The sequence below is a fragment of the Plectropomus leopardus genome, chromosome 14 (genome assembly GCF_026936395.1).
Source record: "Plectropomus leopardus strain MGB_pleo_1.0 chromosome 14, ASM2693639v1, whole genome shotgun sequence".
In the NCBI taxonomy this organism is placed as follows: Eukaryota; Metazoa; Chordata; class Actinopteri; order Perciformes; family Serranidae; genus Plectropomus; species Plectropomus leopardus.
In genome coordinates this window covers 12,560,626-12,840,529 of record NC_142189.1, presented here as the reverse complement: position 1 = coordinate 12,840,529, position 279,904 = coordinate 12,560,626, and the positions used below count along the sequence as shown (strand labels likewise).

Sequence of the window (279,904 nt, the reverse complement as noted above, 5' to 3'; positions counted from 1 at the left end):
ATGTGTGTATTACCAAATTGTACATATCGTGTTGTAATAATTTAATAAAATGTTGTCACTACATATTTCTGCAAACCATGGATATGTTACATTTGTACATTTTACACGTATGATTTAATTCATGTTACATGCATATGAGCTGAGTTTCTCATCAGGAGAAGAACGGGATGGTGGACTGTGTGACACGTGATGGCTGACAGCAGCAGACCACAGAAGAGTTTTTTTTGTTGATTTTTTTAACAAGAGTTCGTGTCCAGTAGTGCAGCAGTACAGCAGTGTTTCTAGCAACAAATCCGGGTGCTTTTTAAAAAATATATATCATGTCCAGCTATGTTTGAGGCGAGGCAAACAGTTGTATTTTGATGAGAGTTCAGGACATGTCCAGTCATGTTTGTAGCGACAACAGCAGGTGTTGTAACAAGATTTTGGGACATGTCCAGCCATGTCTGAAGTGACAAAAGTGTGTGGGGTTTTTATAATCTTAATTTGGGACATGTTTTTTGGGATATGTCCAGTCGTGTTAGTAGCGACAAAAGTGTTTTTTAACAAGAGTTCAGGACACATTCAACAATGTTTGTAACAACAAATGTGAATATTTTTAACAGTAGTTTGGGACGGGGTGCCCGGTGGCTCAGTTGGTAGAGCAGGCGCCCCATGTACAGTAGGACATGTCCAGTAGTGTTTTTAGTGACAAAAAGAAGTGCCTTTTGTGCCAAAACCTAACCACACATTAACCAAAGCACTGTCATAACATAAAAATTGAATCCTAAAAAAGTTTCAACATATGAGCTACAAAGAAAATGTACAGATGTAACATATACGTGGTTTGCAGGAACATACACTGCCAACATTTATTCTGGCGATTGGGTTTGATATTAAAGTGGTTGGCTGCCCATCTAGAAGAGAAAAAGCAGTGATTGTAGCCCAAGTTTGGACCAATAACTAGCTGTCAAAACTATCCACTTTTTTCAACCTCTTACGTCCTCCCCCTTCTCTTCCTTTCTTTTCTAGGAGAGGAACTGAGAGATGGGACCGCAAGTCCCCTCAGAGGCTTGGTCCTCCATCAGTATCCTTAATGGATGTCAGATGTGTGTGAGAGGAGGCCGTAGCGTGAGTGTGTTTCATGTTAGTTCTCAGCGTGATGAGCAGGGAAGCAGCTGGAGATGAACAGAAACCGCCCCGGCCTCCTTTACAATACCTCCATTTTTTATTCTGTCCTTCCAAGTAATGCTCTGCTGCTTTTCCCAGTGTAATATATTGGTATTAATAAAGGGAAACAAAGGCAAACATTCTGTAATGGGAGAGGAGAGGATATTTTGGTTTCCTGGAGAACCAGACAGCAGCCTCTTTACTTCTTCTCACTATAAATCTCGTGGCAGTTTGAATGGTTGGATGGCCATGCTCTGTGTTAACGTTTTCCTGAGTTGATTACAAAGGAGTTCAAGGAAAAGTGCTCTGTTATTGCTTACAGCCATGGTACCTAATAGTATGCTACAGTGGAGCACTTCAATAGCATGCGCTGTCATACAATATCAATTTGGACCTCTGGAGGAATTTGTTATTCACCAAAGCAGTTGCTGCATAGAGATGGTTCTTTACTGTTAGTGGCTTCTGAGTGAACACAACTGAAGGCCTATCCCCTTCTGGCAACGCAACTCACATCCCAATTGCTTAATAGGAATTCAAGTTTCCCACAAACGTCTTTGTTGGAACAGCATCCTTTTACCACAAGCATTTAACACTGCAGCTCACATTTCTTCTGCTCCTTCTCAGGAACATTTTATTTGCATCACTTGAGGGTTTTTTCTTGGCAATATTGCTCCTCAGGGAGGGCTGGGGATGAGGACAGTGCTGGATTGCTAAGCCTAATGAGTGAATAATGCAGCACGATGGCGTACAGTAAGATGTTGACTGCTTTTTATAGGGTGACGGGAAATAAATAACTCCAGGTGTTTTGTGAAAGAGAACCGATCTAATGCGGTGAGTCAAAATGAGTATTTCCCATTCGTCAACAAACAGACTTGCTCGCAGTGAGTAAGACTCGGGTGGCTGATGTGTGGGGCAGGCCGCTAAGTGGAGCAAGGGGAGTTGTGAAGGGTTTGTATTTGTCTGCACTGAGCAAGTAAGTATTTTGGCTAGTTAAAGCTATGTCAATGTGACGAGTTAAAGAACTGCATTCTGATGTATTTCATCTTGAGGTTAGTTAGTTCAAGGGACCTCTTTGAAAATGGGCCATACCAGTTGTTTCCTCACCAAAATTTAGCCTGATTTTGGAGTGTCTTTTAGCCCCTTTCCTGATGTGCATAATTTCTCTGTGCTATGATTGTAAAACCATATGACAAAATAAAATCAATGTCATTTACTCAAGCATACTGTATATACATTTAGAACTAGCAGGGCATTTTTGTGTCCGCCCTGTAATTCAGATCTGCTACAAAATGTTATGGGTTCTTACTCTGCTTAGGCTACACCCTTCTACCAAGTTTCCTGAAAATCGGGCCATTATTTTTTTATTATGGTGACAAACAAACCAACATGATGGAGGAGGTGATAAGTAATCAGAGAGGGTCAGAGGCAGCTAACACGATGCACAATAATGTACACAAGAGTGGTGTTGTGTCAAGTTTGTTTTACTCATCGATTTGTGTTTCCCTCTTCCTTAACCTCAACCCAGATTTATCCCTAAACCCAACCACTCATTTTCTATGATGAACCAAGAAAAGCAGCAATGGGGCATTTTTATATTATACATTGTGGAGACTGTTTTTGAAAAGCTTATGTTGATAGTGTGCCAGAAAAGAGAGAAAAAGATGTGTTTTCAAATGTACGCATATTTTGAAAACACATAGTTCAATGTACCCAAGTCGCCAGAAATATGTTAAAAAACAAACAAACCTTGAGGCATAGAGACAAAATATAACAGAGTATCAAAGAAGGTTCATTTGTTAGGGAGCTGAGGGCAACTGGGTTGAAGCAGGTTGGCTGTTGGTTGGGGAATTTGAGCGGGCAGCCAGTTGGTAGGCTTCCCTTTGCTCTGCAGGACGGGGGCGGAGGGCCTCATTATATCTCTCTCCATGTCGGGCCCTTAAGTCCGTCTCCTCAGCGCCCGTTCTGTTTGTTTAGAGAGCCACAGCCTTTTTAAGCTACGTTTGGCCTAATGAGCCCATTATCTGTCAATGATCCACAAAGAGGCCCTCCTCTCTCTCGCTCCCTCTCCCCTCTACCTCCCTGCGTAGTAGCTCGCCCTGCTCCCCTTCCCCTCCCCTCACCCTATTTTTCTGCCACTTCTCCCCCCTTTTTCTCTTGTGCACAACTCACAGTCCGCCTTCTTCTCCATCCACCTTGTTTAGCTCATTTTCTCCTCCCTACCTCCCTGCTCCTAAACAAAACCTGTCACATATTGTGCTCATTTCTCTCCCCCAGGACAACAGCATTACATCCTCCCCTTAAAAAACACCCATCTCCTTTGAGGCTGTACATTTTATGTCGTTGTTGGGAACTACGTTGGTCTGGTTTTAACGGCCTCACACCTGCAGACAATGTTGCCTCTCTTAATCACAGCCAACAGTCTGAGCTGACAGTAGCAACAGAGGGCAATTATCTTCAGGAGCATGATGACGAAATTTTGCGAGGACCTCGTTAGATGCATGATGCCTACAGGATGCTGACCTTCACTTTGGGAATAACTTAACGTAAACGTCAAATAAATCTTTCCCAAAGATGGCTTCTATCAGATAAGGTCGTTCTTATCATGCTGATGTCAATTTAAGTGGTTGTTTTTAGGATCATTTTGGTTTTAATTAGTTATTTGAGGCTATAAAAAGGGGATTTGACGAAATGATAAACAGCTATGTGTGCCAATCGGAGTGCTAGCTTTGCTTGTGATTGGTCAGATGGCTGTATAGGCTGGAGGCTGATACCCTGAAAATTGTACTCTGGCTCCAAATTTGCTAGCTACCTTGTTAATTCCACCATGCTTTTGTTCAAATGTTACAGTGGTTATGAAAATTAGCCAAACAAAGTTGTCACACGTGATGATAGCAGACAGACTTTTGCGTTGGCTCGCCAAAAACTGGCTGCACTTTCATATGGTCTAGCATGTGCCCACCCATTTAGGCTCATACGTCTTTGAGTCTTACTGCAGGTGTAACAGGTGTGCATTTGGGAGTACATTCACAGACGCCCCTTTCCCCCTGTACTCAGCATGTGGTACCCCCTCCTCATTTCTAGCAGTAGCCACAGGAAGCTGGTGCGGATCAGCCCTCTGTCCGGGCCTGGTCGCCCCGTTAACACTGAAGACTTAATTACGGTGATCTGGTAATAGCAGAGAAAATGGAAGGAATGCTGTCCTCATTGCCATACTCACAGCAGGATTAACTGCACGAGCTGCACTCTACAACCTCCACAAGCTCGACGGCCCCTCTCACAGCTGCTTTTGTCTTGTGCTCCGAAAAAGGAGGGTGTGAGGAGGAGGAGGGAGGAGAGGAAGAAAAGAGAAGAAAAAAGACAAAGAAAATTAATCTGCTGGGTGCAGGATCTTAATTCGATTTAATGAAGGGAGCTTTAAGTCTGAGAGGCTTTGCGCTCGCACACCTCCACAGGCACGTACACATGCACACACACTCTGCGCTCAACTCATGTAGGTCCTATTGATCTGTTGGAACAAACCTTATTATGGGCAATTATGTTATTCACCAGCCATGGCAAATCCATTTCTTTGCTTTCATTACTCACTAATACACGGAAAGGAAATCTATTAAGCTTGAACGTGACGCTTCCTGTTCGCATTGAGGGTGAGATCGGAAATCTTTGTTTCCGTCTCGCCGTAATGCTTTTGTCTCTCATCACTTTGAACCTAATTCTTAAGGGGAAAAAAGACTTCAAAAGAAACAAAATGGCACATTTGTTCTTGTTTTTCTCATCTATAATTGACCCACGAAGGATTTGACTCTAAATCTGAATTTGTACACTTTAACCCTTTGAAAACGCTGCAAATTGGCGTAATTTCCTTTAAAAATCCTTTAAATAATTGAGCAATTGAAGAAAAAAAATTACCCAGAAATAAGCAAGAAATTAGTAACAATGAACTACATGAAATTTAGCAAAAGAAAGGAGAAAGAAAAGTTAAAAAAAACAAAAACAAACAAGGAAATGACCCAAAAAAGTGCTTAAAATAATAATAATAATTCTGTAACATAATTTTAAATATGTAATTATGATAATTTTAAATAAAGTTTTTCCTATTTATTTTAAAATAGAAGTTGCTTATTGCCTTTTATACCATGTTTTCAATCAAACAATTTTGTTCAGGGTTTAAAGGTTTAAATGCCTGTCAAAGGCATCTGAACGCAGAACAAGAAAAGTGATGTTGATCCAAGTTTCAAAGGGTAAACAACCAATATTCAAACTTTTATCTCCATTTTTTTTAAGTATTTGTAGTAGCTAGAGCTGAAGAGCTGGAAATCATGCAGTGCATCAGCCCTTGCCGTAAAGCAAAACAATCACAAAAGGCCTCTCTTTGCACCCCCTTATTGCCCCCTTTCCCTCCCTTAAAAAAGAGAACAAGCAAAACCAGTCTCTCCATCTCTCCACCAGTGCAGGAGAAGCCCATTACTATGTTCATCTTCTCAACGTTTGACAGGTGGAAGTAGAACTTTGGGGTTTATGTTTTAATTATAAAGAATTCCAGATGTGGAGGGGGGCTCATAAATTAGAAGCAGAGCTACTCAAATGTCTTTTTTCAAAGGGACCAAGCGGGTCAGCATCTGCTTCTCATTGTAGCCAATGTTATTAAGGGCCCTGACTACAGAAAGGCCCAAGTCCCCCGTCTGGCCCCACAATAATTGACACTATTAAATGTGCCTAAACAGATTTAGAGCGTCCAGAAAAGTTACATTTGTCTTGCAGAATGACTCTAATCATCTATTTTAGATTGAAGGGACCCAAAGAGGAGGAACCAACCACCTAATCTGGTGCATGATAGAGAGGGAGCGAGAAAAGAAAGCAGGCAAAGCAGAAAGCCGGAGGAAAAAAAAATGCACAAATACAAACAAATTAGGGCAGAACGGCTCTGTGTAGGAATGTCAGGGAGGGCGGGAGAGAACGACGGAGAGGAGGAGAGAGGTCTGAACTGTATTACCACACTCCAGACCGCGCTGCTCATGCTGGAGCGGGTTGAGCTGAATGCACATGGATGGCTTTACAAAAGCACCAGTCATGAAAGACCATCTGCTCCACTCCTCTGGTGATCTTTTAAACCCACATTAATGCAGATTCTTCTCTTCCTGGAATGATGTGATACTTTGAGTGATTTTCTCTTTTCTCTAGGGCTCGATTCAGCCTGTTGGCCAGTGTTTGAGGGTGGATGTATTTAACAAGGTATGAGTTTGATTTCTGACACATTATTCTGGACAGGCATGTTTGGAGGCCTTCCGCTGCTGCAGGATCAGGAGCGGAGGCAGAGGGAGGTCCTGCAAGCTGATTGGCTGCGGAGCTGGTGTTTGTAGTCGGTTTGGGCCGGCGGGTGAAATGGGGGTGCAACAGGGGGGATGAGATGCAAGGGGAAGGGCGTAGAGGGTCATAAGGTTGCTCTCGGGTTGGTTTGAGGGTGCAATGTTTCTCTACGGTGGAGGAAAAAAAAGAATTAAAAAAAAACTCCATCCAAAAAGTGGAGCCAGATCGGCAGAAGTAAAGTGGGGCAGGAACTCTCAGGGGTGTGATTGAAAGGGTGAGAAGTTAATTTGGCAGCTTTTCCTCCTCGCTTTGCTAATGTTTCCTCTCAGGACTAAACACCCTCTGCACCCCCTCCACCACCTCACCTCTCCAAACTCTCTAACCCCCAGACACCCTGCTACCCCACCACCCACCCACCCACTCACCCAACTTCCATTTCCAGCCCCTTCAAACACACACACACACTCCTGCCACCCTACCTATGCCATGGTTCGCTTCTTCAAACATCCACATGCCTTGTTTCGATTTCTCACCACCCCTCCTCTTCTCCCTCCATCCTCTCACCATAAGCTGACCGCCCCCTCCCCTCCCACACCCTCGTGAAAAAGCACCCTCCATCACAGCAGTGCACGCTGACCCGAGACGAAACCTTTTCTCCCCAGGAAACATCCTGCTCTGAAACACTTTGGCTCAAGTGTGTTTTCTCCTGGGACGGTGAGAGGAGGGCGGGTGGGGGTTTCTGAGGTGATGGCGGTGTGGTACTTGAGCTAAATGGAGACTATGTTGGTGTATCTTCACGGCCTGTCAATCAGAAGCCCGCTGATGTGTAGGGGCGCTCTGCTACAGCTCAGGAGAGCATGAAGGGTCATGTGGGGCAGTTGCGGAGGTGGTGGTGGTGGTGTGTAATGGGGCCGGTGTGTACATAATTGTGTGTACGTGCATTTGGTGTGTGTGTTACACAGGAGAGAACCACATGGTGTCCTTGCTCTCCTCACTCACCACATGCAGGATCACTCCCATCAACAGGAGAGTGTTGGAGAGGAGGGGAGTGTTGCTGCAGAGAGGAAGGGGTGAGGTGAGGGGGGTGGGGGGAGTTGAAATGCATCTTTTTCCTCTCCATTTAGAATTTCAAAATTAATGTTTTTAAAAACACAGTCTGCACTGCATATGTTAACTCAAGTTATTCTTCATTGACAAGGGTGAATTCTTCATTCAATAAGAAATGTCAAGACTCCCACATTCTGTCACCTGCAACTCTTTCTGTAACTATACTCTAAATAACATCGATATGACTTAAACTATATGACAATACAAGTTGGTTTGTGCATATATAGGTAGGTTTGTAGGTTATTTTTTTCCATGTTATACATAAAAACTAAAGGGGAAACCAGAAACTGGAGAAATGGTGCTGACATTTTGCAAAAAAAAATTGCCATACTACAAAAGAGAAGATGCAGTAATAGCTAAAGGAAACAGATATCAAATACATATTGGTGCTGTTTTTGCTTCATATGTTAAAAAAGCATTTATCTCATATTATATGCCTCCCCTCCACTGGAGAAAAAAGTAAATACAGAGCATGGTGTGGGGGGTGCTTGTAACTGCAGTGCTCCAGATGGGGACATTTGTTGCATATGCCCCCCTCTCTACAGTAACGGCTTATATAAACACCAAAATGGACCTAAGACAAATTCAAAAGACAAAAATGCAATTTTTATGGAAAATTATGAAATGCGACACAAAATTGTATAACACACTGATTCACATCTTGATTTGCAAAAATGTTCTGAAAATTTCCTCAAACTTTTTATGGAAACTACCAATGACATCCTGACATCTGTTGATGCACTCAGATAAAGGTACGAGTATAATGTTGTAATTACATAGAGGGAATTCATTCACCAGTAAATTAATAAAGGGTAACCTTGGTTACAACAATAGGCATTATTAATGACCTCCCACATGTTTTCATTCCCACTTCATCAAATACTAACACTTAAGTGGGCCTATGTTTCAAACTATAACGCTCCAGGTATCCCTCTAGCATCAGTTTTGGACGTGTGAGTTTCTGCTCATTACATACATACACTGCCCTTTAAAAATAAATGTTCATGTTCACTGGAAATGTACACTTTCTGCTTGTTACATGAAAACAGTGTTTTTTTAAAAACAGACTTTTAGGCTTAGGCAACAAAACTGCTTGGTTAGGTTAGGAAAACATAATGGTTTGGGCATTTACTTTTGGTTTCACACAGGACACAAACAGCTGCCTCCTGGGTGAAAGTCCTGTGTTTGTTTGACACATCTTTCTCCCTACATGGACTTTCTCACTCTTTATACTACATCAGTTGTTGTGAGCATCAAATACTGCCATGGATGGCTTTATATTGGAGTTTTACACAGACGCTAAAGGGTGCCTTGTGCATCAGTATCAGATGCCGAAAGACACGACAAAGTGTTTGTATTTGACCATTCATGAGGGAGAATGGGCTGTACAATCAGAAGTTTAGCTATATTGTCATCTATACATAGGCCTTATCAAATGAAGGTGGCAATACAAATTTATATTTGCCTGCATTCCCAAATGGGGAAGAACACAAGATTTAATGTGCAGTAATTTTTAGATTTTTGTGGTCAGAACTCTGCTTGACATTCAAGTTTCTCATTTCACTGCTGTAAAAATGGTCTTTTCATAAAACTAGGCTGTCTATGAAGTTAAAAGATGAAAATTGCTGCTATATGACCAGAGAAAACAGAGAATAGGGCTGTGGTATTTGCTGTTGCTCAACAGGCAGAAAATCTCTAACCCACATTATCACAATACAAAGCTAGCTGAAATTTGGCATTTGGCAAGTATCCCTTTAAGTGAAAAGTAACAAGAAACAGAAAAGAAAAGACAGTCCTAAGCAGACTGGTACATCCTCTGCTGGTCCAGGCCACACACAGATGCGAACATGCGGCAGATTACCGCCAGCTTAGGCCAAACAGCTTTAGTCCTTAGACTGTAGAAAAAAAAGGAGGGCTATTGAGTGCGAAGATAAACGGCAATATATTAAAGTAATAAATGTTCCATGTTATGAACATGCTTTTGACCTCTATGAGTCATACAAAACATAAAACTTTACATTTGGAAATGTTACAGTACACCCTAAAGTTATCCAAAATTATCTCTAAAACAATTTGATAAAGCCTCAGAAAGATAAGAGTCAAGGTCAGCAGCATGCAAATCATTACTCGGTCATGGAAATTAAATTTGACTGAAATATTTGATATATATGTGAAATACTTAAACATCTGACAGCACTAGTGTAGTTTGTAGTGGCCCCCTAGTATAAGGGCTCTGAGCCTAAAGCATGGAGGGTGGGGTGCTACTATTGTGTTCCAATAGGACTGACATCACCTTGTAGCTGTAACTCATTTTGCTACAGCGGACCCTGCTGCATGTAGTGCAACACTAATCAAACATACTTGCTGGCTGAGCCTAGTCGCTTGCACATAACGCCCATGATCTCAGACATGTACCTATAGGCACACATGTGCACACTTACATACAATCTCAAACACCACAAAGCATGATCTCACACATGCACAGACACACATGCTCATAGGCTACAACGTCCCGTAAATTTCTAGTCGCCTCCATGCCCCGTAAGTACCACTGGGGTCCCCATTGCGTGAGCAGCCCTTTTTAGCTGTATTATTTCCCGACATTCCCAGACAATGTCTTCGGAGGGATCGCAGGAATCTCAGCATGATGTAATCAGATGTGACACGCTAGCTGCAAGCGTGAAAAGTGTTGTTATCCTTGTCTGATGCTAAAGCTAATATCAGAGAGATGAAGTGAAGATGTATGGAGTATGTTTGCACTGCTATTGTTTGTTTTTCTATATTTCCATTCTCTGTATACCTGCATGAGTGCCTATATGTATGTGTTGAACTTGCAAAATGTCGCTTGTTAGCATCTACACCAGTGTATGTGAGATTATACAACGGCTCGCTTGTCTACAGCTCTGTGTACTGTCCATGTGTGTTTACGTGCACATGCATTCTCCCCAAAGCAAGCCAGCCGTGGGTGCTGGATAGGAGCACACGCAGCTAACACACTGCAGGTTGCAGTGTGAGACAGGCCAGGTCGGCTGGTGACAGTGTGCAGCCCCTCTCCTGCCTCATTTATCTGCTATGGCAGCGGACAGAATGCAATTTCCTGCGAGGGGGAGGCCAGGGGATGGAGCGGCGCGGGGGCCGGGGGATGCAAAGAACATCAAAGGCCCCTGAAAGCTATCAGGAACTTGAGTACTGCCAGCGCTGCGTGCCAACTCGCCAGCCCTCGCTCACCCTGTGGTGCACCCGAACGTCAGCTATGGCTATACTGTGTTTGTGTGTGTGTGTGAGGGAGTAGGATAAAAATACCCGTCCATTTAGAGGCTCAGACACCTTGAGCTGGAGCACTCAGGGCAGCCATTAGGCATGTTGCAGTATGAGGAGAAGGTCACAGTTTATCACCCCCTGCCACCCTGCCTCTCCAACACAAACAGCCGCTTGCTCTCCTCTCCGTCGCTCCCTCCCTCCAGTTGCTATCAGTGAGGTGAGCGGACAGGGCAGAGCGGGGAGGTTCGATTAGGACCATTTGGTGGTGTGCATGCTCTGTAGTGGAACCTCTAAATGAGAAGCAGCTTTCCTCAGTATGCTGCAGCTGTGTGTTTGTGTGTTTAAGCGTACATGTGTTTAGCTTCTGTGCCCATGCTGCCTCTCATCTCACTGTGTGTTAGATTTAATACCATCCTCTGTAGCCTCAGAGCTGATAAGAAAGCTTGAGAAGTTCTTGCTTTCAGCCTGTTGTATTGGCTATTTGTATGCAGTTACTGATTTAAGTCTTTTTAATGCACATTTCTTTATTTGAATGTGTTCCTGTCATATCATCTGTGAGGGAGAAGGGATGATAGGTTATATGACAGGAAGTAATAAGGCTGCCCCTGCTGGATTTCATCTGTACCTTCCCTTTTTGGCCTCCCTCTAACTTCTTTTTTATGTGGCGTTTAACAGGCCTACTCTACAGAGCAGAGGAAACGGTCCATCTATATGTTGGGTTCATATGACGGCACCTGTACCACATATATATAGATCTTTCAAAAGCTTGTACCATTGAGATTCTAGGTGCTATCATAGGCAACTGGACTTGTTAGAGTGAGTCTTGAGGATGTTTCACCTTTCATCCAAGCGGCTTCTGGTTAACATTACACTGTTATTGGTAATTTGTACATGGCAGTCCCACATTTTGACATATGTCCATATTGTATTCCCCCTCTCTGATGGCATGCCCAAAATTTAATGGACGTCCAGCAGCAAAGTTACTGCACTTGTTTCCACTCCTCTAATATCACTAATCAGGTAAGAGCACAGGCTACTAATGTTAGTGGTTAGTGGTGTTCTTTTTTATTTGATGACTTGACTGATCGATCGCATGAAACTTAAATTGTGAACAAATCGGGAGCGTCCTGACAACCGCAAATGAATGCCGACAGCCCACACAAGAAATCACCAAAGCAGAAAACCATATATTCACAATGTCTGGCACCCATCACATCTGTTTATGTAAACTCCAGCATCGACAGCTACCAATGATGGGGTCTCAAGGGATTGTCCCATTTCATTAGGGAAGATTTAAATCACTATATCTCTGGTAACTCAGATCTGTGCAGGATGGCACTAGAAAACAGATGTAGGGCTAAAGTCTTAACAGTTTCTGTGTAATTATCTTGAGAAGGATGGGTGACCTCCTTTCATTCATGTAAAACAAATCACAGATGCATTAATGCCTCGTCATGCTTTTACTGTTTCCATTCCTGCTGTATACATGTTGATCATACAGTATGATAGCAGCTGGCAGCTGGTTAAACAGTCAACAGCACTGACCTCTGAACATCCCAAATGTTTGCATCCATATGACCGTGGCTGGGCCTCAGACAAACACAACATTCTCTGCATACAGCAGCCAGCTGCATGGAGTAGAGTCCTATATGGACCCTATCTAGAGCCTATCACTAACAGGACGGCTGGCATTGCCTATGGAATGCTTTTGTGTCGGTCTGTGCATTACTGCGTGTGGGGGGTCATATAAATGACCTCCATTCGTTGCCTTCCGCTTTCACTCAGTCTGCGACATTTGTGCATTTCAGCAAGAGACCACCTTACTTTGTCTTTCAGTACCAGCTCTTGGAAGGATGGTTAACCTGGTTACTTGAAAGGCCGGAGCTGGTGGTCTGGTCGGTGCAAGAGGGGCTGGACGGCGGGGCGGGATATCTTATCACGGCCATCAGAAATGCCTTGTCGGCAGCCATTCATTGGGCTTCAGGAAAATAAACCAAACTGCCTCCCCCCATCTCTCCCCCAGATGACTGAGTTAGACAGATAACAGCAGACCAAGGGGGTCCCCTCTCTCCTTTCCCCACCCGTCTTTCACTCTTGCTCCCCTGTCTCTCTCTCTCTCCCGCTCTCTGCCGGGTTTTATGGAGAGGAAACAGAAAACAGAAAGCCTCAGTGTGGGAAGCCACTTGTTATCTGAGAGTCTTGGGAATCGAGGCCTCGGCAGAGGCTTCACTCAGCGCACTAATGAAAGCGGGACGATTTGGCCGCTTTCGTTCCCAACATAGTTAGACCTCCCGTCCCCATCTCAGTGCAGGTACTTCCATTTGCCTACCAAACCCAGCTTCCTTCTTCCTCCTCAGCAGCTCAACACCATGACCTCTGGTTTCCTTTTGGGGCAGAGCAACCCAGTAATCCTGCTAATTGCTTTTGTGGGGCAAATCTTTTGGAATTGCCCACCTGTTGCTGAAATACCACTACAACTTCTCCATGAAGGCAGTGACACACTGAGCCGATGGTCAGCCATCCGCCGACACTGGGCTGATGGCGAGCGACCACAGCCCTTGTCACTGTGGTGTGTCCTGCACCGATAGCCCTCTTTGACCCTTGTTGGCTTTTCTTTCGCTGATTAAGCATGCTGAATCGGCAGCAGTGGCAATGGAGCCCATCTGTGAATGAAATCACTCTGATTGGCAGTCCAGCTTAGCTCACGAGAAGAGAAATGGAAGTGAGCAATGTAAACAAAAAGCTAAAGACACGATGGAGTTAGGTCGAAACGAACTTGTTATAAAAGATAAGATTGCTTTTCTTTAGCCATTGAGCTCTTTAGCAGGACATTCCGATGTTTTGTGTTGTTGTTAACTGCTGCGTGGTAAATATGTTTTTTTCTCTGAACATTACATTGTGCTGTTAATGTGCTTACTGACTAACTAGCGTCACGGCAATTTTCTGGTTTCACAACTGTCTGTTACAGACAGTTGTTTTCTGCTGGTATGGAGGGGTATTTCCTCACATGCAGGCACAGAATGTACGTGCTGGTTTGCTGACGGTTTGGTGTGTACATGTGCAACTTTTTGGCCAAGACACGACAGCATGAGGGGGGCTTTCGTTGCCACTAGTTCTGTGATGTCAGTTTGGTGTGCTTACATGTAGCCTTCAATAATTTGAATTTAATGATAAACGAGATAAGCAGGACATTCACTTTTGCAATTTTTATGTGATAAAAACTTGCTTACTGTTGATTCGTGAGATAACAGGCCAGATAATGTACTAAGAATGCACTTTTGGTGCAGCTGCTGAAAATTTAATTTTACTGTCCCAGAACAGATCCTCGGATGTATTGTGCACAGCCTGTTTGTCAGGCCTGCGCCTATAGAAAGCATGATGGACAGGTTTTTCAAAGTCACACATGGCCCCTTGAACCATAGAAAATCCTCTCCATTCAACAGTTCATTAAGGCTAGAAGATTTAAGTTTCCCCAACTAAACAATGCAGCAGAGATCCACTAAGTTCACCTTTGTTTGCCACATAGCTGAGGTTTACCATCCCCAGGTGAGCGACTGAGAGCTCCTCTCTGTTCTGATTCCCTCCATGCCGTGGCTCTCCCTGCGGAGCCGGGGCAGGGAGGCAGCAAGGCCATGTGAATGCTGTGTAGTAAGGTAAGACTTGGCCGGCGGGCATCCGGAGAGAGGGCTCAGCTCCCTTTGTGGTGGATCCCTGACAGGTTGGGGCGAAGCACAGACCAACCCCTCCCATCCACTTTCACCTGTGATATTGTCCCAGGTGGAGGGGTGGAGGAGGAGACAGAGGGTTAGGTGGAGGGGTTGCAGAGGAGGCACTGAAATGTCCCCATAGGGCATGGCTTCTGTGTAGCACGATATCCCAGTGGGCTTTACCGGCCTCCAGAGAGAGGTTAAATGAAGCCAGGGCTGTCTGACGGACAAAGGCCGCAGGTCAGCACCAAGCCCTTTGATCCATTCCTGCCCTCTTCAGACCACAGAGCCAGACCTTTTTGTTTCACCTTGCTTTTCTATCCCTAGGGCTAGCCCCCTTTTTTCCTCTCAATCTGCCCCTGACAATGGAGTCACTTACAAAGCTCTGAGCGCTGTATGGTCTGCCAGTCACCAGAGGGGAGAGGTTTCAAAGGGAAGGTAGTGGGGCTCAGTGTCTCCCAGGTCCCCAGTGAGGAGATAGATACTGACTCTTTCAGTCCGCAGCACTGGGCCACAACCCCACAGCTGCACCCAGCACTTTAGAGGCCTTATCCAACAAAGGCGCAGAGAGGGAAGTTCATTTATGGGGGTAAACAGTGGAAAATGGAGCAGGGAAATTCATTGACACATGCTTGACTCCACCTCAGCACCTTACTGTGAGAGGATCTGTAATTTTTCACTTTTTTAAAACTTCTCTTGGAAATGTAATGACAAGCAGACCCAGGGCAAATACACAAAAGTATTTAGAGGGTTGTAACTTAGCAATTTTAGTGCCAAAAAACAGCTCGCTGAAATATGACTTTCAGTTTTGTGTTTTTTTTCTTCATTTCTCTCTAATGGTCAAAAGGGGGAGGAAAGGATTTATCTTGGAGCTGCACATGCTCTTCAGCAGATGTAGAAAGACAGAGTAGAGCTAACATGTTTTGAGTTTGTCTCCAGCCTGTTCTCTGGCCAAAACACTCAGGTGGAGCCCTGCTCGGAGACCACAGTCGTATAAAAGCCCAGAAGTAGCTGACACTTCCCCCCTCCTCTGCCTGTCCCAATGTGCCTGAAGACCTTGAAGTGTCAGGACATCAACGCCTCATCGAAACTTTCATGTTGGCCGGGTCCCACCAAAAACAAATCGAGATTTCCTTCTGAATGGTAGCTTTCATAGCACCAATATTACTTAAGAAAATAAAAGTTACTGCACCACATATTTATATTTTGTCAACAATATTTGTCCATATTCTAGTTAAAGCAGATTGACCTTTTTCATCAAATAATAATGACTTAAAGGATCAGACACACCAAATCAACACTGAGGAACTAATGGCAGTGAAAGATTACTGTCGCATTGCTCACTTTGTCTGTGTCTCAGCCAAAAAGTTGCACTGAACACATCGCAAAAACGCACTAACTAGCATGAATGTTCCCTGCAGCGGGAGAGAAAACTCCTCTAGCAGGTGGCAGTTGTCCGTATTTGTCATTCACAGAGGAAAACTGAAAGAACAACAGGACGGATTCAAAATGCTAGTTAGCCGGTGAACACATTAACAATGCATAACAAAGGATAAAATAAACAATAACACTAACAACTACTAACTTTTTCTGCTAAAGACCTTAATGGCAAAAAAATCTTACCAAATATAACTAGTTTATTTCAGTCTCTTGACACAGGTCATTTGTAGGGCTGCCTCTTGAAAGTCGGAGACTAAATTATCAGTCAGAAAACCACTCAGTTGACTGAGACTGCTTAAAGTTTAGCAGTCATTTTTTTCCTGTGCAGTGTACTTCTGGGGATGTTTTGGTCCCCAGATTTTGCTCTGCAGTTGCGGACATGCTGCAGAGGCACAAAGGGAGGGAGAGACCAAACTGGAAGGTGAAGAAGTGGTGAATTTACAGCTCACAGCAAGTTTATACGACACAGTCTCTGGCTTTTGCGTGTGTATATATACTGTATATGTAGTGTTGGAAAAAATGTTTTCCATTTGTGATCAATCATTAGCAGCATCATTATGTTACATGAATTCCGCTGTCACGCTGGACGTCCCGCGCAGCCTGCTAAGACTTTATATGGAAAATAAAATGAATCGTGCAATATGTGTAGTGAACAGCCAAATTCAATTTGACTGGCATAATTCTGAGTCAGGTACAGCCCGAGTAGTTTGTTTGCTTTCCCCACTTATATTTCTCTTCTCATGCACTGCATTGAACTGCCAGCCAGAGTGATTTCTCTCACAGACTGGCACAGCTGTCTCTGGCACAGAATCACCATGCTGAATCAGCTAAAAAAGCTGAGAAGGGCCAACAAGGGCCAACAAGGGCCAACAAGTGCAAACGGTGCAGGATACACCACAAAAAACTAGGGCGACAGCCGCTCATCATCAATCCTGACATTGACCAACAGCTGACCTTTGGCTTGGTTAGTCAGGGCCTGTCTGCATCAATTTATGGCATAAATGTCTATTTTTTTCAAAGTAAAAGTTCCCCTTTATTTTAATGTTGTTATAAGGGGGCATAAATACACATATTCTTAACATTGACAGGGATTTCCCCTATGTACCCCCCTAAATCTATGCCTATGTTAAACTGAGATTAACAGGATAAAAACATTGACTGGATTTTTATACAGTAGCTCACCTTGAAGCAAATTGGTAAAATTAGGATATTCCCTTACAGGTAAATAAGGCTATGGGCATTGTTTTGACATTTCTGCCATTATTCATGATTGTGATAGAACAAAAGTGTTTAGCCCCCCCCCCCATCAATATAGATATAAGTGTGTGTGCAACAGTGTGTTTGTGTGTGGCGGGGCCCCGAGTGAGGGCCACAGGGGCAGGAATGTAAAGGCTGCCCTGGGGGCCTCTGTGGTGCTAATGGATTAACAGGCCAGCTTGGCATGCTAATGGAGATTGTCTGTGATGTAATGAGCTTCTAATTAGGTCACCTCTGAGCTTGACCCTCTTGTAATGAGGAGGGCAGAAGGGAGAGGAGGGGCCGGGGCTGGTGATAGCACCCTGACCTGCAGGTGTGAACCGGCCCGGGCTGTAAACAGGGCTGGACATTCCTGGCATTCTCAGCTCAGCATCCCCTCCCGAAACTCCCCTCCTCCTGCCTGCCAATAACCCTTCTGTAGTGCTATGGGTGGATACACACACAGAGAAACAATTGGAGCCACATTTCACGCTCCAAGGTGCTTCACGATTTGGCCGAAAGAAAAAAAAGTTCTCTTGAATTCTATTCTTTGATTGTTGGACACTATTTTCTTTATGATATCCCTTTCGCAGGGGTGTCGCAGCATTACGCTGTGACCTGGATTCAAATGCTAAAAAGATCTGCAGGAGGGGAACTATCTAATTAAATGTGTAAGATTCTAATCATACTGTCTTATTGTGTCGTCTCATCCCTTCCTGACTGCGGTCTCCTCGCACTGCTGTCATTAATCATTCACTCCTCTAAACCTTTTCTTCCTCAAACTGCCTCACTTGCTCACAATTCCTTTTTCTCTGCTTTGGCACAAAGTGGCGCACTGATACCACCCCAAAGGCTTTTCCTGACAGAACAAAATGCCTCTTTATTTCCAAGGGGGAGAATAACACCCAGTGTGCCACCAAGCAAGTGAAGAGGTAAAGAGACCAGTCCATCTGCAGTCATTAGAAATGCCCTATGAAAGGACTCCAGGATGACTGCCAGCACTTTTATTGCACCCTTTATGGGCATTGCATTATTATAAGTATTGCATGATTAGTCTAACTGGGATTTTACAATGCGGTCTCGGGGTTGGTGTTGGGTAAAGTGTAAATGAGGAAGGCTTTATGATATTTTTCTCTCCTTTTCTTCTTGTTGAATGAATTATTCTCTAAATATCCAGAAACATTTGGTTCTAATTAAGATTATAGCAGTATGTGGTTTGTGAATGTTTGTGCTTCTTAAAACTCGTGCACACTTACCACTGGTGGAAATGTATGCACGTGCACATGCATGTGTGTTTAGGTGACTGGTGTCAAGATGTAGCGCTTGTTGTTTTCAGAGGGACAGATAGGATGAGTGTGGTTTATCAGTCAGGGAGGGCGGTGACCAGGATGCACGGAGCTTGAGGGGGAGTGGTGTGACGGACGACCTATAGGAGCTCATCGCCCTGTTTGGACAGTGGGACTTATCAGATGCTGAGGGTCCATCCAGTCACTTGTTTGGAGTTTAATTTTTGCCTCTGAGGCAAAAAGGTGTGGGTTGTTGTGCAGGCCGTTTGGGAAATCAATTAATCAATTAATCAAAAATCATCATAAGTTGCAGAACTTGCTGTAACTTAAAGGTATACCATGCAGGAACTGTAGGTTACTGTTTGTAAAGGCAACATTCAAACTTGGACCCTCCTCCTTACACTGCTTCTTGGTATGCTGCAAGCCACTGTGTTATTGCAAAAATATGACATTTGTTGTAATAGAAAAGCTTATACCTTGGTTAGCTAACTACAATAACTGCTTGCACCTATGTGTCCAACAAAAAGAGGGATAACTATGTGTGTCTCTTCTTCCTCTCCTTCAGTGCCTGCCATCAAAAGTGAAAGTGAAAGCCAACCTCACACTCTGGTTTTAATAATAATAATAATAATAAACTTTATTTATAGAGAACTTTTCATACAAGGAATGCAGCTCAAAGTGCTTCACAATAAAAATAAATGCAACGGACGTGGATGTGGTGAGAACAAAATAATAAAAGTCAAAATAAAAAGTAAAGAGACCAGTTAAAATGGTGCAAATAGCAGAATTGATATAAAATAATAAATACAAGGGTTCAATTAATTATAAGCTGGACTAAATAAATAGGTTTTCAGCTGTCATTTAAAAATGTTCACAGAGCCTGCTGCTCTTATGGGTTTTGGAAGGGTGTTCCATAGTTTTGGAGCATAGTTAACAAAAGCTGCTCTGCCTATTTCTTTGTGCATATGATTGTGTGTATTTAAAAACCCAGCAGTAGAGGATCTAAGAGTTCGTGAGGGATTATAAAATGATAGAGTCTGCAATATAGGCCGGTCCCAAACCATTAAGAGCTTTAAAAACAATTAAAACAATCTTAAAATCTATTCTAAAAGATACTGGGAGCCAGTGGAGTGAAGCTTAAGTCAGGGTAATGTGCTCAATCTTCCTTGTTTTTGTTGAAAGTCTAGCTGTGCAATTTTATATAAGCTGGAGTTTCTCTATTGACTGTTTTGGGAGGCCAGTTAAAAGAGCATTACAGTAGTTTTACAGTAGTGGTTTTGGAACTAGCTTTGTCCGCTTGGGGTTTTGCCTCACTATATTTGCGCTTTTGCTGCACTTTGTCCATTATTCAATGCTCCCAACTCTTTTCCAATAAAAGTCTCTATTACTTGCTCCAAAAGAGACTAAAAGTCGCCAGATGACATTTGACACTCATCTGCATATTGGTGACATCAATGCATTTACGGAAGTGTTAAAATATTGCTGGATTAGATGCAATAGAAAAAATCCTCTACAAAATATTTGAATGGCATAAGAGCTAAAGTACATATATATAGTGCATCCCTTTTTTGCACTTTTAAATCCAGAGAGCAAGAGCGTCAACATAACCATAAAAAACGCTCTATAACGGAACACCCATGGTGAGCAGAGTCTCCTCTACTCCTGCCTGTCCCTGCACGGCACAAAAGACGAGAGGGGGAGAAACCCTGTGCTGATGCGATTACTCTTAGCAGCATGCACTGGGATGAATTCCAATGCTGCTATGATTTTCATAGCTTCCTCTTGGTTTATGCTGCTGCTGCCTTGTTGCTACCTTTTCATAAAGTCCCAGCCTCATCCGCAAGAGGTCATTGGCTGGGGGCCACCAACCATAAAAGTCCCAAACACAGCTAAATAAATAGAAAATTGACAAACACGGGCAAAGGGCAGATTCTGCAGATAAGTCAGCCCTTTCTCATACCAAAATCGTCAAATACTGCCGCTTTGTCAGTGCTTTTGGAGTAAGATCCTAATTCCAAAAGCCACCTGATACGCAGCTGGATGGTATAAACTGAGGACAGAAGTAGCCACATTGTAATGTTATGTTGGCTGGACAGCACCTACCGCAGCAGCCTGATACGTGGACAGGCAGTGTCACATGAAAACGTGCCAGGACGGAACCTGTTGCTTCTGCATAACACAACCGGACAGCATCGGGTTAAAATGCTGCCGACAACAACAAAACACAAGGAGCACAGAGGGCAAGAAGGAGGGGCGGTTGATGGGTCCAACTAACCCCAAACGGTGCGTTTGTTGATGTTCTGGCATTGGCTGCCATGTGCTGTTGTTGCCTAACCATGAGCAGTAGACGCAGAGGAATACCTAGAGTGTGATGCGTAGACGCCACTGTAGTCCACTGCAATATGTGACACTGGGGATGAGAATGTTTTGGATAAATGCACCCCCACATACTTCTAGTGGGTCATAAGTAATGACAGAGAGGGAATACTGCTGCATGTGTCTATACTTTGTTTTCTAGGAATCCTGCATAGTATACCTTTAAGACTGCAATCAGTGGTCTGGATGAACATTTGTGATCAGAGACCAGTGTTACCTAAGTAGCACATTTATCCTGCTCCTTAATCGTATTAAAGGTCATGGGGAGGTTTCAGTACATTCCAACATACATCAAGGTAAAACGGAAACACTCTGGACACACTCACACACACACACACACACACACACACACACACACACACACACACACACACACAACATTATTTCATAATCAGATAATGTTTGTTTCTTTGAAAGAAAGGACTTACAGGATGAGTAAACTCCACACAGAGGAGACCCTTAATAAAAACCAGAATTGTCATATTTTGCAGCATCAGAGCTAACTGAGGTAGACAAAGATTTCAGGATAAATAAGTAGATTTGACTGTAATTTCTGAAACTGGACGATGCTCTGATTGGATTTGTCTCCTTGGCTGTGTGATTTTTACCTACAGAGGTGACTGTTTTTTTTTTGAGTAGACCTCTGAGGGCAGGGAGGTGCAGAGACAGGAACCCCAAAGTAGTAAGTGGACACTCTCTTTATCAGTCCCTCGTTCCCTCTCTTCTTTTAGTGGCCTAGACTCATTAAGCCGTCCATAAATGGTCCAGTCTTAATGAGGAGGCTTTTATAGGGCTCTCCCTGGGCCTCCAGGGGATAATCAGACTCCAGTAGGAAGTCGTCTGTCTTGATAGCCTGCCCCTTTTCTCAGCGGTGGTCCGGCCAGGCCTAACCCCAATCCAGCGTACAGTCACACCACCCATTTAATTCCATCTCCATTTCTTTCTTTTTCCATCTCTCTCAGTCTTTGTCATTGCCCTGCATGTAGTTATTTCATGACACGATAAAAGTCAGCTGGTGCGCAGCACTCAGGCCACTTGCAGGTCTTTTAATTGCCTCTTTCCTCCCCCTCGGCCCAGCCGGCTGCGGCTCTTTTACGAGGCCCAGGCCCCGGACCCACCGGCTGCTGCTCACCCCTTCAAGGGTCTTCCTTCTCTCCTGAGGGATGTCCTTCTGTCTCTGGAGCCACTGACACTCCAATTGTCTCCATTTTCAGATGATATCTAAAGAACTGTACAAATATGTGAGCTGTATTTGGTAGTTAGACTGGGGATAGATAAGCTGCGTTTCCACCAGCAGGTTGGTTGATTAGTCCATTTTGGTATGCTTTTTTTTGAGTTTACATTGTAAAAAATTGTGGATGGTAACTTTGGTGCCTTTGGAAACATCCTCATTTTTTGTCACCCGCTGCTGGAGTACCCAGCAGACAGATCCAGTACTAAAAGGTGAGCTAGAAACACTGCAGTCATTTGATTGGTCAGTAACAAATCAAGTTCTTCATACATTAGTAAACTATTATTATTAAAGCAGCTGTAGACTGAGAAAAAAAACATGGGCCAACAGCTGGCAACTACTTCTAACACTGCATGAGTTGACTGCACCTGAAATGTTAATATGGCAACTTTGACCAATCCATGTGTTTCATTGTCTCTCTTTAATGACATACACTTTCATTAAGTGAGTGGATTGTCAAGAATTGTATAAAATTTATAATAACTTTGACCGGATTATGTGCCCTGCATATATTCTAATCCTCACTTAGCAAAAAAAGCTTGTCGGAGCATCATTTGTGTGCATTTGGGCATCACTAAACTCCTTCTCTTGCCTGACAAGGAGTCAATGAACAACCCATTATTTATGGATATCCCATTGAGAGAGGCTCTCACTCCAGCCTGTTCTTTTTTGGTCTGAAAATGTTGCCATGCTGCCAAATTCTGGGAACCATAAACGGTGCAGATTTCACTCTGTATGGTCGGTGCACAAGGAAATACAGGGAGTGCTGCAGGATGCAACAGCAAGTGACAATAACTCCACCTACATCTAAGCGTACTGTCCACAGTAGAAACGCTTAACAGATCTACTTCTTCAAAGGTGTTACTTTTGGATCCAAAGGTACTATACTAAAAGCTTTTGATGGAAATGTGGCTATAGAGGGAGGAATTAGAGTCCTGAAATAAAGCTTGACACCCCTCACCCCAAAGTGATTTGATATCCAAGACTCATATTTTTAAAAACTTTGTGTAAACTCTAATGGATTAGAGACTTCACAACAAACTAATCACAAGCTTGAAATCCCCGTTTTGTTTGTGTCAATAAAGCTTGCTTGTACAGCTTTACTTGCGGCTCTGGTGCTCACAAGACAGCAGTGTTTACTTTGTTGCTTAAGTAGATAATGAAGATTCATTTTATGTGTTGCTTTTGGTGATTAAAAGCGTATTCATCAATGTCATGTCAGGCGGTGCTCGAATGCGGGTGAAAGCCTATCCCCGATACAGCCACAGATGTTTACCACAAAGGTCAGAGAGCACGCTGTGTTTACATCAGCGGGTTTAGGACGGACATGTTTAGAATTGGAAATGCTGCTGTAGGCAACGACTTTAATCAAATTACCTTTTTCCTTTCCTCATCCTCTCCCCTTCAGTCTATCGTCGCTCTTAAGAACTTTCTTTTTGTCTTACAAGATTCAAAACAACTGCTGCCTAGCGTCATTGAGTGTATGTCACTTCCTGCCTTAGGGTGAGTGCGGCCTCTCCACTTCCTCCCTTATTCATTCCAGAGGAGGGCTCTGCAACGCTGCTCCATCCCAGCGAGCAGAGGGCCTTGTTTCAGGCCTTGGGGCTCTCTAAAAGGCATGCAGTTTGTGATTTGGAATAAGATATGTAAATCTGGAATGGCCTTTAGTATGTTTCTGAGAGGAAAGTTACTCAGCAGCTGCTTTTTGTAACTGTGTCTAAAGTCATTCCTTTTAATTCTTGGCAGGAGATACAAAGAGGGGCTGAGAGGAGAGAAGGGAGAGGCATGGCTTATGGGAAATGGAATGATAGCTCAGACCAAAACAAATTGTTTCTGGTTTCACTTGGGCCCGACCCTATTATCAGGCTGAGTGTCAGATCAGACAACTGCTGGAGCGGAGACAGTCCAGATGGAAGCGAGAGAGAGAGAGAGAGAGAGAAAAAATACCACTTGGAGACAGTTTGCATTTGTGTAAGTGGTAATGCTGTTTTAAAATTTAAATTCAAGTTTGGAGTGTGTGTGTTTGTGTGTGTGTACTGTGGAGGGCCAGTAGGTTGAAGGTCAGGTCTAAGGCCACAGTCCTTGGTGGGGGAGGTGGCCACCATTCCCTCTGAGTTGTGGACATGAGGGAAAAGTGAAATCCACTCTCAGATCCTAATGATGTTTTCTTTCAGAGTGAAAAATCTAAACATGTCCATTGCTCAGTAATATGACCCGATGTGGGGTCGCAGTCTGGTCACTGCAGGAAGGGCTTGTGTTTCAATTACTGGAGCTTGAAATAACACATTTGCTGGGTGAAACTAAAAAGAGCATACATGCATATGCAGTGTTCGGCAGTTACATTTGCTTAGGGTGTTGGTTTGATTTCAACATTTCGGGAAACAAGGGGTTTGGGGGTCCACTACCAGAAAATTTTAAGCTTCAAACACTTCATTTCTTGCACTCTGGTCATTTTTTATGCACCAATTTGTGTCATTGTTGCGTTGATTCATAATGTAAATGTTTTTCATTTTTTCAAAGTAAAAGTCCTCTGCTACTTTCATGTTTTTAATGGAGGGCCTAAGACACATGTTATACTTACTGAGGTGGCTGTGTCCCCTGATGTGTCCCCTAAAAATGGCTTATATTTTTTCCATTTCTTTTTCTGAAAGGGAAATTCAAAGACCAAAAAATACACTGACCTCCATGCAAGATGGTTTTATATTTAAATTACAAAATAAGGGTATTTGTGATCTATTAATGTTACTGAGAAAAAAGTAATTAAAATACATATACTAATCAAACTGTGGGTGATTACAAAGGGATTATGTTGGAATACATTAATCTTGATAAAAAACATTTTTATTGGATTTACAGACTAACTACTAACCTGTAAACTACTCCAGAGGCCAACTCATTGTTTTGCAAATCTTAAGTCGGTTTCAAGTCTTTTTTGGCATTGCCAATTCAATTCACATCCTAATTTAAGTCCCAAGTCCTGAACTTTGAGATAAGAATGTGCACTTCACCAAATGCCATTTTAACGTCACAGTTACAATATAATACATTTTCAAAATTAGTAGTTGATTTTTAAAAGTTGTATTTATTTGTGACAAGTTTGTTGACAGAATACAACTGAACTTTATCATTAAAGAAGTAGTGCTGACATTGCACTTTCACAGCATATAGCACTTCTAACCACAGACTGAATTTTGCATGTTTTTGTCCTGTCTTATTGAATTTAACTCATCTCATACTGGAAAAACATCTGTAACTTTCATCCCGAACTGGCAGGTCCAAGTGAAGTCACGAGTCATGGGTGTGTTTGCCAAATCAAACTGCAAGTCCTTCTGATTTTGTTCAGTCGAGTGTAAAGTCGTCACATTCGTGACGTGAGTCTGACTCAAGTTCAAGTCATGTGACTGGAGTCCACACTGCTGACTATTACATTTCAAAAGTAACCTTCCCCACCATGTGCACGTGTATGTTGGCAAAGATGCAAGCAAGATTAAGGGAGTAAATGGAGGCTACCTAAAAATGACTAGATCAGAGGTTATGGAGATACAGTGAAAAATAAATAAATAAATAAATTGGGTACTGCAGATCGAAGTTCAGTGTCTGACATTCAGTTTCAGTGTGACTTGTGTGGGTGCAAAGAGTAACTGTGTTTATGGGGATGAGTGGGGCATACAAGCGATAAGTCATGTCAGACACCAGCCAATGATGATAATTTATAGCGTTTTAATTGGGGGGTGAGCTGGTGTGTGGGATCCCTCTCCAAAAAAACCCCTGTGGTCGTAAGTGATACTTAAGCGAGAAAAGGAACCACTTGAGATTTTTTTCTTTCTGTTCCTCCCCTCTCCTGTTTTACTCCTGTAATTGCATCATCACACCATGTCTTCACTTCCTTCTCCTCAGTCCTCTAGTGACACCTCTGCCTGACTCACAGTGATACCTACGTGGTGTTATTATGGCTACCGAGCAGAGCATTTGGGTGAGGCCCACTCTTTGTTGTTGACAGGATAGCGGTGATTAACGTGCCTTCTCCTGACCCCAGCTGCCGCCTGCTCCCTCAGCCCTCCCTCCTCGGTCCCCGCTGCTCCCGATGCCTGAACCCGCGGCCCTAGAGACAGCCTCCGCCGTGTGTGTTTGTGCACATGTGAACTGCTTTGTATGTTTGGGGAGGCAGTAATGATGTGTGAGAACAGTGGGGGGTTTCTTTAGGTTGCTTAATTATCAGCTAATCGCTTCCTATAACTTTATAGTGTTTCCACTGTTTTATAGAGAATAGCTTGAGCCGTTGCTTTTTTCTTTCATATGGAATTTGCCTAAATGGTGTGATGTCACCCTTCCCCACCCCCATCCAATCCGCCTCGGGGCACCGTAGACAAGGAAAATTAGAGGGGAACTTTCACATAAAAGACGAAGGCTTGGCTGGTTTCAAGTCAGGTGATGCGAAGGAAAACAGGTATTCACCAGGTTCACTTCTGCTGCTCAGTAGCGACAAATTCATTTTTAATTACAGAAAAAACATCCTGGAAGTCATTTCATTTTCCAGCCAGGCACTGTAATCAATTTCTCTTCAGTGCGGCTCGATGGAATGGTAGTTGACCACAAAGTCTGCAAGTTTAGTTAACCGCATTAAAGTTGCTCTGTTGAGAGATGCTGGATTAAAGAACAGGCCTGAGGGGAGCTCCCCATACTGGTCCTGAAACCACCCACTGTTCCTTGTGTGGTTCAACTGTACGTGGGCGGAGATGTGCATGCAAGGTGTGTGTGTTTGCATGGACGCAGACGTGTCTTGACATTCAGTGTGTGAGCGCCTGTGCAAAAAAAGAGAGTGAAACATCAAACTTGCTACAGCAGGCTGCTTTTCCATCACCCTCCTCTCCTCGCTGTTTGCCTGAACACAACCTGAGCTTTATTTCAAGGCAGAAAACAAATATTAAGTGCACAACTTTCTGACTTTACCTCTGCTACTGTGTATCTGCCTGGCTCTCGCTCGCTTCTGTTCCTTCACGTCCCAGATATAATTATAGCTGTCCAAGGGATGATTATATGTTTACTCTGGAAGCTGGCCGACTGCCTGTCCCCAGTCCCTGAGGAGCTGCCTCTCAAAGGGGTTCCTCTTGAAAAGCACCACAAAAGTGGCTTCAGCAGACACATAAGGGGAGCAGATACAACAGCTCAAGACAGACAGAAAGATACAGAGAGAGAAAGTGGCGGTGCCTTTATGTATGTAATTTCTCTCTTAAATGGGTCTATCCTGGAGCTGTGCGATAAAACGATAACGATAAGTATCTCAATATTATATAATAAATGTTCAATAAATCCTCCATTTAATTAAACCACCCATACATCCCTAGAGGGGGGTTGGTAATGCCTCTTAAACGCCAGTTACCACATGCCATTAACCAGAAGAAGAAGACGGCAAGGCTGCAGGACAGCAACCACAAATTTGTCCACAAATGCATAAAGCAGCGTTTTAATGTTACAACATTTAACCAAGCCCCTAGGAAGTGCGGCAGGCTTTGAAGCAAATTTTACAGAGCGGCCAAAAGTGGAATTACACCGGCGGGTCCGTTATGTGTTGCCATGGAAACCAGAGAGACTTTTTTACTTTTGACCGACAGTGAAAGAAACATCTGTTAATCAGTGGATACATTTTTGTGAGCATTAAAACCTGTGTAAAAATGACTCATTTCACTGTCAGAATTTAATCCATCAGTTCAATAACATTTGGAAAGTCTAAAAAAAAAAAAAAAAAAGCAAGATTAAATCATTTAATTGACATTCAAACTAGCAGAGCAGTAAACCAGAAGTCAGCCACTCCTCCACCTTAAGTCATTAGTCATGCTCTATGGGTTCGGTTATTACGGAGGATCCTCATACTTTCATACTGCGGAAATACAGCATTTTTTTTGCTTCATTCACTACTGAGCAGCTCTCATGGGAATGAATAGGGCCTCTGTGGCTGTATCCATATTTTCTTAATAAATCTGTGCATTCACATGATGTTATCTGCAGTAGCCGTAAAGTTTCCTCATCTAATGCTAATGGTAAATAAGCAGGTTAACGTGACTGACTAACCAGCTATTATAATGATGTGACTTAAAGTGACTAAAGGTAATGTGAATAAAACTTTAACACATCTGTAAACATCTCTGCTTCAGTCACACTACTTCACGGCGCCATCAAATTCATCTTTTGTTATTGTTTTGACTGAGAGAAAAGACAGAAATTAACTGTGGTACAACTGTGGGTGTAAAACTTTACAGAAAGTACTAACCACAGCTGAGATTTTTGTTTTGTCTATTCTGTCTCCCTTGTCACTATATACTTACAAAATGACATGCTGCTGATCAGAATTAACATTTATTTACATGTTAATTACATTATTTATTAATATTATTGTGATTATAATAATAATAATAATAATAATTGTTTTCAATCTACCTCAGATTTGTAAAATGTTCTGACTTTAAATAAAAGTTTAAATGACAATTAACAGTATCAGTTCTTCAACTTTCACTCAGAAGCAAAAATCAGCCTTTAAACTTAAAAGAAATAATGATTTGGCTTTTTGAATGATAATTATCAATATTGACCATTATGAACATTTTATATCATGAAAACAGTTTTAGCCATATCACCCAGCCCAACTCGATCTACGACACGAGCTCCTGTGCTACTTCTCTCTCACTGGCTAACAAGCAGCAGGCAGAGGGGGGACTGGATGAAATGAATGCCTTTAGTTGACGACAATGCATTTATATTTATACAGGCATAAATTTGTCTGTGCTTGGGAGATATATGTTATTGCTGGTATGAGGCTGAGTGAGAGAACAATGTACAAAAGCTTTAATCACACTCCATTCCTTGTTTGCACAAATAGCTTCTGTTATCTCTGCATTGTTAAACATGTCACAGCTTCTTAGTTGGCAAATTAGCTACAAAGAAGCATACAAATTATCTTTCCCTGGATGGAGGCTCAGTTATTTTGGGTAGCATAGCAGTAACAAGAGTCATGTAGGTAATCAGTCGCTCCCAACTGGTCCAGCCACAGGGTCCAGATTTTGTCCTTAGTCATTCGTTCAAGGTTCATTCATAATAAATATTACAACATATTCAGTTTTGTTTTACAAAGTGTAAAGAAGACTTAGTAAATATATACTCCTGCAACTCCAAAGGTGCATATTATTGCTTCAAGATCAGTGTCATAAAAGTGCTGCGAAAACACAGCATGTTAATAACGCCAAATAACACCAAGAACAGGACAATAAAATAGTCGCTGAACAGCAGGAAATGGCACTTCAAAATAAAAGCCCTGTACCAGTAATTCAAAATAAAGTGTGTGTGTTTTTTTTTTACAAACTTCGGGAGCCACTTATGGTCTATCAGAATGAACCCGCGACCCACTTTTGGACCGAGGCCCACCAGTTGGGAACCACTGGTTTAAATCATCATCAGCTTTACAGTCCACATCTAAACACTGCATGTAGTTTTGATGTCAGCGCGGCCAAATGAAGTGTTTTTAATGACTTGAGACAGAATTTGCAGACGGCTCGTTCATGTTGCCTAGCAATACCTATTAATCTCTCCATGGCTGCTATGCATAAAGGTCTCTTTAGGCCAGTCAAAGGTCATCATTCCACACCTAATTAACGCTGCACACACACTGACACCTCATTTGCGCCAAATGTGTTTTCTTTAAATAAAGTCAGCTTGTTTGAAGGTACAGTATAGAATGCAGGTTTGCAGTAAAGGTGGACCAAAACATGTGCTTATGTCATGCTTTGACTTGTTTACAGTTTGGTATTTCTGCAGACAGGCAGCAGGGCTGACCTGTAACTGTTAGTTGGCTGGTAATCCTTGGGAATTTGCTACAGCTAATCACCTCGGCCCTCATAACATGCTCAGAACTGCGGGCCAGTTTGACAGGAATGAGAGCAAAAGTTGCACACAAAGAAGCAAAAGCAGGAAACTCGGTGTCCGCTATCAAATCTCTCCCAACCGTGTATAAACAAATGAATAGTTTGTTGCTGGGCACTGGGAGGACGGAAGGACAAGCCAATGGCTGACTTTGCAACATTATTTTTGTTGAGCTGTGATCATCAACATAATGTTTGCCCGAGGGGTCCACAGAGTACATGTTGGCCCCGGTAAGGTTAAAAGTTGGATGTGCACAGCTTGTATATTTGTGGATGTTTGGTTGTAAACTGCTTTTGGTTTCCAGTTACCTCATTTCCTGAATGAGAACAAATAAATAAATACACACTTGCATAAAGAGACTTTAGACGACTAAGCACACTCGGGTTTTATCGGCATAATTCCCTACCTCTTTTTTTCATACATTAGTTAGCGAACGAGCACACAGACACACAAACACACACACACACACACAGACACACACACACACACACAAGTGTGCACACAGATACTCCTTTTAGCTGCAGACATACCGAAGCCCACGCATCCAGGCTCGCCTCAGTGCTGTCCTTGTAATGGGCGGTATCAGCGCTCCCTTAGCCCGCGAAGGACGATAAAAGCCAGGATAGCTGGGTTTTATCTGCTCTGCTGAAAGTCAGCCATTGACACTATGCACTTTAGAGGAAGTATCACTCAGTAGGAGAGTCCATCTATCCTCTCATCTCCTCAGTGACAGTTAGTTCCCCCCACTGGAGCAAGGTCGGACATATAGACAGACCTATTGACAGCTACTGCTGTTAAAACTTTTACTATTGCCACAAAATTCAATATTCTGTGTCAAAGTGGATTATGGACGCTGTCCTGTTTCTGTCCATCAGATGTTAAAGGAAAATTATGGTTTCTTACAACCAAGGTCTTTTAAAAAAAAGTTGTCACTCCATTTGCCAACTAGAAAAGTGCGCTTATCGCAGATCTCCACCAGGTGGTTGACTGAGCTGATCATGACGCTGCATGCTTTCACACACTCTCACACACATGCTCACTCATACACACATACACACAACACTTTATTTTGGTTGACTTACATTGCTTACTATGTATTTGTTTATTGACTTTGTTAGCTATTTTGGATTACACCAAATTTGTATGTATTGTCGTTATTAAGGTACGTTTTTTTATGAGCCCCAAGCGGTTTCTTAATCTCATCTGCACGACCTTGTCTTAAAATCTTCAATCTCAGACAATTCTTGTACTTTTAGGACATTTAGCGGACATTTTGGGCCCCAGATTTTGCTGCAGAAAGAGTGCTCTTGACTTTCATGCCACTTTCTGTAGCTGTGGACATGCAGGCGGTAGCAAGAAGGGAAGAGAGACCAGAATGTAAGATGAAGAAGTTTTAAGTTAACAGGATACAGACTTTTGATGATATCTAGAATTGGCAAAAAATGTTGTTGCACATTTGTGATATGTGGTTAGCACCACTAGCTCATTTACTATATAACGTGAATGTCGCTGTCACACAGAACATCCTGCAGTTCAAACTTAAAAACAAACAAAACACCCTACAGGTCGTAATCAATGAACCCCACACAGCTGCTTTTTTAAGAGCAACTGTAAAAGGCAGGAATACAGGAAATACAGCAGGTTTGACAGGAAAGTGTGTGAAATCAGGATGCCCGGTCTTATCTCCTGCCTAGTACCTTGGCTCACAATGACTCAGTGTCTCCCATTTAGGCTCTTTATCCATCCAAACTGGTTGTGTTTTGTCAGCATTGTTGTGAATTTAATTCTTTCGCAATCACCCACTTCACCAACGGCAACCTCAACAAAACAGTCAATCACTGGCAGCGCCTATTTTTTACCAACAGACAAAAGGAACAAAACCGGAGTCGGTGGGTTTGTCCTCCATAATTTGATTGCTGACAAGTGAGGGGAAAAAGGTCTGTCAGCTTAGCGACGATACCCAACAAAGGGCAATCTCATTGTAAACGTTGTAGCACTCAATTGCTGGATGATGGGGCGCTGGACAATGGAACAGCAGGCAGTGCCGGGCATGGCGAGGGCCCTCCCTGCGGCTCTCCACTGCAGTAATGACAGCCTAAGTGCCAACAGCAGGTGTCTCCCATTCAAGGCCGGGCAGGTTAATAAAGTTTCTCCCTGAAAGTCAATAAACAAGAGCTTGTTCACACACTGGCTAATTGTACTAGTTCTTGTCCATGCTCTCTCTCTCTCAGTCTCTATCTGTGTGTCGTCCTCTCTCTAAACGTCAGCCGTTTGTGTGGAGAGGAAAGACATGATAGAAGATAACATTATAGAGAACTGAAGAGAAACCGGACTTTCCAAGTTCTGTCCCAGCACTGAAAAAACATTATGCAATGTGGTAATTTGTCTAGACAAGGGTGGTGATTCTTTAAAAGCTACGCAATAGTATTTATTTTTTCTGTGTTTTAGTGGACTCATTTCCCACAAGGCCAAGACTGTCACTGTTACTGCAGGTTTAACATCACCAACTTAGTCGTAAGCTACTCACTGCACTTTCTGTTTTCTTTGGATCTTTGCATCAGATATGGTTTGAAAGGGGGATATGAGTGTGCTGATGTCTGTATGCAAACAGTGATGATCAGTGATGTATTCACAGTTCCTGGTGTTAGATTCAGTCAATCTGCTGTTGAATCTACAAAGTAAACAGCTTTCTGAGGCCACTTACTGGAGTTTGCATCAGGTCACAGAGGTGATTACCAAAATCTTTCCCTAACCTTTTCAGTTGGCTAACCTTAACTTTAACTTGATCATAATTCATCTGCTGTAGCCACAATCTTTTCTTGACCATAACCATACTCTATGGTTGCCACGTGCAGGTGTTGTAGAGACACATATTATTTTTTAGATGTTGGCATAGGATGCTAAATAACTTTCACCCCTCTTACAACAAAATTAGCGTATACATAAAAGTTTAACTATAGTAGTATATCTTTCTGTTTGTAGAGACAGTACAGTAGAAAGCAACATGGAAGCCGGAGAAAATGTGTAGGAGGTGGTTACTTCTTTTTATCAGTTACATATTAAGTCTTTTAAACTCTGTATCGACTAATTTGGAATAATGGATAGATGGAGGTGGCCGAAATTTGATGACAAAGAGTCACAGAAGTTATCGACAGAGGAACCCAGAAAGGGGTTCTGCAAACACACTGCTTCCTGCATTGGCACTGAATGTCGGCAATAGATTTAAATCACGTGGTGTAGAATCGTCCTGTATAATTCCCATATACTAAGCAGTTCCTTCTTTTGTTGAAAAAAAAGGGATGATCTGTGCAAGTTCAATTAGTGTGAAGGATCAAAAATTGTAAACAACTGGGAAATTTCAAAATATGACTTTCTGAAAATCCCCAGATACTTCCTCTGATGTGGAACCTGTCAAATGTTGTTGTAATCCTCTTTAATGCATGCTGACCGTCCTCTGTGTTATGGATATCTGTCACATACGTGCTGTTGCCATTCTTTCTCAGCATCGCTCTAACTAACTCAGGCTTGTGTTCCATTTTTAACAAGAGCCAAGTAAACAACTCCTTATGTTAAAGTAGAAAAAAAAAATGGAGTGGAGCAGCCGGGAAAGTCAGCGGAAAAGCTTTCACAGAGAGAAAGAAAGAGAGAAAGGAGGGATGGAAAAAAAAAAACCTCCCACACCACAACCATGCAGCAAATTGGTTCAGTGCAGTGAACCTGTGTTCTGTGTTTGGGCAGGCAATAAGCAAAACGGGGGAACATGAAATGATATCTCAGCGCATTTATCTTGATAAGAGCAGAGGATGTTGAGGCGTAATAGGAACAACATGGCTGGTAATGAGAGGAACAAGGCATGATGGAGGAGTAGACATGGATTACCAGCATTCCTCTTGATGGGGTTTTATGGAGGAAAAAAAAAGAATAGAGCTCCCTCGTTTATTTGATTTTAGAGGTTGTGGTTGGGGAGGAAAAAAAGCTAGATAAATGCATGTTTCATCAGGGCTAAATATTTCCACCCTGTGAAAAAATGCCGGAAAGCAAACACAAGCCAGATTGTGGACTAGTGGTAGGACGATTGTGGGTATTTGTTTACATGTCGTTCTGTGTGTGTGTGTGTGTGTGTGCGTGCGTGCCTTCGCAAATAAATACCAAGCCTAACCGCTCTCCGTGGCATAGCAGGTGTTTCTAAAACAATGGTAGCTTAACATTACTGTTTACTAAAGCTGCTTTTACTGTGAAGTGTTTAACAAATAAAGGAGAAGAGGACGATTTATTAAAAGTGTTGAAGCATCAGCAAAAGGGTGGATTGTTTGGGCCTGAAGTGAACACAGTTGACGCCGACAGGTTTGCCGAAAGGCTTTCATCAAAGAGAAAGTCTTATTCACAGTGGTGGACAAAGTACACCACTCTATTACGTGAGTAAAAGAAACTTCAGACATGGACCTGAGGTATATCCATATGGAAGTGCATTGACTTCTCTGAATAAAAAAACATTTGACAACTTATATTGTAATTATGAGAAAAGATCTTGTAATTATGAAAAAAATATCTTCTCAGCAAAGATCTCATTATTATGAGAAAAGATCTTGTAATCATGGGAAAAGATTTTGTAATTATAGGAAAAGATTTCATAATTATGGGAATACATCTTGTTATTGTGATAAAATATCAACAGTACTAAGTTTCCCCCCAACAAAATACTCAAGTAAAGTAGATATACTCAAAAGCTGTACTTAAGTGCAGTACTTAAGTAAATGTACTTTGTTATTGTCCACCACTACTCGTCCCTCGCTCTTCAACGATAGGTAAGCTCCGTCTGTTCCGTTTTCATCTGCAGATTCTCAAAGTAATCTCTACTTTTTCTTTCACTTTCGGCGTCATCTTTGCATCACATATGCTTTGCAAAAGAAAATTTATGAGTGTGTGTCTCTGTGAGGTCAGAGAGACACATTAATGCAGCTCAGCGGCGTGTTCACAGTTCCTGGTGTTAGTCAATCTTGTATCCACAAAGCGAGCTGCTCCCTCGCATTTCTGGAATGACTCACATTTCTCCCCTCTCTGTTCTCTTTTTAATTATTGCTGATCTTCTTATGGGTTCCAAGCCAACACCCCCCCCCCTCCTCCTTTCTTCCTTTCCTCCCTCTTGACTTGTCTTTTCTGCAGTGTCACTGTCGGAAACTGAGGTGAGATCAAGAGAAAGCAAATCCACCGGGCTGCGGTGGAGGATACTCCCTTCTCGGTCATCTGGACTCCATTTTGTTTGCTTTAGATGTTATCTTTTTGTTATAGTGCTTTCCAATCAAAAAATAAAGTGGTAAGATTAAGAAAAAACACCCTGTTATGTTAGTGGATTAAAGTGTTTAAAATAAACAGGACTTGTAAAATGAGAACTGTTAATTTTCTCAACGCTACATCACCGGTGCCAAGTCTTTATTTCATAAACAAGATTAAATACCGCTTGATGTCATCGGTGAAACGTGTTTTTCCCATGCCCTCTGACAGCAACACTGGTATACAAAAACAGTTTCGTGTCCAGAGAGTGGAGGGATAAGATTTTATCCCACTGCTTGTCTGAGAACAGAGGCAGTGAGTTAATAGAGATGCAGAGGTTAGGAAAAAACAGGCAGACAAGAGGTGCTGAGGCAGAAATGCACAGGACCTCTTATTTGTTATTAGAGTTATAATTTAAGTTACATTAGTCAAAAATAATCATTTCTGTTTGCTGTTCATACAATATTTAAAGAGAATGTATATTTAAATGATTTCAGTGGATTTAGGGGATGTTAATTTAAATTCAAAGCTACAGAATTTACTTCATTGACAGAATAATTCTAGTTTATAATATAATTGCATCAAATCATCCATTTTTTTGTTGCTTGCCACCGAGACACAGACCTGGATAAATCTGCTCTTGCTATTTATTCAAATTCATTCCCAAACCAGAAAAATCCATTTTTCTTCCAGGCAGTTTTACATGTAAAGAAAAACACACAAAAAAAAGTCCATCTACAAACATGAATGCACTTCTACAGCTGATAATACGGATAATTGTGTTACTGTTTGCTACTGTTTTTTCTCTTCAAAATACATACGGCAAACCTGGAAGTTTGCATGTGTCCAGACTATTTTTTGCGGTATTGCCAGATTGATAGATCTCAGCATTTTTTGGTTTTTGCATCCAACAATTTTTATAATTTCCAGAAATCTGACTAATTTAAAGAGCATGCCAACTTTATATAAAGATTAGGCAAGTGTGCCCAGGTGAGAAGTATGCAGGTTCAAACTTTTCTCTCAATTTTTCTTCACATATCTTACTCTCCGTATGTAAAACTGAGTGAAACACGACAGACTTTGGCGAGCACCTGCCTGATAGTAGACGTGTTTGTGTAGAAACTGGTGCACTTGAAGAAACTTAACCTGTTAAGCTCAGAATTACAGAAACTTTGTACATCTACAGCTCCATGAACAAAGCCAATCCGCTGATGAGGACTGTGTGATACAAACCAAGCGAGTAATGGCTCATTTAAAGACACGGATGGAGCCTTCTGCTTGTACTCTAATTTCATCCGTATTTGGGCACGTTTTCTGAAAGCTCACGGATACCGCCAAAACTCAGCCATACCCAAAGAGATTGAGGGGGCAGTGTTGCATATTTCAAGCAAGATACAACCATAGAAGACTACAAAGACATTTTAAATATAGCAGACTGGAAGAAATCGGTAATATATTAAAAAGAATTCTCCATCCACGTCGGGACATATTTAATGGTCTCAAAGACCACTGCCGTGTACAACGCTGCCTCAGTTAAAAAAAATCAGCGATCTCCTCCTCCGTCACCATGTTGGTTGATGCCACAAAATGTATGTAAAGATGGACAACATGACAACTTCCATAAAGTGTAGCTTCTCAATCTTGATCACCTCCTGGTGTCTGGCTGCAGTATAGGTCATAAAGTTCGGCCCTTCATGTTAGTGAATAGGACAGAGGCCAAACTAAAAAAGTACATGCCAAATTAATTTCGCCCAAAAATGATTTCTGCCACTGAAGGAAGTTCTCAACACCCTGATGTTTGTCCAAGTGATCGTTTTTATGATATGTTCGGTTTTAATGAGCTGTTCGATTCTACAAAAAGGCAATTTTCCACCATGATTGACAGCTGTGACAGCCAATCCATGCACAGACTCCAGCTCTGAATGACATCACCAGCGCAAGATGGTAATCGCCGTATCCCAGATATTTTAACTTCACTTAAGCATAGCGGGGTTAAGTAGGGGCGCATTGTCCACCTTTATATAAAGTCTATGGTTGATGCCAAAACTTTTTACTCAAATTCTACAAGGTGCATAAGTCTCCTTCTTCTGTCATGTACAGTTGTTGCAATAACTTATATCACACTTCTGCTGTTGCCTATAAAATATCATTATTCATTATCAGCTCAGAATATCTCAGCTAATGGAGGAATGTAGGCTGCAGAGGCCGATTAGCTGGAATCTCACCTGCAGATTTATTTTCTGGGAGCTGAAAGTGCGGTGACAGAAGGAAACTCGATACTTTCACACATTATCCTTATCACCTCAGACTCCGTTAAATCACCACCGTAATGGCTGCCATGTTTTCCTAGCTCGCGCCATTAGTTATCCCTCTTTCTCTTCCTCCCCTGTGCAACGCCCCCTTCTCCCTCTGTCTCCCGGTCGTTGTTTTTTTCCCTCCTCTTTTTTCCTTGATTTTCTCCAATCTGCCCCACAGAGACTGAGCCAGAGCACCTGCAAGTGCTCACTTTGAAAGATGTTGCAGCCCCAAGAATGCGCGCAGTAAACACACGAGAGCTGTATTTATAATAAATCAGCTTTATGGCCCTCTGATGGAGGTGATATCAGTGAAATTTATGCTGAGAGACCTCGCCGTCCTTAGCAAAGCAGCTGCGAGATAGCACTACACCCCCTCGCCCCCACCAACACCACCACCTTCACCCCACCCCGGCGAATAGCCTGGTCTGACTGGGGTTAGAGAGCCCAACACAGTCCTCTCTATGTGGCGGGGCCTGCGGTCCCTGGAACGGTAAAGTCCAGACTGAAATAGAGTGTGGGCAGGGTGGCGGTAATGGGTAACAGTGTGTGTGTGTGTCTGTGGTTGTGTGTATGTGCAGTCATACGTGTATTTAATGTAGGCTGGGTTGCACAAATAGAATAAGCCTTGTGGAAGAGACCGGAAGAGTGTCAGAGAGTTTTAAGGTACCTCAGCGCTCCAGACTGATGTTATCTCAGTGTTTCTTCAACATTCACCTCAAAACATTCTCTCATGATCTTACACATCGTTTCCCTGCAAGCATATTAAAGCTTACAGTTAAACTTTCCCTCGAGACACATTTTTAAGTTCAAGTGTAAAATGACTTTGCTATGATTCATATTTTGTTTAACATGTTTTTTCCCATATAAAAAGTAAAAAAGAAAACTGAAAAGCAGCTGGAAGCAGATCTACTCTTTCCCTCATTGAGAAATTCTCTACACTGAGTCAGAATCAGTGGTGGAATGTAACTAAGTATATTTACTCAACTACTTTCAGTATATTCTATTCATGTCACCTTATGCTTTTACTCCACTACATTTGACAGGGAAATATGGTACTTTTTTAGTTACTTTACAAAGTATAATTTTTGCATAAAAAAATGCAGAAAGATAGTTTGGTTGGTGCTTCACAGTACCATTGGAGCACTGAAAAACGTTGAGGCCAGCTCAGCTTTTGAGTGTAACCCATCACGACCATCAGCAGCGACAAGTATCGGCCGTCTGTAGCTTTATATCACAGGCTACCATTGAAAATGATTTGTAGCCTGTTGCTGTGTCACTCATCGTGTGAACATAGTATTATATCATAAAAAAAAACCTGTGTCCTTGTCAAAGCGTTATCACATTTGAACCTTACACTTTAACCCAAAATAGAAGCATTCAGTAAGAATGGGCTTAACAAATTTACACAAACTGTCCTACATATGCTGTCACAAGCACAGATGCACACACACACACACACACACACACACACACACACACACACACACACACACACACACACACACACGCACACACACACACACACACTGCTTCTCCCTTGATCATCCAGCCTTCTCTAACAGATGTTTTTTGTCACTGCTAGCCAATGGACAGAAAACAAATTTAAAAGCAATGATGTCACAGCCATGTCTGCGTCGTATGGTTTCACCTTACAGAGCCCATTCCCATCATTCCATGATGAAAGGTGACCACCCGCCATTATTTGGTTTTCAACAGATGCAGGCAATAATAACAACGGCTGAGGCCCCGATGGTTAGAAGTGTTCTTAAAGCCTCTAAAACGCTGTGGAGTTACACATAATCAAGCCCCGAAATAAACCGCGTAAACAGTGAATTACTGTGTTTTCCTCTGATGTCATCTCCTGCTCGTCTTGCCAAGAAGGGTGCAGCAGCTTCTGTAAATGTTTGTTGTCCTTTTGTCAACAACCCCTCTTCAGGAGCCTTCATTCAAATGTGTTTGCCAATTTGGTATCACGCCGAAATGACACAAAGGTGGATGAGCAGAATCTGGGAGCAAGTCACATTAACTGTATTTAATACTGACGCATAGTGGTGAGAGCTATGAAACCTCACTGGAGAAAGAGAGACAAGTTGGTTGTTCCTTCATTTAGAGACCACTGCGAAAGTACTTTTGAGCATGGCACTAACTAAGAATTGCTAAGAGCTTAAGACCGCAGTCATACACAAAACCTCCAGGTGTGAATGCCTGTAAGCAGGTGATTACAGAAAAATGTCACATAAAGCTTTAAACTAAAACACATGAGTGTGAAGCTGAAGGTAGCGGTGAGAAAATCAAATATGATGAAAGAAATCTAGTTTGATTTATATATTCAAGTTGTAAGGTTTATCCACTGCCAAAATACCACACTGTGGCAGTGGTGGAGAGTAATAAAGTAAATGTTTACTGTCCTTAAAAGATCTGAATACTCCCTCCATCACTGCACAGCAGGGACAGGATTTAACTTCTCTGGAAACTGATAACTGTGACAGTTATTTCCATGTTGGCATAGCAGGATAATGTGATTCACATAACGGAGCCCTCTACCAGGCAGAGCTGTAGCTACAGTACCACTGAAGACCCTGAGGTCATCTGCTCTGTAATATTTCTGGGAAATCAAAGGTTACATCATACCAGTTACACACATATGACAGTATATGACAGATTGTTTATATCAGACTGATTCTGACATTTTTTTAGAGTAATTGTCATAGAAATAGGCCACATTTAGATGAGAATGGGCCAGCTAAAAATGGGAAAGTCTTTCCTTTGCGTTAAAAAAATGAGTGTTCATATGATAATACTGTGAAAACAATCCCTTTGTACAATGATACGTAAGAAACAACCACAAATGCTGTAGTATGCATGGCATAGAAGAAGAACAACCGTAGAAGAACAACAAGCGCACATGCAAAGTGCAGCTCTGATGTCACCGCTCTCACAGGATCCACGCATAGCCAGCGTATACGGTGACAGAAAGGGTTGCTTTTTTAAGAAGATTACACTCTAGAACCCGGTTTCCAAAGTTTGTGTTTTCAGGCCCCCAAAACGCCGTTGTTGTGTGAACAAAAGGCCAAACCTCGACAAAAGGTTAATGTTTCATGCAGGAACCATTGCCGTGTAATCTGCCCCTTAGACAGTTTTCGTGGCAAAAACATATGAATTAGGCCTAATAATAGTCATACTAATATAATAATTATATTACCTTGCGGTTCAGAGTGCTTGAAACAACTTTAGAAATGGGGGGCGCATATGAAACAGGGGGTTTGGGTTTGATCCTCCGCAAGAAAATGTGAAGCACCAAACACCTAATTTTCGTGCATTTTTTCATGATGTTTTTTATGCACCAATTTGTGCCGTTTCTGCATCAATTTATGCTGCAGATGCCTTAAATTTAGTCAAAATACATGTCCTCTGCTACTTGCATGTTTTAAAGGGGAGACAAATGCACATGTTCAAAATATTTAGGGGGACACTTCGCCCTCCCTGAAATCTACACCTATGCACGCAGCTGTCACTAGTACTCTTAAACGGTCTTATGTGTCATTTTGGGAGTCACTGTCAAACACAGCAAAACCATGACCCCCTGCTCTCCTCCCGTCACAGTTACCTTCTTGTGTTTTATATGTAATAAATAAATAACAGCCAGCTATAAGTTCTGTGACGGGGGACGAGAACAGGAAACCGCGGAGAACCACAGTGTGCTTTTACTCAAAGCAGCATGAGGAGGGATGGGGACTTTTAAGAAGTCACTGGGTTGCCCTCTTTTCCCTCTCCTCCTCTTCCTGTCCTCCCTCCCCTTCCTCCCCTCCCTCCCCACCCGGTGTTCTCACCTCCTCTCCCCTGCTGCGACCCAGCCTCCCAGTGGGTGGGGCAAAGTGCTAGAGGGGAAACCAGCGGAGTAACGCAACAAATTTGGCAGTTACCCCAACACCAACCACTGGCGTGTTTGAGCTGTTGCCGAGGTGACCAGCGGGCTCCCGTGGCAGGGGTCGGGCCTCCCGTTTTTCACACCTTCGGATCCAGAGGAGAGGAAGCAGCTTAGGATGGGAGGTGTTTGTTACAGGAATAGAGGATCAAGGCAGGATGGTTTACGCACATGCACTTTTCCTTTTTTTGTATTTTTAGTGTTCTGGTTAAGATCAAAATCAGAATAATATGTTTATACATATCTTTTTAGATCCTGCTCCCGGATTTCCCCACACATATAAATAAACAAAACATTTCAAATGAGGCCTCAGATATCATTTAAAGTGAGCCAAACCACTAAAGACAACAATAACTGGAATAACATGGACACATTCATCATTATCCTGGCTAATATTATTAAAACTGTGGTATTTTTATTTAACTTTTTCTCCCAATAAGCTTTCATTTCATAATCTTATTTAGGTTTTCGTGAAAAGTATACAATGTTTGCATGCGTCAACACAGAAATGGCATATTTGTATTTCCTGAATGATAAAGGGATATTGATGTGCGTATAAACACACAGACTTTATAAATTAGATTTTCCGACGGGGAAAGGGGCTTTGAGTGCATGACATTTTACTTAGTAGGAAAAGAAAATCCAAGCGCTTACTGTTAGGAGTATCATTCGGTGCTCTGACCTAGCAGGGCCCTCGAGGGCCTGGTCGCGTCTCCAAAGCCTGTGTGTGTGCGATCTCCAGCTGCAGCCCTCAAGTATGCTTCTGCAGTAAAGAAAAAAAAGCACAACCACTCTTAATGCTCCTGACTCATTTTGGAATCACAGACTCTTTGTTTATTTATTTATTTATTTTATTGTCGGCGGAAAATTTGTGTCATGTCAACGGGCCCCGGGGACCAGCGGTAAAGCACAAAGAGGAGAAAAATGTGGCTTCAGTTAGCTAGATCTCTTACCATGTCTCTGAAACTAAAGCGGATAAATCTGACTGCTTTCCCCGCTTTTGCTTTTTTGTGTTTAAAGTGTTCATTTTATTTTATTTATTTATTTTGAGATTGGAGTATCTTTTAACAGCACAACTTTACTAACTTTGGTATTCCATCGCACTGGCATTACATACTCTCTTCTCCGAAGCGGGCTTACAACAAGAGGACTGACTTGACGTGGAATTACAGGTAATATGACTAAGCATGCTTTTAAGAGCTTCCCAGCAGTCAACAACTCGAGTTACATCTGGCATCGTAACTATCTGATTTAAGATCTGCACTAGCCCACCAGAGGTGCAGACCATAACTTTAACGAGAGAGAATTAAAACAAGCCTGCAGATTAACTCACAATTCAGAATCAGCTAAACACCAATATAAAATAAAAGCTAAATTCTAATGATATTCTAGACTTTTTGTATTGTCAGCTAGTATCATGAAAAGACCAATGAATTGTGTCTTTGAGCCATAGACCTCCACTTTTTTGTTAAAACCATTAAAAACACATTAATGAGCCACATTGTTGCTGGGTGACAGTGCAATGAACATGAGCACTGTATGTATTTTGAGTCATCCTTAAATACGCCATCCTACCTTCCATTTGGAGTATTATCAGCCCATTAAATGACCAGTTATCACTACCATTATTCAGACAAGACAAACTGCAGCTTACAGTAGGCCAGAGGGTGAAGATCAACATTATGAAATGGTCAGTTTCTTAAAGGTTTCAGTTCCTTTATAGGGTTAAAAAAAACATGCTTGGTTAGGGATAGGTAAAGACCATGGTTTGGGTTCAAAAAGTATGTTTGTTACATAACTTAAGCTATGTACATAGGTGAACCTCACATCGTGCTACGCACTTAAGTACCAACATGTTCTTATACCAACTCGTCACGTTCTCACATTGTCAGTGGACTTCCACGATGTTTTCATTACGTGTTAGGTATCATACTACGTCTGCAGTTTACTGCAACCGTAAAGTAAAGAAATGCACATAGTGGGACGACGACGCACCTGGTTATGTTTAGACAACAGGAGCACATTTCAACCCATGTTGGACACCCAAATGAATGTTTGTTGTTGGCCCTATAAGTGTCCTCATGCTCCTTATTGTTACCGGCAGTGTTTAAACCTGCTGCTGAACTGCCGCATTTGATGCGGATGGATGGCAGGTTCCGTTCAGCCATGTTCTCAAGTTAAGTCGCCCGTGCAGCAGGTGCTGTCTGCTGACGTATAATAACAATGCGGCCGGGCCTGTGTAGCTACACTCTCACCTGGCACCGTCCAGCAGGGTTTTCCTACGCACACCAAAGGTGCCTTTTGGCGTTACGCATTTACTAGGGACATAAATACTGGTCTCCTGGGTGTGTTTCGCCTGTTCATCTGTCCCAACCTCGTACATGGACTTTGTCACTCTTTTATACTACACCATCACCAGACTTCTTCATTTGCCCCATCCATAATTATAGTCATTACTAATGATAAACATTAATATAGGAAGTAGAGTGGGGCCATACTTAAATCAATGCATCCCAAACAATTGATGATGGGCATTTAATGGGCTGATAACATTTGAACCACATGGTCCTGCTACTGTGAATACTTAGTAGTGCATCAAATCTGCAGTTGAAAATAGTCCCCACAAAATCTACTATTTACTTCTGTTTGTAGGAGTACAGTAGCCAATTGTTTTTGGAAATTATTAAGCCTTTTTTATGATTGTTGAACTGAATTTGTGACCTGTTTTGAAGATTCATGTCTTCAGTAGGAGCAAACAGGCTTGGGGCTGAAAGACAAGCTGGAAAAGTAGGAAAGTATGGAGTGACAAAATTACAAGTTGTTGGTATTTTCATAGGATCTGCTGACAATAAAGAAAATATAGAATAACTCCACCCTCATCTAACACGATGACCTCTCGTCCCACATGCATGTGTGCTGTACAGTATGTTGTGTCAGCGTGCCTGCGCAAATGTAAGTGGGGTAAACTGTATCCCACCCCTGAGCTTCAGCTCTCAAATCAAGGCCCTGAAAGTAAACAGTGCACTGCCAGAGGACCTTGTTTATCAAATCTGCAATTGCACTCATAGAGCAAAATGACCTACAATTACAAGCCCAGCTAGAAATTAAGTTTTCAGTCAGCCATCCAGAAAAAGATCATAGGATATCCTGCAAAAAGGAATTCTTCAGGAGTCCTCCCCTTCTCCCCTTCTACCTTTTTTCCTAAAACGCCATACCGCCATGGCTGCTGAAGGGACTTGCTTTTAAAATATGTTCCTCAGATTTTGTGAAAGGGTTTATGCAGTTACCATGCACACTAACACATAGTGGTTAAGAGTGTATATGTCACATCTTGGTCATATTTGTAGAATTTCCTCCCAAAACAACCACAACAGGCTCATTCTTCCAAGCACGAGAGCTTTGTTGCTACCGGCTTTGCCAAGATATTCCGACCACTCCTAAAACGTCAACCGTTCCAGCAAAAGCAATTACATGCCGCTGCCCTGAAAGCAAAGTGGAGAGGTTCTCTCTTTAAAGTGTGTAAAATTCCCTCCTAGTTTAATTATGTGGTGCTGGGTGGAACCTGGAGGCTACTCTCTCCTCACTGCTCCAACATAAGTGCATTTTCCATGGCACAAACATGCAACATATCGGTTCCCACTGAGAGAGCATGGTGGATCCCAAAACCTGGGTTACAGCATTCCTGGATCTCTGAGCAGAGTGGTGACCTAATCGCCTGACCACCTACTACTCTGTGCCAAATCCCAAGCAGCAGGCCAGACACCCCTGAGAGTAACATCCGACTGCGCCATGAAATATTACGTCAGGAGTGAGTCATTGGATACTGAGCCTCAGTTAGAACAGCTTTACATACTCACAAACACAGGAGCTTTACTCAGACTGGATTAAGCCAGTGAATAAACCGTATCACAGAAAGGAAACTTGTCATTTCTGGCAGCCATATCATTCAGATTACAATGTTACAGTACATTTAATGGACACTGTTGGAAACCAAAAAGTGACCATGGAGTTTTTTCTTCTCACATAAAGAAGTCTGGTTAGGAACTTTTGCAAATTTGTGTGGTTCTGTCAGTTCTATCAGCTATGTAATAGTTTCAAAAGTAATGTGCTATCATTTTGCACTGACAAAGTCTCTTCTCTATTCTGCATCCAGCTGTTGTACGTTTTTGACATCACAAACAAATTCACTTTGACAAATATCCAAGCTGGAGACCCCAAGTTTGATAAACAAATCAGCGTCTCCTAATAAATCAATTCATGTTGCTTTTATTAGTGTTTTGACATATCAGTCAAGCACGTAATCAGTCAGCATGTGTAGATTACTCACAAACCAAGCAAGACCAAGGGTATTGACCAGTATTCCCCACCGTCAAATATGTGCTATGTTTTAAATGTTTCACCAGAGTCATGCTTCTTGGTGTTGTAACCATTGAATTAACCCTTTAAAACCCAGATCCGCATCAGTTATCTTGTGCGGCATTCAGATGCCTTTCACAGGCATTAAAAGCTTTGAAACCTGAGCAAGGCAAATTGGTTTGATTTCTTCCGAAAACATGAAAAAAAGCGATAAGCAAGAAATTGGTTAAAGGAAACTTTAAAAGGAAAAAGGAAAAGGATTTTTTTTATAGGACTGAGAAAATTATTAAGAAATTATAAAAGACGAAAAAAAATTATAAATGTCAAGAAAATTCTATTAATGTTCTATGTTTTCAATTATGTTACTGAATGTATGTATAATATATAATGTATGTATATTATTATTTTCCACCATTTTTTGCAGGTCATTTCCTTGTTCATTGTTGTTTTTGGGTCAGGTTTTGTTGCCTCTTTTCCATGTTTTTGAGAGAAATCAAGCCAATTTGATCAGGTTTCAAAGGGTTAGGTGGTGGTAAAAGTGAATAAGTAATATAGAATAATTTAATACATGTTTCAATTTCAAGCCTGACCTGATTTCTGATTTTTTGCCATCTTCCTTATTTACTACAGTCGTGACCAAGCATTAACTTAATTTATTTATTAGATAACAATTATTTGTGAGGCTACAGGTTATGCTGAAAGTGAAAGCTTACTGCTTAAAAACAACTAAGAGTAGAGTGTTAAATCCATCCTGTTGTTCTTCTAGTTTCTCTTTTTAATGACAAATACAGACTGCTGCCCTCTGCTGGTATGGAGAGTTATTTCCTCGCACACAGGCCCAGAACGTACATGCTGGTTGGCCGTGGCTGCAGTCTTTGAAGCGTGCTCAATTGCAGCTTTTTAGCTGAGAGACAGGACATGTGGGGCAAGGCAACAATCGGCCGTCTTTGCAACCAGTTCTTTGATGTTGGTTTGATGTGTCTGGGTCTTTAAGTTTTACTTTAACTTTGGATTGGTTTAGGCACCAATGCTATATTGTTAGATTTAGATATTGGTTTGGCTTAAAATATGTATGTTTGTTACTACTAAAAACATAGTCATAAATTGACTTCACATAGGACATGAAACCCAGTCTCCTGGCTGAAAGTCCTGTGTTTGTTTTACCTACCCACCACCCTAACCACCTCTGTACATGGACTTTCTCGTTTTCTTATGTTAATTTTATATTACCTGACTTCTTCTGTCAATGCATTCCAATAAACAGCCATTTAAGGGGCAAATAACAGCAATCTGAACCTACAAGCAGGACCCTTATAACCAGCCCATTCTCATTCTCAACTCATAAAATAGCATGTAAGTGCGTGATGCTGAAAGGCACCTTTCACATGCGCATGGATTGCCGCTTGACAGCGTCAGGTAAAAATGTGCCTGTACAGAACCGGTCACAGTGTTATTATATGCAGGCGGGCAGTTGGATGACATCTACCCCCCTTATACATGCACTAGCAGCGTCACTTGAGAACAAGGCCCGACAGAACCTGTCACATGCACATGAAACACGGCAGGATGGCGTTAGGTTGAAATGATGAAATGTAAGGAAGGAGAGGGGCACCTATAGGGCAGGAGGGAGGGGTGGTGGCTACGTTCCACAAACAACGGACTATAATGTCAGGTGTTAACTTCTCGCTTGAATGCGATGTTTTTTCTACATCTTACCATGTGCATCCTTGCCCTAAACCTAACCATCCGTGCCAGCATGTGCAGTTGTTGACATCCCTGCGCTGGTTGCCATGATCTGTTGTTGCCTAAATATAAGCACGTGCAGCATCATCCCAAGCATTTGTTGACATCTTGGTTGCGGCATCCCGGAACGCAATATGTAGACGCCAAAGTCCACCGACAAAGCTATAACACGTGACAAGTTGGGATGAGAGCACGTTGTTCTAACCCATATCTATGAGGCTTATAACCATTAATAATGCTCCTTTAATTGACTGATAAAATTTTAACCAAGTGCCTTTTAGAAGCTTCTTGTTTAAAAGCCAAAGCAATGGTAACTAGGTGGGGTGGTGCTTAGCAAACCATCAATTCATTATGATGGGAAAAATCAGTATGATAGAACCCAGGTTCAGAATAATATCACCCAATTGAGCATTTGTTTGCCTTTGATTCTTATGTGTCAAGTGTTTTGTCCTTTTGTCTGTTTCAACACTCTCCCGTCTCTCCTGCTGCCCATGGTTCGCCCACACAGGGATGTTAGCATATTCCAACTGCTTGGAATTCCTTCCTGCCGTCTTGGGAGCACACACTGCGTTTTAAAACTTGTTGGACCCTTTCAAGTTTTATTTGAAAGTATGTAATTACATTCTTGAAGGAATAACGGGTCCCTGAAGTGATTTACATGCTGTATTAAATGTCACAGTTTGAAAAGACACTGAGAGCTTCTTCATGGCCTCAAACGATAAGACAGATTTGGTCAGTACAGATGAGAATATAATATAGAGTGGTGGAAGATTTGGAAATGAGGGCAGAGGCTTTGAATGGACTCCACCTCTGCAAAGTCTTGTTGATGTCTTACTTTGCAGTGGCTTGTTGGGATGGCTGTGGCCGGTCTCTGATTTATGAGGTTAAACCCTTTGCCACTGTAGAATACATGCAGTAACAGTAAATGGCAAAAGGACTTGCACTTGTATAGTCCTTCTCTCATCATTTTTGACCACTCAAATCGCTTTCACACTACTGAGTCACATTCACCCATGTGCACACACATTTATGCACTGGTGCCCAAGGCTACCATATTAGGTGCCCCATGATGCTCAAAAGTAGCTGATAGCAGATAGCGGATAGCGGCTAACTTAAAGAAGAACAAAAGCAGCCATAAATGTCCACAATGTCCAAGCTGAGGACAAGATCAGATGCTATCATCGGTAAATGTTTGCTACTGACATGTTTTGCTGTTTCTATTGTTTAAAAATTGCAGTTAACGCATATGTTATATATCAAACTAAAGGCAGACACTGCTGTGTTAAACGTATGCTTGTCATGTCCCTTGTTTCCGCAATGCTGGCATGCTATCTAAGATCACACACTGGAGTAGCATGATGCCGCTGTTGTTCAGGGTCATTTAAGGTACATGACTTTCTATGAATCAGATCAGCTGAATAGAAATTTGCAGTACCTTCATACCCTGATTTTAAAAATATAACAATTTGACTGGCATACAAAGACTTGCAGATATTTACTTTGAAGCTCTGGTCCCAGGACTTCTCAGGAAGACTGTAAAGTGAGTCTTTGCATTTGCTTTAATTATGTTCTATTCTGGTCAATTTCCATCCATTCAAGCCTAATCAGTTTTTCCCTCGAGCACCAGCACATGACACTTGCGAGGTTCTCTATCACAAAGCAGGGCCACCGCTGGAGAATTCATTTGGCTGCCTCTTAGCTCTGCCTCTTAGAGACTTCGGTGTGGGCAAAGTCAATTCCCCCTCTCAGATTAAAGGAGTATCTTCAAGTGCCAATCCAAATGGTGGTGATAAAAAAGCTTTTTAATCCATTGAGAAAGTTTCCCGGTGTTACCCCCCAGAGTCCCGGCATCAGGCGTTGCCCCACTCAGGCTGCGTCTGGACAGTGTTGAAGCCCAAGTGTGTCTCCTTGCACCCTGACAGAGCGAGAGAAAAGGCCTAAAAAAAGGCTCTCACTTGACCAGCTCCCTTTGATAACATCTGGCAGGGGCAGGTTTGCACCAGCGACAGCAGGAGATGGAGGGACATTAAAGTCCTGTCACTCACTTGGCAGGAAGGCAGTTGGTAACTCCACATCATTCGGCAGACTAAACCTCAAACGCTTGCGCTGGAGTGTCACTGATGATCACTCTTTCTAATGGGTCTGATGATATTCTCCGGTAGGAGTGTTATATGAGATGATGGCTGCTTTTTATTCTGAACTATAATCCCTTTATCTTATCATTAAAATAACTCAGACAGCTGATACCCTGTTAGCTATTCAGGCCAAATGTTCCCGTATTTTTGACCGCAGAACAAGGACAAAACCGCTGCGACATGAAACCTAAACATTCTTTCAAGAAGCAATTTCATAGTTTATGTAAACAGTGATGTCTGTTGAAGTAGATGGGCCGGAAAAGATCATCTTTGTTCTGGGTTAAGGGGAGGGGGTGCAAGCAGTTTAACCCCTTGAAACCTGGATCTACATCGGTTTTCTTTTGCTGCGTTCAGGTGCCTGTCACAATCTTTCTGCCTCTTTGAAACCTGAGCAAATTGTTTTTGTTTACGAAAAAATAGGGGAAAAAAATTAAAACGACCTAAAACTTTGTTTTAAAAAAGGGGGGGATTATATATAGATATATATAAAAAATACATTTTTTTCAGCATTTTTTAGGTAATTTTTTTGACTTTTTAAAAAAAAACTTTTTATGTTATTTTTACATATTTTTATGTGATGTTGTTTTTTTTTTTTACTAATTGTTTTGGTTTTTTGCACCATGTGCTTCTTTCCTTCTCCCCGTGTTTTTAAAAGAAATCAAACCAATATGCTTCGGTTTTAAAGGGTTAAATGTGAGTTTCAACACCGCTTCCCCGGAAAGGCTCAGACCAATTCAACATCCATCCCTCTCCATTTTCCTTCTGTTTACTTCTAGGTTCATGAGTTTACATGCCAATTCCATTACAGGGATTAAAAAAGTTTGTCTAATCCATCCTCAAACTCTGCTTCCCTTGTCCTTCTCCCTCCCTTAACCCCTCGCACCACTTACAGGCTTCCAGGTCCTAGGTCTGGTTTAGGGGATTACAGGACAAGCAGCACGAGCACCCAAAGAAACACAAGGCGGCCCTGCTGAAGAATGTTTCCAACGAGATGTCCGAGCATTAGTGAAAGCTAAGGTTTGATCAATGGCTGTGGCGCGTGTCTGCACTAGTGAGCACTTTACGGAGCGTCTGAAAGAGAAGAAAGAGAAAATGAAGGTGTGTTATGACATGGGGGCTCGGGGTCTAAGCGGCTGGGTCACCTTTGAGCTGGTGCTGATTAAGGGCTGGTGTTCACAGGTGAGCGGCTTCGAGCAGGATTTAGTGACACGGGCACAGAGGTGAAATCACCCCACTCTCTCGGCTAACGTCAAAGCAGCAAAGCACCGCTGACCTTTTCCCCCAAAATGGCCAAAAGGCAAATGTTAGAAGATAAGTGAGCTCTGTCACTGCGCTCAGCAAAGAAAAGTGATGACTGGTGAACTTTTCATGTTTTTAAAGTCAGTTTTCAAACAAATTAGGTACAGAAAAAATAAAAAAGGAAAAAAGATCTGCAAAAATGGTTAGGGGTATGAAATACTTTTGCAATTTTTCATCTACACTCACAGAGTGCAAGACTTTAGGGGCATAAATTCATATTGTATTTAGTAAAATATGTCAGTCGGTCGCTGCCTGTGGCTCTAAGCCACCCACAATCCGTAATCTCCTTCGAAACTGGAGGGACTCAAAGGGGCTAAGCCTGGTCAACACCTCGGAAGGGACATCCACAGTGTATCTTCAAGTGCTCCCAGCAGCCTGGCTGGTAAAACATGGCTGAGGTTTCATGTGTGGAAGAACTCAGCAAGGCTCTCAAGGCCATTATAGGCCCACTATAGGCACACTATAGAACGTATGACTGAAACTGTAACAAAATCACAGCGCATAACTGAATAGAAACATTTTGATTTCTCAAAAAATTCAGTAGAGAAAGAAAGTGAAAGAGGGTCAAGCGTTCTTTGAAAATATGAATAAAATTATTCAAAAGATGACACTGTAAACCTCTTAAGTCCTTAATCAGTCAGTACTTAGTTACTATTTTTCATTGTCACTAAAACCTTAATATTTAAAACCGAATTAAAAATGAAATATATGTATGCTCTCTTTAATGCCAGACTTCAATACCAAGGTTTTTTAGCGAAACTGCATGTTTGGGAAGTACTGAGCATAAGACTGGATTAACAACACTTGGATTCTACTGCGCAAGTTGTGGGAGTTTGTAAATGGATAATTTAACTCATGTTTAACCAGGAAATTCCTGTTGAGATCAAACCATCTCTTTTTCAAAAGAGACCTGGTCAAGACAGCTGCATAAGAAACGGCTACAAACAACAATATCAACAACAAAAAAGATACAAGATACACAGTAACACGTAGAAATATTAAAACACCTACACACAGTGACAAGTGCCAACAGATTCATTCACCCAGCCACCCTAATCTGAAGAAACCTCAAAGTATTCCTGCCAAATACTATCTGCCACATAATGAGATGCTGCTGCTGCCATCAGTGACACAGATCCGCCCAAAGAAACTGTGACATTAAAAGGTTTCTTTGTTTTTGCAAACATATCTTTCCCATCACAGGTACGTGTACAGTATAAGTTCATCTTTGTGCTATCTGTCCATCACAAATTGCTCCATAACGCTTTTGTTTGGTTTGTTTTTTTCTGTCTTTTTTTAAAGGCTTATCTGCTTTTTGCATCTTGTGGCCGAAGGTAATGCTGGTGTTTTGCCTTTGACACAACTACAGATTACGTACATCATATTGACGTAATGTTGCAATATCTCATACATCTCAATAACCCACAAAAACATCCTTTTGTAAAAAAAAAAAGTTATTGTTAGTTTATCCTTCACAGATGTGATATTATGATGTTTCTGTAACACTGCATTTATGTCCTGTTATACGCTTTATGCACAGTGACACAGTAACAACTTTGCAAATGTGTTAAATTAATTAAAAAAATGTCAGAGTACAACATGTCAATGATGTTAAGCTGCAGGAATGTTCAATTCAACGTATGTGATACATAATATTAACAATGTTACAATCAGTGATCAGACGATAAATGACCTGCACTGAACAACATAACCTTGAAAACAGTTCCGGTACTTTGTGATAATATTGTAAAGATATTGCAGAAAAATCATATTTTATCTATCTATCTAGTTTCCAGTATCTAGTGCCATTGAGCTGCAACACTTGTTGCTGTTTCAGGAGCCTTCAGCTGTATTCAATATGAAATCGTGTCTCCAATAAGCTAGTGATATCAAACCATGCAATGAGGCTGACAAAAAGGACTGTTTGATCCATTTTTTTTATACACTGGTGCAACATCAGGTCATCGTCAAGATCAGTTCCAGTCATTAGAACTTGAAAGTGAAAACATGAATTATGGATCCCACAAGAAAGGCTGTGAGTTTGACCAAAAATAAATTGTGCATGACAAGGTCCCCCATCAAAGAGACAAATGGTTTTGGTAATGAGACAATCACAGCTGGAGATCCAGCATCAAGAGTCATGCAGAAGGTATGCGCTGGAAGGTGAGGAATATTAAGTGGCCTGAGTCACAAAGAACATCCCAAATGCCACACACACGCAACACGACACTTATCTGCAGCTTTTGCTTAACTTTTTGCCCAGAGAGATGAATAAAGAACCAAAGTCTGTCAGGGTGACTGAGGAGATCAATAATGATTAACAAAATAAATGATTTGATTGAAAGGGGCCCTCAGTGCAAACAATGTAATGGACTAGAATCACAAAAGCAAATGAAACATGACAAACAATGTCAGATTATTTCCATCCAAAATCTCCACAGACGCTTGTTAATTCAACATGGCCTCTTAAAGCATAGGAGGGTTTTTCCTTAAAGCTCTCAAACAACCAGAACAATCCAGAGCATATTTAAAGCATGAAGGAATCACTGCAATTTATCTCATGTTTCAGCAAAAACTGTCAAACATAATCATTCTTTAGGACTATTTTGGTTTGTTAGAAATTAAACTTTTTCAACTCTTCAACTATTTCATCTAAAAACTTTACTTTCTTGTTACTCTCCCACTGGACATGAAATCAGTGAAAATGTTTCAACGAAAAGTAATCATTACCTACACTTAAGTCCACAGGCTTTGACAATGACACTTCTAAAATATGCAGTTTATCAGTTAGTTAATCCACTTCAGCAGCACTGGTCATTATGAGTGCGGAAATTCCCAAGAATCTGGTAGCTCAGCAAAGTTTGACCCGTAATGCAGCCAAAGACAATAAAAAGCTTCTTATTTCAAACAATAGCAGACCAGCTTTGGATAAACTATTGATAAGTGCAGTGTGAAAACATCAATGGGATTATATCAAACGATAATTAAAAAATGTATTACTCTTTTGCAACTCTGTACCAGTATAAATGTGATATTCCTATAGTTTAGTATTGCTTGTGATCACAGGATTTTAGAGATTAAATTGTTGTACTATAATGAGATGAATTACAGCATGGTGTGCCACAGGGCAGCTCCCTCGGTCTCCTGCTTCTTCTTTTTTTCAACGATTTGTAAAATATATATCTTTTGCTTTGGCTAGGTATCAGGTAATATTGGTATTTTTAGTTTTATCATAAACCAGACACTTATCGCCCAAAGACAATAAATGTTGTCATACTAGCTGAGCTGATGTCTGGAGAGATGCTACAGGGGAAGACATCCCTGCAAACAAAACACAACACAGAGCTGCAATTGTTATTTTGAAATAGTTCAGTGCTGTAATGCTTTTGGCTGTTGGATGGGTCAGACATAAATAGCAGCAGAGAGTAGTGGTTTCATTTCTCAGACATCTTAAGGGAAAACAGATTTCACTGTTTCTGTCAAACAATAATAGAATCAAACAGGCAGTTATCTGAGAAATGCTTTTGAAAAGTAAAAACACTATTTGAGATGCAGTATTAAAGATGCATGGATGTGATTTTTATGTGTTCAAACACTTACACTCACCTACATTTTTATAAATGGCAATATTACAAATCCATTGATTAAAGTATGGGTTTTAATTTTATTTTTATTTTCTGAGAGCTCTTGAGAGTCATCCCCTAAAGTTTCTAATGAAATCATTGTTTTATAGCTCCATATGTACAATATACATATACATTATACAATTCCATATACAATACCTATACTTCCCCCTACAATACCTATATATTGATAGCCATAGAGGTTGTTGAACTATGAAACACCCCATGGATGCCTATATAGAGAATTTTTTTTTTATATTTATTTAATATTTTGGTCAGTGTGTGATAAACTGGCAGCAGGTCAACAAAAAGGGAACATAATTGCTAAAATTTCCTCTAGTGTAAGTTTTTTATGTGATTTTTGACATTTTTATTTGATTTGCTTGCTTTGTGGCTAATAAATTGCAATAAGATGATCTTTAGACATGTCATTACATCTGTAGGTAGGCTACATTTTATTTAGAGTACCACGATGTTACCATGCGAGTTTACTGTCTGGATCCCAGCATTTAAATGCAGATTCAAAGCATTCAGCATCTGACCCGTCGGCTGTTATTCACAGGCAAACGACGAAGTTTCACATAATGAAAAAGAAAACAGTGCGCGCGATGAGTTCTCTTTATTTAAAGTGGAGGAGGAGAGAAGGGGGGTTATCCAAGGTGTTTGAGACAGATGAGTGAGGTGGGGGTCGGGGAGGGAGGAGGAGGCAGGGACGGTAAATTGGGCGGACACATAAAAACTGCAAGGGGGCCATAGATGCTGGATCATTTGGAAAGTCTGGCCGTCCTGCGCACCACCCGCCCTCACGAGCTGAACTGGAGACGGATTGGAAACCCCGCTGCAGACCCCGAGCGCCGGCCTTCACCCCGACCCCGTCTCCTCTTGTCCGTTTAGAGGTGTCGCTAAAGGATTAATGAGCCAAAAAGGCACCCAGCTTCTCCTTTAAGGCTCATTTCGGCTCGGCTTCGTTTTTCGGCTTTGCGCCTAGGACTGCCTAACACCTTCCCGTTCATATTCACTTCATTCGAGGATACCTGTACCTCTACTGATGGTAAGCGCTCTTCCTCTGACACATTTACACATAACAGACCCAGCAGCGCAGCTTCTAGAAGTGGAACAATACAGGAGACAGTTTGTGACTATTAGTTTTGGTCTTTGGTGTTTCGGCGCGTCAACCGACTTCACTGCGAGTTTGGACAGCTTTTGCGGTAGAAATATACAAGGATACACGCTCATAAAAAAACTACAGTCTACCTTATTGGCACAGAAAATAGATAAAGTGATACAAAAGTGAACTTTGGGGACGAATAGCGCAGCAACGCTGGTGGAGCTCGTAGCAGGTTAAAGCCTTTTGTGCCGGAGACTTGTGCAGTTTAAACCAAAATGGTGAGCTAATTTCCAAACAGAGTGTCTTGTTTCTTTACGCCTGTTTTTCTTCAACACGATTCGAATTTTTACATTATTCCGATTTGTAACTTTTTCTGAAGTTTGGCACCGATCTAGCCCGATTAAACACCTGTATCTGCGTCGTGTCTCCCCAGTGCGTAATTTGAAAGATGGAGTTGACACAGCTCAGAATGAAAGCCAGAATAATAATTTAAAAAAACATTGTAAAATACTTTTACTTATTTCTAATTCTAATACAGTTCAGCTTCACATAAATGTTCTCATGAATAAACCATGCGTAACTGGGCCATTTCTGTCAAGTTAGGACAAAGTCTGCAAAAAAAGTCAGTGCCAACACATAACAGTAGCACAACTGATGTTATTCCGGTTTGTAATTGCTCGTCATTGTAATGTAAGGACTCACATGTTTTCACATGTTTTGTAACAAATGATTATAAAGTGGAATTGCGTCATTTAATACTGTAAAGCTGCAGCACAGAAAACGTTTTGCGGCCTGCAGGCGCATGGCGTCTTTGGCACAGTCCTTCGCTTTTCAACTCAAGTTTCTCTGCTGTGCTGCAAGGAGACAGACTCGTCAAACTTTGGGTGCGAAAGTATTATATGTTGACGTAATTATATATTTTAAAAAAAATCACGCGCGTCTGGCAGAGAGAGGTTTAATTTCTTTTGGTCGTTTCGGGAAAATAAATTGGCCCATGTGTTCATTTTTTTCTGGTTTATAGTTATGTTATTTAACACGCTTTTGCCTGTTTTGCAAATCATCTGGGAGTATTTATTTCCAGCGTTTTGTTTTTTTTTTAAATTTGGTTTGAAAAGAGCGAAATCTGCATTAAAAAAAGTCATGCAACTCATCATTTCTATCAGAGTTGTTGCCTCTCAGAATGCACTACAGCTAACAAAACCATTAACCTGCTCTCAGTGATCTCACTGACTGTGAATGTTCTTGCTGTTGAACTGCTCACTGGGAGCAAATAAAATCCCAAATCTACACCATTCAACAACAAGAGTGACTACAGGTCTGTTTTATTTCTGTCATCACAAATGAGGATATTGCATTCTGTTGGGCACATTGACTCAAAGCGAAGCCAGTTTGTAAAAACCCATTTGTTGTCAGGAATGTAAACAAACCATTTTAAATCTTTTTGAAAAACTAGTGTTTAATTTTTGTAAGATTTTTTCTTTGCAACTATTGAGTCATTATTTGGAGTAGCCATCAAAAGCATTTTGAACTGTTTGTAATCTAAAGCTTATTAACAAAAACCCCAGAAGGACATTTATCATGAAATATGGCAGCAGAGCAGAGAAACACAACTCCAGTGACTAAAAACACGTTGGTGAACAGATTACTGGCATCGAAAAATGATTAAAAAAAAATAAAAAATCAGGCCAGAGATTTGTCTGTTCCATGGTAACCTGTTGCTCTCCCTCCCTCCTTCCTGTCTTCCCTCCCACCATCACTGTCAAATTCCTCAGGAAACACATCTGAAGAGCCATGTGCATAGTCTGATCACATTATCTCTGGTCAGAGAGAGAGGGGGGCCAAGGGGGATCGAGCAAAGCCAAGGGCAGTTGACTGCTCCGGCCTAATTGCACCCTGGTCTGCATTTGTTGTTGCAAAATGTGCCTCTGTCTGTCGCTCAGTTCAGTTCAGAGTATGAATCTTCTTAAAACATTTTGTAATCTGCTGTCGCTGTTTGATCAAGAGGAGTAAATATGAGTTTACAGTGTTGATAAATGTGAAAAATCATCAAAAAATGAACCGAGTTTGGTGTAACTTCAAATGTTTTGCTTTACTTTCTTTTTTTAAAACCACAAATGGTGAAAACACGCCAGCAAAGTGAACGCGATGACTTTTTCCGGAGTTGAAAGTTACTCCCCGTCTGCCTTACATCTTCTTTCATCATCATCGCACCACTTTGAGTGTCTGTCTGTTTTAGCCTGCAGCTTTGTCAGTGGCTGGTTACAGTTACAAGATGTTCTGTATGGTCAGTGTTTTTGAGTGCTATGAATCCCTGTAATCATGGGAGAGGCCCTCGCTGTACAATGAACGTTTGTTGTAAGAGATGTGCACACACACACTCGCGCACACACACACGTTATCCCCCCACCCCATGGGTAATAGAGCTGATCATGTTCTGAACCCTCCTCTCTCTCTTTGCCACAGTTCTCACGAACATGCAAGCGGTGGCACACACTCGTACAGGCCCATTTAGCTCATGCACACAAACATTGAGCACATCACCCTTTTCTTCACACACACACTGGATCTAGTGTCATGACCGAGAACGGGAGGGGTCAATCAGAGGTCAAAGTCTAATGCTGTTAGGAAAAAGATCCTTGATTGCATGTACCGTGAGCCATGCAGGGGCCAAGACAATCCTACAAACACACACACACACACACACACACACAATGTTCCTGTTAATGTGCATCCTTACCGTGTAGTAATGCTTGGATGCTTTCCAGTGGAACAGGCTCCAAATGATGACCAAAGATCTACGTTGCTCCGGAGTAGAAACGTCTGTTCAGTGGTGTTGTTGTTGTGGTCACTCTGTTAAAAAATCAGTAATTTTATTAGGATGATTCAACAACATTTAACACATTTAAATGACGCGTAAAAAGGAATTGAGTCATTAGAGCCAAGTTGCTGTGCTTGTTAAAACCCCAGCAGAGGAAAAAAAAGACTGCTAAGGCAGAATCTTGTGTAATTTTTCAGCGTTAAAGGTCTCTGTTTCCTGCAAAAACATTCACAAAAATGTCCTTCGTGTTGTGGTTATACACAAAATTCAGAGCCAAATATACCCTACAAAAAACACAGCAGCGCTGAAGTACGACTCGCCTACTGATGACAGTGATGTCAAAGAGCAGAAGGCCTGTCATCAGCGTCACTTCAACCTGTGTGATCCCTCAAGTGGGGAAGCGTTACTAAGAGATGAGGCCCTTTTGAGATATTCAGTTCCTTGTCTGAAAAAGGTGATCTCAGTCGCTTGGAGGGATGAAAGGTTGACTGAGTTCACTTGGTTTCTGTAAGCAAACAGCCCTCTTGTTTTGGATATAGATTTTTACCCCTCCTGATCAAAGTGGTGTTATCAGCTCTTTGGTCTTGTGTGTAAACATGAGAGGATAGTTTGACTTATCTTTTGCTCTTGGTTATATTTTTGCTTATGAAACAGGTTTCTTATCAATCCCTGGAAAAGATGCAATAGTGTAATGAGGTGTGTTTTCAGTCTTAGGTGAGTGTAAGCGATCTGCTGTCTGTGTTGTGGCACATACCTCCTTACATTCCTGTTACAGTAAATAGCTAGCTTTGCCCATGAGCCAAAATGATAAGCCTTAAAGAGACACTGGGTCTCTCTCTTACACACACACACACACACACACACACACACACACACAGAATACCTTCCACTGCTCTTAGTAAATAACAGCCTCAAGTAACTGCATTCAGTTTATAATTGTTTTTATCTTTGTCTTTTAGGAACAGGGTCACTCCAACGTTCTCCTGCAGCCGCCCAACACCACTTAACATTTCCTGGAAGAACGTGTCCATTGCCTGCTCCCAACAAACATGGACTGTTTTCCCATGCTTTATTTTCTGTCGGTAAGTAAGTGGACCATGCCATTTCAATTTGTGGCATGTGACACACTGCCGCGCATCTCCCATTCTCCCCCCTTTCCTCTCTGTCCACTGAGTCACTGATTCATGCTGCCAGACTTGAACTGAAAGTCCCTATGGGGTGCTGGGCACTGTATGAGGAAGAGTTTTTCCAGTTAAATGTGTGCCACATAGTCACTGCTTTGCCCCATGGCTTGTTACAGGAGACTCCTTATCGAGTTAAGAATTTGCTCTGACCCGAGGGCTGCCTCTTCTATTTGTCTAATCATAGTGGAGGAGGGAGAGGGGGTGAAGAGGAATGGCCCTCAGATTCCATTCAAAAAAGTTCTTGAACCAGCTGTTTACCTTTGGAGGATGTCGCCAAAGATAAACTGCGAGTGGACTATCTGATCGGGGACTGCTTTACTGTAAACAAGGCGGACTGGGCTATTTAAGCCAATTAGAGTCTGCCTTCAGTGGGAACAGTTAGAGATTACTGGAGCTGGTGAAGGCATGTAGAAAAGGGACAGACAGTTAAAAATGGAGAACCGTCGATGTCTTTTTTTGTTTTCCTTCCCATCTGCTCTGCCTTTCCTAATCTTCTGTCTCTGCCGCTCCTCTCAGAGACATCATGATTCCTGGTAATCGAATGCTGATGGTCATTTTAATATGCCAAGTCCTGCTGGGAGAGAGCAACCATGCTAGTCTGATACCTGAAGAAGGGAAAAAGAAAGTACCGGGCCTGCAGGGTCGTTCGGCCGCTCAGAGCCATGAACTGCTGCGGGACTTCGAGGCCACGCTGCTGCACATGTTTGGCCTCAAGAAGCGGCCGCGGCCCAGCCGCTCAGCCACCGTGCCTCGCTACCTGCTGGACCTCTATCGGCTACAGTCGGGGGAGGCTGAGGAGGCCGGGGCGCATGACATCGCTTTTGAGTACCCAGAGAGGTCAGCCAGCCGGGCCAACACTGTGAGAGGCTTCCACCATGAGGGTAAGCAAAAAGATGGAGGATGTCGGTGTAATATTTAGGAGTACAAAAACAAAGCTGAAAATGTTGTCCTTAGTTGGACAAGAGATGATGAATGTATCATGTCAGCACAGAAACATTACGCCATGCTCGCTCTCGCCAAGCATTCCAATGATTTTGGTAGTAATGTATTTCATTAGAAAGGGCGAGGGCTGCTAAGTATTCGATGTAAAAAAAACATGTCCTACATCCCTTGAAACATGATTGTAAGGCCACTCCACCCATCTCACCATAACCAAGGAATCTAAGGATGTGGTCACCAAACACTGTCTACAGAGGGGCAAAAAAAAAATCTGCTAGACAAGCTCTCAAGAGCCTCATTTGACAAAAGTCTGCATGTTTGGTTAGTAGCTGAAAGAAAAGCATACCATCATATTACTGACTTACACTTCTCACCCCACCCAGCAGAATACGGCTTAAAAAAGCCCGGTCTTGGCCTGGAATCGGAGTGTGCTCGTCTCTTATGTCTCCAGTTTATATGGAGGGCTCTTTTAGAAGGACCTTCCTCAACGTGCAATTATCTTTAATGCTACTCTGCAGCCTTCTAAATAAAGCCCCTACTGCCAACAATGTGGGTGCTGAGAGCAGACGCTGCAGCTCTCTGCAGAGATGGAAAAACAGTCTGGTGTGATAGAAGGACTGGAAAGTTAGAAGGGTTTCTGTTTATTGTGACTTGGATCTGCTTAGTTTTAGCGACAAACGCAGAGGTCTCAATTAAACTCGGAGGAACTCCAGGGTACCCGATCTGTTAAATGTACGTCGAGGTTGGAAAGCTCGACTGAAACACGTTGGGTAAATGCTTGAGAATGGTCTTTGGCAGAGAAAAAAGGGTGATGTGCCGGACTTAGCGAGCGAGGACCGATCTTGTAGGGTGGTGAACTGAGCAAAATCGTGGAGCTTTAGGGCTACAGAACATGTCCGCCCTTAGGGGGAGGAGTGAGGAAGGAGGGATGAGTCAGCCTTAATGGGGCTTGTCAAACACACTGCCAGTGGTAGCACACGGCAACGTACCAAGGCTAGAAAGGAAGAAAGAGCACCGCCACTGAAGGAGGAACTTCCGCCTGTGATGCAATGTGTGTGTGCATGCATGTGTGCATTAGTTCCTACTGCTCTCTATAGTCATTTACCCTCCTTCTCCTTTGCTAAACTATGTTAATAACACACTTTGAGGCCCTCTGTGTGGGAGTGCTCGCTTCCATGGAAGCACCATTGTGAGACAGTGCAATTCAGTTGACTGATCTGTCCAAAACACCTTGAGTTATGGACAGTTGGGTGTAGTGGTGGAAGAAGTTTTCAGTTGCTTTACTCAAACAGAAAGTACTAGAACCACACTGTGAAAATACTCTGTTACAAGTGAAAGTCCTGCGTTGAAAATTTTACTTATGTTACTAAGTCAGTAAGTATAATCAGCAAAGAGTACTTAAAGTAAAAGTACCCCGTGGAAAAAAATAATAACACAAAAACACACCAAGATCTGCCAAATTATTGAAAAAATAGAAAATGACTGAAAAAATGTTGTTTTTTTTTATCAGAATAGTTGCTAATTAATTTTCTGCCAATCAGCTAATTGATTAGTCAGCTACTCATTTCAGCTCTACTTTTGTAAAGTGTTTGGAAATTGAATTTATAACAAAACATGATATTTATAAACTCTAGTTTAGGTTTTTATGCTAAAATCTAAATTTATTAAGTAACTAAAGCTGTCAGATAAATGTAGTGAATTAACAAGTACAGTATTTCCATCTGAAATGTGATGGAGTAAAAGTATAAAGTGGCATGAATAGAAAATACTCAAGTAAAGTACACTTACCTCAAATTTGTACTTAAGCAAAGTACTTTAGTAAATGTACTTTGTTACATTCTACCACTGGTTGGGTGAGGGGACATGTTTACAGGACAGGTAACCATTCATCTTGAACCAAGCCAGAAAGATGTTCTTTTTATTGGCTGTGTGTACGACATTACTTTTCCCTTTATTTCAAGTATTTCAAAGTGTTTTTGTGAATTAAACCACAAAGTGCAGAGTACCTAAGTGTGCACTTTTCTCATTCTGAATAACCTTCGATTGAGGATTTGAACACACTGAATCCACTCACAAGACCTCCTTTCCCATGGGCTTCAGATAAATGAGATTCTACTGTATTGTCTGACTCCTTAATGATTATTCATGATGAAAATGATAAACGTCTTAAGTGAACAAACTGCGGAGCTAATCAAAAACACAGCAGGTTTTAATAATGAGAACCACCTGGGTAAGATTAGGGCCTGGGTGTGAAATAACAGGGGTGGATTGAGCAGGAAAATAGTAGACACAACATTCCTTTCCCCAACAATGGTGATCTTGCCAGAAATCTGCAGACTGAGCGTGGAACAGGGAGCCTCCACTGTGTTTATACTGTAGCTGTGGTACGTTAATCACCACCCTCCTTGTAATGCATGTTTCAGCAAAGTGCTCAGGGAAAGGCATTGAGAGAAGGACTGGATAATCCTTATAGATAGATAAGGAAGCGTGGACGATGTGTATTTATATGCCTGAATATCCCAGAGGCCTTGAAAAGTGTGCATGATGTGCATTCTTTTGTGTCAATTAAGCCACGTTAAAATATGAAGTACGTTTCATTTTATTATCTGTCGGTGCTGTTTGGAGGTCAAAGAATTAAATACGGGATGAAGGCTCTTCATGGAAACTTAAATGCTGAATATTTTTTAATTTGTAAGATGTAAATATGAAGTACAGTTGTGAGTTTACTTTCTACTAAGGTTGTCAAACAATAATTTTACTGAAAAATTGGGATAATCGTAGATTTACAATGGTTAATTGTGACTAAAAACATTTCTCAAATCAAGTTTTCAATTACATTATTACATTTTTGTTTTGAAGTCCACGCTGACAAGGAAGAGCATTTCTTATCAGACCGACTTGCAAAAAACTGCATGGGACTAGCATAAAGTTGGCATGTCTGTAACGGGGAGTCATGAGGACCTGCAGAACCCCATTTTCATTCAGATAACACGAGCTCATGCTGTTTTTCCATCGCCAAAATTTGGCCTAAATTTAGCTTAACTTAGGATTTTTATTCAGCCGACGTTCTAGCAGTCTAGCTTTAAAACAGCCCAGTGCAGCCTCTTAAAGACAGGAATGTTGATTAATTTTTAACATTTTTAAAATAAAATAAACGTGTTATGTACGTTAACGCTGACAGCGTATAATGCAGCAAATCAAACTTTTCTTATTTCTCATTTTCAGAGCACATGGAGAGGGTGCATGAACTGGATGATGGGGAAACTGCGCCCTTTCGCTTCCTGTTCAACCTCAGCAGCATTCCAGAGGATGAGCTGCTCTCTTCTGCCGAACTGAGGCTCTACCGTCATCAGATCGACGAGGCCATCGCCGACGCCTTCTCAGACAACCAGGGGCTTCACCGGATAAACGTGTACGAGGTGCTGAAGCCCCCACGGCCAGGGCAGCTAATCACGCAGCTCTTGGATACGCGGCTTGTGCGCCACAACACATCACGCTGGGAGAGCTTTGACGTGAGCCCAGCCGTGCTGCGTTGGACTCGCGAGGGCCTCCCAAATTACGGGCTGGCCGTGGAGGTGCTGCATCTAAACCAGACACCGCGCCACCAGGGCCGTCATGTCCGCGTCAGCCGCTCACTACACCAGGAGCCTGGCGAGGACTGGGAGCAGCTACGCCCCCTCCTGGTTACCTTTGGCCATGATGGGAAGGGTCACCCGCTGACCCGCCGGACCAAGCGCAGCCCCAAACAGCGGGGGCGTAAACGCAACCGTAACTGCCGGCGCCACGCACTGTATGTGGACTTTAGCGATGTGGGCTGGAATGACTGGATAGTGGCGCCCCCTGGTTACCAGGCCTATTACTGCCACGGGGAATGCCCCTTCCCTCTGGCGGATCATCTGAACTCAACCAACCACGCCATTGTTCAGACACTGGTGAACTCTGTGAACAACAACATTCCCAAGGCCTGCTGCGTGCCAACAGAGCTCAGCGCCATCTCCATGCTCTACCTGGATGAACATGACAAGGTGGTCCTAAAGAACTACCAGGAAATGGTAGTGGAGGGCTGCGGCTGCCGCTAAAACACAGACTGACAAAAACTTGGACATGAAAAAGCAACATGGACGCTAAAACAAACCAGAAGGTCTTTTACTCCCAAAAATGTTCACTTGGACCCTTATTTATAACTTTTATGTTGAGGTGTATGTTTGTCTCACTTTTTTTGTTTCCTTGACAATATGATCATATATTTTGACAAAATATATATATTTATATCTACATATTAAAAATAAATTGAGTCCTTATTTTAAACATAAAAAAGCTGTACAACTTTTCATAATGTACATTAGATTGTATAAGGTTTTTTTATTGAGAAAATAGTAAAAACAATCTAAAAAGTAAAGTTTATTTACTGGTAATATTTATTGCATTCATATGATATACATTTTTGAGAAAAAAAAATAAAAACATAAATTGCTTCCAATAACACATCCAAGCAGATCACAAGATGCACCCTTTGTCTGTTTGCGTAAATTAGAGCACTGCGTGTCACTACACTGATTTTTTTTAGGAATCAGAAATAATCAGAAATGTACATTGACCTTAATTAATGTCTTTGAATTAATATTAGGCTGATTTTAATAAGCCCCTTGAAGCAAATCCATTTGACCTTTTTGTAAAATAATTAATAATCTGTAATAACTAGCGACTTTAAGGAAGTTATAATAAAAATCAACAGTAATTATTTTTTACTGTTTTAACATGAACTTATACAAATTCTAAGCCTAGTGCTTCCTGGTGGCCTTTTAAATGTGTTCCAATTATTTTTTAGCTGAAGAAAAAGCAGAGAAATCTTTCTGATTTTACTCTGTCTTTCCCAAATAAAAAATGGTTTGGTTTATTATCTGGCCTCTCACCAACTTTGAATGATTCACACTTCATCAAAGAAAGACAAATAGTGGAAATGATTACCCTGCGGTTCAGCATATTCTCAATTTTCCCCGTATTTCCAACGACAGAAGCTGTTACAGAAATGGTATGCCATTTCAAAGCCAGCGGGCCTCTGGGTTAGAGCCTTATTGTTCTCAAATTTCACTTTTATGTCAATTAGGCTAACATGTGGTGGTTGGACACTCGCTAATCCAATTGCAGCCGGGGCGGGTTGTTGAGCCCGACTGTGAGAGAGTGATTCTATTGTTCTTGACGTCCCCACATTGGGGGCATGATTGTGGCCGATGCGTCCTACCCCTGACACAAGGCGGCTGAGTCCTCAGAAGAATCAAAGGTTAGACGCTCTGTCTCCTGCCTTTGTCTCCGGCGGCTCATGCCGGCAGAGCAAAGACGCCTGTCTCCAACCTGTGCCCCTTCACACAATAGGCTTCTACATCACTTATTTACAAGCTGACGGCTGGCCCAAATTATATGATAATGTTTAGAGAGAGCGACTCCTTTGAACTGTTGGGGGACGTTGGCTGTGCATTGTTTCGCGGAGAGTGCCCTGTACATCATCGTGTCTGATGTACAGGGGTGCACATTATTACAAAGCTGCGGTATAATCATTTAAAGGGATTTTTTAACACGTTAAAACTACATATTTAATCCTTTGAAACCTGAGCAAATTGGCTTGATTTCTTTCAAAAACATTGGAAAAAAAGCAATGAGCAGCAAAAGAAGAAATGACCCAAATATTAGCACAAAAAATAGTGATAAGTACAACAAAGATACCCCCCAAAATCTGTATAAAAAAAACAAGAAAAAGAAAGTTAAACAAAACAACAACATGACATGAAAAAGGTCAAAGTTTTGATCCTTATAAATACAGTTTTTCCCTCACTTTTTAAAAAATACATTTCTAAATCTACTTATTTCTCGCAATTTGTGGAATATTTCTTACCAAGTCGTTTTTTTCCCTGTGACTTTGAAAGAAATCGCACCAGTTTGCCTAAGCTTTAATGGTTTCATACTTATGAAAAGCGTCTAAAAACAGCACAAGAAAATGATAAAGCTCCAGGTTTCAAAGGATTGAAACTAACCCCTAACCCTATCCCAGCAGACTGGTGTCAGTTTTTGTTTGTTTTTTGAATATATATATATATATATATATATATATCTTGACTGGTATGATGTGCCACCTAAAATAGTTACAACTCTGGACGATGTATGGCAAGTCTGGATTGTTAGTTTCTTCTCTACTGGGGCATGCGCAGGCCCTCAGGCCCTCTAATGGCCGCTGGGCTTCTCTTTGATGCCTGCATATCAGCGTCAAAAAATGAGGGGGAATGCTAAAGGAGGAGAAGACGGAGAAGAATTTCATTTTGAAGTGGCTGAAGGCAGCAGAGAGGGGGCTGAAAGGGGGGCGGGTACATGTTTGTGTGTGTTCGGGAAGAACAGGGATAGGAGGGTGTCTTTTCAGCAGTTTGACACAGCAATTACAACATTTCAACTGATCTCCTCCTGAAGTTGAGATACCATCAGCCAGTTATGATAATTGTCTGGCCTGTTCATTATCCTACTACCCTACACAAAGACAGGATGCGTGTTTATTAAAAGGCTCAGAGAGGGACGTTTATATAAGCTCAGCACACCTGGTGAGCCTTACAGGGCTCCAACACATTTTAATGGTCAAAATTTCAAAACTTTTCAATGCCTTTTCAAGGACCCATAATAATAATTCTTGAAAAAGCTTGCCCTATACGCCTTGCATTTCTCAAACTTATTAGATTCAAACTGTATTCAAACATAATTTCATCTGTCTTGCATACATGAAGAAAGTGATGAAACGATGAAACAATGAAATGATACTACACGATACGATATGATACTATACGATACGGTAAGATACGATATGATACAACTTTAATTTCACTTTACACCTAAATTTATTTTGCATCCTCAAAAGGCGGGGAGAAAATGAAGAAACTTTCATGTTGTTGAACAAAAAGTCATACATCATCGACAGCTACAGAAGATAAATTTGCCGCTGTATAACATAATGTCTAATTCACGCAAGATGACTTCAACAGTTTCATTACTCAAAAATTCCATGACTTCTCCAAAACTTTTTTTTTTTACCAATGCCAAGACTTTTCCAGGCCTGAGAATCCTGTATTTAGTTCTCGAGTCGAAGTTTGTGTATGGCACAAAGTCCCAAAATACCTCACTGAGTGCCATCAGCCATGTGATTGTGAAGGGAAATAGAACGTGAGTGTGTGTGTGAGGGACAGTGGGCAGGGGGGTTGGGGTCTATTACAGAATGAGTCCTTAAAAACAGATTGAGGTCTTTGTCATGCCTATGTGACGTGCCATTCAGTCTCCTGTAAGTGCTCGTTCTCACGCAATTACAGGTGAGTCATTATGCAGCAGATCTATTGACACTGCTCGCCTAATTGACTGGGTGAAGTCTTCAAAAAGCTTTTTATTTGGACGTTCCACCGTAAAAGCCAAGTGTTTATAGACAGTAAACCTCCCCGCAGGAACAAAGGGAGATGATCCTCGCTCACATTGCCTCGTTTGAGTGGGTGCACTCCATACTTCCACTGCTGAAATCCAGCCGCCCCCCCCCTTAGTTACCAGATGTTAGGGATCTGAAATGAGTGTGTAAATCAGGCTTTCATTTAAGTCACGTGTCACAAAAGCACATCAGAAACATAATTGCTACCTATGAAAATTAGTTTTTTGTGTTTCAGTGAAGTTAAAGTGATAGTTCACTTTTTGACATAAGGTGACTGTAAATCCTGTTTTCAGAGTTAAAGCCGACAGCCACACGTTCTCTCTTAAACAGCTCATTGGAGGTAATGTCTGGGGGGGGAAAAGTAGTTTCAATTTACTCACAGACCTGACAGGAGAAAAAAAAGTCTTACAGTTCATTGTGTTGTAGTTTTAAATCTCCTATGTTTTCTATATGACGTCTCTTTGACCGACTGAAGGCTAAATCCACACTAATACATTTTCTGCAGAGTGTTTTAACACCATTTTAGAAATAATCTCCATTCATAGACACATGACTGAAAACACATATCACATGACAATTCACTGGGCATCGACGAGCTAGTGTCTGCTCTAGGCAGGGCTGACAAATCCACTGGACACGAGAGTTGTCACAAATAAGGTGGTAGCAACAATTATAAAACGGATTTAATTGCACAACAGCTGCTAGCAATGACAGCAAGGTCAGTAACACCTGTAGATAGTTATCCATGGTCAATTAACCACTGGTGGTAGAGGCTGATGTTGTTTGTTTTCTTCTGCAAAGGGTCACGTGATGCGTGGCACACCTGAGACAAGGTGGGTGTGTGATCATCTTCCAGAGTCTCCATCTTTGCAGACTAAAATGCAGTTCCTGAGTTTTCAAACTTGACAGGGTCAGCAGCGTTTTCATAGGTCTCTGCTGCAGTTCAGAAATAACGTGGATGCTAGGTGAAAACGTACACAAGTTTATATATTTTTTTTTTTACCAGAAAAGCATTAGGGCGGTTGTTTTTCTGTCATGTATAAAAAACACACTGTACCTTTTATGTTTTAACAAAATTATGTTCACTAGTGCAAAACAGCTTTTAGGTCAGTACTCCTTCGTGCTGTTTACACATTTATGTTTTGACAGTTTATCAGTGCATCCAGGAAGTTACAAATGTGCTTCCTTCCTATGCACAAATTGGCAGTTTTGTACTTTGACTTTAAGGCCACATCCACTCAGGCTGCAACTAACTATAGTTTTCATTGTCAATTTAATTGATTTAACTTATGACATGTAAAAAAAAACAAAAGAAAAAAAAACACAGCCAACTGCCCAACATTCAAAGATGTCCAGTCAAAAATTATGTAAAAGGAAAGAAAGCACAAAAGCTCATGTTTCAGATGCTAGAAAGAGCTAATGCATGGCTTTTTTTTCGTACTGAAAGTACTTCAGCAATTAATCGATAATCATCATTGCTGCCTATTCATTTCATGTCGATGTACAACATACTCGACTAACTGTTACAGGTGTAACATCCACAGATGCAGATAGGTTAGAAAACGTCTATTTTTCTCTTCAGTTTGGCATTGTCTCACACGAAACCATAATGTTTTTTACCCTTCGACGTGAACCTGGAAAACCCCTTTGTCACACTGTCGAAACTGGAAAATAGCTATCTCATGGTGTAGTGTGGATGAGTTTTTTGAATTTTAAAAAGCCTTTATTCTTTCACCCCCAACCCTTTTTGTGATATATTGTTTTGTACATCCAACAATGCAATAAAAGCAACATTTTTTTGTGTATCTTGTCAGATGACTTCATGAGCATGAAATAGTGATTTCACTGAGTCTGAATGTAGTGCCTCAATAAGTACTGTGAGCTTGTTTAACATGTAACATTTACAACCCACTATTACATCACTGTTCTGTTCGACAACAAAAACTAAAAACTATCACAATTACCAAACACCTGTTGTTTGCTCAGCTACATTAAAACCCTAATAACTGATCAGAGGAGACCGATTAAGTTAAACCTGCCAGGACTGAGCTGAGCAGATCCTTAGTGATGGTAATGCCCAATTTTGTTGGCTGCCAACATTTGAGATTTGAGACCCACAAAAGAAGATTCAAAGGAAACTGTCCAGAGCAAGGTCTGAGGCATTGTTTCTGAGATCTGCTCGCTTCCATCATATTAGGGTGGTGGCTTGGCACGGGCGGTGTCACGGTATTACAGTATACCAGGGTGTGATTTTAAATACCATCAAAAATACAGACTCCCATCTTTCGGTTAACTGCATACCGGAGAGACTGCATTCAGGATGTTTTCCATGCAGTGTGCATCATGTGTCCTGGTGGTTACGCCGGTGCTGCTGCAGAGCTGCTCACTCTTACTCTCTACTGTATTTCCACACTCAAAAGCACATACTCCACCCATTTACAAAGCCAGACATGCTACTACCTCATCAACAACAAGGTCCTGCAAATGTTTCACAGTAAAATGCCTTGTGTGAACAACTGAAGGCTTTTATTTTGAAAGAAATAGAGGAAAGGTTGAGTAAAACACATAAATTTGTATTTTGTCATGTCTGACAGATAAAGACTTTGGAACTGCAGTAAAAGGTGGTATAGAGTCAATATTATTATCAAAAGACCATTTCCACAGTCTATTTTTTGCTGAAAACAGCGCACGTCATGCGTTAAAAATCGGCAAAACTACATTTTTGTAGATGTGCTGCACCTGAGCAGTGCTTTTCACGCCGTAAGTGTGGCTGCTTTAACATAGTAACATAGGCACTGAAAAAAATGCAAAAAAAGGTTCTGTGACATGGAAGTCTTAATCTCGGTATCTTGTGTTTCTCTGTTTAATAAAGAAAATAGGTGTAAGAACCTAGTACTTTGGATGGTGTTTTCACCGCATACTGATTCCATCATATACCATATACCCCAGTAAGGTATGAAAGTATGAAAAAATAGATACCACCCAAGCCTGGTGACAACAGTTTTGAACGGCAGTGATCTAAAAACGTTTGCACTTGGTATAAAGAACAAAAGAACAGCTGTGAGTGATACTCTACTGTACAAGAACAAGCGTTTATAGACCATGTGAGGAGGACAGGATGCGTCACGCTGTACCGCGCTACAGTCCCAAACTGGAAAGAGTTAGTCGACGCTCTCTTGTTCCTGCTCTCTCTGTTTGGTAGATAATCAGGAGGGGCTATCGTGATGATAGCTCATGTCAGTGCCGCTCGAGGTCACGGCCTCTTGTTTCACTCTCCCACTCATACTTCCACACACATGCACGCACATACACACACATTCTTTCTTATAGCCTTTTTCAGGGTATATCATTTTTACACAAAGACCAGAGCACACATTCAACACACAGGTCTGAAACCTTAGACCCTCCCCGCTGTCCATCTGTAGGGGTTATCTGTGTGACACCTCCTCTCACCCCTGTCTGTGACTCATCTCCACTCATCACACACACCTCGGAGCTGGCACATGGCAGCCGGGACGCTCCACGGTGCATTTGAGGGGATAAGGCTGTCATCGATGGAATACTTTGACCTCGGGGTCACAGGCACAAAACGCGTACACACAGGCTCACAGTGCAGTGCGGTACAGTGCATGTTGTGATGGTAATAGTAGAGGAGAATGTTAGTCTTGAGGGTTCAGACACAGGTGAAGTCATAATGAAAGCAAGTGCACTGCTTTAGTAAACAAAAAAGGAGTATGCAATCATTGGCAAATTACACTCAAGGTTCAAGGTCTTTAGGGCAGGTAGTTTCCAACATCAGTTATGTGGTCAATCATAGGTATTTTTCTTTTTGCTGGAGTTGGGTTTTTTACTTTCTGCTTTTATGAAATTGCCTGATTTTATTTACCCAAGTACTTAAATGTTTTAAATTCTGGTCCAACAATGTAAAGCAATTTGGACCTTAGTTTGAAAAGTAATTTAGAAATAAAGTTTATCATTATTATTATTTTATATCACTTGAAAGCTGTGTTTCTAAATGCATAAACCATTTTAAGATCTCTATAGCCCTTATTTTACAGAGGTCGCACTACAGGGTCGCTAAAATACCCTTTTTTACACAGAACCAAACAACAGCACATCATCAGCTCCAGTGTGTTTTTTGGAAATGCAGTGCAAAAAAACAAAAAAAACAAAACAGAACTGCAAAATAAAATGTAAAAAAATAATGTCTTTGTGGATTTGGTTGAGTCACACCAAGACCTATTCTGATTTTTTTGATAGCAAATACTGATGATAGAAAAAATGTAAAAAAGACTATGACCATGACTGTAATCAAAAAGACTCAAAAACAAACAAAATATTAATAGGTACAGGTCATTTGGGGGTCTTGTGTAATTTCTCAAGCAAATTTGCAACAAATTTAAAAAAAAAAGAATGAACTGCTAAACTGACTATCTTTCATTTTGCGGCTGTAAGTCGGCCAATGTTAAGACGGCAAAATTAAGATTTTCTGACTTGCACAACCTACATGATTTTTTTAAAAATTAACTGTTAGTTGGAGCCCTACACTGCCTCTTTAGGTGATTTTGGTTACATTAACAGCAAAGAAAACACGGTTGCTAACGAAAAGAAAAAAACTGAAAACACTTATTCTGACTGACAGTTGTTAGGGTTTTAGTCATTCTCACTCTCTATGAGCTTTCTTTAACTGACAGTGTGTGTGTGTGTGTGTGTGTGTGTGTGTGTGTGTGTGCGTGCGTGCGTGCGTGCACGCTCTTGCCTTTACACGCACACTTAAGTACACGGTTATAAATGTGCAGTTGCTCACTCCGCTCAGGCTGTTAGCTCCCCTGGTGTCTGTCACTGGTGTTAGAAGAAAAACAATGAAGGCCTCTCAAAGAAAGCTTAATAACAGTAATTGCTGCCTGAGTGATTAGAAAGAGTATCAGATATTTCCATCTTGACAACTGTTCCCAAACAAAGCATACAGGAATGGAGGGTCTGGGCCATGGAGTGTACGAGTGATTGTGTGTGTAGAGGGGGTTACACACTAACTGTGTGATTAAACCCCCTCAACACTCGATTCTCTCACCGAACCTCCCCGACTGGGAAGGGATCGCAGTGGAAATTTCCACTTGTTGAAGAAACAATCCGTGGGTTTAAAATTTGGTGTCAAGTGCCAGTGTCGCTGTGCGGACGGAATGCTTCTTTTGTGGGCGAGTCTCTGGTGTAATTTCGGGCAGGGCAGGGTGTCCCTGCAGTAGGCCTTTCTTCCTCGGGCCCTGTGCAGTTTCATTAGATACGGCTAATGAAAAGATGGCTGCTGGACAGCCCGGCCCCCCGACGCTGCTCTGGCCTGTATTTAGAGCCCCCGCCTCGCCTCTCCCACTGAACAGGTGTGCTGGCTGGCCCTCCAGCACTACAGCAAGTCACTGAAAACACTTTTCATCCTCATCTTCTCTCTTACAGGCTGCAGAGCGTTATTCTCACCAGTTTATGTTACAGAATTACTCTCATTTAAAGCAACTTGTTTACTCCCATTAACCTTTAGAAACCTGGAGCAATGTAATTTTTCTTGTGCTGCTTTTGAATGCCTTTCACATGTTTTTAACACCTTGAACTGTGAGCCAATTTGTGTGATTTTTTTTAAAAACACGGACAAAAAAAAGCAACTAGCAACTTGAAATGTTCCATGAATTACAATAAATTAGTATCTGTAGAAAGTTATTGTAAAATAAAACAGGGGAAAATGTCAAGGAAAAAAAAATATATATGTAAAAACGCTATCATAATTACACATTAAATGTTGTTAAAGTATTATTATACAGTATATATTACACTTTTTCTATATTCCTTCCTTGTTATTTTTTGGTTTGCTTATTGTTTATTTTCAAGTAATTTACTTCTACTTTTTACAGTGTTTTTGCTAATGTTTTGGTCATTATTCCTTTCATAACTCATTGCTTTTTTCACATTTTTGAAAGAAATCACGCCAATTTGCTCAGGATTCAAGGGGTTAAAGGCCTTTATCTTTTCATGTTATAACTCTGTTTTTTATCAAATGAACAAGCATCGTTTTAAATTTATTTCGATTATTCAGTGTTGTGCAGTTCAGGCTTCACAAGAGCTATAACTAAAAGTTGAACTAAGTAAAAAATAAACTAGTTTACTTTAATTTCTTTATTGTTTGCTTTTAACAAAACAGGCTAAAATCTTGTGATCATCATTCACTCACAGATCAACCTAATTTGCAGAATGAATGTTGGTATTTTATATTCCTGCAAACCACAGATGTTATATTTGATCGTTATTATGTCATGTCATTGAAATTTTATGTTCCAATAGCTCTGTGTTGATGTGTTATTATGTTCAAGCACAAATACCACTTGGCTATGGATCACATTTTGGCATGAAACACCCACTGTTGGTGGTGCAATCCTGAAAAATGCAGCAATGTCTTGGTAAAATAACAACTGCTTTTGGTGGCGCCAACCTCAGTGAAAACACAGCAAGGTCTTGGTAAAAACACCCATGTTTGGTGCCTGAAAAAAAGAAGCCAGTGGAAACGCAGCAATGACTCACTAAAAAACAACTAGTTATGTTGTTTGTTGGTCTCAAACAGTGGACTGCAGCTTAGCAGGTGTCTCACCTCGGTGTCACGCCATCCACCATCCCCTCCACCTCCTGATGTCAAACCCGGCTCATATAATATGTCACTTTGGAAATGTTATGATACATATGAAACGTGAAAATGTAACATATGCATGGTTTGCATAAATGTACAATACCAACATTTTCTTCTGGTGACTGAGCTGCGCAGATATTTCCTAAGACTTAAGCTTCAACTCCATGGATCAATTTAAATTCCTTACTGCTGTGGCCGATGTTTGCTTGTTTTGTCAGACCCTGCAGGAAAAATTCACAGAAAAAAAAGAGATTTTATCTATTGGAAACCAATACAGACCAAACCAAAGTTCCTCAAATATTTACGTGATTTGGCTTAACAGTTTCAGTAGCTGCACTGTCTAAATTGCAATTTGCACTAGTCATGCAGGTATTGTGTCGAAGTCTTTTTAAATTGTGTTTCCCTCCTTTTAAAATGCGTAGTACCCCTCTCAGTGGTTATGTAAAGAAAGAGGCTCAGATTTAGGTAGAGAAAAAACATTTGAACAGGGAAACTGTCTTCACAAAAACGGCATGCTGGGTGCTGTTAATCCTTGGTGTAAAACGGCTGTATAACAAAGTGTGTGAGCGTCATTGACTGTCCTAACCCTTTCCCCTTATTTAAGTGCTGAAAATAAAAAGTATTTTGTTTTATATATTTTATCATATAAATATAAAATTATTGCAATTATAAACATAGCATAGGGATATTTTTCCCTGTGGATACATTTCTAATAATCCTCCCCTTTTTTAAAAAACAAAACAAAAAAAAAACAAAACTAATTTTCAAGTAATTTTTTGTCATATTTTTGTAATTTCTTGCAATTTTCGGGACATTTCTTGCCAAGTTGGTCATTGACTTTTTTCCGCCATGATTTTGAATGAAATCAAACCATTTTGCTACATTTTAAAGGGTACAATAGTTTGTGAATAGTGACCAAACGCAGCACAAACTAATAAACTAATGACAATCCAGGTTTCAAAGGGTTAAGATTTTGTATTCTTAACCTAACCTACCCAATTTACCAAAACATACAGTCCCCCATGTTTTTTTCTAAACCTCAGCTACGTAAATTTATGTTATGTGCATAATTTGTGGTAATCTGTTAGCTATTATATGATCATATGATGATACGTTTACAATCTATTTAAATGCACAAATTTGAGATAGAAATCGAAATATACGGAGGCTGCTATTTTATGAATATGTATTGCCCTAAAGACAGTCCAGTAAAAACAAGTGGCAACATAAAGTGTCACATATTCTTCTCACATCCTTGTCTTTATTTACACATGTGGCAGGAAATTACAGACAGCGAGTAAAGCGAGTATCCCTAAGTTCATTTAACAATCTCCACCGCTCTGAAGCCTTTGGCAAACTGAGACGCTGTAAAAAGCCTCCTGTAATTAGACAAAGCTGTTTATGCACAACTGCTCCATCTCATCCACCCCATCCCCTTCCCTATGAAACACTAATTTGCCTTTCAGCGTGATAATAGTTGATATACAGTACAGCGTCATCAGCTGACAGCTCATTGTTTCGCTCTGCTTACTTACAGAAGCCCGTTTCGACTACTGGCAGCTTCTCCCTTTCAGGTGCATAAATATCTGAGAAGAAAAGTGGTGTTTGGCTGGAGCGCAGCCCCAAAGTTAGATCTCAGTGTTTATTTGCTAACAGACTCCCTCTGTGTTCATACGCTGACCCTTTGTGTGGCTCTCTGAGAGGCAGGTGGATTGTGCCTCGGGCTTGCGGGCTACAGTTTGAAAGCAACAACGTGAAACCGGAGCTGTAACACGACCCCGAGGCAATTAGGTCCACAATGAGGACGTTTTTTTCGCATTCACTCCTTTTGTGTTGCTAAATACTATTTAAGAGCAAATAAAATGAGGAACTTGGGTGCTTTGGCAGAGAGGCCGAGGAAAATGTACAACCTGGTAGCAAATCAGCGACAGATTAAGTTTTTGTGCCTGAGCGATGGCAGCTTGTCGTACATAAGATGAGGGAGCATGTCTCTCCTTTGATGTCGCCCTACCTTGTTGTGCTGCGTTTTTAAGTATGTGTATACACAAGGAGGGGGGAATGGGTGGAGTGGACAGGATTGTAGGATGCAAGACTAATGGAGACCATTCTGGGGGGGAGGTTTAGCACCGCAGACCCTTCACCGTGTCTGCAGACATGCTGTGAAAGCGGGAAAGGTGCAAGGAGGGCTGGAAGAGAGCGAGAGAGACCCTACAGCTCCTTCCCTCCTTCTTCTTCTCTCCCTCCTCCCTTCCATTGCTATATAACCTTCCCTGAATGGAGTGTGTCTACCGGATCTGCCCAGGATGAAATGTCATATCTTAGACTGATCCTTATCTCTTAATCGCTTCCTTTGTCTCCCATGATTCCCCAGACCCTCCCTGACTTCCCTCCTCGGACACGGCCCTTTGATGTGTCAGCCACGGTTAGGGACGCTGGGGGTGGGATATTTGTGGTGTGTGCATGCATGTGTGTGTGTGTATGTGTTTTAAAGTGGCGGTCTGGTTCTGCTCTGAGCTAACAAGAGCCCCAGAGGTTATCAAGATTCGATGGTGGAGGAGACTGCTGGAAAGTGTTGCAAAGAGTGCAAAGAGATGGTTTGTGTTACTGCATGTGTGTATGTTGCTAAGAATGTGCACATGTACTGCAGGAGTAATATGGACAGTGATGTGTTCCCGTGTGTGTGTGTGTGTGTGTGTGTTTGTGCATCAATGACTCTACATCAGGGTTGGAAATTAGCACCAGCCACTGTCCAAAGGCTGGTAAAATATACACGTGGCTGCTAGAGTTGCTTTACTCACCAGCCAGAAATACAATGGTAACCTATTGAGTGGCTGGTAGATTTTTTATTCAACCAGACAACAAAGAAGTTAATTTCCAACTCTGCTCTGCATGGGGTGAAATCTGTAGGGCTAAAAGTCGATATTTGCATAGGTCACAGATAGTCAAATGTCAAACAAATCTAAAAAATATTTAAGGAAGAGTGTGCAAGATAAGAAAACAAGACCACAGAGTAAATTCAAAAAGCCCCTGAGTGTTAACAAAACACTTTCTCATCCCAAGACGTCACATATTGCAGCTTTGTTGGTGGACTTCTGCGAAAATATTAAGTTTTACACTCTGAGATGCCACTACCATGATGTCAGCAAAATCACATGGTGAGATGATGCTGCACACGGTTATGTTTAGGCAACAACAGCACATGGCAACCAATGCCTGGATGTCAACAAATGCACATGCTGGCAGGGATGGTCAGGGGACGGAGGCACGGTGAGATGTAGACAAAAAAAAATCACATTCACACTGGAAGCGAACACAGGACTCCTGCATGAAACGCCATCAGCGTTTTATGCACACGCGACAGGTTCTGTCCAGCTGCCTTCTCAAGTGACGTCTCATGTCACCGCGACTGGTTCTGTCCGGCCACGCTCTCAGCTGACGCCATGCACCAGCATTTCATGAGCAGGCAAAAGGTGCCTGTTGGCGTGGTGATCTTACGCCAAAAGCACTCACAGAGCGATGCTGTTTTATGAGTTTGAAATGAGAACGGGCTGGTACTTCTGGGCCACATGGCACAACGTGATGGACCCAGAGAGTGTAATTCCACTTTTGGCCACTATGTAAACTGGTGGTTTAGCAACAGTGTTGTTTGAACACTGTAAAATTTCCACAAGAAAATATTTCTAAAAGACCCTTTGGCAAGATAGAAAACTAAATTGTACAGAATTTGCCAAAAAGTTATCAAATAAGTTCATTTCAGCGGCTTTCAAGGTCCCTGAAAACACATCCAGACAGATTTGTTATTTTTGCCATTGCAAGCATTATTAGCCTCTTTGCTGTAATGTCAGTGGCGTTAGCTGCACCCATTAACTTCCAAATACTTCTTCTGTGTATATTTGTGTTGCTCAGTTTCATAAACTGATCTAACTGATACAGTAGGTTTAATAATTTTACCCTCCCTGCCCTCAGTTAGACGTGGACATATTGTATTCACTGCACTGATTAAGTTTCCATATCTATATGCAGGTTTAAATAATTCAACGAAAGAAAAGCTAGAGTGATCTGAGGTCTAATTGAACACACAGTAGATCTAATATTTTTGACCTCCCTACCTCCGGTTGACCCAATATTCACGGCTCTGATGAATTTTCCATGTTTATCTGCAGGTTCAAATAGTTCCAGACAAACAGCTCAGTGTTTCAGGCCTTGGCACAATTCTGTTAAATTATTATTGGAAGATTTAACATGACAACGCCAATGAAGCTGAATTTCTATCTCTGTATATCACATTATTTAATTCAATATTTTGAAATTGTGAGTGGTGTAGAAGTTTCAGTCTCATGTTGTTTTTATCACATTTGGTTTAAACCAAAGTGAAATAAAATACATTTAATACAATTCTAATCTACAAACAGTTAATGCAGCTGGATTATGAAACAATGGGCTCCTGGGCACAGATACACAAAGTGCCCCTTGACCTCTCTTATGGAGAAAGACACACAGACTTTGTGGTAGTTTTAAGTCTTTTTGCATTTCTTTGGGTCTCTTTCTGATAATTTTGTGTCTTGATGAAATTTTTTGTCTAGGGCAGTTTTCTATCTTTTTTGTGGTCGTTTTGAAGTCATTTATGTGTCTTTGACATTGTTTTGTGGGTCTTTATAGTCATTTTGTGTCTCCTTGTGATTGTTTTGTGTCTTTTTGTAGTTGTATGGGTTTCTGAGATAATTTGTGTCTCACTGAGGTCATTTTGTGTCTTACAGTGTTGCTTTGTTTACATTTATGTTTCCTTGTGGTGCTTTTGATTCTGGTCGTAGTCATTTTGTCTCTTAGTGGTTGTTTTGCCCATTTTTTTGTTATTTTGTGTATTTTTGTAGTCGTTTGGATCACATTTAAATAATTATGTGTATTACTGAGATCATTTTGTGTCTCTTTGAGGTAATTTTGGGTTTTTTGTTGTATGGTGTCACTTTGTAGTCATTTTGTGTCTTTTAATGGTTATTTTGTGTCTCTGTAGTCATTTTGTGTATCGTTGTTTGCCCGTTTTTGCACTTATTTTGCGACTCTCTGCAGTTTCTTAGCATCTTTTTATTGTGCCTCCTTGTAGTTTTTTGTGTCTTTTGCGGTCCTTGGGGTCTCTGAAATAATTTTTTGTCTTATTGAGCTGATTTTGTGTCTCTTAAGGGGTATTTAATCTCTTTCTTTGGGTGTTTTGTGCTACTTTGTAGTCATTTTGTACAGGTAAGTGTATCCAAATTATGTATAAAAATATAAGAGCAGTGTAATGAAATGGAAAAACTAGGCCAGGTGGGTACAGTCAGACCTTTTGGGTTTCATTTGGGGTGACCAGAGGACGGCTGCTTTAAGACTGCCATATAGGTGCTGCTTCTGCTTTCACAGATCTCCAGTGGGAAGGTGTGTAAGTATTGTGTGTGTGTGTGTGTGTGTGTGTGTGTGTGTGTGTGTGTGTGTAAGAGAGCAAGAAGGCAAAAGAGATGAACTGTGAGAAAAATGAAAAGACAAACGGAGCTTGTTTGAAAAGGCTCATATCTTCCAGCGCATCTTTGAGCAGATATATGCAGTGGTATATTGAAACACGCAACTGTGCATGACTGGAAAATATACGAGTGTATCCTATCACAGCTCATTGTACTCTGGTCTGCTCATTTTTCCGATCCAACATCCGGAGGCTCATTCTTTGGTCCCTAAAGGAATCTCGGGCTGAAGCCAGGGGTGATGGGGGCACATTGTCTGCACCCTCTGGTGGCAGGATGCAACAGCACAACTTGTCCTTTTGTGTGTGTATCTGTGTGTGTGTGTGTGTGTGTATCTGTGTGTCTACACGTTTATCTGGAGACAGTAAAAGAACGTGCCGCCTCAGGTGAGGACACAATACTGTATGTTTGTGCGGGGAGGCCACCCAGCATCAGCTGCATATCCTGACAAAGATAGGAGACCTGGTTTACAATTAGAGGGTTTTTTTAGCCCAGCCAAAAGCAACATTGTTCGTCTTAGTGAAAGAGCGGGGCCCTCGCTGGGTCCTGAGCCACCTGGAGATGAAGGTGGGCGGAGGCGAGTGGAAAGCAGAGAGAAGAATAACAGCATTAGAGTCAGAAAGAAAATGTCACCATAAGAAGAAATTCATCAACATGTAATGGTAGGGCTATTATTATCCTCTCGTATGCAGCCTGGCGTTTTCAAACCCTGGGTGGATTTTGAAATAACGGAGCAGCATTGTTTCAGCCACTGGTGCATCTGTGTGTATTTGCACATCCAAGCCAGTGTAGAGAGAAAATAAGCCAGCCACTTTCCCCCAGATTTAGGTCTGAGCTTGAATAAACCCTGACACTCCCTCCTTTGCGAGTGATTGTCAAGAGGCTGTTTGTTGCTCTTGGCATGGACATACACAACTGTATACATTTAGCTGTGGACGTCGGGGCATTCAAGAGTGAGATCATTAACATATGGGCCGAGCAGTTAAGGCCTGCAGCAGTGAGCCCTGGGGGACAGCCTGGCTGTGTAAGTGAATACTGATCATATACTTCAGATATTATTACCGCTCCCTCAGTGCGGAAAAAGCTGCTTCACTAAGTGCTTCAACCCCAAAACGGAGCAGGTGATAGACAAGCAAACAAATCAAGCAGTGTGCATTTGTTTTATTAGCAGAGGTGCAACAAGTCATTGTTTTTCAAATCACACGCTAGTTTTAAGTTTTAAGTCCCAAGTCTTAAACTTTGAGTTTCGAGTCCTAAACAAGTCCTAATGCACTCTTCGCCAAATGTTATGCCATATAACAGCAGTGTAATAATATATATCCTTTCTTTAACCACGTAAAAGTCTTACTGAGATTTAAAATCTTATGTCAAAAGCAACCTGGCCAAGAGGGCAGCAAACATCACAACAACAATAACAAAAAAAGATAAAAACAACTGTCACGCACTACAAATAAGCAAGCAAAGCATCAAGTGCCATGCAAAACCAGTTAAATACATAAAAATGTACAATATTCTAAAATGATTTCCTTAATAACTGGAGAAGCAATCCCAATTACAGAGTGCTATTTCCTCCATCTTTTAAAATTGACTTAAATTCGCCCAATAGCAATCGTCCTTCTGTAAATTCTTTCAAGAAGGAGCAGCATATTTAATAATACCTTAAATGTATATGTCATCATCATGTTTGCTTTTTAAATTTTGTAGTTAGTTGTTAAAACAAGTTTACTACAAACTTACTTAGCTATTAAGCTAACTTAAGCTCGCCAAAATATGAATATTGGCCTCAACCGACTATTCTTTGTGCACATTCAAAGAAATTAAGGCTCTATCCCAAAGATCTAACCCTTTCATTGTTGCTTGAATGATTTAATGTAATGGCCAGGATTTTTGCTTAAATGTTGGACTGAAACAGTTTTCCTATGTGTATTTGTCTTTGGTCATGAACTTATGACTTTTATCTTCACAATATCACAAACTTTCCAAGTAAAGTGATCTCAAAACTGCCCTTTTTTGTGTTTTGTTGCTACAACCCTGAACCAAAGACTCCAAAGGGAGGAAAAACTGTGAAAACGCACAATTAAACATTTCAGACAGCAATAAAAAAAGGAGTGGAAGAGTCACACCAAACAAACAGACCTGTTGCCTTGGTAACAGCAAAGGCCCCTGCTGCGGTGGTGTGTATGGGCCCTCCGGACTGTCAGGAGAAGGTATCAGAATGAGCTATATCTTTAAATGTGGAGGTCCACTAGAGGAACAAGCTGGAATCATTGAAAGATGTGAGATGTGGAAGAGAGACATTTTTTTTGTTATGTATCTTTTGTCCTGCAAGAACTGGAGGAAAAGGTAAAGAATAGCATCCAGATGAAGGCCAGGCTATCCTGGAAGATGGTGTGCTCTATTGGATACAGCATGTGCTTTCATTTGTCCTTTTCATTTGGGAGAAGATTATATACTGCGCATGTTAGCCTCTGCTGCTCTTTGACACGTACCTGCCATCAGAGATGTGTGATTATATATATATATATTATTATACAGATATAGAAGGGAAGGTGGTCCTTTGACACCCGTGCCTTTTCCAAGTATCTAATGCTTGAGCCCTGAGCAAAGTCGAGCAATTTTCTCTCTAAAACATGGGAAGAAAGGCAATGAGCAAGTTGGTAAGAAATGTTCCACAAATTTGCAAAAAAAAAGTGGATTAAAAATGATTTTAATAAAGCTAGTGAAAAACATCCAAGATAAAAAGAAGATAGCTAAGTTAAAACTATATTTCTAATTAATATAATTTCATATTTAACATTATGTTACAGACTTATTATACATTTTAAGCACTTTTTCCACATCATTTACTTGCTTGTTTTTACTTTCTTTTTCTCTTTTTAAATACATTTCAGGTAATATTCTTGCAATTTTTACCAATTTCTTACTAATTTTGGGGTCATTTATTCTTTTGTTGATCATTGCCCTTTTCCCATGTTTTTGACAGAAATCAAGCCAAGCTGTTCAGGCTTTTAAAGGCTTAAAAGAGCCAGGTAGAAGACATGGGGACAGTTCTGGTGCTGGATGGGACAAACACATGACTAAGGCACTCTGTTTGACTGGTCAACACGTGGTGTGTGTGTGTGTGTGCGCCTGTGTTTCTGTGTGTGTTTGTGTGAGGCTCGCGGCCACAGCCGTGCCCGGAAAGGCTTGGAGCACAACCAGTCATTAGGAAGTCAGGCCGTCTGGAGTGCATTATGGGCTGGGTACTGTAACTCTTACAAGCGCAGGCTGCTATCAAATCAGGGATAAGGGGGGAGAAAGAGAGAATGAGAGACATGAGTGAGAAAAAAAGAGGAGGAAATCATCATACCTGTGTCAGATAATAGATACAAATAGCTTCCTAAGCTTCCTTTAACTTATGTGGGTCGCGAGGGACATGAGAACAAATTTTACAGATAAACCGGAAAGCAGCTGAATGTTAGTTTGCTGGTCTTGTCCAGCTGCAGGTACTCAAAGCAGGATAAAAGACATTTTATGAGTCAAATTGTTGTTTGGCTCAGGTCTGGTTAAAATGCAGGTGACAGCTTGGAAAAACAGGAAAAGAATTGGATCGATGAGGGGAGAGGCGAGGAAAATGTGAGGAGAGGTTAAGAGCAGAATGGCCAACATTGTTAAAGCAATCAAAAAGAAGAGAGGAAGCACTGGATGGAGGGATGGAGATGGTAACGAGGCTGAATCATTGCTGCGATGTTAACCACAGCTGAAGTTTTGACTGCAGCTCTCAACAGTTTGACAGGTTTTGGTGCTTCATGTCAAATTAGTGCTTACATTGTTTCTGCTTAGGTGTCATCAAATGGACATGACTCACTCCAGACCATACAAAGAGAGCCAAACTAAAAAGAGAAGGAGAACAAGCATAAACAAAAATCGCAGGCTTTGTTGAATGATACCTGCAGGGTGTACCATGAAGCAAGTTCAACATGGCCAAGCTTTCTTTGCCCTGACTGGCTCGACAGAGCCAGATGGTTATGAACTTGCTTTGTTAACAGAGGCTTTTTCCATCAGGCTCTACGAGATCCCATTAAGGGGTGTTTGGTGCATCATTAGACTCTATTTTTGCACAAATCACAGTTTCTACAGTTTGAGGCAAGCCACACTATAGACTTTTTAAGATTTTTTTAATGCCACTCGGAATAATATTTAAGACCAATTTTACAATAACCAAAATTGAATAAAAAAGAAAACATGAACTAACATCATTATTGTGGATTAGAGACAATTTTCTAGAGTGAACATTACTTTTTTGGTGATGCAAGAGGAATTCTGCAAATTCTGTATATTAGAAAATAAATAAATAAATACAAATTATAAAATAAATCATGTTCCCAATTTGAAATTTTACAAAGCAATGTAAGAAAAATATATAATTATAATACTTTATAAAAGCCTATTTCCCATTGCTGAGCATTTTTAAGACTTTAGATTTTTCTTTTTGAGACATTTAAATGACAATTAAGGCCTTATTTTTTAAAAATAATTAATTCAATTTAAGACTTTTTAAGGATCTACGAAAACCCTGACAAATTAACCAATTCAGTGCCACCTACTTCTGCTTAAAAAAAAATATTACAGCAAAAAGCAACACTGTTGCTGTAAACAAGGCAAGAGGGGAATTCTGGAAGAAAAAATAACTCACTGTAAAAATTCCTAAGTTTAACCATATTTATTTTCAGCTCAAACTGTGCACCGTTTTACACCATTCAAACAGAGAGCTATGCCATCAGACTGACTCTAGCTGGCGTCGCATTCAGTTAGGAAACAGTGTTGGATAAAACTAAAACAAATAATGCAATCCCTTCAAGCTATCTATTTTAGAAGACAGTACCTGTATTCAGAATACCACCAATTTAAACTGATGCTATAACAGTATACAGCTCTCATGTTTAGTATTTGAAATATATAATGGTGTTTCTTGTATTATGTTACTCCCCAACCCTTATGAGTGATATACTGCCAGTTCCCTGTCCAAAAAAAACCCAGCAATGCTTTACATAAACTCTTTGCTTCATTTAGTTGCATTACCGATATAATATTACATCGTAACAGGTCTGCATTTATAACATATTCCATCAGGTGAGAATCTGCTCGCACACTGACTGATACTGATGATGTACAGAGAAAGATGCTTTTAAGCAAGTTTCAATCCCAAACTCTGAACGTCACCTGGTCTGGACCAGTTTAGGTCTGCAGCATAAATTCCTTGAAAACTCTGGCTTTAGGCTCAGCACACCAAGCTCACTAATCTCACTTTGTGGCACACCCCTACGGTGAGAACCTTATGATGAGTTTCATCAGAAGGTGTTTTCCTAACTCATCTGTTTTGCTTGGCTAATAAAGTGGTGTTGCTAATTACAGTACTACACTACTCAAGATGATCAGTAATGATCTGCACAGGTCTGCCAGGGCTGTGGGCAGACACGCTGTAATGTGTGATCATAGTGCAGGCTCATTAGTCTGCCATAGCTTACCACACTCGCACCAAATAGCTGTTTGGCAACACTTTCTAAATAATAGCCTGTCTTGTCTTCATCACAGTGAAGCATTATATACAGGAGATTGAGTTTTCCAGATTTAGGACAGAAAAATCCTCAAACTTGGTACAAATACAGTTGATTGCAGCATGAGCGTGGGGCAGAAAACCTGGTGGGTAGTTTTGGCCTGAAACAGCTATTCCCACGCAGACGTCCATCAAGCAGCATGTCCTGAACTGACTACCACTGCCAAACCAACACGTTCTCATTCCAACTCACATGTTGCAGCTTTTGTCAGTGGACTTCTGCATTAATATATGACGAGTTAGGTATCCCTCTGCATCTGCTGTTTATGCTCTGGGATGCCACTACTCTGATGTCCACAAATGCACATGTTGGGATGTTGTTGCACATGTTTAAGTTTAGGCAAGAACAGCTCTGATGGTTAGGTTAAGGCGACAAAGTCACAGATGACAGACAAGAAAGGGTAGGTAATTGTCATTTTTATATCTGACGAGCCCTTCCACTAAATTAGCGCAACTAGCAAGTTAAGGTGACAAAATCCAAAATGCTAAATTTGTACACAAACACGGTGGAGTTTTATGAATTATACTGATGCCAAACTGATCAGAAAACTGCTCAAATAAAAAGCTTTTTGTCATGTTTTTGTGGATAGGTGAGAAATTGTTAATATGTAATTTTTCTTTCTTTGGTGTAATATTTTCCAGCAGGAGCAGGATGGGAAATAATTTTAAAAAAGGATCTTGTTGTAGGCTTGTAAATATTGACCCTGTAAGATCGTTGTAAAAATTTCCAAATTCTTACAGTGTGTGACTACAAACGTACATTGTCTTTAGATGTGAGAGGGTGTCAGACTTTAGTCTTTTAATAGTATTTTCAAAGTCTTCTAGTGCATGGTAGGAATCATAGACCGCTGTCACCGAAGCAACCGCCACATCCTTCATGGGTGACATATTTTCTTATGTTATGTCCTTGTTCGGATGCATTAGCGTTTACACTACAAAAGACATGAGGTCAAATTCATCCCAAATGATTTCGGCAAGTGGTCTGAGTGATCAGATCACAAAGCATCTTGGTGGTTGTCACGCTTGTATTTAGCGCTGTCTACTTGTGATGTGATTGCCCCAAGATGCATTTTAAATCCAAGTGTACACAGCTGGGATGAAACCTCTGTACAGTCAGTCTGGGTTCATGTGGGAAGTCCCTCTTGGAAAACATGTCTACACCCACATCTCACCCACAACAGCCATGCTAAGTAAGACACACTGCAACAGTGGCACAGACACTGTAGATCAGGGATACTCGACTTGCTTTGCTTGGGGGCTACATTTGCAAAATGACAGTAGACTAGGATAGAGTCGCAGCAGCCCCATACATGTTTGTAGGATTTTAGTTCATTTCTAGGATTTTGGTTCTTTTTCAGGATTTTAGGACATTTCTAGGAATTCAGGATGTTTCTATGATTTTAGGACATTTCTCAGATTTCAGGACATTCTACGATTTTAGAATATTTTCAGGATTTTTGGACATTTATGGAATTTTAGGACGTTTATAGGATTTTAGGATATTAGCGGCTTAGCTACAACCTCTGTTGGGGAGTGTGGAGGATCCACCTCTGGCACTTTTTTGATAAACAAGCTCTATTTTGGTACTGTTTTATGCACTCTGACACCTTATGTATACTAAAAGTACAAAAACAATTTCCAGTGGGAATCATTATATTTTTATTCTACTTATATTATTTCATTAGATTATAAAATGATTGGGGGGGGGGGTGCGGCACCTTATGAAGATGAGTATCACTGCTACAGCCAAATGTAGTCTGTTTAATACAAAAATGAAAGATCACAATCCTTCTGTGGTGATTATTGTATGTGTGTAGATAAGTTGTACAAAAGCTATAAGCAGGCAATAGCTGAAAAGTTCTGTTTTCAGACTGTAGGAAACTCACATGGTTTCACACTACTGAAGACTTATCTCAGACTCCGGAGTGGATCCATATAAAAGCATGCAGACAAACACCACCACCAAACAGCACAGCTGGGGAGGTCACAGGTCACAATCATGGCAGTCCCACCAGACAAACCTTTTAAGGTCATTTGTGTCTTTATCTATTGCTCATTGTCCATATAGTGAAAATAAAGTTGCATTTTGGGACTGAAAAAAAGCATATGAGTCATCGCTGTTCATCATTTAACCACAAAAATACAAACAGATTTCGTTGCTCGGTGAGTTTGGTAAAGAGGCAGCGAGAGATTTACAGAGAAGCGAGCCTTCGCAGAGGAGCAGCAAATTGTGTTGTAGCTGTTCACTTCAAAGAGAATTCTGTTGATTTATCAGTTGAATTTTTGCATTTTTGCTCTGTACTTTAAACTTATGAGACAATCAGAGCAGGTGGCTGCCATTTAAGGCATCATCTTCGACATCTTGACTTCATCTTGGTGTTCTGCTTTTTGATTTAGCGGCAGGAGAGGAAAGGAATTGCCTGGCAAGCGTCTGGCCTTCATGTTACAGCGGTCGACATATTGAAACACCTGTTTAGATTTATTGTGTTTGGATAGTTGGCAGTGGATGGATTCCAGCACCCTGCTTCTTGCACATGCACTGCCAAGGAGACACACATTCACAACTGTCTTACACGCTTACACACGCGGAGAAATAAACATCAAGAGGACATATTTGTGCAGCCCAACACACACACAGACACGTCGTATTCCTTACAAGTTTTACAAATGGCTTGGTCGAGAGATCAATCATAAAAGCAGACACTCTGGAAGTCTGTGTTAATGCCTTTCGTTTCTGAACGTCCCCCCACTGAGCTCAGGCACACAGGAGAAGAAACAAGAGAGTGAGGCAGGAGGAAAACAGCAAAGTCCAGCAAAGAAAAAGACAGTGGAATAAGAGAGGACCATACATCAGTCTGCCCTGAGATCACCTTTGACATGATCCCACCTGTCAGCACACACCTGAATGAAGCCCCCTTTTTCTCTGAACCCATGTGCATAAAACCCAGAGAGCAAATTCACCGCGCAGCCTTTTCTGGTGCTGCGCCAAAGTGTCTCTCTCTGCCGGCCTGCATCTATCTATCTGGTGTACAGACTGGAGTTAAAGAGGAGCAAATAGATACGCCATCTGGCAGTTGTCTGGCCTTAGCTGTCTGTAGGACATATGATGGATTCTATCGGGAAAAGACGCCAAAACACAAAATGGCTGAGGTCAGTAAGTTTAGGAAATCCCAAAAGTGGGAGAGGGCTGCAGATCTTTGTTGTTTGAATGTTGGGGAATTTTTTCGCACTCTGGATTTGGATGCTAGTCACATGACTTGGAACAAGACTTGCAACTGGACTTGGACTTAAACACTAAAGACATTACTTGGATTTGAGCCTTCTGACTTGATCATACTTGATACTAGAGGTGTGGAGCTGAGTCACATGACTTTGACTTGTTTCAGATTCAAGCATTAGCACGCTGATGTGAGTGCTGTCAGCTAATTGTGCTTAATAATGCTATGCTATTAACATGGAAAGTTAGCACTACATTTTGATGATTATGCAAGTCGCACTTGTTAGAACAAATAAAAACACATTTTAAAAAGCTTTTAATAAATATATTATCACTCTTTAAATTGCATTACATTAGCTGAAGAGCGCATTATGACTTGTTAGGGACTCAAAATTCAGAGTTTAGAACTTGGGACTTGTCAGTTTTGACTTGGGACTTGCCTGTCTTGAGTTGAGACTTGCAGAAAATGACTTGGCCCCATATCTGGTTTTCACAGGTTTTTTTTATTAAAAGACTAATCAAAGAGTAAAATCTGAATGTCCCTATTTTTCGATTCTCTTCAGAGACCAGCTGGTATCAGCTCCGCCCGTTCTGGTGGTTCATGGTTGTCGTCACAATGACGCATGTATACGTGATCCTAATTAGATGTTTGGGGGACCCAGACGACCATTTGCGAAGGCCAGACGGGGTTCTTCCCTTTCCTGTGTGTCATAGTATGACATCACAGTCTGGGTGCCAGGGCACCCTATCATTGGTATGATCGGGCAGGACGTGATGTGTTTGGGGAGTGACTGGGCCAACCTCAGAGTCCTGTCAGAGTCCCAGTCCAAAACGCAGACCAGGTTTAGGAGGAAGTAGCCCATGTGCCAAGGAAGTGTGGGCTGTGCCACTTCAATCCAGGAATTCTTATCATGTTGACTTTTCAAAAGGGATGCACCACACTGCGGTTTAGTCTGCAGCTGGGACAACAAAGTGATGAATGGAGCGGCTAGTGAGGAAGGGATATGCCCACACACTCACCTCCTCCCTCTCCCTTTACGCCCTCAATCAATTCACACACACATACATACACACACCGGTCTCAAATCCTGTGGCAGCCATCCGGGTGGAGAAATTTGTGAGCTGTGGGGCTCCGCAGAGCTTCTCTCCAGGGCCGTGGCCATAAAACAAAAGCACTTGTAACATGAAAGAATTCCTGCAATTTACAAGAGGAAGTGGAACATCTGAGAGACGATGTTTGAATTCTCAGTTTGCTCTTCATGGGCGAAGTGTCAAAGCTGGGGCGGCTGCTGCTGGCTGATGTTCCCCCCTTCCACCACCATCGCCGCCACCATCCCACAAGCTCCCTCCATCCCACCACCCTTATGCACTCCTCTCAATTCTAAATGTACTTCCTGTTCCCCATTATACCGCCATGTCTCAGTGACCAGTGAGACCTCAGTAAAACATGTCCACCCTGAGTGCAGGCACCCACCGCGCACTGCTCAGGGGCCGTCAAGGGCTTCACTTTGAACCTGGCAGCTCCGGGGAACATTCCTGCCTTGAAAGGTTTATTTGGTTATCTCTCCAAATGCCCCGAGGTGAAATATACTGTTAAGTAAACTTAGCTGATACAAACCAGTTGTAGGCATGCAATAGTAAACAGATTGTAACCGCTCATGAAATGGTTGCTGCCTGCATCAGAGCAGTGTGCTGCACACTGTCTGCCTCCACCCTGCAACGTCAGAAATAGCAGGTTTTTCTCATAACGCGCAAGAACTTTGGATGGACGTTTGCCTTGAGGCAACTTGGGGTCTGAACTTTTCCAGGTTCTCTGGTTTGGTGTCTAATTATTGTCTCAGCCTATATTGCATGATTTCTACATTTTATAGAAAAAAGGGATATTTTTTTTGGACTTTTAAAAGATGTGCAAAGGTACAATTCTTTGCAAAACAGTGTGTAGTGAGTGTGTAACCTGCATGTGTTTGTGTGTGTTTGCAGTTTTCCAGAATTTGGTCTGCATTCATGTGGATAATTATAACTTTATGGAGATTTTTTTCCCTCCCTTCCTTACGACCACATCTGCAGCAGAGGCAAATAGTAGAGGAAGGGTGGAGGCCGAGCTTTCTCGTTCTCTCTCTTTCTCCTCTCTCTGTTTCTGTCTCTTTGCCGCCTGCCTCCTTTCTCTCTCTCTCTCTTTTTCTCTCTACCCCTCCTTCCTTCTGTCGCTCATCTTCCTCCGTGGCCCGGACCACCTACGTTTGGAGCCTTGGGTGGACCCAGAACCATTGCTATCAGCGCAAGTGTACTCAAACGTCCCATAATGACTTCCACTTAGAGCCAGTCCATAAACACTCTCAGATGCACAGAGACACACTCTCAGGGCTCGGGCAGGCCGGCTGCATGCTTTTCTCCTCCGCAGAGGCTGCAGTCACTTAGCTAGTTTCCTTAATTCCTTCCTTAATAGGAATCTGTTTGTTTGTTTGTGCATTGGTTCAGTGCTGCTTATTTGGCTGCCCATTTTATGAGATTTAGCAAAGCCCTCAGAGCCACCCTAGGAGCTGTGCTAACCTCATGTGTGTGTGGCAGCACTCACATATTAAACTTGAAGCTTTTTACAGTAACTCGTTGAGTTTTTCCGGCAGTGGTTAGACCTGCGGCGTGGCTACCTCCACGAAGATTTGCCCGTCGGAACGGCTTCATGACTTTGTACTTGTCCCCAAAGCTACAAGTCCCACGCCTGCGGACGATGATGTCACGCCATATTGTGTAATTATGTCTTGCGTTGTGTTAAATACCATAAAACTCATGGACACTGCAAGGGTGGAGCTGACATATTCCTTTTACTCATTGAATGACCTCAAGCTCATTTAAAGGCAGTAAAACGCTGTGATTGGTTTGTGCAACTCTGAGGAGGATGTTGTGTGATTAAAAATGTCAGTTTGTTCTGTGTTATTTGTTTGTGTTCTCACAGATGTCACTTCTAATCTATGCTAGTATTAAACTGAAAAATGAACTGTAAAATAATAAACACTTGTGCCATTATGTGATTAGCACTTAGAGATACAATGTGAAAGATATGGCCAAAATTTTGTGTTTAAACCATGACAAAGAGTAACTAACATTATCAACAGAGTGTGAAGTATCAGTTTTGACGTTATGACAAAGACATCTATGCTCTGGGTTTAACTAATGAATGAGCATGCTAACCCACTAGCTCTAGCTCATCCTGTCATGTAATACTGTTCTCATTCCAAACTCATAAAATAGCGCCGCTCTGTCAGTGTTTTTTTTAAGTGCGTGACACCAAAAGGCACCTTTCGCATGTGCATGAAACACGTCTGGACGGCGTCAGCTGAGAGCGCGCACAGAACCAGTCACATTATTATATATATGCCAGTGGATGACCTGATAGCACCTGCCGCGCCCACTTGATACACACGACACTTAACAACGTGGATGAACATGACTCTGCCATTCAAAACTAACAACATAATCCCAGCATGTTACAGGGGGCTGTGAAAAACACAGATCCTACTGTTCTGACTGCATTAAAAATGTAAACTTATAAAATTTCACACATATGGTGGAGTGGTTTTTATAATTTATTGAAATTAGATTTAAAAAACACCACAACATATTGCCCTGTCCACAGTATTGTAATATATCTCGCTACAATGAATTGTAACATGTGCCATGGTATGTATCGTATCACCATATTTTCACATTGTCTAACCTGGCCCCCATTAAAAAAAAAAGTGCACTCTCCTACTCTAGACCATGCTATTCATATTTTTGTGTTTGCCCATCTACAGCGAGCCGAACAGCACTGGATAAACACCGATTTTTAATCAGAAACTACTATATTCAATGTTTTAACCACTTTAAATCAAGTTAAAGAGACTTCTGCAGATGATTCAGCTCCCGGTAAAAACCTCCTGAACATAAACACTGAAGGAAATCTGACCAGGAGTCAATGTTTGGCACATGGGAGAAGTTTCAGCTGGTCGCAATCTGCAATACTCACTGCTAGATGCCTCTACTGACAATAAAAAGACTACAGAATATCACCAGACATATCCTTTCATGAAATGGTATATAGCAGTATAGCAGACTAAATCTCTCATGCAACCCTGACACCTGTACACACTTACTTGAACTTGATCGTGTCAGAGGAACGTGAGAGACGCCCAACGACAGTATCTCAATCACAACACCTGGAGTTTATCTACCAGCGAGATAAACACAAATATTCACACATCATTCTGCGCAAAACCTCCTAAACACATCACACACTCCCTGTTGTCAGAGATTAGGTGGACTATCTCCTGCCTGCTCTGACAGGATAGCAAAGATATGCCTTTTAGAAGTGACATTTTTGCCAGCAGACTGTAAAGACCGTTACGTGACAACACATCATCTCCCAAAGGTTCGGGAAAAAAAGGAGAGAAAAAGAGAAGATTGAGATCAGACTTTCAGCTGCTCTGCTCCCATCTTCTATCAATGTTGACATTTTAGTGTTTTATATCATGTCAGAATGTGGTTTTGAAAATGTGCCACTGACATTGCGGTTTTGAAGTCGAGCCGTGGAAAACAGATTCAAATGCGTCTCATGTTTTTTTTTTGGGGCTTTTTAGGATTTCCAAACCAAACATGAATAGACCCTGATATTCTATATAAATGACAAGCATGTGCTCATGTTCACACACAAATCCAGAAATGAATCAAAGACAGTCAGATAAAAACATCCAACAGCCTCTTTCATCTAAATTGTTTAGAATTTTTCCATCTCGTGTTTATCCCCCGAGCAAAACTATGCATCTTGTTTTGCAATCAGCTCGCCTTTAATCTTTTTGGGACATTGTCTCCCCTTCTATCAGTACACAGGTGAGTTATCGCTGCAGCTCTGCATCCTGCCAAGCGTGGGGTTTCACAGCTCAGGGGCCACTATCTGGACTCGTACTGAACAGCTATCTTCACATGTGGGCCACGGGGGCGGACATATTCCACAGCTTACAAGATCAGACACAGTGCTGAGCCCTGCCATGAGGTGATGTTGCAAAACTCAGGAGATTACAGATGAGCAGATTTAAGATATCAAACATGCAATGATGGGGCAGGTGGGTGTAAGGTTTCTTTCTGAGCAACTGAGACAAAATGCTTTTATTTAATGCTCTGTTTAAAACTCCAAAGCTGGAACTTAAAAAAATCTAATGGCGACCAAACATGAGCAGATAAAATCACTCAACTTGTGACATTTTAATCAGAGAAATGTACTCGGAAGCTAAGTGCAGCGTCAAACTGTCTGCATGAGCGTCATTGTAGACGAGTGTTTCAAGTAGTGATTCACTACACTGGCTTTCAGTGAATTTTAGAATTGATTAAAAATGTTTACTGCTTCTTTTAGGGCTTTACATGATCAGGCACCCCAATATCTCTGATTTGCTTGTGATGCAATGAGCCAGCTCAGCTCCTGAGGTCATCTCCAACAGGTTGCCTGGTGATTCCCCAGGACTTCACAAATACGGGTGAAAGCGCCTTTAGCTGTTAACCTCCAAGCAGCGTCCCAACAGCATCATCTTTTAAAGTTAAGTTGAAGACATTCCTTTTAAGCCGAGCATTTAGCCGAGTCTTGTTCAGCTATTTCATTTTATTTTATTTCTTTTATTGGTTTCTACTTGGATGTGTTTTTACTTTCAGTGCTTAATTGTTTTTATTCTATTTTTAGTTATTTTATTTAGTTTAATTCGTATGTATTTTCCTCTTCTATGGTCTGACTAACATGCCTTTGCATCTCTTATAGGTTTATTCTTCAGCTTAATTATTATTTTATGAGTGTTATTTTTTATTTTAATGGATTTGATTCGCTGTAATGGTCAGCTGACGGCTATATTGCGTGTCTGCACCTTGAATCTTGCACACGACATTTTCCACTTCCACTTTTGGTCCACTTACTTGTGTTTTACAGAGTTTCCGGCAGATCTTGTGTCCTTCCTCATTGAAGCGAGTTTACTGAAGATCGTTAGTTGTAATCAAGAGACCTAAGAACGGAAAAACAGTCACTTGTTTAGAATTTTATATGAAATACAAAGTGGCTGAAAGCTTCAGAAACAAACATTGATGATAAATTAATTTTTAAAATGAAGAAATCTTCATTGGCAAGTGTTTCTTGGCACTAATTTCTGAATTTATCAGCCATCTGTCTAGGAACAATGAGCCTCTAGGGCAGGCATGTCAAACTGGTCCACAGGGGGGCCGGTGTGGCTGCAGGTTTTTGTGCCAACCAACCAAGAGCACACAGTTTGACCAATCAACTGTCTGAAGACAGAGATCAGTTGATTAAATGAGTCAAGTCTGGTGTGCTGCTACTTGGTTGGAAAGAAAACCTGCAGCCACACCGGCCCCCCTGTGGACCGGTTTGACATGCCTGCTCTAGGGGCAACGGCCAATACCTCCAGGGTCCCCATGTAACCAACAAATACCTGGGCCAAGACCTGTCTTGCATGTGTTGGTCATTTCAGCAATTCTCAATATACATATAACCTCAGTAAAAACCTTTTTCTAAAACCCAAGGCAGCTTTATTTAAAAAGTACATTTCATACAACAAGGTAACTCAAACTGCTTCAAAGAGCAATAAAACACATTAGAGGACAGAGACTTGCAATAAAGGAATAAATAGAAAAGATATAAAAGGCCAAATTAATTACTAAATTATTTACAATTTCTTAAAAAAATCACCATTAAAAACAACAGATGCAAAGATAAAGAAATTATTTAAAAATATTCAAAATCAAGTTTTAAAATAAGTTTGCAGTCATTACCAGGTGGAGTATGCAGTGTAAAAAAGGAATGTTTTTTAGTTTTGTCTGCATGATAACAAAGCGCTGCTTCACCCCACAAACAGAAATCAAAACACCTCTGATACAAAAACTTGACCTCTTGCTCGAGCGACCTCTTGCTCACCTGGTAGGCTGAATCCTTTGCAGCGGCCTGGGTTCGATTCCAACCTGCGGCCCTGTGCTGCATGTCATCCCCATCTTCCCTGACAATCTTCAGCTGTCCAATCAAAAAGAATAAAAAATAATCTTAGAAAAATATTTTACCACTTCCCACAGAAATTACATATATGCAGATATCCATTTATAGAGATTAGCAGCCATACATCTTAGTTTAATACAGTTTACATTTAAAAGCTCATTTTCTCGTTGAGTTTGTTGACCTCTTGACCTCATGCACATACTGTACACCCACAAACAGATAAATGATACACAAAGGTTTTGTTTCATACATCATATGCATAGCTTATTATTGTTGGCAGCATATAAGGCCACATCCACACTACTAAATTTCATATTAAAAGCAGCATTTCAGTATGAAAAAGATCTTTGTATATGCCAGCATTTTCGCACTGTTTCTGTAAAAACCCGTGTTTTTCCCACTGTGACATGTCAATATGTCTGCTGTGAAAGAGGTCTAAAGTTAGGCGTTTTAACACAAAAACATATCGGTGTGGATGTGGCTTTAGTTTCTACTTGTTGGGGCACATTTAGTTAACTTCTGTGCAGTCACAAATTTAGTTTGTATGTAGTCAAGGTTTTCTAAAGTTATACTAACAATAACAAAACAACAACAAAAATATGAAGTGGCCAATCAGACTGTACCAAGTGCCCGTGACTTCATGGGGGGAGGCTGAGATTTCTACTTCAGAGATTTTTTTAATTACTTTGATATGATATTAATTTGTAGGCTTTTTGTTTCAGTTAGTGAGTAAAACGCTGATACTAATGGACTAATTGTTATTTTGTTTTAGTTTGTAGTTTAGGTGGTAGTGTTTGTTTTTATATTACCGCCTTTTGTTTTTTGTTTTTTTTTTTAAAAGATTTTTCTTTTTTGGGCTTTTTGCCTTTATTAGAGATAGGACAGCGTGACAGCGAAAAGAGTGGGGAGGACATGCAGCAAAGGACTGCAAAGGACCGGCTGCTGTCCTCACCGCAGACTGCTGCCATGAGGACAGCCCCTTTTTGTTTAAAAAATGGTCTTATCTAATGTTATATATGTTCCACTTAGTGTTCAGTTTGTTAGGTCAGTTTACTCTGTGCAGTTTTAAGTTGGTGTAGCCTGAGTTAAGTTCTGTTTAGGTGACCTTTGATGGGCCTAGAAGTTCACTGCTTATTTTGTTGAATTGTTTAATTTTGGGGTAAATAAAACCCTCCTACTGAAAGTCCACCTGTGTCTCTGGCTCAGACTCTCACATCCTTTTACACAATGACTATGTTTATCCTACAAACGTGTCATGGATCCGGTATGACTTTAACAGAAACCTGTCTTCATTTAAAAACACCTTGCTACTTAAAGACAAGTTACTACAATGGCATGTAGTGGTGGCTTCCCTCTTAGGGTCATGCAGAGTTCCTCAGAGGGTGAGTCAATTACACTTGCGGGTGAGTCAATTAGTGTTTGTGACTCATTTTGTGGGTCCATTTTCTCCATGAGTCACCTAGACGAGCCACTGTGTTTCCCGCAACACAAAGAGACTTTCTCAATGTTTTTTGTCTGTTTTAGGTACCCACTGTTTGGACAGAGTAGCTCCCTAAATTGACCTCACTTTGATGTTCCCAGTTAAAGGTTTTGTCTGTGTAATGTCACTCAGCAGGAAACAGCAACTAATGACAATCTCTCCCTCTCACTCCTGAATAGTGGGATTTTGGGGATTGCACGGTGTCCAGTGAAGTGTTTTACCCAATACAAGTGCTTCTTTAAATCTTGTGAAATCCTGAAGCCACAGCCACAAAATACCAACATTAATTGGATGAGTACTTCAGGGGCTGTATGTTAGTAAGCCGAGTGAGTAAGCAAACAGTCACTGAGGCCACGTCCAAACCAAGGTGGATAAATCTGGGAAACTCATTAACAACAGAAAATGACTTCCAACTAAACTGGCATAAAAGTTGTTTTTAAAAGTTCCTGCCCAAAGTTAAAGACCGAAACAACAGTCAAACAGCTAAATATATTTTTCTTTAAGATGGAGAAAACAGAGTGAATTGGACTCATTAAGGTACTTTAATATGGCAAACGGTTACCATTTAGTCTGCGGCATGGCAATGTTGATGTTCTGTATGTTGAAATGGCAACAGCAGGCAGCATCTGCACTACAGGTTGCTACTATACTCCCACACGCTTATCTCTTAAATTTACCAAATAAAGTGGGCTGTAGCTTAACCCTTTGAAACCTGAGCAAACTGGCTTGATTTCCTCCAAAAATATGAGAAGAGGGAAATGAGCAAGTTAACAAGAAATGGCCCAAAAAATAGCGATACATTTGTAAAACATTACAAAAAAAATCTAAAAATTAATTTAAATTTAAAAAAAAAAAAAAAAACAAGAAAATTTCCTTACGGAAGTGGTATACTTTTTTTCTGTAGCATAATTTTAAAGATATAATTATAAATAAATAAAATAAATATATCATTCTAACTATTATAATTATAAGGATCATTATTTCTTCTTTCCCTTTTTTTTCAAATCTAATAATCCCCCTGCAGCTAATTTTCAAGTCAGTTTCTTGTCACCTTACATTAACTTTTTGCAATTCATGGGATATTTCTTGCCAAGTTGCTCATTGCTTTTTTACCCATGTTTTCGAAAGAAACCAATTTTCTCAGGTCCCAGAGGTTTAAATGCTTATGAAAGGTGTCAAGAAAACTGAGGTTCTAAGGGGTTAAAGTGAAAGGATTTTTAGTAAAGTTACTGAAAATTAGTAATTAGTTATAGTTACTAGTAACTTACGATATTTATTCGATTCAATTCAGGGGTCTGCGATAGATATGAAATGATATCATATTATGCCCATTTAACAGTCTGTTACAGAAGAAGCTGCCACCCATTTATTTTTTGCTTTTGGCAAAAAGATAAAAACATCCCATAGCCCTATAATGTTATAATGTAACTGTTAAATGCAGTCAAGTTTACTTTAAACAGCGCATGGGATAAGGTAACCTCCAGGACTCTCTCTCAAAGCCCTTTCTGAAGAAAATTAATTAATTTTAACAAAAACTAAGATATTTTTACTACAGCTTCAGGGTTAACTGTCTGTAAGCTCTGAGAGCTAACTTCTCCCAACAACCACAAAACATGGATTAATAACAAGACCATTTAACAAAAGTATGAAACTCGGATCAATAATAACTGTCAGGGTGCACAGACATCACAACTGTTTTGCTAGTCACACAGTATTAGCTTTAAGCTCTTACACTGGATAAATTAGCCTAGCGGCTAATGACGTTTAGCTGAACAATTGACATGTAATTTTTGTACTTATTTGTTTACTCACCGCTGGTTAAGTTTGCCGCATCTCTCGACAGAGGAGCGTGGATTTATTCCAAACTGCATGCTCATTTTTCCAGTCTAACATTGTTGAAGCAAAGCAGCTAACGCTAATGTCGCTGTAGCAAAAAGTTAGCAGCGTCAGACGCTCATTCACGCAGGTGCGTCGGCATTAATCCCATGACGTCATCGTTTACGTATTGCATTTCCTGTGTCAGCTGACCCTTTTTTTTCCAAGTCCAAAAATGTTTCCACACTGCTGATGTTTTTCCTCAGTAAATAACTTTACCCTCAACGTCTTTTTTCCTTTTTTCTTGTCTGCTCGCCTGCCACTGTTTGACTGACTCAAATTAAAGGTGTATCCTATGATGATAGAAAAAACACACCCAAAAACTCATAGTTATCAGAATTTATTTTTTAAAAAAAGGGGAGGGCAAAGACCCCAAACCTCAACATTATTGAAAAAAAACACCCCCCAAAACTTAGAATAATTATTAAAGAAAAAGACAAAAACAATTAAAAATAATCAAAATGATAAAAAAAAAAAAGCAGGAAAAAACACCAACAATTACTTTAAAAAAGAAAATTAAAGAATAACACCCCAAAACTCAAAATTATTTTCTAAAATAGAAAAAGAATTACATTTTTATTACATTGTTATCAGTTAACAGTTTGCAGTTAATTTTCTGTGAATTGACTGGCAGATTAATGAAGTAACTGTTGTAGCAGTACTCAGTTAAACTGTTTGATAATTCAAGTCATAACAAACATCATATTTAATAAACCCGTCTTATATTTTTTATGCAAAGATCTTAATATCTAAAGTAACTAAAGCTGTCAGATATATGTGGTGAAGTATAAAGTAGAATAGGCTATTTCCCTCTAAAATGTAATGGAATAAAAGTATAAAGTAACATGAAAATAAAATACAAGTACCTCAAATTCATATATAAGTGCAGTACAAAGACCATTTTAGAATATTTTCAGGATCTGAGATACTAGAAAATGATTTATTAGTTCATGCAATTATCATGGACACGTGCTAAGTCACAGCGGAAAAAAGCTCAACCATTATTATCTAAGAAGGCAACTATTATGTTTACTTTCTGTCAGCAATCACTCACTGACTGCAAGTACCTTTATCTGGACAGGAGCAAGATGACACTGCCCAGTGACGCTGCTCGGTGTCCACAGATTAGCGGTCACCTGATAATCCCTTTTTTTAAGTGTTTCGGTTTTGCCAAACACTCATTCTCACCCAGGTATTTTCCAACATAACAAGTATAAAATAGCAAAGCACAAAACTGTATGTAGCCTTTTAGAGAAACCAATTCACTAGGTGTGAAAAGCGATTGCCTAATGTGGATGGAAGGCCAAAATGTCGAGGAAAACATGAGTTTTTAAATTTAGTCAGCTTACGCAGGACATGGCCTGAGTCATCCATATTTGTATCCTCACACACTTCACTCTGCCCCGTTATGCACCTCTATCTCTGGGGTGCTGAGAGCAGAGATTTTGGTTCCATCATCACAGGCTGAGTGGCTGCAGACAGGAAGAACCGGCCCATCTGCTCAAGTAGTTTTGCTGCTGCTGACTGTGGAGGACGTGAGTGCTGTTTTTGTTATTTAGCATTAATAACAGCCTGTTTTTCTATTCAGTTCATCTCAGTACGATGTGTGCTTTATTGAGATGATGAAATGGACAATATGTATATGCACACACGCAGGGGGAATCGTGAGCACCTGTATAATCCAATGTAATGCACCATAAAAGCCCCCATTGTGAAGCATATGATGTTGATACTCTGTCTCTATGGTAACTTTTGAGGCCAAAGTCTGCTTTTGTGCATGATTGTATTGGGCTGTAAGTGTACTGTTAACCCTTTAAAACCTGGAGCGACATGACTTTTCTTGAGCTGCTTACAGACACCTTTCGAAAATATGTAAATCTTTGGACTGTGAGTAAATTGGTTCAAATTGTCAATGAGCAACTTAGTAAGAAATGTTCCACAATTTCAAGGCATTGTAGATTTGGAAAACTATTATTATTATTATTATTATTATTATTATTATTATTATTATTATATTATAATTATTATTATTATATTATTATAATGATCATACATGTCACAGAATTATTCTAAAATGTATTTGTTTTTTGTTTGTTTGTTCATTTTCAGGTAATTTTCTTGTACTTTTTACTAATTTCATGCTAATATTTAGGTAATTTTTTGTTGATGTGCAATTCCTTCAGTTCATTAAAATCTTCATACACAATTTCTTCAACACAAGTAATCCTAAGTGTATCCTTGCAGAATGCACTTATACTAGCATAAGGATATTTTAGAGCAGCCACGCTATACCCCAGCACCACAATGGACACACACACACACACACACACACACACACACACACACACGCACACTCCACACACACACACATACACTCAACACACACATACATAGACTTCAAAGGCAGCAGAAATTATAGCCTGCATACTAACTGGGGCCTGGCATATTCTCCTTGGCTCTCTCCTTGGCTCTCCTTCATCTGAAATAAATACACCCGCAAATACAAAACAGGCAAATACAAAACCAATGAAACACATGTTTTTTCTTTGCAGTCCAAAGCCATTGTTTTTCCTTTCATTTCTGAGGCAGAAGGTTGTATTTTTATAAATGCAGGTGAACCGTTGCGTGATCGTAGCGCTCATAGTTTTTCTAATGAGAATGTTATCCTTACAAATCAGGCCGTTCTCATGCACCATTTATAGGTATTCCAACTAAAAGTTATGCACCAAAATTTGTAGATAACCCACCAAATCATGAGCCAGTAACTTTTGTATGAAGTTATACGAGTTATATAAAGACCAAAAGGCCGTCTAGAGAGGCCAGCTGTAGGTGGTAGGACAACACAGGACATTCCCCCAACTTCAGAACTGTGTGAAACCAAGTAAACTTTGAGTTATTTTTAGGAACTCTGTCAACATATTTTGCTCCTAAACTAACATAAGTAGCTTTATGGCAGGTATGTCATTTTACAGTAAGTACATTAAGTCATTTGTGGGGGGCTAATTTGTTAGATAGCATTCAGACAGTTGTTTTGGCATTTCTGTTAGATACTGTATGAACCGTTGTATGTGGGTACATCGCACAAATACACACTTTTATGCTTTTATTCCTCTGTGCTGGTGACAGCTGTGACTTGACGCATTGTGTTTTCAGGTTGTCTGTCCCTCCATACATACATATTTCCATCCAACCTATTCTTGTAAATGCAATATCTCAAGAATGCCTTGACAGAATTTCTACATATGGGATGAACTGATTAGAATTTAGTGGCCACTGGTCAATGTCACTGTGACCTCAAAAAGCAAGTTTTTGGCCATAACTTAAGAATGTATATGAATGCCATAACACATTTTAAACAAATGCCTAATAGGACAAAAATGATGACACTTTATATCCAAAAGGTCAAAGGTCAGCTTTACTCTGACATCATAATGCTCTGCAAAAACACTTTTCTGGCCATAATTCAACATCATAACTTAGGAGGAGAAGGGGAGACAGCATCGTCCATATCTGAAGCATTGTCAACTATCACTTAATACGTCGATTTCAAAATGTTAATGATCACATTAAATGGCCTTTTTCCAAATAACATCAAGGACTTATTGACTTTCTATGTACCTGGGCATTGCCTTAAACCAGTGAATGCTGCCCTACTGGTTGTTTCCCATTCTTGCCTTTTGACTAAAGGTAATTGGGCCTCTGTGGAGCACTTTGCCTATTGAGATTAGACACGTAACATCATTAGCATCTTTTAAATCCCTTCTTAAAACTTTATTTTATAGGAAAGTATATGTTAATGTTTAATATGTTGCTAGGTATAATCAAACCCTCTGCAGGCATTGTAAGCTACTTTTTAAACTTTACTCTATTTCTATTCATGGCTACATGAGTCTGGACATACATGGATGTAAACTGCAACTGGTTTGTGGAGGCACACAACTGCAAGGCAGTAATTGTTATTTTAAAAAATCAGAAATAGCAAACATTTTGTTCATATTAAAGTACACATAAACACAAATATTTTTCATATTAATTAAAGCTGTGCTTGGATTGAAGTTAAGATACCTATATGTGATGGTAAGATGTTCCTTTAAAGTTTTTTTCCCCTCAGCTTCACCATCTGAGATAAGCAACGTGCGCAGTGCCAGCCCTGCATGCTGGAGACCAGATAACAGCCTGTGAGAGTTCAAAATGTTAACAACTACTACTATTCCCATCATTCTGCCACAAGCCATGACTATCTCGTTTCGGTTCTTAAAGTTTGATGGAGTGATGGCTTCACTTCGGATCCTTTCCGATAGAAGGCAAACATGGGCATCATATTTCCAACGATCGTCACAATATATTTCTCCCTTGAGACAAAGTTAAACAAAACCATTCCAGGGATTCCTGGACTCTGAGTACTATCTGCTGTTTGGACCACCGTCCTCGAAAGAAGGCAACCTGCAAGCTTTTAAAGATGGGGTCTGAACGAGCTGCACAAAATGTTTTTGACGTGTCAGGCAAAAACTCTTTAACAACTGAGAGGACGGTATGTTTTTTAGTGCAGCCGGTTTATAAAGTACATCTGCTTTCTTTGTTTAGAGAGAAATGTTCTCTCTCATCTTTTTCTTCCGCTATAAATCAGGAACCACAATGGCACAGTGAGTAAAAGTCAGGGACAGCTAAGCTCTGCTGTACGTCTCACCAGCAAAAGCAAAGTCTGTGTTTATGCTTTCTTACATTTGTTTGTGCTGACTCTTTGTCTGTGTGTCTGTCAGTATGTCTGTCAGTCAGTCTGGGCTCTCCATCATTTAAAATGTCTTTATTTTCAAAACGCTTGGCATGCTTGTTTCAGGAAATACACACCAAGGAGACATGAGGGGGAATGTCATGCCCTTGTTAGTATAAATGATTAAATTCATCCCCCTCGTTAACTAAATGTTTTAGGGAAATTGTGGTGGATATCATCAATTTACCCTCCGTCATTCTTCCTCGCTGACTTTGAACAGTTTGCCCGCTGCCTGATTGGTACTAAAACTGTGGAAAGATTGGGTAAGCTATTATTTTGGTAGTTCCCCTCGCTCTCTCACACACACATAAACACGCATACGCACTGCTGTTTTCAGTATAGTTTCTCTTACAACTATTTTCAATAACCAAATCTGTTCCAAACACACACACACACACACACACAAAGAGCCAGCTGGATGAGGCCCACCCCGCAGCCTGATCTTGTTAGCAGTGCGGTGGAAAGCGCAGCCACACCTCAGAAGAAATGAAAGAAAAGATGGGACAGAGAGAGAGAGCAATGCTCCGGGTTTCGACCCCTAGTCTCTCTCACGTTATCCCGAGGCGTGGACCGTGACTCTGTGGTCATTTGCCTGATGTCGAGCCACGGTGCTCTGAGGATCCCCCCTACAATCAGAGTCACGCCAGTCAGTCATTCTGCCACGTGTGTGGGCACAAACAGATGCACGCTTGGATGCATGAACACAGAGTTGCTGTCTGATTGAATGATGTCTTAATCAGGCAGCATTAAACAGCCGGCTTCTTGCAAGACAATGAGATTTATGTTTACTGAATAGTCTCAGAGAGCACAAAACAAGCCCTAAGTGGCTAAATAAGTTGTGTGTCATCACCTCCCAAAACAATCCAAATGATTGATTTCTGATCTGCCACTGCCGTGATTAAGGTTTGATTGGATTTAGGCAGCTAAATCTACTTGGTTGAGGCCAGGGAAAGATTGTGGTCATGATTAAAAGAAACCATCACCACTGCCTATGGGTAGAAGACGGGATTTGCACCCCAGTCTTCAATGTCCAAAGTCCATTTTGTATCATGTGAACATAACACACACAGTAGCCCCTTTTACACTGTGAGTTCAAGGCGGGAATATCATACAGTTATTCTGCCTCACTGTACTGTGTAAAAGGTCTGATTGAGGAATTGGGGGACAGGACAGAGATGTCTTGCCTTTAAGCCAGCAGCAGAGGTAGTAACAGCACCAAAACAATGATTGTGTAAAAGCAATAAAAGCAGGATGGGACAATTGTGACATTTTGATGACGTGTTATGTGTGTGACCCACAGCCAGGAGATATATGGATGTAACGGTGGCTAAGTCCATTATTTCTATTGTCTAACAGGAAATCCCCTAATATTTTATAATAAGTTTATAGGGAATTTTAGTGTGTAAACTGTGATGGAAGTTTACAGAGTAAATTTGACCATTTTAGCTTGTTTACCACCTGTATCATCATCTATCAGCTCTTCATCTTTCTCACTCTTGGACAATTTTTTTCTGATGCTGCTCCCAAGTTGCAATAAAACCATAGCTTTTCTTCAACGGGTTTACAGCACTATAACAACTTTATATTGGTATTTCTGCTTTTGCTCCTAAGAAAGAGAACAGTAATTATTTGCACAACCACAAGAGGACGCTTGTCAGGGGAGCGTAAACAGCCCTTTTATGTGTTTGAACAAAACAACCAATGCTTGTCTTTTTTTCTGGTGAGGACAGTCTCAAGGCACATGTGCAACTACAATTTACAGAAATCTGATTTCGATTAGGACGCACTAATGCATGCAGGTTACAGTGGAACGGAGCGGAGCAACATATTGCCTGGGAGGGGGGTAGAGAGTGATGGAGGTAGAGTGTGTAAATGTGTGTGTGTGTGTGTGCGTGTGTAGGGGGGTGGGTTGGGGCTGAGCTCACAGCTGGGAGAATGGTGTGCTAACCCTGCCAAAGCCTCAGCACATGACTCCCACCACTTGTCAAAATCACCATGTGTGCAATAATGTGATTACAGTCTGGTTACTATTATGATTTAAAACAACAGCTTGTGCGGAATGGAAGAAACGCACTGCCCCACAGAATGTGTGTGTGTGTGTGTGTGTGTGTGTGTTTGTGTGTGTGTGTGTGTGTGTGAGGGGCTGGAAGGGGGGAATATGGGTAACAAGAGTAGGGAGGGAGTGCGTTGGATGTGTGCCCCGGCACCCTCCCTTCTCTCTCCCATCTATGCCCTGCAGGGGGACACTGGGTGGGGGTTTCAGGGTGACTGTCTGGGTCTTGTCATGGATTTACAAGTCCGGGGAACGCTTTATGTCATTTTCTCCCCCCTCTGTAGCCCCCTTACACCATCCACAGCCTCCCCCTTCTTTCATTCCAGGTTACACAATCACTGCACTGCACACAAGGGGTTGTCATCACAGGTGCAGCCGAGATTGGCCAGGATAAAGGAACGCTTCCAGCTCAAGATGTTTTTCCCCTCGCTTTTCTTTTTTCCTCCACCAGCTCGTTTCTTGTTTTCCCTTTTCTTCTCCTGTCTTTCTTTTTACTCATATTTGTTGCACACTTTTCACTTATGTTTCCTCTGTACTGGCCCATTTCCTTCACTATATATCCCTGTCAAAGAAGGCGGTTTAAAAAAGGGAAAAATAAGTCACCACCACACAGGGTTTGTCCTTTGCCTTGATTGAACTACCCCGTCCAGCTGGGAATCCTGGCCAAACTCTCACTCATATACGCCTCTTGACGGTGCCTGCCCCTTGGCTCACTCCTGAGGAGCAGTCAGGCGGCCAGCGGAGCAAAGGTGTGAGATCACCAATTTGCCAAAATCGTGAATATGTGTCTGTTTGTAATTACGCAGGAAGGCCTTTCAGCCTCTCAGCCGCAGAGAATGGTGAGCCTCCTTTTTGGTGGTACAGCCTTGGCCGCAGGGCCAGATGGAAAAGGGAGAGGGAGGGATGGAGGAAGGGAGGGAGCGAGGGAGGAATGTAAACTGTAACCAGGCAGCCCAGCATGTTAGAAGCTGGACCCGATCCACACGATGCCAGCCGGGCATGAAGGCAGCTCTAACGATTCCCTCCTGGGCATCTGGAAGTGGGAGAGACAGAATGAGTGAGGCCCAGGCTCGCAATGCCACCCATCTCGGAGCTCAGCTAAGGAAAACAAACGCCAGCGGTCACAGAGAGGGGATTTCCGGTTAGAGTCACCTAATACCTCCCTGGAATCTCAGAGGTTTGGAATCCAGAGTTGTGGAAGAGCCGGGGCTGCCATAAGCCACACAGCAGCGATGTAATTCCACTTTTAAGTTTCACCTCTTCGCACTAAACTCCATCGGCTTAACATCGTGCTCCCTCTATCTGCCGGCTTAGCCCAGATGAAGGAAATAACCAAGGGCATAGGTTTCGTTTCAACACTAGGGGAGGGACACATGTCAGATGGCCACCAATTTTTGGCTGAATTTAGGTTGTGACATTGGGTGGCCAAAATTCAATGTCAGCACAATGTCTAACACCAGTTAATTTGACGTAGAATACAATATTCCACAAATGAAAACAAACAAAATAACAATGTTGTCAGTATTCTGAATACTGATTGATATTTTTTTGGTTTTAATTTGTATTGTTAAGTGACCAAAATCCAATGTCTTCCAAACATCTATAATGCCAACATTGTCTCAACATAGAAAAACAACATTTCATCATAAGGTATGAAAAACAAAACCAACGTCTGCAAAACGTCATAATGTTAATGTCCAAACAACATAAAAGTAAAATGTTAAACATTTCGTCAACTCGAATTTCATTCCAAAAGAGTCCAGTTTAGGTGTCCTCTGCCACAAAATTTTAAAGCATCAAACACTTAAATTCCTGTACTCTGGTAAATTTTTATGCACAAAGTTGTGCCTTTTCTGCATCAAGTTATGATGCAAATATCTTTAATATTGTCAGAAAATATGCTGCTTTTGTGTTTTTTATTCGGGAGGACAAATGCACATCTTCTAAATACTGAGGGGGACGTTAACAGTGGATTTCTCTGACAAGAATAGAAATAATAGTGTGTTATCCAGTTTTACAAATCAGCAAATACCCATGACTTTCCAGCTTCTCGTTTAATTCATACTTTTCACATGATTGATCCCTGTTTGTAACAGTTCAGGCATTCTTTCCGTAAACTCCAGGCCAGATACGGGAATTTAGAGCAAGCACTTGGCACAGCCTTCCCTCTGGAAACTGGCGTGAAGGAGGTCAGGTGCAGGATCTCAGGATGTGTTTGATGTGTGCAAGAACTGGGGTGACCAGGTGGTGTAGTCAGCGCTCATAAGCAGAATCGTTCAGTAACCCTGGTAGCGAGGCCCCTTATCCGAGGACTTGCCTTAATTCTTTCACCAAGTCCTTTTTCACAACAGATGTTGTTAGACAGACAAAACCCAGACTCCTAATAGAAATAGTTTCAAAAACTCCCTGTTGGCTTTTTAGGGAGAGAACCGATTGCGAGGCATGTGTAAGGTCGTGTGTGCTATGGGTTTTGGTCCAATTGGTTTTACGGCTTCTTTTGTGTCTTGTGATGAAACATCTGTGGACGGGCTACAGTTGAGAGCACTGGGTGCATGCATGTCTCGTGTGGACGAGGTGCGGCCCAAGCTGTTTACATCTTGGACCGGGTCTGTGCTGTGTTTTTCGCCAGAGTGGTACACGTCCTGCGAGCACTCTCTGGTTTCTCTAAGCACTTTAGTAAAGGGGGTTTCTGTGCTCCGGGGACCCTGCGATGAGACAGCTGTGCAAGAGAAGAAGAAAAGAAGTGCATATGTGCGAACAGGCCGCCTCAGTGCTGCTCGTAGCCCATGTGACCCTTCGCCCCTGACGCTGCAGGACGGTGTGAACGAGCGAGGTCGCCGTGCGCTGCGGCCTGATGGGAGTTGAGGCATCTGTCTCGGGCGGTGATGAATAGCAAGCACCTGCACTACTCACGGAAACCGGCGAGATTGAGAGATGGAGAGGAGGGGAGGAAAGAGAGTAAGTGTCCAGTGCCGAAATTGGCAACAAGAGACCTCACCTGCTACAAGGCATGGAGCAATAAAAAAACTCTGCTCCTGCCTTCCTGAGAGCTCCAGCGCCCCCCTTACTACCTCTACCATACACACAGATACATGCAAACACACACACACGCACACATGCTAGCTCAACCTGCTTTATTTGTGATGTTTGTCTTACTAATGTGCAGAACCTCAGAGAGAATCAGACTTAATGCAAGGAGACTGCAAACTCCTCGTTCTGTGGTCTTAATAAGGACTAACCACTCGCCAAGCTTGGCCAGAGCTGGACCGGGAGTCCGAGGGGAGAAAACCAGAGCAAGAGAGAGTGAGAATGAGTGATGATGAAGAGAGAGGGAGAGCGCAGGATGGAGGACGAGAGAGTATGAGATGGCAGGAGAGAGAAAGAGAGAGAGGTCAGGGATTGTTTTACAAACAGAATTCCTTTAATTAATCACCCTGTTTGAACAGCTGGCCTACTCAAGACAGGTCGTAACGGGATCCCTACATGGAAGTGCGGATTACAGACGCGGATTCGGCAGAAAAATATTAGCTGTCAAACGCTGCAGCCGAGAGGTGCAGGAGAAGGCCCCTGTTTCCTGGTGGTGAGAGAGCCACAGACAAGGGGGGGTTGCTTAACATGGCTCCCCGAGGACTGAGGCTGCACAAGGCAACACAGGGGGCCCGCAGAGGAGGGGGTGCGACCTCAGGCCAGGGGGCAGCCCCCAAGGCCAGCGGTTGTCCCACAGGGCCGAACCCCGTGCAGCAGTCTGGGAATGGGGTTCAGATTTGAGGTCAGGCTCTGATATGGGACTGGAAAGTTGGAGACCCCCGTGTTTGCATTTATGTACAGGCCGCACATAAACAACAGAGAGCAGCTGTCAGGAGGCTATGCAGTGTCCTAGTGGTACATGTTTATTATCGATGTAGCAGCAGAGGGGTTGACATCATGGTTAAGAATGTGGCTGTGAAATAGTTGGCTACCTACTCTTTGTAAATAAATACGTTTTGTATGTAGGTCAGTTTGTGGACGGGTCATTGGCATTGTGGAGGAAGGCTGGGAATTACATTAAATCACAAATATTCATCACTGAAAGTTTTACATGAGTTTTCTGTGGGAGTCTGTCTATGCTTTTTCGCCTGAGCGCTCACGTACTGCAGCACTCATGACAGCAACAATTCAGACAAAAATTCAGTTCATTTTAATGGTATTTCCTCAGTCAGTGGATTCTCTCAGGGAGGAAATACATTTGCATGGTGCTTTTGCATAAAGTTAAACTTTGGTGAACCCTGATACGCAAATTTACATTGTCGTGTATTTCAAACCACCTTAACAGTGCTGAGGGAACAGAGAGAAACTCCAGAAAAGGCAAAGCTATAAAATCGCACCACCCAGTTCTATATATTCATTTGGGCTACAAGCATGTTAGACTATCACGATACGATAACCATCTCAGAAAATATCGCAGTACATGGTTCAAAAAGTAATATTATTATCATCAGTTACAATTAGCCATAAAGAAATGGAAACAGAAGTTCAGATAAACCAAGACAGCCCACTTCAGATTCCCTGCATCTGCTTATGGTTATTTCTTAACTCTTATTTTTATAAGAGTTAAGAAACTTAATATGAACTTATTTATGAAATTGTATTGTACCCTCTTGTACCCTCATATGTTCTTGTACACAATGTTGTTCTATTATTTGTACTTTAATGTTCTTAATTTTGGTTATGTCAATAGGGGGCAGGGGAGGGGCTACACGGGTTTCTAACGTATCTTATTCTGTTAACCTTTTTATCTAGAAAGCGCTTTGTGCTTAAGCTTGAATAGTCCTATACAAATTAAAAATTATTATTACTATTATTATTATCATCTTTGTCATGTGGGTTCTGCCACTGCCCCGCCCCTTTAGGAGACTAGCAGCAGTCCTGAGTTTATTCATTCTAACGGGAAAAGAGAGCGTAAATTATGCCTGTTTCCTCAGTATTGTGGTAACTGAAGTAAATATTGGATCCATTTGTCATAAGCCCCAACCATTCTAAACCTTCTGACACTGAAAATTCATTTCTTCAGACAGACAAATAAAGAGGAAATTAACTTTTTTCGAGACATGTGTCCGTTTTTGCAACATACTTTCGCAAGATGTGATGTCGGTTGATGTCAGAAATCAAGCTAGAAATTAAGCTTGTAAAAACAAGTGGCAAAATATGGAACAAACATTAAATTTGAAGTGTTTATAGTGTCATATTGTTTTAAATTGTATTTCATCCATCGACATAAAGTTCACGTCATTTCCAAACGAGGTTTAGGTATGCGAGGAGAGGCAACCACGCCCACTTAGGAGACTAGAAGATGATACCATTTTGTAGCTGGAAAATAGGTGTCTTCTATCAAACAGTATCTTTGGTATTGCGAATTTTTGCATCAAATAAAACGTACGTAATGATTTTTATTGGAAAATGAATTTTAAGCACATACATGTCGTGTGCAAAGGCCTTATCTCTCCTGTCCCTTCAGATCCTACCAATACAACCTGTTTTGTAGCAATGCCCCATCACCTGACCTCCCCTGCCCACCTGTTGCCACTTCCCCATCTGCCCAGTCACCTCGGCTCACCTGTTTTTTGACCTTAAATAAACTTTGTATTTTATTAGCCTGATCTCAGGATTGTGTTTTTTGTTTGTTTTTTTGGGTTCAAATCTGCTTTTACTAAGCTTTATAGGGATTTGATTGAAAACTCTAGAACAGGTACTGATGTACCTTGATGATGAGATTGCTTTAAATATCAAACATGGGCAAAGATATATGAGCATGTTTTCTGTTCTCCTGCCAGTTCTGCCAAGGAGAATTTGAAAAAGATATTTTCCTGGAAGAGTTTCTTCATTTTTTGTATGTGATAGACAAATGGATTACTGCCTTCTCTTCTTCGGCTCCTCTGTTTCTGTTTTCACTTTCCTTTTTTTCTGTTTCTCTCTATCCCTTTGTCTTTGTCTCAATATCTCATTCTGTCCAGTCAGTGCAGGAGGAGCGAGGGGAGTAATGTTGGCTCAGGTGCTTGATTGTCAGAACACTCACTTACACTGTATTTACAGTACATGGAGGGTAGGGAGGAAACAAATGTTCACCGACCACACACACACTCACAACAGCATACACACATAACCAAGATGTATCACTCTAATTGTGTAAACAGCGATATTACTCTCAGACCTTCCGCCCCGCCTCCACTCCCCTTTCTCTCATGGCCATGATGTAATTACCAAGGCACTTAATAAGTCATTGAGAGACTTGGAGCGGACACAGCTACCATTTCATGAGGCTGAATCCTAATCTCATGCACTCTTATTTAATGAATGCCAATAATTTTAGGAAGCCAAAGCTGTTAACAATCCAACTTTTGACTTCAAGGTCATTCACTGAAAAATACATCAAAGGTAGGGGACACCTTCTCTGGATGGACGGTGTACTTTTTAGTCTTTGAATTTTCCTTTCATTTCAAATCCAAACATAAAAAATGAAAAACAAGCCATTTTTAGTTTTTAGGGTTGAAATGGAATATAAAGAGCCAAAATCAAATTAGTATAGTCAGTGAGAGAAGTGAAGAGTGAAGACTGAACGTATTGTCATAATTAACACTGTAATGGATTTTGAAACCATATTCTGACGACATTTTAAGCATCTTTATAGAGTATGAGGAAGGAGATTCTGTGCTAAAAAGGCAATTTTATTTCAGTGCCTGTATAGGAGCAAAAAAGAAAATTAAGTGCCATTTTTACTTTGGATATTCCATTTCTGACCCTGAAAAATAAAAATGTTTTTCACTTTTTGTTTGGGGATTTTGAAATGAAGACCAAAACCCAAAAAGTATACTGACCCTCAACGATGGTGTAAAAGCTTTTGCGAACATCTGCTGGGCTTTCCTTTGAGAGCCTCATAAAGTTTCACTACGGCGTTGTGCGGTGATTTTCTGGGTTTCTCTATGTATCCCTATAGGGAGGCAGCAGTTTGTTCAGTGAACCGTGTTGAGTTCAAAGCGCAGAGAGGAGTTTGAGGAGTTTGAGGAGTGTTGAGGACGATGATGTACAGCAGACTGGACCACCAGGTCATGGCTTTGGTGTACCTCCATGTATGTGTGTGTTTGTGTGCATGTGCGTGTTTAAAGAAACCTCTTAGATCACACATAAGCACACAAATACAGACACAAAACAATAATTAATAGCGTTACGTAGTGAATACATTTTTTACAACCTGGTCATTACTTTAATACTGTTATTATGCTTTAATTCTGGTAAAACTAATAGATACATGAACATTATCTGACACAAATTATAATTTTTAGACAACAAGCAAATATCAGAGGCTACAAATTTGACCACAGTGTTAATGACATCATATTGTTCCACATAAACACTGAACAAAACCCACAGGAAGCTCAAGAGATTAAGAGACTTTCAGTTTCTGGTATCGCTCAAACTCAGAAAAAAACTGGATTTTAAACATTTCTCATGACACATCTGCATCTTTTATTAGAGCAAACTGCTACCTAAAGGCTGATCATCTAAATGCTGCAGAGCTGCTGCTTCTTACTTTTAAGACTGCATACTGCAGTTGCATTTTAGCAGTGTGTAAAAATTGTATAAAAGTCCTCTGCTACACTGTTTTTATTGGCAGCAACAAATACGCATTTTCTACATAGCGAGAAGGACGTTTCCCCACCAAACTCTTTGCCTAGATTGTTTGGCTATGGGTAATTCTCTGGCCACAGTTTGTTGCCCAAATGGTGAACTATCCCCAACTTTAAATTTTGCAAATGGCAGCAGATTGGAGTCGCCACCGCAGCTATCCATAGCCTACAGTCACAATAACACTGCCTGCTCAAGGAGGGTACGTGACACCATTATGCCGCTTTGCCACTTTGCTGTTCTGTATATAACGTCCATTCACGGAAAGTGGGGATAGAGTGGTCTCACCTCTGATCCTGAACGGAGGTAATAACAGCACAGTAACAAGCACTGTGGGTGCAACCAACCGCTGGACATTAAAAGAGCAGCTGTTAGCACAGCAGCTAATACAAAGAAGAAAAAAAGCAGCCGTAAATGTCCACAAACTAGAAAAACAATGAGATTTGGGAGCTCCTTACCCTCCAAGCAGAGGATGAGATTTACCGCCATATAACAGGGACAGTAGATGACTGTTATTGACATATTGCGCCTTTGTTATTGTTTAAGCCTCCTATAGACTGTGAGGTTTTTGCAGTCTTATAAGATTAGCTTATGCTACACAGTGTGACATGGGTCTTCATAAACGTGGATATGATATCAAGTTTGATGTATGCTGACTGTGCAATGACATCACCTTCTGAATCTCAGGCTGTGATCTACGTCCATTGACGTCACTACGGAAGAAAAAAACTCCAGCAAAGTGCATCATCCATCTATGCTGCTGTCGTGGTAAGAAAAATATGTGAACAAACAAATCTAGCCTTTGCGTGACATAGTGGCATTTATGTATGTCAAAAAAAGTCTGAAGAGGAGGAGGAGGAGAATGTGGACGCAGTCATAGTTGGGGAAAAGAGACCAATTTGGTACGCCAGTTAGGCAACGAGAACTGAAAGTATTAGCATTCACCAGCATTTAGCAGTGTTGCGCTGATAAGTGCGCCCCGATGACATCATCTGGGTTATTTTTACAGACTTTGGAAAGCCCCATTCAAATACACCTTTTATTAATAATCCTGATGAGTAATAAACTAAACTTTCATTGGTAGAGAGTCTTTTTCAGCAGGCTGCCCTTCAGTTTGACCAGAACAGAAACTTGGTGTCATGTGAAACTCTGTGTATACTCACTGTGGCTTTGTTTTGCTCATCTATTTACACTACACACCAAAAGGGACACATTAAGATTAAAGAGGCTACAGTAATGCAGTGGGAAAAAAAACAATGACCAAAACTTCAGAGCGGAACATTGAGTGTTAAAACATCCGATTCAGGATGTGAGTCTTTCTAATCAAACCAGGGTATAAGACTGACAATATATCACATGATGTTTGTGCACACGATGAGACATTTTTCCGTGCAGCGCTTCATGTTTTCTCCAAATGTGCCTGTGAGAATTTGCCAAAAAATTTGCTTTGCAGAACATAAACAACAAATTTCTGGGGACGTCAACCTCAGCGCAACATCACACATGATTCCCAGGATGCTTTCATGAGACGCGGCGCTTTTGTTGTCACCCCCGCAGTGTGCAGAGTCGTGTGTCTGCATGCTCTTGTGTTTCGTGACCATGCATGTTATTGACTTATTTGCATTCTCTTGCAGCAGGACCTATTTTCCCATCAGAGAAAGAAGCAGGCCATGTATCCACATCTGCACACTATGTGCTCATCACTTGGATTATACAGTATGTTTTTATGTTCATGTTTGTATTGCGTTAGCTGGATTAGTGCAGTTTTGTGGGTGTGTTTGCATCCATCACTCAGAGTTATGTGCTTGTTGAACGTATTTGTGCAACTGTGAATTCCCCACCCTTTTTCTTTCTCCCTCCTAAGCAGTTGTTTGTGTGCGTCTGTGCTTAATGAATACACCCACAGGATAAACAGCCGCATGATAAAACGATTACAATTAAGCACATGTGTGAAGCATGAGAGATTGAGAGAGCACAAAAAAGACAAAACAAGAGACAACAAAGGAAAAGAAAGAAAAAGGTGTGAGAAAAAGCAGAGAACGCGAGAGCGATGCCTATCACTTCAACAGTAGTGGGCAAAATATTGACTTTAAGTAATGGTCCTGCGCTGAAAATGTTACTTAAGTAAAAGTAAGAAAGTATAATCAGGAGAATTACTTCAAGTACCAAAGCTGAGACATTAAAAAAAGTAAAATAAAATAAAAAAAAATATATAAATTATTTTTAAAAAAACCAACACAAAATAAAATAGAAAAAATATCTCAAAATGTATAAACACACCAAAAAACTCAAATAATAAATAAAAAACATAAATAAATAGAGGAAAAAAACATCAAAATACTCCAAATTATGAAAAAATAAGAAGAAATATATATTTTTTTCAAAAACACATATACATATGTAATGAATAAGATACATGAAATGTTATGATAACAAAAAAAAATTTAAAGTCAAATCACCTAAAATTTGTACTACAGTACTTGAGTAAAAGTACTTAGTTACATTCCACCCCTGCACTTCAGTGGCTCATTTTGGAGACTTGAGGCGCTCCCACGTCCCTCTGCTCTCTCCCTTGGACGACCCTGCTCCCCTCTGTCTGTATCGGGAGAAAGGAAACGGACGAAGGATTTACTGTTGGGTCCTGACTTGTACACATTCCTGGTGTTGTTTTTCTCCCCTCGGCCCCTCGGCCATACCAAAGGCCTCTAAAACAACAGGCTGTCAGGTTGTGACAGCTGGCTTCAAACAGCTCCTACAGCAGCCCTGCACCCAGGTTCCCAGCCTCACCAAGGAGCTGTGAGTGTGTTTGTATCTGTGTGAGCACGGATGGCTAGATGTGTGTGGTGTGTGTGTGTGTGTGTGTGTGTGTGTGTGTGTGTGAGGGGGGGGGGCTACGTGTTTGTTTGGTCTGTGCATGTGGATGTATAGCTTCTTGCGTCTGTGTGTATCTATCACTTTGAGATAAGTAGGACTTCAGTCACTGACTTAACATTTAAACCCCCTTTGGTGTGTGTGTCACAGCCTCACATGTACACACACACACACACACACACGCGTGCACACACACACCCCTCCCTGTTCCCAGCGATGAGCCCAGGTGGCAGAGTGGCTTTGAAGCACTGCGAGCCTTCTTATGATTCCTCTGGCCATCCAGGTGTGTGTGGGCCGACCCGTCTGTCTCAGCCAGAGAAGGCCCTTTTTGTCTGAGCTTTGTCAACCAGGAGAACACCATTGATCCCCACGACTCCCCCCTTTACTCCCCTTCACAGTGCTACCACACCTCCAAGATACTCCCCAGCTTCAGATGTGGGAGCTGGGGAGAAACCAAAGCTGTCTGGACGTTGGAGGGATTGTTGGGAGGGGGGCGATGGCGTGGTGCAGGAGGTGTGGGCGGGGATAAGGGCTCCTTTAGGTGAGCAGGAGCAGCCCCTCTCAGCACTAATGGGATAATTGTTTGCACTTCACAGGTGCTCGGCGTCCAAATGAGGTCACAGCTCAAGTGTGGCTCTTCAGAAGTGGAGGTAGGTTGGAATTTTTTTCCGTCAGAGAGATGAAACGGGGATACAAACATACGTGCAGGCATGCACACACACCAGTGGACAGACTGTAATGTTCAGATTCATTTAGATTTGATGCATGGTGCAAATAGATGCATATAAACGACCCAATAGCCAGAATAAATGTTGGCATTTGTACTTTATGTAGCAATTAGCCTACTTTTGCATTTCAGCAATCTAGTGGTTAACCCTTTAAAACTGGGCAAATTATTTTTTTTGTTGCAAAAAACAAACCAAGACACAGCTTGTAAAAGGTATCTGAATGCAGCACAAGAAAACTGATGTTGATGTTAAGGGTTAATGTGCAGTTATGTTTGGGCACGAAAACCACTTGGTTATAGTTAGGAAAAGATCATGTTTTGGCTTGAAATACCTGGGCATGGTGCCAAAGTCATGGCTGGAAATGCTAATAAAAATTGACCATGTTTTATGTTTGTTTTGATGGTCAGGTGACAGGTGTGCCACCAAGATGGTACACTATACATCATCTAATAAACTATGTCACTGTAGAAACATTTATTATATTTATGAAACATACAAATTTAATGTATCTGTGTTTTGCGGAAATGTACAATGGCAACGTTTTTTGACTGAGCTGAACCCATTAAATACACACATTTTGTAGAAACACGATAATTGCATACTTTAAATTAGACAGTGGGCTTTAAAATAATTTCTCAGTGTGAATTTAAAATTATGAAGAAGGGTTGAAAAAAAAGAAAGAAAAGGGGGATGGCACTGAAAAGGGGGAATAACAATGCTTGTATAAATATTAATGTTTTGCTTTCACTTACTTTGAGATTTTACACCCTGCTGAAGGCTGCCGACTAAAATTTAGTCAAGATGAGAAATAAGAATAATATGTGCATTGATTGCATACAGATGAGCAGATCTTCCTTTGAGGAGCTGACAAAACCTCTCTCTCTCTCTCTCTCTCACACACACACACACACACACACACACACACACACACACACACGGATGTACACACTGAAAGATAAACTTAAAGTCAGATACAAGCCCCCTCAACCAGTGTCATTGTTCCGTGCCTTTGATGGTCTCATGCAGGTATTTTCCTCATGATATTTCCTGTGCTTTTGAGTCACTCATTGTGTCCATCCTCCGCTGAGTTGTTTTTTTTCTTCGGAAAGCCCCATGATATCTCTCTTTTCTTTTATCCACAGGTTACAGTCACATATTTTCGGTTTGATCCACAGTACGTTCCAAAAAAGAGTGCTGTTTTTTGATAAAACTTTTCTTTAAGGTAAGCATGAAGGGACAATGAGACTGCAGGTCACAGTGAGGTTTGTAGATCGTACCAAGTAACAGGAATATTCAAAAATATCAAATGTCATTTTTACATTTTTTTTAAATGTCAGCGTTTGTATTTTTTTATATTAGATACATGAAAAAAAGAAATGGAAGAGAGTTTAAAGAGAGGAAGATCCATTATTGAAGCAATATGTATAGAACTGTTTTAAAAACTGTCTCCACGTAATGCCCACTTACAGACACAGACAACAAACCGACATCAAAGAATTAGCGGCAATTCCAAAAACAAACTGATTCGTCGCCTCATGTTGCCTGTGTCTCGACCACAAAGTTGCACATGAACACCACACAAAAAACGGCCAACTAGCACGTACGCTCTGCACCTGCATGTGAGGAAGTTACCCTCCCAAAACATTCTCACTCCGAACTCGTCACATGGTGCTGCTCTGTCAAGACCTTCAACGCCAACATTTTAGGCAGCACGGTCCCTATGTTGCACAAAGTTACGGATGTTTATGTTTATGCAAAAGAGGCACATGGTAAGGTGTACCACCACACACAAACCACACGGAAATGGAACTGGGAACTCCCGCAAGAAAGTCAGCTGTTTGTTGGACCCATCCACCTGTACCATAGTGCACTCATGCTCCCTATATTACCGGCAGCGTTGTTACCTGACGCTATCCTTCAGCGTTTAAGGCACATGTGACCGATTTCATCTGGGCGCATTTAATGTGGGTGTGCATGCAGCCATCCGGCTGTCGGTTCTGTCCGACCACGTTATCTCGTGACACATCCGTGCGGATCGCATATGGACGCGGTGAGAAGTGAGAATATATTGGAACTGCCAATCAGCCAGATTTTATTCCCCCACAAGCTCTGCCATCTCAGACAAGTCAACATGCTGCATCTGTCAAAAAATAGACCCGGCATGTGCCAATGGTGCAAGACACGGTGTCAAATAGGCAACAAATGATCACCAACAGCTGGCTATCAGCTTGGTATGTCAGCGGCTCTTTAACTGGAGCTTTTAACAGTGTGTCACATGGTCCACATCAACATACTGTATAAAGCTTTATGGAACCTTCACAAAATAATGCAAAAGTCAAGAATGATCTGTCAAGCTCAAAAACAAGACTTTACCTTGTGCTTGTGCGCGCATACTTTTATGTCCATTTATTAGTGCATAACCTTAAATGTAACTGTAACTTTTTTGTCTTCATCTTAGCCATTAGGGAGCTTAAGCTGATGCTTTTACTCATTGGAGATGACTCCTCCTGCCGCTGAGGCGTAAGTGCACCTTGTAGGTGCATGTAGGTTTCTCTCTCATTGACCCTTAAGTTGTGAGTGATTTGCTGGCTGTTTTGCGGTTTTCACAAGGAAAAGCATATATTAACTCGCTCTCCAGTCCACAGGGAGGTGAAGGTCCCAGGTCAGCTTCAGTCTTTCTCGTGCTCATCGTCACTTGAGCAGGGCATTTAAAGTTCAGAGAGGGTGTTTTCTTAAGTGTTTTCTACAGTGATTGTACATTAAAATGTGTTTAGATCAGTGAAGTGCACTTTGGAAACTATAATGTGGAATTTAAAAACAATCCTCCAGGCCCGTCTCTCATCTGAGCGCTGCTTTAGGCCCGATGCCACAGAGCAGACTGAAGTCACAATGGGAGACATCACAGAGTCATGGCCTGTAAATGTTAGCTTTAGTTTCTTTTACATCAACAGTTTACCCATCTCTAATTGGAACATGGCCCCCCTCCCTCCTCTTTCTATCTAAACACACAGACATGCACGCGCTCATCCAGATATGCTCCCACAGTCGGGCGTGCACGTACACATCCAGTGGAATTATGGGAACATCTGGAGGAGCTCATCCAATGCACAGACAAACGTTTCCTGGAGAGCACCAAAAGAAGCATCAGAGAGGCTTCAAACAGCCCGCCACTGCTAACACAAACACACACACACACACACACACACACACACACACACACCTCTTGGCTGCAGAGGTAAAGGCCAGATCAGATGAGCGGAGGGAACAAAGAGCGTCTCTTTGCACTTGAAGGCATTGCAGCACTTAAGGTTTACTCTCCGAGCACAAGGGCTGGCTTTCGTCTCCGCCAGTGTCTCATCTACACATCCTCATATATTTGCCGCGCTGCCAGGGTCTCAGGCCCACCAGGACACAGAGAAAGCCGAAGGGCATAGGGAGCTTCTCATGAAACAATTTCAGCATGTCAGGGTCAGGCTGTCTGGCCTCTGACAAGTCTGTGCAACAGTCAGAGTGCAGCAGGGAGGGAAGATCAATACACTTCATGTGTATGTATGTTACAGATGACATAAGCTGGTGAAGTATGCACATAAAATGGAAAAAGCAATTTGTTTCCTTTGTTTTTTGGGTTTCAGGAAATTGAAGATTTTGATTCAAGGTTCATGCAGGCAAAAGTTATCATAACAGAACAAAACCCAAGGATGAAACAAAGACTGAACTTAAAACCAGGACTTAAATGCAAGCTAATCTGACGAGGAGCTGAAGTGCAGGTGGAAAGAGAAGCTCAGGTGCGGGGAAGGAGGTGAGGAAGGCAGGAGAAGGCAAGAAGCTGATTGGCTGGGAGAAACTCAGCGGCAGAGAAGGACTAACGAGGCTGACGCAGCACAGGTGTGTCGCTGGGTAAAGGAGGGAAAGACAGCAAATAGGAAAAACCCAGAAAAGGCCTTCCCTTTAAATAATAAACTGACATCAAACTATCTAATAATCATTGTCCTGCCACTGGGGATAGGAGCACAGTTTGCCAGTAAGAGACAAAACCAAGAGTGGGAATAATTAAGTGGTTTTTGTGCCTAAACCCATCCACATGTCAACTCCTGTGTTGCTGAAATGTAAAGATGCAGGAAGTTTTATCATGTTTGCAAAATAATAACATATAAATGCATCTGTGGTTTGCAGAAATGGACAATGCAAACATTTATTCTGGCGATGGGGTCACTACAATTCAGTCCAATCTTCAGAAAAAGTCTGAGGGCATCGAACACAGAACCAGTGACACACATTCAAATTGTTTGAGAGTTAAACATGTACTCTTACTAAATGAAAGATTCAGACTGAAGCATTCTTCTTCAGTACCATCACTCAAATGACACTGTTGGTTGCTGCAAATATTGTAGAATTTGATTAAACAAATGGGACTTTGTGAGGTCAATGACATGTTTGACTATAAAGTGTTGTTTTCTAAATAATTAAGTCACTTTTAGCAGTCAACTCCACTATGGTGTCAGCTTTCTATTCATCTTTCCTTTTCGTCTCTTTTTCTCTATCCGACACGACAGAAAAACACCGTTTATCATTATCACCCCCTCTCACCTGAGACCTCACCTCTTGTGTCCCCTCTCGCTCTACTTCCTGACACCCCCTCCCTCCACCCTCTCGGCCCTTTCACCCTTCCTCTCCCCTGCCACTACCCATCCCTTCACACGTTCTCTCCCCCCCTCCCTCCTCACCTCCCTACCACCTAGTGAGCACATTTCCTTACTCCCGCCCTGCCAACAAAGGGGGAAAAAAAGCTTTTACTCATTAGCGGATGACCCTTGCCCCTAGGCCACATTTTAAGAGGCTCTACTTGACTCCTGACATGGCCGTCAGCAATCAAAACATGTGCGTTCAGTGCATATAGACCTGGAGAACCAGTGTGTATTGATGCTTTGTGCGATGTGTGTGTGACAGCAGTCTGACAGGAGACAGACAGGTTCGCTAACTACTGCACAACCTCCGCTGTGGCTCCTCTGTCCCTCGGCCGGACACCGGCGATGGTTACCCAGTGATGAAAGAAGTATTCAGTTTCTTTACTTAAGTAGAAGTACTAATGCCATACTATGAAAATACTCTGCTACAAGTAAAAGTCCTACATTACTTAAGTAAAAGTAGAAGTATATATAATCAAGAAAAGGTACTTATAGTATTAAAAGTAAAAGTACCCAATGCAGAGAAATTTATAAAAATATTAAATTAAAAAACACCCCAAAAAAACTCAAAATTATAGAAAATAGAAAGAGAGAAATCTAAACCCCTCAAAATTGTTATTTAAAAAAAGAAAACACAAACAAGCTGATTTAAAAAAAAAAAAAAATCACTCAAAAAACTAAAAATTAGAAAAGAAAATAGAGAAATACCCCGAAACTCCAAATTATGAAAAAAAATGAAAAAAAAAACTCAGAATTATTGAATATATATATATATAGAAACACCCCCAAAAACTGAAACTTATTAAAAAAAAAAGACTTCAATTGTCATCAAAATTGTTGCCAATTAATTTTCAGCCAATTACCTAACTAAAATCAACTACTCATATCAGCTGTACTTGTATAAATTGTTGGGTAATTTAATTTATACCAAAACATCATATTTTATAAACTCTTGTTAGGTCTTTATGCAAAAATCTTAATTTGTAACGGAACTAAAGCTGTCAGATAAATGTAGTAAAGTGAAAAGTACAATATTTCCCTCTGAAATGTAGTGGAGTAAAATTATAAAGTGGCATGAAAAGAAAATACTCAAGTGAAGTACAATTTCCTCAAATTTATACTTGAGCACAGTACTTGAGTAAATGAACTTAGTCGCACTCCACCAGTGTGGTTACCCACGATGGAGATGGATCACTCTCCCTCTCTCACGCCTCGATGTGTGTGTTTGCTCATTGGGATAGGTGAAGGGTTTGGGCATAGCGTGTCAGAGTCGGTACGTAATGGTGTTGATGCTTTTGTAATTGCTCACAGAAGTTGGATGTGGTAAGCTTGTTTAAGATCTGATGTGTTTGTGTTTCTAATTTAACAGGCATGATGAAAACACACATAGGCTGTTTATCTCACTCTTGCACTTCCATCTCGTCCCACATGCACACATTCTGCCTGATATTAAAACTTAAAATCACTTGCAATCTTTTTTCATCTTTATATTCACTAATTTCTTTTTAGAAAAACAGCAAAAGAGTCAACCTGAAAATGCGAGCTAACCCGAGGCTCTCTCCTGCCCCGGTCAGTCTTTTAATGAGGAAGCTGACAGCATATTCCCTAAGGCAGGGTGCTGCTACTGTAGTAATAGCCCTTCATTGCTGACAGATTCATGCACACTCCTCTTTTGATGTGGCTCTCTCCTTCTGCTCCGACCTCGGCTCGTCTGCTTTTGGAAAGTTTTCTTCCAAGGAAAACAGAGCTTTTCAAAGGACAGCCACTGAGCAATTTAGGTCCTCTTTAACCTGTTTTACTGTGTGGTAATGTGACATACCTCTGAGTGTCTCTGACACTAATATAGACATGTCTGCTCCCAACATGGGAACAGAGGGCTGCTATTGTTGGTGTTTGCAAGCAGAAAATGATATTGAATAATCAATAATGACATTTCAAACCACTTAGAAGGAAATCTTTTATATATGAAACAGAAACAAAACAAGAAGAGGGAAATAATGATTCGCTTAGCCTTAGGGACCGTGCAAAAATCATTAGGAGAAGAATGGGGTCAGAGAAGGAGAAGGATTATTTTTCTATTTTCCACATCCCAGGTTAATTCTTTCCCTGTGAGATTTATAGTAAATAAAAAAAAATAGATACACCCCAAAGATTTACTTCTTTTTAAAATTTAAAGGGACATTTCACCCCCACATAAAAAAACTTTTTTATGCTTTTTCTCATATCTGTAGTGCTGTTTATCAATCTGGTTTTGGTGTGAGTTGGCATCTCGTTCTTATTCTGAACTTGTAAAATAGGTCCAACTATCCCCAGACTTTCATGCGAGAGTCTGGTGTTCACTTCCTGTCTGAATGAGATGTGTTTTTCTACACTTTATCATGTGCCTCCTTCCCCTAATCCCTAACCATCCGTGCCAACATGTGCATTGCTGACACTCCAGTGTTAGTTGTCATGTGCTTTTGTTGTCTAAATATAACCACTGGCCGCATCATCCCACCAAGTGCATTTGTAGACAATGGTAGTGCCAGAGGGATACCTAAAACGACACTTGCTCCTATGCAGTGATTTGGTGGAAAAAAATAGTCCCTACATGAAACTGCTCATGATTTCTGGAAAGAGACATTACTGTGACGGATACTTATAGTACCATGACACTGGATAGAAGGCAGACATGTCTAAGACAGATATCTGCAACACTGCAATACACATCAAAACTATCTCGAAAAATATATATTACTACGTGTGAGAGGAAAAATATGCATTTTTGATTTTGGGGTGAACTGTCCCCTTAATAATATTCTCTTATAAAGGCTTTCTGAGAAAACACTTGAAGTGTAACTCAGGCAACATTTAGCTGAATTGAGGAACAGTCAAACTTCTGATTTAATAAATAACAGGCTATTTAACATTATCTAATCAAAGTTGCATATTTTTTCATTAAGTCAGATCCATGCTCAGAGCCACAGAGCGGCCACCTCTTTTCTATTGTTCTGTGACTGTAATAATAATAAGAATTTGCATTCAGTTGCAGCTCTTAATTTATAAATAAGTTGTTGGAATATCCATCATTTGGTCATTATTTCTAGAGTTACATGTTGCTTTTTACTCAGTGTAATATATGATTCAACCTCCAACCCCAAGCCAATAATTTGCATACACTCCCTTAGCTGGTTAGAGATGAAAGTTAGGAGTCAGGTCTGGAGGTCAGGGTTGATTTTTCAGCCCTGGAGGGACCAAAGCTGGACGGATGAGGAGGAGGTTATTGGTGAAAGTCTCGTATGGGGCCTGTCTTCAACAGTCTACCACCCGACCCCTGTATTTGGACAGGGTTTATTTTCAGCCTCTGCGTTGATGTTTAGCACGAAAGCCTGCAATATCCAAGTGCTGAGCAGCAACAGCGACATGTGGCCACCAGACTCCTTCAGAGCCCTTTCTTTCTCCTCCCTTACATTCCCCTAACCTCCGCCCCCCTGCTCCTGCTGTTCCTCTGAAAACATCGTGTCCCATGGCATGAGCAAACATGCTTGGCCATCCTTCCTGTGAACCTGTAGAATGGCAGGACCCCCCTCTCTGCAAGGCCCATATGACATCCCCACCTCCTTTCAGAGTAACTCAGAACTGGTGAGACAACAAACCTTGAAGTTGGCTTTCTGTGACCTTTTAAAGGTATTTTAATGGGCCTATCTCCCCACGATTGAAATATTTGGTGAGGCAGGGTAATTTTATTTCTGTGAAATGGAAAACAGCTAATCCTGCTTGAATAGGCTACCCCCTAGTGTTTAAAACCATCATGACTCACATCAAGGTGCGTTCCATGTCTTCTTCCACATCAATTAGTGCCATGTTTTCACACCAAAGTTACACTTTGAACATGACCGTCAGAAGTTTCGTTCCTGCTGCTGGCTAAAGAAAACCACAAATGATTGAAATAATCTAAATAATTCAGTTTCACTGTGGCTACTCCTGAATGCAGTAACAATAAGCTTATAGCTATGATAATTTATATCTATGTACCATTTTATTTTTTACCTTTAGATGCAGAGAAATAAATTAGGCCTGATTTTTATTTTTTTCCCCAGTTTTTCTTTGTTTTTTATTCCTAATTATAGAGGTCACGTTTGCCTGAGCCTTCCCTCGCTTTCACCCTCCGCCTAGATGTAAAAATGTTTGCCTGGTGATTGCTTTACAAACATGACTATTTACTCATATCCAAAATAGACAGCATGCAGAGACAGAAGCTCTTTCTCTCCTGCCCCAGTGTCAGCGCAGAGTGGACTCTGTGTAATGTAGTCAATATTTTGAGGTACTAAAGGTCAAACAGTGTAAGTCTCTCATCACTCTATTTGGCACTGACCAAAGAAGTGAAAAGGAAAATTAGTGAAAATAGAAACTGAAAAAGACAGCAGGAGAGAGAGAAAATGAGAAATCATGGCACATACAAAATAAATTTAAAGGGTATGTTCAAAAATAAAACAAAAAAAAAAGAAAAACATTTCTCCGTTACTCCAAGCGGTGTCTGACCATGCAAATAATTTGGGTTTTATTTGCCCAGATTTCTTCTAATACTACTACTACTACTATTACTACTACTACTACTACTACTACTAATAATAATAATAATAATAAACTTTATTTCTATAGCGCTTTTCTATAGCGAGTTACAAAGTGCAAGACCATAAAATATAAGAAAACAAGGTAAAAGATCAACATAAAACACATAAAATGCAATTAGATATAATACACACATATCCATATGTGTAAGAAATCTGTAATGTAATATGTAAGAAATAAAGAAGTATGCATGCTCTCGAGGTTGTGTTTGCTTTGGTCAGTCTCCCATGGATGCTGGACGGTCGTGTCACACCATCAAGCCTCAACTCTCAAACCAGGTGATGACAGCAATATTGTAGTTAGGTCCCTGTAGGCTTCTGGTCAGTGTGTTAAAACATTATATAGGTCCTGACGGTCGAGAAGTGAGAAACAGCTCTTTTCACCTGCTCTGCTGTGGAGCCGGCAGACTCCCATGGTTGTGTGAGGTCTTTGTCAAGCTCTTCATTTGTCTCCCTCACCACTGATAGCGGAATATAGTAAATATTTGAGAGAGTTATTGCCGGGATCGGATTAATTACATGCAGTCTTGAGTTTCTGCAATGCATCCTTTGTTCCCGGAGAAGTCACACAACATTAACAAGCTGTCAAGCTGTGAACTGACATGGATTGTCTCAGTGACGTTCTGTGTGTGTGTGTGTGAATGAATGTGTCTCTGTGTAAGCACACAACATTAAAGGGTAAACACACTTATAATCTTTGAGTTTTCATGTCCAGGAGTGTGTGTAAGGCAGAAAAAGAATAAGGAGACAGTGACAGTGAAACAGCAAGAGAGTAAGAAAGGGGGGAGTAATGGAGCTTGACTAAACCAAGCGCTTGTACATAAATTGACATGTGCAATTAGGGAGATGTACACAGTCCCCCTGGTCTGTTTAAGATCTGAAATAGTTTCCTAACAGCTTCAAGATGCCCTGTTTTGGCTTTGGTTTCAAATCTAAATCGGGTTTGACCTTGTTGAATAATGGTGCTGGTGAAGTTCACTCTGTTCTCTTTGGCCAAAGTCCAACTCTGTGCACCATACATGACGGCAAACACAGAACACGGTTTGGCTTCGCTGGAATGTGATGAATGGTGGATGAAATTTTGACCTGAACTTGAATTCCTAACACTGGATTTTGCAAGGTGGTCATAAACACTTTTGGTTTCCTGTTTATATGGTGTGTAAAGATGGAGGGGGCATTAAAACTGGAGGAGCTGAGGGTTGTGCTAGCATACTTGGCCTGGAACCTTTCAGAATGAAATGCTTTGGGCAGCTATTGTTGTTTTCTCCTTTTCTTTTTTGTATTTTTCTCACTTTTTCTTTCCACTTTTGTTTCTGCCTCTTCTCACATTAAAGGAACAGTGTGGAAGAATCAGTGTCACCTAGTGGTGAGAAGTGCAAGTTGCACACGGCTGAATTTTTTCCCTCATAAAATTCCTTTGTTTCATTGCTCAGAAGGTTTTTATGTGCCAAATTATCTGCAGAGGCCTCTTCCTCTCAACAAATAAAGACCAGGTGATTTCAACCAGTAAAAAAAATTAGAAATTCAAAAGGTCATATCAAGAGCCAGTGTTTGGTTTGCCTGTTCTGAACTACTACAGAAAGATAGTGGTGCAACATGGCGTACTCCATGGATGACCCAGTCACTGTCATGATTTTAAGGTAACAAAAAAACAACTAGTCTAATTTTCAGCTGATTATACAGTGAACAAACATACTTATTATATTATGTTTCATTTCTGCCAATATATTCTCCTAAATCCTGGCCAACACAAGTACTTGCGCCACATTTTTTTTATCAGAGGCTTTTAGTGGCAGACTGGGACTCCAGTGTGGCATCTCATGGGTTAAAGACAGCTGCCAACATCTGTAGCTGTGGTTAGCTTTTAATTGTGAGGCCCAGCAAGTGAGTGAGCAGCATGGCGGAGAGGGGGCTGGCAGGCCCGCATATTTCAGCCGAGTGTTCACAGAGCAGCTTTCCGGCCGGCCATGTGGACTCAATGATGGCGTCCAGGGGTGCGCTGTGCTCCTATGAAATATTAAATCTGCTCGGCCCCCAAGTGTGGACAGACCACCTGCAAGCAAGCGTGGCGTGCAGCGAGCCCGGAGATCAGATGTCCCTCAGCAACACACATGCACAAACACACACGAATGCATGAGAAAGCAATGTACTCGCCAGTGTCCCCACACAGGATGAACCTGTAGGTCTGCACATGCTTACACTAATGGACATAAACACATACAACAAAAAAAAGCACTGAGAACATGGAAACACTCAAACTGATGTGGGAGGAGAGATCCCTACAAAAGCATATTTCCTGCATATGATAAAGAGAATGATTTTCTTTGGAAATTTTCATGCTTCTCTCACCTATTTAGCTCCAATGAACAATGCATACTTCTAATTCTCTCTCTTGAAACAATCAGCAAAAACAGTGAACACTGGTGAAGAAAAAGAACAAGAAAAGATCTGGAAAAAAAAAAATCTTGGAACTTTCAGAGTCCAAAAAGAAACTTAAGCCTACTTTGAAAAGCAGCCAAGAGGACAACGGGTGCTTGTCGACTGCCGTCCCCTTCAGGGCCTCGTTCATTTACACGTCGTGCAGTCGGTCCTCAGCCTCCCCTCCGCTCCCCCGAGGCATCTCTGCCTGCCCAGATGTGCAGCTGTTTATGTGGGGCAGCAATAAAAGCAGCTGGCTTGTACTCCACATCCTCCAAATGAACAGAGGGGGGCGCCATTCTCCAAACATACAGTTCTTAAAGAATGGACTGACTGGCTGAAATAATCTGATTTACCCGCAATAGGTTCAAGGAACATTTTTTTAAAAATCTCTTGCCTTTTAATCATATAAAGTAGCCAAAGAAAAATTACACTGCCCATAATAATAATTACAATGTGGAAAGCTGTGTTTTTAGGAAAGTTTGTGCACTCTTTGGATCGTTTTTCACTTCAGGTTTATGAAATTGAAAAAGACTGGAAACATCCTAATCAATACCATGCAGCTGATATACATCTTATGTAATGTTGTGATATCAGGATTAACTGTGAATATGTAAAAAGACCAAGCAAACACTCATAAATATCACATAAATATCTCACGTTCAGCAACATGTAATGAAAGTCATTCACAGTTTTTACATATGACTGAACAAATAATCAGAAAACCAGAAAGATTACTGCATTATGTTAAAAGGGTACCACTTACATCATAAGCTTTGTTGTTATGATAACTCAATCATCTAAATGACTTAATTACTAAAATGTTCCTAATAAACCCCTGAGCACAATAATTATATGGAATCCTAACGCATTTATGCCACATTATGATTGAAATTGCTTTGATAAGCAGGATACCTCTAATTTCATTTTGAGAAGAGATGAAATTATTGTAGATTATCTCATTCTGCTAAAATATATATTTATCAACAAAATAATCCCAACACTAAGAATGTCATATGAAAACTTAAAATAATACAGACTGTGACGTCAAGCAGCATCCTTAAATGTCTTAGATTTATTTATTTATTAGATTTGTTTTATATATGTATATATTAATACATGAATTATATAATAAATATATATATATATATATATATATATATATATATATATATATATATATATATATATATATATATATATATATATATATATATATATATATATATAATGTAAGGGTTTATGAGAGGGAGAGAGAGAATACTATAGGTAAAAAATACATAAATATTTAGTTAATTAGTTAATGTCATGCAGAAAAAATGTATTTCTACATGTCAAGTTAACTTTAATAACAGCGGGTCATGTCTGGCTCTGTGTGCGCCTCATACAGTTCTTCCTGGTCATTCCATAGACAGCAGTGACATCCTGTGGTCATTTTGTTTCGATGTATCTTTCAAAATATATGCTCTTTTCTTATTTGTCCATTTCTTGTCAAGGGGAGCCAAACTCTCACACAGTTGCACACAAGAGAGATCCAGATGAGGCACTGAGAGTTTACAGGAAAAAGGTGCTTGAAGAAAAAAAGAGGTCTACAGGTTGGCGAACAGATTTTGCCAAAACAGCAGCTGCTCAGGATAATGAAATTAAGTCAGTTGCTAAATCCCATACAAGCTGTAGTGACACATATAATAAACATAAATGCCATTAGTGCATCAACCAAAATCACCATAATAATATATAATGCTGCATTGACATGATTGCCAAATGCCGTTCATTTCGTCTCCAGCTTATCTGTGGTTCTGACTTCTGAACACCAACAACAAGCAAAAAATATATATCAGCGCACACGTGCTCTGATGAAGGTCTGAAAGCCTAGAATAAAGTGAAACACAGCATAGATGTAGGTGTGTGGAATTCTTTTTTTTTATAATTTTAGAAAATTAATTTTAAAAAGTTAGGGAACATGTCTGGGGAAAAAATATATTTATAGTTAAAATAACTATATATATAAAATCATGTTACAGATTTATCAATACATGTTATAATTATATTTTTTTACATTTTATCTATTTTTTTATTTTGTACTTCTTTTCTTCAAAAGTTGCTCATTGCCTTCTTCCCATGTTTTTAAAAGAAATTAAGCCACTTTGCTCAGGTTGTAAAGGGTTAAGGGGTAAAGAAAACTGTGCAGCATTTTAAAATAAGATTCACAAAGTGCTTACTTCCTCACTGTCTGCCTCCCTGCCGGGCATGTAGGCCATCTGCCAGCACCCAAGAGATTTTAATAAAGGGCATGTGTAAACTGCCAGATCTGCTGAAGCTGTGAGCTGCATAAAAATGTTGTGTTTATCTCACCACAAAGATAATGAGTTAATGTTTCAAGATTTACTCTTAATGTAATACCGTTTTATAAAATCATATATACATAGTATGTTTAGTATAATAGACTATGGGCTGATCCTCGGTCAGTCACAAGGTGGCAGTAGAGGCCTGCTGGCATTTTACCACATAACCTTAAAACTGAAGAGCCTCCATGTGCACCTGCTTTCTCTGTGCCATATGTACATATAGTACACTGCGTGCAGGGGGAAAGACAACTGGGCATTTAAAAGGTGTGAAGGTCAAGTATGTCCCAGAGGTCCTGACCTTAACATAAACACGGCCAGGTCCTGGAAAATCAGGCTTATTATACTCTGAGGACATCGTTATAAGCAGCCTGGTTACATGTGCATGCTTTGTTTAACAAGATACAGGGTGAAGACAGGTAATTTGAGAAACTTTTCGGGAGATTACCAAGAAAGACGCCTAAAACTCTACAGACTACCTTAATTTTACTTTTTTAAAGTAGAAGTACCAATACCACACAAAATACTGTTACAAAAAGGTGTAAAGTACTGCATTTAAAATGTTACATAAGTATATAATCATGAAAAAAGTAAAAGTACCCAATGCAGAGAAATCAAATAATAATAACAGTAATTATAATAAATAACTTGAATTTAAAACAAAATAATAATTACCCCCACACACACATACACACTTCAAAATGATTAAAAAGAAAATCTAGAAAAAAATACCCCAAATTAAAAAAACAAAAAACAAATAAAAATTGAAAAAATATATTAAAAAAGTAGGAAAATGCCTCCAGACCTGAAAATTATATAAACTATAAAAATAGAACATGATGTAAATATTTATCAAAATAGCTGCCAAATAATGTTCTTAAAGTCAGGATCATATTTTAGAAACTCTTGTCAGGTTTTTATGTGCAAATCTTCATTTGTAAAGTAACCAAGCTGTAAGATAAATGTAGTGAAGTAAAAAGTACAAAATCCCTTTGAAATATAGTGGAGCAAAAGTATAAAGTGGCATAAAAAGAAAGAATTAAAATTTGTATCTAAGTACAGTAACCTACAAATGTACTTAGTCACATTCCATCACTGACGCTAGGCTAATAGCAAACCAATTTTAAGGCAGCTTTTAATTTCATTGTTCTATAGCCATTACATTGTGCAATCAACATTAAATTCAGAGTTAAACGCTTTAACAAAAAAGTTGCCTCTGGAGGTTTGAAAAAGCCCAAGATGCAACTCCTCATCGTCCCATTTTACCTGATGTCCCACTTTACCTGACTTCACCCTATGCAAACCCCTGCAGCAGGACCATTCACTGCTGCTGAAACATGCAGACATTGACTTGCCCTTGGAATATATTTGTGAATGAACCCAGTCAGAGAAGCTCTCTCTTCTCATTTGGATAAATGTCACGGATTACCTAACGGGCGAATCAGTGTTTTTTTCTTTTTTTTTTTTTTTTTTTTTGTCATTCAAGAGGAGGCAAGACTGTCGTTTTGTTGCCTTGGAGACTACAAATCAATAGCATCATGCAGTATCTCCTCGTCCATTCCCAATGAGAGGGTTCAGTCGCTGCTGGCGTCATCAGGGCTGAAGGTGGGGAGGTGGGGTGGGGGGGCTCGAGCCACCTGCGCTCTGATTGGCTGCTGCCGATAACGCGCTGCCATTGAGGATTTCTGGCCCGTGCAGGGAGGAGGTGTGTCTCCGGCTGTAAAAGCACACGCCTCTCGGATAAAAACTCAAACACAGCTGAGGTGATGATCAGACGCTCCGAATTATAGAGCTGCGCGTTGTGCACAGACTTTGTCGCGCGGTTAGTTTCGGTTAACGTGCGCGTGTTGTGCTGCCTGACAGAGAAAAGACAGAAAAGTAGAGTGACGTCCGCGGCTGTAATTAGTTCCCTAATCAGCAGAATTGCCAGCAGGTGTGAATTCATGTCTGTATTTTCCCCGCAGATATACTGGTGAGTACATCTCTAACACCTTCACCTGTTTGCATGTGTGCTTTGAGCTTGATAGAATTATTAAAGACTACATTTCTTCACTTTGCACCTGACAGGTAAGAACACTGAAGCATATGTACTGTAGTGGTGGCTTGTTTTTGTTTGGTGATTTTCCCCAGAAATTGAACTGTTCCCTTTTGAGATTTTCCGTGGGGTGTTGCCCCTGAAACTGGAAATGTCATGGCACACAAAAAGAAAATTCTAGGTGTCCATTTTGTTTTTAATGAGGAAATGATTCCAGGTTGATAACCATCGCAGCATGTGCCAACTCAGAAAGGTCACAGTGGTCATACATTGTCTTTGATTAGGAGACAAAATGCATTTTATTTCCTCTTCAGTACCTTTCTCTGCTGTATCCTTGATTGCCACCTCTATTCTTTGGTCTTTAATACTGCAGGTGCAACTGGAGAAGGATGCACTCTGCTCCTATCTATTACGTCTATCTGCTATCAGTGACTTTTTCTCACATTTCCTCGTGGCAATCAGTGTCCAAATACGTTGATTTTCTTCTTGACACCAGAACAGGGAGTTTTTTTCTGTTCCCTTATCTGTCAAATGTTTTTCCTGTCTGTACAGAGGATATGCAAGTCGAAACATTGTTTTGTGAGCACCGTTCAAACCTCAGCAGGCTCCTGTCTCTACCAGGAAGTTCAGACTCGACCTCTTTACTGTAACCACACTTTGCTCTCTTCGCCTGTGCTTACTTACAGTAGACCTAAGCTTCTGTTCTGTGATGTTACTTCTGTGAGGAATACGAAAACTGTCTTTATTTATTTAAAAGGTGTGGACTGAAAACTTTTGAGCATGATTTGACTTGGAACCAGAAGTTCCACTTCATGTTTGCACTGGGGTGTTATATTTGTGTCAACAGGAAGACATTTTTTTCCTCACAACAATAATAGGATATGTAGAGAACTTGGTGCAAGCTCTTATAAGATCAATAAGATTTTCACCCCCATCACTGGCATTGGAGTGGCAACTGGTCCGTGATGTGTTTTCAGTGGCACACTTGACTCAACCCATTTATTCCAGCACTCTCCTGGGGGTCTTACTCACTCCCTGCACCACCCACATACCTGCAGAGCTGTGTGGAAAGCTCTGTCAGCGCTGGCATCGAGCGTCAGCAGCTTTGCCCTGTCGCCACACAGGTTGAGATTTATGATTGTAGTAGTAAGAACTGTGGAGCGGCAGAGAGGAAACAATGTTGATAACGCCACATGCATATTCCCCTCCTGTGCAGGAGGATTGTTGCGGAGACCACTTGAGCTCCTTTCAGCACTATAATGACATTACATACAGGAACAAGCATGGCTTTGGCCTTTTTATAGGCTAGAGACAGGTGGAGGAACCTGCTGTCATGCTTAGGTAATGACTGTCAGTCTCAGGTCGTCTGAACTGAGTGATTGTGACCATCAGATGGTGTAAAGCTGGTGTGGCAGATGGCTTTACTGACTATCTCTGTTAAAGTGTGACTGCTGCCAGATATTGTATCAATGGCTGTGGCATGAAGTAAGGCTACTAGGAATATGGTCACTATGTAATGAGCTGAGGTAAATGTTTTACTGCTAAACACGTCAACTGCTTCATTGGTCAGTGGGTAGGTGCGTCTGTCTGTCACTCCAGTGGTTGTCACAGGGTTAAAAATCTGAAAATATCACATTGTGCTCTGTTCTCATATACGGTAGTAGTAACTTTGACAACACTGAGGATACTTGCACTATAAACTGATGCAAAAAAGGAACAAATCGGTGCATAAAAAAATCCCCAGAATGCAGGGAATTAAGTGTGTGATTTCTGAAAAACCAAGCCTAAGACCACATTTTTTTAAATTGCTAGTTTTGTTTGATCAACATTTCAAAAGCCAAAGATATTAAATTTGCTACAGAAGACTGAAAATCATCCAACATTCACATTTTTGGAATGATAGTTTTTTGACCATAGGACTGGGCAATATAAAGAGAATCATCACAGTATTTTTGGCAAACTATTGGAACAGTACAAGATTTGATTAGCTGCCAACCTATGAAATAAATCGGAAACTAATTTTATAATCAATTCATCAGTTTGTCATTTTTTTAAGTTAAAAAAAAGGGAAATGCTCTGATTCCAGCTTCCTAAATGCCTATTATTCTGGTTTCTTTACTCCAGTTAACTGAATATGTTTGGCTGGTGGACAAAAAAGACATTTAATGAACGTTATCTTGGCCTTTGGGAAAAACTGATTGACATTTTCACCATTTCCTGACAAAACAACTAATAGATTAATCAAGAAAATAAGCAACAGATTAATCAACAACAAAAATAACTGCTAGTTGTGGCCCTAATCAACAAACTGTTTTAGCTCTAAACTCTAATAATCCTTCCGATATGTGTTTTGGAAACAGCGTACATGACGGACTGTGTCCTGTACACGCTGCTGTCCATCTGTGCTGTGGCTGGATGTGGCATTAGTTGGCTGGCAGGAGCATTATCTTGACCGGGTCGAAAGGTAAAGAGGTTTCCGGTCATCTGCCACACCACATTCACACATAAGTCAATACAGGCCATTTGTCTCTAAATGTGTGACTGCCAAACATGTGCTCCTGGGCGTAGACTCTGGTGAACTAGCTGTGCTCCATGCAGATCTCATGTCGCATATGTTACAGGTCGGTTACTTATAGAAACACTTAACGTCTCCTCTCTAGGAACCAAGTATTCCACTCTGTGTGAGGGACACACTGTTCAGCTGTTGCGCCCGACACTTATAGCAGTAATAGATGTGACTGAGTGTGTTTGTTTCCTCCCAGGTTGACTTGTTACTCGTGCACCCCCAGTTCCTCCTCATTGTGCCCCTTTATGTTTTATTAGGCCGATGTTCTGTTATTCTTAGCCGAGCAGGATGTTTATACGATCCCCGAACAGAAATATGACTGGCAAGGCCCGAGTGTTTATCTTTCTTTCCCTTCCCTCCCTCTCTTCCCCTCTCCTCCTCTGCTCAGGTCTTCACTGTCACTGCTCAGCCCTCCGTCCCCACCTCCGCTGCTTTTTGCATGCCTGCCTCACCCTCTCTGCATCCCACTCAAAGATGAGAGCAGCTGACATTACTTTTTCCATGTGAAAACTTGTGTATCCTTCGAGCTCTCCTTTCTTTTATTTTTGGATATCCGGCTATTGTTTCAGCCAAGCATGTCTTGTCGTGGTGCAGTGAATGTTACTTTACGGTGATTCAGTCAGAAGCTTTTAGATTTTCTCCGTTTTAGAGCCGCCCTGACACCCTGCTGTGATGTCAGTGTTTCCTTGTGAAAGAAACGAGGGGTGTGTGTAAATGAAGGGCTGGAAAAACTGATTGATAAATGCCATTGCTGTAGAAGTTAATGATCTCTTGGCTTTGAGTGACTCATGTCACGAGATTCTCTGCTCCTCAGGATGAATTTGAGTTAAATGTGCTTCTTTATTGACTATTCATGAAGACTGCAGTGTGTGTGTGTGTATGTGTGTGTTTCAGGTCAGGATAAACTTGACTGACAGTGCTTCATAAAGCTGTAGACGCACTGTGTGGAAGCCTAGAAATTCTGCAGGCTTATTCTGACATCAATAAATAGAGCATTTGCCCCAATCTCCTTAGATTAGGGGAGATACATTTTGTTTGTGATGTTAAATGTATAGTGAGATTAACTTTGCTGGATGTCACTTGGAGCTACAAGAGTATGTTAAAGCTGAAATGTGGTGCAGTACAGGTGGGGAGGAGTCTTTGAAGTGAGAAAACGGCAATATCAAACTGGTCACAACAGATTTGATAGCTTGTGAATTTATGCTTTTATTTCTCAGAGAAAGACTTTTTTTTCTCCCAAAAGTTACACAATCTCTTATTTTTTTAAATGTAATGTTTATAGAGATGCTCCAGTACCATTCTTTCCTTCCCGATAGCAATTCTACCTGACTTTGTCTACAGGCCGATACTGCAATGGTAACTTCAGTTTCTGATACCATTGTGCATGGTTGCAGTGCTATGAGATTTTAACAGTAGGATTACCATCTATCACAGTTTCACAGTATAATTGTGTAATACTACTCTGTTCTATCAAGACTGTTCTACGTTCTATATGAGTCATAAATACAAACAAAAATACATTACTCCTTTACTCAAACTCCAGAAAATGTGTCATATTGTGGGCTAATCGTAGGTTATGTTTATTTTTAAAGGGCCTTCTGTTTGTGTAACACTGAAATGATTCCCTGTTTTATGCTGTTATCTAATCGACTTTGAAGCAAGGCTGTTTTGATAGATGAATAAGACTGTGGTGAATTGAGCAAATTAATTCCGTGGAACAGGTTTACATAATCGCTCCTTATTTTAAAACCACGTTTGAATCACTACCACAGTATAATTTTTCACCATTTCCAAAAATAAACATTTTTATTTGAGATTCAAAGTAGGTCGAGCGAAGCCCACACATCTCTTCGCCCCCAAAAAACCCAGGTCCACTGAACCAGATAATGTTAGGATGTTAGTGAGCCTCTTTTTGTGTTCTGTTTTCTTTGTTCCATATAGCCAGTGACCACACAAACCACAAGCCTGTAGCCACTGACCACAAGGCACCAAGCTTTAAATAGAGAGCGTGAGAAGGCCGCTCAGCATCTCGTCTCAAGACAGCGTCTGTCGGTCCTGGGACCTGCTTCCAGTCATTTTTTTTTTTTTTTTAAAGCTTTACTCGTGGATAGTGAACGCACTGAACATGGATAAACAAGCTCTTGTTACTTTAATCTGAAATGGAAAGTTTGGCCACGCTTTGATGGAACTAAGTGCATCGAGTTCCACCCCAGTCAAATACCACAGCACGCCCCCAGCACACTCTCACAATGACTGTGTTCTCTGGTTGCTACTGCAACAGCACATCATCCTGTATTTAGACGGCCACCTTATGCAAGCCACATCATGAGTGGTGCAGCTTTGCAGTGCATTTGCAGAGCACGTACTGGATGCTTGGTGTGTTGTGGTCAAGATGAGCAGAGTGTAAATAAAACTGATTATAACATGAGGGTGAACAACCATGACTTTCAGACTGTGTGTATGCATATGAACAGTTGGATAGATGTTTGTTGGTATTCTGCTGTTTTACATGCCATTATTGATCATTTTAGTATCATTGCCTCCAGCGTATACAACCTGAGTGACTTTCCTCTAGTATATAAAGTAGAAAACAAAAGGGGACCATAATATTAATTGTGAAATTGTTATTAAATGGATGGTCACATGGATTGATTGTCTTTTGGCCATGATTTTAGGTTATTTTTAGATTAACAATATGTGTCACAGTCTCTGATAAATGTTGGCAGACGGTTAAGTCTATGTGGTCGCCACTGCACAGTATCTAATCACACTAAACTACTTTTCTTCTTTCACCCCTGCAGCCCAGTGTTTGTGCCCGGCCGAGATATGACTGAGGTGATGATCAACAGCACCCCCATGGAGGACATGAGGCTCAGCCCCAGCAAGGACAGACTCTCCTTTCAGGTACGACACACATGTATGACATGACTTCTGTCCCAGTTCCCCACCAGTATATTTTTTATGTGGTGTAGTCATTATTTATACCTGTCCTCATCCATTCATTATCATGGATTGGATTGAGGTCAGCATGAACCAGGGGGAGCAGCTGCTGCATGTTGTGATTTGGGAACAGCAGCTGCATTTCTTATGAGATGGTAGAAATGTTCGTAGCTTATAAAAGAGAGGACTTAAGAGTGAATATTGGATTTTTTCTTTAGTTTAATCTACAAGCCCCCCGGCCTAGATAAAAATGTGTTTGTATAAAAGACATTTTGGAACAGTTTTGTCATTGATATGTAATGTCATAAAGATAAAGTCATAGATTAAAAAAAATAATAAAACAAAACTTAATAGAGTACATCCATCACTTGGAGGATGTATGTTCTAGATTTTTATTACAGAAGTTGTAGAAAATATTTTATTACATAAAAATGTAAAAAAAAAAAAATAAAAAATTGGATTTAAAATTTCTGAAATTTAAAATTTCAGAAGTAGTCAAGTACATTTTAAAAACCGTATCTTTAAAGATATAAAAGGATGGTAGTCAAATGTTTTTTTCTTTTCTCAATTAAAACAAAAAAAAAATTTACACCAATATTATGGACAACAAAAGATGAAAAATCTAAGATGTCGGAGTGACTGTTTGTTATAAAAGGCATATGGACATTAAGAACATAAACCATATCTTCTAACTTGTACCCTAATTTCCAAATCTATAAATCCTTCTTACCCACATTTCAGTTCCTTCCTGCTAATTACAGATAAAAAAATCAATTAAATTACACAAATGATTAAAATAATATGAACAGAATTATATTTAATATAAAAATTAATTTAAATAGGTTTTCTAGTTAGGTAGGAACATACTTACTAATACATTTTAAGTAGAGTTTATGACATGCAGCAAAGGGCCGCAGGTTTGAGTCAAACCACGTCTACCAGCTGAGCTACTGGGGGCCCCAAACTTGCAATTTTAAAAACTAGATAATTAGCCACAACACTAAGGAAACATTGCTGCAAAAATCTACATGCCTTATTTTCATTAAGACATTAAGACAACTATTGTGGTACCCGTGGGGATAACATGTCAGCAAGAGGACATTGGAGGTCACAGTCGGTCACAACTTTAAACATACAAAGGAAATGTATGTGTGGGGAAATAGTGTGTAATTTACTGCAGCCTGTCACAAAAATAAACAGAGCAGATTCAGAGAGATGAGAGAAGAAGCCATCAGGTGGTCCTGACAAGGTGTTGCCAGTTGCTTTGTTTTACTGTCAGCTCAACGGGGCCAACATGGAAACTACTTACAGCTGCTTGGTTATTTTAGTGTCACATTCATACTGAGAGTGGAAGAAAAAAATTAAAGGGCCTTGTGTTAATATTTAGACCATGTTACTGTAAAAGATGGTGAAACTGAGTCAAGACTATTTCTGATTCTGGACAGGAAGTTGGCCTCATTGTTAATAAAGCTGCATTTTAACTGGTGGGTTACCACTGGTGTTTTAAGGTCATGGGTTTTAAAATATTCTTGCGCAAGTACCACCTGCTGACGCCTTTAAAACTCACATTGCTAAAAGGCCATTTCCTTTTTTAAAAGAGATTTCAAGAGAAATACAAGATTGATAGAAAGTTCGTATTCATACATTCATAAACCCAGTACAGTAGTTTAATGCCATGTTGTATGTAGACGTTGTTGACTCTGAGAGGATGTAGACTGACCCAGAGGAAAAGGCTGGCTTCCTCTCCCCACAGTTCACACCCCAGCTGTGAGCCTGTCTGAGGGGATGAGAGGAGCGGATGAGGAGGGGGAAACGGCAGAAAAAGGAGGCTGCCACTTCTCCACTCTTTCCATCCCTGCTCTGTGTTTTCCTCACCTCGGCCATCTGCCCAAGGTCTCAGCCACTCCTTAGAGAAACACTGTATAAAGTGGTGATGTCGCCACTAGTCACTTCCTCCGTTATGAGTGCCGGGGGGCTTTGACACAAATTGTGTGACCATAAAATTCCAGCTGCACCTATAAAAGGTATCGAAATGAATGTGACCTATTTGTGTAGAAGGATGAGCAAATAGTCACCGATTTCCTGAATTATCATCTCAAAAGGCAATGTCATGACATGAATCAGTGTGCACCCACCGCACACCCCAGAAGATCCCAAAATAGCCAGCATTGTGCCTGGCCGATGATGTGTCGTTGCTTCCTGCCACTGGAAGCGAAACAAGTTATGACATGTGTTAGCTAGGGGTCCAAAGGCAAGGTCATTTGCTGCCTAACTCCCTTTGGTGCTGACGCACAGCGAGGATTGGTGATGCAGGCCAGGAAACGGAGATACACGCAGGCATTAGACATGAACAGACATGCACACATATAATCACACCTCTTGGCGTGGCTCTATACGCAGCTGTTTGGAGAATGTAAAAGCTGCAGAAAAACACGCGCTCATAACCTGACAGATTCTCACATTTACAAGCCGTATATATAGCTTTTTGTCTTTTTTCCTCCCCTCTCATTTGTCTCCTATGGAATTCACAGAGACTTTGACACAGCTGGATCCCCTCTTTCTTCCCCTCTCTTCTCATCTCTCTCCTGCCTCATCTAATGCTTTCTTTCCACTCGGCTCTCTGCCCAGACAGCGACATTGCTCCCTCCCCTCCAATGTCTTGGAGTGAAATATGCAGGTCTAAAAATATTCATCCACTTTATCCAAACAACAGCAAAAAAAAATGCTGTTCTTGGACCAGGAGTGGCAGGCTTTTTCCCCTGGGCCATTTCTCTGGTTCCTGAGAACAGAGAAAGTCTGATGTTGATGTCCAATCTTGCCAGGACAGGGAATGCATGTAATCTCTCTTGTCAGAACGTCTCTCATGCCCTTCAGTTTCGATCCAAACATTTGAGTGTGGCACGCTGCATTTATAAGCAGACATATCAGTCTGGATTTGCAGATTACGCGGCCGATTTCGTGTTCTTTCCTAAACCTTTTTTCCAACTCCATCCTGGCAGGACTATAAAGTATTCAGCACTAAATACTGACTGTTATTTTTATTTAGACACAAATCATGTCCCAGTAAACCTTTCACCTTTTGTGTTTTTACTGTTGATTTGAAATGCTCTGATTATGCTCTTGTATAATCTTCCGAGTAGTGGCTGATGTGGTACTGGATGAGTTTGTAAGCAGCTACGAGCTGCTTGGCACAATGCCTTCCAAAGCATTTAGATTAAACATGATGCAGCATTTACTGTAAGTCTCACTAGACATGCCTCATTTAGCCGTACACAGCCACTGATGTAACACTTTCTTGTGCAATTTGTTTTTTGGGTGAGTGGCACACCTATGTGGAGAGCTAGCTTAGCTATTAGAGGAATGTGGGCTGGGCAAGAGCAGGTATGCCACTGGGATTTTAAGCAATCACTTCCCATCACAGATGTTTAGTCTTCACATCACTTCCCTTACAGTTGTTTAGCCTTGTAGTGGTGCCTGCAACACTTCTACGAGGCTCAGGACTAAGTTCTGGTGTCCTGGAGCTGACCGCACACTTAGCGCTGATCAGAAATATGCTCACAAATCATTTCTCGCCGTACCACAGGGGACAGCTGGCTCGAAATGGCCTGTTCTGCACTCAGTGGCGCCACAAGAAATTTTTCATAAAGATGGCAATGTGGGGGCCACTGAGGATCTTGGTAGCACACCAAAACGTAACTCTCCATATTGACCTATGTCAATATGGAGAGTTAAGGAGTTAAGGAATGGTAAACTGATAGTTAAATTTATTATTTCACAGATAATATGACATATTATCTAATGTGCATAGACTTATACTGGTACAGTTAACATTTTGAGTTCTACAGCATTCCTACTTTAATGTGTTATGTATCTGTACAGGTATGTCAGTGGGGGGAAAAGTGGGACCCCTTGGGCCCCAATGTAAAGGAGGCCCTTGAAAAGCCTGGCATAAAAAGTTTTTTGTTTTTTTTGAATTTATATTTTATATTATATATTATATTATATTATTTATATATTTATATTTATATTTATATTTATTATTATTATTATTATTATTATTATTATTATTATTATTATTATTATTATTATTATTATTATATATTTATATTATTTTTACATTATTTTATTTATTTTCTAAGTAAATAGTGCCAAACTTAAATTAAAATTGGCAGAATAAAAGAGTATACAGACTGAACTTTTAATTTGAAAAAATCTCTCTAATGCCCTTTTCACCTCTCAAAGGTCCAAAATGGTTTAGTCTGCCCCTATACTAGGAGTTATCTCTTAACACAGCTATAGCAAAGTAAATGATTGCTTATGTGACTAGAGCCCCAATGTATGCCATCATGTCTTTCCCCATGAAAGAGAAAGCGAGTCTCAAAAAAAAGGAAGAGAAAAGGGGAAGAAAGTAAACTGACTTGGCTCAAGAGAGGTGGGGCAGGGGGACAGCAATTGCTTATGCATAGGTATGGAAATTTGGTGCTACACTTCATTTGTATATGTTAGGCAATTAAAGGCTGCATGTCTTTTCCTTAAAAGGCGAATACTCAGCTTTTAATTTCAAGAAACACACTGATTCAAAGGAGCAAAACATGCCTATTCAAGTTTAGAGGAGACTCTCGTGGGCACCCACAGAGCCAATTTTCATACATATATTTTGAGGTGAGTGTGTGAAAGTTGTTCCATCGCAAAAATTTAGCCTAAATTTGGAATGTTACTTAGCCCCCTTACCAACAAGCTATGTCAACATGGCTGGTACCAAGTGATGCTTTAGGCTGTCTTGTTTCACAAGATGCCCCACCTTCACGCTAGCTTAAAAGATGAGTGTGACACAACCTCCTAAAGACAGTAATGTCTCCAATTAGTTTTTGCCATGGTGGCCAGGAATTGTATCATGGCTCGCCCTGGCTACCCATTGCCCTTTTTGAGGGCGCCACTGTCTGCAGTTCAGTTAACAAATTGTGTTAACTCTTGAACTTATTGAAAAATTAATAACTGTTTTTTATTCTTGTTTTCCCTCTTTAGATATTCCCTGATCCCTCAGACTTCGACCGTTGCTGTAAGCTCAAGGATCGGCTGCCATCTATTGTAGTCGAGCCAACGGAGGGAGAAGTCGAGAGCGGGGAGCTCCGCTGGCCTCCAGAGGAATATCTGGTCAGCGAAGAGGAAGAAGAAGAAGAGGAGGAGGAAGAAGAGGAACAAAATAATGGCATCATCCAAAATGGACAACCAACACAGAATTCTCAGCACTAGAGGCTGTGTTGCAGCACCCATCCTCCCTTGTTCCCTCTTTTCTTTTTGATAGACTCTTCTTTTCCCACACTGGTTACACTGCACCTCAGCACTCCCGACAGACTGGCAGACACACATGCCGTGTCTCATGATGCCATCTCGTTGCTCTTGACACCAAAGCATCAATCTCACAAGAGAAGCAATACACACACATTCTTACACAATAATTTATCCTCCTGGAGTACAAAAACCCACAAAATCAGACTTGAAAAGAATGGACACGCACAGCTGATATTCCTGCAGTGTGCGCTCAAACTACACTTAAAAGCTCTCCAGCTCCATGACCTTCATCTGCACCTCCACCATCTCAGATGTCATGGAGAGCTTGCAAACATATATCCTCCCACTGTTTGTGTCTCGGCCCCGGAACAGACGTCCTGTTGGACAGCGGCAGCTCAGTGCTCCATGGACAGCTCTTACACTGCAGGGGGGTCCAACTGCTCTGTACTTTACTCCAAAATGGCTGGCGTTATGACCCCAGAGACTTCATACTTGCATACAGAACTATTGTGGTACCCGTGGGGATTATCGTCTATAGTGTCCATACCCGTGTTCACTTTCTGGACTGATATGTTCATTATTGTGATTGCCACTGCTGTCCATAGATCTGTCTGTTTCTGAGAATGTTTTGTGATTTGTCTGGTTTTTGAGAAGTGGGTGTTTTGTGTAAAATGTTACCAGGACCCCTCCCTTGTCTAAAGATTTTTTGTGACCTTACATCAGACATTCATAGTAAAAAAGCAACCTAGAATCATTTTAGAGAAGTGAGCAGAAAGAAAATAAACCAGCATGCTATGCGATAAATTCATTGTAAAAAAGGCTTGCAGTGAGGACTAAGTCATGCTATGATCCTCTCAACACATCGGCCTTCTGTGAGCCTTATGACAAAAGCAAAACAGTGCAACATGGAGAACACAATCTGACGCAAGCAGGTTTATTGTTCAAAAGGGCAAAGCTGACCAAGGACTGCAAATTGTTTGTTTTGGTTTTTAAAAAAAAAAAAAAAAAAAAAAAGCAGTTGATGAAGCAATGTACAGACCCATTGAAGGAAGTGTAAATAGTTGTTCCCGATGAACCAACCCCTGCGGCCTTGTAGTGCGCTCATCTTGTTTGTACTATGGTTGACATTTTAGAAAGAGCTGTACACACCTGAACTGAAAGTCTCGCCTCGTCTTCCTTTTTTCTTTTTGCAAACAGCCATAAGTTTGACACGATGAAGTTCAGGTCACGTATAATTCACACTGTAGGACAGAGCTCACAAATAAATAATATCTGACAGTATTTAAGTTTCGTCCAGATGTTTGCCAAAAGCTGTTAATGGGGAATCTTATTTGTTCTCTGGTAGCAATGTCTTGTTTTATTTGTCCATGCTGCAAATTCAGAAGTTGATGTTCTTTGGTTCACTCTCTAAAATCACCACTTACTGTTTGTGGAAGTCTCGTCTGTCAATTTGTGGAAAATATTTCACTTTTGTGTACACAATATGAAATCCTGTCGTACAAGCATGATTGAGATATGTCTGTCTTTTTGTAATTTCTCATTTGAGTGGCATTAGGGCTGTGTACAGAACATCTCTCTTTCTCCTGTCTGTCACCTGCAGGTCCCACATTGTTTTTGTAAAGCTCAGGGAGATTAGCCGCCATCTTTCTCTTGTTTTTTTGTATTTAGACCACTTTTCTCTGTGACAATTACAGAGGCTGTAAATAAACATTTGAATTTGCTATCCAACTGTGTGACTCTGCTGTGAGAATAATTGACTGTGAAGAGTTAATGCTGTTTTTATGGCACGAGATGGAAGTAAATGAGTGTTTTACAGGGGTAATCCTTCAAAGTATTGTCTCAAAGAGAGTGTTTACTTTCATTTTCCTTCATGTGAAACCCCCTCTTCTGCTCCCCACTCAAACTTCACCTGCAGCGGTTGCAGAAAAGCGGTATTACTTCCTGTTCGGCATCTCTCGCATACAAAATCTCTCTACGAATACAAGTGCATGTATCAAACAGCTATATGTAGAAGCGAGAGCAGGCCACATGCTACTTCCTGTCTTCAACTTGCACACAAACAAAACACAATCTGACTCCTCGTTGAAGCAAAATCTAATTTCTGAGAACTGAACAGCTTCATTTCAATACTTTTAATAACTGCATGGTAAAAATATTAAAATAATGCCATGCAGCACTTTGGAGAACATTAATTTGACTGATCTTTAGACAATTTACAGTCACAGTAAAACTGAGGACAGTACAGAGTGTAAAGGTCTGTGGACGCAACTCCTCACGCTTTCCCCATAAACACTCACCACAATAATACAAGCACTGGACCAACGACCAGATAATACAGAGTTATCCAAGATCGGATATGTTTGTATATGTCAGAGATGCGGACAATATCTATCCACAAGAATACACATTGCATCTTTGAAGGATCCTATCTTGACATATCTCCGTAAATGGTCAAAATTGGACCCTGAAAAATCCGGAATCAGGATACCCATCTGTATATATACATAAAATATCCTACAATGTAATCTGCTTAAGATCTATGTGTCGGATCTTTTCATATATTACCAGCATCTTTGAAGTATCCTGTTTCAGATATCAGATATAAATGTACCTGATACCCGACAGATATGAGTCCATATATTTAATGCATCCGATATCCTTAAATATCCATATAATATCCAGAATTTAAATCTGCTAAAGATCTTTGTTGCATTTTTCATATATTAACTGCATCTTTGATGTATACTCTTAAATATATCAGATATAAATGGACCTGATACCCGACATGTACTTTCATATAATGAATCTCTGATATCCTGAAATACATGTAATATTCTGCAATTTCATCTGTAAATGAGCTTTATATATCAAATGCATCTTTGACGTATCCTGTTAAATATACCAGACATACGAAATATTGCGCAATCCAAGGAAAGGTACATGATAGTATCTTATGGATCAATTATGACCCTTTGATGGTACATCAACAGCAGTTGTACCTTAAAGAACATGAATGTGCCCCAACTGTACCCCTTTTCTGACAGTGTAGTATAGTAATATGGGTACTGGAACCCACAGACAGCTTATGGTGAATAACAAAAGAACCAAAGCCCTAACTGCTTGAAGCGCTCACTATGTAGCAGCTCCATCTCTCTGACATGACTACAATTACTGACATACCTACAGGTCCTGTGCGTCAATGTGTGTATTTTTGGTGTATCTATGTATGTATGTAAGGATTATAAGACTAAACAAACTGAATTTCCCCTTTGAGGGATTAATAATTAAAAATATATTATTGTATCAATATTGATTCAAGCTAAAAAAATATAGAAGCATAACAGACAGTCATGGCACGGCGGCCATACCAGATCATTCCAAGAGATAAGTCGGCACAGCAGCCAACCAAAAACACGACAGATTTTAAGAAAATAAAAACACTATATATCTTATGTGAGAGTCAAGAGAGATGTGCCAGAGATAGGGATGAATAGAGATGTAGTTGGAAAGATGAGGGAAAGACACTGTAGGGTAATATGTGAAGGAAGAGTCATGGCACAGCGGCCATTAAAGCTAATCAAACAGACATGTCAGCACAGTGGCCATGACAGATAATCAACAGATCGGTTGGCACAGCAGCCAACCAAAAACACAAAACACACGAAAAAGAAATATGGCACTTACTTTTTGTAGACCTTGCTGGGCAGCGATAGCTTAGTCTGCAGGGATTTGATGTAGAAACTGGAGAATGGTGCCCTTGAGCAAGGCACTGAAGCTCTAACTGCTTGGAGCTCTGAGTATGTGTCGGCTCCAACAGTCTGACATTTCCCTGCAACTAATGCAGGTCCTGTGTGTGCGTGTGTGTGTATAAATAATAATAACAGTGTTGTATTCAATTTCAACAATTATTGTATCATATAGATCTAAACTAATAGATCTAAGAAAATAGACAACAGATAGTCATGGCACGGTGACTGTGACAGCATTATATATGACATTTTTGTCAAAGTTATTATTCCTGTTCTGTGACAACTTAACATCATGTGAGGTGTTTCATAAAAATGCTATGTATTTTTGGACTTTTTATTTAGAAAAAAAAAGTTCTTTTAATTTTTGAATGGAAAACTTTGAAGCTCAATATCTCAAAACTGCTCAGAACACAAATAGAAACTCAATTCTAAAATGGCAAAATGTAAATGACACTTATATCCCCCAGCAGATAGAGAGATAGAGATAGAGAGGAGATATAGAGATAGTCATGGCAGGGCAGCCATAAATAGATAAAAAGGGATGAGGAATAGAGAAAGGCAGAGAGTTAGAGAGGTAAAACCAGAGATAAGAGATAGTTACAGAGATGAGAGATGGATGGTCATGGCACGTCGGCCACAATCAATAATCAAACAGATCGGTCGGTATGGCGGCCAACGAAAAACACAACACAGACTTAAAGAAAATAAAAATGACCCTTACTGTTAGTAGATCTACTTTGGTGGCAGTAGCTCAGTCTGGTGTGGGAACCAGAGGGTGATGGGTTAGAGTCCAGAAGTCCAGCATGGACAATGTTACGGAGTGTGGACTGGTAGAAAGACAAAAAATGAGGAGCTATAGAGGGATAGTCATGGCACAGTGGCCAAAAACACAACACAAACATAAAGCCCATTTGCACGGGACTATTATAACTATTATTACTATGATAAGTGATGCTGTGTTTCCCCTAAACTTACTGACAACATCATACTAAATTTGTAACACAGTAAATGTATAATCATAAATTCATGGTTGATGATGAGGTGATTTTTTTTCTCTCAAAATAAGACAACTGATAAAGAAGCACTAATAAAGCATTTATTGATATAACAAACAAAATGTGTCTATTTAAAAATATGTACAATAAGATGTTACAGTTGGGCATGAGTTTTTTAATACGGTTATGGTAAATATTAAAATCACAAACTTTTCAGGTCATGACTTGTGAGTTCAACCAACAACTGAGGAGAGGAAACCCCTCTCTTTGTTCCACCATAACCTAATGCTACTTTAAAGTCACATTAGCTCATTAGCTAGATATCTACCATTAGCTTAACAGTATAACATTATAGCTTCAAATACATCAGTAATACATCTACACTTAAAATGAATAGCCTTCTGTCTTTTTTAATCGCAATAATGACACCGAAAATGTTGGAAGATTTCTGAAATACTCACCAAATGAGAAGGATTCCTTTAGAATGTTAGCGGTCCAGAAAGTTCCACCGAGTTAAAGTTCCGAACGTTCAAAATCTGGCGGTCCATGTCCCTCTCTCACTGACATGCGCAGTAGGCGGGGTCAGTCTGAGTTACTGGGCAGTTTATGTTTGTCCCATTAAAATAACACACACACGTTTGAATATAAAGGAATAACACTGCAATTGACCTAAAGATATAAAGTAGCTACATGTTTTGCTTATGTAGCAAACCAGCATAATATACTTGCTTTCACAGAGTAGTCATAAAAGATGGAGACAATATTTAATTACTATCCAGCATTGCGTCTCACTAACAAGTTGATAACATAGTCCAGTTTATAGGCTGTATGTAAAGACAGATCCCCAAAAATGAGGTTGTTCAGTTTCAATCGCCCCGTGTCTGACTGCAGTACTCGTCCTAAGACCCGCCCCTCCATGTTAGTGAATGGAGTGGAAAAACTAAAAACTAAAAACTCAAAGTACAAAACAAATAAATTTTTCCCAAAGGTTTCTGTCTCTGAAGGTCGTTCTCATCACCCTGATGCTTGTTCAAGTGTTGTTTTCATGATAAATTCGGTTGAGTTATTAAATTATACAAAAGAGGGCTTTTCCGCCATGATTGACAGCCGTGACCGTCAATGCGTGTGCTTGCATTCAATGGAGCTTCTCACAATTGGTCGGACGTGTGTTTGGGCGGGAACTCCCCCACCGCGGATATTGTTAGTGCGCAGATTCAGGGCTTCCGATGACATCACCCTCGCAAGATGGCATCGCTCGTATCCCGGATATTTCAACCTCACTTCAGCATAGTGAGGGTAAGTGGGGGCGCGTCGTCCATCTTTCTTTACAGTTTATGCTTAAACCATTGTGGACTGGTAGCTGGAGAGGTGCCAGTTTACCTCCTTGACACTGCTGAGGTGCCCTTAGGCAAAGCACTGAGGCTCTAACTGCTTGGAGCTCTGACTATGTATACAGTATGACTGAAATCTTATAGGATATGTGTACGGACAATATCCAGAAGCATATGCAACAGATGAGATATTTTCCAGATATCTATGGATATGTAAAAGATACAATTGTATATCACTGGATTTTTCAAGCTAGCTGTAATGTCCTTTGTCTTTGTAAGATTTTTGGGGTAAGGGACACCTAACCATGTATTTCTAATAGATTGTACTGTAGACAAATATTACAACATTATTACAACATTTGACACATTAGTTTAATGTTATACGTGTTCCTAACATGCTCATGTAAAGATCTGTTCTCGACCATAGATGATCCAATTTTTTGACCAGTTTTTTGAGACAGTATTGCAGATCCGTGAATATGTCAATCATATTTCTTTGTATCAGCAGTTGCCTGAAAATCTGTTGAATTTTTCCAGATCTGCGATCTTTGTGATATACAAATCTGGTATCCTAACGGATATGTAACTGATATCATATGCAGAAAGCATCATATTTATGGATCTGCTACGGACCAGGTCTTCCAGGATACTCTCTGAAAATGTTATGGATGTGTGAAAGATCCCAAAACTTGTATACTGTTAGACCTTTTCGGATACAGGTCCTTTTATTCCAGTAAAGACTAATAAAATGTGGCTGAGTGGAAAAGCTAATGGGGAACTGGGGCATTTACAGGAATAAACAAAGCTTTCTGATCACTGTTACAGTGGAAACTTCTCAGGTGATTTGCTGCTGTATTAGTGACCCTATAGGTCAACTTTGATTGCCGACTACCGGGAATAGTCCATCAGAGTTGCTGCTGTCGGGCCTTTAGAGGCCAAGAGCCGGGCAGATTGTGCCAAGGTGCTACTCTCAGGGCCTTACAGTCACTTCCTGGAAGGCGAACAATGAACTGACATTCTATCCTGCTTCCTTCTTCCTGGAAAAAAAATGGAGAATAAAGAGTTATTAATACCCCCCAGCTGATAATGGTGGTCAGCAGCAGAGTGTGTCTGGCCCTGGGAGCTTTCTGAATAGGTTAGGATGTGAATGTCCTTTGTCCCTTTCTTAACAACAGCTCCTTGATCTCAGTGGAAAATGTCATGAGATCATGGAAAGAAGAAATCAGAAGAAGTTAGAGAAGGATAACCACAGTCCGTCGGAGAGACTGCCTGAACTTGTATCCAGCTACGCAATCATGTGACGTCAGCCTGGCACCTCTGAACTCTGCACCATTTTTCAGATATTACTGGAAAGAATAGTGAGAAAGCAATATACTTGGGATTTATTAAAGAAGTGTCCTGTGTTTCTGGGGCTTGAGGAGATATGAAAGGAAGCCCCTAAAGCATGTTTACATAGCATTTTGACATTTTGAGCAGCTCTTATCTTCAGCTCCTCTCCTTCAGCCACTCCTCAGCTGATTAACTCAGCGAGGAACCTTTGAAATTAATGACTCTCTTATTGCAACCAGTAATTTGAATTTGCTTTGCTCCTTCAAATCTGATTAAAGCACTAAAAATGATGTATTGTCAGTTATAATTCATTGAAAGATCACTTTATATGCACTGAAAACCTATTTGATCAATCGGCATGTTAAAATGAATGATTGCGTCCCACATCAACACAACTTTTTCTGCAAAAGTACTGTATTGTATAACTACTATGTTTTAGTACTGTATTATTTTCAGAATGGAAAACATGTATCTCTGAATGTTTACAACGTTTCCTCTAATACTATTATTAGCCATCTGAATTGCACTGCTCTTTAAACCTAGCGACCTAGCTCTAGTTTCACATTGTTACAACTGGCTCAAAAGTAGCTCTAGGCCAGACCAATCTCCACACTTTGTTTTAGTGGTGTCAGCACTGGAGAAAGCAAACACGAAACCCACTGTGAGCAGTGAGTTGCTGTGGTCTGCAGGGTGGAGGCCAAATCCATAACTTCTCAATGAGGTTAAAAGGTAAAACAAAAAAGTAGACATGCCTCAGCCCTTTCCCCCTTTCTAATAAATTTCTCACCGGTTTGAATTAGGCTCAGTTTAGAAAAGGTAATGTCACATACTTCCATGCACCAATCTGGATTTAGCAACATTTGAATCGCAATAACAGTTGTGTTTTTATTTGCATATGATGCCTGTATAAAAGAAATACTACAATATGCTAAACTAAGCTCAAGTTAACTGGCTACTGGCTTTAAGAGAGTGGTATCAATCTTCCTATCTAACTCTCAGCCATACAGTGAATGACGATGTTTCCTAAAATGTCCAACAATTCTGTTACATTCTGAATCAAAACCTCTTAAAGGGAAAATCAACCACAAAAGCATAAATCAAAGAAAACAGTCTCTACATGAAACTGCTCTCATCAAGGTCTGTGGATTATCTTGAATAACCACTTCATAAAATTTGGAGATATTGCTGTTGAGTTTTTAAATCTATTTTTTGTAGCTGTGAGCACCACAAATGGAGTGCCATTTGGTTCCATTGTATTGGAGAGAAGGCAAACATCTCTATTGGCAATATCTACAACTCTCTGCAACTCACAACAAAACTATCTGGACTGATAAACAGAAATACAAGAGAAAGAAAAATGTGTATTTGTGATTTTGGCGTGAACTGTCCCTTTAAGGCTGTTTTTTCCAAACTTTGTGTGTTTCTGTTGCTTATTTAGTTGTGTCTATTTTATTGTGAAGTCAACTTTGAGGGCTTTAATCCTAAAATATGCTTTTGTGATGTCCTGAATGTGATTTTTAATCACTTTATCTCTACACTGTTCATCTATTTATCAACCACTCTGCTGGTGGTCAGAGGTGACAGCTCTTATTTTGCAAATGGCATGATGAGAGAGAATCACTAAGTACTCAGTGACATAGGGGAAAGGAGTGTGTCTCGCACACCACTGTCGACATGGGACACAGTATCTTTAAATGTGTGTGCATGAGAGCCTGGCTATGTATTAAAACTGTTGTCAGCCCTCTGAGTGAAGTCACTGATAGCTCTTCTAGCTCATTCTTGGAATTCTTTCCAATGGAAACAATCCCATCGCTGATCCCAGTGTGTCAGCGGAGTCTGACCTGCCAACCTCTGAATTCTCCCGGACTCCCAACTATAGTCCACATTAACGCTGTTTCACTGTCACCCCATCTACACATAAACTCACACCATGTACCCAAAACATGACCCCTCCCTCCTCAATCAAGAGGAGAAAAATAATACTTATCCGATGAACTCTTTTTTCCACTCCCTCTGCTCATTTGACTTTTTTTCTCCGATGTTGTTGTTTTTGTTCTTTCTATTTTTCGCTCTCCCAGACTTTTATCCCATTCTGTTGTTTCAGCAAGTTCCCATACTTGCATGACAGTAGAAATGTACTCTGCATTCCCACAATGCAGGTTATGTAATGTAAGTTAACATTTCATTATAAACAGTGCCCCTGTGCTTATAACCTTGCTATTTTAGTGCCGCAGCCTTATTGTATAAGTCACCAAGGTTTATTCTGTGTGTGCATACATAACTGTGTCTGTGTGTTTGTGCAAAGCTTGCACACGGGCACATGTGCGCAGAGGTTTTATGTATAACCGTGTCTGTTATTATGAGTGCCATGTGCGTAAGGGAAAGATTCTTTTCCCATGGTTCCTCAAGTGTGAGAAGAGAGTAGAGCTCTCAGGACTTGAAGCGAAAACTCTGCTAGTTATTTATAACCTGTCTGGAGACGGCCCACCAAGCGTAGACACATATCTGGCACTGTCAACAAGGGAAGAGCTAGAATAAGATACGCTGAGAGGCATACAATAAGGAGGGAGGATTAAAAGGTGAAGGGGTCAGGGAAGGAAAATGAAGGATGTTGAGCATTTAGCGTAATGAGCATAAATGACACCTGCACTGTGACATGGATAAATCACAGCTTAGAGACTGCTTGTCTCTCTTGGTGGCCAAGTTAGATAAGACTTGATGAGATAAAGCAAAATGCAACCATAGCAAAAATGACACTTGGGAACTTACTTGGTGTTACTCTGCCCTCATAAAGTTGAACTAGTGTGCTTTCCAAATGACGCTGCAAACAGCATCGCTGTAACTAAAGGTCCAGTTTATAGGAGTTAGGGGGATATATTGGCAGAATTGGAAAATAATATATATATGTTTTGTTTAGTGCATAATCACCTAGAAATACGAGTCGTTGTGTTTTTATTACTTCAGAATGAGCTGTTTATATCAACATTTTCCACTCATTTATTCATTTGTGGCAGCCCGCCATGAGTAAAACATCTGCTGCTACAAATTGATTTTATATTTTTGGAGCAGGACGGTTCATTAGGAGTGTTATTGGAATATATACATACCATTCAGTTAATGATTGCACCAGTCTTTTAAAGCACAGAGGGTACTCTGGGCACAGAGCAAGCAGCAGATATCCAGGTGCAGTGAAAGTGAAACTTAACAGAGGGAAAAAAGAACTCATGACAAGTTGCACTTGTGGTGAATTCACAAAACATCCGTAATTAAAAAGTGGGCAAAAACACACACAAGATTAAAAACAAAAAAAGAAGGCGCCTTCTGTCCGTACTTGTACACATTTTCTGAAAGCGTAGGGATACATGAGACTTTTGGAAGTCAGCGAGGAAACTCTTTTTTTTTTTTAAATATGTCCTTCTTCTGAGTATATTTGACATTTGAAAACCCCACAGCGCCATATGATACTCCAATCGAGGAACAGAGGGCCACAAAGTAGTGATTGCTATTCAAAACAAAGCCTCCACAACATCACAATTAATCAGAGTCAAGCAAACTTAACAGTCTGCCAAACTGCTGTCTGTACCTGCACCTCAACAGAGCAGCCTTTGAAGACATAATGCATCTGCTGGACTCACAAGTGCGGTGCATATTTGGACGGATGAGTCTGAGCACCCTGGGACTCATTCTCTATTTAACAGGGTGATGTAAGGCACATCTCCATCTCATCCTCGAGCTTTTAAAGCTTTGATCAATACACGTCTGCTGGCATCCGCTTTGTACTGTAGTTTTGTGTGTTAATGTGCTAATCCACAGGCTGCTGCTCTTCCATAGGCAGTTTATGATATAAATAGACAGCTTATGGCCCCACCACTCTAATCCTTATTGCCTAGAGACCAGTGGGGGGGAGCAGGAAAGAGGGAAGGGATACGGAGATAGGCACAGAAATTAAGATGCAAAACTAAAATGCTGTTACAGGTGTGAGGTTGATCCATGCCGTCAACGTGAAGAGGAAGTGAAGTGAAAGAGAAGAGGACTAAATCATCCATGTCCTCTCTTTGAACTAGCACAAAAGCACAAGAGGTCATTAGAGGCAAGAATGTTTAACTAGACGAGTTTTTTCCCCAATAAAACCTCGTTAAAGTGCTATCAATAGACTCCATTGAAAATAAACCAAAACACAGTGTACAGTGCCCGAAAAAAGTCATTCTGTCTCTCCCACACGGATTTATGTAAGTGGAATGGCATGTCTAACATGAATTAATGTTCTCTACATTTATCTGTTGCATTTAACTTGGCTTACCTCCCGTGTCCTTTCTATCAGCAAACGCAGCTAAAGCATGCATGTTTTATGTTTTTCGTGGATGAAAACGCCCGTGATTCTTAACAGAGGGCTCAGATATTTGGAATTCTCAAAGGGAATATGATTAAGAGTACCTGATCAAATTGCTTTTGCTAAACTATCTCGGACAAGCGTCATTAATCATGCGGACGTGCTTCACTTTTGAAGGTGAGTTGGCACCAAACTGAAAAAATGAGAGCTTGTTTCAAAGCAAAGTTTTTTCCGTTCCCCTCTGAAGCGATGCGTTGACCCTTGAGAAGTTTATACTGACAAAGCTATACAGTTCACTCAGTCTCTCAGATAGAGTGCATGCCATCGGAAGCAGGTCATGGAAAAGTCTTGAGTTTGACTAAGTGCACTCTCTCTTTTACCCTGTCTGTCAGTCTGTCTCTACCTCACTCAACACACACACACACACACACACACACACACACAAGAGAGTACATGCTCGGATATGCTCAGACACATTGACCAATCTACGCACACACACATCACTGAATGCTGAGGTAATTTGTAACAGTAGAACACCTCATAACTGTGGGTAAAAGAAACAAATGACACATGCGAGGATTTACACTACTTTAAAAGGCTATGTTGGGGGTGACTCAGTGAAGAAGTACATCATCGATACTGTGCTTAAGATTTGAATGAGTTCTAACATATTACTAACATGGGGATGTAGAGGAAGAACACTAAGATGAACAAAACCTCTCGAGCCGTACAAAAAGGATTAGTGAGCACTAAAATAGTCACTGAAATGGACATGCCTTTCCAGTGGAAGTTTATTTCAATGATTTCAAACGTAATTTAAAGACATTTGCGTCGCTGTAAAGGTTAAAGTTTAAAAAGATGAAGTAGGCCATTAGGTAAAGTGTGTTGAAACAATTTGAAGCCTTCTGGATATTTCCTCTTGAAACACTTCAGCCAAAGGGCATGAAAGATGAACTTCTCAGTGTAGTGCTGTGGAACAGTCATGTTCATTGTTAACCCATATGAATGATTAAAAGGATGACATTTTGATTAGTTAATTGGATACAGGACTTCTTAAAAATCTTACCTGATTATATAAAGAACAAATATTTAAATAGTTTTGTTGTCACACCAGATACTGATTGATTTAGGGCGTATATGTAATGAAAAAGAGCATTTCTGCGAAATCTAATAAATGGGTTCAATTTTGGGGTAGACCTACTTGTCTTTTACTCAAGTATTGCCATTTCATGTTGTTTTATTCTACTACTCTACTGTATTTTGAAGCTAAATATTCTACTTTTTTGCCATCATTATCAATACAGACTCACAGATAATTATGATGTTGTGATGTTAATATGTCATAAAAAGTCATAGTATAGAATATTATTTAAAAAAATACATTAAATGTTATATAACAATCTGTTATACTTTGTTTATTTTCCTGTGCAACCCACAATCCAAAATTGAACTTGGTTATCAAAAAAGAACCAAGATCTAAAGTGTTTTCCTCAAAATGCTCTAAAATGGTCAGTTTAGCTGTTTTTTTTTTTTCTTTAATTTTGCCTGAGGGAAAATTATCCCTAGTACCCCCTTGGGGATTGAGTTGCAGAAGTTGTAGACTGAAAATGGTCTCCCCCGATGTTAAATACGTTATTATGACCCTGTTGCAGATTCTTTTATGGCCAGTTTTTTAAAATATGATGTGACATTGCAGATTTTACTAACAAATAATATAAAGTAGGCTAATTATGATTATAGAAGTCCCACCTGCACCAGCTGAAACATTAAAATACTGCTCAGACGTTGAAAAAACTATAATTATAAGCAAATAATATGATATACTGTGTAATAAAATCACTCACAGGGGTTATTCCCCTGCATAATGCACATTTGTAGGTTACTTTTGACACTTTACTGATATTACTTTCACTTTTGATAAGGTTTTAAATGCATGACTTTTATCTATAATGGAATCATTTTGCAATCTGGTATTAGTAGCCTACTTTTACATTATTTACTTTCTCCACCACTAGAACTTGCATCAGAAATACATGTACGGAGAATTTTTTTCCCTCATAGTCTACATCTCCCTCCTTTTGCACCTCCTACGGTGGTTTGGCTGCTGCCTAAAATATAACAAACACCTCAACCATGCTCAGTATCAGTATGCGAAATCTGCATTGCATTCACCTTTGTTATTTTTGCGCCTCATGGTGTGTCTGCGGTTTCCCATCTACTTCTCATTTAATGCATTTTGCACAAACAGCGCCCCCTGTCAACGCTCGGCTGTCAGGACAGGTGAGAGGTAACAAGTTGAGAGGTCGTGTTAGCAAAACGGCAAGGCGGCTACACTTTTGCTGCAGTCATAGTGAGTATAGTCAGGCACTGAACGAAAGCGAAATTGTCGTGGACTATTATATCTCGAAAAACACATTTATTGCGAAACTGTCAACGGGCGTCTGCTTTGAGGACTCGTAAACGCTAATAAGATTAGCCAACGGTAGCAGGCTGCTAGCTGGCTTGCTAAGCTGCTATGTCGCAACCAAGTGCTTGGACTTACTGGAGCTAACATAACTAGCTCGCCTGGCTAACACTAACTTTAAATTCTGCAGGAAAACTGAAAGGTGAGTATTTTGTCAAAAGGCAGTGTGTAATATATATTGGATAGTAGCTAATGCATTGGTCGGCGCTGTTATAATTAGCAGGGTAACGGCTAACATGAACTAGCTTGTGTTTCATGTGAGGTTGACCAGTTAGCATTCATGTTGTAGCCTAAAGATAGCATGCACTGGCAGCAGGTAGTTGTCTCTCATTTTTTCATAAAAGTGAACTTTATAATGTAAACAGAGTTTAACTGACAGTAGAGTGACACCAGTGCACTGTCCTTTTTTAATGGTAACGTTAAATTAACGTTTTGGTGACTTTAACATTGTGTGACCGCTGAGGAGAACAAAATGTCACAAGGGAAGCTATCATAACATCAGACGGTACATCATGTCTCCACATCATCTCTCCACTGTTTGTCTATGGGGTTGCAACTTATTTGCATGCTAGGCTGGGTAATTATTCACGAAGCAACATGGGATGATTATTCACAGGCATACAATGGCACATCTCGTGTATGTCCTCTTTGTGTGAAGTTAAACGCTGGCTAACCCTTGTTGTCTTTCTGGTTAAAGTCCTTGCTTTTTCTTTGCCCCACCTTTGCTTGGAAAATTGTTACACGTTAGATCATTAGCAAATTATTTGCCTTGGTTTAGAATGAGGCTGATTGTAGTTGATTTAATATCACAAGGCGTTATTCATTCAATTATTATAATTATCATGGTAGAATGGGAAGGCCCACAAAGCAGCCACTGAAATGCACCTTGCCCCTAAACTCATTACTCATCAACAGAGTTTTTGTACAGCTGTAAACCCCAACCAGGTTAGACACACATGCTTAGAAAATTTTAAGAACTAATTAATTAAAATGTCCTCCCTGTGTTATGTCTTATTAATACTGGGGTTATTGTTTGATTTGTTGATTGCGGAAACTGTATTACACTTGTTTTCCTACCTGTGTGCAGTTAGTTATTATGCATGCATGAAACAGTACGTCCATGACCTGCCTTCAGGCCTGCTTGAAAGTGGTTGAGCTGGAAGGACATTGTCAGAAAAAAGTAACTCAAAAAAATCAGACTTTGCACAAGGGCTGCAACTAGCCTGTTGATTAATCTGTCAATTATTTTTTAGATTAGTTCCATTGTGTAAATTGTGAAAATTTGTGAAAAATGTCAGTCAGTGTTTCCCAAAGCCCATCATGATGTCCTCAAATGTCTTGTTTGTCTGCAATCCAAAGATATTCACTTTACCATCACAGAGGAGTAAAGAAATTGGAAAACAATCACATTTAAGAAGCCATAAACTGAGAAATTTGATTTTAAAATTGAGACAAACTGCTTAATTAATGCCCAATTTAGCTGGCAATTCATTTAAAGTCTGGATAAAGCAAAGACACACATAAAAAAGTTTGAAAATAACTTGAAATCATTTGAGAAGACTTGGAACTGTGTTCTTCTGAATTGCTGAGTTAGACTCGTAGCAGAGTAACTTACACACCAGCAGCTAAAGAACGAGACCCCCTGCATGGCGACAGTTAATGCCATATGCATTAATACAGCAAAACGTATTGAAAAATCAAAATCCAAAAAGACAAAAATGTCTCCAGGGGGACCAAAGGGTTAAACATTATGAGAGAGTTAGATATCAACAGGTTTTTAGATATGTGTAAATATTGCTGCACCAACCTTTTCAAGAATGTGAAGGAAGGAAAGAGAGTCCAACAAGTCTGCCATCATTAGGAAACTGAAAAAATCCTATTTTGATGCTAAGAAGAAAAAAGACAAGCGGCTCTGTCTGTTCTACTTCTTCATCTTTATATTTTGATATTTTGTGAGAAACAACATGCTAGGATACGTTAATCTGAGTACACACTGCATGTAAATGGGATTGTCAGTGGAATATTCATTTTAATTAGATATGTAAACAACTTAGTAGGGATATTGTTTTTTAGGAATAAGGGCAAAAAGCGGATTATTTTGTGTACGTAAATATACTCAGTGTTAGAGATTAAGGACAATGTTTTTGGGAATTGCAGCAAGTTCAAGAGTTGTTCACTTCTAGATGAGATTTTATCTCCTAGTGCTCTCTACTGTAGGCTGTAAAATAGACCTGCACTTAAATCTATTTGCAATTAATTTTACAGCATTATCTATTTCAGTCTTCCTCTCTCTGTCTCTTCGTCTCCGTCTGTCTCTTAACACACACACACCACTTAAGCTCATTGTTTAGCCTAGACATGCTTGACCTCTTCACTCCGCTCCTCTCTGTTGGGATGTCTGGTCTTGGCGTAAAGTAAGGAATGTAAAACGACTGCCAGAGAATTCAGACTTGGACAATGAAGACTATGCTTTGCATTGCGTGTGGTGGTGTGTTTGGGGAAGTGCTTTCAGGATCGTAGCTACACTGTCTTGATGAAGTAAATGTTAAACCAACTCAAATGGATGGACTAAATCAAACCACAAGTGGTGCTTGCTTTGGAGTATGAAAACAAAAGCGTTTCCGTGGATGCCTTGTATAAATAGCGCTGTGTCCCAGGTGTCCACACCAAGCGGAAGAAAAACATGTTTATTTAACACTTTAATGTCTGTAATTCCATTCAGTCTCCTCACATCACTGGCTCCAGGTGTGTCATGCCTTTCTGCTGTATGTATGAGTAGGCTCATCTTTTTGTTCCAGGAGCCACCCAGGGGTGTGTTTTTTTTGTGTGTGTGTGTGTGTGTGTGTGTGTGCAGGGACACCGCCTAATTGTGCTGAGCAAGCTTTTTTTCTCACCTCTCTCCTGCCTCACATTTTCCGTTATTAGAACCAGTAACCCTTAAACCTTTATTGCCAGCATAATCATGCACGCAAACACACTTGCATCTTTGAAATGCACCTTTAGCCACTTTGGTCGCTGCTGTGAGATTTGCTGCGTCATGGTGCCGCAGAGGGTGTCAGCGAAGGCAAGATGACGGGAGTGTTGGGAGAAGGTAGTCTGAACTAAAGACTTGTGCAATCATAACAGTAATTGGGGTGGAAAGTGTGAGCCACAGTTCATGTGAGCAAAGAAAACACCTGCTGGATGAAATGGCTCCCTGTAGCATCAGTTCAGATCCCCTGCGTCAGCAAGGCCACAGTCTAATCAAATCAAGACTTAAAAGTATTTCCTCTTTTAACCTTAATCTCAGAAGACTTGCTAGTAAGTGACTTGTTCTTGTGCTAAATTTAAGATTAGTTAATCCATTTGTTTATTTAGGTTGTTTGACTTTTGTGTGAAGTGTCCTGCTTTTTAATTTTACAGTCACACAGTCAAACCAGATCCGAACTCAAGGAGGAGAAGCACAGGTGTTCGTATTAACGCTAATGATGACTCTGTCGTATTCACTCGTTCCAGTGAGAGTGACAGAGAGCCAGCATGCACAGGTCTAAGACCCTAAAAATCAAAGCAGCTAAATGGATTTCAGCCATTTTTTCCCTTGGATAAAAGAGGCCAAAAATGCCAAATTCACAATGAAATCAGTACGGCACCTAATAACTTTGATAAACCTAACTAGTAAAGGATTTTGCCATTATGTTTTCCATTTCATTAACCTGTCTTGCTATTGTGAGAGGGAGGCTGGCAGTGGTTTGAGCCAAAATAAAGTTATATTTATTTGCCACTAATTAAAGGAAATGAAGCAAATAAACATTTCTCTTTAACGTAGCTCCATTAGAGATTGCTCCTAATATGATTCAATGGGTCTAATGGTAAATCAGTGTAAGTATGAATTCCATTCCAGTATGATTTCAGTTTTGCACAACCCCCCAAAAAATGTTCAAAATCCCTCCAGCACAAATTTGCTTCTACTACTATCACATATTTTATATAATGTGAGGAGTTCTAAAATATTTCACTTTTAATAACAAGTTGAACTCTTCAGATAGTCGGCTGTTCAGTATTTTATGTCCCCACAAATCATTACTTTGATTATTTTCACCTTTAGCCATCCTATTAGGTTTGATGGGGCCACACTTGGAGTTACATAACACCAAAGTCCATGTACGAATAAGGTATAATAGCAGGTATAGCTAGATGAACAGGAGAGAGATTCCAGTCCACCACACAGTCATGAGAAGAGGTCTAATCTGGCATAATAAGTGAAAACACCTGCATGTGTATCTGTGCCATATAAAAAGACATGTTCCACCAGTGTAACGTTACCGTTGGAAGCTGAATTGGTCATCATTGATGTCACTGAAATGACAAGGCATACCCAGATGACCCCCTTTAAACTTATCATGGACAATTGAAGGTCCTGTTACTTGGTTTTAAATTTCAGGAGGATTACAGGCTCAGATCACTTCCTCGGGGACCTAATGACCGTGTGGTATGTCCGCTATGTTGCAGCTACTGTCACGAACATGCTCAACAATTCTTTAATCAGTCTACTTAAATGGTTTTATTTCATGGTTATGTGTAGTATTAGTGTCTATGCTGTCTGTGCATATGTGTTTTTTTATTTCAAACCAGTAGCTGTTTTCAGAATTGCTGAGTAATGCCTACACCTGTGTGAATGATAATCAGTGTGTGGGCTTGTGATGAATGAAAAGGGTAATTACCAAACCAAGGATGTAATCAAATCATTCATGTCTTTATCAAAGCATGATAAAGTTTAAGTTGTCAGTTCAATTGTACCTTCAATAGTTTTTTATCATTCTATTTTTTTCCATTAGTTCCACTTCTAATATCAGGGTCGATGGCACTCAGATAACAGTCATAGCTTCAGGTGTGTGTGTGCTCTCTTCCACCACAGAAGTGTATCTTTTTCATTTGGAGACAGGAGTTTTTGTGAACGTTTTACCAAAAGTACTTTTTTAATTTAAATGACCGTAGTTAGTTAAAACAGCTGGCTGGATTTTAAAATGTGACTGTATGTGAGAACCTTCTGTATACTTTACTTTTGCTTAGAGATCTTCAACATACTTTCTGGTTTACTTCATCATTTTGAGAAATTGACTAGTAATTCTCATCAGTGGCAACCACTTTTTACCATATAAAAAAAGAAGGGACAGCAAACAGCAAAACTTTCACCGCAAAAATAATAAATTATAAATACATGTTGCATCTATGATATTTATATATTACAGTCAGAACCAGACAACACTGAATGTGCGTTGGTGCTTTTAGTCGTATGTGCAAATTCATCTATTACAGAGACAAAAGCAGAGCAAATTAAATTGTACTTGGAACAAATTCTGTACCAGTTAAAGCACAAATTAAACATAATTTTGTTCTGTTAGTGTATAAAGCTCATAAACAGAGCAACCATTTTTAAAAGTTAGTGTTGCTCCCTGTAATGGAAAAAAATGTCCTAAAAAATGTTTTTTAATCTGCAGTATTTCTTGCTTTGGCCTAATACACCTGCAGATAATGATGGGATATCTACCACTGTGTAGTACTGTGCACCTAACTTGTTATAGTTGCCTAGTTGTGAGAATGGAAATGCAGCCAGCCAGCCAAGAATTTAGAGCTTCAGTGAATATAATCAAGATATTTTACCACCAATTCTTTATGTAAAGAATATCATAATTGTTGCTCAAAGTTCATGGCACTTTTCAAGTCACAGCCGCACTTGATTTAGTGACCGTGCACCCACTATTTGTAACCCACAGTCAGAAAGGTTCCCCTATTTACATTCCACAGTAGGAATGTCTGCTTGGGATTTTCCACTGTTTGTGGGAAAATATTTCAGAAGAACAAAAGAACAGCAGTCTTTGCTATTGATAAGACTGTCGATAATCTCATTTGTTTCCAGTTACAGTGGCTATCCACCTCAACCATCTTTCCACTGTGGAAATCCAAGGCATTAATTCCACAAATGTCATCATGTTTTATTCTTAATACAACAACGTCAGGTCACGCTTCAACTGCTCATGGCCATTTTATTTATTCAGCATGGACCGATATTCAGGTTAATCTCGTCTATTTCATCTCTCCACAGATGGCTGTGTCGGTGCGGGGCCTGTACTTTGTGGTGACCCTGTTCTTGGGTAGTTTCTTTGGAAGTATCTACATGCTGGGTCCAGTGTTGCCACTCATGCTGCTGTCTCCTGCTTGGTACCGCTGGATCACTGATCGCATCGTCGCTACCTGGCTCACCTTGCCTGTGGTGTGTACACCAGCTTAGCCTTTACTTAGCCCACTTCTGTGTGTGCCAAATGGTCTTAAGTTACCTGTGTTTGATGATGATCTGCGTCATCGCAGCGTTATTTCTGCCTCCCTGTGTAATCAGATTTTATTTTTGAACTTCATTTACCTAGATTGCTCTTGAGAACAATTATGCAAATCTTGTTTACAGTGACTGCATGAATTGACAGAGTTATTTATTTATTTTCTTCTCACTCTCAAATTTATCTCACCGCTTTTCCTCTTCCCAGTCCCTTCTCTCTCCCTCTACATCCTTTTTCAATGCTCATTCTTGTCTCCCCTCAATCATCTACCTCTCTGTCATTCTCTTTTTCACCGCCCTTTCCATTCTTCCCTCTCTTGTACTTCTACTTCCTCCCTCGAACCTGGTGTCTCTCCCCCCTGTAGTCGTTGCTGGAGCTGGTATTTGGGGTGAAGGTGGTGATAACAGGTGACGGCTTCATTCCGGGGGAGCGAAGTGTGATCATCATGAACCACCGGACCCGTCTGGACTGGATGTTTCTGTGGTGTTGTCTGCTCAGATACAGCTACCTTCGTCTGGAGAAGATCTGCCTCAAGGCTGCCCTTAAGGCTGTGCCTGGCTTTGGTGGGTATACACTGTACACACACACACACACACACATTTACACACACTTGCACACCTCTGCATACCATAATATAATACATGCTTTGCAAAGCACTTCCTCAAAAGCATCATTGCGTCAGTACAAAGCAGTTTACTTTTAAAGAAGGAGAGACAGCTGAATCTAAATATAAAAGAGGAACAGTACAATGCAAATTCAGAGCAGTAGAATTCTATGAAAAGGATCAGTAAGGGTTGGAAAACATGCCGTGTCATTTACCGCTTGGAAAACACAAGAAAAACACCTACACCTTAAAGGGTGCAGCAGGTTGCACTTGAGGTTGCTAAGTTTAAGCACATCTTCTACAGGTGTTTATTTTTAAATGTATATTAGGCCTAAATGTTGCCCATAGGACAGATATAAAGCAGGTAGCCCTGCAATAAAATAATCACCTTTTTTCCATATTATTCACCAGGTGATGCACATTAGTGCACTCCAAAAGTTGAACTTTAGCCCTGAAAGATAGGTGCTTGGAAACACTTGCACACCGCGGTGGCATTGCTTTTGTTTTTGAGTGCGCTATCACACATCTAAATTGACTACAGTGGATTCGGGGGCAAAAAATACATATCATGTGTTCAGACTCTTACTCAGCCTATCATCACTGATATAAATGGGCGGACAAAATAATGAAACAACTGTCATTATAACAAAATGCAGTAAACAGCACCACCACTGTGAGCTTTAGCTAAGCATGGTTTATAAACTGGCAATTAAGTGCTGTTTAAAGTGAAATTAAAAACACATTTTCCCAGTTTATAAAGAATTTTTAAATGAAAGCCCTTATCTTTTCTCTTCCTGTAAAGTTAGGTAAAACAATTTTAAATGCTTGAGGACTTCTCAGTTTTGAGATCAATAAAGTATATCTATCTATCTATCTATCTATCTATCCTGCACTCTGGGGCATTTACAAAAGTTCATCCAATCAAATGAGACTCGAACCGCCTAGTTAGCCACAGCGCTCATATAAAACCGCACTTCTTTTGTGGGTGTGAAGTGTCAGAGACAGAGCAATATGGAGAGAAATATGAAGAAATGTGTGTTTGTACAGCAGTTGACAAAACCTTTATTTTCATTTCTAAAAAAAGAGAGGTCCAGTTCATTTATCTGTCCCTCATCCTGCGTCTAATCTAACGGCGAGGGAGGTGTGTTTGGAGCCAACAGGACTCCTCTGCAGCTCTGTATCACATTAAACTCTAAGCCCGCCCACTTTCAATCAAATGTGAATGATGTGATTTAAATCTCTCGTAAATACGGTACACTGCATAAATATTCTGTTTCACTGGGAAATTTGTCACTGTACTGAAAGCTAAAGACATTCTAACTTCAATTTCACAGTGGCTTTAACATAACCAAAGAAAATTAGCATTTCGTTTTTCTGTGAGAAGACGCTGGTTTGGCAAACCTGATATCCAGAGGCAGTATGTTTCAGCGCGTAGGTACTTGATGGGAAAAGCCCAATGTCAGAAGCTTTTCCTGGCAAACACGCTTTGCCTGCTTTGAAAAGGTTTACTGAATCAGTTGAGCATGAAAAGTAATCAATTAAGCATGTAAACACTTTGTATGTATTTTCCAGGCTGGGCAATGCAGGTGGCCTGCTTCGTTTTTATTCAGCGTCGCTGGGAGGCGGACAAGAAGCACTTGGAGAACATGCTGGACTACTTCTGTGACATCAGAGAGCCCCTGCAACTGCTACTGTTCCCAGAGGGCACAGACCTCACTGGTAAGAAATAAACAAAACAACACTCCATCCATTCATTGGTCACTTTGCCCACATTTCAGTTGTAATTCTCAGAATATGTTACCCATCAGCGGGTTCTCAGAGCTCAGTGTGGCCCTACACCTGTCTAACACCTTTGCACTGACACTGTTATGCAAACACAATTTCCAAGTGATAAGGCACAGCAGAATCCCCTGACACACACACCAGACAGTTATTTCTGCAAGAATGCTCTGATCTTTCAATCCAAGCTACAGCGACACCAGTGTCTAAAGCCCTTTCAGACCCCCAGCTAAGCCAATCAAAGCCCCGAGTAGCTTTACTGGACGTAGCTTAACTTCTCTTTACATATCATGATGTCATGAGGGGTCCAGTGAAGTTACATCATAATTGGCCAGCAGATTTAGGGCTTTAAGGATCGTTTCACTTGTGGTGTTGGGATGCACCGGTGCATGTGTGTGTCTGCATGCGCGCATACGTCTGCATGTAAGCCTCTTAAGCCACAAGGCTTAATTTGACGCAGACAAGGGGATGCATAGAGCATGCTCTGACGTCTAATGCGGAAGTTGTCCTGTTCTTTACTCTTGGTGCACTTACAGACCTCCACCTACAGGATCAGATCCGGAGTTCACTTAAGCCCCTCTGAACATTTCTGTGGCTTGTGTGAATTGAGTAACAGATTGTATAAGAATGAGAAGCCACAGCTTTGACCCTACTGGATAAGCAGACACCTGATCAACGGAGGTCTGCCCATAGTCCCTTTCTCCTGAAGGAGCTACTTGTTACATAATATGACTAATGAGTCATGATATAGTTTACATGTTCCTGCAACAGGTTCCTGGGGAATGTTTGGTTAATAAACAATCATCTTTCCTGTGTTTATTACCCCTGTGTTTTTTACAAATGTGTAAGCATTTGTCACTGGTGGATGTGTTTCAGGACTATGACCATGTCCCATAACCAACATTTTGATAGTTTAACTGCTGTTTTTCGAATGGCATATTATTATTTTTGCTTCCATATCTCTTTTTTTCATAATACATTTATTTACACATAGTCATGGATGGATTATTGAATGGGCCTACCTGGCATAGACCCAGGTTGCCAAAGTGTTAGGTGCCCCCTGGCCTTTACCTCCAAAATGTTACTCAAATTAATACGTGCCAACCAGGAAGATACACAAAAAGATCACAGAGAGATGCAAAGGAACGGTATATACTCTAAATAACTACAAAAAGACAAAAAATGATTACAAGGAGACACAAAATAGCTATGAAAAATGGGTAAAACAGCCAAAAAGAGACCGTATTAACTACAAGGTGTCACAAAATGTCCAAAAAAAGACACAAAATGACATCAAAGATACTCCAAACTATGAAAAACATTTTAAAAGAATGAAAAAGAGATGCAAAATAACTACAGACACAAAATGACAAAAAAGGACAGTTATCTCAAAGATACACAAAATAACTGCAAAAATGGGCAAAACAAACATCGAAACAGACACAAAATTATTACAAGGAGACACAAAATAACTGAAAAAGGGTAAAACAACATAAAAGAGACACAAAATGACAAGACGCAAAACAACCAAAAAAAGAGAAAATGTAGGAGAGATGGTGGGGTGTTATACATTTCTGTGCCCAGGGCCCCATCATTCTGCCGTCAGATCAGTGTCCACATACAACATGTAAAACATGATTTACAGATGAATACAGTGTAATGTTGCAGTTGCCAGAGGTTTAAAGTGTGTCCTGTCTCTTGCAGAAAATACAAGAGCAAAGAGCGATGCGTTTGCTGCTCAGAACAACCTGCCAAAATTTGAGTATGTGCTGCATCCTCGCAGCACTGGATTCACCTTCATCGTGGACAGACTACGAAAAGGTCAGTTGTGACACACATCAAATCATGAACTGTCCACATTAATCATGACAGTGATCCCATATAATAAAAAACATTACCGTTAGTTGGCAGTCAAACAGCAGCATGTTTGGTGATTGGCATATTTGGTAACAAAGTCAGTTAGTGGGACAAAAAGCCAAGTCACCATGATGGAAACATTTTATCAGCAAAACTTAGGGGTAATGACATGCTGTCATGATGACTGTAGTTAAACCACTGACGCTGTTTGTGGGAGAGGGCTCATATGTGTTATTCTTCAGAGTCTCAGACCTATGCTTCATCCTACTGCCAGCCATTACAACACCCCAGAGATTCTCATGTTTCCCAGTGAGCTAATTCTGGCAGCCTTCCAGATTTCTTAAATACCACCTCTGGCTCTGCCATCTCAGCCCCCACCTGCCCTGGGTGCTGAGCATGGCACAAACTCTCCGAGCAGGTGTTATGATTCAGTGTGATGTCATCAGACTTAGCTAATTCTCTTCTCCCTCTCCGGGCACTGCTGACTGACATGCTGTGCATGTTGTCTTTGTCCAAGTCCGCTGTGCCCCTCTCAGCTCTATTTTTACCGTAAAGAGCTGAGCTGTACAGGAGCAGGCGCTGGCAGGTGTCATCCTGTCCACTTGATATTTCATTCTGCTCTATCTGTGTGTCGTAAGGGCGCTGCAGATCAGGCATGACGTATAGAGCTCATGGTAGTTTTGAAGGCAGAGAGGGGATGAAGCTGTAAGCCCCTGGATAATTAGAGGTACATGTGTAAGGGAGTCAAGAGCTGGGATTTTTGAAGGGTGTATAATGCAGTGTTCATGTGGGAAAAGGATAATATTAAGTCTCCCAACGGTGTCGTGTCTGAAACTGCGTAATTTACAGTAAGCTGGAACTATTTTGAGAGACAAAAAATTAGTATTTCTCACAACTTTTTTATCCTTTTGCAAGCAATGGTCCTCATTTATTAATACTTGCATTGAAACGATCTTAATAAAATAAGTGAGCACACAAAACTACTGTCGGATTCATGACAGTTGTGCACCAGCTGGTTTTGTTATTACCACTGTGCGTATATTGGTGAATTGGGGTCACTCTAAACTGGCAGGCTCCTGCTCGCTGTCTGGAATCAACATACTGCCACGCCTCCATTTCGCTGTATATGGAAATCGATTTGCCTGGAGAAAGAAAGCAGTGAAGATGTGTCTGTGCACATATTACAGTTCTGACATATGAGTGTCAGACTGTAAGTGAGTGTCAGTGAATGTAACAGCAGTAGTATACAGCTGATAAACCATTCCTCACTCTCAAACATGTTGAAACATGTTGCTCTGATGCCGTCTCATTTGAAGTCACAGACTGCAGTTTCTTCCAGCAAGATTAGATGTGACATCTTAACAGCTGCTGAGAGGTAAATCAGAATCTTACCTTGTATGTCTATTAATAAGCTACCAATTAATCTGTTGGATACAAATTAACATACAGTATGTGCAATTTCAATAGAAATCTTTTTTAAATTATTAATTTATGAGGATGAAAGGGTGTCTAAGTAAATACATTTGACCAATGCATTAGTAAATTAACAGCTTTAAATGTTGTCTACCATAGGCGTTTAAACAATTACGAGTTAAATAGCTCTGCATTTAGTTAAAAGGTGTGTTTTTACATTTTCTAAGACAGCCAGGCCTTCATCATTTGTGTTTATGCATAGTCTGAGGTAGTTCTAAATTTGCTTGCAGAGTACAAAGAAATTCAGGTAGAAAATATTGATGAATCCCAGATTTCTACTAAACTGTTAATATGAACACAGATTTATGTGTATGCACTGTTTGTAAATGAGTCCCAATGTTTGTTTTGATGTTTTGATTACAAGCCTATTATATAGTGTTGTTCCTGATCATTTAAAATTGTGTCCCTTTTACTAGGAGACAATCTGGATGCCGTCCATGATATTACAGTCGCGTACCCCAAGAACATCCCTCAGACCGAACGCCACCTAATCTTGGGTCTCTTCCCCCGTGAGATCCACTTTCATGTCCGCCGCTACCCAGTGGCTTCGTTGCCCACCTCCTCCTCTGAGCTGGAGTCTTGGTGTCGAGAGCGCTGGGCTGAGAAGGAGAGCCGTCTGCGGGACTTCTACTTAGGCCAGCCCCGGGGCTTCGATAGGGAAGGTGTTGCACGCGTGCCTCCTTGTAAGACGGAGCTGCGAGTGAGTCTGATCAAAGCCGCCTCGCTGCTGTACTGGAGCAGCTTCATTGCTCTGTGCTTCACCGGCCTGTGGCTGTGGGCTCCGTTCAGGCTCTACTGCCTGGTCATGGTCGGAGTTTATATGGCCCAGCAGAAGCTGATCGGAGGGCTGGAGCTGCTGGAGTTGGCCTGCCATCGATACTGGAAGTCCATGACTGCCGATGTGGATGAGAAGAGTAAAATGCTAGATGGGAAGATGCAGTGAGGATGGAAGACCGGGTCGACTGGACAAGATGTTTCCATCTGTGCTCAGCAAGGACACTGAGATGTCTTAGCCCGTTCAGTCCAGAGGGCGAGAGGATCCTCCATGCCTCCAATGCTCCATGCCTTAGAAAGGGAGTTCACTTCCCAACGGTATGCATGGCTTCAGTGCAGAGAGCTTCTGTTGGAGAAGAAAAACAGGAATGTTATTTACATATATCCGTGTTGGATTCACGGAATTCATCACAAGTAATGCGTCACTTGCCCTTTTTATGTCTCTCCTTGTATAAGCTTGCTGTCAGTGCATTTTTATCAATTTATGTTGGTGGTGTTTATTGTAGCTGTTTGTTCAGGAACCTCAGTGTGGACATGTGTCATGAAAACAATGCTGTTAGTATTTGTTACACTGTTGCCATGTCTTTGAAACTGGTTTTATTGTATGCTATGTTGCCCTTGGTTTTATATCGGTGTCATAAACGACGGAGCAGAGCCATAGTACAGACCACCTGTACATATGATGACTTGACTCTAACTAATATTCAGATCAGCACTGTAGTTAGCTGGATTAGACTGAGGGGACTCATTAAATGAATCAGTTTGTAGTAGTCTCTAGCAAGGACAGAAAAGGATGTAATTCCCAGAGAATTACTGAGGAATATACAGGTATATATGTGTACCATTGTTTACCTTTATTGGGTATGATTACCCTTTTATACACACTGGGGAATGAAGTTTCCCAGTTAGTCCTTAGTGTGATGATGTTATCATTGTGTAGGTCTTGAAACATAAACTTATGTTATTCTGCTTGTTTGCTCAAGTAACTTTTGCACATAAAAGCCAAAGGTGAGAAATGCAGATGTGATTTTAAAAAGTAACCAAACAGAATGTCTTTGTTAGGAAAGAGTAGCTTCACCCACCACTGGCCAAGGTTACCCGCAGCTACGCTGAGGTAACACTCGTAATCATCAACTCGTCAAGATCAAAAGATCTGACTCAGATCTTATGTCTGTAGACGCAGATGAGCTTTGTGCCCTTTCTGGGAATGAAGGGATGCCTTGTAGAGGCAGGACGTGGGTGGTGCTGGGGTGGAAGAATGTCCTGTTGGGACAACATTACCCCTCCATGTGCAGGGTGGCATAGAGGACCAGACTTGGAGTGGAAAACTGGCCATGAACTCAACCTAATCCAAAAAAGCCCTGTAATGCCCACCTCTGTCCGTGTCCCTCTCTCGAGGGACTGGCATTGATGCGCCTGCTAAACTCAATTAGCAAATGACAGCTGAGAAAGCTGCTCCAGTTGTGCCAAAAAAGGACAGAAATTGAAACAAGATTGGAGTAGCACTTTTAGCCACTGACTCTCCTTGCCACTCATTACAAACCATGTTAATTCTGTGCGTCAGGAATCATTTGTCTTTGACAGTCGATAGCACTTTTTGTTACACTGTGCGATGTGTGATCTAGATGACCACTTCCATTTTTTTGGGACAAATGTATATTACCGAAGCATCTTATTTTTTGTTTATATGAATCCGAAGCTCCTGTAGTTTAAGTGTAAAGGGGCTGTTTCCAGTCACTGTGATCCAGCTGGGTGAAAGGAACACTTCACCTGCAAAATGACCATCTGTACATCAATTACTAACCACCTTGTGAAGAAAACTCTTTTTCTAGGATCCCTCAGGGGTTAACAAAGCATCCAAAAAAAGCCTACATTCTTTATGGATTTAAATAAACATAATCTGTATTGAACAACAGCAAAGCTATATCCAAACATCGGTCTAACAAGTCTCCCACAACTCATCATAATAAAGTCTCATTTGTTCAGACATACGCTCAGCACTTCCCAAACACATGCATTTTTCACTGAAACCGTACAATTTATAACTGAACGTAAAGTGAACCTTATAGGGCTGCCCTTTAAAAGTCAGAGCCCTGTTCAAACTTTAAAACTTAACATGGCAAAAAAACAAACATTGAATATTGGTACAAACAAATAACTAATTCTGAGCCGGTTAAAGCCCTAAAAAAGTATCTGTGCTCTCTTCAAAGCCAGAGTCCAGTATTTTATTTATTTTATTTTTTGTGAAAATGCATCTGTTTAGGAGGAACTGAGTATATGACTGGATAAGTGAGACTTGGATTACACTGCATAAGTTGTGTTAGAGTTTGGAAACAGATATTTTGATATAGTTTTGCTGTTGTATAGTGACTTTGCACATGAAAGCCAATCATGACTTAAGTTTATGGAGTGTGTTTGTCTTTTCCTAGATTTTCCATTCACGAGGCATGCGAGAAAACTTTTTTTTTTCAGTAATTCAGTTTAACAAGCAGAAAGTAACTGATTTACAAATGGTCATCTTGTGGGTGAAGTATTCTTTAACAGTTTTATCATCAGCATGTAGTAGTTTTACCAAACATGGTACTTTATCTCTCTCCTCAATCCTGAACCAGCCAGAAACTCTGTGTATGACTCTTTCACCTGTGCTGTTTTTTTGTTGTTGCTCATTTTACAATCACTTGCTGATGCTGGACCTTCGAAGTCACTGTCCTCAGGTAAACAGGAGTCTTACGGGAGGAAATATATATACAAATAAATATACTATATCAACTCATGTTTCCAGTCATTTTGATTTTTGTGGCCAACTTTGGAAATATTATCAGACGTAGCTGGGATTATAGGTGACGCTATTACATTACGTAGGATTTGTGTCAGTGTGTTTTCTCCTTTATTCATCACTCCACTTGTGTAGAACATTATCATTACACTGACATTTTCTCATGTATTGTCTGGGCAGTCCTTTAATCTAAAATGTACTGCAACAATCGCTACACTGCAGCGAATGAGTCAACAAGACCTTGAATGCTCGTGTTACACAACACTGGGGCCACAGTTTGCACACACACACATTCGAGTCTGGCACAGACAACCAAAAAGGTCAGGAGCTTTGAAGGTGAAGTGCAGTCGCCATAGTAACTAATGTTGACTCCCCTGTCTCCTAGCAACGGGATGTGGAGTGATGTCAATGGAAAGCATGCTATTTTCTCCCGCTGACAGAATGATGTCACTCCTTTGTGTGTGTGTGTGCGTGAAGAGAGAGTGGTGGAAAGATAGAAGTTTATTTCTATGTTCTATATCTCTGCTCTCCTGAGGGGATAGAGAGGGGGTGTGATGCCGACATCCCATTGGAATCATAGACAAAAGGAGAGGATAAACTAAAATAGCTGTCCGGGGACGATGAATCATGAGCCAATTAAGGGTGCAATTACGCTCCTGGTGCTTTTTTTGGTCCCCCACTCCAAATCATCCTCTGCATCTGAATATATTCTAACTTCAAATTTGCTCTGTTAGGTTTGACAGTGGGTGGAAGGAAAAGATGGATGATGCACACATCCTGTATGAGGCACACGAGAGCATCACTCATGTCCTTTTTTTTATCCTGTTATTAAATTTGATCTGAAAAATCAGCATCTCTTAATAACTATAATTGAGGATCCCTTATATGAACAATATGTCATTTTCTAGGGGTCTCTTAATTAAAACAGTAAAACATGGAGCAATACTGTCACTGCAGTCCATTATTTGTCTGTTGGAATTCCTTTAGTGTTCATGGTTGAACAGGTTTGTGCTGGGTGCAGAATCATTCACAGAGGTCTCTTCCTCTCCAAAACATATTGACCCGGTGATTAAAAATGTGCAAAACACTGAATAAAACAGTTTGACATTAAAAATAAGTATTTGATGCTGTTTGGCACAGCAGGGGCTGGAGCTGAATTGCCGCTAATCTTTGCTCAGTTTGTTTCTCTGAAACTGAAAGGTCCCATATTGTTTAAATCAGATTTCCATTATTTTTTTGTTATAAAGCAGGTATATGTGCTTTTTAAATACTACAAAAGTCAAAACACTAAATCCATTGGGGAATGCAGACAGTAAATATTCAGAAACTGTGACCTTAAACGAGCTGTCACGACTTTGTGAAGTTGTGATGTCACAATTATGCAATATAAAGTTAAAAACTGATGCAAAAGTGCTGTTACAGTCATTACCAGCAGCAATGATGGTGCAAAGATGCCAAGAGCGCAAATATGGAAGACCCAAAAACACTGACTAATCAAAGCAGAGTGGGCTTTTTTGGGAGGGGGCTCTGCCAAAACGAAGAATTTCAGACATAGAGAGAATACAGGCATATTCAGGCAGACAGTATGAGAGGTGATTTTTTTGTTTGTTTTTTTAAATTAAAGCATGTAAACGTGTTTTAGTAGAAACCCCAAATACAAGTATGAATCTGAAAGTTTGCATTATATGGGAACTTTAAGATCCAGAAGTCCAATAAATAAAATCCTTCATTCAGTTAAGACATATAGCTCACAACAAACAAGATCTATAAGTATATTCTAAAAATGTGGGCAAAAATTGGATAAAAAGTAAATTTATGACTGCTTCTAACAGACAACCTCAACCGTGATGCATGCGCAAAGGGGATATGATGCCACTGGTAGGTCACGCTGTCCTTAACTACAGTTACAGATTTCTTTGGGTTTGAACATTGCTGTAAGAGTTTGGAAATACATAGATGCCTGAATGGGCCTACCAGGCACAACTCAGAGGCCCAAAGTGTAATGAGGGCTCCCTGGCACTCATCTGCAAAATGTCACTCAAATTAAAACAGACTGACCAGGAAGAGATTCAAATGACCACAAAGAGATGCTGAGAAACTGCAGAGACACAAAATGACAACAGAGACGCAAAATAACACAAAAATTGCTTGACAATTATTACGTGTGTCTTGCTTGCATGTAGCAGAGATGAGGAAGGAGGCTTAACACAACTTAACATATATAAAATTGGTCTTTTCATTTTGAGACATTTGGTTGGAAAAATAATCAGTGTAGGGAATATCAAAGTCCTGCACAAGAGCACTATGGAAATGCCTGAGGTGAAAAATAGCTCTCTCTCTGTGAACGCACACATTAAGACTGTCACATCTAGATTTATGCCATGTCTATCCAATTGCATGCAGACTAATAGGATCAACAAGGCAGTATAATGATCTTATCTGGCCCGATGGCTTTTTCAATAAAGAGAGCAGATAATCCTGAGGTTAGGCAGGGACAAAATCAAAGACTGGTATGAATTATAAAGCAGGACAGAGAGCTTGCAGGAGGTGGAGCCTCCTGTTTGCCTCCGGTCATGTCCGGCATTTAAATGGCTCTACATATGGTCATAAAAACACCAATGTTGTCAATCCATTAATGCTCCAGATCCCTCCCTGCAGTGGATGCAGAAACAGCTGTGGCCAGAACAGTGTGTTGACTTCAACAGTCTTAATTAATATTTGTCTGAGCTAACTTTAGTGCGGCATGCTCAGAGCAGGGCGCCTCCAGGAGTGAGTGCAGAAAAGCAGACCTGTTGTTGATTCCACCACTGTGACACAGACACACTAACAAAGAAGCCCTCCAACAGGATCGACGCTATAAATAACTCTACAGCAGCACTGCAATATTAGTGGGTGGATTAGGAGAGATTCGTCACTGCCTATTTATAAACGCAATGCAGTCAAACCTCTTCATCCTGGGTGATTCATAGTGACTAGTGAATAGTTCGGATTAAAATGGAATTTATAGTTTAGATGTATAATTTGTTCATACATTTTTGCTTTTTCTCAACATCTTGTTCAATATTTGCCTGCATTTTGCTTTTAAACTGCACATAATTCAGTAGATGTTTCTGCTCCAGAAGATAATATCACTGACATGTATTTCCAGACTGCAGTGAAGCTATACAGACCCTGCCAAGCAGGCAAACGTCAGAGGCAGGCGAGGGACTCAGCATCATGCATCCAAGGGAAAACATCCTCATCCCGTTTCTCAGTGTCCTGCTGCCACCTAGAGGTACTAACATCCTTTTATGGATATAAGTGTGACAAAATTTAAACACTCAATTTGCAAATCTATTCTTTTCTTTTCAAATGTGTCTTGAGAACCAGGTGTGAGACAAATTTGAAATCTAGAATACAAAACATGTTGAGGACGAGGGAAAACAGAGGATAGAAGAACATAATTTGATAGTCATTATAGCCATGTCTTCAAACACCAGTCCTCTCCAACAGGAATAAAAACACTGGCTTTACGGTAGATTTTAACCCCTTTGAAAGCTGGATTGACGTCCGTTTCTTGTGGTTTGTTCAGACACCTTTCACAAGTGCATTATTCAAGCCATTTCTTCATTTCCTTCTTTTATTTACCATTTTCTGTCTCTTGTGTGTGTGTGTGTGTGTGCGTGTGTGTGTGCTAATTTTCAGGCAGTTCTTCAATTTCTTTGACTAATTCCTTGCTGATTTTAAGTAATTTCTGGTGAGGGTGTTTATTGCCTCCCTCCCATTTTTTCAAGAGATTAAGCCAGTTTGCTCAGGTTTCATATATATTTTTTATTTTCATATATTTATATTATATTTTTCCGACTCTATTGCACTAGCTGACAAGCAAATATTTTCCAGGCTACAAAACAAGCACATTAAGACAAAGAAACTGAACCCAGCAAGACTACATTTATTTAGAAATCACATCAGAGAAAACTATAGCCATAGAAGAAAACTTTTTTTTCCAAACCTCCAATAGAGAAAATATACAGTAAGATAAATGTATAAGTCAATAAAATAATAACCATATAGAGTAAAGCAAATAAAAACAACGTCCTATCAATAAAATGGTAAAAGTGAACAACAAAATGATAATATTCTGTCACGGCCATTGACTGTACACTGCACTAAATTGGGGATATAAATGGTGTCACTGTCCTGTTCTTTTTTAAATTTATTTTGTAGAGACACTGCCTTGCATGACCTTTTAAAGGCGGGCAAAAACATTAACAGTGTCGCTAGTGGGGGCTGGACCATTCTGGTAACGCCTGCAGGCATGCACGCTCTTAAATGGCACAATGTTACACCAGGGCATGATGCTGTGCTGAAACCCACTCCAAAAATAACCCCAAATGTCATGGAGATTAAGATTTTTTTAAACAGTTTGACATTTTGATTGATTTACAGGATGCTGGCAATATAAAATGCAGGCTCTGGCATAGTCAGAGGACAAAGGCTCAACTTTAAAGACTAGAACTCCATTAAAGCTAGCGTCGGTTTTGTGTTGTAACAAACAAGTCATCTTGTGACCAAAAAGCCGAGGATTACAAAAAGAGGATGGGTCACTAGACTGAGAGTAGTTAAAAGTTACAATAGGAAACATTATGAAATTTTTTTTTGTCATATTTGCTGAAACTATTGCTGACAGAAATACAAGAGATGCATAATCTGTGTAAAAAATCATGTTCCTCTGACTGACATTTACAAGGAGTCAGTCTCATCTGTGGAAGCAGAAGTTAAGGCTAAATTTCTGGCCTTAGTTTTTTTAAGTTTATTTGTCTTTGTCATAAGATTAGCTATCACATGTACTACTGTCAGAATATAGTGGCTGTTTCATCAAACACGAGAAGTTATTTTTCTAAAAATTTCCTACTGAACCTTTAAACACTCGGAGACAGCAGCTGGGGTCAACTGTTAAAATAAACAGATTACAGTCAAACTCAGGCTTGATTTAAACATTTTTTTAGTGTCGTTTCCAACATTGTAATGTATTAAATGAAAAGAGAGTAACTTCTGTTGGTTATTTCTCCAGAAGTCGTCTTTAAACTTGCCTCACATTGTCTCCCAGTGTTGGCTACTTTCAAACACTTGCATGACCCATCCTCTCATGATCCTGTCCTTAAACCGGCAGGCAGCCAGAGAATGTCTCCATCACACCTCAGACATATCCCCCCTCCCCGTCACACTGAAGACACATGGCTGGAAGGTACACGCTCCTCATAAGTCACCCAAGTGACACGTTTCTCTTCACACGGTACACCACACACGCACAGAATCCATGGTAACAGATGGAGAGTGATAGAATATAAGTGTACGTCATGTCCACACTATGAACTGCAATAATGGAGACACTTAAAGCCACTTTGTGTACATTTCAAGAATAACCAAAATAAATGCTCATCAAATCAGCAAGAAAAACGCCTATCATGGTCAAACACTCCAATGAATACTTAAATATGACATCAATCTGTGCGGTCTTTTCGGTATCACTTTTACGTGAACATAGATTTTAAACACTATTACATTCATTACACTACCGGCTAATAAAAGGTAACTGATATAGAATAAACAACTATCATGGTCTTGATGGCATTCAGTGCACACGGGTGACAAATACACTGAGACAAAAAGTCACAACACAGAAGCCTCACAGAAGCAATATGTACAGTGACACGTCCATCGGTTCATTTAACATCGCTGTGCAGAGCGGGCTGGCTGCCTCGCCCCGGTCTGGATGCTGAACACGCTCAGCTCTCCTGCCTTCAGTTATCTAAATAAACAAAACAACTAGGTGATGTTTTTGTGTGTGTAACTGACCATGTCTTTATCATGCATGTGTTTTGGTTACCATTAAAGAAATGTGGAGCATGCCTTCTGAGGTGGTGGAAATTTGATGTAACCGTGCATGAACACTTGGACAAGTGAAGTTATAACTCCCTATGTGTGTTCCGAGCTGTTTTAAGGGTGGTGCCCTGTGACACAAGTATTTTAGGAAAGCCTGTTCAGCAAGTGTGGAGCCAGCAAACCAATCTTCTAATCAGCAGAGGTCTAAAAGGCCGGAGACGGGGAAGGGTTGTGACAGGGTGAAGCCGAAACTTCACTGGCCACTAAGTCTGCAGGTGGTGATGCGTGGCGCAGAGGCGAGGGGACAAAGGAGAGGGGTAGGGGGATAATCCAAGGTTAGGGACTCATGAGTTGTCTGAGGGGACGTGCTCCTCAAAGCCCTCACTCTCTCTGACTAGCGCTCGCTCCAGGATGACACGTCCCTCTTTGTAGCGCTGACTGTCCTCAGTGGCAAACTCATAGATCCAGCCCAGCTTGCTGTTGCAGTTCTTGCAGCTGACGTCTCTCACCATGTGTCTGCCAGTAAGCATCACTCTGTCCTGCACCTCGCTGTACTGCAGGTTCACCACCTGAGAAAAAAGCATATACTTAAACTTCAAAGCTTGGAAAAAGATACTGAATCTGTGTAAATGTCCAGAGGTAGTTATCACAAATGAATGTGTACCTTGTTGAAAAGGAAAGCTCTGCCTGTGGCTCCTGTGAAGCGTGTCGATATGAGCTCAGATCTGTTGGTCAGGATGGTGTCACAGTTGGCACAGGAGAAGAGCCGAGTTCCACCAATGTGGTCCAAGAAGATGCGTCCCATTGTCAAATCTCTGGGAGTGACTCAACTAAGGCTAAAATAAGAGCCTGGAAAAAAAGGAAAACATTTATTGTTGGACATTATAGGACTTGGTGACAAACCAAGGTGACATTGTATACCTTAAGTCAACTCTAAGAGGTTTTTCCATACCGTTTATAACATGGTAGCTACTCCTTTAACATAGCTGGGTGTGCAAGGCTATTATGGGCAACATTGTATATCAGTGAGCACACTGGATATTTAAATCTGTGAAGGTTCTCAGTCATCTAAGCTGTGTTGTATCTAGTTAAAGGCAACATGGCTTGCTTTAAGTAAGCACAATGAAATAAGTAAAAGTCAAAGTGAAGTTATTTTGGTTTCTATTTAGTTTTGCTTTTATGCCTATTGTTCTCTCTCTCTCTTTCATTACCCATTTTCTCTTCTCTCTTTTTCCTTTCTCTAGCTTATTTTCTAATAGTGTTTTGAGGCTTTTACTTGTGTTTTGGGAGAATAAGTAAATACATAGAGTGCCCTTGAAGCTATGTAAACCCACACATGGACTGCATCTTGTTATGTGCCACCTGATTTCTTCACTGCCTTTCAAATGTTTGTGCTGGTGGGATGTGAAGAAGGTATTTTCATTTAGCAGATGTAATCTAGAGTCTACCAAATCGATGTGTAGTGTGTGTTGGCCCTAATTGACACTACATAAGTTAAATTCCCAAAGCTCCCTAAATGCAGAGGCCTTTTAAATGAGAGGGTGAGCATCTGAAAGAATTTAATATTCAGTTAATTTTATTCTTTATTTGTCAATCCACAGGAAAATCTGCAGGTGAAATGTAGATCTGTGCATCCTTCTTTTTACACACCACATTTATGTATAAAGTGGGATAGTGCAGGGTCGGCCACAGTTCGGTGCTCCTGAAGCTGACGAGTCAATGTCTGCTCAAAGGTACCTCGGCAGTGCCAACGAGGTGAACTGACACTTCTACAGCTGCAGGTTCACACTTCAGACTTGGTCCACACAGGGATTTGAACCAGTGACCCTCTAATTCACAAGACAGATTTAGATACTGCCGCAGGTTCAGCTTATCGTTGAATTGGGTACTGTTCTTTGTTTATCAGAGTGGGGGGCAGCTACGCTACAACGTTAGGGCTTTTTTATATCATGACCCTCTCTGGACTGGTGTAAATCCACTTTACACTCTTTAAAATCCACTTGCAGGTTTGGGAATTCTGAGCATCTTTTTGTAAAAATATATATATATATATATATATATATATATATATATATATATGATTATTTACAGTGACAGCAATTTTGATCTGTTCTTTTTGTTCAATTATTTTAAAAAATGTGATGAAGATCTACACAACATAAAATAAAATGCACTTTCATACAGGATTTCATTCATTACATTCACCCCAACAATATGTTTCCTTTTTGACATGTCTTAATGACTGTTTTTTATATAGTTCAACACAGATCATTTTCTTGTGAACTATGCAGCAGAAATTAATCTAATGACCATCTTTATAGTGTTGCACCATCCAAGCATAACTTTATATTCAACAGCCTTAAAAATAAAACAAAATGTATTTTTCTAACCACATTTTTGACGTGTTTTTGTTACCTTCCTTTGCCGTAGATGTTCCCCGTTGCGCATTTTACTAATTTCAACAAGTACTTTTTGTCCCTGACTGGCCTGTCATGAGGATTGTTGACTGTAGATGGCAGCTGAGCTTTGAATGGAGCTAAAAATAAAAGCCAAATCGAAGAATTATAATATAACATCCCCTCAGAAGATAAACAGTTTTAACCAACTGTCAAACGAAACACATTTGCTGGTTCCCATCAAGGTTTTGGACATGTTGGCTGAGTGTTGTCGATCGGATTTATCAAGTCAAAAAAGCTAACGTTGCGTTAGCCGTTCAGCTAACAGCGATAACGACGACAAACTAGGAACAAGACGAACAACAACAACGCGTATATTTCTGCTCACCTTCCCATGACGGCTTCCTACCTTTTCAAATTTGTTTCGGTGGCTCAAGATGTCCCCGTCAGCGATAATGTCACCGATGTTTTAAGTATATTTTAGACGCACATCTGTTGTTTTTACCGTCGTCGTCGTCGCTGCTTTGTTGTTCTTTTTCAGCTGTTCCTGTCTGCGCGCAGCTACAAGCTAGTATCAACATCCGGTCGTGACGTAGCAGCGGAGCGGCACGCGGATGCTCCACGAGATGTCAGCAGAGCGGAGCAAAACCTTCACGTGAGTGATGATGTATGACAATAAGTTCTGTTTATTTGAATGTGTGTTTCTAGTATTGGCGTAAGAAGAGGTTAATTTACTTCAATAAAAGTAACTGTACAAATAAGTATAGTAATAGTCACGCGCTCGACATTTACTCAGCCCAAGTAGCCTAAAAAGTACAAATGTTAGCATTAGCTTTACATTTTAACTCTCTATGTTATGAATTTTAATTTCAGTTGGTAAAAAAAAGTAATTTTTTTGTCATAAAATAGAGTAAACATCATTTAAAGACACTGTCAGAAATGTATTTTTGGTGTACACTGTTGGTCTGTACCATCATAGTAAAAAATGTTAAAACCTAAACAAAATTATATACAATAATGTATCAAAATTATTATTATTTAAAAAATACATATTTGACTTCTTACATGTCACACGTGTTTTTTATCCATCTAGATCGTTTTGGTGTGAGTTGCAGTGCTGGAGATAATAGCTGTAGAGATGTCTGTTTATTCTCTAGTATAATGGAACTAGATGACACTCAGCTTTTGGTACTTAAAGTGACAAAAAATACATGAAAAACTCAACAGCATTGTGTCTTTATAGGAATCATGATCCAGATACTCAAGATGATCCACAGACGTTGGTGGGAGGAGTCCAGTGGTGGATGAAGCAGCTGAAAGCCATACTCAGGTACTGATATTTCACCAGAAAATGACTGTGGTGAAAGTGCTTACAACAAGGTCTGTAGTTTACCTTGAGTAAATGGGGCGTCATTTCTGGAAACAGACATTGGTTTAGTTTTTCAAATGTATTTCTTTTGGCGGTTTGAGCACCACAAGCCGAGTGCCATCTACCTCCAGAGAAGGGAGACATGTCTACAGCTGATATCTCCAACACAACAACAACAAATCACACCAAAACAATCTAGACTGATAAATAGCAGTGTAGAAAAGAGGAAAATAAGTATTTCTGATTTTGTTCTTTTGTTTAAAATACCATCAGTAAAAATACCTTCAACACTGGACACTTGTTAACATTATTAGAAACACCTGTGCTTGACAAGTCCAAGTCTGCTGTGAAAAAAGCCCCCAGAATTAACAAAATATCTCCAGTAAGTATGGGCTGTATCCTGCCAGGAAAGACATGAAAACTTTGGTTGTAGTTTTAGCAACCGGGATATTTTTCTCCATAAATTGATTTTGATGCAACATTTCCCAGCATTATAAAAATGTTCTGCTGCTTGATGGGAATCTGATAACTTTACAACATCAAGATAGCATGTTTTGCTCTCTCTTGACTCCAAGGGTCAGACTATCTGCGAAGCAGATCTAAGGACAAACTCGTAAAGTATTTAGCAATCTAATCCTATCTCATCACATCTCCAAAACCGAACCCATCCAGCTTCACTGAATTGCTGGTTGTTAACAATTATATAACTCCAGGTGAAATTTATGAAACACCAGAGAATTGCATTTATCATCACAGTTTACAAAGTGTCCTATGATGACTGGCAGTTAAAGAGCAACATCTTTAATGCAGATAAACGTTATCCTTGTGATTTGCTGTTATGTCAATATTAATAATGTTGTACTTCCTGTCCATGAACCAAGATTGTAAACTGTGATAGAGGCAGGAGATTTTCTGTATGGTTGTTTGAGCTTTTACACCCAAATGAGTTTTATTATGAACCAGAAATGTATTCACTTACCTGGAAAATCACTCCGGTTACTATCATTGTGTCCACAAACTTTTCCTGTTTCTTAAAATGATGGTGTGTGTGTGTGTTACAGTGTATGTGTTTATGTGACCAACATACAATTGTCTAAATTAAACAACAAACAAACAAAAAAAAAACCAGCTAAGCAAAAAATAGGAAAACTGAAAATTTTGTGAAGTAACATCTCATTAGGTACCATTTATATAATACTTTCAATAAATGTTTTTTTTATAAAATCACATTTGATCACAATTTATTTTGTATATTAGGATAAACTCTCCAATAAATAAAATATAGAAACTAAAATATAATAGTTGTGAGCTTCGTAAAGGATTGTGTCTTTTCTCTCCATTAAACATGAGATTTATGATGATTTATTACCAAATAGGTTTTCTTCTACAAGGAGTTCGCTTTAGTTTTTGGTGCATACATTAAACATGCGATGAACATATTAAGAGGAATTAAAATAAGGAAAAATACTGCAACACTCAAGAACTTAAATATTAGATTAAAAATAAATACTTTAAAACATTCAAAGATAACCATATAAAGTACAAAAGTTTAACAAATCTGTCCAGTGTAACTGTTTCACAGTAATCTGTGCAGTTTTTTTGCAGGATATTCAAAAATAAAAAGCAGATTTTTGGATTGGTTGTGATTGGGTGACTTGGTGAGAGCCATAAACAAGGTATGGCTTGTAATGTGGTTGATTGTTATCCAGATAAACTGATAAGAGGAAGATATGACTGAGAATAAAAGCGTGAATCAGCGTTTGTCTTTTCAGGCAAGAAGTGGTTTCTTTCCTCTCTAAAACTTTGCCCTCCTGGGAACTCTCTTTCTTCTCCACTCCCTTTACAGGTACAGTGTACTTTTACACTCAGTCATTCTTTCTCTGAGGCTGAGGGGAGAAAAGAGGAGGGCATTACACAAACCCTCAGTGTGGAAGACACTCGGTATCTCACCACATCATGACTGCATCTGCGCTCCTGTTTCTGGCGGCCCTTGTTGGATCCTGCGCTCAGTTTACCGGTAAAGTACAGGACGTGATTTTATTCATAGTTTGACAAAGTTTGTTCCCTGAATTATTTGTGCATCCAGGACCTATGAGTGAAAGGATGGTCGTGTGATGAGCTCAGAATGATTTTAGTAACTAATGAGCCAGTCTGATTTTTGTGAAGGATAAGTTGTGGTCATGTTTACACTGTTGTTTGATGCATGTTGTACTTAGGTTATCAATAATATAAATACCACATGTTTAAATGATTCGTTCTTTGTTACTTTTGCATTCAATAGTATCAAAAGTAGCGGAGCTGTTAAAAAAATTGATTTATTATCAGACCTTTAACCCAAGGCATTAATTTCAAATGCATTGTTATACATTTAGTAACTTTTTCTGCACCAGCACTGTGTCCAGGTAAAGAAAAAAAGGGAAAAAAATCAAACATTGTTTGCCCTGGACTTTTAAGAGAGGTACATAAAGTATTGCTTTTATATACTAACATAGTATCAAAGTGTACAAATCTGAGAAAAGACTAAATTGTACACTTATTTAGCACTCACAGGCCATTTGCCACAGTGTGGATGTTATCTACAAGCTACCCGTTGCTGTACTTGTGTATTACAGTGTGAGCTTTGTATAGAGGAGAGTATGAAGACAAGTTGACAGTATTTCTCTTAATTACAAATACGGTATATATTTTTTCATTCAATTAATATGTCAGCAGTAAACGGGACATTGTGCGGGAGTTTCTCTGTTTGTCTTGAGATTAGTCCCTCCTCTGACGCACCTGTCACACGTTCAGTTGCGCAGAGATTTTCTCCAGATATTTTACTGTTCAAACAAGCTGTTGTGAAAAAAGATACTTTTTTTTCAGTCATACCTGTTCACTTTTTAAACTTACCTCTTTGAGATAATTTCAGTATCTTTAAAATGTATTCAAATCTTTTTTTTAATGTCACATTTAGATGCTGTCAGCTTTAATGTACGGAAAAATGAACTATCAACAGAGGAGGTAAAGTATGCAATATATACATGTATTAATAATGCACTCTATTTACTGGTTTTATACTCCGATATTGTGTCAGTAACAATCTAAAGAAATTGTTTTTCTGTGCTACAGACAGAAAGTTACATGTCAATACTCTGCTCACCAACACCTGCCCCCTCATCCCCATCGTCATCAGGTACTGCACTCATCATCATCGTCTATGACGATATTAATCTGACTTGTGTCATTTATTGATGTACCACGACATTGCTTACTTAATTTCCTCGTGCTCTCTCTCCATCAGTTCATACTCTCAGACCTGATGATATCTCAGCTGTTTATTTTTTGGGAATTCCTCTCTCACAGAGGTAAAAAGCCACAAATGCAGTTCAAATATACTCCAATAATACTTTAGTAATACACAAATGTGTCTTCCTGAGCTGCTTCAATGTGGAAGATAAACCTTTATCACCTCTCGCTGTCTCTGTCTGTCTTCATCATTAGGAATGAAGCATCCAGAGTGGTCAATAGAGTAGCTGGTAAGTCTATAAACTGACATCCCTATCCCTTTATACAGAAGTGTAATGCATTTACCAGAGAAAAAAAATCTGCTGTTTTTTTCTGAATTTACAGGATCGTTATCTCAGATTTCTAACAAAAGTTATCATGGAGAAAAATATCCTATTGTTTTTCTTAATCAATTAAAAAAAAAGAATTCAAAAGATTATAATCTTGTTTTTTTTCCAAAGAAAACTTTTCTCATAATTCTGAGATGATGGTGTTGTTAATTCAGAAAAGTGTGATTTATAAGGCTTTCATCTCGTTAACTCATTAGAATAAGATTTTTTTTCCACAAACACATTTCTTATAATTCTGAGATAATAATCTCGTTAATTCAGAAAAATGTGAAAATTTTAAGATTATTATATTGTTATTTTTTAAAAGAAAACTTTTTTCATAATTCTCAGATAATAGATAATCATGTCAATTCAGGAAAAAAATGATACAAGACCTTTATCTTGTTAATTCAGAAAAACAACAGCAGTTTTTTTTAAATGAAAACTTTTTATAATCTTGAGATAATGTTCTCATTTATCCAGAAAAAGGGAAGTCATTATGTTTCCGTAACCTCCTCATCATTGAATGTTTCTTCAAGTAGAAAGGAGGAGGTGTATAATAATCTAAAATATCTGGATTCTGGTGTTGGTTTTGAACATAATTCCTACTGTATTCTGTCTAAGGACAATGATCATTTGAATACATCATACACAACTTTTTCCAGACAATTATCAGCACTTTTATTGTGTCAAAATTACCTTTGATGTTTCAGACTTAGTTCAGTTCAAGGTCGCAGTCAGGACCATGTCACATTGTCAGATAGAGATCGCACTTTGAAGAAAAGCTCTTAGGACAACAATCTTATTGTTTTCTGAAGTTTATCTCTGAGGGTAAAACATGGGGCCATAAACACAGGTTATCGATCATGTCTGAAGCTTTCACTGGCTTCCTTTTTCACAACAGCAGTTACCACATAATGTATATAATCTACTGTCTGACTGTATTATAATGAATTGAACATACTGTTAATTAATTCTATACAATTGCGTCTGTGTGTTGAATAGAGTTGCTGTCCATGTTCAACCCTGACGTGATCAGTCAACATGTGGATCAGCCGTCGTTGCAGCCCAGGTAACACACACACACACATGCACATGACACACACGTGCAGTCACACACAGTAATACTGTTTAATGATATTACTGCAGGTGTGTTACATGTGAGTGTGTTTGTGTGTTGCAGAAGCTTGTTGGAAGAAGCTGAGGCCTTGTCTCTCTCCCTTGCACATCAGGTACACATTAACCCTCTCAAACCAGTGTTAACTACAGTGAACAAAACTCTGATTGTCAGAGTGTAAAACCTGTTTCCTATATTTAAGATAAACTCCTCCATAAAACCACAACTTTTACCATTAAATTTTCGTACCAACTAAACAAACAAAATAAAATGAGTTAATAAGTGAGTGCTGGTAGGCGGACGTTTTGCCTTTAGACAGAGCCAGGCTCGCCATTTCCCCTTCTGTCAGTAAGCTAAACTAAGATAACTGACTTCCCAAATGTCCAATTGCTCATTCATCGCCTTTAAATGGACAGTTCACCCTAAAAATCAAAACTACATATTTTCCTCCTATCTGTAGTGCTGTTTCAATCTACATTGTTTTGGTGTGAACTGTCGAGTGTTCAAGATTTCGGCCATAGAGATGTCTGAATTCTTTTGAATATAATGGAAGTAGATGGCACTTCACATCATGTTCGAACTATTTTCTTTCTACCAGACTATACATATCACTGCGCAGAAGAAAGTGTGCATCTACTCATGGATGAGAGGCTCGTGCTCGTGACAGCGTGAGATGTAATCAATTATGGCGTCCTCCTCGGCTGAGCTGTAATGTTAACTAGCTCAGTGGTTCTAAGTGAGCTAACACTTAATGAAAGCTTCCCTCTACGCAGTGATAAAGTTTGCAGGTATAATTTGGTGAAAAAAAAAGTTCCTACATGAAACTGCTCACAATATAAGTGAACGCAGGTGAGTGACTATCACATTCTGAGACTATAATCTTGCTGAATGTGGTCAATGCCTCATGCGACAGACACAAAAAGCTAGCTTGCTAATAAATACCACGAAATATGATGTTATTGGTACATTTTCCATTTTCTTACATTCCATGCCTGTCGCCTGATTCACTGCAAGCCAGGCAGCATCTTTCACTTCAGACACTTTGTGTTTTTCATGGCAAATATCAGCTGGTCAAACATGGCAACAATTGATGTCTTCATCACGTATATTTTTCATTATTGGTCGAGGCTGCATTGGTTCAGCTCAACGCGATGTGAAGATCGGATTTGCTTTGCAACAGGAAGCAAATGTTTTTTTCAGCCCTCTGCTTGCAATGAATGGAAGTGAACAGAAGACGAATATTGAACGGTGTTAATTTTGCTCATGTGACATATCCCACTTTTTATATCATTACAGGTGACAGACTGGAAGTTTGTGCTGCTGTTTGTCTCAGCAGATTCATTTTGTGCCTGCTCACCACATGTAAGATTCCCCACAACAACAAAATCATGTTGAATGTAGCAGCTAGAGCTAATTAAAGATATTAACAATGTTTCTTTGTGCTTCAGGTTGCTGCAGATGTTAAAGCTGTTGTGCAGGAAGTGGAAGCAACTCTACAGTTGTTGCAGAATAAGGTAATGTAGGCTACTTTTTTGTTGAGTACTTTTTTTTCCATTACCAGATAGAATGTAAAAAACTAATGTGCTGGTTGTATGTTTACAGTTGCATCAGACTTTGGTTCACGTTGTAGTGTGGAGTACAAATCATCAGCAGGACAAGTGAGTGTTTTTGTTATCTAAAAAAAAACTTGCATAAGTTGTTTTTACTCACTGATTTTGACATGAAATAAACCCTTTTTGTTTGGCATGTGTGTAGTCTATTGTATTGTAATCCTGTTAATTGTCATGTGGCAGTGATGTGCTTGCTGCTTACTTCCTGCAGGTGTGAGTGTATGAGAGATGAAAGCATAAACTGGAGACTACAGCAAGCAACTCTTCTGAAAACACTGCAGGTAAAAAACCTGTACATAAATAATACTTTGTGCAAATCTGAATCATATTAAGCTCCTTCCTTGACAAACATCTATTTTTCTTATTTTCAGGACTCACTAAGTGAGGTCCTGGAAAATCCAAAGTGGCGCAGTAAAAAGGCAGACTTCACTGCTCTGCTGCAGTCTGCACCACTTATCCTTGAAGGCATCGCTGATTCTGTAAGTATAGAAAAGCTATTTTCTGACAACAGTTGTAAATGTAAATTATACAGCCTTCCTTCCGGTAACAATGCATGAAAGACCCTTGAAATGGCTAATGTGTAACTAGCATGTATCGTGTGTTTCCTTGTAGGAGAACACAGGGTCTGACCTTAACGAATTAGCAGTTCAGCTTTGGACAAACCTGGTAAGTTATTATTAATTTAAGCCCCTACATAACAATTACAGTGTACTGTATATACAATTAAGCTGTCTGACAAACCTTAACCATTGATCTATATGTTCTTCTAACACTGAAATTGACCCTGCGTGTGTCTTTGTTGTAAAATGAGCCAACAGTGAAGTCACCATAATCTCTCATAGCAAAACTGAGATGGAACAGTGATTACAGTGACAGTTTATTACTTTGTCAAGTACTGTGATAAGAGATGTAAAGATTAACTTGATGAGATTATCCCACAGGATGACTTTCTCCATCTTTGTCACTCTACATGTATGTGCAGATACAAGAATTGTGCAATCAGTACTGTTTGACACTGCATTGTCATTGGCTGCACTGAATGGCCCTACTTAAATCTAAAACCCTAACTAATCACAACTTATCCTCCTTCAGCTTCAGCCATCGACGGGCCACGCAGAGGTCATGGACACCAGTGTCATTGCTATTCCTTGCCCTACCCAGGTGAGGCACGCCATCCCATAACACTTCCACAGACAAATGCTTCATAAAATTATGTAATTTGTTGCAGCAGCTTTCACTATGCAAGATATAATCAATATCAAGATTTTAAATCTGATACTGAGGTTAAGACCACAAATTATTTTCCAATCTCATCCTAGGAACGCCCTTTCCTACGGACGCAGAAAAATTCTCCCACTGAAACGGAGGGCAAAGTTTACAGCAAAACCTCGACACTAATGGATCCTGTAAGTCTTTCATCTCAGCTTCACAACTACAGTGAAGAATGACAGCATGTAAAGTTCAAGCATGGAGGATTCAGGGGGCCATATTGGCACAAATGAAATAAAACATAATGAGTGTGTTTTCTGCTGTAAGCACATTGGTCATGTGATTTTAGGTTTTTAGAAACATGGGATATGCACAAATTTGGGTGCATTCATGTTTCGTAGGCAAATGTACAAACTTTTAGTGAGAACAGCATAGTTTATCTACAAAGGAAGTGGGTCCTCGTCCATGTCCCCCATGTTGCACTACCATGTTTCTATACTAACCAAGAATGGACAAACTAAGCAAACTTCAGATAGGCCTTTTTTCGTTTACGCATTATCGCATTTTCATGTCAGCCACCGTAGATAGAGGCCCTTCACAACAATCAGTCTAAAAAAAATACAGATTTTAAGAAAAATGTTAAACTGCTTTATTTAATGTTTTTAGCTGTTTTAATCACCAGGTCCATTTGTTTTTGACGAAGAGACCTCTGCAGATAATTCAACTCCCAGTAAAAATCTCCTGAACAATGAGTACTTAAGGAGTTCTTACCAGGAGAAGTGTCAGCTGGTTGCAATCAACAATCCCCACTGCTAGATGCGACTAAATCCCCCTAAATCTTACACACTGTTGTTGTTGTTGTTAAAACCTATTTGAGAGTACTCTATTTTTTTCAGGTTATGGGCACTGACATACCTTGCACAGACCGCAGTCCATCTCTCACTACACCCACTTCAGGTAAAAAAATTTATTTTAAAAAGTAGCTATTTTGCGAATAAATTTGGGGAAATGTAGTTCAATCCAACCACTTTATTCCCTGTGTAGTTCATAAACTCAGACCTGGAGATATCAAGGTGGTGGCAGCTTTGGGCGACTCTCTGACAGTAAGTCAGTTTCGAGACAGTTTTCATTCTCCTACTTTTTTTTTGTTTTCTTGATATAGTCCAAATTTACATCTAAAAACACACTTAAAAACCAATAAGCATGAATATAGATCAAAAATAGATGTACAGCATATATAAAAACGGGAGGATATGGAGCTACTGTGTGTAGAAAAATTGGGATCACATTTGAACTTCAATACTGAAAGGTTACTTGCACAGTGACTTGTGACCCCCAGTTCTGCTTCGATAAATATTTCCTCTGGTCTTTTGATCTCACATCTGATGTTTTTCAGGCAGCCAATGGTGTGGGCGCAAAGAAAGACAACCTTCTGTTAGTGATTAATGAGTACAGAGGACTGTCATGGAGGTGAGATAAGCTAAAGTGCACCTTTGTTGGAAATTTGATAGTGTGGGAAAATACTTCAGCAGTTCATTTGGTCATTTTTGTGGGGTTCGTTTGAAACTAACGAGCTGTTTCTTCAATTTTCAGCATTGGCGGTGATGAAAACATTACTACTGTTACCACTCTGCCAAGTATGTTTGTCTCTTGTTTATTAATTTTTTAATCGTAGTAGCATTGCAGAGGATTAAATGGCATGAAAATTCTTATTTAAGTTTTATCTCATCAAATATCAGATGATTGGCTTATAGTAGCGTTGTGCTTGATAATGTCTATAATTATGGTATCTTATCATGATCATTATTGGCCTCACTGTTCACTGGACCAAATTTATATGTCAGATAGTGAGCTGAATCAAGACTATATTTTCAGATGTCTTTGATTATTGATATAAAGATGCCCCTCATCTTTAATAGGTGCTAAAACTTGAAATAAAATTCACAAATTCATTCCAAGCTGTAAATTACTTGAGTAAATAATACTACAGAAATGCAATAAATCACAAAGTGATGTGATAAATTTAACTGGTTTGACAAAAAAAGTCTTGGTTTGTTTGTAAAGTAGTAAAGTTGAAGTTCACTTTACTTCAAATATTTGTTCGTTGCTTCATTAATGCTCTTAATAGAGCTCCTGTCAGATTTTATTAGATTGAACTTTCATGCTCAGTTTTAGACTGATTGTCCCAGTATTATACTGCTTTAAGGATCGTACTGCAAAATACAGAATGTGCACAATCATGTGCATCAATTTCCATTTTAGCTTTTCTTATTCTCTGTGTGTCTGGTCTGCAGACATCCTGAAGGAGTTTAACTCCAACGTCACTGGTTTCTCAGAGGGGGTCGGTAACCAGAACACTCCTAAAGCTTTCCTCAATCAGGCTGTGGCAGGAGCCAAGACTGGGTGAGCCATCATTTTAGTATTACTATTAGTTTTTACTCTTACTCACTTTTGGATATTTACGTTACTCCAGAGCAAAAGCTTTACCATCAAATCTTTCTATTTTCAGTGACATGGTACGACAGGTGCGCGTCCTAGTAGACAAAATGAAAAGTGATCCGGTAAGGCAAACGACAGTAGAAACACATGCAGACATGATCTCATGTAACCTTTGTCTCATTTTCATGTTCACAATTACCAAATTAAGAGAACTTATCTGCTTAACAGCGCATTGATTTCCATAACGACTGGAAAGTGATAACCATGTTCATCGGGGGCAATGATATATGTGACTTCTGCACAGACAGCGTGAGTACTAATTACTGTCTTTTAATCTAAATTTTTCCAGTCATTTCTTATTTTACACTCTGGCATTATGCTTTACTTATTTTCATTTAATTGTTAAACTGTTTTTCATTATATACAAAAACACAGATTTAGGATCTGTTGACATTTCAAATAATATTGTTCAAAATCTTCTTTATAATTTCCTTGTCAGATTGAAAGCCACAATCATCCAAAACATTGTGAGCAATTTGTTTTATGGCAGCAACTGACAGTTACGATCTTTTGTTTTGTCAATAAAATGGGAGAAAATACAAAACAATGTTCATCATTGTTTTGTATGTTCAATGTTCATTTCCCGGAGCTGAAAATGACATATTCAAATTGCTTGTTTGGACCTATCATCAGTCAAAAACTATTGTAAAAGACTAAGAAAAAACAACAAATCTTAAAGGAATACTTACACCCCCAGATGAGCAATTGTGTATAACTGACTCACCCCATGTTGTGTTTAATTCCTGAAGAAAACGTTGTTGTTATATGCCTCCATGGTGAGTGAAGAATCCAACAACAAATTCTTGATGAACTGAAGTTAGCATTTAACAACGGCAAAATTATTTCAAAACATCCATTTACAAACTCCCACACAACTCGTGCAGTATGATCCAAGTCGCATTTATCCAGTCATAAGCTCAGTACTTCCCAAACACAGTCCTTTCTGACTTGACACTTAACGGAAAGTGAAACTTATATATACTCTCTTCAAAGCCAGACTCCACTGTCAAAAACGTGAAGTAATTTTACCACGCAGAAAACGGCAGCTGCTGGTCTACTGCTGCCTCGATCCTTAAGTTATTTGTGTTATTGTTTGACTCAAACTTACCTTTTAGAACACCAAAGTCAAACAACATCACAAACAAACCAAGTGATCGAGGCAGCAGTAGACCAGCAACTCCCGTGTTAAGTGAGGTAAAGTAGCTTTTCTGTCAATAGAGTCTGGCTCTGAAGAGAGCCGTCTGTTTGGAAAGCTCTGACCAAAGGACTGGATAAATGAGACTTGCCAACACATTTTGGCCAGTGAAGAATTCTTTTAAATAGTTGCTTGTGCATGCACAGGCTCAGTTTTAATGCTATGGGTCTTGTGCACTTCCACAGGTTTATTTCTCACCCAGGAATGTGGTCGAACGTATCCGCCAAGCTCTGGACATACTCCACAGTGAGGTATGTCTTCATCCTCCTGCACAAAGATACAACCTCACTGCATGTTACCAAGTTCAAAGTCACAATTCAAACGTACAAACTTTATGTTTTGCATCACCCAGGTGCCTCGTGCCATTGTCAATCTGATAGAGCTGTTAAACATTGTACCCCTGCGTGATCTGCACAAAGATAGCAGTCTGGGCTGTCCCACCTGGTTTGTAAGGTCAGTGATTTTTCAGTTGTGTAAAACAAAAGAAACTGATCGAGTCATTGTTTAACAGTTTTGATGTTTGTGTTTCAGTTTAGTTTGCCCCTGCATACTGAAGCCTAAAAAGGGGTCCGCTGAACTCCAAAGGGTCAATGACTTCAATAGAGCCTATCAGGTACAAGACTAAAAGATGCTGAAAGGAATACACTGAGTTGTTTTTTTTTTTCAGTCTTTTCAAGTAATTTTCAAATTTAGTGTTGCTACAACCAGATTCTCAAGTCTTATTTTGACTTGGAGAATGTAATTTTAACACTTAAAATTCAATTGAACCCCCTTTTTAAAGGCTTAGTCATCACTATCATTATAGGTTAGTGTGTTTGCAAGAATGTGGCAATACGATTTGTATCATGAAGCAAGGGTTATGGTTCAGTATGTTGTGATGCTGTAAGCAACACAGCACCATATTAATAAAATCTGAGTAAAAAAAGTTCACTTTTGTATTAAATCAGAATAATGAGATCTGCGTTTGCATTTATCACAGTCCCTGTTACATGCTAGAAATATTTTGTTATATTGTCAGTAAAATTCCTGAAGATAGCTTAAAACACTGCATTCAAGGATTTGGGGGTTTGAACCAATAGTTGAAAAAACTCTTCATTAACCTGTTCAAACCAGAGGAAATTGCCTTGATTTCTTGCAAAATACTGGCTTACAAGACTTAAGAGTTACAAAAACATTACCTGAATGTTAGCAAAAACAGAAAAAGGAAATGCTTTTTTTTTTAAATGACAAAGTAATTTATATAAAGATAACATACTACTACTGTTACTACTACTACTACTACTAATAATAATAATAGTAATAGCAATTAATTAGCAGTTATCTGGACATTTTTCCCAATTTGTTTTTATTATTGTTAACCTTCAAATTTTTAATCATTTTAAAAAATAATTTCTGCATGTCTCTTTGAACTAATTTTTAGGTAATTTTATTGTCACCTTTTCCTAATTTCTAGCAGTTTGTGGGACATGTCCTCCCATGTTGCTCCTTGCCTTTTTAGTTCTGTTTCCAAAAGAAATCAAATAAATTTTGCTCAGGTTTAAATGCATATGAAAGGTGTCTGAATGCAGCACAAGAAAACTGATGTCAGGTTTCAAAGGGTAAAAAATCAACATTGTTTTTTAGAATTGATACAGTATCACAAAACATAATATTGCAATACTCAAGTGAATCCATATTTTCTCACACCTTAATCATCATGACATTGTCAACTCAAAATAACTGTCTCTCATCTTCTGTCTGTCTGTTTTTCCATTCAGCATAATATGAGAAAGTTGATTGACTCTGGGCGGTACGACACACACCACAACTTCACTGTGGTGCTGCAGCCCTTCTTCAGAGAGGTTTTCCTTCCCAAGTTGGAGGTAACCCACCTGGTACATTAAATATACCTAATATTTTTCATCAACTGTTTTTTTTATTATTTTGTAAAATTCTTCCCTTCTCTTTGAAAGGACGGCCGACCTGATCGCTCATATTTTTCACCCGACTGTTTTCATCTCAGCCAGAAAGCTCACACTCTCATGGCTCAGGCTCTTTGGAACAACATGGTAGGATATGTTTTATTAGAAGACATTTTCATACATTTGCTATTACATGTGTTTTTTATTTCTCTTACAGTTATCGAAAATATTTTACTGACTTTCACAATTTCTTAGTTAGAGCCAGTGGGCAACAAGACTTTTACTCAAGACTTCTCTGTTGGCATTGATCTGAAGTGCCCCACTGAGGTGACTGAGTCCAGCAAGTTATCAGAAACTATACACTACATGCTGTTGTTTTCATCATATTTGTGTGGTAATGTGTTTTTGGTGATTTCTTTATCAGGCCAACCCATATTTTAGGACTGCTCACAACAGCAACTATACCTTCCCAGGCCCTCCACCCACTCCTCCTCCTGTTACAGTAGGTTATAGTTTCTGTCTTTAATGCGCAACTTAATGACATTGATTTATTATTTATGCATGATTAGTTATTCTATAATCGTAAGCGTGTAACTTTAAATCCCTAAAATATTTCCCTGTCATTATGTAGAACTGGGGCAGTGACTTTTCCTGTCTTAACACAGCTCCATCCAATTCCGTGCCCACTTCAGGTAAGCGTTCAAGACATTGCAAAGGTATTACAGAGGGATGCATGATAATATTAGTGTCTCACTGGTATCAGCAGATAAAGGCTTCAACGTAAACTATCGGCATTGAATTAAAAAGAGCATTTCTGCTGATTTGACAGGCCTATAAAATGACGTTTTAATCGTAAAATTTAAATTTGTCAAATTAGTGCAAGTTTTCCCCAGTTTTGGATTGTCATCACTTAAAATGTTGCATAAAAGATAAATATGGCATTCTTTACATGTTATCTAAATCGAAATAGTTTTCATAGTTTGCCCAGTGATTGTGTACATTTTGGAAAAGAGTTGTATTTTATATCTACATTTGCCAGTTGGCCATCACAACAAGAGAAGGAGGAGAAACTTGATGATCTCTGCAATGAGATGGAAAAAATGTGCATATATTGACATCGTAAACTGGCCAAAATTAGTTAGAAATATCGGCCTATCAGAAATCTGCAAAAAATTCAGTGTTCATAGTACTGCCTAAAGGGAAACAGAGGGGTTAGATGTTCATGGTGATCTGTTGTTAGCTCACAGGTTACGACCAGCAGACATCAAAGTGATAGCTGCTGTTGGAGATTCTTTAACGGTAAGTTTGTACACAAGAACATGACAAAGTATTTTGTTATTTTGCGTGATAAAAAGATCTTATTAACTCAAGGCCCACTTAATGGATTTTTCCTCAACCTTTTGGTTCCATCTCCCAGTCTTGACTTGATATACTTTTCTCTATTCTCTATATGATTTCTCCTTGTTTTATATGTTTTGACTCCCCTTTGATTCCTCCTATAAAGCACTTTTCTGTTTTAAAAAGCAGCAAATAAATTAAGTCTGCTTGCATTCTTGCTAATAGGTTAAAAACTAGATGTCAGAAAGTATAATATCCCTGTGCCCTGTAGACCTGTTCAATAATTCATCCATGATTTTTACATTACCCAGCACTAATCATAAATGGTGGTACAAACGATGTAATAATTATATTTAGAAATCACTTGGTTATCACTGATACATCATCGCAGTTACTGCAGTTATATAATGCCAATTTTGTTATATATTTAGCAAGTGCTATTATAGCATTTTCTTGTCATGTGTGTCATTTTGTACACAGCATCTCTGCAAAATCGTGTTTTTTACATATTTTATAGAGCATTATTACTGTAATGGGTCAGAGAGAGAAGTGATTGAGAAGTATAACCATTTTTTACTGTATGTAGGCCGGCTTTGGTGCAAAGGCAAATAATCTCCTGCAGCTAAGAACAGAGTACAGAGGAGTGGCATGGAGGTGAGTGACTTCACACAAAGTTTAAGCATAATGAATGTCTGTATGTTGCATTGTGATCATTTTATTTATTTACCTTTTTGTTAAATTAAAAAGCATTGGAGGAGACAAAAATCTTGAGACTGTCACAACACTACCTAGTAAGTCCCAAGCCTTATCTGTCCTGTATGATGGACATTAATACCACTAGATGGCAGATTTGGACTGTAATAAAACTGTTTTCTCATGTGCAGTAATATCTCTACTTTCTTTTCATCAGATATCCTTAAGAAGTTCAATCCTAAAATCAAAGGATGGTCAAAGGGACAAGGGAAACGGCAGACTGGCTTCAACATGGCTGTATCAGGAGCTAAAATATCGTGAGTTTGAGCATTTCTTTGATCTATTGTGAGGTTCATTTCATGTGTTATTTTTTAAGCATCTTGTGCACTAATGAAAAATTTCGTGCAGAGGAATCCCAGGGCAGGTGCGACGCCTGATTGATACCATGAAGAATGACTCTGTGAGTTTTATGTCGCAATGATGTTGTTTTGTAACAAAATATAACGTGCAAGAAAAAATATCATCTTTGTTTCAACTCTGTTCTTATCCTTCTCACAAAAACAGAAAGTGGATTTTGAGAATGACTGGAAGCTGGTGACGATCTTCATCGGTGGCAACGACTTGTGTCAGTACTGCAATGACCGGGTGAGTTGAGCTTTAAGACATCGTCACAGGAAAAGCAAGATGAGCCAATGGATGGAGGACATTTTCAAAGCACTCCCCTCAGTTAAAAAAAACGTCCTGCCGTAGCACAGTGGTCAAACATTGCACGGTGTTGTGTAGAGCCGTCTCATGATATCACTGTCCAAATGGGACTACACACTGGAGCAGAATAATCAAGCTTTGTGAGCAGCCCTCCCCTAATTGTTTTATGGTGTCAGAGTAAGATGAGAGCAGACGTGGTTTCTTTTCAATGAGCACATTCTGTCACACAAAACACTCCCCTCCCCTCCTCTATCTGGGCCTCTGTCTGCATTAAACAAGCACACGAGGCACAGTGACAGGCCTTGTTCTCAACGAAGCATAAACAACATAGAGGTCAACCCAGACTCTCTTCATCCTGTCTCCTTCTTCTCTCTTTCTCATTTTGCCTCCATTTCCCTTTTTCTCTCCCTCTCTCTCTCTCTCCATTACTCCCCTCCCGCTCCACCGACACTGTAGTGTCTCTTTTTAATGTTTGTGCTTTGAAGCAGAATATCAAAGCACAGCATCAATTTAAGATGAGCTCTGAGACTGTGGTAGTGACAGCTTAGGGTTAGTTGTTGCTCGTACGCTCATACATGTTGCATGGCGTCGGCTCTTTTGGTTGACGAGCACTTTTTTATCTGTAAACTTGGCCAGTTTTTCAGTGAAATGTGCCTTAATTACTCTGCTCATCTATAGCTGCAAAAGAGAAGAGCTGTTAATGAAAGAAAGGCTTAAGAGTACATGTGATCATGTGCTGTATTAATAAAAAGTCTTGTGAATTGTAATTTTATTATTCCTTTGATCTAAAAATTGCAGGCCTCTTTGTCACCTCAGAACTACAGCCATCACATGATGACAAGCTTGGATATGCTATACAAGGAGGTAAAATATTGACGATATCTAACATTTATTAATTCAAAACCAACAAAAAATACAGTAATGAACTACAAAATAACTAAAAATGTTAAGTTTTCCCTCTACGATTAATTATGCACACATTTTCTTTCCTTTACTGCCCCTTAAACTATTATTATTTATAACCAAATAAATTCTGGATTTTACTCTGTGAAAGTTCATAAAGGTCATGTTTTCTGTCTGTCTGGCCGCAGCTTCCCAGGACGATTGTCAACGTCATGGAGATCCTCGAAATCGAAGGCCTTCGCAGGATAAAAAGGGATAGCCTCGGGTGCAATGTGTTACAAAAGTACGCCCATCGATCCAGTCAGTCCGAGGCTGATTGGTCCAGAGCATCAACAGCACTTTGCTTAATAATATTTATCCAATACCTAATCAATCCAGCGAAATAAATAAATAAATAAACATTTAGCTTTTGTTAAAGGATACCTCCTCCCAGAATCAATGACAAATTAACAAATTAACTCAGTGATTTAACATTTAGAGAAGCAGCTGTTTATTTTCACCGTTGCTCCTCAGGTATGTCTGCCCGTGCTTCCTGCTACCATCAGAGGATTCCCCAGAGCTGGCTGAAGTGAAACGGATCAATCGGGAACATCAGGTTAGCAGATCAGAACTGTGAAGCCAAAATGTTTGACCAGCAAGGCAGTGATTACTATATATATACTCACATATGTATGCTTGGTTGTTGTTTTGTAAATCAGACGCTGATGGTGCAGCACCGCATTGAACCTTTTTATAAAGGCTTTTTTTCACACTAAGAATGTTTTGTGCTGGTCAGGGGGGACTTGACAGAAAAAAAAAATACTTAAAAGATGGTACATTGATTTAAAAAAAAAAAAAACCCTGAGGACCACTGTTGTAGGAAACATCATCATGTACAATCATTAAACTCAGTAAATGAGCGTATTTCTTCTAAAGTAGAAGGAATGTCTGTCTGTTCCATTTTCGTGAACACAATATCTTAAAAACACATTGAGGGAATTTATTTAAATTTGGCACAAATGTCCACGTGGACTCAAAGCTGTTCTGATTTTTTTTGGTGGTCAAAGGTCAAAGGTTAAGATCAATGACCTTGCATCTGTCTCATTCCCCTGAACAAAATGTCAAAAGCACAACATGAGGAGATTTCTTTAAATTTGGCACAAATGTCCTCTGGGACTCAACGATGAACTGATTTGAATATTTGTTGGTCAAAGGTCAAGGTCACTTTGACCTAAAAAAAAAACTTTTCTGGCCATTACTCATTGCCATAACTCAGGAACAGGAGGGGAGACATTTGATCAGATACTGAATTGGTGACTCTAATCTCGGGTGTCCATCGTGAACCTGTGCTGATTGTATAGCTCTTCTGTGCTGCTGGGCTGAAGATGTGTGTGAAGCGTCCATGTTTCAGAATTTGTAGCTCCTTTGCAGGAACATCCATGATCTGAAGCATTGTCAGCTGTCATGGCTTCATATGACTCTGGACAGACATGGATGTAAACTGTAACTGCATCTTGACTGGTTCACAGAAGTATACAGCTGCAAGGCGGTAATTCCAGTTTTAACCAGGTAATTGAACTTTTGTGTTCTGTCTTTCAGACTGGGACAGAAAAATTGGTGTACGGAGGCCGCTATGACGGAAGAGAGGACTTTGCTGTGGTCACACAGCCCTTTTTTCAGAACACCATTGTCCCTTTGAATGTTGTAAGTCCTCCATGTGCTCCTGAGCCCCCACTGCACTCATATACAAACATTTACATTAGCCTTAGCACAGTACGTTCCCCTCGGAGTACATATTTCCTACTAACACTGGTGCATTATTTCATCTCCAGGACGGCAAACCGGATGACACCTACTTCTCTGAGGACTGTTTCCACTTCAGTGAGCGGGGACATGCTGAAATGGCTGCAGCTCTTTGGAATAACATGGTGAGTCTGCTGGCTAACTGTTTGACAGAGGTAGAGTTGTGGATATTACTTTATGAGTGACCACGTCTCACTGTGATTGAGTCACGTGCTGAACGAAGATGCACTTTGTTTTTTTCTCTAGTTGGAGCCAGTGGGTAAAAAACAGACATACAACTATTTCTCAAATTCCAGAGACAGAATCAAGTGCCCCACTGAGGTAAGAAAGTTGCCACACATCTCACATGCTACTGCCGAACCACTAATTTATCTGTAAAATTTGTGCATAATTGCATTAAACCTTTGAAACCTGAGCAAACTGCTTTGTCTGTCAAAAACATGGAAAGAAAAAAAATTGCATGAAATGAGTAAAAAGTTACAAGAAAATAACCTAAAAATTCAGCACAAAAAAGGAAAGTTAAAAAAAACACATCTGAATTTCGATTTTATCTTTTAAATTCTTATTGTTATATATTTAAAATTATGTAACATTGTTTAAAACTGTAATTATAAGAATCAGAAACATAGTTCTGGATTTTTTTTACCCTGCTTTTATTACAGTAATATCTAATCATCCCCCCTAAGCTAATTTTCAGGTACTTCCTGTGTCACCTTTTATTCATTTATTTTTTTGCAATTTGCAGGACATTTCTTGCTGAGTTGCTCATTATCTTTTCTCCCATGTTTTTGAGAGACATCAAACCAGTTTTATTTTTTTTCAGAAGGTTAAATCCTTGTAAAAGGATTGAGCACAAGAAAACTGATTTCAATCCAGGTTTTAAGGGGTTAATGGTCTTTAAAGTTGGGCCATTCGCATTCATAAAAGTGGACGTGATTGATCAGAAGACCTTCTCTCTTGTGTTTCAGGAACATCCCTACATCTTCACAAATGTGAACAGCTTTCCCATTTTGACAACCACCAAAGCACCCACAACTCACAGCCCCTCACAACCTCACAGCTCCACAGCACCCACAACTCGCAGCACCGCTTCGACTCACAGCTCCACAGCACCCCCAGTTAGCATCACTACCCTGCCTCTCACCCCTGATTGCACGAACGATGTGCCAATATGGCTCGCTGCTTTGCTGGCTGTGATAGGTCTCCTGATTGGCTGGGCTGTCACCTGGCTCCTCCTCTCCTGCAGAGCCAAGAGGAACAAGCAGATGATGACGGCTGCAGTGGAGATGAAGGGCAGTGTGTTTTAAAGTGCTACTTACTGTATTTTTGCTTCAAAAGCATGTTGCAAAACGTAAATTGATTGCGGTGATAATAAGGCCGTTTTTCCACAGAAAGTCATGATAAGATAGCCCTGTCTGCCTTTGACAAGAGAGGTTAAGTATTGTCCTTGAACCACAGAAAATATCACACCAGTCTCCACTGAAGGAATGCAATAAATAAAACAACAGGATGCAACTCCGTTTTAAGTCCTGCATTCAAGCATCACTGGTGTAAAAAGTTCATTTAAATGTTGTAGCTGGTCTCATGACTGACTTCATGACACGATGCAGTCAACAACCACTACAAATCAAACAGCAGATTTCATGTGCAAAAGTAAGGACTGAAATTGCTGACTGCACATTTACTTATTATTGCTGTTATATTTAATTACATTAAAAGGGTCTAAGGATAGAGGGTGTCATATGCTGTACAGATTGTAAAGCCCCTTAAGGCAAATTTGTGATGTAAAAATAAATTTGACTTGAATTAAAATGAATTAAAGTTGTCTATAGGAGTACACTCTTGATGGATGTAAATATGAACATTGTGTAACTATTTTGTTCAATTATACATACTTGCAAAGATAATACAATTATTCTTTTTTTTTTTACCTCAGTGCCATCGATTTTCCTCACTTGAAATAAAACAATTTGCAATCATTCATATAAAATGTGATCTAGTGTGATTTTTCAAGTGACATCCCGACATGTTGTAGCCTGCCTGTCCTGGAAATCTTCCCCATTACACCTTAATGGTATTTATTTAAGATACACAGGATATACAGAATATCACCATATCATAAATTACACAAACCACCCATGCAGAAAATATTCTGCTTGGATCACAGCACACATCAGCCTGCATGTATTACCATCATCATTACCACCAGTAACATTATGACCTCTTTGGAGAGACAACCGCTTCTGTTGATTCTGGTTTCCGCTGTTATGTCACAAGCATACAGTTGTGGAAGTACATTTACACAACTACTAAACTGTAGTATACTCATGTTGGGACATTTTATAATTCTACTCTGCTTCACGTATAGATGAATACTTTTATTTGCCCTAGTGGGGAAATTGGTTTGCAACACAATCACAAAGGTGTTTCATCACCATAGACATACCAGAAGATCACTTATAGATACAAAAATAATTTAATCTCTTGGACTAGTACTTTATTTTATTGGTTTTAATAGAGGTGTGGTTTTACTTTTGCTGCTTTATTGATTCATCTTCTTTTTTTTAATTGTTTTTTTTTTTGCTTGTGTGTTATCATCTCTTATTGGTCTATTCGTCTTATTTTATTCTTTTTATAGTTATTTTATTTATTTTAATGAAAATGTATCTGTTTTAGTCATCTACTTTTAATATTATAGTTTATTGATTTTTTATCAGTTCTGACTCATCTTTTTATCTTATATTTTTTAGTCTTCATTTTAATTACAAATATATGAGGTTTTATTGTTAGTTTTAAGGGATTTGGTTGCTTCAGCTTCCTTTTTGTTTAATCTGCAACTATTTATTTACTTGCTTTTGCTTGTTCAGTTGTCATTTAATGTTCATTTTATCCTTTCTAATTAATTCATTCCGTAACCACTTGTCCTCGCAAGGGCCGTGTCCTTTCTAATTTATCTATTAATTGTTTTATGAATGCCATGGTAATGTTTTCTTAACTTCTTATATTTAATGTATTTTGATGCCGCTCTAAAGCACTTGTATCCAGTGTTTGAATGGTGAAATGTAACAAAGTACTTTTACTCAAACATTGTACTCAAGTCTGACTTTGAGATACTTGTACTTTACTTTTACTGACACCCTAGTTACTCTATAAATCAGGATTCTGCATAAAATTCTCAAGAGGATTTTGTAAAATATGATGTTTAGTTATAAATGAAATTACCAAATGGTTTATACAAGTACAGCTGCAATGATTAGCTTATTAATTGATTAGTTGATTCAGAGAAAATTAATTTTAGTAAACATTTAGATTTTCTCTTTTTCCATAATTTTGATTTTTGGGGTGTTTTTTTTCTCATTTATTTTTTTGAATAATTAAGAGTTTTGGGCTGTGTTTTTTCTTCCACCTTTTTTTCAAATAATTTGATGCATTTTTTTTCTTTGCATTTTGTACTTTTACACAATATTAAAATTTTAAGTACAAATTTCTGATTATACTTAGTTTTACTTCAACAGGACTCTTACTTGTAACAGAGTATTTTCACAGGGTGGTATTAGTACTTTTACTTACTTCCTCCACCAGTGTAAATAAACATACCTTGCCTTTTTGAATCAGTTTAAAACAATATGCTGAGGGGTATTTAGTAAAAGATAAATAGTATATTTGTCAGCCTAAGGCCTGGTGTCACGAATAAACTCCTTTTAATAAATTTAAAGGTGGTTAAAGTGACACAAAGTGCGTTTTGTCTTCACTACTTCTCTAATTATCACCCTCGGCTGGTGTTTTCTTGTCAGCAGCGCCCCCTGGTGTGTGCAGGGGGACTCGAACCGGCCAACATTGTACCACAGCAGTTTGAAGATGGCGGAGGGTGAATTGAACGTGGACAGCCTCATCTCTCGGCTCCTGGAAGGTGAACCATTTTACTCACTTTCAGATGTTAGACGGAGTTATCAGTTTATGGTGAACAAGCCTGGTGCTGTTTGTTTTCTGTAACTACCGCGGTTGCCTCTCAAAACGCAGCTAACGTGTTAGCTTCTGGTGCTAACGCCAGCCAATCGCAACGGTATCTCCGGCTAGCTCCGGGCTAACGTTAGTGTTAGCTGGCCGTGTTTATAAACACTCAGCGGTGAACGCCTACATTTCTCATTTTCACTGTAACCACCACGTTACAGTTGGCGAGTAATTGCTCCGTATCGTGGTATTTACTTAAGCATTAATTTTATGCCAGGTGTTTTTTTTTAGGTTTTTTTTTTTTTGTGGTGTGTCCTGGCTCATTTATTTTCTAAATTATGTACAGCTCCTATCGAGTAGGAAGGGCTGGGACGTTTTATCCGGTGTGTTGTGACATAAAAATACAACCCACAATCATTTGTCATGCCTCTAACGGTTGTAGTTTTTACAAAATTTAATGTTAAGTAAGTTGTTCGTTAAAGACATGGACACCTTTTTTCATCAGCGCACCTGCCCTTGACACGGTTAAGTTTTGCTCCCTGTCAGCGGTGCTGTGGTGGCCGTTATTAGACACTGTTCAGTTTGTGTTGATGTTACATTGTTATTTAGACAGGCTGATTCAAGCTTTATAAAAAAGCTTACATTTGATATCAAAACACTAAACACTGGATAATCTTTTCATCTGATATTGGACATACTTATCACTGCATTTTAGACTATTTTGAGTTATAAGCAGGGGTGTTTCCAGAATTTGAGGACGTTGGGGGCTTAACCCAGATTTCTGCAGGGGTATCCTCCCTTGGGAAGTTTTTATAAAAACAAACTTGTTTTTTATCACTTTTAATGCACCCTCTTTTATCCTAACCACATTTGTTTCTCGTTTCTAGATTAATATTTGAAATATCATATTCAGGGTCTGAAATTAACACCCGCCAGGCACCATATGTGGTAAAATTTTCTGTTTGGCATATAAATCTTGGAAGACTCTCTGCCACACTGGCGGGTAAATATTTGTATCAGTCAATAGTCATGTAATTTAAAAAAAATATCCTCATTCCCACTGCACAAAAAACCTGCTACCACCCACTAACTTCTGTCTTTTTAATCCAGTGTGAATGCATAAGAAGAGAATGGCTCAGTAAGAGATATTTAAAGCACTGAAAAGGACCTCTATTCCTGCTGCTGACTACAGTTTACCTGTTCTCCTGCCTGTCCATGGCGTCACACGGATACACCCAAAAAAATATGATACACACACACACACACACACACACACACACACCAGCTGACAGAATGGCAGACTTGTGTGCTGGAAAGCTGTGTTTACGGGTCGTGGGAATAAAGCCTATCACGTATATTTAGCGGGTTTACCTGTGTTTGAAATTATTATGTCGATGAAACGTATCGAAACAAATATCTGAAACAAAAGTGCCATTTTATTGTGTTGGCTGGTAAAAAAAAAAATACTTGGCCAGTGGATAATTTCATCTAGCAGCCATCTTGGCCAGTGAGTAAAAAACACTAGTCATGTTAAAAATATTTGTAGTTGTTAATATTGAGTAGAAACAAAATAAGCTGAAGCTGCTATAATTAAAAATGTGTTGACTGAATCCGGGAAAATAGTATGTATTTATGTTTAAAATGGGGGAGAATGCAACTAAGTACATTTGATTCAAGTACAACTATCACCGTTATGACAGATTATTAGATCCTGGGTTTTTGATTATTGTTAGGCCTGTTCTTATTTTTGAAAAATAGTGTACATATTTAGATCCAGGACTATGAATAAAACATTTGGGGCAGAAGCCTAAGAAGCCAAGGCCTAAAAACACCACTGGTTGTGAGGTAGTTTGCTTTTTTTGAAGTAATTTTAACTTTTGTGTCTCACTGCTGCCTGCATATGTTTTAGTGGAAAGATTGCTATGATGCACTTTGTATCCTCAGTGCACAAACGTTCCCTTTAAACGCCTATCTGATAAAATTGGTACAGATGAATAACAAAACCCAAATAGAAGATGCTATAAAATTAGGAAAGAAATACTGTGTGCTTCCCCAAAAAAATCTTCATATTTGAAGTTTTTTACCGTGTCATATTTTGTTGTTGTGTTCACACTGTCATTACTGCTTTCGTGCTTGGTAAATAAATTGTGTTGGTGTGTGAGGGCCAGGTTTTGGCAGTGAGAGGGATGTGCAAAAATCCTTTTGTATTGCTGGCCACCTGCTCAAGAGAAGGCGGAGAGGTTTTCTGTTCCCCTGTGATATATCCTTTGAGTCAGACCAGACCACTAAGGCAAATTCAGCTGTCCTTGGCATACTTTCCACCAGTATATGTGACTCTGTTGGAGAGATGAGACACCAGCATGCCAACACTGAAATGCTAAGATTTGTTATTTATAGTGACTGCTGGAAAATGCTGCACATTGCAGCTGCCTTGTGTTTCTTGCAGTTTCATTTTGATCATAACATTTCTACCAAATGGAGAAATTAATTAAAAGTAAATGATGCTATTGCTGCACAGGCTGCAATCAACTTCAGGTCTGTTTTCAGCTCTTAATCATGAAATCATCATTTATTGAGCTGGAAAGCTTGTTGATGCCTGACACACTGTGTTTTCCTTGTTTCTCAGCTTGGACTGCAGTGACTTGTTGATTGTGTTGCTCATATTTTGAATACAAATGGGACTTGGCATGTTTCATGAGCGGTCAGTTGTGTAGTGATCTTGTTGGTGCAAGATGGTGATGTGTCTTTTTTATATTTTCACGCTCTCAAAACAAGTGACTACGCATGACTAATTGACTTGGATGTTATTGTTTCATAGGCTTCTTATGTAATAGTTCATCTTTGTGGTTTGTGCTGTGAACTTACTCAAGAGTGAGAATCAAGCACACGTGCAAATAGTTAATGATTACAGCGGTGTAACAATACACAGAAATGTTTTTTAAAAAATATTGATTCTGTGACCAGTGCTCAGATATCATTGTCATAAAGTGACAACATTGATGCACATCATCAAAACTGCATGATATGCAAAAAATCCAACTGCAACTATTTTGACAGATACTGCAATTGCAATATGAGTTTTGATTTACGTGGGAATGGTAATTTTTGCATTTCATTTCATATAAAATTGATGATGATGTGATATTTGCTGGGGTCTGTACCAAACAAGCATGTTAGCTTTCGTCTAAGATATGATTTGTTGGCAGACACCACAAGTCTTCATTTATAGTGATATCTTGTGACAGATTTTGTCTTTATCAAAACATTTCAGCTCCTGCAATTTGGATATTGCATTTGGCCATATTGCAATTTGGATAATATTTGGCATAATTGTGCAGCTCTACATACCATCATCTCTAAGATATGCCTTTTTTAAAAAAATTCACCATGGCATGTCTGTTTCACAATTTCTCTCCGAGTATATCCCTTTCCTAAACATTCAAACAAACTTCAGATTGGTTTTTAACCAATTTTTTGTAAATGCAACACTTTTGTTTTGGCTCCCACTCTTAACAGGTTAAAGTTAGGGCATACCTGTGTAGTAATGATGCTCACTGACATGGATTTTAATGAATTTGTGACCGAAATTTGAGAGAAATATATCCATTGAGCATGTTAAAATAATTTTACATCTTTAACAAATAAGTAGGAAAAATGGGAGCATTTAACAAAACTGGTTTTGGTCTCAAACACGTGCACCGTCAACTGTTGATATTTTTTTTAATGTTCAGCGGAGACTTAACCATAACAAAAGACTAAAAATTCCCTGGTGCTTAGTCTCTAAATCTGATTATTTGAAATGTCTTGAGCCCTTATTTTGCATCCCAGCATCACATAATAGCTCACTGTATGTCTTGCTGTCTGGGAAAATTTGGTCTTGAGGAAAAGCCAAGTGTCAGTGAGAGTGCTTATTCATTGGAATTAAAACTTATGAAACACTGTGCCACTGTGCCAGACCCGTACGGTCGCACAGTCACACACACACACAAACAGCGATTTGGTTTATGATGGCTGCAAATCCTTGTCATTGCTTCATTTTAGCCTTTGCCCCTCAATGTTCTTAAGAACGTAATCTCTTTTAAAAGTGCCAGCCTGCAGAAGTGCGAACAGTGAAAGGTTCAGTGTTAAAGCCGAGCAGGCTCAGCATCAGAGCTTAACTCGTTCAGCTCTGATGACGCCTGGCCGTTGAGTGAAGAACCCTACTTCTGCAATTTCATGCTTCACACCAGGCGTGGCACATGGCTATGGAGCACTGCAGATACAGTAGATAGATGATAAAGAAATGATGGTGTGAAATTGATGGTGTAAAGCAACACTTGATTAAGGTTGTTGAAGCCCTAGAATAGTGTTTGGCACTCAGACACACCATCTGCGAGGATCCATACTCCTCCGGTTCACTCTGCTCTTTCAGATTTGTTTGGATTACATGACTAATGAGACAGTGAGTGAGTCTAAGTACAGTAAGTAGCACATGTGCATTTATATATATGCACAAAAATGTATGCACTAAGCTTTAGGGGTTTCAATACAGCAGTTAATCTATTTTGAACCGCTTCCTGTCTGGTTATTTTATAATATAAATGTCATCTTTTAAAGAAACAAAAAGGGAAATATAAAAAGTGTCAAAGGAAACTTCCCCCACTGACTAATGCACATTTGTTTCACTCGGCTCAGCTATCCTTTATTGGAATCTTTAGTGGGCGTCTAGCTTTAAGGCAGTACCAAAATGGTTTGGCGAGTTATTACATAATTCCTCAGTCATGGATTTGTTCATCACTTTTGTTTCCATCGTCAGTGGTTCAGTTCACACAGTGTTTTGATTTGCTTTCTTTGACGACCAAACTGAGATTGAAATAATTAAGAGCACTATATAAGTGCCATCCAATTAAAATACTATACATGTATTACCATACAGACAAAACTCAATTAGTCACTGTTACCTCACCACTATAATAGGGATGATAATAATAATACACTTAATTATAGAGCACCTTTAGAAATAAAGCTACAAAACAGATAATAAAGGTGAAATATATCCAAAACACAACATATGAAATAAGACGAAATAATTTGAATAATAACAAAAAATGCCATCCGTTAGGAAAAAGCCCTGCGATAAAGGCGGGCTGTAAAAGAGGACATTGTATTTTCCTGATGGAGATGATCCTCAGGCTGCAGGATCTTAAGCAGCAATCAGGCTTATAGGGAGTCAGCGGATCACAGATACAGGCAGGAGCCTGACCAATCCAGGCCTTAAAAAGAAGCTGTAAAAGCCTAAAATCACTTTATAACTCATCATTTATTTCATTTAGATAGAGCGTGTTAAAAGCCTGACAGCAGTATTTTGTGTAGGCTGCAGTTTTTGGATGATTTGACTGCTGATACCAGAATTAAGTATGGTACTTTTATTATTGCTATTATAATTGTTGTCATTATTATTTAGCTAATTCGATTGTATTTCACAAAAGAAATCAATTGTGTGTAGATTTTTATTACATGTCTTTTTTAAGTTCTTTTAATATCAGTTTAGAGATAGTTACAACAGTGGGTTTCAGAGAGGGTGACTTTAATACGGGGTAAACAGTGGAATATTTAAGGGGACAATTTGCCCCCACATCAAAAATACTATTTTCCCGTTTAGCTGTAGTGCTGTTTATCCATTTAGGCTGTTTTGCTGCGAGTTGCTGAGTTTGGGAGATATCAGCTGTGGAGATATCTGCCTTCTCTCCAATATAATGGAACTAGATGGCAGGTGTAGTTTGGTTTAAAGAAAATAGTTCTTACATGAATCTGCTCACAACAAGGTCTATTGATTATCTTAAGTAACAGGGACACAATTCCTGCAAAGAGACATTACTGTTGAGTTTTTCAAATGTATTTTTTGGCGCCATCTAGTTCCATTATATTCAACAGAAGGCTTCTAAGTTTCTATGACCGATATCTGAAACACTCTGCACCTCACACCAAAGCAGTCTAGATTTATAATTTTATATATTATTATTATTTTATATATATTATATATAAAATAATATGTTTTATATATATATTTTATATATATTATTTTTATATACAGGTAAGAGGAAAAAAAATGTATGCTTGATTTCGATGTCAGCTGTCCCTTTGTAAGTGAACATAGCAGTTAATAATTCCTAAAATTTCAATACCAACCGTCTTAAGTAATGGTTTTAAAAATCATGGGGGAATGCAGTCTAAAGGGCAGGTGGATGATTTTGGAAGTGCAAAAGTGTATTCTAGACTATGACTTCTTCAGCCTAATATTAGTTTACTTGGATTTCTGCATTTGTCTACCTTTTGCAGTACACAATTTTTGCGTAGTTTTTATGTCATCCAACTGAGTTTCTTTTTTTTTTCCCCATATTTCAAAAAACTTGTACTGAACAGGCTGTCCAGATATGAAATCAAACACAAAAAGTCTATAAAATGCAGACTTTTGAAACCTAGAGGAAACTTAACTTTACTCTTATGTAAGCCAAAGGTACTATAGCAAGGAAGCAGTTTTCATGTAAATCTCACGTTTCATATCTCTTGATTATTTCAACTGCTGACTGTAGCCAACGTTTGCAGTTCTCACTCTGCTTTTCATCATTGTAAGATAAATCTGCTCCCAGAACTGTGGCAGAACGCCAGAAAGTAGGCTTAAGCTAACAGTGCAACTACACAGCCAATAAACCCACACCAGTGCTGAAGATGCAAGCTGCTCTCATAGTCTGAGCAGTGGGTTTCCTAAGTATGGCTGAGACCAAGCAGCTATAAGCTACAGAACCATTACGCCCACCGCTCATCAGATTTTAAGATTGCTTTGTGAGTCCCCTGTAAGTGTTTTTTTCTCCCCTTAGGTGAAAAATTATTCCATCATGGCCTCATTCTGATGAAGTTTGTGTTGTTGGGGTTTGCGGGTGATGCTGACAATGATGCTAACAGTTGTTGAAAGCACTGACAGGGTCTTTTATCTCCTCTCCAGTACGGGGATGTCGCCCGGGGAAAATCGTCCAGATGACAGAGGCGGAGGTGCGGGGCCTCTGCATCAAATCCAGGGAGATCTTCCTCAGCCAGCCCATCCTGCTGGAGCTTGAGGCACCCCTGAAGATCTGTGGTCAGTGCTGTACTTTTATGGCCTGGATTTGGGCCATTTTCTCACGACCTTGTGTTTATTTTTGCTCTCCTGTCTTTCACTGTCTCGTAACCTTCTGTACTGTATATTCTACTGTGACATTTCCTTTAAAGTTCATCTTAACTGAAAGGTTTAAAAGTGTACTTATGTAACCAGACAGGATAACACTGCCTCAGCCTGGGTCATATATCAAGTCAGTGTTACTCTCTCCGCAACCCTGTGTATGGAATTGCTCACATACGCAGATTGTGTATAATTCAAATTTACATGCACAGTTAAGTTGAGCTACGGATTAGGCCATTTAATTGGACTTGTATTCTTCCTTGTCCCAGTATACAAGCACTGGGGGAAAAATGGATTTATTGATGGAAGTTTGTCCAACTCTGCCACAGAAGTTGGTGTATGACCCCTTTTAGCTTGTTGCTATAGACAAAATTACAATGTTTATTTATGATAATTTCAGGTTAGAACAAATCTGAGTCACGTACATATATTCACAAGGTGCTGAGCAAACTCTGACTCAACTGATTAGTTCTAACCCACCTAAAAAAGGCCCACATAAAAAAATCTGTTTCACTTTTAATACATGCTGTATTGAGGGTGGTTTCACATGAAGGACACAGACCAAGATCCAGTTCATCTGATTAGTGTGAACATAAGTGTACTGCAGGTGTTTCTGCAGGTGTGAAAGCAACCGCTCTGTGCTATGCACCTGCTGCGGTCACTGCCATTACAATAACATTACCTCTGTCTCTGGTTAGGTAGTTCAGCATATTTTTTAATGAACAGTGGAAATCAAAAGAGAAGATTCTAGTCATCAACTGGTCTGTTTTTCACCTCAGGGGCAACTGCATACTCAAATATATTGTACACTAAAATTGATATTGATTTATGTAGGTGGGTAAAATATCTTATATTTAAATAAATTGTACACATAAATTGATATTGATTCATGTAGGTGGCTAAAATATGTTTTGCTGCAGACATTTCTTAGCTTCTATTCCGGTGATGTGTTGACTACTGTTTCCCCCGTCCATATGTGTTACTCCTACCTAAACCTGACCCAAATCCTGGAAGGGACTGTACTTAATTTATCAGAGGAAGGGGGTGGCTGGGGTGTGACTTTTGTATTTAAAAGAAATACAAAATACTACTACTAATAGTTGTATGTCTCTCACGTAAGCCAAAATAAAAAACACAAACCCCTCCCAGTGCTTAATTCTTTTAAAATGCTGAACCTGTTTTGCACCCACCCCCCATGAATTATGAACAGGCCAGAGTGAGGCGTATGCATGAAAGAGGAGCTCTATTTAGAACCAAATTTTTCAGGTGTGTTTGTCCGACTTTGACAAATTCGACTTGATTGATGATTTCAGTCGGACTAACGCAGTATTTTGACTTTTTTTAACACCATGTAAAGGTATGACTCATGCACAAACAATATAGACGGACCAAAGCGGAGCAAAGCAGTGTATGTTTGCAAGTGAACTCCCCTCTCACCAGTTAAAGTGCTATCACTATCACTATCTCTAGCTGGCTCCTGCACATCTCTGCACACTCCCACACGCTTTATCTCTTTCCTCCAGTATGGTGCTGCAACTGCAAACAAGTCAGAACTGTCTAATATATGTGTCAGGGCTGGGAAAAACAGTACGCAAGCTTACATGCAACCTCAAGCCTACACACAGTTCATTTGTGGCTGTCCTCATACCAGTGTCCTCCCACACACATTTACTTTGTTGTTATGTAGGCCTAATAACTGTGTGAAACTCAGATGACAGCATTTATATTTCATGTGATGGACGTAATAATAGGGAGAATTAATTTGATTAGGTTGTATTCATTTTGTTTCTTGTCAAACTGAGTGTTGAGAGAAATATGTGATCCATATGTCTGCGTAAGAAAAACTTTTTTAAGGTCTCAAGCACCTTCATCCATGTAGACCCAAGGCTGGCTTATCACTCTAAAATATGCATGAGTTCGAGGTGGTGTTATTTGTCACTGTGTGCGGTTTCTTTGTCTCTCCTTTACTTTCTTTGTTTTGTCGCTGAACCCCTTTGATTGCTGTGACGGCATCCTTTCAGGACACCAGCACTGAATATAAAGACTAAACAGTGAACGCCTTTAAATATTTACTAAGGCCACATGGATCAGGTTCTGCACTTACTCTCTCTCACATGTTAACCTTAATTCCACTGGCGTACTTTAACCCAAAATGGACTTTTTGGCACTGTTTGGCTTTTATTTAAAGAGAAAGATAGAAAATTAGATTTTCTTTTTTAGTATAATGTCATTGACAATGGTGTTCCTTGCTCAGTGAAACTTATAATAATAGTCCAACTTTCTTTGTGAGGATGTGTTGAATTGACAAAATAAAATCCACAAGTATGCATGCTATGTTTATGCCGTTGATGAGTAGTGTAGGTTTATGTTTTCTGCAAAGAGGACTTTTTGTCACACCCCCCAAAAGAAAGGAAAATCGCCAAAGGCGCCAAAGAAAAATCACAAGCACCAAAATTATAAGAATTGATAATAAAAATAGCAATTAAAATCCTCCCTGAGCAAGTTATTAAACAACTGTTGAACAAGCAGAACAGAACTTTGTCAGGGCTTTAAAAACTTAAAAGCTTTAAAGCCCTAATGAAGACTGGTAGTGGTCAAAACATGTTGGCTTTTTTAATGATTTAGCCACTGTAATAAAGGGTTTTTCATGTAATTCCTCCTGTTTTTTTCATGTTTTTCACACTTTTAGAGTACCTGTAATTCCAGTGTATCCTTTTTTATTTCTAATGAAAATTTTAAAAATATAGAGCAGATTTTTTGCATTAAGTCCTGTTACACCCTTTGCTTACCCAAATTGAGTATTTAAAGTAGGCGAGAACGTGTGTGGCAGTCGCATGTCGTTTGCTATATGTGTAAAAGGGAGACGAAAAATGTTCAGATCTGATTCTACAGGTATCGTAAGGTTTTCTTATACGAAGACTGTTTTCGGATCGAAGTCGGACGGATCACACTGTTGTGCAGAGTCACTCCCCCAAAGACCCATTCATCCAGGAACAACCCTGATTCTGGTATCATTTCTCATACATTTTCAGACTCTTGGCACAGTGTCAGGTCTGAGTGAAAAAGAGGGTCATTGATTAATTTCTAACCACAAGTACTGACTGAAAAGTGGCACAAATAGTTCACATGCTGAAGAGAATGAGATGAAAACAAGGTAGAACGCACTATAACAATTTTTAATCCAAAAGTTTATTAAGAAGTCTCATATTTTAAATATGGTCATATAATAAATTGATAGAACTAAATCAGCCTAATTTTTGCAAACCATCCCAGACAATCTTTGTTACTCAGTAAAAAGCATCTTAGTATCTTTCAGTTTTTTATCTATCCATAAAGTCGCCTCACTTGCTGTAAACCAGTTTTTAGGTTTCAAACATTTGAAATGAGATACTGTATATTATTATGTCATGCAGTATTTTTACAGTTTTTTATGAGCATTTACCTGCTCTTATATGTGTAAAGTGGATCCTTTGTCATCTGAAAAATTTTTGAATCACGTCATTTACAGTAGAACAGCCAAAACAGACTGTATTACAGTTGCAGTCGGCCTGTTTGCTGAGTGTTTTTGTGTTTATTTGTTGTTTTCATCTTGCTCTAAGCAGTTATTATTCACTGTTCCTCACATCGCGGACGTGTTTTTATGTGGGTGTTTTTGAACCTGTTGATTATCTGTCTACACGAGGTCACGCAACAGCGCACATGATTACAGCTTTGTTTCTTAAGATCTTCAGTATGTGCATAGACATGGTTATCGTTTGTTTATTTATTACTGATCTGAGTCATCTGCATGGCAGCATGACAAATAACATATCCGTACCACACATGGGTGGCATGCTTGGAGTCATAAGATGTGTCCTTTTATTTTTATAGAGTTTTATCATCACCATTGCTTTTATATTGTGTTATTCTTTGGGACAAATGGTGCTCATTTATAACACTGACCTCAGGTCCAGCGCTCCCTTGTTTTCCAACTCTCAGCCTTTTGCTCTGTTTTTTAAACCCTAAATCTCCGTGCTGCTATTCTCGGACTGTTTTGACACTGCAGAGGCAGTGCTGGGTAAATAATTCACTGTCATCCTACAGTTCCTTGTGAGAGGGCAGGTGGGGGGGCTGCCCTGTGGAAAGCCAGTCCCAGTGAAGCTCACAAACTCACATTCAGTCATGCAGCAACTTTTAGTGTGGAGTTGAGGATAGTTAGGATAGAAAAACCAACCTGAGGCTTCTTTCTGGAGGCTGATATTTTCAAACAGACAGCCAATCAAAGGGTGGCAGTTTATCCAGGTTTTATTACAGATCCAAAGCTCAGTTGCAGTCAGCCCTGCTCTTAGAAAGTTCATTCACCTCCAGCTGTCTCTGCAGAGATTACAGTCTGTGTTGCCATGTCTCTTGTGTTTATAGTTTTATCCCAATGTGGCTTCGTTACTGCATTTTTTTTCTGAGCAAACTAGAAGATAAATGAGCAAAGTTAATTGTTCATGCCTCGATTCCACTTCTGTTTTGGTGCAGGGACAAGCAAGAATGATTGTTTTCTGTGTGATGTCCTCTGTGTTTACTCAGTCCTCTGTATTTACTCTGTTGTCCAGTATGTGTTGCTTTCAGCCTGCCAAGACTAAAAAAAACTGTGTTTGTCAAAATCAGTACTTTCTTGTTTTTATGTAGTATTTGTAGATTTTAGGAGTCTTAAGATCTGTTCCAGCTTCAGCTAGATTAGCACAGCACAGATTCAGGGTACAAATTGACACCATCCACCAGCCAAATGCTGCTAAAATATGCAAGTGGCTGCTGGTAGATTTGCTTCACTCACCAACCAGAAAAACAATGTTAATCTATTGTGTAGCTGCTAAAATTTGAAAATTAACTAGCCATAGAGTGCTGCAGGGATGTCTTTTTTTTCTGAACACAAGTTACTGTCATCCTTTTTCTCTCGTCAGAGAGCCAACTGGAAAATTCTAACTCTTTACCCACTTTTAGGACTTGTTCCCGGGGCACTCTTTATGTCTGGTTGACAAAAAAAGTTAATTTTGCACCGTGTGCTGACTTAATGTGTTTTGTATCCCGATAGATAATAAAATAGAGATATGAACATTTTTGCTATTTTGGCAAACTAGCATTGAAATAATGTTATTTGGAACACAAAAAGAAGTCCTATCGCTATAAAACTGAAATCTTGTAAAATACTTCTGACTTGTGGATCCTTACTCTCCCCCTCACCTTTCCACTTTCTCACGAGAAGTTAAAAACTTCAAAAAGGGTTTGAAGACAGCAACTAAAGTAGTAACGCATATTTAAAAGCCCTCCTGCTTTCATACTGACAGCTTACGACCTGGACTACAGTATGTTGCAGGAGCACTGCATTAATACTTTAGGACTTGTTTCATTGAAGTTTTGATATTGTATTATTAATGTGAAGGATTGTGATGTTGTTAACATTACCAGTACTTGTGTCAGAACTCAAGATGGCAAGCTGGGGCTGCGTGTCCGGGGCAAATAAAATGATTGATGGTGAAACACAAACCAGCCGGCTAAGCACAACATGAGCACCGAGTATAAGTCAGACTTCAAACATTCAGAACTGCTACTTTAATCATTCATTTGCATGTAAAAAAGTGTGTTTTTGCATGCCATCCTTAGACACACAGGCAAAAATAAGTACAGGCCTGTAGCCATATATTGATGCCAGTCGTGGTTTGGGTTTTGGTGCCGAGATCACTGAACTGAAAAAAATCATGCCAGGCTCTCTCATGATATAAAGTTGGACTTTTGTGGGTCATTTTAATCTCAAGGCCAGACAGCTGCACAGCTGAAAAAGGCCTATTATTTCATTTTAATTTGTATTTGGTGCCATCTTGTAATGAAGCATTGCCATAAAAAGAGTGTGGCTCATGAATTGGATTGCCGTTTTGGTCACAATGAAGCCTGTTATTATTGTCCTCGTCTTTCTGGTGAGGCTCTGTGCAGTCATCTGGGTCTGGAGCACTTAGCCCAAATTAGAGCAGCTCTTAAGTTGGTGCAAGAGGATAAAAAAGGAAGCAGGTCTTGGCTAGGTGATGAAGTGAGGCTCCCCTGTAGAGAATGTGCGCTTTGGTAGGAACTGCTCTGGCACATTTTAGCCTGACTGATGTCGAAAAGAGACGAGGTTGACCCTAAATCTTCAGAGAGTTCTTAAGATTAAAGTTAGTTTGTGTAGCTATGTGTGTGTGTGTGTGTGTCCCTTTATTTTTGTGATTAACCTGGATTGTCAGCATTCTCTCCCTCGATAGCTCGTGTCCCTCGGGCCATGACATTGATCTGGTGGCAGTTGTAATGGCTCATATTGTGCGTGTACACTTGCTGCTGTCGCCCCAATAAAGCAGAGGCACATTCATATATTCACACCAACCTACATGTCTGGCTGTTCACAAATGGTGCTTGTATAAATGTGGTTGGAAATAGAAAAGGTTTTTACTTCCTCATACTTTAAAAAAAAAAAGCTAGATTATCCCCCTACAAAGGTGCTGAATTTTTTATCATCATTATTTTTATTTATTTATTTTTCCTCATTCTGCATATACTATTGTTCCATACATCCATGTTCTGTGGTTTGATAAAATCAGGTTCTGTTATCCTCCTTTTTTAATTTAATTCTTTTATTTTTTATTTATTTTTTTAACATTCATATATATGCTTATTCTATTTTGTTTTATTTTTTATGAATTTATTTTGTATCATTTATTGATCTGTTTATTTGTTCTTTAACTTACTCTTTTACTTCCTTGATATGTGGAAGTATGTGTACACGGGTGTAAGTGTGCAAATATGTATATGTGGGTGAAAGTGTGCGCAAATGCGTCTGTGTATTTATATACACGTAGGAGTTTATGTGTGTATATGTATGGATATAAATATCAAGATTAGATTTATTTATTTTATGTTTTAATATCATTTCATTTACTTTTCTGAATATATTTTCTGGTTCTGTGTGAAGTCCCTCATTTGCTTTGATGATATTCTTCTTCGTCTTATGCTTTGTTTTTGATAATCTCCCCCTTTTTGCTGCTTTATGTTTAATTCTTCTCAATATTTTCCTCCTTTAGTCGCTCCCCCTTTCTGTAATGAATGTATGTTAAGCAGCTTGTCCTCATAAATAAACGCCTTCTCTTGCATCTCGCCCCATTTTTTTAGGTGATATCCATGGACAATACACAGATCTACTGAGGCTGTTTGAGTATGGTGGTTTCCCTCCAGAGGCAAACTACCTTTTCCTGGGTGACTACGTGGACAGAGGGAAACAGTCCCTGGAAACCATCTGCCTCCTGCTGGCCTACAAGATCAAATACCCAGAGAACTTTTTCCTGCTTAGGGGCAACCACGAGTGTGCGTCCATCAACCGCATCTACGGCTTCTACGATGAGTGTGAGTACAAATGAAGTCACACCTGCACACACACACACACACACGGCTCTGGAGTGTACATGTAGTTTGGTTTCATCCTTTCAAAACAGACGTTTTTGCAAGATTCTGTGTAAATCCATATAAAATAAAAACATAATAGCTTTAGGGGGTTTTTTTGTTACCGTATTTTTCTAATATGTCTCTGCTTCGAATCTCCTATTTAATTCTGCCTTAACTCTTGTCTGGTCTTTGTTCGGCATTATTGACTAACTTCATTTGTTTTATTAACTCTGGGGTTAACTGCCTCGCCTTTGCTTTGTTTGTCAAAGCACTTTGTAAACTGTGTTTTTAAAGGTGCTAATAAATAAAGTTATGAATATTATTAACTAAAACGTTCATTCTTTTTGAAGAAATTCAAGGTTTCTGTCTTCCATATCATCATGATGTGCGCTTGTGATGAAGTCATCAAACTATGTTAAATGGGTGTTAAACCCTGTGAAAACACGTGATGGTGTCAGAGGAATAAATTCTAAAACTGTCAAAACGCCTTTGCCATCTGCTCATAAAAAAATGAGCATTTCTTAAAAATATGGTGGATAATTTCTATTGCAGTGTTCAAAGGGTTAAAACGTGTTGATGTGTTTCGCCAGGCAAGCGCAGGTTCAACATTAAGTTGTGGAAGACCTTCACTGACTGCTTTAACTGCCTTCCCATTGCTGCTATCATCGACGAGAAGATCTTCTGCTGCCATGGAGGTAAGACAACAGCTGGCACAAGTTCTCTCCCGTTGTCCCAAATTTAAACCGAAACGTTCTGATGCCCTGGTTAAATATATATTTGTAGGAACTCCAAATCAAAGTAACCTCCTTATTTTCTATTTAAGGGCTATCGCCTGATTTGCAGTCAATGGAGCAGATTCGCAGGATCATGAGGCCAACAGACGTGCCTGATACAGGTACTGTGTGTGTGTGTGTGTGTGTGTGTGTGTGTGTGTGTGTGTGTGTGTCTGCTTGTACTTAAAACTGCGCAGAGGGAAGTGTGCCTCAGCTCATGGATGACAGGCTCGTGTTCGTGACAGTGCGAGATGTAAACATTAATGATGTGCAGTACATGCACGCTTCCTTCTGTGCAGTGATACAGGTGGTGGGTGAAGTTTAATAGAAAGAAAATAGTTCTAACATGAACCGGCTCACAACAAAGTCTGTAGATTATTGTTATTATTTATATATTATTATTATTATTTTAGTTTCGTTTTCTGGAACTTAGCGGCAGAAGCTGAGGGGGACCGCCCATCACTCTGATGGCCCCATCAGACGGAGAGCTCATTCCTCTGACCACTCATTATCCTAAAAACAAAAAAACACCCATTGCTCTGAAGTCCCGTTTTTCTGAAAATAAACACTTCCTGCAGGAAGAAAACCCAATTGCGAGAAAAAATGTTTGCATCTTTCATTTCTGTAAACCACCAATACGTGTGTTCGGTTAGGTTTCGGCACAGCTGTTTGGTTATGGTTGGGAAAAGATTGCATGTTTTGGCTTAAAACATGTTGGTTTGGTGACTCAAATGCTGCTGAGAAACTGAAACTAATTGCAGGGAGTGTATATTTCATGAGAATCAAGTCTTTGGAGTAATGGGCGTTTCTTTTGGAATAACTTTTGGTCCAACTTTTGGGACATTTTTCGTACCAATGAGGCTACAGAATTTTGGGCCGTCAGAAAAATGGCATGGCCCTAGGCTAAGTGCTGTCTAGTTCCATTATGCTGGAGAGAAGGCAAAAACCTCTTCAGCTGATCGCCAACATTCGGCAGCTCACACCTACACTAGATTCATATCACTACAGGTAAGACGACAAATATATATGTTTCATTTTAGGGTGAACTGTCCCTTTAAGTGCATGCTCATAGTTATAAGAGTGTTCCCGAATGAATGACTATAACATCAGTAAATCTTTTGTGTCACATCATCAAAATCTGCTGGATCTTCAGCACAACTTTGTCTGTCTATGCTCACCCTTCAGCTCCCATGATGTTTTTGTCCTTCATCTCCATGTCTCCTCTCCATGTGTCTCTCAGGCCTGCTGTGTGACCTCTTGTGGTCAGACCCAGATAAAGACGTACAAGGTTGGGGAGAGAACGACCGTGGGGTCTCCTTCACCTTCGGGGCAGATGTGGTCAGCAAGTTCCTAAACCGCCACGACCTGGACCTCATCTGCAGAGCCCATCAGGTAATTATGAAGGGAATTAAAGCAGAGCGCCTGGAGATGGATTATGAATGCAGGAAGTGCACGGCAAGCAAATTGATCTTTTTTTTTTCCTGGAGACTTAAAATTGGTTGGACATGCACTTTAATGAAAGCTGACCTCCATTAGTTTGTGTCTTTTGCAGAAGTAATTACTGCGGCTGACGCAAAGACACAGACACAAGAGCTAAACCACATAATAGACCCAGTGCTTCTCTTTTTCGCCATGCATCTTTCATTATAACGTCATTTAGCTGATTATCAATGCATTTTTTTTACTGAAGCAAAATAGTAGAAAACAGAATGTGAAGCTATTAATTTCACGTGAGACACTGGCATCAGGAATATTTACCTGATAGATGACTGAAAAGGATTGATGATTAAAATCGGAATGTAAACTTTTGTTATACATCGGCTATTTCGGCTCTGTGTTGGGCGTTTTTATATTGATTCAGATGTAGGTGGTTATGGACACTCAACCATGGTACAAGAGCTGGACTCTGAAATTCTGTTTTTCTGTATTGATCGCTGTGGGCGGCGGAATAATGTCATGTGTTTTCTAACAGGTTGTGGAGGATGGATATGAGTTCTTTGCCAAACGCCAACTGGTCACACTTTTCTCTGCTCCAAACTATTGCGGGGAGTTTGACAATGCAGGCGGCATGATGAGTGTCGATGAATCCCTCATGTGCTCCTTCCAGGTGAGTTAAATCTGTCGGGACACATGCGCATTTATAATGAGGAAAATACAATTTCTTCATTAAACATATTTCAAATATAAAATTTAGACCAGAAACTGATATCAACTCAATAAAGGTACCCATATATAGCAGTTTCTTCCACAAATGTTTCAGTCGGGTGATTGACTGAGTCATTCAAACAAAGGCTTCTCCACAAAGTATTAACCCTTTGAAGCCTGGACTGATGTCAATTTTCTAGTGTTGCTTTCAGACACCCTTTACAAGTATTTAAACCAATAAACCTTGATCAGATTGTTGGGATTTCTTTGAAAAACATGGGGGAAAAAGGCAATTGTAAGAAATATTCCACAAATTGAAGAAATTAGTTGATTTAGAAAATTATCTTTAAAATGCTAGGGAAAAAAATCTCTTTTTTTCATATCTCATTATCATAATTACATATTTAAAACTATGTTTCAGAATTATTATAATTTGTATGTGCTTTTTCTGGGTCATTTTCTTTTCTTTTTTTGGTACTGTTTTAAAAATAATTTTCAGGTTTCAACTGCATGGTCACGTTTTTGAAAGAAACCAAGCAAATATGCTCAGGTTCCAAAGGGTTAAACAGAATTCTGTTAGCATGTTCAATACTATTTTCCTGTGTTAGACCACTTTTTTTTTTTTTTAAACTGTGTAGTTTTAATGAGTTAACATAAATGTCTGGTCTAAATTTCATGTGAAAAGCTGCATTGGAAATATGTTTAAAGTAAAGAATGTTAATCTTTTTTTCCCCACTGTATATGTGTATATATATATTGTATACAATGACTTAATCTCAGAAACACTCACATGCATCTTCTCTCTGTTATTTTAAGATCCTAAAGCCCTCAGAGAAGAAGGCCAAGTACCAGTACGGTGGTGTAAATTCTGGTCGGCCCGTCACCCCACCCCGCACTACCCAAGCTCCCAAGAAGAGGTGAACGTACAGCCCTGGCTCTCCCCCTTCCTTCTCCCCTTGTCCGTCCCCGGTCTGCCGCCATGGCAACCCCTGTAACTCCCCTGTATAGCGAAGATACAGGGCTTATCTAATTGCCCAAATCTTTCTTTCCCACTCATCCACCCCCTCCCCAACTCCACTGACAGCTCTTTTCTTAATGTGTATGTGTACATAAATTTGCTGTGATCAATCTGTTTTTTGGTTTTTTTTGCCTGTTTGTTGGTATTTTTGATATTATTAACAGATAATTTTTTTTTGTGGTTTTACTTCCAATGCCATTCGAGGTTTTCTGAGGTTCTGTGTCGTGTAAGGAAACGCCTTCTCTGTGTAGAGAGGCTGATTTAGAGGAATTTCTTTTTGAGTTGAACAAAAACAAAGTAGAGATTGATTGTTTGCCTTGACCTCTCAAAAAGAGAGAGAATCCTTCCAACGTGTTTAAATGAGACTGAGGTTTCTGTGCAATGCTAAAACCGTACACACAAATAACATTGCTTGTATTCCGGTTTAACAGTTTAAACTTATTACAGCGTATGCGGTGCACTTGCGGTTCTTGTGCAGGCGCATGTTTTGTATATTTAACCAGTGAAGAAGTGCACGCCCCCATGAGTGGCAAAGAATGTGAAGTGACCGGTTTGAATGAAATATAGAGGCTAAATCGGATGCTGCTGGCAGTGGACGCGCTCTCCCCAAACACGACGCCCTCTGGGCATCCATTCCTCCACTCTGTTATGCCTCCCTGTGCCTCGACTCTACACCCACACAAAAACATGCCGCTCCTCACACAGAGCTGGCATTGAATATTTGCCTGGGTCTATTTATTATTTGTTGTCATCAAGACATTTTCCCCCTTATAATCCCACTGATTTGTAGTGAAATGCTGAGACTTTTTTTCATGTCCATGCACAGGCATTTAACTAATATGAGTCACTACTGGTCAGTATTTTACCTGCAGACATACTGGATAACTGGTGTGCAAAATGTGCTTATAAAATTGCCCTTTTCTGAGTCTGAAGAAACAGTGAAGAATTTGAAAATACTAACGGCGACAGGTGCAATTTTGCAATGGGTCTAGCAAATCTTAGTAAGCCGTACAGTGTTAAAAAGACAAATAAAAAGCAAACTCTGCAAAATGCTCCACAGTATTTGTGATGTGTTTAGAGAGAATGCAACAACAACAAAAACATAATGAAGAAAGTTTGCTCTTGGAAGCTTTTAAGTAAAGTGTCAGCTATCCTCCTGTCACATCACCCAATCTGTTCTGCTATATGAAAACTGCAGAGGAGTCAGGAGTGGGCGGCAGGAGCAGGCCGTTATGCTGTGTGATAGTGATGCCACCTGGTGTATAGTTACAGTAATACAGCACAAATCAGATGTGATTTTACTGGAAGTTAACTTCACTTTACTGCAAATAAGATGCAGTCGACCCTTTGTGGAAAACAGTTGCCTCTTTTTTTCTTTCTTTTTCGCTCTTTGTGGTATTATTCTTTCTGTTGTATTTCTATGTTCTCTATTCACATTGTTTACTTTCTGTTCACTTAATTTATTTCCTAATACTGATAATAAGAAAACAATGAAGTGTTACCAAAAGCTGTTTTGCAATTTGTACAAGTTTGTTTGAAAGTCTATAAATTCAATAAAATGGATGGAAACCAAAGTTGTTGTTGTTGTTCTATCTGTTTTTACTGATATCTTTGCATGAATGCGTGTCTCTGTGCTGTCGAGAAATTTGAGGCATTGCAAATATGGAATTCTCCGCACTTATTCAAACAACCATGTCTCGTGTGGAGAAATTATTTGAACGCAAATGCCTCTTAGCCCTGTTCAGTGCTCTGTGCATCGGCCCTGAATACAACCAGAGGATCAGTGGCAGGAGAAAACACGGAGCGCCCAGGTGGAGGTGGGACAAGATCCAAGCAAAGGCGATCCACAGTCCCACTTTGAGAAAGACAAGAGTGTAGTAGAGGATGCTCTGTGAGCTGAACCTGGAGTTGGCCTGAGGAAAGATTTGAATTTATCAATTTTAACTTATTTTTTCATTGAAACAAGTTATGATGTCTGTGAATTGTAGGCGTTTGTGAATAAATTAGTGTTTTTGTACCTGTACATCCACTGCATCAGTCATCATCTCCTCATCACTTTCAGTGTGCCTCAGGAAGTAGGGGGTCTGAGGAAGGGGGGGTCGTCTTTTCTTCTTTATGTACTCAGAAGACTTTTGTGGCCGTGGTGCTTCCATTTTCATACTGAGTCTGCCTAAGTAGAAAAGTCAGCATTTTTCTATGATGACTCCTCGATTTATCCTCTCTAATCCACTATGAAAAAAATATTTTTCATGTATTTCACTAATGCAATAGAATTTGCATTTTGTTGTGCAACTCTGCATTGTAAATAGCAAATTAATCTTAAATTTAGCTGTGCTTTGAGCACTTTAATCAACAACATTATTATTGTCGTGTAACAAAAATTATTAAATAAAAACAAATAAATGGCAAGACAATTCTTTAAAAATATATACTCCAGCACATAATAATGTGAATGAATCAGTGTGGAAGGAATGATGATGTATTTTTTTCTTAGTTTGTGGAAGTACATACACATATTTTGTATCCATGTTTATCTGTCTACATTAATTTAATATCTGCTTTACTTACCGTGTAGATGAATTGTGCCTGATGGTCGAGATAAGCTTGCTGAATTTGTTTTGTCAGCTGTTGTTGTTAGCAACCAATGCAAAATGAAGTGGAATGTTTTTTTTTCAAAATTGGATTGTAATAAAACTATTATTAACATTATTTTAGACAGGCTATATGATAATAATACACTTTTCTGGACATTTTTAACTCTTTATAAACTACTTTTAAGTTCGTTTTCTTGTCATCTTTCACCGGTTTCTTGCTCGTTGTCTTTTTATGAAACTCAATTTCCACAGATTTCATTGATTTAAATGCTTGTGAAAGGCATCAATTTCACGTGCTGAATGCAGCACAAGAAATTGATGTCGATCCAGGTTTCAAATGGTTAACTGCGGATCGTTTTAGTGTAATTCGCTCTCCCAGACAAATGGGGGCGACATGTATCACTCCGCGTAAATTAAGCTGCTCTTTTGACTGTTGTTGACTGGACAGGACGCGGCTCGTGACAGCAGCTTCCTATATATTATGGATGGATCGCCGCCACTGCGCAGTCGCTGTCGCAGCATCTATAGATCTGTGATGTTTTCCGGGACAAGCTACCGCACCAGAAGTGCAGGTTGTGTCCCGTCCTCTGCATCTCATACAACGAAAATAATTCATGAAGAGTGGCCTGATCCTTTACACCGCCCGTGTTTAACGGCAGAGGTTGTATTTCTACGGTTTCATGGTTTTAATACGGAAAGAAGTGAATTGTTTGGCCGTCGGAGGATCAAACTAATGTTGTGTCACCGCTGTTATTCCTGGCTGCTGTTGACAATCCAAAGTTCATCACTGCAGGTGGAGTTGAAGTGGCTAACGTTGTTAGCTTGTTGGTCTTTTTGCATCGTTGAACTGTAAGCTGGTAGCTTTTACAGCTGTTATGTAATGCAGGTTAGCACAGTGAGCTTTCTGCATCTGACTGCGATTCCGCACAGTTTCCGCATAGTGTGCAGTCATTTAAAAGGATGTAGCTAGCTCTCTGCACCTTCATTCTGCAATTTAAAGAGTTTAATCAGCAGCCAATTTAGTTAATAATTCATATTATTTTTTCCAACATAATTGCCAAACATTTCATGGTTGCAATCTCGTAGATTTGCTGCTTTTCTTTGCTTTACATCATAGTAAACTGAGTTAGAGTCCCAACAATTTCTAAATTAATTTATTACAGACATTTAATTGGCATCTTTTTTTTTGAATAATTGATTAATTCAGTTCACCCTAATATCAAAAATACACATTTCTCTCTTATCTGTAATGCTATTTATTAATTTGGATTGTTTTTGAGTGTGAGTTGCAGATAATTGGAGATAAGGGCAAAGATGTTTGCCTTTTCAGGGATTTAATTTAATTAGATGGCACTCAGCTTGCAATGCTCAAAGCATCCAAAAATGACTTGTGAAAAACTCAACAGCAATGTCACTTTCCAGAAATCATGACCTGGTTACTAAAGTTAATCTACATGCCTTGTGGGCAGTTTTCTATTAATTATTTTCTTTCTACAGCCTCATTCCCAATGTTAAAAAAAACCAAAATGTAAACCAAAAAGGTAATAAAGATGGACCACTTGTCAGTTAGCCAAAAGTGTTAATCACAAACATCCCCTGCCACTTCATGTTAGTGAATAGGAAACAGGCCAAACTAAAAACTCAAAGTACACGCCATATACATTTTTCCCAAAGATGGTTTCTGTCACTGAAGGTAGTTCTCATCACCCTGACGTTTGTTCAAGTCTTTGTTTTTATGATAAGTTTGGTTTTAATGAGTTATTCAATTCTACAAAAAAGGGAACGATCGGCTCCCAATGACATCACCAGTGCGAGATGGCAGCGGCCATATCCTGAATATTTTAGCTTTAGCTTCACGTAAGCATAGCAGGGGTAAAGTCTGTGGCCTGCACTGAGTTTGAAAGACAGACTGAATAAGTAAGAGATACGTAAAGAGAAGTAGTCGACGTTAAGTTTTCACAGACCTCTATTCATGCAGTTTTTAACCGTTTACCTTTTCTCCAGTCTGTCTGTGACATCACGCCGACACACCAAAACAATCTAGATTAAAAAATAGCAGCGAAGAGGGAAAATGTCTGTTTTTAATTTTGGGGTGAACTGTTCCTTTAAGTAATTTTTCTAGCGAAAAGGTGGAAAGGCCAAACATTTGCTTCTCAAATGTAAATGCTGCTGTCCCTTGTGTTGTTTACATTTTGGTCTTGCTCTGTTGGTGAGGCTAAACCTTGAGCTCTCACATATTGCAATGTGTATTTTTCACTGTTAAATATATAAAACCAATAATCAAGAAAATGTTTATGAAAACAATCGTCAGTGTCAGCCCTAAACTGAACATCTTTTTGTTTTCGACTGTTGGTCAGACATACAACGAAGCTGAAGATGCCACTTTGTGTTATTGGATTTTCTTTCATTTTAAAGAGCAAATGATTAATGGATTAAGCTGCAATGTTCTTTTGTAACACGCTCGCATCTCCTGTTTCCTCAAACCTCCAGGCTGAAGAAAAATTCACTGAAGGAGCTTTAATGGCATCCTATCCGACAACAACCCCTCACTGCTGTCTCAACAATGAACTCTGGAAAGCCTCAGGCGCTCACTGAAGAATGGCAAGGTTCAGGCGCAAATCTTGCATCACGTTAATTGCTTTGGTGTTGCTCGTGCTCATAGTAACGGTGGTCTTGAAGGCGCTGACACCAGAGGACTCTCCGTTCAGCAGCCCTGTCGGTGTGGAGCTGTTCCCGGACAGAAAGAATGACGATCAGGTCCAGAAAGACAACAACAAACCTGACCAAACCAAAATGAATGATTCTGCTCAGTCAGACAAACTGGAGGCTTCACTGAGAAGGTTCCCTCCTCCAAACTACTACGTCCATGCCTTTTACTACGCGTGGTATGGCAACCCCAAATTTGATGGCCAATACATCCACTGGAACCACCCGCAGCTGCCACACTGGGACTTTAAGGTGGCTCAGGGGTATCCACAAGGGAGACACAGCCCACCTGATGACATCGGGGCCAACTTCTACCCGTCTTTAGGGGCCTACAGTTCCAGGGATCCCTCTGTTTTAGAGTCTCATATGCAGCAGCTGCGCACAGCGGCCATTGGTAAGACAGACTGAACCTAAACTTAATTTTATTTTATGATAGTCCTGGGCAATATGGCTGAAATATGTGAAACCGACCTGATTTATTCACCTTTAACATTGTAGGCTTCATTCACAAACAATTCGCATGCACAAATCTGAGCTTAGAAATGCCGGATTCATCAATATTAACTTACCTGAATTTTTTTGTGCTCTGCAAACAAATTTCGAACCGCCTCAGACCATTCAAACGCGCAAATGATGAAGGCCAGGCTGTCTGCATCACACAGCACCCCCTTGCCTCATGCTGCCTAACGTAAAATGAACTGGTTTAGGGTCAGTGCTCAGTATTGGCAGATACACTGAACTGAGATATCAGAATCTAACTTGTGAGGGAAAAAGTAGGATTGGTGTATCCTTATTGCAGTCGCATTATTGATATGAACATTTTCCAGTAATGTGATATAGTAAGATGTTGCAGATGTCTGTAAAATTACATGTAAAATAATCAAACTGACCCTCAATGTATTTAACTCCGTTCCACCATCATGTGTCAAAACTGACAAAACTCGACACTATCAAGTGGAAAAAAAACAGATTTTTTTTGTTTGTTTATTGTCAGTATTATTATTGTGTATGGTTTTAACTGTTTATTCTCAGGTGTCCTCGCCGTTTCCTGGTATCCTCCTAATTTGAGTGACGATAATGGTGAGGCGATGGATGACATTGTGCCTTTGCTGCTGGAAGTGGCAAATAAATACCATATTAAGGTCAGTATGAAGATAACAGCAAAGTTAGTAGCCTTTTGTTTTGTATTTAGCAGCAGACTAATGCTGCGTTCACGTGGAATCAGACACACGGCAAACCGGTATCATTTTAGTGGACGAGAGCGAGAGAGTAAAATCAGGTGAGGCTGGCAACAGTAATGTGAGTTAAAATATTTAAATATTTTTAACTCTTTGCTGTCTTCCATGACAGAATTTTCAACTGGATGTTATGTAGTGCCACACAAAGCAAAAACACAGGCGAGTGTGTGCGCATATGTGTGTGTGTGTGTGTGTGTGTGTGTGTGTGTATTTATTGTATTTATTCTTTTAATACATTGTTTATTTTCACACTCTTGTATGGTAGGTGCTGTACAAATAAAGATTATTATTATTATTATTATTTAAAAAACACATAAAATACAGTTGCATTCATTTGATTTACTATATTTTATCCCAGTCTATGTAAACAATGTGGCATCAGCATCATAACAAATTGTTAAGCATATTTCATATTTCATTAACAGTCCTGCCTGTTTTTGTGTGTGTGTGTGTGTGTGTGTGTGTGTGTGTGTGTGTGTGTGTTTGTGTATGTGTTTGATTTTCCCTTACCGTCCAGGTGTTGTATGTCTGCTGTCCACCTGGTTCTGTGTAAACACAACATAAATGTTTCATGCAAACATCTAACATTTAGAAAACTTTGGGTGGGAAATCAGAGAAATTGGAAAATATTTTGTATTAGATAAGATAAGATAAGATAATCCTTTATTAGTCCCACAGTGGGGAAATTTCCAACATTGCAGCAGCAAAAGGATAGCAAAATAGAAAGATAACTGTGCAAAATAAACTATATTAATAAATAAGTACAAAAACAAGGAATGTGCAGGATAAAGATGAAGGAAATAAAGCACAGAGGACGACATAAACAAACAATATATACAGTATTTACAACGCCGAGAAACTCAAACAGTTAAATAAAGAATATTTATTTATTTAACTGTTTTATTTAACTCAACAGTTAAATAAAGAATGTTTACATATTGCTCCCATTTCTGTGTTTACAGGTGGCGTTTCACATCGAACCGTACAAAGACAGAGATGAAGTCAACATGTTCACTAATGTCAAATACATCATTGAGAAGTGAGTGTGTTTCATCAGTCAGCAGCTTACACTCCCTCTGGAAATCATTCTTTTGTGATTCATCGCATCAGTCGATAATATCGTGTTTGCATCACTCTCTTTATTCCTGTGACATTTTCCTTGTTTCTTTGTTTATCTTGACTTGTTTGCCTCCTCTCCTCAGATACGGGGAGCACCCTGCATTCTTCAAGTATCGGACAAACACTGGCAAGCTTCTTCCGCTCTTCTATGTTTATGACTCATATCTGATGAACTCGGAGCAGTGGGCCAAACTGCTCAAACACACGGAGAGTAACAGCATCAGGGATACCCCGTATGACGCCATCTTCATCGCCCTGCTGGTGGAGGAGAAGCATAAGAGGGAGATCCTGACTGCTGGTTTTGATGGCGTCTACACTTACTTTGCCACTAATGGGTTTTCCTACGGGTCCACTCAGCGGAACTGGGACTCCATTAAAGCTTTCTGTGAAGATAACAACCTGATATTCATTCCAAGTGTGGGCCCCGGGTACATCGACACGAGCATTCGACCCTGGAACTTCCAAAACACTCGAAACCGCATCAATGGCAAATACTATGAAACCTCGCTGAGTGCCGCGTTACAAGCCAGACCTGATTTCATCTCTATAACGTCGTTTAATGAATGGCACGAGGGGTCTCAGATTGAAATGGCGATTCCAAAAACAAGTCAGACTGTGTATCTGGACTACCTGCCCAATAAACCTGCAATCTACCTGGAGATAACTCGCAAATGGGCTGCGATATTTGGTGGGGAACGACGAAGATGGCAGGACTGATCTGACTAAGAGCCATAGCAGATGTGTATTCACGGTTGTATAAAATAATTACATTAAAGCTAAATGAAGTTGCACAGTGAAATGCAAATGATGAGAAAAGACAACTGATTTTCAAAGCCACAAGCAAGCGAATATACCGACCAAAATTTAAATGCAACTTTGTTTTTGCTCCCATTTTTCATACATTTAAGGTAAAGAGCCAAGACTTTTTTCATGCACAGTAGATATATTTCCTTTCTTTTCCGCAAACAAACAGACAATCTTATTATTTGTAGCTGTACACCATCAAGAGGCCTGTGACAAATGCACATTTTGATAACAGCCAAAACGAACATTTAGCAGTTATAGTTATACAGTTGGATCATCAGCAGCGTCACTGTGAGCGAAATGAGCCTCGCCATCATCTTTGTTCTAACTAACATCTGTCCATAAAACATTTCCATTGTTAAAAAAATACATCCCAGAGAGGAAGAGTTAAACCAAAATTAAGTAAAATTAAATTAGTAGATATATTTCTCTCAAATTTTGGTTGCAAAATTGTGAAAATCCTTGTTAGTGAACACTTCTCTTTTTTTAAATAAAGTCCACCCTCCTGACAGCTGTGGCATATCAGGATGCTGATTAAACAGCATCGTTACCATGCAGCCGTGCTTCGGGATGGTCATAATAAAAGGCAGCTCTAAAATGTGCAGTTTGATCACACAACACACCGCCACAGATGTTCCAAGTTTTTAGGAAGCGTGCCATTGACATGCTAACTGCAGGAATCTCCAGTGTTGTTTCTGTTCATCTGGCAGTACATCCAACCAGCCTCACAACAGCAGACCACATCACATCAACCCTTAGGGACTGTTTGGTGCATTTTGACTCACTTTTCATTCTTCATTTTGTAAAATTTTGGCTGTGTTCATGCATATGGCATACATTTTGACAAGATTGTGTATTTTTGTTTGACCTCAGAAATTCAAGCTCAGCTCCTACCATTAGGATAAAATACTCTGTGTAAACAGAATTGTTGCATTCATTAGACTGTTAAGTGCAAAAAATGCGCCATTGAAACCCATTCAAAATGCAAGTTTTGATCCCACAGCCATCAAAGCATAAAACCACGCATTGTGTTATTTCTGGGTGTCATTCTGGGCTTTCTAATTTGTAATTTGTTTCTATTTTCCACCTGATGGTGTTACATTAATTGTTGCTAAAAATCATTGGTATATCCCAGGCTGTAATAATTTATAAAAAAAAATACTTTACATGTAGTTTATTGAAAATATTTATATTTTTAATCTATAAACATAGTGGCATCATGACAAAAATCTGGCATTTAAAGGGTTCGAATACACACACAGTGCCAAAAGATGTATTGACTCCAGTCTGAAGTTTTGATCTTTTACAATATTAAAATGAAAGGATTTGTAATATCCATATGCATTTGACAGTGGTCATTAGAAAAAGACTCTGTAATGTCAACATGAAGATAAATGCCAGCTCAGGACTTCCACATTTTCAGTTGCCAGACTGTCTGAGATCAGTTGCAAAAACAAAAACAGCAGCTGATGCAATAATTAGTAATAAATGTCTGCACAAACGGTCTGAAACCGTCTCAGGGAAGCTCATCGTCATCACTGGGTTCTTGACCTGACAGAAGTTGGTCTGATGGCAGCTGGTGTGGCTGCATGTGTTCTGCAGATGTCGGAGGCCGGTTAGATCTTCGGCCACATTAACAGAAATAACACTGGACATTTCTGCAGCTAGCATGTCAATGGCACGCTCTCCAAAACTTCTGTGGCTTTGTGTTGTGTGATCAAACTGCACATTTTTGTGACAAGCCCAATCAGCACCTTGATATACCACACCTGTGAGGTGGAAGGTCAAGTGCTCACTATATGGGTTTTAACAAATTTGGGGCAATTTGAGGTAAATATATCTATTGAGTGCATAAAAAAAATCTTGCATCTGACTCACACTTGTGAAAAATGTGAGCAAAAACAAGTGTTACATTTTAGTTCAGTGTTGATTATCTTAATTTTGGCTACAGTGATGTTATGTGTGTGATTTTTTACACTTATTGTCAGTTTAAATGATCAACCTTATTACTTCCTGTTAACACAGCCTTGTACATTTTGGGATTCATAACGTAAACGGCATGTTTTATCATCGACTCCACCGTATCCAGCTGAAATGTGCATAGGCATGTTTTGCTGTCCTGTAATCTGTGCCTACATTAAACCTCGATAGACATTAATAAAGTGCACCCTGGAAAGCAAGGAGAGTAAACAAAGCAGACTGTTGGTGTAAAGCTGTCACCTTCCTCTCCCTCCAACTCTTCCTCAGTCCAAAAACAGTACAAGAGAAAGCACAATGTAGATCTTGATATTTGAAAGGTGTGTCGACCTAAAATAATGAATCATAGTGACTAAACAGTAACGGGATGTCAGGACAGCGGTTCAGTTCCTGAAACATGCAGAGCCCAGAGCAAGTACAGGGCGAAATAAAGATTATTTTTATCTGTGGGATAGTTTACCTTCTTGTTAATGGTCTGATAACATCGTACATGCGTTGTGCATTTTGTAATGTGTCACTTAAAGAGATCTCTATGATCTTATTTTTTAGAACTTCCTTGCTGCAAAAGTTTCATTTCAAGTCACTATGTCTTGTTTCAGCCCATCTGGCGAGCTCTAATAATCTCTCTTTTACTTCTGATTTTGGTCTACTGCTGAGGAGTATCTCTTGCTGTGTTTTAAATCACTATGATGCACTACATACCCAAAATGTGCACTATTGTCCAACATACCTGCTAACTTTGACAGTTTGGTGCTGAGTGAGCAGTGAGCTACTAGAGCTTTTAGTTTAAAGACATGGCCTTTAAACTAAAAGCAGAGAGGGCAGCTTATGAAAAACACTTATGTTGCATTATGGTACAAAATGTTGTGATATATAGCCTTGATTTTGACTGTTCTTTTTAAAAAAATCTGTCTCTCCTAAGTCCCCCAACTTCATAGATTGCTCCAGGGATGACCTTATTTCAGGCAGTTTACCCCAAAACAATATTGATATTGACAAATACATACTGTTTTGGTACAAAGTGTGGATGAGGAAATGTCAGACAAAAGGTTAGGGAAGTTGAAAAAAAGCTTTGTGTGCTGTCTAAGTCAGCAGACAGTCATCACCCTGATAACTAATGACTTCACACCCTGACATTTCCAAGTTATCAACTGACAAGCTGTTGAACTTCTCGTAAGCGTGGGTGCAGCATAAAAGCATATGTGTGAAAAGTGCATTGGCGATGTATAGATATAAAAGTTCAAATACTTAAGGTGTAGGATAAAAGTTTCCATCACAATATACACAAGTGCGTCAGCCTAGTGTTACATATAACATACTCGTCCGCAGTACTTTATAAACAATAACAATGGCATGACTTGGCAGAGAACATTGTTTGCAGTCTCCGTTTTCTTCTTTGACTTACTACTACTGACTGCTTTTTAAATCTTACATGGTGGGTTGCACACACGGCACGTCGCCAAAACATGACACCTGTGGCAACCATGATCCCCTCCTGACAGCTGTTTCATCTATACAGACATCATTTCAGCAGTTACTACCTACAGTGGCAGCTTAAAGGCGAGACAACTCTGTCTCCCCATTTCCACGACTGTACCTTTTATACAGAACAGGAAGACGGCATAATGGCGTGAAATTACTTCCTTGAAGAGGCGGCGTTATGCTGCGTTCCATTCAAAGTTGGAGGTCAGAATTTCCTGGCTGAAATTTCTAAACTCCAACTTTCAAGCTTTCAAGGTGCGCAACATCAAACATAAAGGAAAAATGTGACAGACAATGACTAACAGGTGTTTCTGTGGCTAGTCCATGGACAACTGCACCGTTAACGGGGCTGCCTCCTTTCATATTTGAGCGAAACAGAGGAAAAACAATACATACAGTAACAGATGCCATTATACATTTTATTTTTTGAGGAATTCGAACTCGGAATAGTATTCCATTGTACTTTTTCTAGTAGGAGGTCGGAATATCTCAACTTCCGTGTTGTATGACAGACAGCATAAAAGTGTGAGATAATTTTGAGTGCATTATGGGAATTGGAGGATTTAGCGGATTTAGTTTTGGTGCTTGATTGATAAAAGCGATTGATTTTGACTATTCTTTTTTCTTCCCCAACTCAGTGTAAGTGCAATAGCAAATCGCCTAGTGCATCTTTAAATGATTAATGAATGATCTTATAAGGATAATGTGCGATGCCAAACGTTTAATGGCCAGAAGCTGAAGTGCCTCTTTGTTAATAGTAGAATAATTATCCCACCTTATGTGCTCAGGCATGATCTGTAGCGATTGTTGTTAATAAAATCATAAAAATGTTGTGGGAAAAATGCATAAATTGCTTAGTTACTGGTTGTGGTGCATTCTCAGTGACTGGCGGTCATAGTTCAGCATTTGGCTCACCGCTACATCATTAAAAGGCAGCCATGTAACACATAGAGGTCCCATTATTTTGTTCCCGGGATAAAGAGTCGATGCAGGCCACGAGGGGGGGGGACCTTAAGATCCGCTGCAGCAATGATTCACCTGTTTATTCAGAGGAGAGCCTTCAGCACATGATTGAAGTTTAATATGCATTAACGCTGAATCTGAGCATCACACTCATACGCACACACACGCTCACTGGAGCTCCGCCACAGCCCGCAGCTGCATTGACCGTAAACAGAGCAAGGTAGCGCATGGGCAGCCAGCAGGGAATTATTCCACATCGCATCACATCAGTGAGCATACATGGCGTCCTCACACACCGAGACATGTATTTAGTGTGCGGGCTGACGGAGTAGCCGCCAAATTTTTATTTTTTTATTTTTTATTTTGCAGCCATCATTCTTTGCGTCGGTGTGCAGCAGCAGCAGCAGCAGCAGCAGCAGGGAAGGATTCAGCGCACATTGCTACAGTAGGTATCATTTTTCTGGATCAAGACGATGGATGTGGGTTCATCCGGATCTATTCCTGCAAATACGGCGGACGGGCGCGATTTTTTATTCCAAACGCATCCGCATCTTCCGTATGTTGCAAGGTGTCTTTGAGGGGAAAAAAGGGTACGCGGACCTCTGGAGGAAATGAGAAGAAAGGGCTATTTTGACTCACGCCTGTCGAGATGGTGAGTGAAATGCATGGCTGTTTTTTCTCCCTGCACTACATGGCTGAGCAGCGGTACCTGCTTTGACGGCAAATCCTCGCCAGCTAATTAGAAATGATCTCACTGTAAATTCACATTTCCTCAGGGTGTTTATCTCTACATGCATTTTTTTCTGTCTTACATTTCAATGCACTTGACCATTAAGGGGATTATAAAGGGTTTTCTCCAGTGAATATTGTTTTTACTTGTCTTTGCATTTTTTTCCAGCATCATCTTCCATGCTATTATTTATATTCTGCGCGTTTTTGGTGCGCAAAAAGGGTGTCGGGCAACACATGAAATATCCCAGCGAATCTTTCAAATATTGCCATCAACTTGGATGCAGTATCACGCCTAAAGACAACCATTTTAAACAGTGGCTCCACTATAGCATCACGTTTTAAAATGACCTTCAGTGCTCGGTGGCTGGGAATTAATTCTCACCTGGGATGGAGTGTCCTTTTACACTCAGTGATTTGGCCTTCACACTGACAAAAAAAAACATCAATCAAAGTGGAAATAAGAGAAGAAAATATCTTTTTTTATTGCAGGACTCTCCTTTTGCCTCTTATCCTACCTGTTACTAACATAAAGGATTTGATGCATCTCCGTGACTGATGTTACCCAAATCTGTGGTTGCGTTTTTTTACCTCCCTCTGCCTCTCTCCAGTCATTTCTAGCCTCCCTGCAGACTACTCACCCATGCGGTGCTCTTTCAGTGTCCCAAATACATCACAATGCATTTGAGAAAACCCCCCGTTATGTTATTTAAAAATCTGAGTGGGGATGCTTGAGCTGCACATGTCTCACCCAGGTCTCATTTGTTGGCGCAGAGATGCAAAGAGGGAAATAAGGAGTGTGTGAGCCCTCTCATATTAAATGCTCTGACCTCAGCAGCATCACCATGGAGACGCTATAACTTTACCACACACTGCATATTTAATAGATTTTGATCTCTGCACTACAGTACACTTTAGCTTTCTTCTTATGACACCAGCATATGAAGTTATGCACGGGCAGCATGCTCTGTAAAGCAAAGAGCTTATCACCGCTGCTCACAACAAACATGTTACAACTGTGTATAAGAGGATTTGCATGCATGCAAATGTATTGATACCGCAAGCTTTTAAAGGAATCTGGCTCTGGGTTATGTGGCCTTTTAGTGCTGATCTGTGTCTCTAAATCACACATGGGAGAGATAAAAGGGTGCATAAGGCCATTATCATATGCCACATTATATATTGTACAAATTGTGAAATGTGAAATTGTGAATTGATGTGTGAAATTCTAGAAAAGTCACCTCTTGAGTTACTTGTATGGCCTCTCTAAGCAACATGCAGGTGTGTTGAGCCCCAGAGAGTTTTCAGAGTCAGGGGGCCTCTCTATTCTCCTCAGCCTTAAGATGGCAGCATTCTCTTACAATACATTGTATATGGTAAAACTAATAACTGGAAGCTTATAGCCATACTTAAGCAATGAATTTGAAATAACATCAGTGATTAACCCTTTGATACCTGAGTAAATTGGCTGGATTTCTTTCAAAAACATGGGAGGAAGGCAATAAGCACCTTAACAAGATTTTGCCCCAAAAATAATTTTTAAAAAATGACATGCAAATAAGCACAAAAAACCCTCAAAAAAGACAGAAACTTTTTTTTCTGCAACATAATTTAAATTTATAATTATTTCAATTAGCCTGTAGTTTTCTGGACATTTTTCCATATTTTCTTGATAATATCTAACATTCCCCCAGCTATTTCTCAGGTCATTTTCTTGACACCATTTAGTAATTTTTAAGCAATGTGTAAGACATTTCTTGCCAAGTTGTCTATTGCCTTTTACTCCATATTTTTTAAAAAAATTATCAAACCAATTTTCTCACGTTCCAGAGAGTTAAATTCTTGTGAGAGGCATCTAAATGCAGCACCACAAAACTGATGTCGATTCAGGTGTTAAAGGTGTCAACCAGCAATTTAGCAATAATCTTCTTTATTTTCCAGCTAATTGAGACGATTTGTTTGTGGAGATGAAGCTCTGCATGTTGATTGCACATAACTTCACAGACATGCTTTTTCTACAGCCCTAATTGATTCTCTCTGATTCTCTCTCCCTGCTCACGTAAAGGAGGCGTCATTGAAAGGACCCGTACGTTCAAGATCACCTCATTAGATCATTAAGGATCATTGTTAATCACAGCGAAAGGAGCACCTCTTAGCTGTGACCTGCAATTTCTTTTGTTTGTCTATGAGCGCTGAATCACAAAGAAGATTGATCCCATCGTCGACCCGATGTAGGAACCGCTCTCTCCGATTCCCACAACCTCCACTCTTGCTTGGATTTCAGCATTCAGTCAAATCCACCAGGTTGGTATAATGAGTTTGTGGAGGCAACACATTTTCCTTTATGAGTATTGATCCAAAGTAGTGTGTGCCTTACGCACAGCAGGGTGCATACTCATGGATTATAGCAAGAATAGGAACACTGTGTTCACATGCAGATGCTCACAAGCCAAGTGTATTTAATTGAGGCACAAATGATCTTCGGAATCAATGATCCAGTACAATAGATTTCATAAGCACGTGGTCGTAATTTGCAATACCTGTGCATGATTAGATGATTAGTCTGGATGTTGCGTTGATCTTGACTTCTCCTTTTTGTCTTTGGTGTGCCCGTTCCAGGACAGAGTATGCCATCTGCACCTTTCCACAGAATCCTACGACCCCTTCTGCTCGGCACGTTCATACTGGGATGCTTTGTGACTCTGTTTTTGATGTATTTTAAACCATCCACCAGCTGGTTATCAGGTCCCGTAGAGTCCACAGTATCCACAGACCGGGTCAAGAACCTCTTCTCCACCAAGAGCGACAAAAACGTGACCACCGTTCTGATCTGGCTCTGGCCCTTTGGACAAACCTACGACCTGGGCGTGTGCAGCTCTCTCTTCAACATTGATGGCTGTTTCATCACAGCGGACAGGAACCTCTACAACAAGTCGGATGGGGTCGTCATCCATCACCGGGACATCTGCACCGACCTGTCCAACCTGCCACCGCTCCAGCGACCATCCTTCCAGAAGTGGATATGGATGAACTTGGAGTCGCCTTCGCACTCCTCCCAACTGCCTGGGATTGAGAACCTGTTTAATCTGACTCTCAACTACCGTCAGGATGCTGACATTGAAGTGCCTTATGGGTCAATCGTAGCAGCGGAGGGCGAGGAGGACTTTGTCCCACCCAGCAAGAACAAACTGATCTGCTGGATTGTGAGCAACTGGAACCAGGACCACGTGCGCGTGAAGTACTACAATGAGCTATACAAACACATTGAGGTTCACGCGTACGGACAAGCCTTCGGGGAGTACATCTCGGACCAAGACTACTTCCCTACCATTGCCAGCTGCAAATTCTACCTGGCTTTTGAGAACTCCATCCACAAGGACTACATCACTGAGAAACTGTACAACCCGCTTTCTGTGGGGACTGTGCCGGTGGTTCTTGGCCCGCCCAGGCAGAACTACGAGAACTTTATCCAGGGGGACGCCTTCATCCATGTGGACGACTTCACCTCGCCAAAGGAGCTGGCCGATTACCTGCTGCTCTTGGACAAGAATGAGGAAATGTACCTCAGGTACTTTGAGTGGAGGCGGCACTTTAAAGTAAAGAAGGCCTATTTCTGGGCAGAGCACACATGCCTGGCTTGTGATTACCTGCGTAGGCACAAGGAGTACAAGGCATTCAATAACCTTGACAAGTGGTACTGGGGCGGATAGTGCTTTGAAGGGCTATGCAGTGCTTGTTTTGTTGTTAAAGGCTGTGCTTTAAGGTTTTTGTCCTTCGGTTAACATGAAGGTTCATTACTGTTCTGTCCAGAGCTCCGGAATGATGTTTTTCTATTGGTTCAGTGGCCAAGTGACACATCCATCATGTTTTTTAAATTTTTTTTATTCACAAGCCAATTTTGCTAAGCCTTACTTTGCCTTTGGTGTTTTTCATTTATTGTTTATTCTTTATGAATTACCAATGCACTATGTTTATTATTTTAACCAATGTTTTGCTTAACATGACAACATTTGCTGCTATTTTTTATGTTTTCGTTCTATTAGTGCGAATGCTTGATTGTATGGATTTTCCTGTATAACAGGCAACATTCATGACGCAAGGTTGTTTTTTCTTTTCATGAAGTGGATATGACAAAAGTGTTGGCTGCAGACAGACATAAAAAGTGCAAATATTTATGTAATATTTATTCAAGTGAGGCATTATATGATAAAAAAAAAACAATCTCATCTGTGCTAGTGATGCAGTCACCTATGCAGTGTTTACTGAACCCAAATGTGAAAGTAGTTCAATTGTGTCATGTACATATTGTGTATTTTTGGAATTATGTAGCTGTCATCTTTCCCTCAATTTTTTTTTTTTTGTTGTAAATTTGCACTGCAACCAATTTTTACATGTGTACAGTAAGACAGGCGGACATGGTATTATGGAGTTGGCACATGGTGATCATTACCCCGGTAGTCTCCAACAGCAGATGAGACTCTTCTCTGCGAGAGGGAGGTTACTATTTTAATCAAGTTGTGAATTGTTCATTGTCACATGTGATGTGTCACAGTGCAGTTGGATCCCATGTGGATGATGATAGTACAGTACAGAGCCGTTGTACTGCAATATGAAACTCCAAGACACCTCATTATGTCGCATTCTGATTTGATCTGTAATTTTAATTTGAATGCGGTGATGGGAAAGAGCATAAAATGAACATACTACTGAAGCTGTTTTACTGTGCGTACTGCCATCCCACAATGTGACATTAAATATTCACACAGATATTTTCAACTATTTAAAGCAGATGTTGGTGAAGTGGGTGGGAATTAGAGTCAGCCCACATGTTTGAGACCTAAAAGACAAAATGTGAAGGATGAGAAAAGTTCACAATTGCTGCAAGATTGTCTGTCTTTGAATCATCACATCGCAGTACTGTTTGGGGAGTGAAAAGGTTGCATGTGAACGGTATTTTTCTAGATTCTTTTCTGTTTGTTTACACTCCTGTTTACAGTTTTGTGGCTCGCCAGCCAACCTACACCACTCACGATCACACCATGAAAAGCATCAGCATCTGTAGATATCACTTTTAAATGTCGTCAGAACAGCTATTCCACTGAACAATGCATCTCAACAGCACTCAGCAGCTATTGACAAGATGGTTAATGTTTTTACAGAACAAACTGTGCAAAACCAAGTCAACATTTTATGCAAGATGAGCTGGTGTCTTCTTGGTGAAAGTACTCAAAGGTTTCAGGTTATTATCATTTTGATATTTCTTCACTGTCAAAGGGACCATTGATGTATATTAGAATGAAGTCAATTATTTTTCTTATGGAATATGGCTCCAAACGCCATATAGTGAAACCTGTATATAAACCTTGTAGTGAACTGACTCATCATCTGGATCAAACCAGCCCACTAACACAGATCATTCCTGTACCAGACTGAGCGAGCTCTAACAGTGTTGATGGGGAAAAGAAACAGTGTGTTGTATATATTTTTAATGTTCAAATCTCTTTATAACAAGCAAATGTTGTCGGGCTGTGAATTGAATTTGCTGCGCCTTTGTTGGTGCTTCGAGAGGCTGTGAATCAAAAGTGAGAGACACTTGAAAAGGATTTCCAGCACCAGAGACAATGGTTTTAGTGTTGTGAGGTGGACGTTTTCACCGAGGGAAGCAACAATTTTACACTTTTTTTTTTTTTTTGATTAGGCGGTAATCTTGTTGGCATGACCTAATTGAAAAAGTCGTGCCAAAATGCAGCAGAGATATAGCACTTTTTATTCATGTGGAGTTGTGTGACTCACTGTGCTGGTGGCTGTCTTTAGATGAAGCTATTGTGAGTTGAGAAACTGTCATCCAAGACCTCAACTGTCCCACAGATTAACTATGAAACTGCCACTCATGGTTTCATAATGTACAGTCTAATCTCATGTATGAAAACAATGGTTTCTTGTCAAATGTGGTTGGTGACTTTAAGGAACAAAAAGTTATTTTTTTCTTCGTGTTGTCTGTCTCTTTCATCTTCTCTCTTTTTTGCACAAAACAAACATGAGGAGCCGTGGCTTCTCTGCCCCCCCATGTCTGAGTCTGTGAGCGTGTCACAGCACCAGAGAGTGAATCAAGACGTCTGTGGATGTTGTCTGACCTGGCACTGATTTTGCTGGAGTCCTTAAAAAACACTGACTGAGTGGGATGAAATCTTTGTGTGTGGTTGAACATGACGATTTCTCCAGAAATGCTCATTTTCTGCCAGTTCACTGAAATGATCAGTGAGTCAATCAGTACAAGTTTTTTGCCAAATCATTGTATTTTGCCAAATGTTGTGTTTTAACTGTAGATGTCTGATAGTGTCAAAGAAAATAAAGATATGGATAAATGAGCAAACATCAGTGGAGCATAAAGCACTTTTTTGTGAAGAGGCAGCTGATGAAGAATATGTATGAATTCCTACACCAAAACCAGTGTTTACAGATGTACAATGACATATGATCACTAATGCTTTTAGGCAATAATGTGCAATAATTTGACCTTTTCTGATACTTTCAATAGACATTTTTCACAGAAGACATTTTAAATGGTCACAAAAGAAAATGCACAGGTGCAAATAATTAAATGAAGGATTGCTGTACTAGTTGCCTTGATTTCCAGATCCTTGTACCCTGCATGCTGCAACAGCTCGTCAGTGTTATTAGTAACACCTGTGCTTTTCCCACTATGACAAGTCAAACTGTCTGCTGTGAGAAAGGCAGACAGCTTTATCCAACGTTTTCTTATTTTAATTAATTTTACATGATGATCAGAGGAGCAAATTATGGATCCTACGTCTGTGTTTCCACATCTTCGTGTTTGGTGTTGACTATGTTCACGCGACGTTCTGGAGCTTGAACTAAGGTATGCTGTCTTCAAGTTGAGTTGTTTTGAATGCACCGGTAAGGCCAATCATTTTTAGAATTATTTCTGCATTTTCATGCATTTTCATGCAGACTTCCAGTCATGCTGTCTCGTAATTTAATTTTATAATAGTAGGCTATTACAAAAATTGTCACCCTGATGGACAGATGGACTTTTTCAGAGTTATGACTCATACCCCCTTCCACGCATCATCAGCTTGCTTTAAAAAATGTTATGGGTAGATTTGTAGGCATGTCAAAAAGTCATTTAAACAAGCATGTTATAGATTTATGCCTATTTGTTCTCATGGTTATGACTCATGAGTGCTTTTCCTCAAAACATGATCATTTCACGCCTGTGGTATCGTGGTTTGCCATTTCCCATCTGGTAACACTGACTGAAACAATTTTTTTTTTTTTTTTTTTTAAATTCAGTTGTTGCTTAGTTTCCTTAGAGGAGCGGTTTGAAATTCTGAGAAACAGGGGAGACTGAGGATGGTTGCGACATTCATTAGATCTCGCTTCCCAGATGGCACTGTTGTTAGATCATTGAAATCTTAAGAATTAGCTGACCTACAGGGTCTTTCAGTGTTTTTCATGTCAAAAAGTAAATGCCCAGCTCTTGTGTGTTCCTCTTATGGGCTTTTACACAATGGATTTATGATAAAATGACTGTAACCATTAACAATAAAGGGAGAGCTGTAGGTGTTTGGGTGAGTTTTGTGCTGGCAAGTGCTTTATCCTAGCACTGCGGTGGCATTCCCAGTGTCTTTTTTGCTTCTATTTGTTTCCCCTTATTTCCACTGTTTATGCTGAGCAAGATAACAAGCTTAAGGCTGAAGCTTCATATTTACAGTACAAACTAGAGAATGGTTTTGATCTTCTCAACTAATTCAAGACAGTCACTCTGCAATTACATGGACATGAATAATCCATTTATGAGGCTTATCCTGTTGTGATCGTGAATATGGTGTTTACATGAGCACAGAGAAATCACGTCTCTGTATACATCCCAGTTTATTTCAAAATCCTGTACTGTACTGTAAAATCCTCCAGCTAGCATATTCGGGTTTCTCATGAGTGGAATATGGTGTTTGCATGTTCACAAATAAATGGGATGCTACAAAAACACAATCATAAACAGGTTATTTATGTCCTTGTAAACATACTCTATGTCATGACCTGCCCTGATCTCCTCTTGTTTTTCCTTTATTTAATCCCAGTCCTCAGTCATGCTTAGTGTGTCCTGTTTTATTCTGCTATTTAAATCTCTAATTTTTTGCTTCCTGTCCTTATGTTTTCCCACCACTATTGGCTGTCTTAAGTTGCTCAATGTCTACTTTCCATGTTTTAAAAGAAAGAAAGCCAATTTTAAAAGGTCAAATTTAAGCATTTCTATCATCTCACATGGATCTTGTTTACATGTGAAAGTTTTAGTTCTTCAGATTCAACAGAGTCAGTTGCTCTTAAAACATTTTGCATGAGGCCACCTGATATAGTATTCTTGCATCTATACCAAATATAATTTCCACAGATGTTGCCCACAGTGTTTTCCAGTGCCATGTAATGCAGGCGGAGGTATAAATAGCAATCCAAAAGCCTTGATAAGTGATTGATGAGAGCATGGAGAGCGTGTTGTGTTGGTTACGCCTCGATCCTCTGGCTGTTGTTAGTTACCCCATATCCTCACTAGCTCTCTGGTATTTACAGTCGTCTCCTCCACCGCGCGACAGAGATGACACATCTTTGTCAACTGCCTCCACTCAGCGCTGCAGGTCAAAGTGTGTGTGTGTTGGCGGGATCAGTGGCGCATATAATCCAACGATGTCTGTTGGGGATTAATGTGAAAGTTCAGGTGGCAGGAGGGGATTGTCCCTCCAGTTTTGAGAACTCAAGACAGTGTTACAGATTGTAATGTCAAAGGTGTGTCTCGTAGTGACGAACGCAGAGACTATTAGAACCTGACTCTGCAGTTCCCATCAGCTTGACAAAGCATCTATATATAGCATCTTTCATCTCATTGTTTACGACCTGCAACTTTACTGTACTGGTTCAGAGAAACTGCTCTCATAATATTGTTTCTGGCCATTACATGCAGCTGTTTCCAATGAAAAAAACAAAAAAAACAACAACAAAAAAAACTGTGGCTACAACAACAAAGTGCAGATGGACAAAATTAGCAACAAGTTAAAACAGAAAAAGAGCCAGCCTGGTTTCACTCCCAGGGCATCAAAATATGTCATTTGGACAGTGTCCTTGGCATCACTATAATGACACCAGGGGCTGTGCTTTGTGCTCAGGCACACTGGACATTTCCACAAACACCAACATAAACCCATTCGTGTTATTATTAGGACTAAGAGTATGAACATCCATGCGGGGTGGCTGGTTCCAACAAACACCAAACTTTGATCCAGGAGATTGTTGATACACCAACACCTTTGCAGCCACATTTATGCCACCCAAAGCCAGGTGTTTTGTAGGAGACATCTGTGATCTTTTCCTTTGCCAAAACTAATAGTTATGTCGCCTTAACTTAACCACCCCTTCTTAGCCCAGACCCCTTCTTTTATTGCATATATATTCCCTTTCAGTACAAAAATAGATATGTCTGTTTCAAATGTTAGAATCGTGACTGGCCTCATACTTCCATGCATCCTTTATGATTGCATAGATACAGCCAACAAATGGCGCTAAAGGGCAGAGTCAAAAGTTGCAACAACAAAGGAGGCAACAGTTAAGGTGGTCATGATAGTGTGCCTTCAAAGAAAGGCAGCGCTGCAGACAGCGAAGGTCTGTGTAACCATTTTATACATTTCAAGGTGGACAGAGAATTCTTTTCCTTTTGTTATATATTAGTATATATTATATACACCTATTCGTTCCACAATTATTTCAGTTTCTTTGTTCTCTTTGTGACGGGCATATCTTGCTTGAACTACATTACGCTGCCTCAATCAATGGAGTTACTACTTTGTTTTGTTTTTCCTTATCCATTAATATGCACAAATAACACATGATATGATGTTGAGCATAAATGAGCCCTTATTGCCAACCCCTCTTACGAAAAGTTAATTTTCATATCTCTTCCACACAAGAGACAAAATACTCATATTGAAAGAGTCCAATATTTCCCTCAGGGGTGAGGTGACAAAACTGGTGACCAAAAACATGACTCCAAAAATGATGTAAGACAAGAAAAGTTTATATATATATATATATCGCACACTTTTTAGCAACAGGGCATTTTATTTTATTTGTGAGAGAAAGTGAAAAAGATATGTTATAAAAGGATATTTGGAATTTAAAAAAAAGTCCTTAAAGAGGCCCAAGAGAATAGAATATAAAAAGAAGCTCAGCCAGAATAAAACCGGCTCAAAGAATAAGAGTTACTGTGCAGTGTACGGTTATTTGATTTAACATAAGGCAGCAGCAAACAGAAAGCTCTTCAGCCTTGATTTAAAAGAATTGAGAGTTGCAGTGGATATGCAGATTTCTGGGAGTTTCTTCGAAATATATGGGGCATAAAAACAAGGCTTTTCCCTGTTAAGTTTTGGCTTTGGGGAAGGAAAGCACGCTTTACCCTGACTCCCTGAGAGGTCTGGATGGTTCATAATGTAGCAGAAGATCTGGAATGTATTGTTGCTTGCTCCATATATACTGGGAGTGTAAACAGGCAAATATTTGCTAATACAGTCACCATCCACATAAAAAACAATAAAAAAATGTATGTCAGTGTTGTATACACAGTTTCTGCTGCACCCAATTGACCAAACTTTCAGTTATTGCAGGTTTGTGGTATAAAACATTCTCAGCCAAATTAATGCAGAAATAATGTCAACAAACATGAAACCATTTACCTACTCTGTAATTTAAATTCTATGTTTTGACCTTTTGCAGATCAGAAAATAAAGCCAGAGTTTAAATGACTGCTGGGCCTTTTTGGATCCGCCTAATCATCCGGAACATTTATAGAAAGCTTGTTTATTTGTGCTGCATTGCTCGTATAATTGGAAGTGTTTAAGTATGAGGATCTGAGGATGAAGTTATTACTGGGAAAGTGCCCTTGAAAGCTGGAGAAAAAAGCAAGTCTTTTTGGGTTCTGAAGCTGTCTGAGGTTGATGGAAGATTGGGATTTTTTTTCTTGAAGCAGGTATGTTAGAAATTCAGTTTTTAATGTTGCTATCTCTTTTTTGCAGGCTGTGAATAATTTAGCAAAATTCTAGGTGTACATTTCTTCTATAGGTGACATATTGAGGTATGCTTTGTGCTCTCATTTGCTGCTACTGGTGCTCAAAAGTAATCAGCCGCTTGGTCTACAGTTAGTCCGAATACCATGAAAATCAGTGGGCTGGGATGAGGAGAGGGATCGAAGAGCAGAACATTTTAATGGGTTTTGCATTCCTAGGAGTAGACAACTTTCTCTCCTCTTTAGCAGAGGAGATCATATGTCTGGCGTTGTGACAAGTCTTGTCACCCACTCATACCATGACTCATTTTGGTGAGAACTGGGGAGGCGGTGGAGGGGCAGAGTCGGTGGAGGCATTACCCGGGCGCTCACAGGGCCTCCCTGAAGGGGTGTAAGGTTTTGCGAGATTGTAGACTTAGTAGATTGCATCTCCTCGCCCCCCTATGTGGCTATCCTGTTCAGTGGAAAACACTGCTTTGAAAGCGAGCAGAGGAGTGCAGAGGCCTGCTCAAAAGGCCAGGTTTGTGTGAGTCCTCTCATTAACGACTAGAGCTGCCCCTCATCTCGACCCTAATGGATCCCACTTATGCTGTCATCACCATGCCAACCAGCTGTCAACCCTGGTGCAGCAAAGCTTTTGTGCTCCAGAGAGATGCGACTGTGTCGTGTTGATCTGTCTCAGTCTACAACAAGTCGTCACCTCAAAGGAGCCACCAAAGTAAAATGCTTCTCTTCTTCTCTGAGATCATTCGATTAAGAGGGGCGAAAAAACAGCCAGTGTCACCTTATTGTAAAGACTGAATACATTAAGATAAGAGGACACCCGAGTCCAGGTCAAATAAAGGCCTATTTATTGGGATTTGACAGGCCGCGTACGAAATCTGTTGGCAGCTGCTCACGAGTTGACTTCAGAGGATTAAGCAGGCAAAAAGGAATATGCAAGATCAGCAAGCTTTTTGCTCTGCAGAGTTGGCGCTGTTGGGCGTAGAAGTTAATAATCCAAGAGACAAAGGCCAGCACCTATTATCTATCAGACTCAAATCAGAGCGTGTTATAATAAAATTACAATCAGCCATGCACAAACGCAGATTAACACTGACAAAACTATAATCTCTGCTTTAATATCTAACGCTCTGTTGACATGCAATTTATTTGTCATGACTTTCATGTTGTGTTAATACACTCGAAGAGATGAGAGTTTTTGTTTGCTGGTGAATATAGGTCACCTCCACCCCTGGCTTCATGTCACATGATGACAGACATACTGCAGCCACCAGTGCAACAAAGATTAGAAGCTTTTTGACTATATTTGCCCTACAGTTGGTTATGGGTTTATTTAAGGTCTGCATTGTGATTTGCAGCCGCTGATCTGGACCCCAGCAGGGAGCGAGGATACAATACAGCGGTAATTTAATCCAGAGCAGCAGATGACTCTGTGTAATCCTGCAGATCCACCTACTTACAAATAAGTAAAACCTGAAGGATGGCATGCCTTCAGATCAGAAATATCTCCTGCACCTGAATTCAACATGATATGGTTATTCTGTGCTGAAAGCCTTACATAACACGCAGCTTGTAGGTCAAAAATAACACCGTCTTACATTATTCCTCAGTGGTTTGTAGATACCACCTACATACACGCAGGCCTGTGTTCCAAACATCATCTGCTGATCCGAAAATGGAATACATCTCATTTATTCACAAGAGTGTAATTGCAGCTGAATTTCTTTACAAGGAGTGGTAGAGAAAAGACAAGAGAGTTCATCTAGACATAGTTGCATTCCTCTCAGCCTCATCCCATCAATGACCTTCCTGTGTGTGTATACGAGGGATTAGGCCTGTGGGCTGGACTGGTGGTCTTCTCAGGGCTATTTTTATGAAGATGTCCACCCCCTGATCCTTTTGGAAAACTGATATGAGCACATGTTCCAAGATTCAAATGTAATTAGTCGACTGTCAGTCAAAGATGCTGAAGAACTAGGGGGCTTTTAAGGCGGACAAGGAGGATTTGTACTGTTTCAGGCATCATTTTTGACATGTACATTTCACTTGGTATGGGTGATTGAGTCAAACATGCATGCTGACAAATCTGGGGCATTTGTATTCTATACTGTACTGTAATGATCTGGGCACAACACCACATTCACTGGATCTACATTGATCCAGTTTGAGTCAATATTGCACTGATGTAATAACTTTACCACGCAAGACACAGGGTTGTTTTGACAACCCACTCACCTGAAAGAAGTGTTCCTATATGTATTTGTAGTTCTTGCAAACGATTACATTTGTACAATTTCGTAGCAGATACATTTAAACTTAATATTTCTTAACATTGCTGTGATTAAGTGTAGTTTGTGATGCTTAGAAAAAGATCCCGTTTTTGCTTAAAACACCCATGTTTAGTAGTTTAAACGTGATGTTAACACAAACATCAGTGGAAACGCCACTAAAACAGTTTTGGTCTATAGAAATAAATTATCCAAATATTGTCACCTCAGGTCACATCTGGCACCAAATATCATAGATGGGTACAACCAAAATGCAAAACTCAAGGCTTCAAATCGGGAGTCCACAAACCAGTGAGTGACATTATGGCTACGTCCATTATATTTATACATCATATGGCTGTAAACCACTGTTAGTGTTATTTTTTAAACTAAGCATAGTTGCAAAATATTAAAATCTAATTGGTAAATCATTACTTCATATATTTGTCAATGATAGTTCATGTAATATAGAGACTATCCTTTTCAGTTTGGGATGTAATGTGCACATCTTTTGTACAACTAACAATATGTTTGTGAGTTTCAAGGTGAAACTTGAATTTTTATTTATTTTTAAACCATATTTTAATTTGGGTAAATAACTAAACAGCAATTTGCTGTAAAGAATAGCACTGTGTTAAAACAATCAATATGTTGTAGTTAAAGTTAACCCAGTTTTCAACAGTGCTGTATTGACTGGTTCCATTTTTAACACAGTGATTTTTAGTGTGTATTGTCCATCATTTTTTTGTTCCAGAGCATCATACTAATTTTTTTTCTAGTGGAGTAACAAGAGTGTCATTATCAGCAAGATGGTCACCATCAAACTGTCATTTCTGCTCCACCTCCTCCATTTTGCCGTGGATGGATTGGACATCTACAGGCCCGCAGCTTCCCCCTTCTGAAGTGCTGCCAAGGCTCTCTCAATAGCTACTGAGAGGTCCTGGCAATATATAGTTCAGTACCTGGCAAACACAAAGCTGCTGGCGCCTACCTCTCAAAAGCCATCTGCAACTGCTTGTGTGCGTAGCAGGCACTGACGAAGGCCACAAGTGTGTGGCCAGATACGTCACAGCCTCCAAATGGCCAAGCATCTCTGCTGTGGCACCGGTACTCAAACTGATTATGCATAGAAAAATATTTTGCATCTTTCGGCTCAAATCACATTTTCTACTAATGTGTATTCGGACACTGACATAAGTTCAATGCAGGTTGTCATGTTTTCCTATAATAATCTATCTTCTAGTCCTAAAACTGCTTTTTCTCTTTGCTTTTTTGCATTCCTACAATAAAGCAACAATGATTAAATCAAGGCTTAGTGATCTGTGCACCATCAGAGCCCTTAAAAGGTGCAGAATGATGCAGCGGACCATTCTCCCCAGAGATTACCGCTAATAAGAGGGCTAGTATTTATAGAAGATCCCACCTAGTGGATCCCCTTAATCCTGCCTCACCCCTTTTCATCCCTGCCCCATCCCTGCACCCGGACTGCTCGCTCTCTGCAGCCTCACCCTCATATCAACTGAGGTAGAGACTCCTTTAACACAGCACTGATTTTTTTCAGATTCTTTTGACAGAAGAGGGAAAACTTGGCCTCTTCGCTTGACGAGAGGGGGAAGGGATTGCTCGGACTATTCCATCTTTTCTATTCATCTTTATTGTCCAATTTTCCTCCTCTTTGACCTGCAGCTAAGAAAATCAAACTACAATGTCCAGCGAGCGTTTTGACTGTCATTACTGCAAAGAGTCCCTGCTGGGGAAGAAGTACATAATGAAAGAGGACAAGCAGTACTGCACTAAGTGCTATGAGAACCTGTTCGCTAACTGCTGTGAGGGCTGCTCTGTAGCAATTGGCTGTAACAGCAAGGTAAGAAAGCACCAGTGTCACACTTAGAGTAATAGCTTTGCTGTCAGTAATGTCTAAAATAAGACCGTTTGTTGTGTTTATTTATATTATGATCTGAGGGTGAGAAGTTTTTTAATGTTTTCATCACAATCCAGTGCAAAAAAACACCAACTTATTACTTCTACTGGAGTTATTCTCACATGCACATTCTCAATAAATGTCCTATATATACAAGTGCAATAAATAATGTGGTAAATATCTACAGGACTTGTCCTACAAGGATCGCCACTGGCACGAGCAGTGTTTCAATTGTGCAAAGTGCAGCCGCTCTCTGGTGGAGAAGGCCTTTGCCGCCAAGGAGGATTTGTTGCTCTGCACTGAATGCCACGCCCACGATTACTCCTCCAAGTGCGGCACCTGCAAGAAAACCATCATGCCAGGTATGGTATGTTAGGATGATTATGATAATGATGATGGCAGAGTGTAGCATGGCTAGGTGCATTCCCCTAAACCGCTGGACTTTTGCCATCGGTGTCTGAGGGGGAGGTGAGGTATGTCAGAGTCTCTTGCTCGAAAAAGTTACAAAATGATCCTTTGTGGCTCAAAAGAATGTCCATCCATTTGATGTACTGGCAATAATTGGCCATTATGTGAAAAAAAAAGTGCTGTACAGCGATTCAGCTAGCTCACATGATTGCACAAGGATTCATCAGCGGTAATTACAGATTGCCTGTAATTTAGTCGAAAAAGCACAGGTGTAAATAATGAAATGACTGATTGCTGAATTAAATTTAGCTGCTTTGATTTCTGGCTCCTGCTATTGTGCACGAAGGCTCACTGGAACACTTGAATAGAGCAGAGCAATCATTAGCGTCATTAGTGACACCTGTGGTTTTCCTGTTATGACAAGTCAAAAATTCTGCTGTGAGAAAGGCCAATCAACCAGAAGTCCCTTAATGCTGTAGTTCTAGCGTGTAGGATTTAGTGGCATCTAGCGGTGTGGTTGCAGATTGCAACCAACTAAAACTTCTCCTGTGTGCAAAATGCATATTAGAACCACATTGGCAGATGCAAAAATGTGGAAATCCGTATCTAGAGCCAATGTTTGCTTTGTCCATTCTGTGCTACTGAAGAAAAAAAAGGTGAAATCCATGCAAGAGGACCTGCTTAGATATGCAGATATGGCTCATTCTAAGTTAACGAAGACACCATAATTCTTATTTTCAGGTGATTAAAATATAAAGAAAACATAGTTATGAATAGCATATCCCATTTCTGCAAATGTATCTTCTCTATATCATACACACTGGACCTTTAAGGGGAAAAAAGCGCATAAACATTCTTCCCAAAATGTCAAACTATTCCCTTTGTTACAGTATGACTACTTAATGTTGCCGTCAGCAATTCTAATTCAGTAGTTTTTTGAATTCGGCTAGTTTCTCCTCACAGTCCATTAGCTGTCTGTCTGTGTGTGAGCTAAAAAATGGTTACAGCCTTGGCTCTGTAAATGGAAAACAAAGTGTGTCGGATCAAGCCACACAACACTATGCCACTATACTGGCTGCTCTCCCTCCTCCACGTCCTCACCCACGAGGAGCTACACCGTGGTAGTAATGAAACGTAAATAAAACTTTATTACTGGAGCTTCTGAAGGAACACTGACAGGAGGGAGGGGTGCATTTGTTTGGTGTGGAGTTTAAATGTGAAAAATCACTCTCCAGAATCGTTGACTCCACCTTTAATAATATGAGGACGTCTGGATAGACTGTGAAAAAATCGGTTAGATGTCACTGGTTATTGTTGCTATTTTCAGTTTATTCATATGTGATTTGGATTATTTATTAAAGTTGGCGTGCACTGTACGTAACAGGCTGGTAAGAGATCCATATCAGCAGCCTAATGCATTTGGTTTGTTGTACAGGTGACAATAGACAGTAGTGTCACTCTACAAGTTGAGTCCATTTAGTAGCTCCTCTTGAGCTTTCAAGCATATCACATGATCTTCTTAAGGAGACCAACAGACAGACAGACAGATATATGGTATGTATGGATGCACATACTTTATTAGGCTCTAAAGGCATTGCACTGGAGCAGTAAAAACACAGTGAAACATACATCACACTTTTATCAATAGAAAAAAAACCATAGCATTCTGTCAGAATAAGAATATATATCTATAGATTATACAATATGAATAATATATTATAGAAAAACTTTAAATATACAAATACTAAATGCTAAAAAATATTATATTATACTATATACATAAAATGAAAATAAAAATCAACTAATAATAATGAAAATACATCTGTGTGAATATGTTATATGTATGCGTGGAGAGTCACATAAAGCTGAGTCATATTAAATATACACAGTCAAATCCCTACCCAGTGATGCAATTTCTTCCTCTGCTGAATTTATGTCCGAGATAATTAAGATTGCAGTGTCCTCTCCCCACAGATAAAGAAGGACTATTTTGGGCCTCAGTGTGTTTCCGTCATAGAGGTACCATATGCTGACTAAGCTGTTCTCGTCCCCTGTGCCAGGATCCCGCAAAATGGAATACAAGGGGAACAGCTGGCATGAGACCTGCTTCCTGTGCCACCGCTGCCAGCAGCCAATAGGAACCAAGTCCTTCATCCCAAAAGACACCGGCTACTTCTGTGTGCCCTGCTTCGAGAAGCAGTTTGCCTACCAGTGCTGTGCTTGTAAGAAGGTAAGGTTACAGCTGACTGTTTTATTGACTGCTGCATTAAATCCCCCTGACTACGGGGTTTAATGTTACTCACACAGTGACTGCACAGTAAAAGAATGCATAGTAAGAGGACTGTGGTTGTTTGTCTCTCTGGATTTGTGTTACCTCCAGGCCATCACAACAGGTGGAGTGACCTACCAAGACAAGCCCTGGCACCGTGAGTGTTTCCTATGCATCAGCTGCAAGAAGCAGCTGTCAGGTCAGCGCTTCACCTCCAGGGAAAACTTCCCGTACTGCCTCGAATGCTTCAGCAACCTGTATGCAAAAAAGTGTGTGGGCTGCACCAAACCCATCACCAGTGAGTCACTCATGTTTTCATTCACTCTGTCATGCAGTTCTCCTGCTCATATTTAAGGCCTTGATTTGCATTTGTGTAGGGCCTGTCAGATTAACAAGGTGAAGATGTTCTGTTAACCTGAACATTATGTAAGTGCACTGATCTTTTTAATGTGTGCAGGTCTGGCAGGGGCCAAGTACATCTCTTTTGAGGAGCGCCAGTGGCACAGTGAGTGTTTCACCTGCATTCAGTGCTCCGTGTCACTGGTGGGACGTGGCTTCCTCACCCAGCGCGACAACATCTTGTGCACCGACTGCGGCAGAGAGAAGTGACCTTTTCATTATCCTAATAATAATGAGAGCTCCTGTTCTGATACTGATATATCCATGAATATTTCTTCTACGCATGCCTGGTACATAAACAAACTTTAAATGTCAAATGCTAATTTTGGTGTTACAATGACCATTAGTTCTGTCATGTTGCCCACACACACAAAAACTGATGTTTCCATAGAGACAAACATGTATCTTTAAAGTAAGAGTGTCATTGTTGCGTTGTTGATGAATGTATTCTCTGTTTGTTGAAACGAAATATGCTTTTTTTTTTTCTCACATGCTGTTATTAGAGCTGACTGTGGCTGGTTAGAATGGATTACTCGACTGACAGAAAATGTATTCTATTTTGATAATTGAATAATCGTTTCAGTCATTTTTCAAGCAAAAATCTTATTTGCTAGTTCGTTAAGGCTCATTTATACACCCTTCATGTAGGAAAACATATCAGTCCATTTTAACATAGTGACTGTCACTACTCACATACTTCCATGTGTTCTTTAGATACATCCAATAGACGGCACTAAAGGAACGAGTCAGGAGTTTCTGACAACAACAAACATGGCGACGGTGGAGGAGATGGTAACAATGTATCCTGTAAAGAAAGCAGCACTGTACATGACAGCATGTGAGGCCATTAAATAGCCTACATCCCAACATGTAGACAAAGTTTTTTTCCCACTATAATACCCATGGATGTATAAAAAGACCTGGATAATGAGGCAAATGTTCAATTGCCGTATATACAGATACACGAATGGCCGGCGCTACTACTGCATGTATAGAGCACATGCACTAGAAACTTCTGGTGACTCAGCTGGCTACTTGCAGCTTAGTACTCTGCTAACTTGAATGAGGATAAATTGATTTCATCTTCTAAATTTTCCAAATATTTTCCAACCAAATGGATCAAATCCTGATGGTGAAACTGGTCATCTTGCAGGGGTTGTAATGCTTAAAAATGTATCCAGATGTCTTTTGCACAATGTATATTAATGGGAAACATCTTCTAGGGCCCATAGTCGTAATTACACTCATAGTCGTAATTACACTGTTTGACCCCAATGAAAAACTGGCTTCACGGCCGGTCGCACTTCCTGGGGGCCTGATATTACAGATTTGTTCCATTTTGTTCCAGCATTTTTGAAATGTCTCTGTCGTGTCCTATGGTCTTATCTTGTTTGGACAGTGGTATTGCTCCGTTTTTTCTGTATTTATGAGCTTTCAAAAAATGTGCTCAGATACAGACAAAATGAACCAACACAAGGCTCCCAAGGCTGTGTGTGTTTACATATCTAACGCTGAGCGTAAGTGAGCTATTACATCATAATACTTTTTTTAGTCTTATATGACAGTAATCTGAATTAGTTTGGATTTTGGACTGTTGGTCTGATTGAGAAAAAAAGCATTTTTATGATGCCAATAATTTGCACTAATTTCTTACACCATGGACAAAAAGATTATTCAATTAATCATTGTTTTATTATTATTTTAATTGTTAAAAATATAATCAATAGTTGCAGTACCAAAACATATTTCGCTTGACCACAGGTCTGACGTTAATTACACAAACTATATTTCTGCTGCATGCTTACTATGCATGATCATAGTTGCCTAGATAAATGTATCCACACTGTGGGGACAAAGACTGATGCATAGTTTATGCTCCTCTTTTGTGAAATACTTCACACTCTAAAGGTTGTTCCAATAAAGAAATGGCCTGTTGTTGCTCATCCTAATACGTTTTATTCTGCTCCAGTGATGCCATTCTGAGGAGGAGTCCTCACATGTCAGTTTAGGGCAGACAAATTTCAGGGTTAACAAATATAGCTGTGATAGTAGGTTTGGAAATCCACATCTTTTTTTATGGCCTTATATTCCCATCTTAGTCACCATTTAGACAATCATTGCTGTAAAACAAACCTCTTGTGTGCTTCTGTTGCCTCTTGACCTCATTGCACCAAGTTTATTCCCGTTGTAAACACACTGAGAGCGACCATATATGGTTTGATCAGCAGATCACTTGCTCCTCTACTTGTCCATTATCCACTCACCAAGCCGCCACTGTGGTCCACGCACAAGCCAAGAATACAAGGGACTGTTACTGTGGGCTCCTCAAAATATCTGTCTTCTTCACCATACCTATTGTTTTGACACTGGTAAAAGTTTCTTGGTGAGGCCGTTGGATGTGTTGTGTAAGTGTTCCCACATGGCAGGATGAGCGGTGTAAAAATGCTGACATAGATTTCCTGTCAGGGTAGAGTCACATGGGGAGGTGCAACGACTTTGCACTTCATAAACTTGAGGAATCAGAGGGGAAGGGAGAACCACAGAGAGGTAGGGGCTCCTTATTTGACATATTTCACAAAAGATCTGCACCTTTTGAATTTCACCTTGCAAAAATCAAGAGTCCTTACATTTCTGCAATGACTTTTAGAGCATTTACACCATCACATGTCTATGAAAAGCAATTAGGCCCAAAAGAAAAGGAAAAATCCTGCATCCAGTGCCTTGAGTGCTATGACCGAAATGTGTATATAGGGACGAAAGATGCAACAGTCCAGCATCTCATTCTCCCTAGTTGCTCAAACGGAGACCTGAGTCCCGGCCAAAGCAAAGTCAGAGAGGGCAAGGCGAGAAAACTTGGCTCAAGCAACCAAGTAATCCAACTGAGAGTAGTCCCACTTTTCAACCATCTGCTGGTCCTGTGGGACCGGAGCGTTACTGCCCTCAACATGTTCTCCTTAGAGCCTCTTCCTGCTCTGAAGAAGATCCAGTACGTGTCTTTGTTTGAGGTGTGCGACCCATCGCTCTCAGCCCAGTGTGTGGAGATGGTGACTTCCTCCAGCCGCAGGAAGGTGATCCGGATCCACGTGGTGGGAGTGGACAAGTGGGAGGTTGTAAAAGAAGTCCCTTTGCTCCAGGACCCTGTGGCCTTGGCAGTAGATGGCGCCAGTTTGTGCATAGCAACCAGCAACAGGTATCTCCTCTGTGATATTCAGACTGGGAGCAGCGAGGAGCTTTTCCCTCACAATCAGAGCAGGCAGCACGTCATTGTTACCCCGGTGGGACGAGGGGAATTCCTGCTGAACGGGCCTGGATCTTTGGGTAAGACCTGCATAAATGTTTGTGGTACATGTTGTTCTATAGCAGTGATAATCAACGTACGGCTTGCAGGCCAAATTTGGCCCCTGATAGGGTGCTGGGTGCCTCTCCATTCAACCATTTTCTAATTCACAATAAAAAATCCTACTGGGAATTGTTTTTGTGCTTTGAGTATACGTAAGGTGCCAGAATCCATAAGACAGCATCAGAATAGAGCTTGTTTATAATTTTTTTAAAAAAAGTGCCGGTGGAGGATCCCTTTCACAACCAACAGAGGTCCTAGCTAAGCCCCTAAAACCTAGAAATGTCCTAAAATCAAGGAAATGTCCTAAAATCATGCAAATCCGAAAATGGTTTAAATCCGAGTAATGTCCGAAAATCTGAGAAATGTCCCTAAAATCTAGAAATGTCTTGAAATCCTAGAAATCCCAGAAATGTCTTGAAATCTACGAAATGTCATAAAATCCTAGAAATGCCCTAAAATCCTAGAAATGTCCCAAAATCCTAGAAACATCCTAAATTCCTAGAAATGTCCTAAAATCCTTGGAACATGTATAGGGCAGTTGCAACTGGCCCCTGGCCCCCTGTCATTTTGCAAAAGTGGCCCCCAAGCAAAGCAAGTTGAGTATTCCTGTTCTACAGGCTGTCGAGTACAGACGTCTTCATACGTTTCCTTTGAAAGCAGCTATACAGTTAAATCATCTGTTATCACTCCCCCATATATCTATTTAGCCAGAGGATGTTTGTTTCGCCAAGATATCATTACTCCATCCTCATCCCTCAGGCATGTTTGTGATGAAGACAGGGATATGCCAGCGTCCTCCCCTGCAGTGGCCTCAGGAGGTGCTGGCAGCCGGAGTATGTTTCCCATACATCCTAACCCTGCAGCCCCAAGTGCTGTCTATCTACAGCATGGTAGATCAGCAGCGCAAACAGACTGTGAGTCTCAGCGGAGCGAAGGGTCTGCTCTCCACATCAGGTAAACCAGGCAGCATCAATTCACCACCTAATGTTGGCAGATTGCAGACCGAAAGGCTGTCACACTGCGGTTTTGTTTTCTAAGATGTCGCCTTGTCTGTCTCAGTTTGCACTAATTCAGTCAATCATCCTTGCAGCCACTGTTCCTGCTCACTGAGTGTTTCTGAAAAAGCAAAAACAAATCTCCCCTCAGATGGTGTGCTAGTGTTCACAGAGAGAGACATTTTCAGCCTGCGTCTGTTGCCAGTTGAAGAGCAGATCCAGGCACTTATAAAGGATGAGAGGGTCGAGGAGGCCTTGTTGTTACTGGATGGAGTTCAAAGCCATCGTCCACTTGACTCTTACAAGGTGAAATTTGATTTATACACACAGCAGCACAATATGTCCCTGCTATGAAATACAGATTTCTAACAAATACGTTCTTTGGTTCACACAATTTCTGAAGATGACTTTATGAAACAGATGCATTTATAGTATTTCTCCATTCTTCTTTCCTTCCTCCTTTCCTTCCTTAATTAAGTCCGATCAGGAACCAATCATGGCCCTTGGACAGATTTTTACCCCAACTTTTCTTTCAAAATAGACCACATGTGGCCAGTCATATAATATTGGTTAATCAAGTGAGACCAGTCAGTATTTTTTCAAATTTTTTCGCTCATGGCAGTACTATCAAACAGTTGTAGACATGCTCCAAGAAGGACATACGCAGGCAGAGCTATTGTGCTTTGACAAAGAGACAGTAAACAACTTTTTCAAAATAATTTGATGTGTATTTTGAGTGTTAAGTTTGGCCATGTTGTATCAGCTAGCATGGAGTGGGGGTTGTGACCCAAAGTGCAGCCAGGGGGCGATGAAGATATTTCGGATTCACTTTTAGAGAGGTGTCATGCCGTCCATCCTTACATATGGTCGGTGGAATGTCTGCACCAAATTTCTTGGCACTGTCCTTTCCAGTAGTTTTTAAGACATTTCAGTTTGACTCAAAGTGGTGGGTGATCAACCGCCAGACTGTCCTTTCCAGAGTGCAGCGAGCTTGACAAACCCTTTATCTCATCCTCACCTTCTCTTGTCTTGTCTGCCTCTGTAATGCAACATTCAGTACTGCTATAATATCACTACTTTATAGATTCATACACACCGACGATGTGTAGATAGTATGCATGCATTAGAACTCCAGCTGGCATCACATCATAGCGTTTGACTTTAATTTTTCATCAGTGTAGAACAGACTGAACCACGATGTCGAGGCGTAGGCTGACTACTCTGTTGTGAGCTGCCATTGTAGTTGTGTTCCAGCTGGATGAATGCAACTGAGGACAGCAGATGGTGTCTGAGATTTAGTGTAATCTGTGCCATATCTCAGGTTACAGGTTAGAGGTGAGGATGTTGGAACTAAAAAGCTGATGGGTCAGTTGAAATATGTCTGGTTTTGTGGGTTTTTTTGGATATCTTAAAGGGTAACATATTGCCCTCAGGATTTAAGGAGTCACACATTCTTCTGCTTTAATGATTTCAGCTCACATATCGCTGCTTGAATATGATCATGCAATGTGTGCCTGGTTTTAAGTTGTTGGTTTTTCTTTTACTGGCAGGAGCTGCAGAAGGCCATCACTTGCCTGGCTGGATTCGTTCATTTTTACCAGGAGGGTTTTTCCGAGGCCAGAGATCTATTCATGTGAGAGTAAAACCCCTTCCACGACACTCCAAATTCAAAGCACGCCAAGTAAATCACAGCAAACTGTGCAGTAATATGTGAATCTTGTGAGTCTAGTGTGTCCTTTCTGCAGACTTCTACACTTGAGTCTAACAGAAATCAATACTCATTACCCACCCAAACAGCACAGGTGAGCTGGACCCCAGAGAAATCATCCGCCTCTACCCTGACATGCAGTCATGTCTCAGAGAGAGCTTTCAATCCCAGCTTGATCAAGTGAACAAGGGAAGGGATCTGAAGGTGCTCTCCAAAGAGGACAAAAACACATTTCATCATTACCTGGCCTTCCTGGGAGATTTTCTCTCAGCAGTCAGGGGCACGGAGCAGGGTCTGAAGTGTGTTCAGGAGGTGGACTGCGCCCTCCTGAGGCTGTACGTAGAACTGGGAGACACTGAAAATCTGCAGCAGCTGGTGGCATTTCCCAATGCGTGCAGGCTGGACCACTGTGTTCCTGTTTTGGAGCAACACAACAGGTGAAAATGAAAGTATTATTTGCAAATATGGTATTGCCATGTCAAAAAAGCTGACAGTAAAAGACAGCAAAAACAGTTGACATAAATATATAAATATTCTTGAAAGAAAATGAGACACATTGTTTGAAACATATGCTCAGTTTTTAATGGACCATTTGCTGTTTGATCTTTTTTTATTCACAGATTTTTCGCTTTAGGTTCCCTCTATCAAAGCCATGGAAATCAAATTGATGCAATTGAGGTACAATTTCCCAAAAAAACCCCACACATTTTATATAAACTTAATACATTTAATTTGATTATTTTAGCCTGTTATGTTCCTACAGACTTGGGTGAAAATTGCAGAAGGCCTCCACAAAGACCCCTCTTGCTCAGATGTGTATGGACACATAGTTTGGACTCTCAGTCAACTGCAAGACAAAGACACTGTGTGGAAATTTGCAGATTGGACTCTTCAAAGAAACCAGGAGGTGCCTTTTTCCTTTTTCATGTTCTAAACTTAACTGCAGAGGGCAGAGTTGCATAATGCATATGTGTGTTCCATATATAAACACACAGCAACCATTTACTTAATTGCTTTGCTTAAGACAAGTATCTCTAATGAAATGTCCAATAACACTCGTTCTTTATTTGAAACAGATAGGGGTGCAGATTTTCAACAAGCGTCCACCAGCTGATCGATTTGAGACACAAGATGCCCTGGCTTTCTTGGAGAAATACCCGCTGGCTTTACTTTTGTATTTGGAGTTCTTAATCCATGATTTGCAGAGTGAGGTGGGTGCAGCAGCAGCGACCTAATCTAATATCCCTGGCTTCTTTATTAAATGCACCGAGTCATGATTGGAGTAATCTTCCCCCAGGAGGAGAGACATCACAACCGTCTGGCCCTGGCATATGTTACTCAGACGCTGCAAGAGGAAGAGGAAGCAGATTTGAGGGAGACCAGAGGGAAGTTGCAGCAGCTGCTTTGGGAATCCAAATTCTATGACGTCTCCACTGTGTATGGTGTGTGGATGCCTTAAGAGCAGTGGTGGGCGAAGTATTCAGATCCTTTACTTAAGTAAAAGTACTTATATCACCCAGGGAAATACTCTGTAACAAGTAAAAGTCCTGCATTGAAAATGTTAAGTTTAAGTAAAAGTAAGTGAGTATTATCAGGAAAATGTAGTAAAAGTATTCAAAGTAAAAGTACCCATTGCAGAAAAATATTTTTTTAAAACCACACCCATCCAAAAAAAAACCTCTAAATGATTAGAAAAAAATACAAAAATACACACCAAAAACTCAAATTAAAAAAAAAATTTAAAAAGTCAAAATTATTTAAAGAAAAAACACCAAAAAACTTCAAAAATAAAAATATAATAAACACAGCAAAACACAAAATAATAAAAAAATAGAAAAAAATCACCCCAAAACACAATTATTTAAAAAAAGAAAACAAAAACATAAAAAAACTCAAACTTATAAAGAAGACAGAAAAATTTCTTTGAATTGACTGATTAATTAACAATTGTAACAGTTGTACTTGTATAAACTGGTAATTTAATTTATAACAAAACATTAAATGCAATAATTCCCTCTGAAATGCTGTGGAGTAAAAGTATAAAGTGACATGAAAAGTCAATCAAAGTGAAATATAGGTACCTCAAATTGATACTTAAATACAATCTTAGAGTAAATGTACTCAATTACATTCTACCACTGCTTATGAGAAAATAAGTCACTACTGAATTGTTACTAAATTGCATTATTCTCATCACAGAGAGAGTCAAGTCAGCCACCTTGCATGTGGAGGAAGCCATTCTCCTCGGGAGGAGCGGTGAACACTCTCAGGCCCTGCAGGTGCTTGTTCACCGGGAGGGAGACCTCAAGGCTGCAGAGGCCTACTGCTGCAGGGCCGCCCAGGACCAGAACCCACAGTTCAGGCAGACCCTGCTGCTCACCCTGCTCCAAATTTACCTGAGATCTGAGGATCTCACCAGCGCTGCTGTGGATCTGCTCAACAACAACCCTGGAGTCTTTGCAGCAGAGAAAGTCATCCAGCTCCTGCCTGAGTCCTGGTCTGTTCAACTGGTCTCGCAGTTCTTAGTTGGATCCCTCAGAGAGACCTTCCACCAGAGGCGGATGGCGAGGCTGCAGAAGGCTTTGGGCCAGGTGGAGCTCATGCGGTACAAGGTCATTTGGGTGAGTTTAAAGGCGTATTTCACATTTTTTTCCGCTCCATAAAAATTGAATGTATTCTTGTTCTCTTTCATTCTGAACCTTGTTGCCCTTTCTCTCCCTCCTCTGCAGATGCAGGCCTCAAAAACAAAGTTCAGACTGGACAAGGGGCAGAAGTGTACGGTTTGTCAGGAAGACCTCGCAGAGCCACAGTTTGCCTGTAACCTCCACGGTGAGCTGATGCACACAAGCTGCACTGGCCTTTCATTGCCATAAAGACGCCGATATAGCAATCTGTGTATGCAAATATCTCTGCACTCATGAGAATCACACTCATTTCTAGCAGGATAAGTGTCTGCCTCCTACCCGATCATTTCTCTAGATTACACAGTGTCATCTAGACAAACTCTGTACAAGGATTCAATTCATGGAACCAGACACTTTTCCTGATTATATAAAAAAAAAGAAAAGAAAAATACATTGTGTAAATAACTGGTTTCAAAATGCAAAAGAGCAAGCAGTGCACTTTTTCAGGGCGGCACGTCTGAGCCATTTCCTAGACAGCAATAGCTATAAAGTGGAGGACACTCAGGGGCATATATTCACTGATCAGACAGTGGTGTTTAACATGGAAACCACCTGTGGTCAACCTGATGACCAGAGGGAATTTGACCATCTTCCATGGCTGTATATATGCATCCCCGCCATCATGGTTTCCACTGACTGTGTATATTTGTCTGCATAGAGCTGGAAATAGAAAGTCAACAACTGAGAGGCTGCACGTGAGAGACTTTTCTATTCAGCTTGTGAATTAATATATATGAATTAAAAAATTCACAATTACAGGTTTTAAAAAATAAAAAGCAAACAGGTTGACGAAGTAACGAGTTTTGGGTCAGTATTGTTAAAGGTCCAGTGTGTAAAATTTAGAGGGATTTAGTGGAATGTCTTTAGTGTTCATTGTTCAAGAGGTTTGTACCGTAGGCCAAATTATCCACAAAGGTCTCTGATGCTCCAAAACAAATGGACCAGGTGATTAAAACTGATAGAAACACTGACTAAGGTAGTTTCATGTTAATAATCAGTGTTTCTCCCTTGCTGTTTGGCATGTGAGAGGCCGGCGGCCAGCCCTGCGCCTGCCAATGTCATCCTTTTTCTCTGATAACTTGAGATCCAGATGTTCAGGAGGTTTTTAACCAGGAGCTAAATTATCCACAGAGGTATCTTCCTCTCCAAAATAGACAGACCAGGTGATTTAAACTAGTAAAAAGTCTGAATAAAGCAGCTTCACATCACAAATCAATGTTTCTAACACGCTTTTTGACATGTCGGATACAGTCCGCTAACCTGTGCTCAACTTTTTTCTCTGATAGTTTAAGATCCAGACATTTAGGAGGTTTCTGGAAGCTCAATTATCTACAGAGGACTCTTGCTTTGTAAAACAAACTGCCCCAATACTTGAAACCACCATGAACACTGAATAAAGCAGGTTCATGTAAAAAACATAAAGAAATAAAAAATCAATCAGTGTTTTTCCGGTGCTGTTTGGCATGTCGGACATGGGCTGCTGTCTAGCACCTGCTTCTCTGTGCTCACCTTTTTTCTGATCCAGACGTTTAACAGATTTTTACCGGGAGATGATTTACCCACAGAGGGAAAAAAAAACTGTGTTCTTCTGATGCTGCTTGTCTCAGAGGCTTACTACAGTGGCCGATGTGAAAATACAAATGGCTCCATCTAGAGCCAGTGTTTGGTTTGTCCGATCTCCCTATGTAGATATAAACGTCTCATTCTAAGGTAACAAAAACACGATTCTTATTGTCAGGTGATTAAACACTAAAAAAACATACTTATGACATTATGCTCCATTTCTGTGAATAAATCCTCTTAAATCCTACTGACTCGACCTCTAATTTTTACAAGCGATTAAATGACATATTTGAGCTGTACATAGAACATTAAATCAGAGCCAATTTTTAACATCATCCCTGTATCATTAAGGAACATGACAGACATATGCCCCAAATAATAACACACACAACTCCAGAGTGACCCCATGTGCAGTATGGAAATCTTGTATAAACTTAAACACATATCATTAAGTTAGACAACATTTAAAATTTGTCTATTTTTGTTGTGATTCAGTCATTAGGGCTAACCATAACTGAGTATTTCTTTATCCTGATGCATTTTTGGGACAGGAGTTAAGGAGACGCCTAAAGGAGCTGGAACAGTAACACTTGGCTGCAGTGCTTGCAAGTTTTTGGTGTAAGCTTTTGGCCTGGGGTGAGTGACTAATTGCAGTGTAGATAAATAGTGAATTATGAGCATGTTGGAAGGGATTATCTTTTTTGTGATGCCCTTGCAAAGATTTCTGCAGTTTCTCTCTCCTAATGAGGTATCTGTGGGACTTTTTCATTGTTCTCAGTGAGAGTCTGGTTCATTTAATGTTGCATAGTGTGGGTGTTATGCAGCAATGAGAGTGTATGTGGGGATAAAACTCACAAGAATACACTGGATTTGAGATTTTACTTGAGATTTCTCACTCGGAGTGTATAAATGTAACCTCCAAACTGGCTCGTATCAAAGAAAACCACATTCTGTTTTATGTGGCGGCAGGAAAAAAGGCCACTCGTCCATATTGCCTCCTTGTAATTTGGAATATCTTTCATTTCAATTTACTGTTCAGTCATTGTAAGGCACCCCTGAGAGGTAACAGTGCGCACAACAACACAAACTTCTCTCTGACTTGTTTTGGGGTGTAAAGGCACCTCTCACAGTTTATATATGACTGAAAGGGCTGCTGCACTGTGACTGGCTGAGTTTTGGGCCGTGCCTGATGACCGGTGACCACTGGGTGGACCCCAGGGCCCGGATCATGTCCTCTCCTTCCCTCTCACGGACATCCTTAGGGAGCATTAATGTTGTTTTGCAACACTTGCGGTCATGCTCTGCCTCAAAAACCTTTTTCTCATCTTTGATGTTGACCAAAAGCCCTAAGCAACCAAAAGGTAAAAATATACAGACCCAAGTACAAGTACACCTTCTTCTGCCCAATTTAAGACTAAATAAAGCCTGAAATTAAATATTTTTTAAATTTCTCTCACCTCCCTCTCTTATATATGAAACTGATATCAGTAGCTCCTGTTGATGTGGATGTAATGCTCTTGCAGTCTGGAGTTCAGTGCACGAGTAGGCAGGGTCACTGCAGGGTACTCTGGGGTGCCGGCCAGATGGACATTTTACACATGAGGGGAACGGATTGGATGCAAAAAGGAACAGTTATGGAGAGAAGTATGGTGGGGTATCCAGACGTTGGTTTATTATAAATATCCATGCAGCCACAGAGGGAAAACAAGAACATTTTCTTCTTGTGCTTGTCTAAATTTAAGACAAAATGTCGTCTGTCTGGACTGTTGGATGTAATTGTTTACATGTTAACATAGTTTTGTTTTTTTATGGACTAAGAAAAAAGTATGAAATGCATGAGACTTTTTTGACAGTGAATTGCGTAAAATGGAGTCCTAGAAACCCCAATTAGCTTGGTAGCTCATGGCTTTTCCTGATTTGATGAAAATTGCTTATGAACATGATTTTGAACTGATGGTTTGTTTTAGAAATATGCCAAAGAAAATGATGCATAACTTCTGTTTGGGCTGTCAGAGACCCCAGCTGTAAAATATCATAATTTTCTGTTAAATACAGCCAGATGAAACAGATTTTTCATATTCTCAAAACTGTGATGGGTACTGATAGTATTTCTTTAAGCAGCCCAAAATCCTAAAGAAGTCTTCTGTGAGTTATATAACTGTGTGTTTATTTGTAAGTAAACTAGTTTTGGCAAACAAAAATAAAATATCTATATTTCTACATCAATATCACAAACTGCAGCCTATGAAATAATAGATGTAGCCGCTATGATGGCCCTTATTGGTTTGTGGACTTTTGAAGGCCTAAGTTTGGCATTTTGACTGTTAACTTTTTTGTTTTTTGTTAATTTTTGGAGCCTGAGTCCAATGCTAGCTGCCACTTTGGTTAGCACGGTGCATTTACAGCTATGGTTAACTGTGATAATGCTAATGCTGTTTATTGCTTGCGAAAAAACAGGCTTTAAACCATTAAAAACAAAGTTTACTTACCAGAAAGACTGGAAATCCAAGACTTTTTTTAGGTGATGTTACAACTGAAAACGCACTTAAATACCAGCAGCTACGGCAACAGTTTCACGCCACAGTTATGTTGCCTAACTAACATTTTAGCACTGACAGTGACTTGTTGAGTTTATAAAAATGCTTCAAAAAATCACCTCCTTTAAAGTTGTTATTAAGTTGAGATGAAAACCATAAATGTGTTTAATTTTGCTGTAAAGTTGGTTATTTTATAATGGTGTTTATGGGGAGTGCTCAAATACTTTTCTACACATTAGGTTTTGGGAATAACATTTTTAGAAGAAAAAATGTTTGATTAGTAGTTGGGTCTAGAGGAATGATAAAAGACAATGTCAACAACATACAAAGGGTTGAAAAGTTTAACACGACACATTTAACACACACATATAATTTCACACGTTGGCACCAAGTTAAAAACAAACAAAAAAACAACTGAGGAAAACGCCTTAGGATCATGAAAATGTCATCAGGTGCCTCACTAAATAAAGCCTATGGGAAAAATTGAATACACAATGCTTCTCTGTGTATCATGCATCATATTTATAGTCAAACCACAAATTACTGTATCATGTCCCTTCTGACGCATTTTTCAGTCTTTTAGTGGTCGGCGAGAGACAAGAGAGAATCTTAATTTGCAGCCCTTTTGGTAGCAATAATGGTAAGGTAGCAGAAAACCTAAACGATTGAACTTTAATTTTCCACTTTCCCCAGCAAAACTAATTCTATAGATATAGCAGTAAAAAGTATGGGAATAAATAGCTGAAGAGGATGATCAAAACATAGCTTTTTTTAACTGCTAAGCAACGCTCTCATTTTCATGGCTTGCTACCTTGGGGTTTGGCAGAGTGCCACTGGGAGAAATGTGTAGGGTGGCCCACTGGAGACACTCAGGGCAGAGACGGCGACCACAGACTCCCACCCAGCCCTGCTGCACGGGTTATATACTTCATATACTGTATGCTATAGAGTCATGTCACAATGTCTACGGCCCTAATACTGTCACTGTTTGCCTCCTTCAGCTCAAAACTGTTTCCTTGACTGGATATTTTGAGGATGATATGACATATTTTAATTTAACTGCCACTTTCAGAATAATTATATTTAGTGTTGAAATATAATTATCCTAAAAGGTCAGTTATAGTATTACAAAAAAGTGCTCAAGGACTGTATGAAAATAATTAGGGGGAAGAGGTGGTGAGATTGTAACTTTTCTTTAAGGTCTCTTGTTTGTTTTTTGGAAAACAGGGGAGGGATTTTCTTTTCTTTCACAGTATTAATATTATATTTAGCCTTCTCCTGTGACATTTATCTAATAAAAAGAGGTATATGATTGATTTTGCGTACATGATTTCAATACATGAGCTATTTGAACTCACACACTTTATTGTCTGTTCGACAGTTTAAAACCTGAGCAACTAGGCTTGATTTCTTCCAGAAAAATGACAAGAAGGCAATGAGAAACTTAAGAGAAAATAATGCAAAATAAGCACTTTTTCTTTTACGTGCAAGAACATTACCTGATATAAATTTAAAAAATGGCTTTAAAAGGTGCTTAAGGAAAAAAATAATTCTGTAACATAATTTTAAATACATTATTATAATAATAACTAAAGTTAACTTGATATTTTCATACCTTTTCTAAGCTTACTAATTTCTACAAATTTGCAGGACATTTCTTGTTTCTTGCTAAGTTGCCAACTTTTTTCCAATGACCAATAGTTATTTCTGTCACTGCATGACCCATTATCTTTAAGATAGTGGTCGGTGTTTTTCCCTTTCTTAGAGATTTTATGTAAATAAATGATGTGATGTGGGAAATATACTAAGTAGCTTTCTTGCCTAGAGTTATATCAGAACCACATTTCCCAAACCTCTCCTTGAGTACCACAGATCGCTGCCTGCTCCAACACAGCTGATCCAAATAACTCGTCATGAACTCCTGAAGCTGCTTGATAACAAGCTGATCATTTAATTCAGCTGTGTTGCTGCAGCCAGAAATCTAAAACACGCAGGACAAATGGTACTCGAGGAGAGGTTTGGGAAATGCTGCATTCGAAGGCTGATACTTCTCACAGGTTTGTACGGTGAATATAAAGCCATTGCCATCATTTAACTTAGCTTAGCATTAAGAAAAGAAACAGGGGGAAAAAGGCTAGACCAGCTCTGTCTAAGGATAACAGAATGCACTGTCCTGAATCGCTAAAGCTCACCAATTAATATGTTTTACGTATATTGTTTTTCCTAATCTGTATACAAACAAATTGTAAAACCAAATTCTCACTGTTCTGACCGTACTTTTCATAAATGGTGTCGATCACCTTACTAAAAAAAAAACATGTGTCCCTAACATGCCAAACTATTTCAGCGCAGGTATGTGATCATACCTGTCTTCTATGACAACTATAAGGCCTAGTAGCAGGATAAAACATTAATTTAGTGTAGGGTTGTGAAACTTTGAGACTTGGCTCTATGTTTGCTTTGAAACGGAGACCAAACAGTACTGTTTTTATATATATTATCACTTCACTGTCTGTAAAGGCCCTGACACACCAAACCAACAGTTGGTCAAAGCTGGGCCATTGATAAGCGTCCTCTTCTCTTCTGTGTGTCCTGCACCGTTTTCCCTCATCATCTTTTTTTCCGGCGGTAGAAGTGGCGCCCGTTGGTGAATGAAACTCTGATGGCCGTTCAGCTCAGCCTACAAGGTGAGAAGTGTAAATAACCAGCTAAAGACAAGAGGGAGTGAGGTCAAAACAAATTTTATAAGGTAAGATTGTTTTTCTTTCGCGATTTAGCTTTTCAGCAAAGATGCTCGCTGGTGGTTTGTGTTGTTGCTCACTGCTGATAAATAAGATTTGTTCTTTCAACATTAGATTGTGTTGTTAATGTGCTATTTGGCTAACTTGCAACAAGATGGTCTTTGGGTTTCCGTTTGTACATTATGAATACAGATGACTGCCGTCTGCTGGTATGGAGGGGTATTTCATATGTGTTGTTTGGCAGTTGTTTGGTGTGTTTATGTGTAACTCGATATGAGGACAAACACCACGGGGCCTTCGTCGCCGTTAGTTCTCTGATGTCAGTTTGGTATGTCTGTGCCTGTTTAACAACTGAATCAGCAAATTATCTACTGCTGCTGCACGTTATCCAGGGTTGCTTTTTCAAGTCATTATCTCATTCAGGCAATCCCAGTATCCCAGTGTTACAGGCTGTGTCCCTACATTGTTTATTTCCCCCTAAATCTCTAAGACAAAGGAAGACACCTGTTTTTAAAAGAGAAGGTGAGCCATATGGTTCAGCCCCCTCATGCCCCAATCATTTTTGTGCAGTCCCTTGTTCTCAAAGTTTCCATTTTTGCCAAGAACCAGAAATCTCACAGAAATATCAAACACAGTTACATGGAAACACTTCTTTCTCTGTGATGGAGTCAACCATAAATAGACATATTCCTAAACAACTTAAGTGGCATTATCTTAATGATCTGTACTGCCTGCGACTTACGACTCAATTTTGGATGAGGTATTAGAGTTCATTTTTGGAAAGTAAGACTTTTTTGGCAGCCTCCTGTGTTTATGCTGTTCTTTTCTAATGAGTGAATTTCATTTGGAGAGTTAAGTGCTCGGCCCGAGGGGTCTAGTTGCGGTTGTCCACCTGGCTTTTTTGAATCTGGAAGCTTGTGTCTCATTTCCAGGTCTAGCACCTTTCATCTGTGAGCCATTTGGATTTCTGGGAACAGAAACAGACGGACCTGCTGAGTAATCAAAAAGTTGGGGTGGAAACTGCAATCTGGCTGTTGTCGTGATGAAATAAGAGAACACTGTGGAGATCAGGCTGGTACGAGAGGCAAAACAAACCTGAAAACGCAAATATTATTGCTGTTAGAGGAGAAAAGGAGGCAGCAAACATAAATAAGATAATGTTCACTGTATGCCATTGAAGATGCGCAATAGGCAAAAATGAAGATCAATCAAGACCTAATGAGGATAAAGAATTTGATCAGCTGCACACACTCAGAAAAACAGGAGAGATGAGAAAGCACACACTCTCTCAGTTGCTGAGCATGATCTCCACATGAGGAAATTGAAACCTGATCCAATGTGCTTATCTCCTGTGTGGTTTATTATGTTAACAGTATTTAATCAGTTTGTAACCTGTGTGTGATATTATAATTAAACTGAGTTGCATTAGTTTTTAAAAATACAAAACTTAAGGTCCCAGGAATAATGGTATCACGGGAGACGAGAAAGTACCTAAACCACAAGCGAAAACCAGACACGATTAGAATCGAAGCCAAAAGATGAGAACATTAGAAGGAGACCTGGGTCCCCAGAAAAGGATGGACATCTCCAAAAGAGCATAAAAGTGAACGTTTTGGAAGTGCTTTTTTAGTTTAATCCCGGGATTGACTGGAGTTTGTTGTTGTGTTGTCAAAGACAGCAATAAACTCCCTTTTGCAAGTGACTTTACCTGTCTCCAGTGCTCCTTGGCAGAAGACATCACATCTTCGACTGACTTTGAAGAAAGCTTGCGAAGAATAGCTAAATTAGATCTGAGTTTGAGTTAATTTCAGAAAAGTCTTCAGAGGTGTTTTTCCACAACACTATGTAATTGCTTCGTTATCCCACTCATACGAATAAACTTCATTATACTACATATGGTGAGTTTTTGGTAGCACGACATGCCAGAAAACAAATAAGATTTTATTGAGGATTAATAATTTCATACACAGAAGGCAGTTAATCTTATTTACAAGTGGGCCTTATTTAGATTTTTACTCTCATACTTCTTAATTCAGAGCATACTGTTGCTGGCATTCAAAAAAGGACATTTAACAAGCTGCAGGTGATGAATATAGCGCCACATAAATGCTTCATGGTCTGTCCTGTGTGAAATGAACATAATTAAAGCTCTGACAACAGAAGGGATGTATGCACTGCGCCGCAGGGTCCCGATAGTTTCAGAGCTTCTTTTGCGAGATGGTGCCTCATGTGATGTTTGACATCACTGATTACAGAGCATGTGCCATATTAAGTTACTGTTACTGTACCCTGGGAACGCTGAAAACGTGGGATCATGCATAATTAGACATTTAGCGCCAATCCTCCCCGCAGATGAACACACCCTTCACCACAACAGATGGGCCAGGGAGTTAAAAATGTCCCAGCGCCCCCTGATATCAACCACAGGAGCCAAAATGCCCTCCCTCTGCTATCTAGCACTGAACTTGCTGTAACCTACACAATAACTGCATGAAATCCAGTACTAACTCCAAAAGGCCTTATTCAGTCCTCAAACTGCAGCAGCAAGTAATCTGTATTTTAGAGCAGAAAGACTCTATCATAAACCTATATATAGCAATCAAAGCCACAATCAGAGCTAGGACAAATTAGAGGTATATCAACTTTTAGCATAGAATTACAATTCTATTTCCACAGATCGAATAACTCTGGAAACTTCGAACGAAGGACATATCAAGGCTTTCATTAAGTCTTTCATGAGCCCTAACTACCACTGAGCGCAAAAGAATAGAACGATTCTCAGCTGACGTGAAGCTGCACGACATCTCTACACTTTGTGGTTTCATGCACCAACACATACCCATACTTGAGGGTATTTCAGGAGTGCCCTGAGCATCACTTTACATCTAAAAAAAAAAATGCATGCAACAATTTCCAAAGAGTGAAAGATGTTTTTCTAACTGGAAGTGCACAAAAAAAGAAAATATTTGTCCTTAAATTAAATTATTTTGTGTAATATTTTCCTTAATGTGTACTCATTTTAGCTGTTAATTTGGTCCCAGTTGTGGATGTTTGCAGGTTGCAGGGAGTACAACTAACATATGCAGTTTTCACATGAAAAAAGTTGTATAAAGCCTTTGGTGGGTCCAAAGGAAACTGTGCAAAGTTTGATAAATTACCTAAATTAATGTCATTTGAGTCAGTGTCAGTTGGGGACTACCATAGAATGTATAAATAATGGACGTAGCTATCGTTACATCACCCATTTGTGTCATTTTCAAGCCTGGAGTTTGGCATGTTGACTGTCACCATCCAGAATGTTTTACTGGTATTTTTACTTAAAAGATGTGAATACTCCCCCGCTCTTTTGTCCTGCCTGCCACTGAGCCACCAGCTCTATCTTTGATGGGTGATTTGCCGAACGATGTGTTTAGTCAGCTTTCAACATATGTTCAAACCCTGTGGGTCCAGAGATGCAGCAGTAAATCAAAGAGCAGTCATCACTGTGGTGACAACAAAGTAAATCACAGTGTCCTAAATAAAGCTCTCTAGCTTTCCATTGTCTAAACACCAAAACCAACTCCAAGCTCTATAACATAACATTGTGTATGCTTAACATGTTGCTTAATGAAGCAACAAAACCATGGCAACAACCACTATTATATGTGTGAGTAAACCACAGTAAGCATGCTCTTTACACCCATGAAAAACAGGGAAAGTACATCTGTGCTCCAATCCTGAGGCAAGAAGGGCTTTAATATTCTTTTAAAATCTTTCTCTCTATGCACAATTACAATTAAATGTCTGTTATAGTAGCAAATACATCATTGAACAAATTAACTATACAACAATACACAAAACAAACAAAAGGAGATAGTTTACTACAAAGAGAAAAAAACAAAGTCATACAATAATTGACTACAAAAGACATAAAACAAGTTTTATTAAGTGGAAAATACTGAAATATCACATTGACCTCAGGACTCAGATCCTGTGCTTTGACTCATGGAATTTAGCTCAGGTGTCTCCTGTTTCTCTTGATTGTCACTGAGATGTTTCTACACTTGATTGGAGTCCACCTGTGGTTAATTCAACTGATTGGGCATGATTTGGAGAGGCACACACACCTGTCTACATAAGGTCTCACAGCTGACAATGCATGCTGATGCAAAAAACAAACCATGAGGTCAGAGAAACTGTTGGTAGAGCTCAGAGAAAGGATTGTGTAGAATCACAGGCGTAGAGAAGGTTGCATTGAAGGCCACCGGGAGCACAGTGCCCATATAATTATTACATGTTTGGAACAACCAGGACTCTTTCTAGAGCTTGCTGCTCTGCCAAACTGATATATTTGGGGTGAAGGGCCTTGATAAAGGAGGTGACCAAGAACCTGATGGTCAATCTGGCTGTGCTCCTAAAAATCCTGTGTGGAGACAGGAAACAGAGGCCTCTCCCTTGTAAAAGACAAAGGAAAGCTCATTTTGAGTTTGAAATCAGAAATAAAAAAACTAAAATCTAAATAAGTTCTGACTGCATTGTAATTCACAAAACTTTAACATGTTTGGACACTTAAACTGACAGTCAGCTGAACTTAACTGAATGGGCAAGGGGATTTAAACAATGAATAAAGCAGTTTCATGTTGCAAATAAGTGTTTCTTCAATGCTGTTTGGCATGTCGAGGATGGGTTGCTAGACTAGCACCTGATAATCTAAACAAACAGACCCGGAGATTTAAACCAGTGAAAACAGAATATAGCAGTTTCTTGTTAAGCAGTCTGTTTTCTGATGCTCGTCATGGGAGGGCTGCTTACTACAGTGGCCAACACAAAAATGCAAATGCTTTGCTCTCTAGAGCCAGTGTGGTTTGTCCATTCTGGGCTACTGTAGAAACATGGCAATGCTACATGGCAGAGTCCATAGACAGGGAACCTGCTCCCTGTGCAGATATAAATGGCTCATTCTAAAGTTACAAAAACACAACAATTCTTACTTCCAGGTGATTATACACTAAAGAAAACACACTTACTATGTTATATTCCATTTGTGCCAATATATCCCCCTAAATGCCATACACAGAAATGAAAAAATGTGACTAAAAAAAGAAATATTGAATATCTGATGGTTTGTGGTTTGAGGCTGTAAAATACCCTCCAGCTGCCTGTGTTGAAAACTCATTTGACAAAGTGTGTGTGTCTGTGCACCTCTGTGTGACTGCACATACTGTACCTGTCTTTTTTTTTTCTTATCCCGAGGTGATTGCTGACATTTACAGTTTATTGCTGCATTTCATCACAGAGCAGAAATCTTAAATCGTCTGCAGGAGCTCACCTCGGCTCTCCTGCTCTCTGTACAGATTGGAAAGGAAGACTGATTTCTGCAAGCTGAAGCTTAATGCTAAGCTCTCAGTTAATGTCAAGCTGGGAGCGACTGACAGACTGGAGAGACTGGGCAGCTTTTTTACTCCCCAAAAAAAGCTCCCCGGCTTATAATGTCAGGTTTTGGCACATTTCCGACCTTTAATTTGGAGAGGGTGTTTCACAGTCATGAAGCCTTGGAGAGATAATAGCGGGTGAAAGTATAGCTTACAGTAGCTGCATGTGTACAGGCGTGGAATATAATTAGCTTAATTTCAATGAAGCAAACCGCTTGTCTGTGAGGTATAGATGGGATCAAACTCTGCAATCAGCCGAGGGGCTCCTGATTGTGTGTATGAGGTGAAAGTGAAGGGCTTTGAAATAAGAGTGCAAGCATGAAACTAATCTCATTTGGGTTTTAAATCTCTTATTTTGCATCTGTTAGTGAACGTATGCAATTTACACTGACTGAACAGCACAGCAACAGGAGAGGACAACACTCTGTCATTAGCAATGCAACATAATACCTGACTGCAAACATTTGGCATCTGTGTGAAATCCCTCATTAACCATGACCTTAAGTTTGGGTCAACAGAAAAAAAAATCTTTTATTCAAAATATATTTAATGTTGATTAAATTGGCACAGTTCAAAGAAACCCTTCTTAGAAGTATTCTAACTTATGGTGACCCTGTGCTTTTGGTATAATAAAACAAAGAAATTAAATGTGTGATATTAACTAGGAGGCACTCACAATTTAAGTATAATTGTTGTAACTCAAATATTAAACAACAAAATGTTTAAGGGGACCTATTATGCTTTTATACTCAAAGCTTTCCTCAAACAGACACAACATGCGGTCAAGATTCCCTTAGGGACACAGAGCAACTACAGAGAGACACAAAAGGAATACAAAAAGATGCATAATGATTAAAAGAGACACAAAACAACAACAAAGCCTGTGCCTTTTTTTCTAAATAGGAGAGGTGATGGTGCCTTTTGCTCAGGACTTCACTGTCTCAAATCCACCCATGCTTGCTGTGTAAGACTCATCACAGTGCATTCAGAAAGTATATAGAGTCCTTTGTTTTTTTTCCACATTCTTATGTTGTAATTCATGCCAGATTTATTTCAATTCATTTTCCCTAATCAGCAAAAACAGGATTTCAGGAATATAGAGACATCCTTCACTCAGGTGCCTCCTGTTTCTCTTAATTGTCTTTGGGGTGTTTCTACACCTAGATGAGAGTCCACCTTTGGTAAATCCTACTGGTTGGACTTGTTATGGAGAAGCACAAACCTGTCTAAGAGGGCAGAGTTTCTGCAGATTAATACATCACCACACACCTCCAGAGGGTCATGAGTAATAATAGAGGGGGATTATTTTTTGCGTGACTCTATTACATTATATTTGGTAAAGTCCTGCTCAGTATACTCTAAGAAAAAAAAGTAATGGGTGCATTTCTGTATTGTTAAACTAATCATGAGTGGAAACAGATGGCTTTGAATAAAAAATAAAATTTCATTCACTCCAGCAACCAAAGCGGTTTCAGCCTCCTGGAAACGGTTGGTTTGGCTCACTGGATGAGATGCACACAGTGGTACAGTCTGTGAATGCGTCCATTTCCATCTTGGAAAACATGTTTGATCAAATGTTCTGTCCCTTTTAGCAGACAGCCACTTGAGAAAGATACTGCCATTTAAATGCTACTGCAGGAGTTTCCAGACACAGTCTGAGTCCACCTGTCTGTCTGGCACGAGATGAGATTCAAGCGGCGGCTTCAACCACAGTTTTATTCAACCACGAGCTGTTGCAATCTGACCAGAATGTGACTAGACCAATGTAAACACCCCAGCAGAAAAAGTAGACCAGTATTAGGACTGTAATGCTCTCCTCTTTTCACCACAGGACCGCAAACTTCCACATTTGGAGATTTTGTTTGAAATACAGAACTGTAAATAGCTGAGAAAAATACCAGTTGGAAAGTCTTCAAAGTCATCTATGAAGCATTCAGCACAACTAGCAGTTCACCTTGTGCCATCCAGACTCGACTGTCCACCTCCAACTGTCACCAGAGACAGAGACGTATACTTACAGGTTTTAGATGTGCCTAAAAGCAAATCCCATACC

The 279,904-nt window shown here is 40.1% G+C and overlaps 10 protein-coding genes and 1 long non-coding RNA gene across 17 annotated transcripts; 10 read left to right on the top strand and 1 right to left on the bottom strand.

Moving 5' to 3' along the window:
• Positions 1-55,556: 55,556 nt before the first annotated feature.
• bmp4 (bone morphogenetic protein 4) lies at positions 55,557-69,958 on the top strand. The gene is made up of 4 exons (XM_042501379.2): positions 55,557-55,708; positions 59,543-59,665; positions 60,284-60,648; positions 63,932-69,958. The coding sequence occupies exons 3-4, from the start codon at positions 60,291-60,293 to the stop codon at positions 64,783-64,785; spliced, it is 1,212 nt and encodes a 403-aa protein (XP_042357313.1). The 5' UTR covers positions 55,557-55,708; positions 59,543-59,665; positions 60,284-60,290; the 3' UTR covers positions 64,786-69,958.
• A 63,409-nt stretch (positions 69,959-133,367) lies between these two features.
• Positions 133,368-146,193, top strand: lbh (LBH regulator of WNT signaling pathway). Of its 2 annotated transcripts, none has more exons than XM_042500224.2 (3): positions 133,368-133,604; positions 139,035-139,137; positions 144,199-146,193. In XM_042500224.2, the coding sequence occupies exons 1-3, from the start codon at positions 133,576-133,578 to the stop codon at positions 144,424-144,426; spliced, it is 360 nt and encodes a 119-aa protein (XP_042356158.1). In that variant the 5' UTR covers positions 133,368-133,575; the 3' UTR covers positions 144,427-146,193. The 2 variants fall into 2 exon arrangements, with proteins under 2 accessions (XP_042356158.1, XP_042356157.2); XM_042500223.2 differs by lacking the exon at positions 133,368-133,604 and adding an exon at positions 133,608-133,699.
• Positions 146,194-158,456: 12,263 nt separating this feature from the next.
• Positions 158,457-174,230, top strand: lclat1 (lysocardiolipin acyltransferase 1). 2 transcript variants are annotated; one of them, XM_088087558.1, is made up of 6 exons: positions 158,457-158,549; positions 164,746-164,913; positions 165,339-165,537; positions 167,151-167,297; positions 169,062-169,178; positions 171,104-174,230. In XM_088087558.1, exons 2-6 carry the CDS (start codon positions 164,746-164,748, stop codon positions 171,628-171,630), a joined length of 1,158 nt encoding a protein of 385 aa, XP_087943684.1. In that variant the 5' UTR covers positions 158,457-158,549; the 3' UTR covers positions 171,631-174,230. The 2 variants fall into 2 exon arrangements, with proteins under 2 accessions (XP_087943684.1, XP_042357124.2); XM_042501190.2 differs by having other exon boundaries at positions 158,463-158,805.
• A 3,918-nt stretch (positions 174,231-178,148) lies between these two features.
• LOC121954017 (protein yippee-like 5) lies at positions 178,149-183,060 on the bottom strand. Its single transcript, XM_042501323.2, has 3 exons — positions 182,908-183,060; positions 180,767-180,951; positions 178,149-180,671 (listed from the first exon to the last, which is right to left on the bottom strand). Exons 2-3 carry the CDS (start codon positions 180,905-180,907, stop codon positions 180,447-180,449), a joined length of 366 nt encoding a protein of 121 aa, XP_042357257.1. The 5' UTR covers positions 180,908-180,951; positions 182,908-183,060; the 3' UTR covers positions 178,149-180,446.
• Positions 183,061-185,653: 2,593 nt separating this feature from the next.
• Positions 185,654-204,402, top strand: plb1 (phospholipase B1). The gene is made up of 43 exons (XM_042501258.2): positions 185,654-185,884; positions 186,821-186,867; positions 186,976-187,039; positions 187,148-187,211; positions 187,348-187,382; positions 188,466-188,532; positions 188,644-188,692; positions 189,874-189,939; positions 190,026-190,091; positions 190,180-190,235; positions 190,399-190,468; positions 190,559-190,666; positions 190,800-190,853; positions 191,280-191,348; positions 191,507-191,593; positions 192,293-192,353; positions 192,441-192,499; positions 192,793-192,866; positions 192,990-193,033; positions 193,691-193,799; positions 193,906-193,957; positions 194,064-194,144; positions 195,276-195,341; positions 195,443-195,543; positions 195,622-195,703; positions 196,848-196,952; positions 197,043-197,138; positions 197,247-197,318; positions 197,416-197,493; positions 197,623-197,683; positions 198,232-198,290; positions 198,916-198,983; positions 199,077-199,120; positions 199,240-199,339; positions 199,431-199,482; positions 199,587-199,667; positions 200,526-200,591; positions 200,819-200,913; positions 201,144-201,225; positions 202,209-202,313; positions 202,442-202,537; positions 202,659-202,733; positions 203,381-204,402. The coding sequence occupies exons 1-43, from the start codon at positions 185,824-185,826 to the stop codon at positions 203,717-203,719; spliced, it is 3,366 nt and encodes a 1,121-aa protein (XP_042357192.2). The 5' UTR covers positions 185,654-185,823; the 3' UTR covers positions 203,720-204,402.
• A 1,775-nt stretch (positions 204,403-206,177) lies between these two features.
• LOC121953625 (serine/threonine-protein phosphatase PP1-beta catalytic subunit) lies at positions 206,178-226,499 on the top strand. Its single transcript, XM_042500811.2, has 8 exons — positions 206,178-206,322; positions 213,346-213,477; positions 220,720-220,950; positions 221,580-221,684; positions 221,813-221,884; positions 223,003-223,154; positions 223,735-223,869; positions 224,724-226,499. Exons 1-8 carry the CDS (start codon positions 206,271-206,273, stop codon positions 224,826-224,828), a joined length of 984 nt encoding a protein of 327 aa, XP_042356745.2. The 5' UTR covers positions 206,178-206,270; the 3' UTR covers positions 224,829-226,499.
• A 1,525-nt stretch (positions 226,500-228,024) lies between these two features.
• On the top strand, positions 228,025-235,566 carry manea (mannosidase, endo-alpha). Of its 2 annotated transcripts, none has more exons than XM_042501365.2 (5): positions 228,025-228,180; positions 230,010-230,619; positions 231,258-231,367; positions 232,426-232,502; positions 232,666-235,566. In XM_042501365.2, exons 2-5 carry the CDS (start codon positions 230,118-230,120, stop codon positions 233,297-233,299), a joined length of 1,323 nt encoding a protein of 440 aa, XP_042357299.1. In that variant the 5' UTR covers positions 228,025-228,180; positions 230,010-230,117; the 3' UTR covers positions 233,300-235,566. The 2 variants fall into 2 exon arrangements, with proteins under 2 accessions (XP_042357299.1, XP_042357297.1); XM_042501363.2 differs by having other exon boundaries at positions 228,030-228,312.
• Positions 235,567-237,862: 2,296 nt separating this feature from the next.
• Positions 237,863-245,420, top strand: fut9a (fucosyltransferase 9a). 2 transcript variants are annotated; one of them, XM_088087133.1, is made up of 4 exons: positions 237,863-238,077; positions 238,178-238,460; positions 240,603-240,841; positions 241,157-245,420. In XM_088087133.1, the coding sequence occupies exon 4, from the start codon at positions 241,165-241,167 to the stop codon at positions 242,245-242,247; it is 1,083 nt and encodes a 360-aa protein (XP_087943259.1). In that variant the 5' UTR covers positions 237,863-238,077; positions 238,178-238,460; positions 240,603-240,841; positions 241,157-241,164; the 3' UTR covers positions 242,248-245,420. The 2 variants fall into 2 exon arrangements, with proteins under 2 accessions (XP_087943259.1, XP_042355996.1); XM_042500062.2 differs by having other exon boundaries at positions 237,863-238,460.
• On the top strand, positions 245,261-258,815 carry fhl5 (four and a half LIM domains 5). Of its 3 annotated transcripts, none has more exons than XM_042501409.2 (7): positions 245,261-245,417; positions 253,562-253,739; positions 253,984-254,158; positions 256,265-256,434; positions 256,585-256,771; positions 256,931-257,078; positions 257,587-258,815. In XM_042501409.2, exons 2-7 carry the CDS (start codon positions 253,581-253,583, stop codon positions 257,597-257,599), a joined length of 852 nt encoding a protein of 283 aa, XP_042357343.1. In that variant the 5' UTR covers positions 245,261-245,417; positions 253,562-253,580; the 3' UTR covers positions 257,600-258,815. The 3 variants fall into 3 exon arrangements, with proteins under 3 accessions (XP_042357343.1, XP_087943260.1, XP_042357341.1); XM_042501407.2 differs by lacking the exon at positions 245,261-245,417 and adding an exon at positions 253,244-253,399; XM_088087134.1 differs by having other exon boundaries at positions 245,263-245,417; positions 256,931-258,815.
• A 128-nt stretch (positions 258,816-258,943) lies between these two features.
• LOC121953208 (transforming growth factor-beta receptor-associated protein 1) lies at positions 258,944-267,409 on the top strand. Its single transcript, XM_042500149.2, has 11 exons — positions 258,944-260,190; positions 260,972-261,166; positions 261,359-261,513; positions 262,758-262,840; positions 263,005-263,352; positions 263,536-263,593; positions 263,679-263,822; positions 263,992-264,126; positions 264,213-264,357; positions 265,115-265,536; positions 265,645-267,409. The coding sequence occupies exons 1-11, from the start codon at positions 259,350-259,352 to the stop codon at positions 265,786-265,788; spliced, it is 2,670 nt and encodes an 889-aa protein (XP_042356083.2). The 5' UTR covers positions 258,944-259,349; the 3' UTR covers positions 265,789-267,409.
• Positions 267,410-271,647: 4,238 nt separating this feature from the next.
• On the top strand, positions 271,648-274,298 carry LOC148187438 (uncharacterized). The gene is made up of 3 exons (XR_015778676.1): positions 271,648-271,756; positions 272,332-272,448; positions 273,373-274,298. It is a non-coding gene; the product is annotated as an uncharacterized LOC148187438 (long non-coding RNA).
• The last annotated feature ends 5,606 nt before the right edge of the window (positions 274,299-279,904 follow it).

Bases quoted from the DNA above. Each gene is read 5' to 3' on its own strand.
- fut9a (XM_088087133.1), top strand. From the start codon at position 241,165: ATGCCATCTGCACCTTTCCACAGAATCCTACGACCCCTTCTGCTCGGC.
- plb1 (XM_042501258.2), top strand. From the start codon at position 185,824: ATGACTGCATCTGCGCTCCTGTTTCTGGCGGCCCTTGTTGGATCCTGC. The intron at 191,349-191,506 runs GTGAGGCACGCC...ATCTCATCCTAG, and splicing joins CTATTCCTTGCCCTACCCAG to GAACGCCCTTTCCTACGGAC. The intron at 195,342-195,442 runs GTATGTCTTCAT...TGCATCACCCAG, and splicing joins TGGACATACTCCACAGTGAG to GTGCCTCGTGCCATTGTCAA.
- bmp4 (XM_042501379.2), top strand. From the start codon at position 60,291: ATGATTCCTGGTAATCGAATGCTGATGGTCATTTTAATATGCCAAGTC. The intron at 60,649-63,931 runs GTAAGCAAAAAG...TCTCATTTTCAG, and splicing joins GAGAGGCTTCCACCATGAGG to AGCACATGGAGAGGGTGCAT.
- manea (XM_042501365.2), top strand. From the start codon at position 230,118: ATGGCAAGGTTCAGGCGCAAATCTTGCATCACGTTAATTGCTTTGGTG. The intron at 230,620-231,257 runs GTAAGACAGACT...GTTTATTCTCAG, and splicing joins GCTGCGCACAGCGGCCATTG to GTGTCCTCGCCGTTTCCTGG. The intron at 231,368-232,425 runs GTCAGTATGAAG...CTGTGTTTACAG, and splicing joins CAAATAAATACCATATTAAG to GTGGCGTTTCACATCGAACC.
- LOC121954017 (XM_042501323.2), bottom strand. From the start codon at position 180,907: ATGGGACGCATCTTCTTGGACCACATTGGTGGAACTCGGCTCTTCTCC. The intron at 180,672-180,766 runs GTACACATTCAT...CTTTTTTCTCAG, and splicing joins GAGCTTTCCTTTTCAACAAG to GTGGTGAACCTGCAGTACAG.
- lbh (XM_042500223.2), top strand. From the start codon at position 133,638: ATGTGTGCTTTGAGCTTGATAGAATTATTAAAGACTACATTTCTTCAC. The intron at 133,700-139,034 runs GTAAGAACACTG...TCACCCCTGCAG, and splicing joins CTTCACTTTGCACCTGACAG to CCCAGTGTTTGTGCCCGGCC. The intron at 139,138-144,198 runs GTACGACACACA...TTCCCTCTTTAG, and splicing joins AGGACAGACTCTCCTTTCAG to ATATTCCCTGATCCCTCAGA.
- lclat1 (XM_088087558.1), top strand. From the start codon at position 164,746: ATGGCTGTGTCGGTGCGGGGCCTGTACTTTGTGGTGACCCTGTTCTTG. The intron at 165,538-167,150 runs GTGGGTATACAC...TGTATTTTCCAG, and splicing joins TAAGGCTGTGCCTGGCTTTG to GCTGGGCAATGCAGGTGGCC. The intron at 167,298-169,061 runs GTAAGAAATAAA...TGTCTCTTGCAG, and splicing joins AGAGGGCACAGACCTCACTG to AAAATACAAGAGCAAAGAGC.
- LOC121953625 (XM_042500811.2), top strand. From the start codon at position 206,271: ATGGCGGAGGGTGAATTGAACGTGGACAGCCTCATCTCTCGGCTCCTG. The intron at 220,951-221,579 runs GTGAGTACAAAT...GTGTTTCGCCAG, and splicing joins CTACGGCTTCTACGATGAGT to GCAAGCGCAGGTTCAACATT. The intron at 223,155-223,734 runs GTAATTATGAAG...GTTTTCTAACAG, and splicing joins TCATCTGCAGAGCCCATCAG to GTTGTGGAGGATGGATATGA.
- fhl5 (XM_042501409.2), top strand. From the start codon at position 253,581: ATGTCCAGCGAGCGTTTTGACTGTCATTACTGCAAAGAGTCCCTGCTG. The intron at 254,159-256,264 runs GTATGGTATGTT...CCCCTGTGCCAG, and splicing joins CAAGAAAACCATCATGCCAG to GATCCCGCAAAATGGAATAC. The intron at 256,435-256,584 runs GTAAGGTTACAG...TGTTACCTCCAG, and splicing joins AGTGCTGTGCTTGTAAGAAG to GCCATCACAACAGGTGGAGT.
- LOC121953208 (XM_042500149.2), top strand. From the start codon at position 259,350: ATGGGGAGGTGCAACGACTTTGCACTTCATAAACTTGAGGAATCAGAG. The intron at 261,514-262,757 runs GTGAAATTTGAT...TTTTACTGGCAG, and splicing joins GTCCACTTGACTCTTACAAG to GAGCTGCAGAAGGCCATCAC. The intron at 263,353-263,535 runs GTGAAAATGAAA...TTTTATTCACAG, and splicing joins GTTTTGGAGCAACACAACAG to ATTTTTCGCTTTAGGTTCCC.